Below are 281866 nucleotides of genomic sequence, written 5' to 3'. Positions count from 1 at the left end.
AATGACATATCAGATAAAGGGCTAGTATCCAAAATCTATAAAGAACTCATCAAACTCAACACCCAAAGAACAAAGAATCCAATCAAGAAATGGGCAGAAGACATGAACAGACATTTTTCTAAAAAAGACATCCAAATGGCCAACAGACACATGAAAAAGTGCTCAATATCGCTCAGCATCAGGGAAATCCAAATCAAAACCTCAATGAGATACCACCTCACACCAGTCAGAATGGCTAAAATTAACAAGTCAGGAAATGACAGATGTTGGCGGGGATGCGGAGAAAGGGGAACCCTCCTCCACTGTTGGTGGGAATGCAAGCTGGTGCAGCCACTCTGGAAAACTGTATGGAGGTTCCTCAAAAAGTTGAAAATAGAGCTACCCTATGATCCAGCAATTGCACTACTGGGTATTTATCCCAAAGATACAAAAGTAGGGATCCGAAGGGGTACGTGCACCCCGATGCTTATAGCAGCAATGTCCACAATAGCCAAACTGTGGAAAGAGCCAAGATGTCCATCAACAGATGACTGGATAAAGAAGATGTGGTATATATATACAATGGAATATTATGCAGCCATCAAAAGGAATGATATCTTGCCATTTGCAACGACGTGGATGGAACTGGAGGGTATTATGTTGAGTGAAATAAGTCAAAAAGAGAAAGACATGTATCATATGATCTCACTGATATGAGGAATTCTTAATCGCAGGAATCAAACTGAGGGTTGTTGGAGTGGGGGGTGGGGTGGGAGGGATGGGGTGACTGGGTGATAGACACTGGGGAGGGTATGTGCTCTGGTAAGTGCTGTGAATTGTGCAAGACTGTTGAATCTCAGATCTGTACCTCTGAAACAAATAATGCAATATATGTTGAGAAAAAAAAAAAAAAGAAGAAGAAGAAGAAGAAGAAGAAGGTAGCGGGAGGGGAAGAATGAAGCGGGGGAAATCGGAGGGGTAGACGAACCATGAGAGACGATGGACTCTGAAAAACAAACAGGGCTCTAGAGGGGAGGGGGGTGGGAGGATGGGTTAGCCTGGTGGTGGGTATTGAGGAGGGCACGTTCTGCATGGAGCACTGGGTGTTGTGCACAAACAATGAATCATGGAACACTTCATCTAAAACTAATGATGTAATGTATGGGGATTAACATAAGAATAAAAAAAAAAAATTTGCACCGAAAAAATAAGATACCTAGGAATAAACCTAACCAAACAGGTGAAAGATCTGTACTCAGAAAACTGTAAAACGCTGATGAAAGAAATGGAAGATAACACAAAGAAATGGAAAGACATTCCATGCTCATAGATGGGAAGATCAAATATTGTTAAAATGTCTATACCACCAAAAGTAATCAACAGATTTATTGTAATCCCTATCAAACTACCAACAACATTTTTCACAGAACTAGAGCAAAATTCTCTTTAAATTTGTATGCAACCACAAAAGACCCCGAATAGCCAAAGTAATCTTGAAAAAGAAAAAAGAAAAACAAATCTGGAGGTATCACAATTCCAGATTTCAAGTTATACTACAAAGATGTAGTCATAAAAATAGTATGGTACTGGCACAAAAATAGACACATAGGTCAATAAAACAGAATAGAAAGCCCAGAAATAAACCCACATTAAATCGCTAATTAACTTACAACAAAGCAGGACAGAATATGAAATGGGATAAAGACAGTCTCTTCAGCAAATAGTGTTGGGGAAACTGGATAGCAACAGGCAAAAGAATGAAACTATACCACTTTCCTACATCATACACACAAATACACTCAAAATGGATTAAAGACTTAAATGTGAGACCTGAAACTGTAAAAATCCTAGAAGAGAACACAGACAGTAATTTCTCTGATATCAGCTGTAGCAATATTTTCTAGATATTTCTCTTGAGGCAAGGGAAGCAAAAGCACAAATAAACTATTGGGACTATATCAAAATAAAAAGCTTCTGCACAGTGAAGGAAATAATCAACAAAACCAGAAGTCAACCTACAGAATGGGAGAAAATATTTGCAAATGACTTATCTGATAAAAGGTTAGTATCCAAAATATGTAAAGAACTTATACAATTCAACACCCCCCCAAAAATCCAATTAAATATAGGCAGAAGACGTGAACAGACATTTTTCCAAAGATGACATACGGATGGCCAACAGGCCAAAACATGCTCAACATCACTCCTCAACACGGAGATGCAAAACTACAATAGATATCACCTCACACTTGTCAGAATGGCTAAAATCAACAATACAAGAAACAACAGGTGTTGGTGATGATGTGGAGAACGGGAAATCCTCTTGCACTGTTGGTGGGAATGCAAGCTGGTACACCCATTCTTATAAACAGTATGGAGTTTCCTCAAAAAGTTAAAAATAGAACTACCCTACAATCCAGCAATTGCACTACTGGGTATTTACCCAAAGAATACAAAACACTAATTCAAAGGGATATATGCAACCCTATGTTTAGAACAGCATTATTGGGCGCCTGGGTGGCTCAGTTGGTTAAGCGACTGCCTTCAGCTCAGGTCATGATCCCAGGGTCCTGGGATCAAGTCCCGCATCAGGCTCCCTGCTCTGCGGGGAGCCTGCTTCCCCCTCTCCCACTCCCCCTGCTTGTGTTTCCTCTCTCGCTGTGTCTCTCTCTGTCAAATAAATAAATAAAATCTTTAAAAAAAAATAGAACAGCATTATTTATGATAGTCAAGATACAGAAGCAGCCCATGTCCATAGATTGATGAATGGATAAAGAAGATGTGAGAAAAAAAAATATATATGCAATGACATGGATGGAGCTCGAAAGTATAATGCTAAGTGAAGTAAGTCAGGCAGAGAAAGGCAAATACCATATGATTTCACTCATATGTGAAATTTAAGAAACAAAGTAAACAGCAAAGGGAAAAAAGAGAGAGAAACAACCCAAAAAACAGACTCTTAACTATAGAGAACAAACTACTGCTTACCACAGGGGAGGTGGGTGGGAGGATGGCTGAAACAGGTGATGGGGATTAAGGAGTGCACTTGTCATGATGAGCACTGGATGATGTATGGAATTTTTGACTTACTATATTGTGCACCTGAAACTAATATAACACTGTAGTTAACTATACTGGAATTAAATAATAAAAAAAAATGTGGCCAAAAAAAAAAATCTCCTAGTAACCAACCTCAAAGACATGGATATCTGTGATTTACTTAATAAAGAAATCAGGGGTGCCTGGGTGGCTCAGTTGGTTGAGTGTCCCACTCTTGATTTTGGCTCAGGTCATGATCTCAGGATCATGAGACTGAGCCCCACATCGGGCTCTGCACTCAGGGTGGATTTTCTTGAGATTCTCTCTCCCTCTGCCCCTCACCACCACCCCAACCCCAGGCTTGCATGAACACACTCCCTCTTTCTCTCAAATAACCTTTTTTTTTTATAATTTTTTTTTTTAAAGATTTTATTTATTTATTTGACAGAGAGAGAGATAGCGAGAGCAGGAACAGAAGCAGGGGGAGTGGGAGAGGGAGAAGCAGGCTTCCCGTGGAGCAGGGAGCCCGATGTGGGACTCGATCCCAGGACCCTGGGACCATGACCTGAGCCGAAGGCAGACGCTTAATGACTGAGCCACCCAGGCGCCCTCAAATAACCTTTTTAAAAAAAGTTTTAAAAAGGAAGAAAATAAATCAAAAGAACAGGTTTTTTTAAAGGATTTTATTTATTTTTATTTATTTGACACAGAGAGAGAGAAAGTGAGAGAGAGAGAGCACAAGCAGGGGGAGTGGCAGGCAGGCAGAAGGAGAGGGAGAAGCAAGCTCTCTTCTGAGCAAGGAGCCCAATGCGGGGCTCTATCCCAGGACCCTGGGATCATGACCTGAGCTGAAGGCGGCCATTTAACTGACCGAGCCACCCAGGTGCCTCAAAAGAACTGTTTTAAGGTTGCTCAATGAGCTACATGAAAATACAGAAAGACAATTCAATGAAATCAGAAAAAATACAGGAACAAAATAAGAAGCATAAGACAGAAGTCATAAAAAGAACCAAGCAGAAAATCTGGAGCTGAAGAATACAATGAGTAAGATGAAAAATGCAATACAGAGCACCAACAACAAAATGGGCCAAGCAGAAAAAAAAAAAAAAAAATGTGTGAATTAAAAAAAAGTGTGAACTAGAAGATAAGGCTTTTGAAATTATCCAGTCAGAGGAGGATAGAGAAAGCCAACTTAATCTATGGGACAACATCAAAAGACACAATTAGTGCATTATTAAAGTTCCAAGAGAGAGAAGAGAAGGAGAAGGAGTCAGACAGCTTATTTAAAGAAATAGTGGGGAGGAACTCCCCAAATCTGGGTAGAGATGATAATATCTAAGTTCATGAAGCTCATAGGTCACCAAAGAAACTCTTTTTAAAGATTTATTTATTTGACAAAGAGAGATAGCAAGAGCAGGAACACAAGCAGGGGGAGTGGGAGAGGGGGAAGCAGGCTTCCCGTGGAGCAGGGAGCCCGATGTGGGGCTCAATCCCAGGATCCTGGGATCATGACCTGAGCCTAAGGCAGATGCCTAATGACTGAGCCACCCAGGCACCCCCAAAGAAACTCATCTTAGCGTGAAGAGATCTTCACCCTTATCCGACACATTAGACCAGATGGACTTAACACACATATATAGAACATTCCATGCAAAAACCCCAGAATACACAAGTGCACATAGTACATTCTCCAGGAAAGATAATATGTTAGACCACAAAACAAGTCTAAATAAATTTAAGATTGAAATTATATCAAGAATCTTTTTTGACCTCAATGGTAAACTAAAATTACAAGAAGAAAAACCAATTTTAAGGAAAAAAAAAAATCACAAATATGTGGAAATTAAACAACATGGTACTGAACATCCAATGGGTCAAAGAATATCTCAAAAGAGAAATAATACCTTGAGACAAATGAAACCAAAATATAACATACCGAAACTTAAGGGATGCAGCAAAAGCCATTCAAAAGGGAAGTTCACAGTGATAAATGTCTACAATAAGAAATGAGAAAGGCCTCAAATAAACAACCTAACTTTATATCTCAAGGAACTAGAAAAAGAACAAATGAAGCCCAACGTTAGTAGAAGGAAGGAAATAAAGGTCAGAGTGGAAGTAAATGAATTAGAGACTAAAAAGAGGATAGAAAAAAATGACTGAAATTGAGAGCTGATTTGTTTTGTTTTGTTTTATTTTTAAAGATTTTATTTATTTATTTGACAGAGAGAGACACAGCAAGAGAAGGAACACAAGCAGGGGGGCGTGGGAGAGGGAGAAGCAGGCTTCCCGCCGAGCAGGGAGCCCAATGTGGGACTCCATCCCAGTACCCTGTGATCATGACCTGAGCTGAAGGCAGATGCTCAATGACTGAGCCACCCAGGCACCCTGAGAGCTGATATTTTAAAAAAGATAAACAAAATTGAAAAATTTTTAGCTAGACTCACCAAGGGAAAAAAGGGATATAACCAATACCACAGAAAGACAAGGGAGCATAGGGACAACTATGAATAATTATACACCAACAAATTAGGCATCTAGAGGAAATGGGTAAACTCCTAAAATATACAACCTACCAAGACCAAGTCAAGAAGAGATAGAAAATCTGAACAAACCAGTTACTAATAAGGAGATTGAATTAGCAATCAAAAATCTTGCAACAAACAAAAGTCCAAGATCAGATAGCTTCACTGGTGAATTCTACGAAACATTTAAAGGATTAATACACATCCTTCTCAAACTCTTCCAAAAAAATAGGAGAGACCCTTCCAAACTCATTTTCTGAGGCCAGTATTATCCTGATGTCAAATCCAGACAAGAACACTTCAAGAAAAGAACAGTACTAGCCAATATACCCAATGAATATAGATGCAAAAATCCTCAACAAATTATTAGCAAACTGAATTCAACAATACATTAAAAGGATCATACACCATAATCATGTGGGATTTATTCTAGGGATGCAAGATTGGTTTGATTCATATTAATCAGTGTGATACACCACATTAACACGATGAAGGGTGAATATCCTATGATCATCTCAATAGATGCAGAAAAAGCATTTGACAAAATACACACTTATGATAAAATCTCTCAATAAAATGGGTATAGAGGGAACATGACTCAACGTAATAAAGGCCATATATGACAAGCCAACAGCTAACATCATATTCAACAGGGAAAAGTTGAAAAATTTTCTACTAACATGAGGAACAATACAAGGATGCTCACTCTCACCACCTTTTTTTTTTTTTTTAAAGATTTTATTTATTTATTTGGCAGAGAGAGACACAGCGAGAGAGGGAACACAAGCAAGGGGAGTGGGAGAGGGAGAAGCAGACTTTCTGCTGAGCAGAGAGCCCGATGCGGAGCTCGATCCCAGGACCCTGGGATCATGACCTGAGCCGAAGGCAGATGCTTAACGACTGAGCCACCCAGGTGCCCCCACTTTTTTTAAGAGAGGGAACAGGGGGAGGGGTAAAGGGAGAGGGAGAGAGAGAGAATCTTAAACAGGCTCCACACTGGGCATGGAGCCCGACATGGGGGCTCGATCTCACAACCCTGAGATCATGACCTGAGTCAAAATCAAAAGTCAGATGCTTAACTGACTGAGCCACCCAGGCAACCCCAAAAATTGTAAATTGAACCATCGCAAGTTAGGGACTGTCTGTACACTGAAGCCCATAAGAAATTGATGGAAGTAATTGAAGACACAGTGGAAAGATATCCATGGATTGGAAGAATATTAAAATGTCCATTATACCCAAAAACATTTATTGATTCAATGCAATTCCCATCAAAATTCCAATGGCTTTTTTCACAGAAATAGAACTAACAATCCTGAATTTGTATGGAACCACAAAAGACTCTGAATGAGGAACAGAGCTGGAGGCATAACTTCATGATTTCAAACTATACTGCAAAGCTACATCAATTAAAACAGTATGGTATTGGCATAAAAGCAGACACATAGATCCATGGGAAAAAACAGAGAGCCCAGAAATAAACCCAGGCATATATGGTCAACTAATTAACAACAAAGGACCCCCAAACAGTTTCAATAAATGGCACTGAGAACACTGGGCAGTCACATTCAAGAGAATGAAAATGGATTACTATCTTTCACCACACACAAAAATAAACTCAAAATGGATTAAAGACTTGAATGTAAGACCTGAAACCATAAAACTTCTGGAAGAAAACATAGGGAGTGAACTCCTTGACATTGGTCTTGGTGATTATTTTTTTTGGACTTGACACCAAAAGCAACAAAAATAAACAAGTGGGACTACATCAAACTAAAAAGCTTTTGTACCACAAGGGAAACCATCAAAAAATTAAAAAGCAACCTATGGAATGGGAGAAAATATTTGCAAATCATATATCTGATAAGGGGTTAATATCCAAACTCATGCAACTCAATAGCAAAAAAACAAAATCCAATTAAAAAATGGGCTGAGTGTTCTGAATGGACATTTTCTAAAGATGACACCAGGTGACCAACAGGTACATGAGAAGGTACTCAACATAACCAGTCATCAGGGAAAGGCAAATCCAAACCGCAATATCACTTCACACCTGTTGCAATGGCTGTTATCAAAAAGACGAGAAATAACATGTGTTGGTGAGGATGTAGAGAAAAGGGAACCCCATGTGCCCTATTGGTGGGAATGTAAATTGGTACAGCCACTATGGAAAATAGTATGGAGGGGCGCCTGGGTGGCTCAGTCAGTTAAGCATCAGACTCTTGATTTTGGCTCAGGTCATGATCTCAGGATCATGAGATTGAATGTGGAGCCTTCTGCCCCCCCCCCCCCCAGTTCATGCATGTGCACACTCTCCAAAAATAAATTAAAAATAAAGAAAGAAAACAGTATAGAGTTTCCTCAAAAAATTAAAAATAGATCATATGATCCAGCAGTTCCATTTCTGGGTTATATATCCAAAGGAAATGTAATCAGAATCTTGAAGAGTTATCTATACTCCCATGTTCATTGTAGCATTATTCACACTAGCAAATGTATGGAAACAACCTAAGTGTCTGTCTACAGTGAATGGATAAAGAAAATGTCACACACACACAGGAATATTACTCAACCATGAAAAAGAAGGAAATCTTGCTATTTGTGACAACATGGATGGAACTTGAAGGCATTACATTCAGTGGTAGGAGTCAGACAGAGAAAGATAAATACTGTGTGATATCACTATTTTATGTGAATTCCAAAAAAAAGCAGAACTCATAGAAACAGAGTTGAGAAGTGGTTGCCAGAGGTTAGGGGTTGGGGAAATTGGGGAGATATTGGTAAAAGGGCACAAACATCTAGTTACAGACAAAAAAGTTCTGGGGATGTAATATACAGAGGGGTGACTATAGTTTAACAATATTGTATATTTGAAAGTTGCTAAGAAAATTGATGTTAAATTGTTCTTCCACAAAGAAGAAATTTTAATTATGCAAGGTGAGGGAGGTGTTAATTAATGCTGTTGTAGTAATCATTTCACGATATATATCAAATCAACATGATCTACATCTTAAGTTCACAGAATATTTATGTCCATTATATCTCAGTAAAGCTGGGGAAAAGAACTGGGCAAAGAGGGACTTGAATAGATAGTTCTCCAAAGATGACATACAAATAACCAATAAACACATGAAAAGATGCTCAACATCACTAATCATTAGGGAACATAAATCTAGAACAATGAGACACTATCTTGCACCCAGTAGGATGGCTACTGTCAAAAAAAAGGGGGGGGGGAGGGGGAAATAAGCAGTGTAGGTGAGGATGTGGAGAAATTGGAACCTGTGTGCACTGCTGGGGGAATATAAATGGTACAGCCAGCATGGAAAACAGCCTGATGGTTCCTTGAAAAGTTTAACATAAAATTACCACATGATCTAACAAATCCAGTTCTAGGTATGTTCCCCAAAGAACTGGAAGCAGGGACTTGAACAGGTATTTGTATACCAATATTCCTAACAGTATTATTCACAATAATGAAGTACTGAAAGCATAACATGGATGAACCTTGAAAACATTATGTTAAGTGAAACTAGCCAGATATAAAAGGACAAATGTAGGATTCCACTTTTATGTGGTGCCTAGAATAGGCAAATTACCGACAGAAAGTAGAATAGTGGTTGCCAGATGCTGGGAGAAGAGCGCGATGGGGAATTACTGTTTAATACGGATGGAGTTTCAATTTGGGATGATGAAAAAATTCTGGAGATGGGCAGTGAGGACGGTTGAACAATACTCTGAATGTACTTAGTGGACTTAATGCCACATAAATGGTTAAAATGGCAAATATTATGCATATTTTATCACAAAATAAAAAATTTATGGTATCAAGAAATAGGGAACAATACTATTAGTTCCAGTAACAGGTGCATCAGCATAAAGTTCCTTCTCAAAATTAAAAATTATCAGATATTATTTGCAATCTTGCATTTGCCAAGAGCAACTGACATTGCTTTCGATTATATGACTTGAAAATGAAGTTAATAAGAGTGTAAATCTTGATGAGTTATTAAATACATTTGCGGAAAAGTCAGAAAAATCTTATGATCAGTGAAGACTTCACATATTATTATAGGAGCACATACTGTATTACATAAAATTATGACACCCAAAAATATTTTTGCAATTTGCAAGTTTATACTGTTACTCAGTTACCACTATTACCCAGGATATTTTACGAGTATTAAGACATTTTTAAAGGAAAAGCCCTATATTTTAGTTCCTTTAGCAGCACGTTTTCCCTGCTTTTTGAAAAAGAGCTTCTCATTTCCATTTTGACCGGGCCCCACAAATCATGTACTTGGCCCTCCCTGACCCCCCCTTTTACCAGTGACAGCCTGTCCATTTCCGACAGAGTCCCTTTGCCTTTGTAGCTCAGTGGTGTCCTCTCTCAAATGGGAATGAGGTCTACTCTGCTTCATAGATTTGATGTGAAACCCACACACAGTGGTTTGGAAAATATAGGTGCTTTAAAATACTGGGGGCATCATTGTTCATACAAAGTATTTTTTAACCATTGCCCTTCATGGAGTCTGAGTGTCTAGATAAATAGATTTCTTATCTAAAATAAAGAAATGTAGGGGCACCTGGGTGGCTCAGTTGGTTAAGCGACTGCCTTCGGCTCAGGTCATGATCCTGGAGTCCCAGGATCGAGTCCCACATCGGGCTCCCTGCTCAGCAGGGAGTCTGCTTCTCCCTCTGACCCTCCCCCCTCTCACGCTCTCTGTCTCTCATTCTCTTTCTCGCAAATAAAATCTTAAAAAAAAAAAAATGTAATTCATTATTTCCTATGGAGTTGTCCAGACTTTTGAGAGAGAACTTCAATGACTCCTTCTGCTCATAAAGGTCATTTATCTAGATGAGTGATCTCATGGATGGAATTTATTTCTTCATGTGACTAAAAGCAAAGTATGAAAGTGATGCCAAAATACCGGACTCCCGTCAAAGGTCATAAAGCCTAAAATTTCAAATACCGTTTCTGATAACTCCCCTAACTTCTAAGCAGCTCCGAGTGGAAACAACCCGAGGAGAGCGGAGTTTCCTCAGCACCATCCCTGGGCAATCCGTAGGCATCAGACCCAGAGTGGGAACAACACAGCTGGAAGCAAAGACGCAAAAATGTCCCAGCGCTGTGGGTAGTTGCACTCACGAGCTCTGCCAGATTGGAGGACGGAGTCTGAGAGCCAAGAAGAGACCAAGGCAGAAGCTGGGGTCCCAAATCTGAAAGCCCACTTCATATTCACTCTGACAATATCCTGACCGTTGGGACAGGTGACACAGTTAACCCACTGTCACTGGGGGCTTCCTGAACCCTTAAGACATCCTGCCTAATCTCCCTGGAGACCATGCACAAGTGACTGACTTCGGGGTGGCGCCGAGACCCGGGGACAAGCTCTCGTGTCAAGAGGCTAGCTCTGAGGGACCAAACTTACAACTGATCAATAGGTTAACAAGCTGGTTGGGGGCAGGGTCCCAATTGCTCTGCTGCTCATGCCTCCTTCAAGTGGGCCCACATCTCCCTCCTCCAGGCCTGTGGAATCCAGTTTGAAGTGCTCTCTCTCACTGGCCATCCCTCAGACAGGCCCTCCCACTGCCTAACCTTTGCCCTTTCTAATTGCCCTGATCTCATCCCAACCTCCATGGCTATGTTTAAAGTCCACCTCTGGGGGAACACACCGACTGAGTGTTCCAGATAATCCCCTTTCCAGTCCTGCTTGACATCTGGCCAGCAGGCTGTGGGCCTGGACTTCCTGGGACACTGGCTGGGGTTTGAGGAAGGACCTCAGTACCTACCTGGCTTCAGGATGAAGCTGGCCACCGGCTTCTTGATCTTGTGGCTTAGCCTGGGAGGTGGCCTGGCTCAGAGTGACACGAGCCCTGAGGCTGAGGAGTCCTATTCAGACTGGGGCCTTCGGCACATCAGGGGCAGCTTTGAATCTGTCAACAGCTACTTCGATTCCTTTCTGGAGCTGCTGGGAGGGAAAAATGGAGTCTGTCAGTACAGATGCCGATATGGTGAGTGCATGCGAGGCCTCCCCTGGTGGGCCTGTGGGCAGCTGGAGCGGGGGCCCAGCCTGGCAGGCTCTTCTCCCCGTCAGCCACCTCCTAAGTCGGCTTGCCAGACCCAGCGAATAAAAACATAGGACTCCCAGGGAAATTTGATTTTCAAATAAACACCAAAGTTTGTTAATATATTTGAAATACTTGGGACACACTCAGGCTGACAAATTATTGCTTGTTTATCTGAAATACAAATTTCACTGAGCTGCCTGTACTTTTTCTAGCAAACTTACTCCAGGGAGCCTTGTTCCCCGGGGCGCTTTAATGAGTTTGTTGTGAGGCCAGTTCTGAGGAACAGGAAGCAAGGGTGGGGGGGCGGGGGGAGAAGATGAGGGGTCTTTGGGAGGAGTTCCTAGGGATGAACACTGGAGATGAGCATTCGGAGACAATTCCGCCAGCGGGTGAAACAGCCTCCTCAGCCACGCCGTGACGGTCTCCCTCATGCAGTTCACACCTTCCCTCCAGCTCTGTCAGTCTCTGACGGGCGTCAGTGTGTCCGACCCTCCCGGGAGGGCAGTCCCCGCGGCCACTGCCTCCCTCAGCAATGGCAGGCCTGCAGGGGTAGGGAGGCCTTGCAGCCAAACGTCTCTGCCCACCGTGGGTCGGGCCCTGAGCAGGCCTCGCACTGTCCCTCAGGCCTGATGTCCGAGGTACAACTGCGAACGGGTAGGAGCCCCACGTTGCCGGAGTTGTAAAGAGGGCACCTGGGAGCCAGGGTGCACATGTAGTTGCCAAGAGTCGTCCCTGGCGTCAGGTCTCCCTTCTCTGCACCGGGGGGACGTGTAAGGGCAGCAGAAAGCGGGGCCCTGGACCTCTCAGCCGGGAGGCAGGGGTGACTTCAAACGCGGCTGAGCAGGTTTTCGAAAGATACACAGCTTCACATAGCATTCGTTTTATGGCTTTGTTTATCAAATATTTCATCATCAGATTGGATGAAAATGGTGAGTCAGTCTAGCCTAGCAGGAAACCATTTGAGAAATATTTTCTCCAAACACTCAGCAGATAAAGCTCAGCTTCAAGAGAGAGACTCAAAAAAGCTGCTTAATTGCTGGACTCACCCAATCAGTCCCGCTCACTCCCTTCCACCTTCGAGCCAGGGACAGCACTTCCTTACGAAGCACAAGTGACTCAAAGACAATGGGTCATCCTTGCAGCACAACCAAAAGTCTCGCAGGACACACGTCTTAACCACATACAGTTATGGTGAACAAAAGAGCTGCATCTTCTCTGCGAAGATCCCATAGGGTCAAAAGCTGTCTTTGCTGGGACCCCCTGGGCCCGTCGCCCCATCTTTGTTCAAGGTGGGTTGGGCAAATGCGGAGGTGCCTTGTCACTGGACTGTGCTCACCCAGTTTGCATCCGTGGTACAGGAAGGAGGAAACGCACTCCTCGTATTGAATAAATACAGGTGGCGTTTTCCTTCCTAGAGGCAATAAGAGACTTAAGTCTGTGGTTTAGCAAATACAGAACCACAGGAATTTTTCTTAGGAAAACAAGAATCAAACCTTCTCCTTCCTTCTCTAGCAAAATAGCATTAAAAGATTTCAGCAAAATTTGGTTGTAAGCCTCTCCCTGGACAGGGTCAGCAGTCACTGTTGGGGGATGGGGGATAGTCAACAAAGACATTGCAGGAAGGCAAATAACTCCACTCACTTTGAAAACAGAGCCCATGAGGAGGGGCCTGAAAAACACGTAGGAAATACGGGGTTAAGCCTTATTACCTTTGGAACTCAGGGGAGCCGAGGACCTGGAGGCTGTGGCCAAACAGTACAAAATATCTTCTCCGGTTGACCGTCAATCAAGCAATCTTTGGAACAGATAATTCCTAATAATTAACTGGGTCTCTGTCCTTTCTCAGTTTGCTTTGTGATACATTTCTGGTGCATAATGCTTCTCTCTTTAAAGCAGTGGTTCTCAAACTCCCCTGTGCTTTGAACCATCTGGTGGGCTTGTTTAAAAAGACGGCTGCCCGCCACCACCCCCTTCCCCCCTCCTCGCCTCCCCGGTTTCTGATTGGGTAGGGCGGTAGGTCAGGGGTGTGGCCAGAGAATTTGCATTTCTAAGAGTTCCCAGGTGATTCTGACGCTGCTGGTCCTGAGACCACACTTCTGAGGGGGAAAAAAAAAATCTGCTTTGAAGGCTGCAATTTTTTGTCAGAGGAAATAATTTAGCAACAAGCAGTCTACAAGAAAAAATTTCTATTTGATAGGTACTTAACCACTACTTAAAACCATAGTTCTCTATCTTGGCCCTGCACTTAACAAGCACCTGGGGGGTTTTCAAAACTCCTGCTGCCCAAACCAATTTAATCAGAATCTCTGCGGGTTGGAGACATCAGTATTTTTAATGTTTCCCAGGTGATTACCAAGTGCAGTCAAGGTATGCAGCGCTATTTTAAGAGGTCATTCTTGGAGAACTTCAGCCCATGGGTTGTTCAGACAGGTGAACAACAACATTGTGTCAACATTGATTTCCCCACTACTTAGATCTATAGCACTTGTTTTCTTGTCAACACACAAAATCTGTAATTGCCAAGGATCGGGCTATCAATATAATGAGATTCAGCAGGTATCAATAACAGATGTAACCCAACTGCTATAAGGGGTCTGCGCTAATGTGAACAAGATTCCCTCTCCCACCCCCAGGGATTCTGATCCAGTAGGTCTGTGGTAGGACTCTGGAACTGTACAGGTGGTTCTTGAACCAGACTGAGAAATAACTAGTAATGGAAAAATCATGGGTTTGAACTGGGGGTGGGCATGTGTGAATTCCATTGCTGGTGACCTTGGGCAAGTTACCTAACTCTCTCAACCTGTGTTGACTCATGTTTTTTTTTTTTTTTTTTTAAGATTTTATTTATTTATTTGACAGAGAGACAGCAAGAGAGGGAACACAAGCAGGGGGAGCGGAAGAGGGAGAAACAGGCTTCCCGCGGAGCAGGGAGCCCAAGTGGAGCAGGGAGCCCGATGCGGGGCTCAATCCCAGGACCCCGGGATCATGACCTGAGCCGAAGGCAGATGCTTAACGACTGAGCCATCCAGGCGCCCCTGTTAACTCATGTTTATAAATAATGTTAATAACACCTACCTTACAACCTACAAGGTTGTTATAAGAATTAAAGAGAATATATAGAAAGAATTAGTGCTATGTATGGAGCATGGCAGATACCAAATAAATTTTATAAACCTTATGAGAAAGATGGTCTGGTGAACAGGTTAATTATGCATTCAGATTCTTCCTGTTCTCTTTCAACATAAACTTAAAAAACACAGAAATCCCAGCGGCTGGACAACACCCTCTCAGCTTCTGGAAGAAATCATCGAATGATGATCTAAGTGTTCTGTGCCTTTATGAAGGTCTCTGGATGAGGGTATTTGGAGGAGAGTTTCTGTGTCTTGTAAATCACGATTGAAGATACTGTCCACATTCACACTTTGATAAAAGGACCTCATGAGGAATTTCTTCTTGGGTTTAGTTCTAGAAAAAGTATCTCTAAACATCAGTCTTCTTTTTTCAAGAGGGCTTTTATCTGTGTAAAATCTAGAGCAAAGTTTTATGAACCTGTGAATTTGTATATTTTTCCAGGGAAAGGATTCACCGCCTTCATCAGATTCTTAAGGGGATCCATAGCCCAAGAAAAGGAAACAGCCACTGGTTTAGAGGCAAAGATTGTTCTCGTGCTAGGGTGACCCCATGTCCCAGTCTGCTGGGGACCGAGGGAAGAGGCAGGGTGGGAGTGGGGATTCCTGGGATATGGACTTCCAGTACCAACACAGGGGCAGTCCCAGGCAAACCAGGACAAGTTGGTCATCCTCCCTCCTGCAGTGACTTAATCAGTTTTAGTGACTGAAATAGAGTTTATTGCTTCAGTAAAATTGTCGTAGTTCTGCTTTGTTCCCTTGGTGTTTCTCATGCTATATTTGAGTGTTTCTGGAAGGATATACATTTATTTTTTTTAAAGATTTATTTATTTATTTGAGAGAGAGCATGCTCACTCGAGAGCGTGCATGAGCCAGGGAGGGGTGGAGGGCGAGAGAGAGAGAAACTCAAGCAGACTCCCTGCTGAGTGTGGAGCCCAATTCGGGGCTCATCCTACCACCCTGAGATCATGACCTGAGCGGAAATCAAGAGTCAGACGCTTAACTGACTGAGCCACCCAGGTGCCCCTAGAAGGATATACATTTCAAATGAAGTACTTTGATTCTAGATTTCTGGTGGAGCACAGCTTCTGCAGGAGCCAGCTGGGTGGGGAGAAGAGACACACCCTCCGGGGAAGACGTAACCCTTGACCTGGGTCATAAAGCCCAGAAGTTTTTACGGTGCTTTTCAGTGACAAACCTGAGAGGGAAAAAAGGTTGGGTCCAGGAGGTAGTGTGCATGCCCTGTGGCAGAACTCGGCTTTCATGGCTAACCCTCCTCCTAAATCTCCCTTGTTTGTCTTTTAAGTGTCTGACGTGTTTTATGGTGTTTCACTTTGTTCAGAAGGTTTTCATTTTCATGAGATCAAGTCTGTCAGTCTTTTTCTTTATGGCTTCTGAATGTTGTGTCTTGCTTAGAAAGCCATCCTCACATCACAATTATAACAACCTTCTGCTAGTATTTTTTGGGAAAGCAGCCATAGCTAAAATGTAATGAATGACTCTTGCTGTGTTCCAATTGAACTTTTTTATGGACACTAAAATTTGAACTTCAGATAATTTTCACATGACACAAAATATTATCCTTGTTTTGACTCCCCCCTACACACCATTTAAAAATATAAAAACAATTTTTAGCTGGCAGGCTATACAAAAACAGGCAATGGGCTGGTCTTGGCCATCATTTGCCAACCTGTGAACTAGAGGACCAAGTGGTCATCCTCCCACTCCTGTAAATAGCCAAAACCAGAAAATAAAATTAATCTGTGGACACAGTACATTATGAGTGCCTAGACTCAAAACATCAAACTGTAAAGACTCAATGCAACTCAAAACAACTCTATCAGTTGAGGATATAGTAAATTACTTCTGCCCAGACTCAAACCATCACCCTTTTACTTAGAACTTTTCTTTCAAGCTTCATTCCTAAATGTAATTCCTACAGCTATCATTAACTATTAAATACGAAAGAAAGAAAGAAAGAAAGAAAGAAAGAAAGAAAGAAAGAAAGAAAGAAAGAAAGAAGAAAAAGAAAGAAAGAAATCACCATAGCAGGACAGGTAGGAAGTGTCTGGAGTTGGCATTCCATTAGCTTTCAAACTGGGATATCAGAATTTTATCTTCTGATAAAAAAGGTAGAGGGTAACCCCAGGAAACTGCACTGCGTCTGCTGCAAAAGCTCTTTATCAACAAAATTATTAAAGAGAGAGGTTTTATCCCAAAATTTACACATTTGTTTCTTCCTGAAAAATTTCCCCCCTAATTTCTTTTAAGTTAATATGTGTAGGACATTTGTAAAAGAACAATCCAGGGGCACCTGGGTGGCTCAGTTCGTTGGGCGTCTGCCTTTGGCTCAGGTCGTGATCCCAGGGTCCTGGGACCGAGCCCCACATTGGGCTCCCTGCTTGGCGGTGAGTCTGTTTCTCCCTCCTCCTCTGCACCTCCACCTGCTTGTGCACTCTTTCTCTCTCTCTCTCAAATAAAATGTTTAAAAAAAATAGAACAATCCAAAGAAAAAATAAAATCACCATAATCATCTTACCTACAAGAGACAATTCACATTTAATCTATGGCATAGTGTGATTATTTTCATATGTGTAATTTGATTGCTAACACTATTTAATACATTTTACCCATTCTCTCTCTGTCTCTCACACACACACACACACAAATGTGCACACACGTGCACACACAGAGTAGATTAGTACCATATCAATGGTAGGTTACCTTTCTCAAGAACTTTGGAAAGTCATGTAGGGATTACTGGTGGGCTGGCAGACTCCATCAATAAGCACAGTTCCTCTCCATTACAAATAAGAAATGTTGGGTAAAAAGAAAACATTAAAAAAAATACATCCTCGAGTTAGAACGGAATAAAGGGAAACCAGTTCCAGTTGAAGGGGAAGAGCAGTGCCAAAGTGGTGAGTAGGGGCTGATGCTAAAAACCTTGGAGTTTTTAGTCAGGTACATATGTAGACTCTATGGGCTAAGGAATGGGTTTTAATATTAAGACAAAGAGGGGCACCTGTGTGGCTCAGTCAGTTAAGCATTTGCCTTTGGCTCAGGTCATGATCCCAGGGTCTTGGGATTGAGCCCCACATAGGGCTCCCTGCTCAGTAGGGGGCCTGCTTCTCCCTCTCTCTCTCTCTGCCCCTCCCCCCGCTCATGCTCTTTCTCTCTCTTTCAAACAAATAATCTTTTTTTTTTTAAAGATTTTTATTTATTTATTTGAGACAGAGAGAATGAGAGAGACAGAGAGCACATGAGAGGGGAGAGGGTCAGAGGGAGAAGCAGACTCCCCACCGAGCAGGGAGCCCGATGCGGGACTCGATCCAGGGACTCCAGGATCATGACCTGAGCCGAAGGCAGTCGCTTAACCAACTGAGCCACCCAGGCGCCCCTAAATAATCTTTTTAAAAAACTATTAAAAAATACTCATACAAAGAGAGGAAGAATAACTTCACTGTAAGAATTGGGAATTTGGAACTGAACAGTCTGTATAAAGCTTAGAGCCTGAGGAGCTGCCCAGTCTGTTTATTTTATTTTATTTTATTTTATTTTTAAAAGATTTTATTTATTTATCAGAGAGAGAGAGCAAGCACAAGCAGGGGGAGCAGCAGAGGCAGAGGGAGAAGCAGACTCCTTGCCAAGCAAGGAGCCCAATGTAGGACTTGATCCCAGGACCCCGTGATCATGACCTGAGCTGAAGGCAGATGCTTAACTGACTGAGCCACCCAGGCATCCCTGACCAGTCTATTTAAATGGATTGGAAAAGATCTATCCAATATTCCAAGAAAGTAACAGGGATGATATCCATCCCGCTGGGGCTGAGGCTTGTAGGCGAAATAAAGAACACCCACCAAAAAAAATCACTACTCCAAACATATTCTGTTCTCAGGTGAGGAATTTGAACTTACACAGTTGGCCTGGTATGAGTTCCAAGCTGAAAAATTAACATAAATACTAGTGTTTATAGAATCTTAAGACTCCTGGAACCACAGCAAAGGTAATTGAGGAACCACTCTTTACTACATGACCCGGGGCCCAGCAATTCCTTTAGAAAAACAAGCCCTTCTGAAGTTGAAGTCTTACTAAACTATTATACACCACGTGGAAAAATAATCGAACTTCAGGGAGACTCAGCAGACGTTAAAAAATGACTTAGCATCCCAAAGACTGGAGACCATAAAATAATATAACAAGAATATTTGAGATTATTAAGGAAATAAAAGAAGGACTAGAAAACATAATAAAAAAAAAGAACAGTGAAAACCAACATACAGATTTAAAAGAAGAATCAAATAGGATTCCAAGAAGTGAAAATTATAGCCATTGAAAGAAAAAACTCAGTGGATGGGTTAAATAGCAGATTAGTGAACCTAGAGAGAATTGGTGAAATGGAAAATAGATTTGATGGACTGGTCAAATTGAGTGCAGAGAGAGAAAAAAGATGGAAAATATAAAAGAGAGGTTAAGATATATAAAGGACAGAGTTAAGAAGATTCATCATTCAGTAATATGAGGCCCAGGAGGAGAAATTAAGGAGAATGAGGAAAGGAAAACATTCAGACAGGGGCTATGTGTTCCAGAAGTGAAGGAAACCAGGCCTTCAGATCGTTCCAACCAGGAGAAGAATAGTGAAACTGAGGACATGAAGAAATTGGAACCCTTGTGCATTCCTTGTGGGAATTTAAAATGGTGCAGCTGCTGAAGAACACAGTTGGATAATTTCCCCAAAAGTTTAGCATTGCTTTACTAAATGACCCAGCAATTCCACTCCTTAGGTGTATGTACCCAAAAGAATTGAAAACAGATATTCAAACAAATATTTGCACACCATTGTTCACAGCTGCACTCTTCACAATAGCCAAGAGATGAAAACAACCAAAATGTCCATCAATGGATGGATGAATAAACAAATTGTGGTATATCCAGAGAATGGAATAGTATTCAGCCATAAAAAGAACAAAGTACTGATAGATGCTACAACACAGATGAGCCATGAAAATATTATGTTAAGTGAAAGAAGGCAGTCACAAAATGATACATATTATATGATTCCACTTATTCAAATATCCAGAAAAGGTAAATCCCTAGAGACAAAGCAGATTAGTGGTTGCCAGGGGTTGGAAGGAGGAGAGAATATGTTTAATGGGCATTTGGTCTCCTTTGGAGGGTGATGAAAATGTTTTGAAAGTAGACAGAGGCAATGGTTGCACAACATTATGAATGTATTGAATGCCCCTAAACTGTGCACTTTAGATGAAAATGCGAATTTCACCTAAAAAAACAAAAAGAAAGAAAGTAGACAGACTTCATCAAAATTAAAAACTTTGGCTATTCAAAGAATACCAACACGAAAGTGAAAGAAGGGACTCCTGGGTGGCTCAGTCGGTTAAGTGTCTGCCTTCAGCTCTGGTCACGATCCCAGGGTCCTAGGATTGAGTCCTACATTGGGCTTCTTGCTCAGTGGGGAGCCGGCTTCTCCCTCTCCCTCTGACTGTCGCTCCCCCTGCTCATGCTCTCTCTCTCTCCCCTGCCCTCTTTCTGGCAAATAAATAAATAAATAAATAAATCCTAAAAAGAAGAAAGAAAGAAAGGAAGGAAGGAAGGAAGGAAGGAAGGAAGGGAGAGAGAGAGAGAGAGAGAGAGAGAGAAAGAAAGAAAGAAAGAAAGAAAGAAAGAAAGAAAGAAAGAAAGAAAGAAAGAAAGAAAGAAAGAAAGAAAGAAAGAAAAAGACAAGCCACAGAATGGGAGAAAGTATTTGGGAAGAAGACATATGAGTGACCAATAAACACAGGAAAAGACAATCAACATAATTAGTTATTAGGGAAATACAAATCAAAATGACCATGAGATACCACTTTACATTCATTAGGATGGCTGTAATCAAAAAGACAGATTATAGGGTGCCTGGTGGCTCAGATGGTTAAGCATCTGCCTTCGGCTCAGGTCGTGATCCCAGGGTCCTGGGATCGAGAACCGCATCGGGCTCTCTGCTCCTCGGGAGCCTGCTTCTCCCTCTGCCTCTCTGTCTCTCATGAATAAATAAATAAAATCTTAAAAAAGAAAAAAAAGACAGATTATAACAAGTGGGGGAGAGGATGTGGAGAAATTAGAACCTTTATACATTGCTGTGGAGAATGTAAAATTGTGCCATCACTTTGGAAAATAGTCTGGTAGCTCCTCAAAATGTTAAACAGAGTTAGCATATGACCCAGAAGTTTTATTCCTCTGGGGAAATGCAAACATATTGTCCACACAAAATAATGTTTGTAGTAGCATTTTTCATAATAGCCAAAAAGTGGGAAAAACCTAAATGTTCATCACACTTACTGACAATAAAAAAAATGAAATACTGATCCATGCTATAACATGGATGAACCTTGAAAACATGATGCTCAGTGAAAGAAGCAGACAGAAAAGGCCACATATTGTATGATTTCATTTATGTGAAATGTCCAGAATAGGCAAATTTATAGAGACAGAAAGGTGGTTAGTGGTTGTCTAGGGCTGATAGATAACCTCATCTTGGAAGAAACATACTTCCACTTCTGCCATATTCTCTAGGTCACATAGACCAACCCTGGGACAACACACAAGGGCACGAACACCAAGAGACGGGGATTGCTGGGGGCCATCTTGAACCATGATCTCATATACACGTCATACTACAGAAACAAAAACCAAACAGTGGCAGAGACTGCTTAGTGTCCCCTATTATCCTCCCCCTTTTCTATAGTAATAAACCCCTCCTCCCCAATTTTAAGCTGGGCTCATGGATGCCTCCATTGAAAGAAGACTTCAATTCCTAGCCCACTTTTACAACTAGGTATTGCTGTTTGATTAAGGTCTGGCCAAAGGAAAATAAGAGGAAGTGATGTGTGTATCATTCCAGAGTGTGTTTATTAAAGAGTGGGCTATGACCCACTACTTCCTTTTATCCTGCTGCTTGCAGTATGAATGTATTGCCTGAAGCTCCATCTTGAACCATGAGAGCCAGGGTTGCATTCTAGGGCTGGTAGAGCAGAGGGCTAGAAGTAGCCTGGGTTCCAGAAAAGTGCAGATTTGCCATATGAGCCTTATGATCCTTAATTCTGGATTATGATATATTCTGTTTTGTTTAAGCATCTGAATAATACAATATGTAGGGGATAGAATAAATATATGGTGAAAATTATAATACTCTATTAAAGGACATAAAGGAAGACCCAAGTAAATAGACAACTGTATTATACCCACGTTTGGGAAGATAGAATATTCTAAGAAAAATCAGCTGTCTCCAGATTAATCTATAAAGACAATGTATTTTCAATAAGAATCCTGTACTGTCTCTTGTAGAATTTACTAAGTTGACTCTAAAATTCAATTGTAAGACAATAGGTCCAAAAATAGTCAAAACTATTTTTAAGGATAATAAGGGAGGGCTTTAAAGCATAGACTTAGTATCTAAAAATTAAAACAGGGGAGTGCCAAGGGGACTTCAACTGTACTTGTAACATTTAATTAAACCAAAAAATATGGATAGCAAGTTTGGCTATGTTAACATTTATTATGTTTGTGTAGTGGGTACATGGGTGTTGTTTTCTCTGGCTTTTCTTCAGTTTTGAAATATTTCATAATATCAAATAATTAAAAATGAAATACCTTGTAGGAGAAGGTGAAAGAAATGCTATGTGCCTCACTCTGAGGATTAATTCTTAGCTTATTTCCTCAGTCTTATGCTCTGTCTTGCATCTCTTAAAAACGGGCAAAGGAATATGGTGGAAGAACATGGGCTTTGGAGACATAAAACAAGAAATCTGGATTTATATGCTACTTACCCCACTCAGTGCATGACTTAGGCAAGTCACACGCCTCTCAGTCCCATTTTCCTTAGCTGGGTAACAGGAAAATATTCACTGTTACGACTGTCCTGCAAGCTTCTCTTTACCTGTGATGACTACCATTGATAACATGGACGAAGCTTCTCTCTACAGAATTGCAAGATTATAAAATAACTCAAAAGCCATGTAGCCATGTAGCAGAAACCAGATCGTTTCTGCTTAGTTCTATGATACAAAGTTTCAAACACTGCATGGTGATGTTTTCTTTGCTCTTTGATCAATAATGCTTTGCTTACATTTATGGAATCTTACAAAATTTCCTTCAAGTTATTCTGAAAAAATTTTGAGGTACTGTTAAAGTTCTGATTTGTTAAGTGTGTGATCAGGTAATGTTCTGCTTTGTCTTACAGTGGATGAAGGAGTAAGACACCTTGAGTTTATTTTATTTTAGAGAGAGAACATGTGCGTGAGCTGGAGGAGGGGCAGAGGGAGAGGAAGAGAATCTCAAGCAGGCTCCCCACTGAGCTTGGAGCCCGACGTGGGGCTCAATCTCATGACCCTGAGATCATGACCTGAGACTGAAATCATGAATCAGAGGCTTAACCGACTGAGCCACCCAGGTGCCCAAGGACACCTTGAGTTTTAGTTCTGTTTTGCCATGGACCTCACCTCCAAAGTCATGCACTTAAGAAACATTAGAGAAAGGCCTGTATTGTTATATACTTCCCTCTTAAGACCGCCTTTGCTGCATCCCAAAGGTTCTGAGCTGTGGTATTTTCATTTTCATTTGTTTCCATGAATTTTTTAAAATTCTTCTTTAATTTCCTGGTTGACCCATTCATTCTTTAGTAGTTTGCTATTTAACCTCCATATATTTGTGTTCCTCTCTTCATCCTCACCAACATCTGTCATTTCCTGACTTATTGTTATAGTCATTCTGACTGGTGTGAGGTGGTATCTCATTGCTGTTTTGATTTGTATTTCCCTGATGACAAGTGATGTTGAGCATTTTTTCATGTATCTGTTGGCCATTTGTACGTCTTCTTTGGAGAAATGTCTGTTCATGTCTTCTGCCCATTTCTTGACTGGGTTATTTGTTCTTTGGGTGTTGAGTTTGATAAGTTCTTTATAGATTTTGGATACTAGCCCTTTATCTGATAAGACATTTGCAAATATCTTCTCCCATTCTGTTGGTTGTCTTTTACTTTTATCGACTGTTTCCTTTGCGGTGTAAAAGCTTTTTATCTTGATGAAGTTCGTTTTTGATTTTGTTTCTCTTGCCTTTGAAGACGTGTCTAGCATGAAGTTGCTGCGGCTGAGGTCACAGAGGTTGCTGCCTGTGTTCTCCTCTAGGATTTTGATGGATTCCTGTCTCACATTTAGGTCTTTCATCCATTTTGAGTTTATTTTTATATGGTATAAGAAAATGGTCCAGTTTCATTCTTCTACATGTGGCTGTCCAATTTTCCCAACACCATTTGTTGAAAAGACTGTCTTTTTACCATTGGATAGTCTTTCCTGCTTTGTCAAGGATTAGTTGACCATAGAGTTGAGGATCCATTTCTGGGTTCTCTATTCTGTTCCATTGATCTATGTGTCTGTTTTTGTGCCAGTACCATACTGTCTTGATCATGACAGCTTTGTAATAGAGCTGGAAGTCCAGGATTGTAAAATTGTAAATATTTATGCCCCTAACTTGGGAGCAGCCAATTGTATAAACCAATTAATAACAAAATTAAAGGAACACACTGATAATAATACAATAATAGTAGGGGACTTTAACACCCCACTCAAGCAATGGACAGATCATCTAAGCAGAAGATCAACAGGAAACAAGGGCTTTGAATGACACACTGGACCAGATGGACTTCATAGATATATTCAGAGCATTCTATCCTAAAGCAACAGAATATACATTCTTCTTGAGTGTACATGGAACATTCTCCAGAATAGATCACATACTGGGTCACAAATCAGGTCTCAACTGGTACCAAAAGATTGGGATTATTCCCTGCATATTTTAGATCACAGTGCTTTAAAACTTGAACTCTATCACACTCGACTCCCACTGTTGGTGGGAATGCAAACTGGTGCAGCCACTCTGGAAAACATGAAAGTTCCTCAAAAAGTTAAAAATAGAGCTACGCTATGAACCAGCAATTGCAGTACTAGGTATTTATCCAAAGGATACAAACATAGTGATTCAAAGGGGCACATGCACCCCAATGTTTATAGCAGCAATGTCCACAATAGCTAAACTATGGAAAGACCCCAGATGTCCATCAACAGATGAATGGATAAAGAAGTTGTGGTATTATATATACACAATGGAATATTACTCCACCATCAAAAAATTGAAATCTTACCATTTGCAATGAAGTGAACTGAACTAGAGGGTATTATGCTTAGTAAAATAAGTCAGTCAGAGAAAGACAAATATCATATGATCTCACTCATATGTGGAATTTAAGAAACAAAACAGATGATCATAGGGAAAGGGAGGGGAAAATCAAACAAGACGAAATAAGAGAGGAAGACAAACCATAAGAGACTCTTTTTTTTTTTTTTCATAAGAGACTCTTAACTACAGGAAACAAACTGAGGTTGTTGGAGGTGGAGGGTAATAGGGATGATGGGCATTAAGGAGGGCACGTGATGTACTGAGCACTGAGTGTTATAGGCAACTGATGAATCACTGAACTCTACCTCTGAGACTAATAATACACTGTATGTTAATTAATTGATTTTAAATAAAAGAAAAGAATAAAAAATAAAAATTAGAAAAGAAAAAAATAAAAACAAAACAAAACATTAGAATCGTTAGTAAATGAATGCTCATAAAATTCTTTGAGATTAGGAGAAAAATGCCAAACTAGTCTGAAGATTGTTACCCTTTTATGACATTATCATCATCACCATCACCATCAATTACCACCTAATTGGGATGTGAATGATGACTTTTAAAGGAAAAATTGAATATGCTTTTAGATAATTTTTATTTGATGCATGTTCCCAAATGCTTCATTTCTAAATATTTCTTTCTGCTTCTTTCCTCTCTTTCTCCTGCTAGGAAAGGCACCCATGCCCAGACCTGGCTACAAGCCTCAGGAGCCCAACGGCTGCAGCTCCTATTTCCTGGGTCTTAAGGTACCAGAAAGTGTACGTACCACCATCATTATTTTCTTAGTTGATTGGTTTTAACTAAGGCAAGTCCAAGAGTTATCCCTGATGGGAGTGATCATTTATGGAATATGGCTGAGCAGTAAAATTGCTTTAAATTGGAGGGATGCCTGGGTGGCTCGGTCGGTTAGGCATCTGCCTTTGGCTCAGGTCGTGATCTGAAGGTCCTGGGATCAAGTCCCGCTCAGCAGAGAGCCTGCTTCTCCCTCTCCCTCTGCCTGCTGCTCCCCCTGCTTGTGCTCTCTCTCTCTCTCTCTCTCTGACAAATAAATAAATGAGATCTTAAAAAAAATTGGATACAGAGTAAGGGAGATAATTTTCAAAGAAAGTATCTGATTTCCTTTTATCCGAGGCAGCGCTCCCTCAGATAAGACTTTATGTGGTGAACTTTAAAATCACCACTGCAAGTATCCGCCAAATCGTAGGGGATCAAACATCACTTCATATGAAATCTGACAAGTCTGACTTATTTAAATTTAGTGAGACTTTTCCCATGATGTGCTGGAGCCTTTGGCACTGACCAGTGAAGACTTTGGCAAGTGGTTGAGATCAAGCTGGTAGCATCAAACCAGCTATGCTGAGAGCACTAAGACCATAGTATTCTACACATACCCACCCACATACAGGCATCCAGCCCCCCCACACCCCCCAATCTAACCGCTGGCTCAACATTTCTCTTCCTACTGCTGGCCGTTTCTCAAACCACTGGCCTCCCCTGAAAACAAGTAATAAACTGATTGACTTTAAGACCTCTTGGAGGCCCTTTTATCTTTTTTACTTCAGAAAAGAGGTGTTATGTAAAAGGTGGGTAGAGGGATTTCACATTTCGGTTAAGCGTCTGCCTTCGGCTCAGGTCATGATCCCAGGGTCCTGGGATTGCGCCCTTCAGCGGGGAGTCTGCTTCTCCCTCTCCCTCTGCTGCTCCTCCTGCTTATGCTCTCTCTCTCTCTCAGATAAATAAATAAAATCTTTAAAAACAAAATGCTGCCCACCAATGTGGCATTTTTGTACAAATTGGGAAAATGTCCCCTTGCCTCTTCCATTTGTCAGAAATTTATCCTAATGTACTGAGGAGAGGAGAGGAAATTTGCCATTTGCTAGACATTTTTCTTTTTTTTTTTAACAGATTTATTTATCTGTTTGCCAGAGAGAGAGAGCAAGAGAGCGAGAGGAGGAGCATTAGGGAGAGGGAGAGAGAATCTAAAGCAGACTCGTGCTAAATGCAGAGCCCAACAAGGGGCTGGATCCCACGACCCTGGGATCATAACCTGCGCCAAGACCAAGAGTCAGACGCTTAACCAACTACACCACCCAGGCGCCCTGGCTAGACATTTTTCTTAATAAATATACAAATCTGTGATGTCTTGTGGGGAGGTGCCCCCTTTGATAGGATGCTTTTGCGCACTGCACAACCTGCACAACCATGGGCCCAGCCTTGTCCACAGTCATCAGTATGTGCATGGACACAGAGGAAAGGCAATCTTTTCAAATATATATTTATATTAGAGAAATCCCCCTTTTTGGCAAATATACTCGATACCAATTTAGTAACTATGGAAGTGGTATTGAAACCTCTATGGAAATGTACAAATGGTTGGAAATGAAGATGGACACATTAATGCTTCAGCAAGGCTTGACTTGTGAACAATTTTTTCTCTTCCTCGTTCTTGAAACCTCCCCCTCCCCATCACTGTTTTTCTGTAGAGCCCTTTGTTCTAGGAACTCAGTATGAATGTCGATGCTTAGTACCAAGACGAGGATGGCCGGCGCCAGCGCTTGAAGACATACGGGGCACAGCTGGTAGCACGAACCAGATTCCTCTTCAAACTGCCCCGATCCTGTATTTTCCTATAAAACCTTTCAGCCTCTTACCCCAGGACAGGCGTGTGATCTTGGAGGCGTGAGCCGGCTGCAGCCCCCTTTGCCTGGCAAAGGAATAAACCATGGCCCTTCGTTATCCCCAAACTCTGTCTTCACGTTACATATTTTGGGAGGGGTCAGTTTTCAACAACAGTAGGCACTCTATTTCGGGAATGATGTCATTTTGTTTGTTGGTACAAGTATTGTTTCGAACTGGTTCAAGAATTTCCAATTTAGTTGACTTGAATGATAGCAACTATACTCATTGAATTTTCAGTTACCTCTGCTGTGATGTGTGTTTAGTTGTAGGGATGAGGTACAAGTAAATGGAAGGAATCAGATGATAGGAATCTGCCTAGAAATGCAGGGCCCAGGCTGAAACCTTGTCTGATGAGTTACATTACCTCTTAATGTAACAATGTGTTTTCTTTTCTTTCTCTCAGAAGGGCATTTTAAACTATCAATGTCCATATTCTGCTTTAGGTGTCCTTGGAGTAAAAGTTCAAAGAAGGGACCACTTAAGGAGACCCAAGTGAAAAGGATCTATAATAGCTGATTAATCAATCAATCCCCACTTATACTGCGAAACCAGATTTCCAGTCTCCCCTTGGGTCCAAGTCTATGAACAGAAGAACCGCAAAAGATTCTAAGATGCTCTACCTATGTCTCGACGCCCCTGTTCCAGACTATTGCACAGACCACAGAACGATCACTCTCTGTAGTCATTCATTCCATCATGTCCCTGCCTTGCTCCAGAGTTTTTATTAATTCTTACCAGTTACTTTGCAAGTCAGGGCCATCCACTGACTTGCCTTTCTCTCTAATTAAAAAGTAATAAACAAACAAACAAATACAACCCTGCTAAGCCCTTAAAAGACTAAACAAACTGACTTGCTCACATATGATTTGCTCATATCTCGTTTCTTTACCTGCTACACCCTAAGTCTACCCTCATCACTAATAAGCCTCTCCAAAAAAACCCATGTAGAGTTATCAAACTCTAGATGTGGCATCCTATGAACCTCGTTACTCAGTTTATGCCACAACATTTGCAACTGTTTATAGGATGCTTAATACATGTCTGTGTGTGTGTGTATGTCAGATCTCGCTGTTGACTGCAGTCAGCCTGCGGTCGGGAACCACGCCTGCTAGAGCCCACCCTGTTCCCTGACACGTAACACACCTTTAAAACAGTGCTGTGTGGGATGGGTCCCTGATAAATGCTGGTGAACTCTTGATGAACTGAGGCTTAATTTTTCATACTTCTGAGCTTTCAGATCCTTGGCTCAAGCAAAATCTCCCATAGCATAGGTTTTAGTTGGATTTGGAAGCCCTGCAGCTCTACCTTCTTCACTAACCTTCTGATCTCTATTCTCATCCCTATAGTGGCCTGCGAATTTGAAAATTACTACCTCTAAAAGAAAAAGAGAAAATGGGCTATTCAGAGTTCATAAACTAATAACTGAACCATGATTGAAACTTAACATCCCGTGACTGTCAACCAGATGTGTTCTCCCGAGAGACTGGTGTTTTGGAATTGATCTGAATGTATAACAGGAATTTGAGGACTGGCTAGTTCATAACAAGGAGGGCAAGGTTGCCTAAGGTCCTTAGTCTAAACGTGGCGTTTTCTTCCTTCACTTTTCCCCAGATGGACTTGGGCATTCCAGCAATGACCAAGTGCTGCAACCAGCTGGACGTCTGTTATGATACTTGCGGTGCCAATAAGTATCGTTGTGACGCGAAATTCCGATGGTGTCTCCACTCTATCTGTTCTGACCTGAAGCGGAGTCTGGGCTTTGTCTCCAACGTGGAAGGTAGGTATCTTAAGGGCATCTGCGTGTGAGCAGGGAGTTCTGTTCCTGTTTTCATACAGAAATGTATCCAGAGCCCCTTTATGCAAAGGGACCATTAGAGCTCACTGAACTTCCTTTCTAGAACACTGTGACAAACATAAGAAGGGCGAAGGAAGATTCTGGGCATTCCTTCACTAAAGTTCTTGCTGTCCTGCCCAGGAGCTGCTGGCCACACTCCTGATGGACAGGCCACACCAAAGCCGTCCCAGAGATCTAAAAATCTGTCCTTTAAGACCGGAGAAAGAGTTGCCCAACTGGCTTTTGTTATGCATTCCACTATTAAATAATTTTCCATATCAGGAGTTATTCTGTATAGGACCACTTGGTTTGGTGTAAGCCCTTTTTCCCTTATTCTGTTCTCAGTTTGGCAAAGAATTTTTAAAAATCTATCTTTTTTGTATAAAGCTCTCTGTATACTTGAGGATAATTATTTTTAAACAACTGCTTAGCCACCCAGTTTCTAGCGCTGATTGTGTAATTTCTTTTCTCTAATTCACCTTAGGAAAAGCTTTAATCCTTTAGTTTCCAAAGCCAGAACATTACATCCAGGTATTAGCATTATATATCTTTAGATGGCAAAGTTTGACATTTAAGCTTATAAGGAGCTGGCCTCATGCCACTAGAATGTCAGCAGTAGAAAGAATCTTGGACTGTTTTCATAGATCAATGTCTAGAGTGTAGTCCTAAAGGGAATGTGTGAAGGCTTGAAAATATGAATAATTAATTAGGCCCCGTAAAAGGGAGTATTACACTATCTGTACCTACAAAAGGTGAATAAGTACCTGCTGCTAATCTAGGGTCAGGTCAAGTTACTTCCTCTAAGCAACGTTCTATTGATTCTTTCTCCTAAATATCTCTTTGATATACCACTTGCCTGATTACTGCAAGTTAATCAAATCTCTGGGTCCCATCCAATCTATTTTTCCCCAGAGGGACCAGATATATTTTTGTACCACATGAATCCAGTCATTTCCACCCTCTGTGTAAGTCCTTCAACTGGTTCCTCTTCCTTGGGATTAAATCCAAACTCCTTAGTATGATATATGTAGCCTTTTCTCATCCATTACCCTACCTCTCCAGCAGCATCATGCATATTTCTGATTTCTCTCCTGACTTCTGCCATTCCAAACTCCTTGGGTTGATGGACCATATCCTTCTGCCTCTATAGTTCCCTCTGCTTGGAACATTCTGATCATTTTTGTTGTTGTTGTTAAATAGATTTATTGAGATATAATTCACATACTATACAATTGAACAATTTAAATGCTTTTAAAATATGTTCAGAGAACTATGCAGTCAGCCCCACAATCAATTTTAGGACATTTTCAACACTCCAAAAGGAAATCCCATAGCCACGAGCAAGCCCACTCCACCTTTCCCCTACCCGGCCCTTGACAGCCATAAATCTTTCTACCTCTATTGATTTGCCTATTCTGGACATTTCATATAAATGGAATCATAAAATATGTGGTCTTCTGTGACTGGCTTCTTTAACTCAGCAAAGTTCATCCATGGGGTAGCATGTATCAGTATTTCATTCCTTTTTATTGCTAAACTATATTCCATTACATGGATATAATGTATTTTCTTTATTCACCAAATGAAGGACATTTGGGTTGTTTCCACCTTTTGTCTATTGTGAACAATTCTGGTATGAACATTGATGTATGGGTTTTTGTGGAGACATATTTTTTTCATTTCTCTTTAGTATATATCTAGGAGGGGAATTCTGGGTTATAATGGTAATTTTATGACAAACTGTTTTCCAAAACAGCTGTACTATTTTACATTCCCACCAGCAATGTATTAAAGTTCCAATTTCTCTACATCCTTACCAACCCTTGTTATTATCAGTTTTTTTTAAAGTTTATTTACTTAAGCAATCTCCACACCCAACATGGGGCTTGAACTCATGGCCCCGAGATCAAGAATCACATGCTCTTCCAATGAGCCAGTCAAGTGCCCCTCTGTCTTTTTAATTATAGACCTCAGTGAGTGTGAAATTGTATCTCATTGTGGTTTTGATTTGCATGTCCCTAATTGCTTATGATGAGCATCTTTTTATGTGCTTATTGGCCATTAAATATCTGCTTTGGAGAAATGTCTATTTGGATCCTTTGCCTCTTTTTAAGCTGGGTTACTTGTCTTTTTATTATTGAGTTGTAAGCTTTCTTTATATATTCTGGACACACATCCCTTATCAAATATAGATTTCACTAATATTTTCTCCCACTTTGTGGGGTTTTTTTACTTTCCTGATGAAATTACTTGTAATGCATAAGTTTTCCATTTTGATTAAGTGCAATTTATCTATTTTTTTCTTTTGTTGCTTATACTTTCGGTGTCATATGTAAGAAGGCTTTGCTTAACCCAAGGTCACAAAGATTTGCTCTTCTAAGAGTTTCTTCTTCTAAGAGTTTTGTTTTAGCTTATACATTTAGGTTTATGATCTACTTTTAGTTAATTTTTACATATGGTGTAAGAAAGAGGTCCAACTTCATTCTTCTGTGTGTGTATATACAGATGTTCCTGCATATTGCTGAAAGACTATTCTTCCTCACATTTAATTGTTTTTGCACCCTTATCAAAAATCAATTGAATATAAATGCAGTGTTTATTTCTATACCTTCAATTCTATTCCATTGATCTATGCCTGTGCCACACCGTCTTTATTACTGTGGTTTTGTGGTAAACTTTGAAATCGGGAAGTGTCCTTCAACTTTGTCCTTCTTTTTCCAAGAATGTTTTGGGTATTCTGGATGCTTTGCATTTCCATATGAATTTTAGGTTCAGCTTGTCGATTTCTGAAAGAAATGGCAGCTGGAATTTTGATAGGGCTTTTGTTAAATCTGTAGATCAATTTGAGGCATATTACCATCCTAACAAAATTATGTTTTCCGATCAATGAACATGAATTCTCCATTTACTTAGATTCTCTCTCTTTTTTTTTAAAGATTTTATTTATTTATTTGAGAGAGAGAGAATGAGAGAGAGCACATGAGAGGGGGGAGGGTCAGAGGGAGAAGCAGACTCCCTGCCGAGCAGGGAGCCCGATGTGGGACTCAATCCAGGGACTCCAGGATCATTACCTGAGCCGAAGGCAGTCGCTTAACCAACTGAGCCACCCAGGCGCCCTACTTAGATTTTCTTTAATTTCTTTCAACAATGTTTTATAGTTTTCAGAACACAAGTCTTACACTTCTTTTGTTTAATATATTCATAAGTATTAATTTATTCATTTTGTTATTATTGTAAATAAAATTTTCTTAATTTTATTTTATTAATAATGTACAAAAAATATATATGTATATGTATGTTGTATAAATATGTATACATATATATATACAACTGATTTTGCATATTGATCTATTATCCTGCAACCTTGCTCAACTCACTTATTAATTTTAATAGATTTTAGTGGATTCCTTAGGTTTTTCTATACACAAGATAATGCCGTCTACATATCATCTTCCTTTCCAATTTGGATGCCTTTTATGTATTCCTCTTGCCAGTTGTCCTGTCTAGAACTTCCAGTACAATATTGACTAGAAGTGGGGAGAGCAATGTAGAGAGCAAATAAACAAATGGTACCAAACAACCAAAGGGCCAAAGAAGAAATCAAAAGAGAAATTAAAAAAAAATATATTGAGGGGCACCTGAGTGGCTCAGTCAGTTAAGTGTCCAACTCTTTTTTTTTTTTTAAGATTTATTTATTTTTACTTTAGAGAGAGAGAGAAAGAGTGTGTGGGGGAGGGCTAGAGGGAGAGGGAGAGAGAGAATCCCAAGCAGACTCCCTGCCTTTCACAGAGCCTGAGGTGGGGCTTGATCTTGATCCTGAGATCATGACCTGAGGCAAAATCAAGAGTTGGACACTTAATTGACTGAGCCACCCAGGCACCCCAGCATCTGTCTCTTGATTTTGGCTAGGTCATGATCTATCTCAGAGTCATGAGATTGAGCCCTTCATCGGGTTCTGCACTTAGCGGAGAGTCTGCTTGAGATTCTTTCCCTCTGCCCCTCCCCCTGCTCTCTCTCTCTAAAACAATAAATCTTTTTTAAAAATATTGAGATGAATGAAAATACAACATACCTAAACTTATGAGATGCAGCAAAAATAGTTCTAAGAGGGAAATTCACAGCCATAAATGCCTATATCAAGAAAAAAAAGAAAGATCTTGAACAAACTCTAGCTGTACACCTCAAGGAATTAGAAAAAGAAAAGCAATGGAGCCCAAAGTTAGTAGAAGAAAGGGAATAACAAAGATCAGAGCAGAAATAAATGAAATGAAGGCTAAAATAACAATAGAAAAGATAAATGAAAGTAGGAGCTTTTTTTAAAAAGATGAACAAAATAGGCAAACCTGTAGCTAGACTCACTAAGAAAAAAAGAGAACTCAAATAAATAAAATCAGAAATGGAAGATGAGACATTTCAACTGATACCACAGAAATACAAAGGATCACAAGAGACTACTATGAATAATTATATGCTAACAAGTTGGACAACGGAGGAGAAATGGGTAAATTCCTAGAAACACACAACCTACCAAGACTGAATAATGAAAAAGTAGAATCTGAATAGACTGATCATTAGTAAGGTGATCGAGTTAGCAATCAAAAAATCTTCCAACAAATGAAAAAGATGGACTTTTAAAGTGGCTTCAACATTTAAAGAATTAATCATCCATTTAAATGGCTTCAACCTTTAAAAAAATTAATACCAATCCTTCTCAAACTCTTCCAAAAAATAGAAGAGGAGGGAACACTTCCAAACTCACTCTATGAGGCCAGCATTACCCTCATACCCAAACTAGACAAGGACACCACAAGAAAAGAAAATTAGAGGTCAATATCCCTGATAAACATAGATGCAAAAATCTTCAACAGAATTTTAGCAGACCTAACTCAAAAATACATTAAAAGGATTGTACATCATAATCAAGTGGGATTTATTCAAGGGATGTAAGAATGGTTCAACTTCAGCAAACCAGACAATGTGATACACCACATTAACAAAATGAAGGATAAATATCATATAGTCATCTCAATAGATGCAGAAAAAGCATTTAATGAAATTCAATATCGATTTGTGGTAAAAAAAACTCTCAACACAATAGGTAGAGGGGAACATATCTCAACATAAGAAAGGCCATACATGACAAGCCCACAGCTAACATCATGCTTAATGGAGATAAGCTGAAAGCTTTCCCTCTATGATCAGGAATAAGACAAGAACACCCACTTTCACCACTTTTATTTCATATAGTATTGGAAGTATTCTAGCCAGAGCAATTAGGCAAAAAGAAGAAATAAAAGACATCGAAATTGAAATGGAAGGGGGGGAAATCGGTGGGGGAGACAAACCATGAGAGACGGTGGACTCTGAGAAACAAACTGAGGGTTCTAGAGGGGAGAGGGTGGGGGGATGGGTTAGCCTGGTGCTGGATATTAAAGAGGGCACATACTGAATGGAGCACTGGGTGTTATACACAAACAATGAATTATGGAACACTACATCAAAAACTAATGATGTAATGTATGGTGATTAACATAATAAAATTAAAAAAAATTTTAAATAAAAAAATGGAAGATGTAAAACTATTGCTATTTGCAGATGATGTGATATCATATATGTAAAACCCTAAAAACTCCACCAAAAAAACTGTTAGAACTAATAAATTCAGTAAAATCACAGGATACAAGATTAATATACAAAAATCAGTTTTGTTTCTATACACTAATAATGAATTATCAGAGAGAAAAATTTAAAAAATTTTCATTTACAATTGCATTGAAAGAATAAAATACCCAGGAATAAATTTAACCAAGGAGGTGAAAGACCTGTGCATTGAAAACTATAAGACATTGATGGAAGAATTGAGGATGACACAAATAAATGGAAAGATATTCTGTGATCACAGATTAAAAGAATTAATATTCTTAAAATGTGCATACTACCCAAAACAATCTACAGATTCAATGTAATCTCTATCAAAATTCTAATGGAAGGTGTTCTGAGATGCCTTCCCTAATAACTCTTACCCCCAGAGGGATAGAGAGTCTTTCTGTGGGTTCCCATACAACCTTGATTTCACTTCCATCATGGTGTAGTGTAACCATTTGTTTACCTATCCATCCTGTCTACCTCTTTGTCCAAACTGTGAGTACTTGGGAAGGGGTCACTTTGGTCTTTGTATCCCTGATGCCTAAGAGAATTATTGACCAACACACATGGTTTTTCAATGAGTGAATAGTTATTCATCCCACACTTGAACAGAGAAAGCTATAGGAAACAGAGTTATCTGAGGGAATATTCTGCAAAAATGGTAGAGTTTCCATGGAGTGAGCATAGTGGTATGGGAGATTCTGATTGCTAAACATGATTTTGACCTGGAGGCCCATAAAAGAAGGGTACCCCAAAGTATATTCTGCTTTATTAGATGGGATGGAAGCTTACGAAAAAGCTTCTCTTAAATGTATGTTTTTCTTTTTAATTCTGTATTTGGATTACTGCCTTTACTTTTCTCCAGATGTCATGTTATCCTTGGAATTACATTGCTTCTTAAAATTACTCAAACTACCTGAGGTAGTCTTGTATGTTAACCTTTTATTTCTCTTCATCTTTTTCAAGTAGCCTGTGATTCTCTGGCTGATACTGTGTTCAATACTGTATGGACCTTGGGCTGCCGACCTTTTATGAATAGCCAACGGGCAGCCTGCATCTGTGCGGAAGAGGAGAAGGCAGAGTTATGAGAAAGAGGTGATCCCTTCCTGGTTTTGAGTGACGCCGTGGCTGTCAGTCTCTGAGATGGTAGTGTGGCAGAGTGAGCAATCTCATCCTTGCTTCCAGAAGTTTGGATACCACAAAGCAAGAGAAAGAAAGCCTTGTTCTACAGCTGAGAAGTGAGTCCTGTCCTTTGAGGAGAATTGGAAAGAAGCCATGGAGTGATTTGAAGACTACTCTTCATTTGACAATGGTCTCCCCAACCAAGACATATTTGCCTGGCAATTCAGTTCTTAGTTTAAAGACTAAAATAAAGACTAAAATACTGGGATTCCTGGACTTGGTAATTATATTCATAAGTGAAGTTTTGCAGAGTCCAACCATGTGGGAGGCAAGGACTTTCCTCTGGTCCATGTTTCAGTTGCCAGTAAGCATCTCACATTTAATAAATTGTACTTTTTAGAAAAGAGATGAATGAATTCCATTATCACCAATGTGCTTCCATTTCACTTAGAAGAGAACAGAACCCTTCCTGGTAAGTTCCCCCAATGATAACCATCATTCCCACTGGTGCTGGAGAGATGAGAACAGGTGGGCAAAGTCAGAGACTTACCTGGTTAAGGCCAATGAAGGTGAGGTCAGATGGAGTTAGGTCTCTGAGGTTCAATTCTTTCCTCAATGAACTATTTCTGTTGATATTCCCAATTCCTAAGTGGTGTTAGTGTCATGTTAAGATCTGAGAAGCATGTGGTAAAAAATTGCCACTGAAGATAGCTAGGAAAAGTCCCTGAAATCTGAGGGGATGCAAATGGTCAATCCCTAAACTATGGTTCTCAACCCTGACTGCAGATTAGAATCACCAGAGGAGCATTAAAAAACAAAGAATCTCTGGGGGTGGTATCTACCTATTGGTGTTTTATAAATGCTCCCCACCTGATTCTGATGCACTGGGAAGGCTGAGGTCCACTAAGGTCAGGGATTGGAAAATGAAGCTCAAATCAGGCCTGACATCTGCTTCTGTGGAGTTTAACTGGACCACAACCATGTTCTCATTTGTTTATGGCCATTCCTGTGCTACAACCTCAGAGCTGAATAGTTGTGACAGACTGTTTGGCCAGAAAGCCTAAAATGTTTACCATTTGGCCCTTGACAGAAAAAGTTGGCCAATTGCTGACCTAGGTCATTCTGTCTTTTTCCTTCCTTTTGTCAATTTTCCTGGTTCCGTTAAGAATTGTTGATGATAGCCATTTCTAAGAAGAACAAGAAGAAAAACTGTTTCCTGATCTTATGTAAAGCCATAAAATTAATTGGCATATTAAGAAATTGGATTTAATTGCATATAAAATTCATCCCTGTGGTTTATATTTATTTCAATAAAATTTATTAAGCATCTACTTAAAAAATAGACTACGGTATAATTTTACACCTTTTTCTATTGCCTTATCAGTCTGAGGGCATAGAATGCCAAATAACAGGGCATATGGTACCAAATTTTAATTTTGTCTACAGTTCAGTCATTGAACCTCTTAAATGCATGTTAATACATTCTTAAAAGATTTATTTATTTATTTATTTTAGGGGAGTAGGAGGGGCAGACAGAGAGAGAATCTCAAGCAGACTCCACGTTAAATGGAGACTGACATGGGGCTCGATCTCATGACTCTGAGATCACAACCTGAGCTAAAACCAAGAGTCGGACGCTTAACCCACTGCACCACCCAGGTGCCCTGCATGTCAATAAATTTATTAATATTTATTAATTGAAAATATTTCACTTAAGATAATATAAAAACATCAAAGAAGAAAACATCATGCAAGAGGAAAACCCAATAGTAATTTTTAGTACACACTTATATTGATAAACTTCCAAATCCCCCATGAGTATTCTGTGTTTGAATTGAAATTTCAGGGTACAATTACTATTTACATATTTAAGGAGTCATTGGGTATTTAAGTCAAAATTTCAAGCAACTATTTATTTCAAGTTTGTAGTGTGAAGTATCATGCCCAACTTTTGACTGTAGTTGTCCTATTGCATCCTACACTAGGGGTTTTATTGTAAGGAAAGAAACGTGGGAAATGGAGTGAGCTGCTTTCTGAAGGGACAGTGTAGCTTTCAACGTCAGGAGGATGAAGCCCCACGTGGGTCAGGTCAGTCAGCAGTGAAGTGCTCTTTCCCAACCCAGGGGCCCGAGTCAGAATGAGTCAGTTCTGGGAGTCTGTCGAAACCCACAGTATGAGGTTTAAAGAAGTGCCATGTTCGAAGGTGTTCACTGATGTTCTCAGAGGGGAGTAATTCCAAAGAGGTGGGCAACCCAGAGCCAGGAGTCGGGTGTTGGGTGGTCCTAGTCCTCCCAGTCGATGTTAATCGGGCCGCCTGTCAGCATCTGGCTCTGTGGACCAGCTGTGTCCTCTCCTTCCACTGCCTCACGGCGCATTCGCCGGTGGCAGCCCTGGGCACAGCGGGAATGCTCGTCCAGCCGTCCACAGACAAGGACCTGGCAGTGCAGAAACACTTCCTGGAAAGACCGTAATGATAATTAACAAAAATAGTGATAACAGCTACCACTTGCGGGGCCCTTTCTGGAAGCCAGACACTGTATCAGATGTTTTCATATATAGTATCTCGTTTCATCTAAACAACAACCCTTTGAGGTGGATATTGTCATCCCCATTTTACAAATGAGGAAACTGAGACTTAGGTTAGACAACTTGCCCAGAGTCACAGCATTGGTCAGGTGGGCAAACACACTGAATGAGTCACGTGGGTGATCTAACCCGCCCCCCACGTATAACTTCTGCCTTTGTACAGGGACAGGAGAGACCTTCGAGAAGGGAATGCCTAAAAACGTTAACATCCTCACTCTTCACATCAAAGTCTGGGAAAAACATCGGTGCCCACACGCTTCTGTGGAAAATAACAAGTTCTTTCTCCAAGCTTCTTCCTATAAGCTACCTCCCAAAGCATGCTGCCTGCTTGGGGATTAGCCATCGCGGTTAGCAGTTGTTCTAGAACGTAACTGGAAAGGACATGAATTCATTTAAACACAGTATGGAAAAGATTGTTGGTCTCTTAGACTTCCTTTGGTTTGCATGTTTCAACAACTCTACTGAAAAAAAAAAAATTCCACCTTAACATACTCTCTATTGCCTCTTATAACCTCTGTGTATGTATATTTTTCAAAAATGTAGCATGTTCAATATGCATGTAAATCGTTATGACAAATGATTTTTCCTATCTCTCTTTTCTATATTTCTCATTTTAATAACTGCTTAATATTGCACTAATTGATATATGTATGGTAGCCCTGTTGGGGGCTTTTTCTCCTTCTCTGTGTAACAATGCTCTATAATATCCAACAAATCTAGTTTTTCTTTTTTTGCTTATTTGTTTTTGACAAACTGTCAGAATTAGAATTTTTAGATAAAAGAATCTGATGATTTTATGGTTATTACTACATATTACCAGACAAATTCCCAGAAACTATACCCATTTATACTGCCGCTGTATACTTCTCCATATAACTTTGCAAGCATTGAGATTTATAGTTTTTATAAAATTAATATGTATAAAATAGTGTCTTATAATTGTTTTAATTGGCACTTTAAGTACTGTTTTCACTGAACAATTCACCGTTTGTCTTTTCTGTGAATTTTCTGCCCATATCCTTTGCCATATGACTAACACACAGCTTTTTTCAACCATACCCGCCCACAACAGCTTAAAATTATGATCATACAGGCGCGCCTGGGTGGCTCAGTCTGTTAGGCATCTGACTCTAGATCTCAGCTCAGGTCTTGATCTCAGGGTTGTGGGTTAGAGCCCCACGTTGGGCTTAGAAAAATGACTTAAATGAAATAGAACTTAAAATTATGATCATATAGTATTTTCTTTGAACAAACACAGTGATTTTATTGGGAGGGAGGCAGGTAATTGTGACAGTCATGAAGGTATGAAGCTTCTAGATAGCCAATTCTGCAGTATTTTTCATAGATGTAATGCAGATCCTAACCGTGGGCTCACAGAGAATGCCAACAAATTGGCACGCCAAGAAACGAGGCTCGGATCTGGGGGTGAGGGAGGGGGTGCAGTGTGGGCTCCAAGGTAAAGGTGTTCAGCTCACCTTGTGGTCTTTGCCCACAAACTTGAAGACAGGGACCTGGAAGTGCTTTGCTAGGTGGTCCCGGGACGTGTACTGCTTCACGGAGTCATCTGAAACACAGCTGAAAGCAGGACAGGAGGGCACGTGAGACTTGATGGCTTCAACAGAGGTGGAAAAACAATCTGGGCCAATGTGTTTGGTCCGAAGAGACGCTCACTGGGTGGAGGAGGCTGGGCTGCACTCAAGCTTTTTGAGAATGAAGGAAAAATGAAATTCCTTCCCTGCAAAGGCATCTTCAGCCCTGCTCATGAATACAGTCTGTCCCATTTCTCATTCTCTGTACCCACCAACTGGGCACGAGGACCTCTCGATATGTCAGTGTATCGAAGCATTAGCAACAGCAACCACCTTTCTTTCAAAGATACTTTTTGAAATGAAGATATCTCTGGAAGGCTGTATTTTCTTTTCTTTTCTTTTCTTTTTAAAGATTTTATTTATTTATTTGCGAGAGAGAGAGAGAGAGCATATGAGAGGGGGGAGGGTCAGAGGGAGAAGCAGACTCCCCGCCGAGCAGGGAGCCCGATGCGGGACTCGATCCCGGGACTCCAGGATCATGACCTGAGCCGAAGGCAGTCGCTTAACCAACTGAGCCACCCAGGCGCCCAGGAAGGCTGTATTTTCATTTGTAATATGTCACAGGAGTTCTGCATTCACCTACTTGATGATTGGTTTGAGAAGGCTTTTCTTTAACTGGATTTCATAAACATTTATTGGACACCTAATATACATTAACCCCCAAAGGGGGTTCAAAGGTGAGAAAACCCCAATTTGTGCATCACAGAGCTGCATAAAGATTTAAGTTCCAGAGAGAATAACTGGTTCTACTGGGAAAGCTCAGTCCCCTCCACATTGCTGTACTTCCTCTTTTCCCAAATTTAATGCTAAGATGTGGTTTGAGAGGGTTTTGGGATTTTCATCTCAGGTCTACTGCTTAAAGTGAAACTCCTAGGCTCACCTCAGGGTTAGCTGGGGAAAAGAAGTCTTCTTGATTCTCAATTTTGAGACCAAGGAAGGTTTAGTACTTGAAGAACATTTTCTCTTGAGAGGCCAGGGATTACACTTGTATCATTTTTCCCACTCTGATTTTTAAAGGAAATTTAATTCCTTTTTCTGGATACCTAATAGTTCTTGTCTACCAGGCCAGGAAAAAAAAAAAAAAGTGGGGACCAGAAAGAAAAGTCTATGAAACTGGATCCTTGCTTCACATGCTTACAGACAACTTTCTAGTTCATTGCTAAGGGCTGTTTCAGTGCAGTTGAAAAAAATCCAATAAAATTGTTTAAAAAGAAGGCATTGTGATTTATAATACCCCTGGTACCATATTCCCCTGAACTGAAGAGGATCTAAATATATAATGCGGTTTCTGTTATTTCTTGTTATTTATGTACTCATTTTCATTTTCCTGAGGTAAAGTTAATTTATACCATCTTTTGATTATGTTCTATAATAAATACCCATTGCATAGCTAATCTGTGCAACATGGTCTGCTGGGAGCTGCAGAGGATATAAAGATGAATAATATGGTCTGTGATGTCAAGGACTTTATAGTCTGTACCTAGGACAAAAATAGTAACACGATATCAAAATGGTACTTTTCATCTAAGGGCCTCACCATTTTCAATTTATTTTTATCTAAAAATACCATGGTTTTTCTTTAAAAGAGAAAATGAGGCAGAAAGAGTTGTTACAGGGTAATATATTACAGAATGGGATCCAGGACAAATTTCGGCTCTTGACTTGGTGTTTGCTGTGATTAGACAATGCTGGTTCATCAACTCCAAGTTCATGTGTTAAAAGAGAGTAAGGATGGTATAGGATAATCCAATAATCGATTACCCAAAAGTTGTCCAATATTTCACTTTGGAATTCAGTATGTTTATTTTTCTGGAGATTAACTTTCTAATTCTACTTTGCTGAGGCTTGTATTAAGTTACTTTGCATTCTCTGAGCATACTCCAACTAAAACTGGAGCGAGGTGAATGAGCTGTGTTAAGTATCAGGGCAGCGGGGTGGGGTGCCTGGGTGGCTCAGTCATTGAGGATCTGCCTTCGGCTCAGGTCATGGTCCCAGGGTCCTGGGATCAAGCCCCGCATTGGGCTCCCTGCTCGGCAGGAAGCCTGCTTCTCCCTCTCCCACTCCCCCTGCTTGTGTTCCCTCTCTCACTGTGTCTCTCTCTGTCAAATAAATCAATAAAATCTTAAAAAAAAAAAAAAAGAGTGCTTCTAGAGCCATTTGAATTAAAAAAAAAAAGTATCAGGGGAAAACGGCCTGATTTAAATGTAAGCTGAGGACAATGAAGAATCAAACAATTTATAAATGTAAGCACATTGCATTATGTTTATTTTAGGGCTCTGGACTTGCCTCAAATGATTATTATGATAAATGTTCATTCAATAGTTCACTTGACAACTGTTTAATACCCTTACTATAGGTTAGGCATAGAGGGGGAAAGAGAAAGAAGGAAAATTTCTAGCTCAGGTTGGAAAGAATCAAGGAAGGCTTCATGGAGGAAAGAAATCCGGCTGAATCTTGAAGGAACAGTGAGAGTCAGGCAGGAAGAAAAGGAGAAGATTTCTGGCAGGGAAACAGCAGGTGCAGCAAGGAAGGTGTAAGAAACAATGGGGTCTGGGAATTGCCTGTATTCCCTCTGCTGGGAGCAGAAACTGGAGAGGGCAGAGGTCAGAGGGTGAGGCAGGGTGAGCCAAGCTCAGAGTTGGATTTTATCTCGAACTGTTGCACAGATACCATTCCAGTACTCTCCATTATTGTGCCAGAGATGGGACTCTTTGCCTGTTTACTAAATAGACCTCTACTGCTGTGTTTTTGAATTCTTGCCTCTGGCTTTTAAGCATTTTAATTTCTCCTGCAGCATATTTTATATATATATATATATATATATATATATATATATATATATATATATATATATTTAGCTATTTTGAATGTGCTAAGGCCTGGAAAATTAAAAAGCACAGCTTCTTAGAACTATCTAAAATAAAGAGCATATAGTCCTTAACTGAGCATCTGAATAACAAATATATAAATAAACTTTACAAGCTTTACTGAGATTGTAGATTACATGTTTTTCCAGTAAGTGAGTTATGATTATACATTTATTTTTGCAAAAAGTAAATACAGGGGTAGGAAAAGACTCTTGGAATGAAAGAAATGTTCCCTATCTTGATTGTAGTGATGGCTTCATGATATATACATCAGAACTTACCAAACTGTATACTTTCAATGTGTATGCTCATTGTATGAGAATGGTACTCCAATAAAGCTATTAAGAAAAAAAAAAAAAAAAGGAACCCAAATCTACTCTCCCCTAAAAGTAAATCCATTCCTTAATCTCCTTACCATTAGGTACGTGAGTGAAAAAAAATAAATAAAAAATGATACTTCTACTTTTCATTTTAAAACTTTGTGGAGATAACTTTAAGATGGCAAGAAATCCAAAGAACTACAGACCCCTATGAGACCTATTACTGGCCATGCAAAGCAGCTCAGAATGATACATTTTCCATGTTCTGAAAACAAGCTAAGGAGGCTGCAAGTACTCCTGCTGGAAAACCGTGAAATGTACCAACCAAAGGAAATCAAGTGTCATCAAAGGTTTTCAGCAGGGATCTAACAGTATACATATATATTTTTTTTTCTTATTTTTAATATTTGTTTTCCTTTTGATTGGTTACCCAGGGACTCTTGGAGCTGAGATTTGAGAGTTGGGATTTAGGGGGCTGTGGCGAGGCTGTTTTTGCTGTCCAGGTGAAAGATAAGGGCTGGAATTAAGACAGAGTAGAACAGAGAGAACAAGTTTGGGGCTACTGCTACTTCTACAAAAGCCTCTTGATTGATCCCAATGTGCTTCAGGGTTGAACATCACTGTGTAAGAGATTGACAGCAGCAGGCGGAGGATGCCTGTGGTGAGAGATCCAGCAGATAAAAACTAAGTAGACATTTCAGAGTCCATGAGGCCAGTTAGCAAAGGGCATGGCCCAAGTGGTGCTCTTGTTAGACCATTTCCCTTTCTTTGAGCTGCAGGTCCTGACCCTACCTGAGCTATGTCCCACCTGTCATTGAGAACAAGGAAGAAACTGATAAGATTCTACCATGGGTTTGGGGTTTGCGTGTAATTCTCCTGGGAATGTAAGCAATGGGTGTGACAACTGCTAGGCCTCCAATGGGCCTGTGAGACACAGTTCTCAATCCAGGGATCCTTAGGAAATTAGGAAATCTCTTTTGTATAAAACAAGCAAACAAAAACCAAATTTCACTTGATCTTTCTTCTCCTAAAACCTGCCAAGTAATTCTTCTCTCTCCTTCACTACTAAGCTTCCTAAAAGAGGAGTCTACATTTGCTGCTTCCGCTTCCTCATCCCCTTACACTTATCAGCCTCCCCCCAACCTTGACACTCATGCTCTACTCTCTCTCTGAACCTCTCTCTCTGAACAGATTAATCAAGCCTATGTTTCAAATAGAAACAGGGATGATTCTTGATCCTTTATCTCTAGTCCTGACCTTGTTCCTGGGTCTGATATACAGTTCCAACTGCCCACTGAACTTCTCTTCCCATGTATCCTGCAGGCATTTACAATTTAATAGTATTATTTGGAATTATCATATCCAACATTTCACCTCAAATCTGCTTTTCTACTTATAGCCTTCCATCTGGATTCATGGCATCTAGTCAGTCATCCGTGCTAGACCTCTTGGAATCATTTTTGATTTCCTGCTCCCTCACCAGTTTTTACCTCCAATGTCAACGAATGGTTTCTGAACCAATTAAGAGCTCATAAAAGTACCCTGTTGTTTTAGGAAATGATCGAGTACGCTGTGCACTTAGAAATCAGATGTGAACTGGGGATAATAAATTGTATAAGCAACATAATTACCCATCCTGGATGAGGTAGTACTTCAGGATCTCGTCGATCTTGGAGGTGGGGGTGGCAAAGCAGCTCTCCACCAGGCTTTCTAAGCCATTCACGTGCACCACAGGTTCAATGCCAAAGTAGAGGGAGTCTCGAAGCTTGAGGGTGGGCAAGGCTTCCCGGTAAGTCTCTTCAAACTCATTGTCCTTGAAGATCTCCAGAGTGAACGGGAAGATTCCATGACTGCGGCTCATGATTTCCAGTGGGGCGTTTCTAAGGTGGGGGACGTATCCTTCTGAAATGGTGTACAGGCGTGGATACTCGCAGGTCACCGGGATCAGCACTTTGCTGGTTCGGATGATGATGTCTCCGCTGCTCCCTGGGGTCTGCTTGGGTAGACCTGTCACAAGGTTGCTTGCCACAATCTTGTCATTTACCACCTGAGCCAGGCCAGGGCCAGGAGAGAAAAAAGACTGTATGTCTATTTTTCCAGAGTTCCCCACCCCACCCTATCCCACCCTCCCACCCCAGCCCCCACCCCACTCCACTCTTGACTGTAACATTCTCCACACTTCTATTTACATTAAAACAATTAGAGATTTGGTTGCTGAAGCCTGAAGCCTTTTTAAAAAATCTCTTCTACTCTTTTTAGCAAGATGTTCTGAGTGTTAAGAATTTTATATACTACTTCTTGGTCAACCCACACATTCCTTTGGAGTATTACTCATTAAACCTGAACTATGCAGAATCAGCAAATTCAAAGCTCTGGTATTTCAGGAAAGAATGGCTTCAGTATATTATTATTATTTTTTTTTTTTTTGGAATCCTAGACCTGCTGATCAGGCTGCGGCCTGACCTTGTGCTGAACTCATCCACAGGCAGAGAACTTCAGCTACCGCATTTATGCAGATGACTTTCAGTTCTTTATCTCCAGCCTTGTCTGCTTCCCCGGGTGCCAGCGACTCCAACCCACCCCAGGGCATTTCCACTCTATCATCCTCAGATACAACAAACATAATTTGCCTGAAGTGGAACAGCTTTCTCCTGAGATATCACCCCCAGGTCTCAGTCCAAATCTAATTAGCTCCCTGATTTTCTCTTCATTGCACTCAATAAATAAATATTTGTTTAATCAAATGGTTGCAAGAACCTCTGCCCTGATCTCCTGGATCCAGGTCCCCTTTATTTCTATCCATCTTGTACGCTTCTGGTCTCATCACGACAGCACCTGCAACCTCACTCTAGGGGATAAAGCCCAAACGTCTACCCTTGCACACAAGGCAGATCTTTGCAAGTACAGTCTTCCCCCTCCTAATTTTCCAGTTTCCTTTTTCCATATGCATTCCTTGCCAGTCAGTCTGCACTGCCCATTCACTCAGCATAAGCCTTAAATACTCCCATCTCTGACACTGGCTCACTTGTTTCCCATCTGAAATGGCCTTTCTTTTCCTCTCTGTCCGGATAAGCCACACACAGGCTTCCACCCCAGTTCAAGGCTCACTTGTCTTGACTGCTCCAGGGTTTGTCCCTTTCTGGACTGTGACAGCACCTGTCATCTGTATCACTGTTTCTTATTTATGTTGTGTGTGTGTGTTGTCATCTCAATCCTACTGTATATGTTCCCCAAAGTTAGGAATCTTATTTCATATATCCCTCAGACTCCAGTGCACATTCTTGGATGAAAGCACAAACCTTTTCCCTCTACCTAGTTCAACACTTGAACACATCTGTTATATCATAAATGAGCCTTCATCTGTATCAGTTGCTTTCTTCAAGTAAAAAAATTGGTTGGAGGAGATGCAACCAGCCTCCCGGGACTGGTGCTGATGCACTCAGGAAAATGTCTGCTCATATCAGAGATATAGGACTACTGAAGAATAGAATGAGCAGAAGTCTTCTTACCCCCCTGCACACACAGGGCCAGGACCACAGCAGATGCTCAATAATACATGTGTTAAATGAATGGCATATGAGTTTTTGAGCTGCATTCTTTTATGTGGAAATATTTCATCTATGACAAGGCACACTGCATACCTCTGTCAACTCCCTCCCAAATAACTGGCTTTTGGTCATCCCCCGAGTATCCTCCAGGAAGAACCTACATCAACCACTGTGCCACACGTCTTGAGGGAGAAGAGGATGTTGACGTGGGTGCCATTGGACACTCCTCGGCAGGAAGTGTTGGTCAGGAAGAGCTCCAGACCGCCAACCAGGTCCCTGGGGATGCTCACTTCAATGGTATTCGACTTGCACAACACGGGGACTGTGGCGGAAAGGGGGTACTGTTAGAACCGAGAAATCTGAATTGGGAGAAGGATAAGGAAGGCTTATAGGAGAAATAATTTTACCCTCCCACAACTTGAGCTTTTTGTTCCATCCTCAAGGAAATCTAAGAGACTCAAAACAAGTTGGTGAAGGGGCTCCTGGCTGGCTCAGTCGTTAAGCGTCTGCCTTCTTCTCAGGTCATAATCCCAGGGTCCTGGGATCAAGCCCCGCATCGGGCTCCCTGCTCTGCGGGAAGCCTGCTTCTCCCTCTCCCACTCCCTCTGCTTGTGTTCCCTCTCTCGCTGTGTCTCTCTCTGTCAAATAAATAAATAAAATCTTTTAAAAAAACCAAGTTGGTGAATAAAACCAGGACTCCTAACTCCTCAGGTTGTGGTCAAATAATGCTCCTCAAACACATTGATCTCTGAATGAGGAAACATTGTGTTCAAGTTTTGATTCAACATTTATTTCAAAGTATGGATAGCATAGTTCCATGAACTGAAACACCTAACGGGTTAACTTTTAGCACAAACACAATTTATTGGCAATACAGAAAAAGTACTGCTTTGATATAGGCTTAAATTACATAACAGTACTGCTTTGACTTTACCATTAATTATGTCTCTCTCATAAAACAGAGGTAATAAAAACAACATTAGTGTACTTGGGGAAGAATTCCAAATTGTCCTTGCATTGTTCAGTAAACCATAAATGCTGACTATAAATTCCACTTTAACTTAATATGAAAAGGATCGCTTTTCTTTAGTGTTCCTGTGTTCACTTTTCTGGGCTCTACACATACCCTAAAAGGAATATTTATGGGTACTGTCAGAAAATATGTGAGGATATATCATAACAATGACACAAGAAATCAAAGGTAGGTGTTCATTAAATATTTGCTAGATGAGTGAGTTAACATTCGGGACATAAATAACTAGATTTCCAGAAAATAGTTGTCAGAGGATTGTTGATGCTCATATTGTAACTGTAGGGAGAAAAATCAGTTCCTTAGGGCTTTCAGCATAGTTTCACCACCCAATTATCTGTTAGAAAAGAGAGGAGCTGCATCAATGTCTTATTAGTTATACTACTAATAATATAAATTACGGGGAAAAATCTCAAGTAAAAAGCAAAGGAAACCGTATGATCCAGCAATCCCATTCTGGGTATATATCCAAAAGAATTGAAAGTAGGATCTCAAAGAGATATCTGCACGCCCATGTTCATAGCAACATTATCCACAATATCTAAACCATAGAAGTAACTCTAGTGCCTATCAATGGATGAGTGGCTAAACAAAATGTGGTATATAAATACAATGGAATATTATTCAGCCTTATGAAGGAAGGAAATCCTGTCAGATGTTAAACACGGATGAACCTGGTGGATATTATGCTAAGTAAAATAAGTCAATCACAAAAAGATAAATGCCATATGACCCCACTTACATGAAGTGTCTAAAGTGGTTGACTTCATAGAAATAGAAAACAGAATAGTGGTTGCCAGGGCACAGGGTGGGGTGGGGGGAGGAAGGAATGGGGACTTGTCGTTTCATGGATATAGAGTTTCAGTTTTGCAAGATAAAAAAAAATTCTGGAAATTTGTTGCACCACAACGTGAATATATGTAACACTACTGAACTATCCATTTAAAACTGGCTTAGATGGTCAATTTTCTGCTATATGTTTTTTTAACCACAATTTCTTAAAAAGCAAAGGAAAATTAACTTTTTGGTAATATTTTCTTAGAGAGCTTCTCTTTTGAAGGATCCCAGAGTAAAGATGCAGGGATACACACTTCCGAAGAAGCTGGTGTTCTAAACGAGAATCGTGACACACTTGAGTGAGGAAGACAGGGCGATTTGAGGGCGGGGGGAGCAGAGGTTGAGCCCATCCATGTACTACCTTGGCACGTGTGGTTGTCCTCAGACAGCACCAAGCCCCGGGGACATTCACACTGATAGCCCTTCTCGGACACAAGGCAAAGGTGGCTGCAACCACCATTGTTGCTGTGACATCCTTCAATGTCTGCAATAAAACCAGAAGAACAGCACATGACCTTGCAGGCCTCTTCCCCAAGGATTCTGGTTCTTGGGATGGTGCTTGGCATCAGGGAATACGCTTGACTCATCACAGCATCACTGGGGCCTAACTCAGTCACCAAGTCACGTAGGGAAGCCCACGAAAAAATGTTTATTAAATGTGATAGCTACAAAGAGCAATCTTACAACATCCACAGCTCTAACCTCTTCAGCTGGTCATTTTGTAGAATGTCCTTCACTCCGGATTTGTCTGTTTTTCTCAGGGTTATACTATAATTTTGGGGAGGAAGACCCAAAAGTCATTTCTTTTCTTTCTTTCTTTCTTTTTTTTTTTTTTTTTTTTGGTGAGCAAATATTTATTAATTGCCCAGAAATTATATAATTTCATGTCTAAATGTATTGGTTCTAGTTGATTCTTCACCAAAATTTTTTGCTTCTGGGAATAAAGTGAGACAAGTCGTTTTACTGAGATAGTGAATGAGACAAGATGTGTAAGTGCACTTATATTTTTATAGAAAACTTTATCAACAATGAGTTTTATCTCATACCAGAAACAAATGTGGAAAGGAAATAGATCAGTCTGAAGTTTCTTGGGCAAAGTAAGAGCATAAGACACTAGAAATGAGAAACAATATAAACATGTCCCTTCAGAAGATTTCATCATCTCGACAATACTGGTTGTGGGTTTATTTATTTATTTATTTTTAATGTACTGTATGGTGGCTAACATAATAAAAAAAATTATAACCAAAAGTCCTTTCTTAATTGGTATAACATTTAATGTACCCATTTTGAAATTTTATATAGAGTATTACTGATATAAAGGGGACTGACCGAATGTAAATTCAACTAGACTAGTTAGATGGATCAGTTAGTTATTGGATTGCCAGACCCTCTCCTCAAATCTCTATTAATAATAGCACTGGGATACGTGTCTTGGGCTGACAGCACACTATAAAAATGAGGCCTAGACAACACATTTGGTCCACTCCACTAAGCTCTTTGTGACATTCCTCTTTTTTTTTGTTTTTAAAGATTTTATTTATTTATTTGACAGAGAGAGACACAGCGAGAGAGGGAACACAAGCAGGGGGAGTGGGAGAGGGAGAAGCAGGCTTCCTGCAGAGCGGGGAGCCGGATGTGGGGCTCGATCCCAGGACCCTGGGATCATGACCTGAGCCGAAGGCAGACGCTTAACAACTGAGCCACCCAGGCGCCCCTGTGACATTCTTCTTTTGAGTCAGTTGTTTCCTTTTAAAAAGTTTTGCATTTTTGGGGGGTGCCTGGGTGACTCACTCAGTTAAGCATCCAACTCTTGATCTCAGCTCCGGTCTGGATCGCAGGGTCATGAGTTCAAGCCCTGCCAAAAAAAAAAAAAAAAAAAAGTAAAACCTTATGCATTTTCAAAAAGCATACACCACCAGATGGACAAGAAAAAAGGATTCAATTGAAAACTAAAGAAACTACCACATGATTTCATAGTTAGTAGAGAAAAATTAATGACCTTTGTGGGCTCTAGACATTAGGCTTGGGTCGTGATCTCAGGGTCATAAGATCAAGCCCCACGTAGGGCTCTGTACACTCTCTCCCTCTGACCCTTGCTCCCCCAACCCTGTGCTCTCTCTCTCTCTCTCTAAAATAAACAAATAAAACTTAAAAAAAAGTAAGGATTTTAAATATGAATCTTAATGCTGAAGTATAACTCGTGTACAAATTTTATCTTCTGTTAAAATACTTTTCAATCGTGATTATTAGGTTTTAAAATTATATGAGGATTAACAGTAATACTTCCAATAAAATGCTCATGAATAATTACAAATGTTCCTCATGAAACATTTCATTAATATTCAAACATGCAAAGATTATTACATAAAATAATTAAGATTTAAGGAAAATTCAGGACATTACCCTTATTCAATAAAATTTAAAGTACATTTAGTCTTGTTATAAGGGACAGTAGTCTAATATTCTGGCTAATGGCCCTTCAGTGAATAATGCAAACTTTGTTGCATGGAATAAATTGTGGGAACTAGCCACAATTTTTCCTTTTGGGGTAGTATTTTATTATGTTGAATATAACTAGAATAAAGTGAACTCTTATAAGCCGTATTATACCACAAATTCAATTAGCTTCAAGGACAAATCATATGTCCTCTGTAAATAATGATTAAGCTATTTATCTCTTTATATAATCTGCAAAGAGTGTTTTTTTTTTTTCTTTTGGTCCCTCAACTCCCAACATAATGAGATTCAGACTTATTTAAGTAGAAATGATGACATTTTAGTTGTGATAATTTGCAAGGGCAAATGTGCCTTACCGAAGGGACATTATCTAAATTTCATATCATTGTCACAGTATACAATTTCAACTATTTGACGTATATTACAAATTCTTTTTTATTACTTAATCATATAAAATGTACATACCCTTCTTGCAATTAAAAATAGATAATGTGGGGCCCTTGGTGGCTCAGTGGGTTGAGCACCTGACTCTTGGTTTCAGCTCAGGTTGTGATCACAGGGTCGTGGGATCGAGCCTCATGTGGGGCTCCACGCTCAGTGCAGAGTCTGCTTGAGATTCTTTGCCCCTCCCTCTTCCTCCCCCTCTGCTCCTCTCCCCGGCTCATGTTCTCTCTCTCTCTCTCTAAAATAAATAGATGAAATCTTAAAAAAAAAAGATGTTACTAGTCTCCCCCACAGTATGTCAATCTCCAATAAATGTAAAGCCCTAGAGGGGGAATAAAATGGCTTCATGTAACCAGTTTCCCAAACTTCTAAGATGGTAAGACTCACCTAATGGAACTTGGTAAAAACACAAACTGTAAGGCCCCTCTCACTCCACTGAACCAAGTTTCCAGGAGAGAGGCCTGGGAAGAGCCAGGTGTGAAGGCATCCAGGTGATTCTTCTCAGCCGGAATGTTCGAGAACCACTGCTATAAACCATTTTTTATGCTACCACCTCTCCTCTATTACCTTGCTACTCCAGGTTTGCTCCTTGGATCTGCAGCCAAGGTGTCACCTAGAAGTTATTTAGAAATGCACTATCTTTGCCTAAGCCCAGACCTACTGAATCAGCACTTTAAAAAGATCCCAGATGATTTAAGGGCACATTAAAGTTTGAGAAACACATAATACCCTATTTTTATTTCCCAAATTAAAATGTGGCTCTCAGGGCACCTGGCTGGCTCAGTATGTAGAAAGTCTGTGACTGTTGATCTCAGGGTTGTGAGTTTGAGCAGCGAGGATAGAGTTTACTTCAAAAAAAAAAAAAAAAAAAGTGATTCTCTGCCTCTTGCAAAATGCAACTACTCCCTCCCGTTAAATCTTGAAGATAAAATCAACACTGAATTTTGCCTGCAACATGACCGTCCTCGATCACAATGAATCCCTTTTGTCATTTTTTTACACAGCCTAAACTTGACTCTCTTCTAATGTTGGACACTTTCATGAACATCAATCAAAGAATAAACCAATGGTTTAATTTGGGCTCTTGATTTGACTCCTTTCTTGCCCATTCTCACCTTCACACGTCTTGCCGTCACTTCTTAGCACGCGGCCAATCCCACACCCACAGCGATATGAATTTTTCAGGTTTACACAGATCTCACTGCAGCCACCATTGTTTTGCTCACATTCATTTTCATCTGTAGGAGAGAAACCACACCACTTACATACTGCTTGCTGCGCAACTCAATCCTATCCCAAGCCCCTTAGCAGAATCTTCGTATCTTTTCAGAGCCTGTTGATACATCAACTCCTTTGCTATAATCCTTATAATCACTTCCATCAACTTGATCTCAACCAAGTTATTTGTCCATCTGCCCTCTGCTAGAGCAGAAGGCACTTAGTTGCTTGCCAATTCATTCCCTCCTAAGAGCAAAACTGGTGAAATGAAGTGGGTTTTTTGTTTCCTGGATTCACCTATTTTTGTGTATTGGTGAATATCACTTTCTCCAGTGAGTTCCTGAAGATTTGCTAAATTAATACAGACTTATAAACCAAACTGTGTTTTAAATACATCAAAGGAACTCACATCACAGAAGTAAGTAGCTGATAAAAATTTTGTGTGAGGCAGTCTTCTGTTACAACATCAACAACTGCCCTTGAAGTCTATTTTAAATATTGGATAGTATATCCACACTATAATTAAGGAATAATTGTTAACCTTTTAAAGAATAGGATGAAGGATATGGACTCTTGCTATTAAAAAATGCACAGCTGGGCACAAATACCGATGCCCTTCCTTCTACAAAGAAAGAGAAGCTTGGAAACAAAATGTATCATGGCTTGGGGCTGGGATTGGGGTATTGGGATTTAAACACCCATGGGGTGACAGAAGGCATGGCGTTGGGCCCAGGAGAGGAGATGACCTGCAACCGAAACCCTGCTTAAATCCACGACCCCAGAAAAGATATCCCTACAATGAAAGGGGGTGTAGAAGAACTTTGCCCCAAGGCCCATGGACGCAGTAAACAAGCCCTCTCTGAGGCTCCAGGAGAGAGAAAATCCTTTATAAACAACGGAAACCCCAAGTCAGGCCTTGCCATGGTTGAAGTATGAACTTAACTCGAAGCTGAGAAATTGGTATAAAACGTGGCCTGGGCCGATGAAGCTTCCGTGATACTTGACAGAAGCATTTGAAAAACCGCTCTGTAGTCAAACTTCCCCAAACCAGGTGGTCAGGGTGGTTCCACAGAAACACAATTACAACAGAAGGTGGTTTGCCACAAAACACTACACAGGAGGAAATGGTCCACTGTGAGAATGACTTGGCAAGACAACAAATGGGCGGCTTTGAACTGGAGATAACAGAATCATCCAGAAAAATTCATAATGCAAGGATTTTAAAAGTTACTAAACAGATAAAAGAAAGGATACTAACCAAGATAAAAGAAGCGAGCAAAAAGACAAGGCAGAATTGAAACCAAACAAACACAGCACTTGTAGAAATGGAAAATATTTCCATTTCCATTCCACCCAGGGATGCCTGGGTGGCTCAGTCGGTTAAGCGTCTGCCTTCAGCTCTGGTCATGATCCCAGGGTCCTGGGATCGAGTCCCGCGTCGGGCTCCTTGCTCGGCGGGGAGTCTGCTTCTCCCTCTCCCTCTGCCTGCTGCTCCCCCTGCTTGTGCGCTCTCTCTCTGACACATAAATAAATAAAATCTTAAAAAAAAAAAAAGAAATGGAAAATATAGTGGATAAGTTCAGACTCTTCATTGGAGCCCACTACCACCTGGAAAGTGGATGGTGACAGACGTGCCAGCAGCAGTTCTGAATGTGGCCACACACTGTCCCAAGCCTGGGCAGTTTACCTTGAGACCGATTTTTTTTTTTTTTTATGTGAGAGAGTAATACACTTGTACTGCTTTAAGCCATTATTATTTGTGAGTTCATTGTCATTTACAGCCTTAGCTACTCTGTGTCCCAGCCATTCCACTTTTATGGGTATGCTCTAGAGAAAATCTCACACATGGAGTATCATTTTAATGTTAATTTTAAGAACAAAAACAATGCTATCTATTCTTATGGGTACATACACAAATAATAAAAGCATAAAAACACGGACCAGAAGAACACACACTAACTTCAAAACAGTGATTAGTCCTGGAGGGTGAAACAAGAAAATGAAAAAGGAGATGGAGTGAGATGGCTTTATTTGTATTTGTAAAATTTTATTAAAAAGAAAAAGGAAGAAAAAAATTAACAATAGTTAAATCTGGGTATATGAGTTATATTATTTTATCATCCCGGCCAATAATCCTGTTGTATTATTTTCCTTTACTCCTCCCTGATTGAAAACATTTACATAATTTAAAATGAAGAGTTAAAAGTATGTTACATTTTTTTAAGAAATAAAGGAAAACTGACATATACACATTAACACAAAATTTTGCCTTTAATTTCAGGGAATTCATGACGTCCCTGAAACTGACAGACAGATGTCAGGTAGGAACTGAACTGGGGGTTTTCCCCTATGCACTGCTAGGCAATGATGTCCAGGATAAATTGTTAAGCACGAGATGTATATGATATGCAACCTTTGGTGTAAAAAAAGGGCAGTAAATAAACATATATATTTGCATTTTTTATATTTGCCTGAAGAAACCCTTGGAGCATACATAAGAAAATAATATAAGAGATTACATGAGATAGGGTTGGAGAAAGGAGAAATGGAACAAATGGAGGACAGACAGCTAGACATTTCATTGTATACCCTTCACACTATTTAGTTTGGGACCCATCGAACTATCTTACCTAGTCAAAAGTTGTATTAAAATAAAAGCTGAGGAGCACCTGGGTGGCTCAGTTGGTTAAGCGTCTGACTCTTGATTTTGGCTCAGGTCATGATCTCATGGATGGTGGGATGTCGGGCTCCACACTCAGTGTGGAGTCTGCTTGAGATTCTCTCCCTCTGCCCTTCCCCCCACTTGTGGGTGCATGCTTTCTCTCTTCTCAAATAAATAAAATATTTTTTTAAAAAACAACCAAACAAAAAACCCCCCAAAAGCTGTGTAATGAAACAAAGCCTGCCTTAAAATGACGTCAAATATTTTCCAAGCACACCGCGTGTGTGGGTGTGTGTGGGTGTGTGTGTGAGAGAGAGAGACAGAGAGAGAGACAGAGTGAGGGAGGGAGGGCAGTTGGGAAAGATTACAGGACCATCCTCTCCTGTATCCCAAACCTTTTAGCATTAAATCACATGAAGTCCATCATATAAGAGCCCTAACAGCTGGTATGGGAAGGCGTAAACATGCTCCATAGGATGGTCAGTGGGGTTCATTAAGGAGGCTGAAGAACAAAAGCTTTTCTAAAATAAGAATCTTTTTATCTACCTTTCAACCTAATCCCCATTCCATTCTGACCAGTTACTGTTCTTCTTGAGGAGGCGGGTATGGGCCCGTCCTCCCTTTCTCTCCAGATGAGTTTTAAATCTATTTGAGTCTGAATACAAAAGCTTCATAATGGAGAAAGATATGATCTTCAATCTTGGGTTTTTCAACTCTATTTTCTTCCAGTTACAGACAACAACACATGTGTACAAGTAGACAATTCTAGATTTCCTAGAAAATAATCTGACTTCCCTTTCTTGCTACTCAGAGAAACCAAAATTATGTAAGTGAAGTGGTAGGAGTATGTCCTTAGATAACTCTAGACCAAAGTCATCCAAGAGAAATACAAAGCAAGCCACATAAGTAATTTAAAATTTTCTAGTAGTCACATTAAAAAAATTCTAATAATATATTTTATTTAATTCAGTATGTCTAAAATATTTCATCTCAATATAAAATCAATATTAAAATTATTGAGGTATTTTTCCTTCTTTTTTTGAATGAATCGAGCGTGTATTTTATACTTACAGCACATCTCAATTTGGATTCTAAATTTTCATTGGAAATACTTCATCGGTATTTAGAGTCATAAAATTTACAGTTGGTTACTCAAGTTGTCCCAAACATTTTCAGTTTTCCAATGACTGAGCCAAGTATCAGGTTTTAAATTAAAATTAGGTAAAATTTAAAATTTAGTTTTTCAGTCATACCAGCCATATTTCAAGAGCTCCACATTCACACATGGCTAGGGGCTGTTGTACTGGACTATGCAATTCCAGACTGTCCCCACACACGATATAAATTCAGTTTGAGGCTTTAGTCCTGAACTAAAAAAGGCAAACACCATTCTAAGTGTTTAGAGACACAAACTAGAAAACTGACAGAGCTCTGCGTCAGGAAGCGTTTGATGTATCCTTTTGATCCGAATGGCCCGTTCCCACTTCAAGCTTAGTCTCTTACCGAAGCATGTCTGCCTGTCGGGGCCCAGCACCGTCCCTGGAGAGCACATGCACTCACTGGTGTCTACACAGCCGCCATGGCAGTCCTCGTCGCAGATGTCATAAAAATCTGTGGAAGAATGAAGTCGACCTTGCATGAGGGGTGAGGACCAAAGGACACTCTCATTCATGAGAAAGCCTCATGAGTTCAGTCATGAGGTAGGAGTTCGTGGACAACACTGAGAGAGTTCTCATCGTTCAGGGTTTACGTGACCCCAGTGGAAAGAGATACTGCCCAGGGACATCTGTCATTCAGATCAATGGTTCCCAACTTCAGATCCATGGGCGATAGAGTCTCTGCAAATCTAAAACCTCACCAAATATGAGCTGTAGATTAAAGAAGTGTTATGCCCTACTCTTCTATGTACTCTGTTTTTTTAAATGTGTACAGATTTGATGGGATTAATAATACAAAAATTCATTTTCAAATATTCCTGATCTCAAGTAGCTTTTTCCCATTACATATCATTTAAAAAAATCAACGGATACTAAGCACAATACTACCCTATGGATGTCTGATATAGATCTTAAAAAGGGGTCCTCCATACTCAAAAAGGTTGGAAATCCACTATTTAAACCCAAATCAACATTTCATTTTCTAAAGTTTTGTTTGAATGGAACAAAGACAAAATAAAATAGAACTGATCAGAGTTATAGCTCCTCTCCCTTTCTGTTTCTTTAGGACATTTCCGGAAACACAAGGACAGATCACAGAAATCAGAATCTGACGTTATCTGTGGCCCTAAGTCATTATTCAGATTCTGAAATACTACCATAATTGGATTTCCTATGACATTTTCCTGATACCATCTGATGCCTTATGGGGGAGGAAAAAGAGCACAGAGAAGGCACTCACGACCACAGTAGACATGGAAGCAGACACTGGGCTTGGTCAGATGATACACATAGTAGCCTCCCGGGCAAGCCTTGACCTCCACCGTGGTGTTCCAGAGGCAGCAGTTCCCGCTGAAGCTGGCACAGGCCTGGCGTTGCACGATGCCATCACCTTCTAGAGGGTGGCTGCCATTGAGCCAGACAGGTGCATGGGTTCCACAGTGGTTTTCTGGTATGCAGAAGGTGGGCATGGCATCCCCTGCCATGCCTGTGAAGCGGTACCACTCCCCATCCACATGGTTGTCACAAAGAGGGGGACCTTGAGACTCATCGAACTGATGGTCAGTGTTCCTCCATGGTTCATTCAAACTGATGTAAGCGGAACAAGGATCTAGGGCTGGGAATGAAAAGACACCTCAGAGGCACCTTGTGATGTTTCTAATTACAATGGCAATAGCCTAAGTCCACCTTCTTAGTCTTACACTTTGGCTTTTTTTTTTTTTTAAGAAAGAAATAACCTAAAATCCCCCACAGTAGCTATTTAAGATTCTTCAAGTTAAACTTAAACATGTTTTATAAATGCCTTTTACAAAATTATTTCAAATCTGTTTAAGGTTTACCATTACTGTTGGACTAAACTTTTTATCCAGAGTAATCATTTGATAGAAGGATAGTTGTTCGAGACCAAAGGAGGTTAGGATTATAGTCTCACTGAACTCTAGTGGTCAGAAAATATTTTGAATATTGTGTTCACCTGGAAGCTATATTATATGAAAGTATGGATAAACCTGGTGTCCAGAGAAAAGTGACCAGACTTGGAAGGGAGTCAAAATATTATCAACTGGAGAAGAAGCTGAGAACCACGGTTTGGAGAAAAAAAGACTGAAGAGTACGCATCAGTTCTTACAAATCTAGGTATTCTGTTAACAAGAGCAAGAACAGACTGTTGGAGGGGCACATGGGTGGCTCAGTCAGTTGAGCGTCTGCCTTCAGCTCAGGTCTTGATCCCAGGGTTCTGGGATCGAGTCCTGCATCCAGCTCCCTGCTCGGCGGGGGGGGGAGTCTGCTTCTCCCTCTCCCTCCCTCTGCTCATGCTCTCTCTCTCACTCACTTTCTCTTTCAAATAAATAAAAAAAGAACAAACTATTGGGGGAGCACATTTTAGTTCAGCTATGGAGTAATGGAGAGACCTATCACCGTGTTGTAAGTTCATCATCTTTGGAAATTTTCAAAAAGTATTTGGATGGTCATTTGTAAGCAAGACTGTGGATGAAATTTCACACTACTGGAAAGTGTGTCTGGTTAATAAGGCGTCCAGCTCATTCCACTGAAAAGGAAAATGCCTCTGGCACATGTCTGCAGTTTTGAAATACACAGCATACTGGCAAATTATTACCAAAGATATTCTCAAAGTGAATGTTGGTATATACGCCATCAGCTTATTGAAAATATGAACTTTATGTATAAGCAATCAGCCATGGCATCACTATCTATAATAAAGCCAAATTTCTCAAGCATGCATTTTTAGTGCATAAATTGCATGGACAAATATCTCATCAAAAAAAAAATTTTTTTTAATATTTTATTTATTTATTTGACAGAGAGAGAGAGAGAGAGCACAAGCAGGGGAAGTGGCAAGCAGAGGGAGAAGCAGGTTTCCTGCTGAGCAGGAAGCCCGATGCAAGGCTCGATCCCAGGACTCTGGGATCACGACCTGAGCCGAAGGCAGCCGCTTAACTGGCTGAGCCACCCAGGCGCTCCTCTCATCAAAAATATTTTAATGACTACAGACACCAGTAACCCCAATATTCTCACTGTTTCCCTCAATTTCAGGGAAATATTGAATTAATGTAGGGAAATTGTCCTTAGGAAGAGTCTATAAAGCCAAGAAATTCTAGAAAGGAACACTAGCCAGAGTACTATCCTTTGTAATGCACATGAGGCCGACTTACCTGACCTAGCAGGCAGGGAATTCACATTAAGGCTGATACATGTTGTAGGCAGAAAATTTAGTTTTAGCAAATACTGCACAATAATTAAATGTGGATGGGTCGTGATCATAAAGTTTAAGTTGTCTAGAAAATATTTTGGATTTTCCCAGTCTACATTCCAAACTCCAGTTCACTCTCTAAATTCCGTCACACGCAGAGGAGGGTGTAGCCTAGTGCTAATGGCCCCAAAGAGACTCTTGACAGTTGGGGACAGGAAAGAAGCAGGCTATTGCATTTTCTGGAAATAACACATGTGCCGAGTTGCACATGGCAGGAACCACTCTGTCTTTTAAAGTGTCCATGAGATATCCCAGCTGTGCCCTAGACCATATTCAATGTCATTTGAGGGCAGGAAATGTCCTCATACAGACTCCTCCTCTCTCAAAAGGGAAAAATTCCCTCATCTGCTCTCCCAGCTGTGGTTCTCTTAAGAAGCAAGGTTTCCAGGGCAATTTCACAGGTGATTATAAATTCATAGAAATCTTTGGTTGATCTCCTTGGCTCTAATTTTATAAGAAATGGTTAGGTACTCAACTTTTAATGGCTTTTGCAGAAATTCCTAAACCTCCCTCAATAACTATTTCATGATTTGTAAAGTTTTTCCTTAAATTTAACTGTCATTTCTTGTGCCATTTATTAAAAGTTCACTTCCTCTCGTTGAGGGGGGGACATATGGCACAAATAGGGGACATTTACCGACTACCTTCTGTAAAACAAATGTATTTTTTAAGTTCCCCACGCAATATGTTCTAACATTAAGTAACCCATTTCTCTCCACCCCTTCAATCCTTTCATAATCTGGCCACCGGTTTTCTTGTGTTCAGTCTCTCCGAGTGGAGCCTGGAATTGGGTATTATGCATACTGCACCCCAAATTGCTGAAGTACACACTCCTTAAATGCGAGACCTTCAAAAAGAACAGCCCCGTGGGTTCCTTTCAAAGTTGAGTCCGGGCCAGGCCTGCCAGAAAGCTCCCCGGCCTTTACCAGGATTCCTGCCTGGCGGCCCCTCCCGCCTTCCCCCGAACCCGGGACGTGCAGACGCCCGCGTGTCCGCAGGGCCAGCCCCTCGCGGCCAAGTGCGGAGAGCAGACGTCCGCGTCCCTGCCCTTCCGCTGCTCCCAGCCGACCAGGTGGAGGGGAGGCCGCCCCTCGGGCTGGGTCCTGGGTCCGGAAGCTTCCTGTGTTCTTCCTTCTCCCTCCCTTCTCCCTATTCTCCCCCTTTGCTTCCTGCTCCCTCCCCTCCTTTCCTTTCCTTCCCCTCCTTTTCTCTCACTTCCCCTCTCCTCCCAGGGAAGACCCCCCTCCTTGCTCCCCAGCCCCCAAAGCTTTCCCTTTATCTCTGGCATTGAGTCATACGTTCTAGAAGGGCTGCAAAAAATAAATAATATAAAAAAGATCTGGGATGGGAGATTTATGATGGCAACAGGAGGTACTAGAGGGCGAGGCGAGTAAGCAATAAAGAATGGAAAGAAAGGGCAGTGGTAGTTCTGAGGTGGTGGGGGCGACTTTTGCTTCGACAAGTCCTGGCTAATTATTGCAGCAGATACAGGGTGAATAAACTTAGTTCAAGACTCTTTCTAATAGACTTTTTTTTTTTTTAGATCAGTTTTAGATTCAGGGCATACTTGAGAAAATAGTACAAAGAGTTTCCATATACTCAGTGCCCAGTTTCCCCTATTATGAAACATTATACATCGGTGTGGTATCTTTTCCACAATTAATGATCCAGGAATGATGCATTATTATTAACTCAAATCCATAGTTTAGATTTCCTTAGTTTTTGCTTGTGTCTTTATTCCAGGATCCCATCCAGGTACCATATTACCTTAATTTTCACATCTCCTTAGGGTCACAGCCTATTTTTAATGTGTACCCTTGAAGGTGCTGGCGCAAGACCTGAATTATCGTGAAGAAATAGATCAGGGTCAACTAAACAGAGCTACGCAAAAGTGCCAAGAAGGATGGCTCTGTCCGTCTCAACCTCCTCTCACCCTCTCTTTCCATTAGAACTTAAATTCTATTGGAAAAAGGAGAAATGTGTTAGTAACTGGAACTGAAACTTTGTTTTGCCTTCTTGGCCTCTTTTGTGCCAAGACTGAGAAGGGAAAGAGTTTAAGATTCACTCAGTCCATGCAAAAGTCGTATTTTTCAGATGTCCAGACTGAGAAGTTCGATTTATCCAGATCTGTGCCTTTCATGGGGATAGAGCTTTCATTCAGTGCCTTGTATTCATTAAAGAAAAAAACTATCCTCAACTCTAAAGATTATATTTTTGCTCTTAAAGTTGGAATTATAAAAATGCCTATTATATAAAGAAGTTAGAATTCTTCTTACATGTACTCCAAGAAATATTTATCTAGTGGAAAGCTGTTAGCTATGGCAGATCCATGGAAATTCGGGATGCCCAGGCAAGAGGCTAATTGGAACATGAAATACAAATTCTTTGAAAATATATCTGTTGTAGGTTATCACAGGTTTTCTTACACTATTCTAGAACCAGCATTTAAGATACTGGAACCTAGCTCTTAATCTGGACATAATAGCAAATTCCTGCAACAAAATCACGTTGTGCCAAGTACTTGACACAAGACTCACCCATTGGTGATGCAGGTGTGATTGTGAAGAAGAGGCAGGTGAGAAGCAGGAACTGAAACATCCTTCTGGACCAGCCACCAGAACAGACTGGAAATCCTCTTAATTTCAGTTGTCCTTTGTCCCTTTCTTTTTCAAGCACTTTTAAAAAAAAGCCCGCTAGGCTCTTCTGAAAAAAGACTTTACGGTACTGGCTGGGGCTTTATCAGAGGAAGAGGATGAGTGGGATAAGGTGTCCATTGCTCTGGCCTTGACCCCAGATAGAAACACTGCTTTACACTGTCAACAGGGTTATTGATATTTTTCTTTAGGGGGGGGGGAAAAACCCATCACAGTCCCTCATCCTCCTATTGTTTTCTCTCAAGAATTCCCTGCAACAAGGCCTCCAGTATCTTATCCAGAAGGGAACTCTAAATGAGGGACACCCCCTCCTGTCAAAATCTTGTTTTGTGACTTCTAGGAATTAATTTCATGAAGTTGCAGCCCTACCGTTGCTTACGGAATGAGAATGGGATAAAGCCAAATTGTTGCAGCTGGTCATTAGGAAATGTCTTGGTCAGATGGTGAAGGAGTTTACAATAGCACACCAAAAAGTACTAAGGAAAGGTGTGGAACGGGGACGATATTGTCTTGAAGCAAGGTCCTGTGTTCTGTTACGGTGTTTGGTCTCCAAACTTCCTAAAGAAACCAGGTTTAGTTGAATTTTTACCAACTCAAGCAGCAATACCTCATGTTTTCATAGTGCCTTTCTTCCCCCAATTTAAAATGGTTTAGTGTTACTTATTTTACTAATTCTCACACTAAGACAGAGGCAGGGGCTTCGAATTAGGAATGACTCATTAAATTAACAACACTAAAAACGGATGTTTACTAGAATTTCATTTTTAGACAGAAGAGGCAAAATGAAAGGATCTGTATATTATGTGTCCCCAGACAAGGGAATGCCAGCTCCTTGACATTCTATAGTGTGTGGACACCTAAGAATTGGCAAGCACTGTTACTGAACATAATGAGAAGGGGAAGGACAAAAAGAAGGGTAGGGGAAAAAGGTTTTTTTTTTCCCCACCATTTTTTTTAAAAGTAGGACACACCCACCATGGGGCTTGAACTCACGACCCTGAGATCAAGAGTCGCATGCTCTACCAACTGAGCCAGCCAGGCGCCCCAAAAGGTGTTTTTTTGTTTTTTTTTTTTAATACTTTATTAAAGAAGGATCTGAATGAAACCAAAATTTCTCCCTCCTAATCTTACCTTGACCTGATGCTTTGGGCTTCTATCATTCTTATCCTTTCTCTCATCTATGTTTCTTGTTCGAATCAAATTCCTAGTGGCTGGGGAAGGGATATTTATTGTTTTAGGAAGTAGTTCGTAAACTTGTCTTCCTAATCTCTTATCACAATTTTTTCCTATGCTAAGTGGCCTTCAAATTATTGTGGCTCCTTTCCTGTAAGGGTTTCAGTTCAATTAAACATGAGTGCTTACTAGGGGCCAAGTGCAATGCTGTCTCTGGTTTTTGATAGTGATGAAGGTAAAAGTGATCCCCACAAGCAGAGAGTTTACCATGCTCTAGAGTGGAAAGCTCTAGCAAGGGGGTATCTGGTGATCTGAATTTATAGTTGGCCACTTTATCACTAATGCTGGCAGAACACAGGCAACCTGGCCATTTTTAGCTTATTAAGTTGCAATCTGATGGCAGCAGTGGATGATTCTGGGACCAAGGAACTGTCTCATTGCAGTTAAGAGTTAGTGCTCTTAACAGAAAAAACAAAACCCTGCAATTTCCTGTCCCTGAGAAACCATCTGAGTACTTCATACGTGTTGCAGAGGAACAGAGGACGTGTGCATAGATAAACCCAGACTGCTGCCAGGATTGATTGCCAGAGTCAAGGACTTTCACCAGATAGCCCTTTGGTTCTGTAAACAAGCATTCCCAGGATGGTAGGACTTTTTTTTTTTTTTTCTTATTCCTATTTTTTCCTTTTTAGTTGACTTGCCCTCTCATTTTAATTTTTTATGATGAAACATTTCAAATATATACAAAAGTAGAAAGAACAAGAAACACAGCTGCAATTACTAATATTTTGTCAATCTTATCTATACACCAAGATGCATTTCTAAGATAAGGCCTTTTTTACATAACTATGTCATTATTACTACTATGGAAACAGTACCATCTAATACCCATTTCACATTTAAATGTCCCCAATTGTTTCAAAGATTTCTTTGCATTGCTAGTTTGAGTCAGGATTCAAGTAAGAGCCATACATTGCATATGGTTGTGTCTCTTAAATTCTTTTAATCTAGAATGGTCTCCCCTCTTCCCCAATCCCCACACCATTTGTTGAAGAAAGCCAGTCATTTGTCCTATAGAATGTCTCACATTCTAGATTTGTCTGACTGCTTCTTGTGTGTCTTTTAGCGTTCCTTTTCCCATATAATATTAATTCTTGTTCATATTTTCTTATTTTTCTAAAGTATGTGCTACTAGAAATTAAAAACAAAAATACTCTGGTGACACTGAAGGAATTTAATGCACGGGGGCAGGGGAAATTGATCAGTTAGGATATAGGTAAACCAGTCTGCTGTTCAGGAAAGATCTGAGCTTACGTAACAATTTGAGAACTACTGGCATATAAATGGGGGAGGGGAGTGGGTGAGATCATCCATGGAAAATTGGGTCTGAGATGGAACCCTGGAGAAGCCCAACATCAAAGATGTGGGCAGAGGAAGAGGATACTGCAAATGAGACCAAGAAATAGAGAGTTAAAGAAGGAAACCCAAGGGGCGCCTGGGTGGCTCAGTTGGTTAAGCAACTGCCTTCGGCTCAGGTCATGATCCTGGAGTCCCAGGATCGAGTCCCGCATCGGGCTCCCTACTCGGCAGGGAGTCTGCTTCTCCCTCTGACCCTCCTCCCTCTCATGCTCTCTGTATCTCATTCTCTCTGTCTCAAATAAATAAATAAATAAAATCTTAAAAAAAAAAAAAAGGAAACCCAAGAGTAGAGTCACAGGAGCTGAGGACAGTTTCAAGAATGAGGGATTGCTCAGTGGATGATGCATTTATAAAACATATGCAAAGGAAAATTTATAAAGTGGGCCAATTTTATATTCAGTAGAATTCATTAAAGTTAACCTATATATTTATCCCAAGGAAGTAACTATGTAGTACATTCTGGAAGACAAGGAGTTTGTACTTACTTGGGAGAGCAACAAACAAAAGATCGTTGGCAGTAATAAAAATGAATCACAACTAGGGCGCCTGGGTGGCTCAGTCAGTTGAGTGACCGACTCTTGATTTCAGCTCAGGTCATGGGATGGAGCCCCGCCTCCGGCTCCGTTCTGCTTGAGATTCACTCTCTTTCCCTCTTCCCCTCCCCTGCTCTCTTTCTCTCAAATAATAAATAAATCTTTAAAAAAAATGAATAATTTTTTTTTTAGATTTTATTTACTTATCAGAGAGAGAGAGTGAGCGAGAGTGCGCACAAGCAGGGGGAGGGGCAGAGGGAGAAGCAGGCTCCCCGCTGAGCAAGGAGCCCAATGTGGGACTCCATCCCAGGACCCTGGGATCATGACCTGAGCTGAAGGCAGACACTTAACCCACTGATCCACCCAGGCATCCCAGAAAAAGGAAACATAACTCTTAACAGTGAAACTGAGTTCCAAAATCTAAGAAATTCCACTTTTCTGTGAAATCTTTCTAGATTGATCTTAAAAATTCCACCTATTTGTTTTTTTAATTTATCTATTTTTAAGATATTTTATTTATTTTTCAAAGAGAGAGCACAGCAGCGGGGGAGGGGCAGAAGGAAAGGGAGAAACAGACTCGCTGCTGAACAGTCACGCAGGGCTCCATCCCAGGGCCCTGGGATCATGACCCGAGCCGAAGGCAGATGCTTAACTGACTGAGCCACCCAGGCACCCGTTTTTGTTTTTGTGAGCATCCACTATGTGCTCATTACCCTCCTACTGGTAAGCAAGATAGAATAGTACATGTGACATGAGCTCTATTCTTTCCATTTACCATATTCACCATACTCACCAATCCTGTCACTCTGGTTGTTTGGTCATAGGATTCACTGATGAGTTGTGACATAGATGTCCTCTGGTTTAACTAGACCAACGGTTCCCATCAAAATCACCAGAGGGACTTATTAAATACAGATTGCTGGCCCCATGCCTAGTTTCTGATTCAGTAGGGATCAGAGAACTTGCATTTTTAACCAGGAGATACCAGTTGCCGCTCCAGCAGTCACACCATGAGAGAACCCTTTTACTTTGCCAGCTCTAAAGGTCTATTATCCCTTACTTAGCAAAACCGCATTACCTACACTCACAAATGGGTTTAACTCTCCATTATCTATCTCCACTGAAAATTCACTAAAGCCTAACAATGTTGTTGAATATGTAGACGTTATTTGTTGAAATCAAAGAGTGGCTTAACATTTTCAATCTTATCTTCTTACACTTTACTTCTGTCTCAGGGATGTCTGTATTGGGTTGCTATAGCTGCCAGGAGGCTCTCAGTACATCTCGCACTGCACTAAATACAGGAATTTAACATATGCTTTTTGATATGCCTTCAATGGAGTAGGTAGCATGTGATATTTTCCTGTTTGGTGATCATTATTTGATTTGATCAAATTTGATACAAACTCTTAAAAAAATGAGTATTTAATCTTGGTTCATTCTTGAACGGTGTTCTGAAGTCCAGGAGACCACACTGGGCAATCTGGTGGTCGGATAAAATGGAAATCTTCCTGATAATCAGGATATAAGGATATTTGTCTCAGTACTGCCATTGGCTTTATTCTGGCTGTAGAAGTCACTTAACCTCTGGTGGCTCTGGAAAATTAGGAAAATATTGACCATCTTAGATTCAGGAAGCATTAATGAAATGCCTGTTTTTATAATTTTATTTGTTTAATTATTTAATTTATTTATTTGGCAGAGAGAGCGAGCACAAGCAGGGAGGGCGGCAGGCAGAGGGAGGAGCAAGCTCCCCGCTGAGCAGGGAGCGATGGGCTGTCGCTTCCCCTGCTTGTGCTCTCTCTCTCTGCCAAATAAATAAATAAAATCTTTTTTTTTTTTTAAATGCCTGTTTAAAAATACAGGCTCTAGGAACCAAATTTAATTTCAAAATGGTATTTTTATAAGAATTAATTTTAGAAGTAAACAGTTTTCCACTAGAATCACAGGAAAATAAGTTTTGTTGCGTGGTTGTTGTTGTTTTTGGTTTTGCTTTAAAGAATCAGATGCTGTAGTTCAAAAATTGAATAAGTATTTATTGTTCCAGAAGGTACATTGCTTTTTATACATATTTCATAAATGATACAGGATTTTACACATGTTCAATATTTTGCTATTTGTTTAAAGGACTTTCCTCCACATTTTCCTCCCTTGCCTCCCACACACCCTGAAAGAATTTGCTCATTGCACTGTGCTGTTTCTTCTTCAAAACCCTGCACACAAACAGGACAGATGATTTAAAAATAATTCACATAACTTAAGAAAAATAAATGAGGGAAGGGGTTGAACAACTGGGGGGCCTGGAAGGAAGGGGAGACATGCATCCTTTCGTTCCGTCATGCCAGTGGAAGGGGTGGTGGCAGGAGCAGAGCAGTGGCGGTCCTGGAGGGCCTTCAACCTCTGCAAGGCACCTGGAATCTGGGTTTGTCATCGCAAGTGTTTCTTTTCATACACAATGATCCCCAAAAGAGGAAGAAAATGAGAAATAACCTCCCTGCCACAATGAGGAGGGGCGAATCATGTGAAAGAAAAAGCCAATCGGCTGTGTGGCAAGCCTCATCATCCTTTCCATCCTGCCCCCACAGTAGTTAAAAACAGGATATTAGACACGGATTCCTTTGACTCTTCAAGTGCAGATGTCATCTGGAAATATGGTAGAAAATATTTTGATAGAGTATAAGATTAATTCTTCCTTCTCTCAATTTAAGATAAGAAAAAATAGGGTGAAGAGGGTAGGTTGAAGGAAGCCATAGAAATGTATTCCTGTATAAAGATAAATTGCACCCTTTGAGATCCACACACTTGATTTACAACTACTGAAGTGGTGGAGGTGGTGCGACTCACAAACAGTGTGGAAGTGTGTGTCCTTCAAGATAAACAAAGTCTCCAGACAAGGCAGCGCCATCTGGGTGGGCTGGAATGCTGTCACACAAGCAGATTAACAGCAATGAAATTATTCTGGTTTGAAATGGCTACAGAGCCATGATTTTTAGCCAATTTGTAAACCTTACATCTTCCTGATTTGGTAATACAGCTGAACACCCCCCCCCCTCTGATTTCAGTTATGGAGGGAGAGGGGAATATCAATAGGATAGTTAAATAAAGGAGGGAAATTCTGCCTCCTCTTAAAGATTAATTAGTAAAAAACAAAACAAAACAAAACAAAACAACCTCATGCAGTGTTGCCAATGATTCCTAGATACTGATCCAGAGCACTGGAATATACAGACATTGAAGAAGGTATTACGGGATAATCCAAAGTGTCAATTATCAAACAGTCGTAAGTTGGTTCCAACTCTCATATGGATAAAATTAGCGTAACCAACAGGAGTGGGTAGTTAGAAAAGGGGCATAAAGAGGAGAGATTCCTGGTCACTTTGCAGAGACTGGGTCCAATTTAAAATAAATGCTAATGGCATGGACTCAGACTCTGTTTGCCACCCACACATCTTGAGGATTTGCTTTTCCGGTAGATTTATTTACTCCTATGTCAAAAATAAGAAAAGTTAAATTAAAAAAAAAAAAAATTAGAGCTGAGTGGGGTGCTGGTGTGTTACTGTTTTGCTGACCCTGCAAGAAGATGCAAGAAAGGAACACCCCCAGCATCCTTGTCTCTTTATGAATCTCTCAACTACATAATGCATCATTTTCATCCAGAAACTAAGATGCTTGATTAAGACAATATTCACTAAGCCCTTGGAGCTTATATTCCACAAAGCCTGATCCTTAGATTTTAATATTCCCTTCTTCCCTAAGATCCTTTTTGTTTTTGTTTTTTAAAGGTAAAAACCCTCTACCCTGACTTGGCTCCCAGCTTCCACCTGCAATGCTTTAATTAAAAAGGCAAGAGTTATAAACAGGTGTTCTTTCTGCCAGGATTCAGAGGCTCTTTGCAGATCAATCTTTTTCACCAATTTGTCGAAGGGGCAGATGTACTTGTAATGGGTCTCTCAGTCTCTTAAGGTCCATTTCTGCCTAAAATAGAAACAAAAGGTGAGAAAAATTGGCTAGTGAAGCTTTCAATGATATTATTATCTCCTGAGAAAAGGAAATTGTCTTTTCTGCATCACTATGAATCACAAAAATCATTTCAATTACTCTCAAAATAAGAGTGCCTCAGAAGCAAAGGGCTTTAAAGGCCCAGGACAACAAAGGGAGACCAGAATGGAAGTCTGTCCTGGCAGCTTCAGCTGTCAACAGAGCCTCCAGAAAAGGCTGTGCTGTCAACACGGCAGGACTCAGAGGCTCAAGAACCTGGGGAGCACGTGATGCACCCTAACGGCGGTTCTCAACCTTTAGTTATTCCTCCAGTAGTTGTTTAAGTTTTTCGCTTAGTGATTTTAAAAACAGGGATGTGCTGTCAACTGCAGCACTTTCAAAACTCACATGGGCTGGGACCTCACCCCTATGGAGCTGGATTGTTAGGCTTAGGGTGGGGCTGAGGCATCTGTATTTTTAACAGCGCCAGGGATGATTTGATGCGTTCCCTCCAGTTGAGAACCACCACACAGAGCAACAAGAAGACACGAGTCAACTTAGGCCAAGGCAGGAAGACAGACTAAGCCTATTCAAAGTACAACTCTTGGTACCAATAAGAGACAGAGAAGAGCAACCAAACATTAAAGAGGATAGAAAAGCTTCTAGAGATTTTTAAAAAATCTCTAAAATCATGTAAGACTGCAGAGAAGAGGAATAAAGATTTATTCAGCAAAATCAAAGATATCAGAAGGAGGCACCCGCAGAAATTTGAAAGAGGTAACTATTATGACAAATAAAATGTATCAGTCTTTTTAAAAACAGCATCTTCTAGTTCAATAAACTCTGACTTGTGCCTGGCAAACATTTGCAGTAGTCTCTCTTACCTGGAGTTTATTTTTGCCCCACTGGTATCACACATTTTAGGTGGGAAATCTTTGGAAATTGTTGTAAAAAGATTTTAAAAAGAGAGAAAAGTAAAAATAGACAACTTTAAAGAAACAAAAAGAAAAAAGTAAAAATAGCTCTACAAATTTCAATATGCTACTGTTAATAGGATAGACAGGACCCATCATCTTTTCACCTGCTTGTGTTCTAAAACTTTCCAGAGAGGTGTCCATGCTAAAATAGACATTCTTATTATCTGAGGAATAATTAATATAGGAAGAAGGTGTGATCATTCTTTCAGAGTTTACCCATTGAAGCACTATAGTTATGGATAATAGTAATACATTATTAGTAATAGTAATATAGTAACATATTACTATAGTAATGGTAATATATTATTATTATTATTATTATACCAATACCATACAAAATGGAGCTGGAATTTATTTTTATTTTTGGAACACTTACCTGAGCAATTGCATCCTTGAGTTGATTATATTTCTCTAGGTCAAAACGTGACTTTTTGGCTCCTTTATGGAAAAATAATAAGTATTGTCTATCTCTGGCTTCTGGATAAACATATTCCTATAAATTAAAGGAGAAATTAAATTATTAGTCCTTAGAATATTGGCTTTACAAAATGAGCACTAACTGTTGATTAGGTTCAATATACATGCACACATATAAAGATATATACTGATAAATGTGCTGCGTTAAATATTTCTTAAACATTTTTTATTGTGAAACACACATGTAAGAGTACATAAAACAAAAATGTACATTACAATGAATCATCACATAATGAATAAGTTAATCATCACCAGATAAAGAAAATCTAACATTGCCAACAACCTGGAAGGCATCCTCCTGCCTCTTCTCTATTAGTGAGCTTTCCTTACTCCCAAAACTCATCACTGTCTTGCCTTTTATTGTAATTATTTTCTTACTTTCTTTACAGCTTTCCTACTTAAGCATGAATCCCCTTGAACTCTAATTTTAGCTTAATTTTACCTGTTTTTTTAATTTTATAAAAATGAAGTCAGACAGTAAGTATCGTGTATGGCTATTTTCGCTCAACATGTTTGTGATAGTCATACTTTTGTAGTCCATTCATCTCCATTGCTATGTTATATTCTATTGTATGACTACATCAAAATTCATTTATCCATTTTACTATTGATAGACTTTTGGGTTGTTTCCAGGCTTTGCTATTATAAATAATGCTGCCAAGAACATTTTTGGGCTTATCTCTTCTGTTGGATATATATCTATGAATGGAGATCCTAGATCATAAGGCATGCCTGTGTTCAAATTAGGAAGGGATATGAAACAGGCTTCCAAAATGGTGATACCAATTATACTCCCATCAGCAGGATATGAGAGTTGCCATTATTCCATATCCTTGCCAATGCTGGGTATTGCCAGTTTAAAAAAAAAAAAATGCTAGCCATTCTGGTGTGTGTGCAGAAGTACTACCTCATTTTTCAAAAACAGCTGTACTGAGACATAAATCACATACCATACAATTCACCCATTTAAAGCATAATGTTCAATGGTTTTTAGGGTATTCATGAAGTTGCACAACCATCACTACAATCAATTTTAGACCATTTTCATCATCCCCAAAAGAAATCCTGTACTCTAATAGTCACTTCCCATATCCCTCAACATCTCCAATTCCAGGCAACTATTAATCTACTTTATATCTCTATGGATTTGCCTTTTCTGGACATTTCATATAAATGGAATCTTTTGTGGCCTTTTGTGGCTGCCTTCTTTCAAGGTTTATCCATTTGTAGCTTTTATTGGTACTTCATTTCTCTTTGTTGCCAAGTAATATTCCATTGAATGGATATGCTACATTTTATTTATCCATTAATAAACTGATAGACATTTGGGTTGTTTCCACATTTATGGCTATTATGAATAATGCTGCTATGAATATTCCTGTACAGGTTTTGTGTGAACATGTTTTCATGTCTCTTGGAGATCTATAGCATTTTCCTGATCACTCATGAGGCTGAGGCCTTTTTGTTTCATGTATTATTAGCCATCTGAATTTCCTTTTTTAGATGTGCTTATTCAAATCTCCTGCCATCTTTTTCTATTGGGTTGTCTGGTTTTTTTCTTACTGATTTACAGGCTTTGTTAATATATTCTGGTTATGGATCCTTTGTTGGGTATATGTACTACAAATATCTCCTCCCAGGCTGCTTGCCCTTTTAATGGTGTTCTTTAATAAACAGAAATTCTTAATTTTCTTAAAAGATTTTATTTATTTATTTGAGAGAGGATGAGCAGTGGGGAGGGGCAGAGGGACAGAAAGAGAAAAGCAGACTCCCTGCTGAGCAGAAAGCTCAATGCTGCTGGCTCGATCCCAGGACCCAGAGATCATGACAGAGCCAAAGGCAGACACTTAACCGACTGAGCCACCCAGGGGCCCCCAGAAGTTCTTAATTTTAATATACTCAAATTTATCATTCTTACTCTTCATGGTTAGCACTTTTCAATCTGGGTAAGAAATCATTCCCTATTCCACAGTAACTGACATATTTTCCTATATTATCTTCCAGAAGCTTTATTTTTTATTATTTTTTTAATAAATATTTTATTTATTTATCAGAGAGAAAGAGAGAGAGAGCACAAGCAGGGGGAGCAGCAGAGGGAGAGGGAGAAGCAGGCTCTCCGCCAAGCAGGGAGCCCGATGTGGGACTCAATCCTGGGACCCTGGGATCATGACCTGAGCTGAAGGCAGAAGCTTAACCGAATGAGCCACCCAGGCATCCCTATTTTATTTTTTAAAAAGATTTTATTTTTAAGTAATCTCCACACCCAACATGGTGCTTGAACTTACAACCCTGAGATCAAGAGCTGTATGCTCTACCAACTGAGCCAGCCAGGTGCCCCTCTTCCAGAAGCTTTATTGTGTAGCCTTTCATATTTAGATTTATAATCCATCTGGAATTAATTTTTGTTAATTAAGGATGTATAAGGATGGGGTTGTTTCATTTTTTTTATATGGATATTCAACTGTCCCAGCACCATTCGTAGAAAAAGACTCTTCTTTATTTGCAGCGCTATCTTTTTAAAATCAAAAGTTCATTTATACCAGGTCTGTTTCTACATTCTCTCTATTCCATTGGACTGTCTTTGTGCCACTGTCTCAATTATTGTAGTTTCATAAATAAAGCTATAGTCTTCCATATCCTGTATCCACATCCTTCCAAATCTTTTACATTTTCATTGAAATTCTAGAAGCAGCTTATTCAAATCTCTTCCCCGCCCCATCCCCAAAATTGTTAGAATCTTGACTGGGATTGCACTGAATCAAACAGATCAATTTGTATACAACTGACATGTTTTAGTATTTATGTTTCTAGTCCATGAACATGCTTAGAAGTTTCCTTTAATTTTATGTTTTTCTGCATAGAGGTCCTGCACATCTTTTGCACAATTTACTTCTAGATATATTTATTTATTTATTTTTTATTTTTTATTTTTTTTATTTGACAGAGACACAGAGAGGGAACACAAGCAGGGGGAGTTGGAGAGGGAGAAGCAGGCTTCCCGCGGAGCAGGGAGCCCGATGCGGGGCTCGATCCCAGGACCCTGTGATCATGACCTGAGCCGAAGGCAGACGCTTAACGACTGAGCCACCCAGGCGCCCCTACTTCTAGATATATTTAAAAGTCATTTTAAGTTGCATCTTTTAAAGTCTCATTTATAATTTTTTGTTGTTGGCAACTGATTTATGTATATTGACCTTGTATCCAGTAACCCTATGAAACTTACTTATGGATTCTAACCAAATATATATACATGTTTTTGTATTTTTTTATGTACAAAAATCTTTGAATAACATCAGTTTTCTTTCTTTCCAATCTTTACATTTTTTTCTTGCCTTCTCTTCCAGGGATAATTTATGTTTGCTTCTGCCTGGCATCTATGAGCACTAGCAGTGTGGGATTACCACTATTTTATGAATACCTTAGTCTAATTTATGGAATTGAGATGAATGAAGTTGGGCTATAGTTCAGAGAGAACCTACAACAAGTTCATCCTTATTCTACAATGGTAGCCATTAGAGGTTCCAAACCAACGCAATCTCTATGGTTTTGGTCCTAGATCATCAAGTATGGCTCAGCTTCTTAGTCTCTCCATCTTACCCTGCTTAGTCAGCATAAATCCCCAGAGGAATAAGCATACCTGACACCAGGTTCACCTTCCTGGAATTCTTCTTCTTCAGGTCCTTGCATGGTAATTTTTGCTATCTTATAAGTTCTCTAGTGTTTATAGGCAAATGTATTTAATGTTTTATCTAACTATTCTAACTTTTCCTAATGGGAGGATTGGTCTGATGCCTAGTATGTCATATAAGAAGCAGAAGTGAATATTGAGTTACTGATGATGACAATAATGGATTAATAGTAGCTAAAGGGAAATAAAAATTGAAAAAAAAACCCCTGAATGTCTCATCTCCTAAGACATTACAGTCTAGTATAAGGGTAAAGGCATTATATGTGAATAATTATAATACAAGATAGCATAGGATGAGTGAAATCAGAGGCACAATGTGCTACAGGAATTCAGAAGGAGAGTTCTAAGTTGGCTGTTGGGAACTGGCCAAAGGTTCATGAAAGATAAGCACTTAAGAAACCTTGAAATATAACAGGTAGAGATCAACAGGGAGAACTCTCCCAGTTGATAGAATGATGGGAAGTTAGGAATGAAGTGGTAGAAAACTCAGGGCATTTGGGGGAATAAAGAATACAATTTGATTTGTTTAGAACACATAGTAAGTATACTGTAGGGAACTGACAGACCTCTGGAGAAGACAGAGAGCAACCAGTTATGAATATCAGGCTAAGGAGTTTGGACTTCAATCAATAGATAAAAAGAACCTATTAAAGGGGTGTGTATATAAGGGACAGGAACAGGGAAGAGAGGAGAGAGAAGGAAAGAAACAAAGACAGACAGACAGCAAAGCCATGTCCAGAGCTGTGATTAGACATGACTCATCTGATTGTTCAGTTCTGTTGAGCATGAGCCAGACATGGGACTAGGTGGATACTCTGGGCAAACAATGGCAGGACATGAACAGTTTATTGTCTCTCTTCTCTCCTAGACAAGTTTGGGAGGCCCAGGAAGGTTAAATACCATTCTTGGGCTTTCATTTTCTCACACATAAATAGGCCGTGACCAGTGGTCTAACAACAACAGAAACAAAATGCCTATGTCAATCGCAGCCATATAAAAATATAAGAGAAGCAATTCTCAGCTTTCTTTTGATACCTAAGAAAATAGAAAAAGGTTCTCATGTCTCACTTACTGCAAATGTTTTTTATCAAGGGAAGTTGGATCTGTGTTGGTATCATACAGATAATAATAAGTGATAATAAATCCTTCTTACTTTTTAAAGTGACACAGGGATTTTCAAGCTACTTTAAAAGTAACACTGACGGGCGCCTGGGTGGCTCAGTTGGTTAAGCGACTGCCTTCGGCTCAGGTCATGATCCTGGAGTCCCGGGATCGAGTCCCGCATCGGGCTCCCTGCTCGGCAGGGAGTCTGCTTCTCCCTCTGATCCTCCTCCCTCTCATGCTCTCTGTTTCTCATTCTCTCTCTCTCAAATAAATAAATAAAATCTTAAAAAAAATAAAATAAAATAAAATAAAAGTAACACTGGCAACAAAAATTAGTTCCAGATAGTGATATTTAGTAAATGAGTCTTGGCTGCTAGAGAACAGGCCAGGCATATAAAGTGATTAGATATCTATAATTTTCATCTCTCTTCCATGAAGCAAAAACAGTAACAAAGAAGCCTACCTATACTCTAAGCATACTTAGAAATAGCCCAGAGTTGAGTTTAACTATTTGATTAGTTATCACCAACTTTCCATTCCAAGAATTCAATAAAAACAAAAAGCTTGAGACTACCCTATCCAACTGTTAAATTAATTACATAGTACATAAAAAGCCAAGCCAACTTGGTTGAACAAGCTATCCTGAAGCAGATCATTCTTCTCCCTTTGCCCTCTTATTCTGTAACTTAACGTAAAATATTTTTTTTTTCTGAATTTAATGGTTTATATGGCTCACTTTATAGTCTGTGAGGTTCATGAGGTCAGGAACCCTGATTTACCTCCCTACCTTTAACACCTAGAATAGGGCCTAATACACAATTAGTATGCCATGTGCACGTGTGCATACGAGAGAGAGAGAGAGAGAGAGAGAGAGAGAGAGAGAGTGTGTGTGTGTGTGTGTGTGTGTGTGTGAGTGTGTAGGATAAATGGGTACTTAAAGGGAACTGGCCTTAGAAAGAATACAAGAGAAAAGAGAACTACTTTGACAACCAAAACTTCATTAGCATCTCATTAAAAGTTTCTAGAAGAGGAATTCTTACCTGGCGTGTCATTACAAAATATGCATACATTGCCATGGCACTTCCGTAAGTGATAAAGTAGGTGACTGGCTCCATGATGTCCCAGGAATATTCCCACCAGGTAAGCCGGGCCAAAATGCCAAACTGTGTGGCCATGTAGGCAAGTCCACCCCATAGCACCAAAGTGGTCCTCTTCTCAGCTTTTCTGCTAATCTCAATTCGTACCTACAGGGCACACATAATCAATCAACAATATGGCGTTTTGACAGAGAACCAATTTTAAATTTAAACTGTTTTACGTTCATGGAAGAAACAGGGCTCATAATCAAGACATGTTAGTCTCCATTCTAGTAAACGTAGCTTGTCTGTAGTTTTCACTGAATATTTCATAGGAATAACACTTTTCTTAGACACTTGTGTTTTATGTTTCACCCTAGAAGTAGATGAAAATATGGTGAAACTACAGGAGTAAGTCAGTGTCAACAACTCTTCATCCAGCTACACAATTATCTTTTTTGAGGGAGGGATATGAAAACATGCCAGTGTTCTCTTAACTGTAGTATACAAGATGTAATCTATCATCATTGTTTACTCAAGGGGTCTGCCAGAGGGCAGATAGTACAGTGAGTCAGAGCATGGACTCTGGATTCAGAACAGCTGTGTTCAGGCCCTGAGCCGTGTATCGTCTCAGTGTCACTACAGAGTTATTCTGAGGACTAAATAATGGAATACAGGTAAAATACTTGCACAATTACCAGCACACAGTAAGTATTCAATAAAAGAACAATTATTTTGTTATAGCTGGTACATTAAAAAAATGCTTTTTTACATCTTGAAAATACCAAATTTAAATCTCATTCTTCTTCACAACAGTTCAAGTTTATCACATTTCTAATGGTCTTAAATTTAATGAGAACAACCTTGAGATACAAGTTCATTATTTTTAAGGAAATGAGAAAAAGCACAATATGAAGAGTATTTGTTCCCTTTCTTAACCTCTGATAGTCTAATTCCTTATAATGAAAATATTTGCATCATCATTAAAAAATAAGAATGACACATTTACTATAAAACATCTGGAAAAATGTGAAGAAGAAAATCAATCATCATCCTACCACTCCATTAGCATTTTGGAATATATTTCTTCTGACATTTTTCCTGTGGTTTACATATACATATATATAAATATGCATAGCTATATGCACACATTTAAAAATTAGATCATAGTATACACATATGCACACTATTTTATAATTTACTTTGCATAAAATATAATAATATTCTTCTATTGCATATTAGGTCTATATAATCATTTTTAACAGCTGCATAATATTCCATATAATATTGATTCTTAACTTGGCCAAAATCATTATCCACTACACACATAACTTTTCTCAATCAGTAATTATTTCAATTTTTGTTGCAAAGGTGGTAAATCTGGTAAGGGCAGACATTTAGAGCTCAAAGTTCTATGACCATTATGAAGACTCAAAACTATTCCTTTTTAAGTTTTTTCTTAGCTTTAATTGGACTTTTTTTATGTTCAGACCCCAAAACTAAAGGACTAGTTTGACTGACACAACTCAATTACCAAAAAAGATGGGGGGAGGAGACGCAAACATATATGCTCTAGAAAATTACTGTTGAAGAGGAAAGTCTGAGATTTGAATTGGCACCTTTTCCAGGGGAGCCAGTTGCTCTTTGAGATCCTCTAATCTTTCAATAAGCTCCCTTTCCTTGTTTAACTGGTGCTGCTCGATGCACAGCGTGGTGTACAGCTGCTGGACGAGTGTCTTGACATCATTCAGGGTTGCTGCGTTTTCATGGCTTAAGAGGTCTGAAAAAAGGGGTTACATTTTTTAAAAGTTTGCCTTAGATAGAGCATTACTATTCCCAGGGTTATTAGACAACAATAAAAACAAGACAGATGCATTTGCTATGGGACCCCACCATCAGTGTTCTACTGAAGGAAAGTGATAGTTCCTTTTCAAAAAAGAGGTATCTACAAATCCTAGAAAGTCAATTCATATTTAGGCAACTTGAAAATTTTGAAGCCAACATCTACTGTTATATGCTTGGAAGTCAAAATGCTACAAATAAGGTTACAAATAACAATAATCTTCATTAGATAAAAACAAAAAAATTTAGGCAATAGGTTAAAAACTAGTAGAGAGGTTTAGAATCAATCCGACTATCATGCTTATCAAAATGCTTATCTATAATTTATCTGTGGTCCTGCCATTTTAATTGGTGATTGTTTTCCTGTTTAACACAGAAAAACTACACAGTATATCAAATTTGCAAATACAAAGGTATAAAGAAAAATACAATTATCCTAAAACTCTTACGCTCCCATACACCTTCCCCTTAGCATACCAACTTTTATTTATCCCTGTTGGGAAAAGACACAGAATATAGCTGTTTAGGCCTCAATATCATGTTTGAGAGGGCATTAAGTTAAGAGAATGATTGAAAGGGTAAAAGATTAAATTCTTTGATTCAATATCTTCTTCTGTGAGTAGCGTGTGTTTCCAGAGATCTAAAAATTACGTTTTGAAAATCTAGTAAAAAATCAGCTATGGGGCACCTGGGTGGCTCAGTCAGTTAAGCGTCTGCCTTCAGCTCAGGTCATGATCCCAGGGTCCTGGGATTGAGCCCCATGTCGGGCTCCCTGCTCAGTGGGGAGCCTGATTCTCCCTCTCCTCCCTGCTCATGCTCTCACTCTCTCTCTCAAATGAATAAATAAAATCTTAAAAAAAAAAATCAGCTGATCTCAGCTGTCAAAGAATAAAAACAAAAAACACTAAAAAAGAAAATTTTGTTTTAAAATCTTATTAGCCTTAAATGTGACATTTTGTTATGTACAGCATAAGGTCACTCATCTAAATCAAAATAAGCCATAGTCATAATTAGCCATGTGTTTAAACTTTTTTCAAGGATGTCCTTTAGTACAGTTATCACAGAAATTTAATCAATGAAAAATTCAAGTAAGGGCAGCCAATTGCATTAGAGAAGAGCTGATATAGTAAAATGGGATATAGCACCTAGCATAGTATCTTGCACACTTCAGCAAATGTGTGCTGAGTTAATGGGAACAGACAAAAGAACCCACTTTGAGTTCTAAAAGTCATCTATGTCAACAGGGCCTTCTTTGTACTGAAGGTGTAGCTCACATTTGCATATGGCTTTACACTTTCCAAAGTTACCAGAAGAGGAAGCTGCACTCTAGAAGGCATAGCTTATTTGGAATGTCACAGTGAGGTGGTAGAGTCCATGTCTCCTGACCCCATGACAGGAACTGAGTCATAATGTTGCTACTAGATCAATAACAGTATTTCTCCTGAAAGCTTAATCCCCTTCAAAAAGACAAGCCCTTATCAATTATCTATGGCTAACAAACTCTCTACACATATATTATTTATATCATGTTATCCTCAAAATAACAGCATGAGTAAACTTGGCAGCCAAAATTTATAAATGAGGAATTTGAATCCTAGAGATAAGATTAACAAATGTTTTTGTACTAGGTACTGATCTAGTCACTACAGAGGGAAAAAAAATTAAATATGAGAAAAACTAATGATGTAATGTATGGTGATTAACATAACAATAAAAAAGTTGTCACCTGAAAAAAAAAATTAAATATGAGGTGGTTGCTCTCTTTAAGGAGGTCTCATAATAATATTCACAAAGTTGCATAGCTAGTAGGAAATGGACAAAGATCATCTGGTAATCCAATGACTTTCCTATTTTATGTTTTCTTTTTCCATTTTATTTTTTAAAAGATTTATTTATTTGAGCAGGGGAATGGGGGGAGGGACAGAGGGAGAGAGAAAATCTCAAGCAGACTCCACGCTGAACATGGAGCACATGGGGGGCTTGATCCCACAACCCCAAGATCACAACCTAAGCTGAAACCAAGAGTCAGATGCTTAACTGACTTGAGCCACCCAAGCGCCCCCATTTTAACTTTCAAAACTGTAATTACTGTATTTGCTTAGAAGTCCAAGGAAGGAAGGGAAGGAAGGAAGGAGGGAGGTAGGGGAGGAAATAAAGAGGAAAGGAAGCAAGTAAGCAAAACTAAACAGAATCTCTTCTCTTCTTTTTCCTAATGAAGCATGGACATGTTAATGACCAAGCATGTACAGATAATCATAACCTGAAAATCTATAAAATTGGAAATCAGGCTTGAAATTTGTTTTACAAAAAAAGTAAGTCTCTATTAGAATATTGTTCATTGAAAACTTGTTAGTTTAAAAAATTAGTATTTGTATTACAGGTTCTGCTGTGTAGAACATTATTTTTTATATCAATCTTTTCTTTTATGGCTTCTGGGTTTTATGTTATAGTTAGAAAGTTCTTTCTCAATCCAAGGTTATAAAAATATTTCTCTTTAGATTGTCTTTCAGTACTTTTAATATTTTTCTTCTTCAAAATTTAAATTTTTGATCCACATACCCTTTGACACAGTCTTCCACTTCCAGGTATTTTTCTTACATATATACTCATAGACTTCCTAAGTGACACATATTCAAGACTATTCAACACTACAGTATATACTATAGCAAAAGATGAAAACTACATAAAGGTCCATCAATAAGTTTCTAGATCCTTTCTTGTCTTTCTCTCTTTTGTGTGTTGCTGATTTTCTTTACTGATATATTTGGATTTCTTTCTCTTTATTCTTTGCATGTTTATTAGTGTTTTTTGATATATGGCTACTATTAGGTTTGTATATAACCTTTTCTGCATACAGCAGTCTATATTAAGTTGGTGGTCGTTTAAGTTTGAACCCATTCTTTTCTCCTCCCCTCCCGATGTTTTAAGTATATGTTATTACATTTCATATCTTTTTTTTGGTGAGTTGCTGGACTTTTTTATGAAAATACTTTTTTTACTGCTTTTGTGTTTTCTGCCTTTTATTCTGTCACTTTTGGTCTCCCCGTTCCACTTTAGTATTTCTTGTAGGGCTGGTTTGGTGGTCATGAATTCATTTAACTTGTCTGGAAACTCTTTACCTCTCCTTCTATTCTGAATGATAGCCTTGCTGGATAGAGTATGGTTGGCTGAAGATTTTTCCCATTCAGCACTTGGAATATATCATGCCTATCCCTTCTGGCTTGCGAAGTTTCTGTTGAAAAATCTCCTGCTAGCCTTATGGGTTTTCCCATGTAAGTTACTGACTTCTTTTGCCATTTTAAGAATTTTTTATCATTAAGTTTTGCAAATTTAATTACAGTATGTCTCGGTGTGGATCTGCTTTTGTTGATTTCGATGGGAGTTTTATGGTGCCTCCTGGATCTGGATGTCTGTTTCCTTCCCCAGACTAAGGAAATTTTCAGCTATTATTTCTTCAAATACATTTTCTGCCCCCCTTTTCTCTCTCTTCTTCTTCCAGGGGCTTCTACAATACTTATGTATTATTATATTTGATGGAGTTATTGAGTTCCCTAAATCTATTCTCTCTCGTTCAGCTCCATTGCTTTCCATTACTGTCTTCTAGGTAATTAATTTGTTCCTCTGCTTCTTCCAGCCTGCTGTTCATTGCATCAAGCCTGTTTCTAATCTGGTATATTGCACTCTTCATGTCTGATTCCTTTTTAAAGATTTATTTATTTATTTAAGAGAGAGAAAGTGTGAGGGGGAGAAAGAGCATGAGGAGGGGGAGGGGCAGAGGGAGAAGTCGAAGCAGACGCCCTGCTGAGCAGGGAGCCCAATGCAGGGCTCAATCCCAGGATCCTGGGATCATGACCTGAGCCGAAGGCAGATGCTTAACGTACTGAGCCACCCAGGCGCCCCTGATTCCTTTTTAACTCTTTTATCTTGGTAGTAAGGTTCTCAATGATGTCTTCCATTCTTTTCTCAAGCCCAGTGAGTATCCTTATGATCACTGCTTTAAATACTCCATCAGGTGTGTTACTTACATGTTTTGCTTAGATCTCCAGCTGCAGCATTATCTTGTTCTTTAATTTGGTATAAATTCCTCTGTCTTCTCATTTTGTCTTAGTCTCTGCCTGCTTCTCTGTGTTACAAAAGCCAGTTATGTCTCCTGCTCCCTCTTCGACGTAGCCTCTTCTCTCCCGTTGCTTTTTTTTTTTTAAGATTTTATTTATTTATTTGAAAGAGAGAGTGAGAGAGAGAGCGCGAGTACAAGCAGGGGTAGGGGCAGAGAGAAAGGGAGAAGAAGACTCTCCTACTCAGCAGGGAGCCCAATGTGGGGCTTGATCCCAGGTCCCTGGGATTAAGACCTGAGCCAAAGTCAGACACTTAAATGACTGAGCCACCCAGGCGCCCCACTCTTCTCTCCCTTTAGTTGTGGAGTTTGTAATGTCAGTCTTTAGGTTGATTTCTGGGGTATTTTGGATGATTTGATAGTTATCTAGTTGTGTTCATGGGAGGAGGTGAGCCGAGGGTCCTCCTCCTCTCACCATCTTCCTCAGAATCCACTCTTACTTTTTCAGCTTCATCTACAATTGTACAAGGTCTCAGTCCTATAATAAATCTTTTATTCCACAATACTTATGTGGTTCTGCTTCCTCAGTTGAACCCTGACTGATATAAATACTATGTATGTATGTGTATATATATGCTATTAATTGCATAAAAAGGGGAAAAAGTTATGCATTCATATTTTCTTACACATGCATCAATAATATTTGTCAGGAAACATAGGAAACTAAGAACAGTGCCTGCTGGTACAGAAGGAGCAAAGGGTAGATGTGGAACAAGGAAAAGAAAACTTTTTCCCATACATTCTTTGACTTTGGGAGTTAAACCTTGTGAATGTACTATCTATTCTAAACAAATAAAAAAATTTAATGTGCAATCACACACCTTCCAACACCTTCATGGTAATGAAAAAACCATGAAATGATAATTCAAAGATCAATCTCACAGATGTCCAATTACTAAAGCCCCAGTAAACTCAAGAGAATTGGCTTTATTTTGTTAGATTTTCTTGTCAGGAAGAATACGGTTCCAAAGTATTGTCATGGTGGAGGAAAACATCAACTTCAAACCTTTGAACTGGGAAAATTTGCCCACATATTTGGAGATGAAATTATGAGAGAAGATAAATCTGCTAATGGCTTAACAACAACACTTTTGGATGATTTGTGTATGCTTCACTAAAAATGCAATTAGATATTTATTAATGTTTCTGCACATGTCATCTCTGCCAGGAAATTAAGGTACAGAAAGGCAAGGAGGTATGTTAACATAATGGGGATTAAAAGTCTTTTTAGCTCTACTAGAATGGTTTGAGAAGGACTTTGGTTGAGTCTCTGATAAAGTATTTGTTACTGTTTGTATTTGGTTTGCCTGTTCAACTGTTTCTTTCAAGTCATTTACATCATTAAGAGAGAAGCAAGGTCTCCAATATCTTCTGGATGGATAAATGGGGAAAAGGGCTTAGTGGTGCCAATCAAAATGATTCTCCTTAGCACAACAACTCTGAACAACCAGTGACTTAGATTATACTGTCTTCCTCCCCAATACTAAGTGGAAGGAGTTAATTACTACTTCAACATGGACTGAGATAAAAGACCTTTTGTACTCGCTTTCCATATTCCTCCCTCCAATCTAGATTTAGGTTAGGTTTAAAATAATCTAATTGCTAAAACAGTTACTATTCTCATCCTGCAGTGGGCAGAGGGCAATCCAGCCATACACAGCTATGGTAATCAAAAGAATGCAATGATGCTTACAGCTAGCCTTAGTGCTATGACCTGCCCCCTTGGTTTTTTCTGCCTCTCCCCTTTCAATTTTGGGCTTAGGTACAAGGGTTGTCAACACTTAGGTATCCATAATACTTATGGACTGTCAATCCCACATAAATGTTAAATAGGCCTTTATTAGATCCTCTATCAATAAGCCCTTTATCCTCGGTGCCTGATGGAAGTGCATAAAGTTCAGGTTTACTGGTACACAACATACAGCATTTTTAGCTCTAAAGTGCTATCCATCAACAGGGAAATGAAAGGGACACCTGGGTGGCTCAGTCAGTTAAGCGTCTGCCTTCGGCTCAGGTCATGATCCCAAGGTCCTGGGATCGAGTCCCTCACTGGCCTCCCTGTTCGGCAGGGAGCCTGCTTCTCCCTCTGCCTGCTGCTCGCCCTGCTTGTGCCCTCTCTCTCTTTCTGACAAATAAATAAAGTCATTAAAAAAAAAAAAACAGGGAAAAGGAAAATAGGAGAGAAGTAAAAGGTAAAGGCGGGGTGAGTAGAAAAAACTTTCAAAAAACTTATAAAACTGTCCTGGAAAAGTTCTCCTTCATTAACTCTTTTATTAGATTTGTTCCATCTGCTCCATGTATATATAAAATCCTAGTGTTCCTCCTCATCATCTGATACCTGAGCTCTAGTACCTTCAATTTCTTTTCTGTTTAGCCTTTTCACTAAAAAGAGTTCCAATGTGGGGAAGAGGAATATGCCTACTCATCTGGATGATTGCCAACCTTCTCAAATGCAGAAATTCAAACTGCTCTCTTGATGCAGATGAAAAAGAGTGGTAACTTGGATGCCAGCAGTATCTTCCTCACACAGGGAAAGGAACATAATATGGTGGAAACAAAATTAAAAACTATTTTATATATTATCAAAAGAAAATTATTTTCTTTACTATGTTTTTTTAAGATCTTTTTTAAAAATTTTAATTCCAATATAGTTAACATACAGTATTATATTAGTTTCAGGTGTACAATATAGTGATTCAACACTTCCATACAACACCTGGTGTTCATCATGACCTGTTTCAGCGATCCCCCCACACCCCCTTACCTCTGGTAGCCGTCAGTTTGTTTTCTTTAGTTAAGAGTCTGTTTCTTGATTTGTCTTTTTCCTTTGTTCATTTGTTTTTTCTTAAATTCCACACGAGTGAAATCATATGGTATTTGTCTTTCCCTGACTTATTTCACTTAGGATTATACTCTCTAGCTCCATCCATGTCATTGCAAAAGGCAAGACTTCATCCTCTTTAATGGCTGAATAATATTCCATTGTATACATACATACACCATATCTTCTTTACCCATTCATCTGTCGGTGGACACTGGGAATGCTTCCATAATATGGCTATTGTAAATAATGCTGCTATAAACAAAGGGGTACATGTATCCCTCTGAATTAGTGTTTTTGTATTTTTGGGGAAAATACCCAGCAGTGCAATTACTGGATCACAGAGTACTTCTATTTTTAACTATTTAACTATCTTAACTATTTTTAACTGGCTGTACCAGTCTCCTTTTTCTCTACATCATCACCAACACTTGTTTCCTGTGTTTTTGATTTTTACTATGTTTTAAAAGTTTGGGAAAAAGTGTTTATGGACTTAAAACAGTATTATTTGAGCTTCTGTGAGAAATGGTATCTAATGGCATAATCTCTCATTGTCTAATAACAGAGGTAAGAGAGCTATGATGTATGAAAATATTTTAAATACTGGAAAGATACTTTAGGGGCGACTGGGTGGCTCAGTTGGTTGAGTGACAGACTCTTGGTTTCAACTAAGGTCATGATCTCATGGGTCTTGGGATACAGCCCGTGTAGGGTTCTATGCTCAGCAGGGAGTCTGCTTGAGATTCTCTCCCTCTGTCCTTCCCCTGACCAAATTTCACATTTCAATTTACAATTATTCTCTGAATTACAGACTTCTGACCCTTGCAAACTTAACATTCTTTTTTTAAAAAAATTTATTTTTAGGTAATCTCTACAACCAATGTGGGGCTCAAACCTATAACCCCAAGATCAAGAGTTGCATGCTCCACCAAATGAGCCAGCCAGGTGCTCCACAAACTTCATATTCTAACTGACATCTAGGGAAGCTGAGTAGTATTCCACAGTTCTGAGATGCAGATAAAGCAAAGAGTTGTTAGAATGATGAACTGATTACCAGAGAATCAAATATAATATCTCCCCCTTTCAGTTTCTACCTTTACTTTCCCTTATAATGATGCTATTTAAAAACCTAAAACATTCATTTCTGCTTTAAAAACACAGTATTAGACAAGGTGGTTAGATTAGTGATTGATTAAAAGCCTCTAATTTTGGACAACATAATATATGTAAGCTTACTGTCCCGCTTATTATACTTTATGTAAGGATGTATTAGTGAACTTTTAAAATTTTACTAATAGAAAATCTAAATGGAATGAACTCTCTAGGTAATTCACATACACACACAAAATACTCCTAAGTAGAATGCCCTCAAGGTCTACCCAGTTTGTCACAAATGGCAGGTTTCCTTCTTTTTCACAGCTGAATAATATTCCATTATATGTATGTACCACATCTCCTTTATCCATCCATCTGCAGACAATTAGGTTGTTTTCCTATCTTCACTACTGTGAATAATGCATCAGTGAATATGGGAGTGCAGGTATCTCTTTGAGATCCTGGTTTCATTTCCATTGGTTATATAACCAAAAGTGGGATTACTGGATTCTATGGTATTATGGTATGGTCAGTCAAGGGATGCCAAACTCCCAATTGTAATAGGAGTAAGTTCTAGGGATCTACTGTACAGCATGGTGACTATAGTTAACAATATTGTATTGTATACTTGAAATTTGCTGAGAGTAGACCTTAAGTGTTTCACCACACACACACAAAGGTAATTATGTGAGATGACAGAGGTGTTAATTAATCCTATTGTGGTAATCATTTTGTAATATTAAAGTGTATTAAATCATCACACTGTATACCTTAAACTGCTCTAAATGCTATATACCAATTATCTGTCAATAAAGCTGGAAAAGAAAGAGCAAATTTAAAGAACAATAACAATAACAAAAAACTGAGTAAACTAAGGCCTGTACTTCTGTTATTTTTAAAGAGAACTTCTAGTCCAAAAATCAGGGAATAAAGAAAAACATATTAGCATAGCTGGTATGTAGCTAACAATCCCTGGGTCTATATATATGTTCTGTTACTCCAATGTAATAAAGTCTGGTTCAGTAATGTCTTACTATTTAAAGGATACTTTTCCATTCTTGCCGTATTTACTATACTTTTTCTAAGCTAGTTCCATTTCAACTAGCTTGCATGTGGAAGAGAATCTGGCTTCTGAACAACCAAAATGCTACTGCCTTAACTCACTTATTTCACTCAACACACAACGACCATCTGAGTCAATGGAGGACACAAAATCACAGTGCCTTCCATCTGAGCATTAACAACAAAGAGGAATAAGAAGAGTTCAGGGAACAGATTAGTCACTTCTAGTTGGCTGGGAGTCAGAGCAAGGAAGGACTGTTAAAACCTTCATGGAAGAGCCGGCCTTGATGATTTTGACACGAGGAATAGGTTAGGAAGAAAGAAAAAAAGGCACCGTAGAGAAAGGTGAGCAAACACTGAGATGGCAAAGAATGGCCTAGTTCAGAAAAGAGAAAGGAATAGAGGACAGAGGAAAAGTAGACAACATGTAAGAGGGAAAGAGGAAAACTTTTAAAGTAGATGTGGACCAGATTTTGGAGGCATTCAATATTTAGGCTTTCACTGAGAACATTTTCTACCTTAGACACAATTCTCAAAAGCAGAATTGAAAAGAAGGGACATCCTAGGAGGCTGGTGATAATGGAAGGGGCATTAACAACAGCAGTAAGTGACAATAAGATCAAGGGCAGAGAGAGAAAAGTGACCAAAAAAGACCCAAATCAAAGGCTATTTTAGGGCGCCTGGGTGGCTCAGTTGGTTAAGCGACTGCCTTCGGCTCAGGTCATGATCCTGGAGTCCCGGGATCGAGTCCCGCATCGGGCTCCCTGCTCGGCAGGGAGCCTGCTTCTGCCTCTGACCCTCCACCCTCTCATGTGCTCTCTCTCTCTCATTCTCTCTGTCTCAAATAAATAAAAAAAAAAATCTTAAAAAAAAAAAAAGGCTATTTTAGAGAGCTATCTAGCATCAGTAGAGTCATATTGGAGTCTGGGATAAAAAGAGAAATCAGTAATACCAACTGCCTTCATTTAAATTTTTGATATTTTGTTCATCATGGGTTTTTTGCATTAACTTTAAAATAGTTCATTAAAATATTATTTTAGTATGGACAGGGAAGTCCATAATATATTTTAAAAAGATTCCCCCTGCAATGTTATTAAAATAATGTAACTTTTAGCTTGTATGGAAGGAAGGAGGTTAATTTACGTAGAACATTCATTTCTGTGAAAGAGTGACAATATCCAATACTAAAGCATTCTCGTGTCTAGGCAGAATCTAAGTTTCAGTCAGTGTACTAGCCAAGTACTCAAGAGTGAGGTAATCAATGAGCTGTTCAACTGAAAGAGTTTATCTGGATGTAAGACTTTCAGTTTCTTTGATTATTATCGGCTTCTCAAGGTTATCCAAAGAAAAGCAAAGTTCTTTCCAAAAGCCCTTCCACATTTCTCTGGCCTTATCAAGATTACTTTTTACCTCTCTTTGGTGGTCGTACATGATACGTTAAGTCATTAATGACCAGCTTAAAGTCGTCAAGGAGTAGGAGGTCTATCCCTGTAGAGGCAGCAACTCGAACGCCATCTGTGAAAAATTTAAATGTAAAAATTTAAACTTGTCATATGTCCATAATTATTTGAGAATGATCAGGAAAAAGCAATCCTCAAAATCAATTTTAAAAATTATATCTTTTCTTTTAAATTCCAGTTCACTTCTGCCTCATCCCCAAGTTCTGTGCTAAATAAAGCTTTTATTATCTGAGGCTTTTTGCTTTGGTGATCTCAAGTCCATGAAGATTTAACAATATACTCTTCTAACAGAACTTTATGAACAAGTAAAATAATTACAAAGATCTATAGCTGTTAATTGGAAATCTAGGGTTGCTGGGAGAGCTGCAAGAATGTCATATATCTATCTGTGATGGAAGTTTGTTGAGTAAAAAACACAATGCTTTCTAATGTATGTACTTCTCAGTATAATTAGTGGTTAGTTGCCAGTAATTTGGTAGGGACAGATGATAGGGTCTACTAATTACATTACTAGATAAGATGAAAATTAAGTATATTTAAACTACTTAAAGCACAGAAATGTGGCAAATTGTTAACAACTGGTAAATCCAAGGGTAAATAGGTACTTCCTATATAGTCTTTTATGTTTTCTGTAGGTTTAAGATTTTTCAAAGAATGGGAAAAAATTGTAAGGTATTCAAATAAATAAATAGGACAGATATCATGTCAAATGGGAATTTTTAGTGCCTTATTTCATTCTTTTCCAATCATATATGTCTTTATTTTGTAAACTTTCATGTGAAAGACAGAAGATCGAAAAAGAAGTCCTTAACACTTCATATCCCCCGAGTTAAGGGCTCAACTACTAGAAAAATTTATTTTATGCCTAAAGTAATAATAAAAGGTTCAATAACATGTGATTGACTGCTCATCTTTGCCCATGGCATTATATGTGAGGTGCTTCTGAATGAGACTTTTTGTGTATATACAGTCCTAAAATTGAACAATCATACTTTGAGAACTGGGAGACAAATCACTGTCTCTCCTGACATTTGCTAAGCAAAAAAAAAAAATGTGTTTTAAAGTTAAGAGTGTGGGGATTCTTTTGCAGTGGGGGGTGTGTGTGTAGAAGTGGTCAGGGGTGAAATGAGGGTTGGGTGGGAATAAATAATGAATGTGACTGTACCTGGTGAATAGATCGCGACTCTGTCAATTCCCCGATCCTCTTCTTGCAGTTGTCGTAAAAACACACCAACCGAGTCTGAGATAGGTTTGAGTGTGAACTGGCAGCGTTCACGCCGGGACGGTAGCCTCACAGATATCACAGGTAACCCGTTTTGATACATCACCGTCACATCTGAATGAAAAAGACCCATAATCATATGATAATTAGATTCCATTATAAGTTAAAGCTACATTATTACTATTCTTATATAGGGTCTATTATCAATGTGGTTTAAAATGGTTTTGTTTTTTTTTTTTAAGATTTTATTATTTTGACAGAGAGAGAGAGAGACAGCGAGAGAGAGAGCACAAGCAGGGGGAGTGGGAGAGGGAGAAGCAGGCTTCCCGCTGAGCAGGGAGCCTGAGGTAGGGCTCGATCCCAGGACCCTGGGATCATGACCTAAGCTGAAGGCAGACGCGTAACGACTGAGCCACCCAAGCGCCACTAAAATATTTTCAAAGGTTTAAGAATATGTCCTTTAGCTTTAGTTGAAGGTTATTCTGGGAACTGGCTTATGGAAGATCAATCATATGGATCACACAATTCACTTTTCAGGGGGAAAAAAAAAAAAAAAACATGCAAAGGATTATCTTCTAACTAGGTCAGAGAGAAACCTTCCCAGAAATGTGAGGTAAAGATTTTGGTATTGGTGAATATAAACCCCAGTTCTACTGAGGAAGATTTTATTAAGTAGCCAGAGATTGCTGGGCCAGGCTCCATAACCTGTAGGAGGTGGCTCTTAAGAGCCACACCTTTCAAGAATCCCTGGGGAATAACATGTGAAAATACATTAAAAAGTGAGACCCTTACTCAAGGACAGTCAGTTCTTACTTAGGGTATAATTATTATTTCCAAGGTGCTTGGTAAGTAAGTATTCTCTTATACAATATGAATATATTATGATATAATCAAAACAATTCTTTTTATGTTCTCTTGAACATCATCCTGAGGTCAGCTAGAAGCCAAAGCTCAACTATTTGGGATTTTCTAACAAAAGTTATTAAAGGAAACATTATAATAAGCTATGAAACTCAAAAGATTTTCTATATTACAGCACAGAATTCCTATTTCCTTATCTTTTTCCTCAATAGTCTTGATTGACAAAGCCTTAGTCACTAAAACGAATGTCAGAGTAAAATAACTCTTTTGAAATAATTTTTATATGAATTTTTAAATAAATAAATTCTGAATCAGAATTTTTTACATGAGCAACCAAGCATTTATTTTTTTTTATATAAATATTTTATTTATTTATTTATTTGACAGAGAGAGAGGGAACACAAGCAGGGCGAGTGGGAAAGGGAGAAGCAGGCTTCCCGAGGAGCAGGGAGCCCAACGCGGGGCTCGATCCCAGGACCCTGGGATCATGACCTGAGCCAAAGGCAGACGCTTAACGACTGAGCCATCCAGGTGCCTCACAACCAAGCATTTAAAGATGGTAAGTTAGCACTAGCCTGTGAAGGAAAATAGGCTTTAGAGGCAAATGTGGGATGGAATCCTGGCTTTTTAACTTTGGGCATAGTATATAACTTCTCTGAGCCTCATTTTTTTTGATATATAAAATAGATTTAATCCTTAACTGACAGAGTTGTCTCGAGGAATAAATAAAACATTTAAAACACTTAACACATGGGGCACCTGGGTGGCTCAGTCATGATCCCAGGGTCCTGGGATTGAGTCTCATGTCAGACTCCCTCCTCAGCGGGGAGTCTGCTTCTCCCTCTGCCCCTGCCCCCACTCGTGCTCTCTCTCTCTCTGGATCACTCTCTCTCTCAAATAAATAAAAAAATGTTTTAAAAAAATAAAACACTTAACTCACTGCTTGATAGATACCTGATAATGTTTATTAGCTTTTAAGAATCAGAAGTTACATTCTATAATGTTTCTAAGTATTCATACCCCTCAAAATGGAAGAGTTGAGAGGAAACATACAGATTAACGTTCTGGAGATTCCAAATGCATCACACTTTGCAGTGTTGTAATTATTTACATCTTATTTCCTTGCCTATTCTAGTAATTTATAAGGCCTACAGTGTATATATGATAGCCTCACACTATATCCTTTTTTTTTTTTTTTAAGATTTTATTTGTTTGAGACAGAGAGAGAGCATGAGGGGGGGGGGGGCAGGGGAGGGGCAGAGGGAGAGGGAGAAGCAAACTCCCCACTGAGTAGGGAGCCCAACTCAGGGCTCAATCCCAGGACCCATGATCCCAGGGATCATGACCTGAGCCAAAGGCAGACACTTAAGTGCCTGAGCCATCCAGGCACCCCTCACACTACATTCTTTCAGTAAATTTTAAAAGTAACCCTGATTGAGGCATAGTTGGTAAATAACATAAAATACTTTTATTTTAAATGGACATTTGATGAGTTTTGACACAATAATCAAGATAAAGAACATTTCCATTACTCCCCCAATTCCCCTGTTCCCCATCCCATTAATCCCTAGGCAACCACTGATTCAATTTATATTTAGCTTTTCGGGAGTTTTTATATTACTGGAATCATACAGTACAGGCTCCTTTGTATCTGACTTCTCTCAACATAATGATTTTGAGATTAACCCACATTGTTGCATGCATTAGTAGTTTTTTTATTACTGAGTAATATTTCATTGTATGGACATACCATAATTTATTTGTATTATATACATTATATATATACTATATATATATTATAATTTATTCCTTTTCCTTTTCCTGCTGGTTGACATTTGGATTGTTTCCAGCTTTTATGATTACCCACTTTCAAGTCTTTGTGTAGACATATGTTTTTGTGCTATACTTTTTTGTGCTGTACTTTTTCTCATCCTTTTGCTTTTAAACTATCCATGTCTATATTTAAAGTGGGTTTTCTGCACACAGCATATAGTTGGGTCTTGCTATTTTATCCAATCTGACCACCTCAGCCTTGGTTTTTGTTTTGTTTTGTTTTTAAGATTTATTTATTTATTTTAGAGAGAGATGGAGAGAGAGAGTGCACAAATGGGGGGAGAGGCAGAAGGAGAGGAAGAGAATCTTAAGCAGACTCCCTGCTGAGCACGGAGCCCGACTCAGGGCTCAATCTCAGGACCCTGGAATCATGACCTGAGCTGAAATCAAGAGTTGGACACTTCACCAACTGAGGCCACCAAGGCACCCTCCAATCTCAGCCTAATTAAAGTGTGTACGTTATTTACATTTAATAAATTATAAACATGGTTGTGTAATCTACTTGTGTATAAGTCTTACTACTTAATTGACCCACCTGTTCTTTCTTCTACTTTTCCTCTATTCTTGCTCTCTTTTAGATTAACTATTTTTATGATTACATTTAATCTCTACTACTGCCTCATTAACTATACCTTTTTATGTTTTTAGGGGTTTCCCTACAGATGTTGGTAAACTTTTTCTGTAAAGGGCTAGGTATTAAACAAATGGGCATGGCTGTGTTCCAATAAACTTTATTTACAAAAATAAGCAGTGGCCTGGATTTGACCTATTGGGTTTGCTGAACCTTGCTCAAGGGTTTATAATTTACATCTTTAACCTGTAATATTACAGTTGACTTTCACATAATTTACCACTTACCATTGCAGGGTATCTTAGACCAACACACTTCCATTTCCCTTGCTTTGTACTATTGTTCTCATACAATTTATTTCTACAGGCTATAAACCACACATTATTTTTACTTTGACAACTAATTACATTTTTAAAAAATTTTAAAATGAGGAAAAATATCTTTTATATTTACACACATAGTTACCCTCTGCTGTTGCTCATTCATTTAGTATAGATCTAAATTTCTATTTATTATCATTTTCCTTTTGCTTGAAGAGCTTCCTTAAACATTTCTTGTTGGGCTGATGTGTTGACAATAAATTCTCCCCAATTTTGATAAGTCTGAGGTTTATTTCACCTTCATTTTTTTTTTTAGAATTTTTTTTTACTTTTATTTTTTTATTGTTATGTTAATCCCCATACATTACATCATTAGTTTTAGATGTAGTGTTCCATGATGCATTGTTTGTGCATAACACCCAGTGCTCCATGCAGAACGTGCCCTCCTCAATACCCATCACCAGGCTAACCCATCCTCCCACCCCCCTCCCCTCCAGAACCCTCAGTTTGTTTTTCAGAGTCCATCATCTCTCATGGTTCATCTACCCCTCCGATTTCCCCCCCTTCATTCTTCCCCTCCTGCTATCTTCTTCTTCTTCTTTTTTTTTCTTAACATATATTGCATTATGTTTCAGAGGTACAGATCTGAGATTCAACAGTCTTGCACAATTCACAGTGCTTACCAGAGCACATACCCTCCCCAGTGTCTATCACCCAGTTACCCCAACCCTCCCACCCCCCCATCCCAGCACCCCTCAGTTTGTTTCCTGAGATTAAGAATTCCTCATATCAGTGAGGTCATATGATACACGTCTTTCTCTGTTTGACTTATTTCGCTCAGCATAATACCCTCCAGTTCCATCCACATCGTTGCAAATGGCAAGGTCTCATTCCTTTTGATGGCTGCACAATATTCCATTGTATATATATACCACATCTTCTTTATCCATTCATCTGTCGATGGACAACTTGGCTCTTTCCACAGTTTGGCTATTGTATTTCACCTTCATTTTTGAAGAACATTTTGCTGTGTAAAAAAATTCTAGGTGGACATATTTTTTTTTTCTTTTTAGCACTCTAAAGAACTTATGTCTTTTAGTTTGCATAGTATATGTAAGTACATATATATTCTTTATTCCTTGGCACATATGTCTTTTTTCCTGTGGCTGCTTTTAATACTTCCTCTTTATCACTGGTTTTCAGTAATTCGATTCCAATGTTCCTTTCTATGGTTTCCTAAGTATTCTACTTGGGAGTTATTAAATTTCGTAGATCTATGAGCTCATAGTTTTTATCAAATTTGAAAATTTTGGCCATTACTCAAATATTTTTTCTAGTTCTTACCCCTCTCCTTCTGGGATTCCAATTATACTTATAGTAGACTATGTAGTGCTGTCTCACAGGGCACTGAGGCTCTCTTCTTATATATCATGTTTTTTTTCCCTTCAGATTCATTTTGGATAGTTTTAACTGCTATATACTTCAATGTCACTGATATTTTCTTCTGCAGTGTCTAAATCTGTTAATTCCATCTGTAACTGCTTTTCATCTCAAACATTATTTGTTTCATCTCTAGAAGTTACATCTGTTTATTTTTATATCTTCTCTTTTTCTTCATATGCTTGTTTTCCTTTTCCCCCCTGAATATAAAGATCACATTTATAATAACTATTTTAAAATCCTTGTCTGTTAATTCCATCATCTCTGTTGTTTCCATCTGTTTCTATTGACTAATTTTTCTTCTTTTTCCCCCTGCTTCTTCATATGCCTAGTAAATTTTGATTTGAGGTTAGACATCATGACTTTTACATTGTTCAGTGCTGGATCTTGTTGTACAGTTATTTGCATATTATTTTGATCCTTTCAAGTCCTTTAGAAAGTTTCTTAGGACAGATCTAGATTCCTTTATTATAGGGCCAAATTTGGCCCCACTTCTAAGATTCAATGAACACTGAATGTTCATATATTCTGTGATGTCTCTTTTCTGACTGGAGGGAAGTCAAATGATTTCTGGCTCTGTATGAGCACTAAGAATTATCCATTTTACAATTTCTGGTAATTGTTATTGGAAGTTATTCTAGCCTAGTCTTGTGGTTTAGAATTTAGCCAAAGCCTCAGGCTGTGAGCTGAGGCAATATAGGGTCAATCCCATTTGTTTTTCTTCTCTCAGAGATCACAGTCTGGTCCTTATTGTCCAATGTCTAAAAACAACTGTTTTACATATTTTGTCTGGTGTTCTAGTTGTTGACAGCAGGGCAGCAATTTCCATAGCAGTTAATCCTCTGTGGATACATGACTTGGATGTTTACACAAAAATTGAAAAGACAGAAATCTCTATTTCTTTAATTCTTCCAAAAGGGTAGTCTATATTTCCTAAGGAAGAAGAGGCCAAAGATAATTATATGAACTTAATATACAGTAAGTACTATCTAAAGTTTTTAATGTCTAAAGATATTTGAAAATTTTGTCATTTTCTTCTTCATTTCTAAAAGAATCCTTAGCGGGATGCCTGGGAGGCTCAGTCAGTTAAGTGTCTGTCTTTGGCTCAGGTCATGATCCCGGGGTCTTGGGATTGAGTGCTGCACCAGGTTCCTTGCTTAACAGGGAGCCTGATTCTCCCTCTGCCTGCCACTCCCCCTGCTTGTGCTCTCTCTCTCTCTCTCTGACAAATAATAAAATATTTTTTTAAAAACTTTTAAAAAATAGAAGAATCCTTAGCAATCCAGTGTTTCCTTAAAGTCAGAGCCATTAACATGAATATCCCCACTTCTTCTATAGGCAGTAATGATGATGGCATCAGAAAATTAGGTGACTAACTTATTTATTTCTGTGCCCCCTCCCCCCCGCCATATCTTCCTTCTATATGTGAAAAAAACTATTCAGCCACAGATTTCAAGAAGCAGACAGAGGTGAATTTAAATAAAAGATGGGAGTCTTAAACACAAAAGCATGGAAGATTTCACTAAAGCATCAGTTTCACAGTTTAAGTGCTTAGGGGTTACTATTTTAAAATAACTAAGATAAAGTCAACAGAGAAAATTAAGGTCTTTCTCAGCCACTTTTTACACTAAAGATCATGAAGTCTTTCAAAGGAGTGAAATATGAAAGCTCTGAGAAACTGCATGGAATAACACACTTCCGGACTGACAAACCCTTATTATAATACTGCTTTTGAAATAAATCCCCAGGTCTCTTTCTTTGCCACACACTAGATTGTAATTAAATGTCAGATTTCTTGGTTTGCAACCAAAACCAATTACCCAAGTTCCTCAAGTTTAACAATATGTAAAATAGCTGCTGGTTGTAGCAAAGTCACAATGGGTATTTACAAGCTACTGACAGTTAACAGCTCCTATTCTCTAGGGACAAATACTCTTTTTAAGTGTAAATTGCATCAGGTAGTTCTTTGGTTGGGTTTAATCTTTTGCTTTGATTTCCATTTCAATAAAATAAGAAATAATCTAAGTATGTTCTACAGCAGTGTGCTTCAAAGGAGCCAGGAAATTATGGGTCAACCAATGTGAATATTGAGAAGGAGAATATGGCTGGATTTAGGCATAAGAACAAAAAGGAAGGGATTTTCCAGACTAAGAAGAGAACTGCAAGGACAACTGACATTTGGGGTTGAAGAAGGAATTAACTTGCTTGTTTTAGCAACATCTAACAAGGTCAACCTACTCCTTCACTTTATAAAAAGTTTTCCTTTTGGCTTCGGTGATTCCATACTCTCCTGGTTGTTCTGTACCTTTCTGTCTACACTTTCTCATTATCCTTCATAGGTTCTTCTTCCTATATTCATCCCTTTTGAAAGTTTCTAAGTGCTTTGTCCTTGGTTTCTGTGCTTTTCAATCCACATACTCTCTAGGCAATCTCGTGTCTTCCATACTCTCCAGGTACCATCTAAATGCTGATATGTCCCAAACCTATATTCAACTGTCTGCTGAGTTTCCTGTACACATACCTCAAATTCAAAAAATCCTAAAATTGAATTAATCTTCCTTGAACCACTCACCTCTGACATATCTCATTTCAGTCAATAACACCACAATTATTTAACTACTGCCCAATCCAGAAAATTGTCTGATATCCCCGACTACTCTTAGAACCAGAACATGACATTCCTCATATCTAATCAGTCACCGTGTCCTTTCATTATATTTTCTTAACATCTCTAATCCTTCCAATTCTCTCTACTACTACCATCTTCTTAGTCCAGGCCACCACACCTTTCTTCTATCAGCTATATTATAATTGGACTCCTTACTTTATTCCAGCCTTGCTCCTGTTCAAAATATTATCCACATTTAAATAGAGTAATCTTTCTTTTTCCAAAGGAAACCACTCTCTTGAAGTTGGTCTTTGGTGTTTAGCATCGCCATCCATGATACACACACAAACAGGCAGGCAGACACACACAGACAGACAGACAGACACAAACGCAGCTCAATATACCATATATAGTATATGGAAGCCAGCCTTTAAGATGGCTCTCTATGATCCTTGCCTCTAGGTATTGACATCCTTGTGTGGTCCCATCCCATATCAAATCAGGGCTGGTCTGTAAAATCAGTAGAATACAGCTGCTGTGATGGTGTGTAACTTCCCAGGCTATGCCATAAAAGACCGTAGCTTCTGTCTTGCTCTCTTGGATCACTTTCTCTGAGGGAACCCAGTAGCCACAAGAACAATCCTGCAGCCCTATGGAGAAGCCAACATTGAGAAGAAGTGGAGTCTCCTATCAAGAGCCAGTACCAACTTCTCAGCCATGTTGTGAGCCACCTTAGAATTGAATCCTCCAGCCCCGTCAAACCTTTAGATGACTGCAACCCTAGCTGACATGGGATTGCAACCCAATGAGATCCTGAATTGCCCAGCTAAACTGCTCCTCAATTCCAAATCCATAAAAACATGAGATAATAAAGGATTATTGTTGTTTTAAGCCACTAAGTACGACCATAATTTGCTATATGGTATTAAATAAATATGGCATGGTTATTGCATGTACTTAGATGTTACACAAATGGTTGTACTGTATTCAACCTTCTACAACTTGCCTTTTATGCTCAATAATGCTTTGAGATTTATCCAAATTGAATCACATTTCTGGATCATTCATTTTAAGTCCTATGTAGAATTTTACTGTAGGAATATACCACAATTTATTCATCCCTTGAAAAAACAGATTTTTTTGTTCTTTATTATAAAGAAAAAGAAAGCTAAGAGAGTTAACAGCACTCCTTGTTTTTAGTTTCCAATATAAATCTGGCCAAATTTTCTTTTCCTTTTTGAGCTCTTTGTTTCACATTTTACTCCTTATGCCATCTGGAATTTACTTTTGTGAGGTAAGAAGTCAATTTTAACAGCAGTATTTATTGAATAGTCTGCCTTTTCTCTTGATTTACAGTGCTAATTCTATCACACATCAAATTTCCACATATGCAATGTTTCTCTAATCTGACCCTACAATCTTCCTGAACCAGTATTTCACTGTTTTGATTATTATGGTTTTAAAAATACATCTTCATATGTGGTTTGGGCAAACCTTCCCCCCTTTTCTACTCCAAATTTATCTTAGGTATTTGTATAGTGTTATTCTTTCATATGAATGTTTAAATAAGTTCAGCAGTTCCTGTTGGGGTTTAGATTAGCATTGCACTGGAGTTCATAAATTCATGTGAGGGAAGCTGACAATTTTTACAATGTTGTCTTCACATTCATTAATGTGTTATAGCTCTGCATTTATTTTTATCTTATTTTATGTCCTTCAATAAAGTTTATTCTTCCTAATATATGTTTTAGTTTTTTTTACTAGTATCATGCCTAGATAGCTTCAAACAATTTATTTTTAATACTCACTTCCACATTCATAAATATAATTCCAAAGGCCCATACACTTTCTCATTAAATTATATGTTAGGGAAGACATAAGATCACCATTTTAATAGAATAAACTAAATATTATTTTGGTGATAGTAAGGTCCTACCTTACATTATTGCAAAATTACATTATGTCAAAAATATCCTTGAAATCTGTAATTAACATGTATAAACAAAACGTACTTGCTTCACAATAATCTCAGAAGAATCCATTTAACTATGAAAATTGATCACTGAAATTTTCTTTACGTTATTCATAATATATTAAATATACTAAATCTGTCACATCTTAACATCATTTGAAGAATACTCATGTTGAAAACCATGTAAATATTTATGTAGGAAATATCTTTCCACAGCAATATGAAAAAGCCCAATTATATAATCATAACTTTAGTAGCTTAATAAATCCAGTTGTTTCTTTCTAACCAGTAGTCTAAATTAATTTTTAAAAAATATTTAAATTATTTATTTAGGAGAGACAGAGCAGGGGAGGAGCAGAAGAGAGGGACAAGCAGACTCCTTGCTGAGTGCAGAGCCCAATGCTTGATCTCAGGACCCTGAGATCATGAACTGAGCCGAAACCGAGAGTTGGAAGCTTAACCAACTGAGCCACCCAGGCGCCCCTATAAATTAATTTTAATCACATCAACTACATATTTCACTTTGTACCTCAGGTGAATCAGTGTTTGTACAACCAAATCTCTGTAAACTATGTAAAACTATTTTTGTGAAGTTATTATGAGGCTTAACTGATGAAAGTTGGAAAAACACAGTTATAAACCATCTTTGAATATATGGTATTATCAGTCTGATGTTAAACAGCCATACAACCTATGTACCTTTTGTTAATTCTGGTTTTTCTAAAATGAATTCATGAAAATATTTCTCATAAATGTCAAAACCATTTGTGCTAAAAGGTCATCCCCTCCTTTCTTTTCATTCATGTACTCATTCTTCTGAGAATTAAAAATTTGTTTCCTTTTATAAAAATGAAGTCCTGTCCCAATATAGTACTATAACATTTTTTCCTTTTAAAACCAATGCCTTTGATGGTGCTGCTGTGAAAGTAACTTTATTAAACCTTGACCTTTGGCCCACTTTAACTTCTGGGTAGTGAGAAGCAGAATACAGTCCTAAAGTACAGACAGTGGAGTAAGCAGAAAAAGCATGGTTTTGGAATCTCAGCTTGATAGTTCTCAAGTTCTACCACAGGAGACACCTTGAATCCACGGGCACACTACTGAATATAACTGTACCTCAGTTTTCTCACTTATAACGTAGGGGTTCTCGTATGTCACAAGGCTGCTGAGAAGATTCAATGAGAATATGTGAAAAAAAATGCCTCCTTTAATAGTTTCTCTTGATTTTCCTAAAAACTATAGTCCTAACACAAAGTGTAAAATCATAGAATATATCCAATCACGCCTTTAAATCTCAAGATAACAAATCTGACTTGTTCCACTGAGGGCAACAAGAAGAAAAACAGTACATACTATACAAACCAATTCCATGTTTCTTGGTATTTTTGGATAATTGACCTCTTTGAGACACTGATAAAGGTATGGATTCCTCCCTTGGCCCTATTTCCTGAAAATATTCAAACAATTTATACATAAAAATTTTAGATACAATTTATTTTATTGCATCAGAAACTGATCTCCTTCACATTGCCTGTTATGGACTGAATTTGTGCCCCCGCCCAATTCATAGGTGTGACTATCTGGAGATGGGTTGTTAGGAAGTAACTACCGTTAAATGAGGTCATAAAGGACAAAGGACAGGCCCCAATCTGTTAGGAGTGTGGATTTATAAGAAGAGTAAGAACTCTCCCCACTCCCCACCATGTGAGAACACAGAGAGAAAGTAGCTATCTGCCAGCTCATGGAGTTCTTACCAGAACCAGACCATGCTGGCACCCATGCCTCAGACTTCTAGCCTCCAGAACTGTGAAAAAATAAATTTTTGTTGTTTAAGCCACCCAGCCTATGCTATTTTGTTATGGCAGCCCAAGCAGACTACTACATTGTCATATTTTTGAAATAAATGTTGACAAAAACTAAAGTATTTTCCTCATTTTTAACCCCAAATTAATGGCCATCTCCTATTTTTCTAAAGAGATATTGTACAAATTAATAAAAATAAACTAATTCTACATAAAAAAAACCATTTCAATTACAAGGCTGCTATTGTTTGGTTTGCATAAAGAAGTCACACAATGGCCTGGTTTTGGAACATGGTTAACTTGAATATCATCTTTGCTATCTAAAAGGTTGTGCCTTTTTGTTTTCATGAAAAGAAGTGAAAATTCTGAGACTGAGAAAGATATGTAGTAACAAATATAAACACAGCTCACTTTTGCCAGATGATGATGGTAGGCTAGGTATGTGCAAGGAGCCTAAGAATTTCCTAAGACTCTTAGAAGTGAATTCATATCACTGTTTTGATGCAGTGTCAAAAGAAAAGACTACACAAATCCAAAATTCGATTTTAAGGTTTCTGAGTGGAAGTAATCTTCAAGAGCCCTGAGGTTTTTCAATTCTTATAGAGAAACTGATACAGCTTTCCATTCATGACCAGCCCCAGGGAAACTTCCCCCATCAGTTGGGAAATTCACAATGTTGTCTATTTCTAATTACTGTTGGTTAAAGGAGCTCATCATGATTGTTCTATCAAATTCGCAATAATGACTAAAAGCTTAAATTGGAAGTTATGCTTATTCATAAAATCCTAAATACCTCCGAATAAATCAAGCCATAAGTAAACTCTTGTACTAATTTTTCTCTCTTCTTAAAAAGCAAAACTCCTGTCCAAAGTTTAATCAAGCAAAGGAAAATATTCTATTTTGATAAAATCTTCTTCTCATGATGGTGATTACTTCTATGGTAGCAGGCAAGGCTTCCTTTAGGGCTGTTGGAAGAGACTTCAACTCTAGTATGTGCCAATGAAAAAAAAGAAACCCAATGTATTATTACAATGGGTGGGGCTCCTTTCTTCTCTGAGGCAATATAAATATGCATGTTTCTAAGCTTGGAAGATGCACCATCTGTGCAGAGTACCAAGATCTTCCTTAGTGTCAAAAAAAATTTTTTTTTCTGGTAGTTATTTTGGCAAAGAAATTTAACAATCTTTCAAAGATGGGAACGACCATTAATGTTAACAGCCTGTCTAATTTCTGTAAGAGAATCTCACATATTTGAGATTTTTCTTGGACTGTGTCAACACGCTTATTAACAGACAAAAACTAGGAACTAACTCCTTAGAACAAATCAGTAGTTTCATCAAGTTGTATTCTGGAGGGAAATGGGACAATTGCTAATTCCTTCAAAACTTCAAATTATTGGAATAAATGATAGGTATCCTAGAATGGATGACATCATCTGAAATTTGACATAAATTTGCTTCTACTCCAAGCTAAGTCAGTTCAAAACTGTCAGCACATAAAACTTAAAGGTCTTTCCAATTTCACGTGGCAGCTCTTCTTGGCAATGTGAAAGTCAATTTTATAGAACCTTTTCAAAAAAGGTTTTTGTGAAAGAACAAATTCAATCACATTTTGGTAGTTCCTAACTGAAACTTCTACTTACAACAAAAAATCCAAACTGTAAGATATATTTAAAAAATGGAAAACTATAAGCTCTTTCAGCTTTCCCAACTTCATACTTAGGTTGGTGAGAACTCTGCCACATTAAAAAACTAAGGCTTTGTGTTCTATCATCTTTGGTGATTAGGTGATTTTATTACTTTCATTTCTTTTTTGTTGTCAAGTTTTTAAAAAGTTGGAATGAAAGATAGTAGTGGGGTAGTTTGTGCCCTCAACATGATGACAATAAATACAGAATTTCCAAATGTGTATAGGAGTGGCCATTAATAAAACAAGATGACTCAAACGAATCTTTCTTTTTCCCAAAACTATTTGAAAAGCAACAGGAAAGGCTCTACAATATATAAAGAATCCTTACCAATCAATACTAAGATGGTCAATTTTTTTAAATGGGCAAAAAGTTTGAATGCTTTACTAAAGAAAATATTTGAATGGCTAATAAGCACATTAAAAGATGCTCAACATCGGGATGCCTGGGTGGCTCAGTTGGTTAAGCTTCTGCCTTTGGCTCAGGTCATGATCCTGGGGTCCTGGGATTGAGCCCTGAGTTGGGCTCCCCACTCAGCGAGGAGTCGGCTTCTCCCTCTGCCCCTCCCCCTGCTCATGCTCTCTCTCTCTCTAATAAATAAATAAAATCTTAAAAAAATAAAAGATGCTCAGTATCATTAGTCATCAGTGAAATGTAAATTAAAACCATAAAGAGGGGTGCCTGGGTGGCTCAGTCAGTTGAGCATCTGCTTTTGGCTCAGGTCGTGATCCCAGGATTGGGACTGAGCCCCAAGTCGGGCTCCCTGCTCAGCGGGCAGTCTGCTTCTTCCTCTCCCCCTACCCCTCCCTATCCCGCCCCCTGGCTTATGTTCTCTCTCCCACTCTCTCTCAAATAAATAAAATTAAAAAAAAAAAAAACACACAATGAAATAATACTACATATCCACTAAAATATCTATAATCAAGAAGATTGATCCAAATAAGTGTTGGGGAGGATACAGGGAAACTGGAACCCTTGTATGTTGCCAGTGGGAATGCAAAGTAGTACAGCCACTGTGGAAAATAGTCTTGTAATTTCTCCAAAAGTCAAGTATATACCATATAATTCAGCCATTCCACTAAGTACCTACCCAAGAGAAATGAAAACATATGTTCACACAGACTTATAAGCAAATGTTGATACCAGCAGTGTTAACAGTCCAAAATGGAAAACAATCCAAACATCTCTCACTTGGTGAATAAACAAAATGTGATATTTCCATATACTAGAATATTTCTCAGCAGTAAAAATAAAGGGAAGAACTGAAACACCCACTGACCTTGTGTATTTACCCTGAAGAAATGGTACTTGTCCACCACCCACTACAATAGGGATAAACCTCAAGAGCATTATGATATGCAAAAGACTACATATTATAGGAATCCATTTATATGACATTTTTGGAAAAGATTTAATTATTAGAGGCAGAAAGTAGATTAGTGGTTGTCTGAGGCAGAAGGTAGGAGAAGGGACTGACTGCAAAACAGGAATAAGGAAACTTTAAGGGGTGAAGGAAGTAGTCTAAAGCCGGACTGTTACGATGCTATGACACGATACGTGAATTTTATGGTATGTAAAATTTATCACAATAAAGCTTTAAAAAAAAGTAACAGGACAAAAAACAAAGAAAAAGTTGGGGCACATACTTAGTTCTCCATACCATCCATAGACCTTAGGTTAAGAATTTATATATTATCTATACTTGGGCTGATTAAACAGATGATTGTTTAAGCAGATGCTTAACTGACTGAACCACCCAGACACCCTGATTGTTTATTCTTAAACAGGAATTTTCAATAACCTTTCATTACTAGAATTATTTGCCCTCAAACAATTCTTGTAAGAAATCTTGTACCTTTTGTTAACTACAAAATAAATACAACTGTCTACCACAATTCTCAATACAGGGTTAATTTAGTAGCATTACATTCTGGATAGAGAAATGAAGACAGCTAGAAGAGATTATTTTCCTTGTTCTTACTCTAGAGCACCTTTGGCACTTTCCCAATTGCTAAGGTGAAGATACATCCTGGCTTATACTATTAAAAATTGTCAGGAAAACTCTGGTTGTCCCCTTTTCATCCTCAAAAGTATCCTGGGTTGGATGATCAATTATACATTCAGCCTGTCTGTAGCAGAATTACTCTCACCCTTAACTTTCATTAACATGAAGGGAAACCCCCTGAAGGCTCTGGAGATCTTAAGTAGGTATAAACAATGCAATCATAAAGATTTCACTGTTAGTCATTTTATAGTTGAGGATCAGGGACACAGAGAAATTAAAATGAGAAGCCTCAAGCCACATTTTTTAGATTAGAGGGCTTTAACACTACCACCAACACTGTTTATAGAGTCAGTATTTCTGGTGGACAAGTACCATTTCTTCAGGGTAAGTACATTTTTCTCTCTGAGGTGGTACTTTCACTATTTTCACCATTTCACAGATGAGAAAAGCGCTTTGAGAAGCTAATTACCTTGCCTAAGGTTATAAGGTGGTTAAATGGTGAAACTGGGATATAAACCAAGGTCTGCTTGACTCCAAACTTGTTTCTTAACCTCTAAGCATAATGCCTCTCCTGAAAGGGAACACGGGTATGGGTGTGGGTACATATGTGTGCGCCTGTGCGCCAGGTATCCAAAGTGGTTCTCCAACTGAGGGTCCGTGAGCTGGTTTGAGGGAGTCTGCATCATTAAGAAATTATGTGTAAAATTTCCTATGTATATATATAACTTTTCTCTAAAGAAAGAGTCTAGAGCTTTCACCAGATCTTCAAAAATATTTGTGATGTAAGAAAAACTAAGAACCTTTTAGACTGCTTTGGTAAGAAGGTTAAACATTGGGTGCTCGGGTGGCTCAGTTGGTTAAGAGGATGCCTTCGGCTCAGGTCATGATCCTGGAGTCCCAGAACTGAGTCCCACATCGGGCTCCCTGCTCAGCAGGGAGTCTGCTTCTCCCTCTGACCCTCCCCCCTCTCATGCTCTCTCTATCTCATTCTCTCTCTCAAATAAATAAATAAAATCTTAAAAAAAAAAAAGGTTAAACATTTAAGATAATATATACCCTTTATATCAGGTATTATAGTCATGATTAGAAGATCCGTCAAACAACACAATAAGCAATTACTGAAAGGAAGTATAGATAAGGCATGTATACGAGTTGCATATATATAATGTGGTATTTTAGATTTTGTATTTTTAAAAAATGGGGGTCCTCATTTAATACAGAATATGATCCAGCAGCCTCAACTAAGAGCAATGAATGACAGCAGAGATGTTTACTACTGAAGTAGTAGCTGTGTATTAGGCAATTTTCTCATATGCTATACAGACCTAAGGTAAAATTGGTTTAGAAGTAAAAATAAGAAAGATGTATAATTTGGGGATAGTAAGGACAATGAGTTGCATTAAATCAATTATGTGCTTCTATTTCTTGATAACTAATAAGGAGTTGGTTTTCTTAGGTAGGGCAATAGTATTGGTAGGAATTTGGGCAGTCACTTTTTTTTTTTTGAAGTACGTATCTTTTCAACCCCTTATGCAACATAGGGCAACCTACTAGCATTTATGTCCTAGAATAATATTCATCCAGATACCCCAGTACAACTGTACCATTGTTACATTATTGAAATACTTCCATATGGGGTAATAGCAACTGCATAAGTTTAAACAGCTTTGGGTGGGGGGAGGGTTCTGATAACAATGCAAATATCTATTCTGAGGAGTAAGAGTGGATCCTAGGACTTTCAAAATTCCTCTGAGGCTTCTTCACTTTAGGTGTCTATAAGTTTGCTAGATGCTCTTTTGACGGCTGCTTTGTCTATAAATTAATGTTTATAAGGTTGAAATTTGAATTCTATCAAACTAAACTTGATACAGAGGAAATATATATAACATTCAACCCTAAGCAAACAATATAAACTGTAGATGTGCAATACTGGGTAAGAGAAATGACAGTAAGGTTGTAAACACATTCCCCCACTACTGTAACAACAACCACGCCTCCATCCTGTTGCCAGTTTGCAGCATCATGTACATTCACAAAGGACTGTATGTGATCCCCAAACATCTGTTCATTCTTTCTCACATCAAAGAAGGGTATCACAGCCCTGAGTTTAAGGGAAAGAAAAAACAATCAGGGCAGGAGGTCTCAGATTTTGAATTGCTTCTGTCTAGGCGCCGAAGATACGAAGGGGCTGGAGAGTTTGATCGTGATCCATAAAAGGAAGGTCCAATGGTTAGGAAAAACTAAAGATGGTGCTTCTGTGATCTTCACATTACCTATGTGCCCAGTTTTAAAACATAAATGAAAAGATGAGATAATAACATTCCATGATCTATGAAAATTTGATGCGTCTATTTAGTTTTTCTTTCTGATCTCTCCTCTAAATTCACTGCATCTTCATTCAAATTTTATCTCTCTTCTTTAACACTGCCCCACCCCCATCTTCTCTGATTCCAAGTCCATCTTAAGTGAAGGAGTATGATTTATAAATTTATATGTTAGAGAATGAAAAATATTGAGTTAAGGAAAAAAAATATACATAAAAAATGGATTTGCCAAAACTCACCATCAGAGGGCACAACAGTACTGCAATAAACAACTCCCAAATTCTGCCAAGAAGAGAGCCTCTGGTGCACCTAGAAAATACAAAAAGACACATCCACGGTCAGGACAGAGCAACAAATGTGTATGTATATGATAAATAACTTTTTGATTATTTAAGTAATATGTATTCTTTGTAGAAAAGTTTGAAAATATAGTTTAAGAAAGTCAAACTCATATCATCTTAAGATCACAGTGATGAATATTTTGGTTTGTTTTCAAAATTTTATACAAACATATTTACATATACACATATCACACAATTGCTTTTTCATCTACTTTTTAAGCACTCAATATTGGTTTTAAGGGCTACCAAGTCTAAACTAAACTTTCATGTTTCCTCCTCTTGCTAGCTTTTAGACCTGCATTTCCTTCATACCTAGGTGTTAAGTAGTTGTATCATGAATTTGCTGTTATTGGGTTGAGATCTAGTCTTTCTGTTCACTTTCCTTTTCTTTTTTTTTTTTTTAATTTTAAAACTTGGTCAAGCAGCCTCACTCCTAGAGTCCCTAGTAATTTCCTTTTTCTGAATATAAGAAGGAAATCACTTATAATCTTACTACCTTCTCCAATGTATTGTCATTTTGTAGATTTAGGTCTAGAATTTAGTTTCTCACAATTAAACTAAGTTTCAAAAAGAGTATTAAATGTTTTTGACTTGTCAAATGATTCATTTATCCCTTTGTACCTTTTACTTTCCCAGCCACAGCAAGTATTAAAGGAAGGCATTAACTGACTAAAAAACAATGTCTGCCTCTGAGGCAGATACTATATTCCACTCCATCAGCCCTAAAAAAGAAAAATCATTTAGGACTCTATGACAAGATATATCTTAACTCAACCATGATGCGTAACAGGCTTTATATCCTTCATGTGAACATCAATTCCCGCCTCCTTCCAACCTAAGAAAGCACGCAGAAATATGGGACTGACATTTACTAAAAATGTAAATACAGCAGTCCCCTCTTACTCACAGGGGCTATGTCCCAAGATCCCTCAGCGGATACCTGAAACTACGTAAGGTACTGAACCCTGTATGTTTTTTTCTTATACATACATACTTAAAAGTTTAATTTAAGAATTAGGCACAGGAGATTAGCAACAATAGCTAATGATAAAATAGAACTGTAAAAATATACTGTAATAGTTAAATAAATGTGGTCTCTCAAAGTATCTTACTGTACTGCACTCACCCTTCTTGTGATGATGTGAAACAATAAAAATGCCTACATGAAGAGATGAGATGAGGTGAATGACGTAGGCACTGTGACCTAGTGTTAAACTACTAATGACCTTCTGACCATATGTCAGAAGGAAGAGCATCTGCTTCTGGACTGCGGTGGACTGTGGGTAACTGAAAGTGAAACCACGGATAAGGGGGGACTACTGTAATCATTTGAAATTACTAGACTTAGTTCATAGCTGATCATGATACTCTAATGTGTTTGCATGCTGTTGAGAATCTTTAAGTTAATACATACAATTATTTCACTGTGACTTTCAGACTTTTTTTTTTTTTAAGTTTCAAAACATTTAGTTAAATTTAATTTTACACACTGATTTGGGGATGCTCTGGTTAAAGATGGATGTGCTGGGAAACCCCACAATCCCGATCCTCTGCTTGAGCCCCATAAGGGGATCCAAAGAATCCTGGGACTTCATAAAGTGGTTTGAAAACTAATGATGAAGACAGGGGAAGATGAATCCTACCCCTTATTCTACAAATGAGAAAAGTGAGACCCACAGAGGGAAACTGACTAAGAGTCACACATTAGGCAGAATCAGGATTTAGAATCCAGGTCTCAATACTGCTAACCATCTCCTACACAAAACACACAGGGCCTTGGTCTTATCCTCTGCAGGTCTTTTTATTCGACTATGCTTAGGTACCTTCTAGCAATATAATTTTATTTAAAATGCTTAAGTTATTTCTTTTGAATAGATAAAACAGGTACATGATATAAAATTCAAAAAACAAAAACTGAATAAAAATTAAGTCTTTTACTCTTAATGATGGTCTTCCTCACATCCCTGTGGCCCAGCAACACAGTTCTCTCCAGAGGTACCTCGTTAAATCTGAATATCCTATCAAAGACAGTGTTATACATATACAAGCTTGTGTGTATCTGCAGGGATTTTTAAAAACACAAATGGTAGCATGCTAGAGTTCCATTACTCATCTGGCTTTCTTTTTAACTTAACTCACTACTTTTAGTGACTGAATAAAATTACATTGGTTAAATAAATTTTATGGTACATTTTTATGATTGCCTATTGACAGACAACCTTTTATTATTTTAACACATGACACTAGAATAAATATCCTTACGTGTAGGTACCAATATTGGAGGATAAAATACTTCAAGTGTCAAGTTAAAGGTACATACACTTTAAATTTTGAAAGCTATTACCAAATTGTTTTTCAACAATTTACAGGAAATTAACATGAATTCACATACCTACAGATTGCCAGTGTCAAAGCTGAGCAGTATTTCACTATAGCTATAATTTGCATTTTTTGTATTAAAAGTGAAAAATTTTACATATTTTTATCTATGAGTTAATTGTATTTGCTTTTCTAGGAACTAAATATTTACATCCTTTGCCCTTTTTTCAATTTAGTTCTTGGTCTTGGAATATTATTTTGTAGAAGTTCTTTAAATACTAAGAAAATTAGCCCTTTGTCAACAGAACACGTTGCAATCTTCTCTTTAACTTAAGGGGCCTGTGTCATAAATCTTAGAGGCCTTCCCTACTTTGAGAATATTATATAACATTCTCCGTTTGCTTCTTTTAGTTTAATTTTTCAGGTTTAAATCGTTGATTCATTAGGAATTAATCTTGGTTAAAGTTAAGTAGAAATCCAACTAATTTCCCACTAATAACACAGGTGGTCCCATATTTAAATAATTTATTTTCCCCTCTTATTTGAAATGCTACCTTTGTAATTTTCTAAATCCCTATACAAATTTAGATCTTTTTCTGAATTACTATTCTGTCCACTGATCTGTCTGCTCATGCCCTAGTGACTACATTATTTCAACATTCTAGCTTTGTAATATATTTTAGTATCTGGGAGGGTAGTAGGCTAGTTTTCCCTGATTACTTTCCTTTAAGAATTTTCCTGGTTATTCTTCAACTCTTGAACTTAGAGTCAGTTTGTCTAGTGACACAACACAAACACACAATCCCATTAATTTCAAAAGCAGTATAATAGCATAGTGGCTAAAATCACAGAATTTGTAATCATCCTGCCTGAGTTTAGATTCTGATTCATAATCTACTCTAACCTCAGCTTGGAATAAGTTCATTAGTCTCTTTGTGCCTCAGTTTCTTCACTGAAAAATGGACAAAGAATAATACTAGTACCTACCACATAAACTCGCTGCAAGGACTAAATGTAATACATATAAAGTATTTAGAACAGTGCCTGGCATAGAGTAACTGTTTAATAAATGTTAACTAGTTTTTTGCTTGTTTTTTATTTTGAAATTGAGATCACATTAACTCCAATTAACATAAGGGAAACTGATTTCCATAAGATTTTGAGTCTTCATATCCAAAAACCTTGTAAGCCTTTCCAGTTAAGTCTGTATTTGTGTCACTGAGAAACATTTTAAGGTTTTCTTCACACAGATCTTGTCTATATGTCCCTTTCCCTAATGAAATGTTTCTTGTACTAAGTACTAATTGTACTAATCTTGTCCAATAATAAGCTCATGGCCCCTACACTTGTTTTTAGTTTGTATATGCCTGTGATGCTTTACCTGCCCTCTAATTTTGTTATTCTTTTGGAGTTTGTTTTAGAAATGATTCTAAATAATTTTTTTGTGGGCGCCTGGGTGGCTCAGTTGTTAAGCGTCTGCCTTCAGCTCAGGTCATGATCCCAGGGTCCAGGGATCGAGCCCCGCATCGGGCTCCCTGCTCAGCGGAAAAGCCTGTTTCTCCCTCTCCCACTCCCCCTGCTTATGTTCCCTCTCTCGCTGGCTGTGTCTCTGTCAAATAAATAAAAATTTTAAAAATCTTAAATAATTTTTTGTGATCTAATCTGGGAATCGTTTAATGGGAAAGTTTAGCCTACTTACATGTATTAATGTAATATATATTTAATCTTTCAGTCATCAAATATTATGCTATAAAAACTTAACGCTTTGTTTTTATTGCTGCTCTTTCTTCTTCAAAATAGTTTACTAAGTGGTTTGGGCTTGCTTTATTTTAGTTACACATGTTTTTCTTCTGATAATATGGAAAGTTTAATTTGGTTTAGTAGTTATTTCAGAGTAAAAGTCTAAGTTCTTTTAACTGTCTTTAAGGCCTGATGTTATCAGATACCCTATTATCTCTCGGACTTCATCTCTTATCCCTCTCCCTCTCAATTATTCTGCTTTAGCCCTTCAAGACTCTGTCCTGTTTCTTGTATGCACCAGCTATGCTCCTGCTTCAAGACTTCTGCAATAGTTATTATTTCTGATCAGAATATTATTTCTCCAGGAAACTATCAGGCCCCCTCACTTCCTTCAAATGTTTGCTCAAATTTCACTTTCTGAGTGAGGCCTACTCTGGCTACCCATTTAAAATGTCCATCCCAGCAGTTAAGATGGCAGAGTAGTTGGGGGACCCTAAGTTTGTCTTGTCCCTCGAATACAACTACTTCGTTATCAGATCATTCTGAACACCTGAGAAATCAATCGGAGATCTGAAAATACAGATGCTGTAAGTCTACAAGTAGAAAAGAGACCAGTTTGGGAGGTAGGAGGTGCGGAGGCTTCAATCCGGTGTGATATAGTGATGATATGGCGGAGGGATGGGAGCCTGCTTAAGGAGGCTACTGCCAAGTATTCTAAGCAGTGGAGTGCAAAATCAGAACTTTTAGAAGTCTGCTACAGCGGGGGAGAGGGAGGGCGTCCCTGGCTCAAAGGTGCTCAGGTAGCAAAGTGGGGCAAAATCCCAGGTGTGACAGTATGGTCTCAGGATCCCAGGGATCTCAAGAACAACAGGGGGTACCTGAGTGGGGCAGAGTTCCCAGGCATAGGAGCAGGGAAGCTGGCTGGAGAAAAGCAAGTCTAGGTGCCAGCTCTCTGCTTGTGTTGCCATAAACTGCAAACTACTGCACAGTTCTGCAACCGCTTTCCTGGGCAGAATCCAGCAAAAGGCAGAAGGCTGGTAAGACCCCCTCCCCACGGAGCAGCGAGGGTCAGTGCCATGGGAGTCCCTAAAATTTGGAGTTTTGAAATTCAGTCACATGCCTGGATAAAAATGCTCAGTCACAGGCCGGGTGAACAGAATTCTGACGGAAACTGGGGAGACAAGAGTAATTGAATGCTTTTCTGTGAGGGCTCACTGAAGGAGGGTAATTTTCAGCTCCGGCGCTAGAGAGCACGGTGCAGCCATATTTATGGAGCCCATTAGGGCCGAAAGCCTTCAGGGAGCAAAACAGTGCCACCTAGTGGAGTCTGGAGCTGCTTACACCAAGCCCCAGCCTCTCTGAGCACTGGAGGCACTTTTCCACTCGGGCAAATCCACCTGAGAATCAGTGCAACAGGCCCTTCCCCCAGAAGACCAGCACAATTAATTCAATCACACCAAGTTTACTGATCATTGAGGGCTGCAAAACTTCAGCTCTTGGGGAAAACAGTATATGCCATTCTTTAGTCTACTGGTATGTTTCCAGTTATTTTATTTTTCATTTTTTTATTTTTTAATTTTTATACATACTTTATATATTTTTTGTTTCCTTTCATTGTATTTATATACAGTATTTATACACACATTTACATATACACATATACATGTTTTTCTTTCTTATTTGGGTATCTAGTTTAACAAGCAGACCAAACACACCCAGGATCTAGTTTTGTTTTGTTTTCTATTGTTGTGATTGTTATTATTTTTGTTGTTTTTTTTTTTTTCTCTTTCTTCTTTTCTTTTCTGGACAAAATGACAAGATGGAGAAAATGACCCAAAAGAAAGAACAGGAGGTAGTACTCACTGCCAGGAATTTAATCAATATGGATATAAGTAAGATGTCTAAACTAGAATTTAAAACAATGATTATAAAGATATTAGCTGGCCTTGAAAAAAGGATAGAAAACACTAGAGAATCCCCTACTCTAGAGAAAAAAAGAACTAAAATCTTATCAGGTCGAAATTAAAAATGCTATTACCAAGATGCAGACCCAAGTGGAGAATAAAAACGAGGATGAACAAAGCAGAAGAGCAAATCAGTGATACAGAAGATAAAACGATGGAAAATAAGGAAGCTGAAAAGAAAAGGGAAACAAAACTATTAGATCATGAAAGTAGACTTAGAGAGCTCAGTGATTCCATAAAGCAAAATAATATATATATTATTAAGAGTCCCAGAAGATGAGGAGTGGGAAAAGGGGCAGAAAGTTTATTTGAACAAATTAAAATTTTTTCAAGATTTTTATTTATTTATTTATTTTAGAGAGAGAGAATCTCAAGCAGATTCCATGCTGAGAATAGACCCTGACATGGGGCTCAACTCCAAGACCCTGAAATCATGACCTAAGCTGAAACCAAGAGTCAGACACTTAACTGACTGTACCACCCAGGCGCCCCTATTTGAACAAATTATAGTAACAAAGACCACAAAAGAACAATCTACAGGAACAGCGACTTTACAGGTACAATGGCACTAAATTCCTATCTTTCAATAATTACTCTGAATGTAAATAGATTAAATGTTCCAATCAAAAGACACAGGGTATCAGAATGGGCAAAAAAACAAGATCCATCCATTTGCTGCTTACAAGAGACTCACTTTAGACCCAGAGACACCTCCAGATTGAAAGTGAGGGGGTGGGGAACGATTTATGAAAATGGATATCAAAAGAAAGCTGCGGTAGCAATCCTTATATCAGACTACCTAGATTTTAAACCAAAGACTGTAATAAGAGATGAAGAAGGACACTTTATCATAATAAAGGGGTCTATCCAACAAGAAGATCTAACAGTTATAAATATTTATGCCCCTAACTTTGGAGCAGCCAAATATATAAACCAATTAATAACAAAATTAAAGAAACTCATTGATTATAATATAATAATAGTAGGGGACTTTAACACTAGGAGCTGTTTCTTTGAAAGAATTAATGAGATTGATAAGCCCCTAGCCAAACTTAAAAGAGAAAGGACACAATATCCAGGGCCAGATGGCCTCACAGGTGAATTCTACCAAACATTTAAAGAATTAATACCTCCTCTTTTGAAACTGTTCCAAAAAATAGAAGTGGAAGGAAAACATCCAAACTCTTTCTATGAGGCCAACATTACCTTGATCCCAAAACCAGACAAAGACCCCACCAAAAAGGAGAATTACAGACCAATATCCCTGATGAAAATGAATGCAAAAATTCTCACCAAGATAGGAGCTAATAGGATCCAACAGTACATTAAAAGGTTTATTCACCACGACCAAGTGGGATTTATTCCTGAGCTGCAGGGGTGGGTCAACATCCACAAATCAATCAACATGATATACCACATTAATAAAAGAAAGGACAAGAACCATACGATCCTCTCAATAGATGCAGAAAAAGCATTTGACAAAATACAGCATCCTTTCTTGATAAAAACCCTCCACCATGTAGGGATAGAGGGAACATACCTCAACATCATTAGAGCCATATATGAAAGACCCACAGTGAATATCATCCTCAGAACAGAACAGAATAAAGAACCCAGAAACAGAACCTCAACTCTTTGGCCAAATAACCTTCAACAAAGCAAATAATATATACTAACAACAAAGCAGCAGAAAGAGAAATCAAGGAATCAATCCCATTTACAATTACACCAAAAACCATAAGAGACCTAGGAATAAACCTAACCAAAGAGGTTAAAGATCTATCTCTGAAAACTATAGAACACCCATGAAAGAAATTGAGGAAGATACAAAGAAATGGAAAAACATTCCATGTTCATGGATTGGAAGAACAAATATTGTTAAAATGTCTATGTTACTCAAAGCAATCTATACATTCAATGCAATCCCTATGAAAATACCATCAGCATTTTTCACAGACGTGGAACAAACAATCCTAAAATTTGTATGGAACCAGAAAAGACCCCAAATAGCCAAAGTTATGATGAAGAAGAAAACCAAAGCTGGAGGCATCAAATTCTGGACTTCAAGCTCTATTACAAAGCTGTAATCATCAAGACAATACGGTACTGGCACAAAAACAGACACATAGATCAGTGGAACAGAATAGAGAACCCAGAAATAGACCCTCAACTCTATGGTCAACTAATCTTCAACAAAGCAGGAAAGAATATCCAATGGAAAAAAGAAGTTTCCTCAACAAATTGTGCTGGGAAAATTGGACAGCCACATGCAGAAGAATAAAACTGGACCACTTTCTTATACCATACACAAAAATAAACTCAAAATGGATGAAAGACCTAAATATAAGACAGGAATCCATCAAAATCCTAGGGGAGAACACAGGCAGCAACCTCTTTGACCTTCGCCGCAGCCACTTCTTGCTAGACATGTCTCCAAAGGCAAGGGAAACAAAAACGAAAATGAGCTAGTGGGACTTCATCAGGATAAAAAGTTTTTGCACAGCAAAGAAACAATCCACAAAACTAAAAGGCAAACTACGGAATAGGAGAAGATATCTGCAAATGACATATCAACTAAAGGACTAGTATCCAAAATCTATAAAGAACTTATCAAACTCAATGCCCAAAAAACAAAAAAATCCAGTCAAGAAATGGGCAGAAGACATGAAGAGACATTTCTCCAAAGAAGACATATAAATGGTTATCAGACACATGAAAAAATGCTCAACATCACTCGTCATCAGGGAAATACAAATCAAAACCACAATGAGCTACCAACTCACACTGGTCAGAAAAACTAAAATCAGCAACTCAGAAAACAACAGATGCTGGTGAGGATAAGGAGAAAGGGGAACCCTCTTACACTGTTGGGAATGCAAACTGGTGCAGCCACTCTGGAAAACAGTATGGAGGTTCCTCAAACAGTTAAAAACAGAACTACCCTATGACCCAGCAATTGCACTTCTAGGTATTTATCTAAAAGATACAAACATAGTGATTTGAAGGGGCACATGCACCCCAATGATTATAGCAACAATGTCCAAAATAGCCAAAATATGGAAAGAGCCCAGATGTCCATTGACAGATGAATGGATAAAGATCTGGTATATTGCAGTGCCTGGGTAGCTGAGTCGTTAAACATCTGACTTTGGCTCAGGTCATGATCTCAGGGTCCTGGGATCGAGCCCCACGCCAGGCTCCCCACTCAGCAGGCAGTCTACTTCTCCCTCTGCCCCTCCCCCCACTTGTGCTCACTCAAGTGCTCTCTAATAAATAAAATCTTAAAAAAAAGATGTTGTATTTACTCAGCCATCAAAAAGAATGAAATCTTGCCATTTGCAACAACATGGATAGAAGTAGAGGGTATTATGCTAAGCGAAATAAGTCAGTCAGAGAAACACAAACACCATGATTTCACTCATATGTGGAATTTAAGAAACAAAACAGATGAACATAGGGGAAGGGAAGGAAAAATAAAATAAGATAAAAACAGAGTGGGAGGCAAACCATAAGAGACTCTTAACTATAGGAAACAAATTGAGGGTTGCTGGAGGGGAGGTGGGTGGGAGTATGGGGTAATTGGGTGATGGGCATTAAGGAGAGCACTTGATGTAATGAGCACTGGGTCTTATATGCAACTGATGAATCACTAAATTCTATTCCTGAAACTAATAATACAGTATATGTTAACCAAATTGAATTTAAATTAAGAATTTTTAAAAATGTCAATCCTAATAATTGGTACTCCCTATATATATTTATTTATTTATTTATAGATTTCCTGTCTCTAGTATGAGTAGTGATGAACTTAATATAACTATGCCTTTTTTTTTTTAAGATTTTATTTATTTGAGAGAGAGAGAATGAGAGAGAGGGAGCACATGGGGTGGGGTCAGAGGGAGAAGCAGACTCCCCACTGAGCAGGGAGCCCGATGCGGGACTCGATCCTAGAACTCCAGGATCATGACCTGAGCTGAAGGCAGTCGCTTAACCAACTGAGCCACCCAGGCGCCCCTAGCTGTGCCTTTTTAAAAAAGATTTTATTTATTTTAGAGAGAGAGAGAGAGAGAGAGAGAGCGCATGCGCGATTGGGGAGAGGGGCAGAGGACGTGGGGGATAGAGAATCCCAAGCAGATTCCCCGCTGAATACGGAGCTTGACATGGTGCTCGATCTCATGATCCTGAGATCACGACCTAAGACGAAATCTGGACGTTTAATTAACTGAGCCACTCAGTTGCCCCTAATTATGCCTCTTTTTTTCCCTCATCTTTACTATCAGTTTAGTTTATATTATTTCTGTTAGTGTTTATCTATTTCTCTATTATCATCTACTTACCTATATACCCCACACCCTCTTTTATTGGATTTATTGATTTTATTTATTTTTTTTAAATTTTTTTTATTCTTATGTTAATCCCCATACATTACATCATTAGTTTTAGATGAAGTGTTCCATGATTCATTGTTTGTGCATAACACCCAGTGCTCCATGCAGAATGTGCCCTCCTCAATACCCACCACCAGGCTAACCCATCCTCCCACCCCCCTACAGAGAGAGACACTGAGAGAGAGGGAACACAAGCAGGGGGAGTGGGAGAGGGAGAAACAGGCTTCCCGCGGAGCAGGGAGCCTGATGCGGGGCTCCATCCCAGGACACTGGGATCATGACCTGAGCCGAAGGCAGACGCTTAATGACTGAGCCACCCAGGCACCCAGATTTATTGATTTTAAACATCTTTTGGTAGTATGTTATAAAACATAAGGTTTATACCACTTTATGTCACTTTTGTCCCTCACACTTCCAACTTCTGTTAGTTATATCAATACTAGCTTGTCAAGGTTTTAAACATTCATATTGGCTCCATAAAACCTAATCTAATCTTCACATTTATTTTAATCTTAATTTTATGGATCAATGGACTCTATGCTCACTACCAATACTTAGACTATAGTTTCTCCTTTCATGTCTTGGTTGTCTGCACTTTATCCTGTAGAAGTAGGGCTCATGAGAATAAAATTTCCCTGAAATTTGGCATGTTAAAAAATGTCTCTCCCTTTATATTGAAGGATTATTTGGACTGGCATACATTTCCTAGATAAATCTTTGAGGAAAGTATTAAAGTGTTAATGTTGAATGCTGCTTTGGAGAAAACGGAGGTCAGCTACTTTTTTTGGAGAGCTGAGCTCTCAGGGCTTTTTGGGGGGATCTGGAGCCACAGATACCATCTCTCAGAGTCCTCTCACACACCTATTTGACCTTCACTGGATCTGGCAGCTTTTCTTCATATATTGTGCTTTAGGATTGTAGAGATCTCTCTGGTTGTGCTGAAGATGGAGCTTGCTTTCTTATTAACTTTCTTATTTTAAGGTTATTTCAAGAGAAGGGGAAGACTGCTGCCTTTACTGGGCCATTATTTATTTAAATAGTAACTTTCTAATACGAACATTTCAAAACATACAAAGAAGAGCACGGTGTGATGGATTCCTTCCATGTACCATCACCTACTTCTATATTTACCAACATTTTACCAAATTTGGTTCATCTATATCCACCTAGTATTTTCCCCACAGGATATCTTAAAGGAAATTCCAACCAGCATATTGCATTACCTGAAATTATTTCTGTATACATCCAGTAGGCTGTTTTAAGACAGGAAGTCCTCTCTTCCTCTGTGACTTTACAAGTTATCCTTAACAATAAAAAATGTTTTTGTGGGGCAAAGAACTGCATAAACACATGGTTGTTTATGAGTATTATTTGTTAGGATGCTATAGAACATAGGTTGGCAAGTGAAACACCTGTTTTTGTAAATAAAGTTGTACTGGAACACAACCAAGCCCATCTATTTACTTACTGTCGATGGTAAGTCATCAGTCATCTACTTTCACAGTATGAGGGCAGAATTGAGTAGTTGGAACAGAGTCTATATGGCCCAGAAAGTCTAAAATATTTACCATCTGGCCCTTCAATAAAATGTTTGCTGACCTTTGTTGTAGAATGCTACCGCTGTAGTTCTGAGATAAATCACTTTCCCAAAGTCCTCCCAGTCACTTCTATAATGACATTGGTAATTATAAAATATTACTTAGTAAGTGTTCACAAACACACATATAGGTCCTTTCCTTTCTTTAAACCTTCTAATACCTTATAGTCTAATAGGCCAATAGAAACAGAAATGATTTTGCTCCTGCCATTTTTCTTTGAAACGTGGCAACAATAACAACAAACCAACAAAGATAAAACGAAGGAGAGGAATGTACATGCTCAAGTCCAAAGAGGCACTGCTATTCTAAACTGTCTTTCATGACTCTCCTGGATTGAATATATTTAACTGTTTTAATTGTATATTCTTAATAAATCACAAGAAGATAGAAAGCTTTTAATAAATTCTTGACTGATGCTTAAAGTTTAAAAAAAAAAAACTCAAGAAGCTAAAAAAAGAAAAACATTCAGGCAAATGGCACGTATTTATTCATACATTTAAATTTCATAGGCAGAGATGAAGATTAAGGTTAAGAAAGCAAATATCCAAATGTGCAGAAATCCTAAGAGTAAATCTTTAGACACTATCAATGCCAAATGAACAAGGTGATTTGGTGCCAATATAGTTCCCTGAAAAGAAAAAACAAGTTTATACTTTTGGTACAAAATGGTCCATGGGGTGCCTGGGTGGCTCAGTTGGTTGAGCATCAGACTCTTGATTTCAGCTCAGGTCATGATCTCCCCCACCCAGCAGGAAGCCTGATTGAGGACTTCTCACCCTCTCCCTCTGCCCCTCTCCTTGCTCGTGCTCTCCCTCTCTCCCCCCTCCTCTAAAATAAGTGAATAAATCTTTTTTAAAAAAATAGCCCACATACTTTTTCTTGTCCTGTTTCGTTTTGTTTAAGTAATCTCTACTCGAACTCACAACCCCAAGATCAAGAGTTACACGCTCCCCCAACTAAGCCAGCCAGGTGCCCTGATTGTCCACATCTTTGATAAGTAATTTGAGAACTTCTGGGAAAAACAGGGGGTTGTAGTTAAAATATAAAATCTGCTCTGGTATTACAACCATTTCTTAAATCTTAACCCCAGGAAAAGAAAAATGTTAGCATTATCAAGTTAAAGTCAGACTACAAAACACTGTAACATAATTTTCCCAAGTCATAAAATTCAAGCTAATAAAAAATCAAACTTTAGTATTATAAAAAGACATTTCATGCCCTCAGAGCACATGATTAAATTCAAGTCAAAACTTACTTTAAAATTCTTTACTACTATTATAAATTATGCAACTTCCCCTCCACTCACCTTTCATTGGTCAGAAGAGCAAACTCAGCAACTATTTCTGTCAGCAAATTGGGAAGAATGTCAAATCTAAATAACCTGTCAACCTCAAAATATTCATAGGCATTTAGACACTAGACCGTAGGGGTTAAAATAGAAGAAAGAGGGAAAAAAGGAAAAGAAAGGAATATAGAAAAGAAAGAAAAAGGCAGTTCCTTATTTGCCCAATTCTATTTATTTAAAAAATCTTAGATTAACACTGTAAAACTATTTCAGTTGGTCTCAAGCAAGTGTTAAAAAGAAAACCAGAGACCTAGGATGGCATCACTCAGGCTGAGTCCCCAAAACAGGGCTTTATATATAGACTTAAGTGCAGTTTCAACCTCCCCAAGAAATGTAGTCTTAACTGGTCATCAAGAATTTTCTAATGGGTGCCACCGAGTCTGCCAGCAGGGCCCTCTCCATCCCCAAAGGAAGATGAGATTCTCTGTTATGATATGGCCCTCTATTCTTCCCCCTAAGGAACAATCCTTTCCTTTTGCTAACTTTCATGCCCCAGCCTCCTTCTTATAAAAACCTGCCATTTTGTTCAACTCCTCGGGGCTCCCCTGTACTCCCTAGATGGGATGCTGCCTGATGCATGACTTGTTTAATAAAGCCAATTAGCTCTTCAAATCTACTCAGCTGAATTTTGATTTTAACACAGGACAAACCTATAACAGCTTCTACAATTTGGCATCAGTTTTTTCCACGTTCTTGATATAATACAATTGTTGAAGCATCACATCTTTCATAATTTTTCCCACTTCAACTCTATCAATATATTGAAATAAGCACCGTGACTCCAAATCATCGAGAGCTGATATATGGGAAAACACCAAAAGGCTTGGGCCCAGTTCCAACTTACTATCTTCAATTTCTACCCCTAAGTCTTGGTATCCTCATTTGTTAAATTAACAACAGCAATGACAACAAAATTGACTATTTCACAAGGCTGATTTCATTTAAGGATAAGTGACAATATAAATGTGACAACATTTGAATGACTAATGTCCTACCAAAATGTAAGATATTCAGAAATATAAACTCAAAATAATCTTCAATCCCCTTAAAAGACTCTTACTGAGAAGAATTTAATAAGTATAATTTATTTTGAAAGCCACAACTACCTCTAAACAAAGGTATACAATATAAATACCTTATTATATTAAAGATAGAAACCTACGGTAAGATTTTATTTTTTTTAAAGATTTTATTAGGAGGAGTGGGAGAGGGAGAAGCAGGCTCCCTGCTGAGCAGGGAACCTGACCAGGGGCTCAATCCCAGGACCCAGGACCCAGGACCTGAGCCAAAGGCAGACACTTAACAACTGAGCCACCTAGGTGCCCCTAAGGTAAGGTTTTTTAAAAGAGAATCTCTTCATTAAAAAAAGAGAGAGAGAGAGAATCTTCTCAGGTAGCACCATAAAAAATATTTAAAGGGTTAGACTAAATATAGGGCCTATTTTATTCTTTCAATAACTCACCAAGGAAACAAAGTTTCTTATGCAGTTTAAGTGAAGGTGGCATTAATATTTTGTGAGTTAAATTATATTACAATTTAATATTAGAAAATTATTTTCTCCTTGAAAATAATTAATAGTTACTACATTTTATTATAATATAGGCAACATTTCCCCCACTAGAACATATTGTTACTTTATAATGGAAGTCATGATTCAATTTATATACCTTTGACTTCCAAGAGAATTTCTTACCTATAAAACAAGGCAATATGAAGTATTTAAAAAAAAATTTTTTTTAAAGATTTTATTTATTTGGGGCGCCTGGGTGGTTCAGTCATTAAGCGTCTGCCTTCGGCTCAGATCATGATCCCAGGGTCTTGGGATCGAGCCCTGCATCGGGCTCCCTGCTCAGGGGGAAGCCTGCTTCTCCCTCTCCCACTCCCCCTGCTTGTGTTCCGTCTCTCGCTGTGTCTCTCTCTGTCAAATAAACAAATAGATTATTTGACAGAGAGATAGAGAGGGAGCACAAGTAGGCAGAGCGGAGGGAGAGGGAGAATGAGAGGGAGAAGCAGGCTCTCTGCTGAGCAGGGAGCCCGATGCGGGGCTCGATCCCAGGACACTGGGATCATGACCTGAGCCGAACGCAGACGCTTAACGACTGAGCCACCCAGGTGGCCCTGAAGTATTTTTTTTGAAGGACTCTTTGTTGCATCTGGTCAACATCAATTTTTGAATTAGGGAATTATATCTAGCTCCCAAATTATCAATAAGGTTCTTTAAAAATTAGTACTTGTTCAATGATGTGGGGAACAAAGGCAAAAGAAATACATATAAATTGAACCTCCTTATAACCTACAGCCAGTTGACAAGTACTTAAGACAGGCAGGGTGACCTTCCTCCAGGAACTCAACTGCCTCACAGTTAATACTTTGCTATGGGCAAAAGGCAACCTTAGCTTAACATTACCCGACCTCCAGGATCCTATAAATCTCCTTTAATATATAAAAACTCCTTTGGAATTTCCCTTATCTCTACCCTCCCCCCTCCCCCAAGGTATATGTTAGCAATCATCCTCCAAGCATATGGCCCACTCATTTTTATCTGAAGGGTCTCCTGACTAAGGTTTTACTAGCCAGTAGTGAATGACTTTTCCTAACAACAGCTAGTCCCTCAAGGTCCTAGAAACCTTGCTTCCAAATTCCTTAGAGACTTACGCTATCCCTAACCCCTCCCAACTTGAAAGTATATAATCAGCCACTCCTCATGACCCCAGTGGAGCTCTTTCTGCCCATGGGTCTGTCTACGTGCTTTAATAAAACCACCTTTTTGCACTGAAGACACCTCAAGAATTCTTTGTTCACTCTGAACCCCAACAGTTTCACGTCATTCACCACTCTCACAGTGCTTTGAGGATCAAATAGTATAACATATGCAAAAGCATACAAGGCAAGACCTTAGCCATAAAATTCTGCACCACTGCTGATCTAGCAATAGATTAAAATAATCAGAGCACTCAAACCTTAACTGTAACTAGTTGTACATAATATCTTTCAACATAATATAAACTGATAAAAAGGTCATTTCTTTTATCCTAATAAACACAGATATTTATCTGTTTAACTGTATCAAGAAATGCTCATTAAAGCCAATTCTCTTACATTAGGTCTTTAAATTAATAACTAGGTTTTAAGACTTAAAAGACTGGTGATATTTCTGGTCTATCACTACTTAACAAAGTTCAGTAATTTGGTATGAATTAACTTCATTGATAAAGTTTCTATTTTAGATTTTGGTATTACTCCAAAATTACAATGCAGGTTTATACTGTGCAAGAACCAAAGTCCAATATCTACTAAAACTTCAGTGTATAGTCTAGATCCTAGTATTTGAGGCAATTCTACACCTATATTTGGAATGTGTTTATATCCTAATGGGCGCTATATTTTCCTTAATGGATGCACTTTTACTCCATTGGGTCTCATGACAAATATGTTAATGAAACCAGAGCAAGGAATTCTGCTTTTCTTAAACCTTCCCTCCCCACAGTGAAATAGAAATTTCTTTTCTACCTTGTTCCTTTCTTTCTATTTATTAAGAACCTACATTCACACAAAAAAAGAAAATTTTGGCCTCTTTATACCACCTTATCTGGGTTTTTAAACAACAATTATTTTACCCAACATTTTATTATAAAACTTTTCAAACATGCAGCAAAACTGAAAAAATTTTATAGTGAGTTAAATTATATTACAATTTAATATTTACAGTTAATATTTTACACCCTTTATACCTACCCTTCACCTAGATTCAACATTATCATGTTATCTATCCATTCCTTTAAATTTTACAAAAAGTTTTAATTCTTATAGTTTATCATTTTTAAATGCATTATTCCTTACAACTCTCCTGACTGCTCTCAGATTTTGTCCTTACCTGTTTTCACTTGTCATACTGTATTCTAATTGTCTGTTTAGATGTCTGCCTTCCCTTCAGGAGTAATGATCACCGTGATCATTTCTTTATATATTGGTACCCTCTCCACCCTTCTATACCTTAGGAAAAAATAGAAGCTTACTAAATATTTATTTGCGGTGTCTTTGTCTTCTTCCTTAAACCTCAATATCACTGACAAGTTTTACAACTTTGCTTTATGTCCCAGTTTTCTTCCCTTGGGAATTATTACTGACTCTTCTCTTACTGCTAAACTACTCCAAGAAATAAGGAAGTAATTATAATTTCTGTAAGCATTTTGGGAGATATTTAGCGTGCAAATTTCTTCATGTATATATTAAATGTCCATTTTATTTTTAGCTACTGTCATTGTGTAAACATATTCCATGTTGTATTGGGATGGCCATTAAACTGCTAATCATTGTTTTTAAATTACAAAAAAACCCAAATGCAAAATCCTCAAAGGACTCATTGTCGTGTAAAATCTAGCTAGCATTTGTACCTTTCAACAATCATTTGTACAATTCAGAGCAGCACAAAGATTTAGACATAAAGTAATGAAATCAGAATATAAACCACACTGGAACATGAACTCTCAATAAGTGTTAAAGGAATAAATGTAGGTTTGAAAGATATTTTAACTGAGAGTAAAACTGGAACTTAATTGGTTGCTCTTTTTGACAGACAGTTCAATTTGGCTATGGTTCTTTTTATCACCTGAATTCATATTTCCCTCCGCAGTACCACTGAAGTCTGGAAGCTCAGTATTTGTTGATATAAAAATATTGGGGAAATAAGTAGTTGCATCTATAAATTAATGTAATGGGATAAAACTCCCATCTCTGAAATGGCATAAAGTTAGGAAAATAACAAGCTTTAGAAATATTTTGTTTTTGCTTGAGGATGAGTAAACAGGATGAGCTATATTATTCTCTATACTCTATATAACTGAAATACTTTTTAGTTTTCTATGAGACTTCTGTGCTTGTTCTAGATAACTGCTCCCCAAATATACTGTCCACAGATCTGTAGCATCATCTATCAGATAAACATGTTAGAAATGCAGATCTCAGGCCCACCTTAGACTTATCTAATCACAATCTGCATTTTAACAAGACCACTAGGAAATTCATTGCATATTCAAGTTTGAGAAGCACCACTACAGTTCACCCAGATGAGCCTCAAGGAGCGTTACATTAGATGGTCTGATGCAGTACCCTCAGACCTTTAACCTTTCTTGTTCATCCAGACCCCAGCATAAGCATCTAGGGCTTGTGGGGAGGCAACATGACATAATAGAAAAAATATGACATCGAGAGTCTGAAAAGTGAGGTTGTAGTCTCATCTCTAATTATGTGACCCTGAACCTTAGTTCTTCTCATCTGTAAAATGAATGAGTTATACAACATACAAGGTAAGGCACTTCCAACTCTAAAAGTCTATGAATTTATGAATATAAATATCAACAGATATTTAGGAAAATGTCTCAACTATATGTGATATCTCAAGGAAGTGGGCCTACTTTTAATGCTATAGGGCCTTGTCCATCAATTCCTTTATATTTATTTAGGTTTGAAAATCAACCTCTTTCATTTTTCACACTTGGTTTCTGGAAGATACACAGTAGTGAATAACTTAGGAAGTGGGTGGCTGCTATTAATAATTTCCCTGCTTCCTTTGTTCTTAAATGCTGATAAAACACAGGTAATAGGATTCAGGAAAAAGTAAAATCAGATTCTGTGTTTTGCATAAGAGCAAGAGAATGTTATTGCTCTTGGGAAAAACATGGCTGAAACACTTAAAGGTAAAGGATTATGATGTATGACACTGTCAAATGGATCAAGAAATAATAAAATTCATGTATGTGTGTGCACACCCACAGGGAGAGAGAGAGAGGAGATAAAGCAAATGTGGCAAAATATTAATAACTGATGAATCTAGGTGAAGAGCATAAGACTATACGTTGTACTCTTTCTGTAATTTTTTGTAGGTTTGAAATTTTTTCCAAATAGAAGTTGAGAAAAAAATTAACATAAACATATTATCTACCAACCCCAAAATGCCCTGTTGTATTCTCTCTTTCTTAAAGTAGAATACAGATTTATTTATTTTTCTGTAACCTTTACAATGCAAGAGGAAAGTTAGGTTAGAAGGGGAAAAAATAATTATCTAGAAGATTATAAAGAAGTGTAAGTGCAACTTACACTACCATGTTGCTTCTTTATTTTGTCTTTTGGTTACAGACTTGCTTAATTTTCTTCCTAGCTAAGGATAAAATAAAAGGGGGAAAGAAGTGGTGAGAAGTTGCCTCATATCTTCCTTATATTAATGAAGTAAACAATTTTAAGCCAAAAGTAGGCCTTGTATGATTTTCAGTTTTGCTCTAGCTTTAGCTAATAATGAAAAAGAGTGTGGTTACCACTCACAAATATAAATAACTACAGGCCTTTTTTATTCCCCTGCAAGGAGAGGGATACAACAGCTGCTATAAAAATCACTCTCCACCCTCCCATGTGCTATGTAATTGTAATAGACTTATACCATGAGAAGATCAAAACATAAAAAGAGAAAGAGCAAAGCAGTTGGTTTTGTTTCAAAATTCCTTTTCCATTTACTGTAAGTTACTTTACCGAATTAAAAACAAAATAAATACACTGCCTGCATTTCTAACATAACTGTCCTGCTTAATTGTAAATCTCAATCCAAAATACCAGTAATAGACTCATGTACTAGCTGACTGCTAATATTCCTTCAGTCCCTCCAGACTTTCTCCAACAGGAATACCATAAGAACAATAAATCCATCTTCAATTAATTAGATTTAAAACACATTAGTTAAGTTTTGTCTTTAACACTCTGGCCTCATACAAATACACAGATTTTGATAAACTTTCCTCCTTTTATCTACGTATACAGAAGGGGATTTATTTTAATTTGCTTAATTTTTAAAAATATCCTTAACAAAGCCATTCTAGGGTGTAACTTCAGATAATGAACACATTACTTAAAATTAATACAAAAGAATAGTAGTCATTAAAAGTCTTAGTGCAGTACAAAGGGTAAGATCAAATAAGATAGTTGAGTTGATTTTCATATAGAATTCAAAACTGTAAATACTCAACCCAGAATGGTCCTCATCCCACATTCTCTGACTCCAGCTGATCTCTCCATCTGTTTAGGGATCACATGGGAACCAATCTCTTAGCAAACAATCCTAGTCATAACTTTACACAGTCTGAGAGACTGACAGAGCCTTATCTATATATAGAGAGATCCCTGATACACGATCACTACCATCCTCTTCATTTTCTAAGCATGCACAGGGTCCAATTTTTCAAATTATTTTATTTATCCTTGGTTAGTTCTACAAAGAATTTGAGGCAACTACAACACAAACATTTATGATAAAATGGTGGCTAATTTTTTAAAATTTGAAATCAAAATTTAAAAAAACTAGGACCAAGAAAACAAAATACTAGAAAACAAAGATTGGGGACCATTAAAACTTCACAACTGCTAAATTAAGTTCCAAATTAAACCTCTGGTAGCCAGAATAATGGCCCCCTAAATGTCCATGCCCTAATCTCTGGAATTTGCGGGCATATACATGGCAAGGGGAAATTAAGGTTGTAGATGGAATTAAGGATGCCAAAAAGTGGAATCTAAGATAGGGAGATTATCTGAATAAAATCAGTGTTATCACAGGGGACTTCACAGAGTCAGAGCAAGATGTGGCTATGCAGGACAAGGCAGTTGTTGGAAAGACTGAGGAAGATTCTACCCAATGTAGCTAGAGGAAGGAGGCCAAGGCAAGTATGTAGCTTCTGGAAACTGAAAAAGCAGGTTCTCCCTTGGAGCCTCCAGAAAGGAACACTGCTTTGCTGACACCTTGGTGTTAGCTCAGTGAGGCCTGTATTTATTTCTAACCTATTGAACTGTAAGATAAAAAATTTATGTTGTTTTAAGCCACGAAGTTTGTGGTAATTTGTTAGAGCAACAATAGAAAACTATTACAGCCTCCTAGCTCCCAAGACTAATTCTCATTAATAGAAGGGAGGAAACATAACAATTTGTCAGGAAAGGCAAAATATTTTCTAAATCAAAGTTCTAAAAGAAATTTCTCATGCGGCGCTTTACATAGGAGGCTCTGAGTAAGAACAGTGGATATACAGGTTCTCAGTAATATTCTGGATATTACACAAGAAATTTCACATGATTTTTTCTTACATTATTCTTTTCTTACATTAGTCTTTATCATCTTAAAATACAAGTGAGTAAAGTCAATCTTTGAAGGAGTAAAGTAATATAAACCAAGTTTGGATTTTTTGGGCACAGTCAGCCTGATTTGAAGAGATTATAACTTGGAACAGCATAAATATTATGGGTAATTAAGTGTAATAATTCATGTAATAAAGTTCATTCAGAATTAAAAACTATTAATACATTGATACTGGGTAAATCCCACAATTTAAGAATTATAGAAGGATAAGCAAATTTACAAGGATAAGCAAAATTACAGACTGCATAAGGAAAAAGAAACATACATGTGTTATTTTACTTTTGTAAAAGTGTAATATATTCAACATACTCAAATATTAAATATTAAAATATTAATTTTATACGGGAAAGATTTATGGGAATGATTTATGGCAATTATCTCTGGTAAGAAAGGATTTTGGGATTGGGGATGGGAACAAAGTCAGCTTTAACTTTATTATATTGTCTATTGCTTATTTTCCCTCTCACTTTTTTTTTAGTATATGTGCTGCCAAAGTAAGCACAATATATTATTTTCTTAGTAAAAGAGATCTGATAAAATAGGACAAAATGTGAATATTTAAATTAAGGGTATAATTCTCTGTAATTTTGTTTACAAAATTTCCAAATTAAAAAGAAAGAAAGAAGACTATCTTTTTTATAGTCTTTGACAAACACCATTTCTCCAGTTAGGCTTTTCATGGGTGCTGGAAAGAACACTGAAGATTTTATGTTCTGATAAAGGCCTGGACTTTATACGAATGGAACCATACAGCATTTATTAATTTGAGTTTTGCTTTTGTTGTTCAACACTATATGTATTAGATTCATCCATACTGTTGAGTTGACCTTGCTGCATATCTATGTATCCATTATATGAACCTATTGTGTGAATATTCCAAAATGGACATTTGGACTATTTCCAGATTTGGCTAAAAATGCTGATGAACATTCTTCTTCTTTTTTTTTTTTAAGAGAGGGAGAGAGAAAAGGGGGTAATGGTAAAGAGAGAATCTTATGCAGACTTGGTGCTGAGCATGGAGCCCCACTTGGGGCTTGATCTCACAACCCAGAGACTGTGACCTGAGCCCGTGATCTGAGCTGAAATCAAGAGTCAGATGCTTAATCAACTGAGCCACGCAGGCGCTCCTATATGTCTTTTGGTACAGTTAGGTATGCACGTCTTTTGGGTATAACTAGGAGTAGAATTGCTGGGTCATAGGATATGCATATGTTCAGCCTTAACAGATATTACCAGTTTTTAAAGGGGTGGGTGCCAAGTTACACATCTATCAGTGTTTAAGAGTTCCAGATACTCTACATTCTTGGTATTGTCAGTTTTGTTAAGTTTGGGCCATTCCGGTAGATGTGGAGGTTATCTCCTTGTAGTTTTATCCCTTGATGATTAATGACATTGAGATCCTCTTCATATATTTACTGACCATTTAGATATCCTCTCGTGAATAACAATTCAAGTCTCTTGCTCACCTTTTTGTCAGACTCTTTTTTTCTCATTATTAAATTTCTTAATATAGTTGAGATATGAGCCCTTTGTCAGACAGATGTATTGCTAGTATCTTTTTTCACCCAGTACCTAATGGTATCTTGATGAACAAAAAAATTTTAATGTAGTCTAATTAGCAATCTTTTCCCTTATGGCTAGCACTATTTTTATCCTGTTTAAGAAATCTTCTCCTACTCCAAGGTCATGAAGATATTCTCCTGGGTTTTCTTTAATAAGTTTTAATGTTTTACCTTTCCCATTTATGTCTACATTTTACCTAGAAGTTTGCTTTTGTGTGTGTGGGGGGGGGTTCTGATACACGTTGAGGCCAAGATAAAATTTACTTTTATTTTTTTCATATGGTACCAAATTGATCCACCATCATGTATTGGAAAGACCATCTTTTCTCCACGGAATTGAGATGAGCATTTGTTCTAAGTCAGGTGTATAGGTCTGTTTCTGTACTTTCTACTTTGTTCCATTTGTCTATTTATCTACCCTTGCACTAATTCTGCACTATCTTAATTACTATAGCTTTACACAGTATGCACAGATTTATATAGTTTTATACTGTATATAAAACTTTGTATATCTTTATACAGTCTTAATACCAAATAGTATAAATTTTTCAGTTTTGTTTTTCTTCAAGATCGTCTTGACTATGCTTAGCCCTCTGCATTTCCTTATACATTTTAGAATCAGTTTGTTAATTCTCCCAAAAAAATTCTTCCTGGTGTTACATTGAATATATAGATCAATTTGGGGAGAACTGATAATTAAACAATGTTGAGTCTCTCAATACTTTAACATGGTCTATTCCTCCATTCACTTGGGTCGTCTTTGTGATTTTTCTCTGTAAAGGTCTGGCATATCTTTCATTTATTACTAGGTATTTTCATGTTATTTATTTTATGTTATTTGATTTTATGGTAAAGAGTATAATTTTTCAAATTTCATTTTCTAATTGGTGGCATACAGAGATACAACTAGTTTTTTTAGAGACTGTACTAAAGTATAATATGCATCAGAAAAGAATATCCTAAGTGTTACACTTTGGTGAATTTTTACAAACTGATCACAAGCATACAACCAATTTTTGTATACTGACTTCATTTCTAGCAACCGTGCAGTGTTCACATATTTTTTTTTAAAAGATTTTATTTATTTGACAGAGAGAGAGAGACAGCCAGAGAGGGAACACAAGCAGAGGGAGTAGGAGAGGGAGAAGCAGGCTTCCCGCAGAGCAGGAAGCCCGTCACAGCGCTCGATCCCAGGACCCCAGGATCATGACCTGAGCCGAAAGCAGACGCTTAACGGCTGAGCCACCCAAGCGCCCCTTATTTTAATATTTTATCTGTAGACTCTTTTGGATTTTGATGTAAACAATCACATCACCTGCAAATAAAACGGTTTTGGATCTTCCTGTCCAGAACTGAGACCTATTAAGGGAATTCCCATCTACTCCTAGTTTGCTGAGAGAGTTGTTTTTAGTTTTTCATTTTTGTTTTTTTTTCTTTTTTGGTTGTTGCTTGTTTGCTTTTTGGAGGATGTTTGTACCTATCTTTAAGAAGAAGATGGTCGGGGCGCCTGGGTGGCTCAGTCGTTAAGCATCTGCCTTCAGCTCAGGTCATGCTCTCAGGGTCCTGGGATCGAGCCCTGCATCGGGCTCCCTGCTCAGCGGAAAGCCTGCTTCTCCCTCTCCCACTCCCCCTGCTTGTGTTCCCTCTCTCACTGTGTCTCTCTCTCTCAAATAAATAAATAAAATCTTAAAGAAAAAAAAAAAAAGAAGATGGTCTATGGTTTCCCTTTCTTATAATGTGCTTGTTGGCTACAAAACAAGTTATAAAGTATGCCCATTTTTTATATCCTCTGGAAGAGTTTAAGATAGCTATTATTTCTTCTTTAAATGTTTTAAAGAATTGATCACTGGCACAATATCTGGGCCTGGAGTTTTCTATGTGGGAAGGCTTTAATTATAAATTAGATTTTTTTTTTTTAAGGTTTTATTTATTTGAGAGAGAGCGAGAGAGAGCATGAGCAGGGGGGTAGGGGTGGGGGTGGAGAGGGAGAAGCAGGCTCCCTGCCAAGCAGGGAGCCCAACGTGGGGATCAATCCCAGGACTCTGGGATCATGACCTGAGCAGAAGGCAGATGCTTAACTGACTGAACCACTCAGGCACCCCTAAATTAGATTTATTTTATAGATATGAGACCAATCAGATTTTGTATTTCTTCTAGGATGGATTTCACTGGTTTTTGTTTTTTTGGGGGGGGGTTGCCTTTTTTTTAAATAACAGCAGTATTGACATATAATACATATGCCATATAATTTGCCTCTTTGAAATATACAATTCAGTGGTTTTTTAAATATATACATAGAGTTGGGAAACAACCATCACCACAATCAGTTTTAGAACATTTTCATTATCCCCAAAACTCTGTACTTAGCAGTAATTTCCTGTTACTCCTGACCTCCAACCCCTGACAATCACAAATCTACCTTTTGTCTCTATGAATTTGCCTATGGTGGACCCTTCATATAACTGAAATCATAAAATATATGGTATTTTATTACCAGCTTCTTTCACTTAACATAATCTTTTCAGGGTTCATCTATGTTTTAGCATGTATCAGTACTCCATTCCTTCTTGTTGCCAAATGATATTCCATTGTATGGATATATGATATTTTGTTTACCTATTCATCTGTCTGATCTGTCAAATCAGATATCTGAGTTGTTTCTACTTTTTGGTTATTATGAATAATGTTAATATGAACATTTGTGTATATTTTTGTGTGGACATATGTTTACATTTCCCTTAGGTAGTTAACTAGAAGTAAAATTATGAGATCATATGGGAACTCTCTGACATTTTGAGGAATTGCCAAACTGTTTTATAAAGTGGCTGTACCATTTTACACCCCCACCAGGGTTCCAATTTCTCTATATCCTCGCCCATACTTACTACCTTCTTTATTATAGCCACCTGAGTGATGTTAAGGGGTATTTCATTGTGGCTTTGATTTCTATTTCTCTGATAACCAGTAATGTTGAGCATCTTTTTTTGTGCTTACTAGCTATCATATCTTTGTTAGAGAAATGTCTATTCAGATACTTTGATCATTTTTTAATTAGTTGTTTTTTTATTATTGAGTTTAGTGTTGGTTTTGTTAAATTATGTTATTCTAGGAATTTGTCCATTTCATGTGAAGTTTAAAAATTATTGGCATAAAGTTGTTCAGAATACCCTCCTATCTTTTCCATCTTTTTAATGGCTGTAGGATCTGTAGTGATATTCCCTTTTTCTGTTCCCGATATTGGTAAATTAGTTCTACTTTTGTTCTTAATCTGTTAGTTTGAATTATAATTTCTCCTTTGATGTAGTTCTCAAATATTGGAAGATTTTCCAGTGAAACTGTTATAATTCCCAGCTTAATTCCACTATGGTTAATGAACATACTTTGTATGATTTCAGTCTTTTGAAATTTATTAATTTATGGCCTGGCTTATGGTCAATTTTGGAAAATGTTCTATGTGCATTTGAAAATAGCCAAGTATCTATAGTTGTGGTGTTGCCAGAGGCTTTTAATACCAGCTGAGTTAAAGTTGACATTTTTTGGAGACAATTAAGGGCTTAACTGTTTCTTGCTTGACTGGAGAGCTATGTACCTCTGCAAAGTCAAAACCTTCAAGAAACTGTTGTGAGGAAATTTCCAAATAGAATATGCTACTACCCTAAATCCCATGGAGTTGAAATCAAAGCAGAAAAGCATATTTGTTTGCGTTTCCTTCTGGTGAGAAGGATCAATTTCATGTTAAGAACCCAACCATGCATATTAATTCTTATTAAGACTAGAAACAAAGGTTGGACTGGGTTGTTTTTACTCTCTAGGGTTATTTAACTAATTGGTTTTTAAACCAGTTTCCTAGAAAGAATATATATTCTTCAAAAAGCTTGATAACTCATAATAAACACCAGATGAAATTTAAAATTAGCTAACTACTTCACTTCATTTTACATGAAGGGAGCACTTCATTAGGAAACTACCAATCTTGTATTTCATGCAGGCCTTGGGGACCAAATGTTCTGGTTTAAAACAATTTTAAACCCTTATAAACTTTTTACTCTTTGATTTTCATCATAGATCTTTGTTCCCTTTCTACTCTTGTTTCCTGCAATATAGGAGCCCATCGCGTCTCCTAGACAGGAGTAATGATCACAATGAAGTCAGAAAATTAAAAATGGGACAATGCTTTAGCGATAAAAAACAAAAATCAATTTCAGTTGGCAGAATGGACAATGAATCTAGGCATAGAATTTGATGTACAAAGTTCAAGTCCTGGTCTCAATACTGAGTTGCTCTAAGGTAGATGATTGTGTGAAATCTAGTATCATGTCCCCATTTGAAAAAAAAACAGAAAAGGAATGTGTAGAGGATGTGGTAAGGAATCACTACTGACCAAAACACTGTGAAACTTCATTTATTATCTCATTAAAAATCCTAGCCAAATGGATGAATAAGAAATTCAAAGGAGATATCTACTTGATCATTTGCCAGCAAAATATTAAGTAATTCTGTATTATGCCTCTCTTTCAAAGCAAAGCTTGAGTAATTGTGACAAATAATCACCTAACGTCTGCCCTCCAGCTAACATAAGCATGAAGTCAAAAGTAAAACTGAGATACCAAAAATATTTCCTTCCAACAATTAAGCTGGGCAGTTCATGAGTATAGCTTGTCTAGTAGAAGAATAAGAAAAATTATTAAGAATCAAATTTACAGCTCTCACGATAATGGCACATAATATCTTATTTCTTACTGACAAAATTTTGTACAAATGTTAGCAAGCAATAGCATCAAAAACATGAGGTATGGAAACATCTATTACATATATGCACAACACAAATATTCTTTGAAGCAGAAAAGTAAGGTACATACATGTATTTTGAAAGATTCTCTTTGATAAAAGACGCCCATTTTAAGCATGATTACTACTTCCTGCCTAGTAACAGATATGTACTACTCAAATTCAGAGAATAAATGGCACTTTTCCTTCATACTTATCTTCAAGAGGAAAAAATGTATTTATCTTTCAGATGCGCAGAAAAAACATTTTTCCTTACGTAAACAGTACCATCTAATTGTGATATGTTTGTGTCAAAGTTAAATTCCTTGAGTGTAATAATTACATTATAATTATGTAAAGGAATGTTTTTATTAAAAAATGTTTTTATTCTTAGGAGACACATACTGAATTTTTCATGGATGAAGAGTCAATGATGTCTCAAAAGGCTCAGTGGGAAAACAAAATATACACTGGCAAAATATTAACAATTAGTGAATCTAGGTAAAGATGTCCATTGTACTATTCTTTCAAATTTTCTGTATATTTGAAATTTTTCAAAATAAAAGGTTAAAAAGCAAAGCATTTATTAAAAATCCCAAAATGCTGAGGTTGATGGGTTACTACAGACCAGGGAACTGCAAGTGCTAAATACTTAGAATATTTTAAGTTCCTTGAATGAAAAAAACTTTCCTCTCTAACTTCTTTTATTTATTTTGGCATTTTTATACTTAGTATACTGGTGTCTAAACTTACTGATGAGTATTTACTATGTTAAGGTAAAAGAAATAGTGGGAAATAGGAGTCACAATTAATGAAAGGACTAACAACTTTTATCTTAACATTGTGTGTGTGTTTCTTAGTCTTCCCTAAAACCCTTGCCTAAAAAAACAGATGCTTAATTTTGGGACACTCTGAGATCTTCAATACTCCAAAGCTAACCTAGGTAGAGGAGAGAGGGAAAGTAAGAAATTTCTTGATGATAAAAGTCAAATAGGTGCTGCAAGATTCACGCTGGGTTATTTTCTTGGTCAAAACACTGCAATACCTAAATGGGGGCCCAGTGATGACAGATTGGCAGTGGTTCAGGAGGTTTACTACCACCCCCACATCCTCGAACGGGGGGGTCTCAGTATTTCCCTCCGTGTTTCTATATGAAACACAATGTTAATCCTTAACCTCTATCTTTTATTAAATAACTATGCAAAAAGGTACCACAGGTTTCAAATACATAAAAGAGACAGATTTGTGTATAGGCCTAATAAAAATGGTTTTCTTTCCTCCTTTCTTTCTCTATTGCCACTCTCTCTTCTCATCAAAATGGCAGACTTACTGTGAAAGCTATCTCCTCCAAGCTTTTCAGTTGAACTACATATGACTTGCAAGTTGTAAGGCCTATCCTCGTTTACCCCAATTTGTCAAAATGATGAGAATTGATTTAAATCCCTCTCTGCTGTTCATTTTTAAAGATGCTGGTTATAGTTAGGAGCCAGACACTATTCTCCATGGGGTTCTCTCACCAAATTTTCAAATGGCATCTGACAAAATACCTTTTATCTTTTTTTTTTAAAGATTTATTTATTTATTTGATAGAGAGAACAAGAGACAGCATGGGGGAGGGGGCAGAGGGAGAGAGAGAATCTCAAGCAGACTCCCCACTGAGCGCAGAGCCCAATGTGGGGCTCTATCTCACAACCCTGAGATCATTACCTGAGCCGAATTCAAGAGTCAGATGCTTAATCGACTGAGCCACCCAGGTGCCTCAAAATACTTTGTATCTTTTTCTACCTTTCCCAGCAGAAGAAAAGTATTATAGAGACATGACAGAGTCAAAACCAGTATCTGTTTATACAGTGAATTAATGTTCCTATAAAAAGAAGGATTAAGAGTATTAAGAGGTAGAAGTTACTTTTATTTCTAGTGTATGACTTTCAGTGCCAATATGTTTAAGTGTCATTGAATAGCATCATTTAGATAATGCTCTGAGTGAATGCTTTCTATGGCTTGACAACACAAGCTCTTTGAGGATGGCCAGAATATCACATTCCCCCTCTTTGAATTCAACACTACTAAATAATTTACAAATTGATCTTCAGTAACAACTGCAATAAATAAAAGCTGGTCAATTCTACAATCAGGGTGTGTTAAAGGAGTTCAAGTTTCTAAAATGGACATAATCATAGAAATCAGAAGGCCAAAGGAAAACGTTAGTGGTTTCTAGGAACAGTACTTTTGATATTATCTTCATAGAGTAAGTTAGCAAAACGCTGTGAATATCATTATTACCACAACAGAGGAATCATGGTTTGCTCACTCTTAGCCTATCCCCTCCTACTAATCATTCTACATCTGAAACACATGAAATTCTGAAAAGTCACAGAAGAGGACGATGACCTAGATTACCAGGAGGAACTTTTCATTCTAAATCACAATCCTGTAATATACCCAGAACAGCTGCTCAATTATGAACTGTTTTAAGTCTTTCAAGTTCTCTGCTCCATTATTGTCCTATCATCTAATTCTTTTCCAAGAGGGAAGTTGAACACTTGTCCATTTTGCCTGTTTTCAAAGAGTTATTTTCCATTCTACAAAATTCTAAAAGAACAAAGCAAGTCAAAATATTACCCACATTTAGAGATTAGAGTTACGACTTGACTGCATCTTATTAAAGTACTTAGTACATGCAAGGCACTCAATAAACGTTAATTCTCTTTGGGAAAGAATTTCAGAGCCCACTGTATTAACCAAGTCCATTAAAATCTCTCTCTACTACTCTCCCCCTATCACTTAATAATACAAAATAATATACTTCCAATTTTTTCTCTACTATTCCAACTAGACTGCAAACCCTTTGAAAAATGCAGAAACAGTGTCATGTACTTCTTTCAGTGTTCATATACAGTAACTACTTTATAATTGTAATGTTACAGACAGCAATAATTCTAATATCCAAGGCCAGTGCCTATTGCAAGTGACACCTAAAGAAGAGATTCAAATGCTTATCCAAAATAGTATTAGGTTTCCTTATAAACTATGAACAAGCCAGCATACCTCAGGCTATTGTTAAGGTAAAGTCGATAAAACCAAACAATATTGGCACTCTGCAGGGAAAGGTTATGTGATGAGATGGAATGAGCTACGACTAAAGAGTTCTATTACTGTATTGTGTAAACGGTGGCAGTTAGAAGGGTAAGAAACAAACATATCTTAGGCAGTATACCTCCAAGATAAAAACTTAGTCACCATAATTATTTTGCATGTAATGTATATACACAGGGTATTTGCTTTGCAATAGAGAGGCAACAGAGTAACCAAAGTTGAAGGGAGAGAACCAATGTAAGACTATTTTTCTGGGTGCTTCTGCGTTAAACTGATTTGAGAGTGTATGCTGGGGGAGGAGGGTGAAGGAAACCAGCTACAATAAGTAAATGTACATTCACAGCAATGAAAAGAAATAGAAAAAAATATTGGTAATAAGTTTGCTGCATAACACTTTTTATTAATCAAACTGTTAAATGCAACTATTTAAATTATAACATTATGCTACCAATCCTCATCCCACTTTTACGGGTTTGCCTGGTTGCCCAGAAGATTTTTTATAGGGAAGCTCAGTAACTTCACCAGGTTATATTTTAGTTTTAATCATTCTGAATTAGCTAACTTAAAAGCACATACCAACTGGCTGTAAGGGAATACCCTTCGGTTACTGGAGTATAGGAAACCAGAGGAAATTTCCTTTTACTTAAATGACTATTAAAAGTTCTACTGTGCAACCAAATAAATCTCCTCTTATTTTTTGCTCATTCTAACACATCCTTACATGTTCTTTCTAGAGTATATTAAAAATTTCATTAAATTATCTGAAGAAAAAAATCTAAAATGTAAGACTTGCTAACGGGTGCTGCATATATGACACACTGGTCCCTAAAAGACCCCTCTAGAGTTAAGAAAAAAATTATGAAAAATACTATGAGATTGGAGCAATTTTTTAGCCATGTTCAACTCTAAGGTGCATTTATGATTCCTCACTATGAATGATGAAGAAAGGAGCACATTTATACTTCTGTCCATCCCCTTCCCCACCTATTTTTATAATATTGAGGTTTATAAATTTACAATTTATTTTGAAAGTATAATTTCCACTGAAGTATACAAATTCTGTAATGAAATGAATTTATTTTTTTTATTTTTTTATTTTTTAAAGATTTTATTTACTTATTTAAGACAGAGAATGAGAGAGAGCACATGAGAGGGGTTAGGGTCAGAGGGAGAAGCAGACTCCCTGCCGAGCAGAGAGCCCGATGCGGGACTCGATCCCGGGACTCCAGGATCATGACCTGAGCCGAAGGCAGTCGCCTAACCGACTGAGCCACCCAGGCGCCCCAATGAAATGAATTTAAATTTCTTATTAATCACATTGTTTTTGCCATGGCTTACTTCTGAATTCTTTATTCTGATTCATCTCTTGATTACGTCTATTTCATCATGATGTAATTTGCTTTAAAAGGTCTTACGGGTGTATGTTTGTTCAGCTTTTCCACGCTAGTGTACATCCATGCATGCATTGTATTTATGCTTCAAGTACTTGGCTGGTTAAAAAATCTCAGGTGAAACCTCAGGACGAGGTAGGATTCCTCCATTGTTTTCTAACACTGGACCTACTTTAGCTTCTTTCTAAACAAGAGACAAGTTCTATCCCTATCCCACTACTTAGATGTCTACAGAATTCTTTTTTTAAGTTAATAATTTGACTAGGATATGCCTTGATATCAGTTCTTGTACATCAGTTGTTCCTAGGCCATAGGGTAGTCATTTTGATCCAAGGTTTTATTTCAGGAAAAATTTTCTTCTATTGTAACTTTAAATGTATTTTTAGTTCCATTTGTTGTTTTCATCAAGAACAGAGGTCGGCAAACTATGAGCAAGTAAAATCCAGCCCCAAACCTGTTTTTGTACATAAAGTTTTACTGGAACACAGCCATAGTGTCTATAGATGCTTCTGCACTACAAAGGGCAGAGCTGACCAGCCGCAACAGAAACTGCAATGACGGCAAAGCCTAAAATATTTACTATCTGGCCCTTTACAGAAAAAGTCTGCTGACCCCATGCTTGTATCTCCTTTGGTTTCCCTTATCTTCTTCTCTAATTTTTATATGTTCTTATTTAATGTTATATAATTTCCTCAAGCCTCTCAGCCATGTCTGATTACATTTACTCTCTTCTTAAAATTTCTAATGCGGTTTTCATTACTCTAATTGCTTTTCTTTTTTCTCTTGTATTTCTTTCCTGAGGTTTGCCCACTGATATTTCATCTCCTTCTACTGTCCTATTACCTCTTCTTAACATTTATGTTGGAGAGGTTTTAAAAAATCATACTGTATTTTCTGTAACAGATCATGTCTATCATTTCTTTGTGTCTATGAGACCTTTTGGAACTCCAATAAAGCCTCACCGGTTAGACTTTTTAAAGTAATGTAACACTTTGAGAGAAACCAGTATATTGCTTGGGTTTCCCAGGAGAGGTTCAGCATCCTCCCACATGCAGAGTAGATTTCACAGTATACAGCAAGTTAAACTTCACTGTTTCTAATTTGGGCTTAGCCTTGTGCCTAATTTCACTAATGATGGACTTCTTTTCTATTTTCTTGTCTTTTTGTTTTTAGTGAGTTTCAAAGGAGAAGCGAAGAGCAAAAACGGTCTTCACTCTGCTACCTTTAACTGAAGTCTCCTCCTGACACATTATATTTTAAGATGAGCTAATCTTCAAAGAAATAAATTATAAGCTTGACAGGTTTGAATGCATCAGGTAATGAAAGAAAAAAAAATCCAGCATCAGCAGTGTGAAAGAATTGCTTAGAAGACGACTGTGCCAGGAACAACATTTGTTTGGAGCTCTGTTTGAGCAGCCGTGCCAAATCAGTTGTGAGACTTGGATTAAAAGTAGCTGCAGAATGCTGTACTATAAAACTTCCACAGCATGTTTACAATTAAGTTTAGGATTAGGATTAGCAGTTTCACCTGAATATCACTTTATAAAGTCCCTTTTGCACTCTTCCATTTGATTTAGCACTCATTTGTCGACATACATGTGTATAATTGCATTTCTTTTTTCATCACTTGCCACTCCAGATGAAATATCCCCTCCAATTTTAGGAGGTTAGATTAGGTGATTTTTTTTTTTTTTAAGATTTTATTTATTTATTTGAGACAGAGAGAATGAGAGAGAGAGCACATGAGAGGGGGTGAGGGTCAGAGGGAGAAGCAGGCTCCCTGCCGAGCAGGGAGCCCGATGCGGGACTCGATCCCGGGACTCCAGGATCATGACCTGAGCCGAAAGCAGTCGCTTAACCAACTGAGCCACCCAGGCGCCCAGATTAGGTGATTTTTAAGGCTTAAAATTCTTTGGGTCTAGATATTAAAATATCATGCTGTTAGTTATGATACACACTGTTCAGTATAAAGCTGAATTATATTTTTTAAAATATTTTATTTATTTATTTATTTGAGAGAGAGAGAAGGGGAGGGCAGAGGGAGAGGGAGAGAGAGAATCTCAAGCAGACTCCGCACAAAGCCTGATGCAGGGCTCAATACCACTATCCCAAGATCATGACCTAAGCCAAAATCAAGAGTCAGACACTTAGCCCACTGAGCCACCCAAGCGCCCCTGAATTTTTTTTTTAAAGATTTTTTATTTATTTGAGAGAGAGAATGAGAGAGAGAGAGCACGAGAGGGGGGAGGGGCAGAGGGAGAAGCAGACTCCCCACCGAGCAGGGAGCCCGATGCGGGACTCGATCCCAGGACTCCGGGATCATGACCCGAGCCGAAGGCAGACGCTTAACCGACTGAGCCACCCAGGCGCCCGCGCCCCTGAGTTTTTAACACATCTATGTATACATCAAGGGACATAAAACAAATAGACTTACAGGTGATTAGTCTGTATAGTTTCCAAATTACTTACAGGAATCATGTATTATTTCACAATCAGAAAAAAAATCACAAAAATATGCTACATATTTAGCATATTTAGCATTTAGTACAGATAATCAAAAGATATGACAATCAAATTAAAAAACACTCTTACATTTCTTTCCCAAGTTTTGCCTGATTTTTTAATCACCTTCTGTAATTAAAGGTTTGGTTTTCTGCAGTCTTCAGAGTTGTTCACAGCTCTGTGTCTTACATCTTACTGCTGGTTGATGTCTTTGTGCATAAAAAGATCCTCTGTCTCTAAGTGTTAATATCCAAATTGGTGGTCAGCAGCTCTCACTAGCAGGCCATGGCTGGCTAGATCATTTGAATTTGTGTTACAATGGGTTCTACTCATCTTGCTAAAAGCTGTCTCATTTCAGCTTCCTATTGGGAATCTGTTTGGATTCCCGACATGAGTCATCCTCAGTATATAAAAAAATCCAGAATGTGGGGCTGGGATAGTGAGCTAATAACTAGACTGTGTTCCAAGTGCTGGCAGCAGTGAGCCCTCATGCTATTTAATGTTTAGTACAGCTTAGAAATGACACTGATGAAAGTGATCCCGGAATCAGATGTGACAGTTAAAGCACATTTTGAATCTCCAAGTCTCAAAGATGACTAAATTGTCAAGTTGCAGATCTTAAGTTTGCTCAGGGGTTGGATGTCCTGCTCTGCCAATCTCCCACAGGAAACTAACAAACAGACAACATGTGCTCGCTTCGGCACATACTTCGGCATATACTAACAAACAGACAACATAAAACCCAAGAATTTGACAAAACATTATTTAAACCAGTAATGGGAAGAAAGCTTACTTCCTCCTTGCAACAATTTGCCCCAAATTGCAATGATAAGTTTAGTTTAGAGCATAGTTTCAATAACGAATACATCTTTAAAGATTACTCACTAGAGACCAAGTTCCTTTGCCCCTTCACATTCTGTATTCAACCTCTTAATCTCTTTATAAAATTCTGTTCTCTCTGGTCACTGGATCAGAGTTCCCTTTTCTTCCTTTTGTCCTGTCTCTTGCTCTGCCCACTGTCTCTACCTCAGGTCGATAATGAAGAAATCTTGAAACTTCAAATTAAAAGCATTAAACTTCCTATGCTAAAGAAAAAAAGCACTAAACACATCAAAAATGAATAGGTAAATATGGGTTCGTTTTTTGTTTTTGTTTTTTTTTAAGATTTATTTATTGAGAGATGGCACCCGTTTTGGCAGGGCGGGGGAGGGGGGGCAGCGGGCGGGGATGGCAGAGAATGAGAGAATCTCAAGCAGACTCCCTTCTAAGCCTGAGCCCAATGTGGGGCTTGATCTCACAACCCTGAGATCATGACCTGAGATGAAATCAAGAGCTGGATGCTTAACCGACTGAGCCACCCAGGCACCCCGTAAAATATGTTCTATATGGGAAATTGCCTTTAAATATATCTAGTACCTAAATGACAAGGAACACAATCTTGACTGAGTGAAATTTATTTTTTTCTGGGGAAGTAAGGCATATACAGGGGGGTGCTTCAGGTTGTGTCTGTGATGAAGGACAAGACATCATTTAGAATTTTATAGGTACCAAAATAAGACTGAGAAGCCAATAGGGTCTTTTGGTAAACTCTGCAAAAAAAAAAAAAAATTTTACATTATCTTGAGAAATTATCATTTGTCTTCAAGGATAAGTTGGTTAATATGAAACTTATTTTTCAAAAATCTAAACATCCTCATTACTCAATCCTTGAATACAGAGATAGAAAGCAATCATTAAACAATAGCTCAAAGACAACTTATGCATTTTAATAAATAGCATGCCTCTGTATCAAACTAAACTGAGTTTGAGATTCCCTTCCCCCTGCTCTGACATTCTAATGCATTGATTGAGAGAACAGCAAACAAGGATTGGGTAGCAGCCTAGTCAAGAAAAGAAAATCCAGGGGCACCTGGGTGGCTCAGTCATTTGAGTGTCTGCCTTCCACTCGGGTCATGATCCCAGGGTCCTGGGATTGAGCCCCACGTCGGGCTCCCTGCTTGGCGGGGAGTCTGCTTCTCCCTCTCCCTCCCCCCAACTCTTTCTCTCTCTCTCTCTCAAATAAATAAAATCTTTAAGAAAAAAAAAAAAGAAAATCCATATGTAACAATAATCTGAATGACGTGCACTGATTTTACAGTACAAATCTTACTGAATGGCTTAATAAAAGATCAAGTCTACTGGTAGATCTCTACTACCCAAATAACTACAACAGGCACAAAAACATGCTTATCTCATAAAAATGCCAATTCAGTTCAGCAAAAAACATACATGTACACATGAACATATCAAGATGTCAACAAATGATATTTTGGCTCATTGATGCTACAATGCAAGTTTTCTTTAACATAATGACATTTTCTCAAAACCACCACCACTATAACAAAACTGAAAAGGCAATCTGGACTTAAATCTTATCATCCACTATTTTGTAGCCTATCTTTCCTATATTATAAATTATGCATTTTTGTTTTAAGAAACCATCAGTAAAAATCTGCGTCTAAACTCTCTTGTTTCAAACCGTGACCCCAAGGAGTCAAGTAATAAAGTGAACACTGAATAGATATTACTAAAAGCATGTTAACAGGTTTCTTACTTGGTGTAACCAAAAGAAATTACCATGTCGTTTCAGTATTGTCCCTCAGCATATCTAGGGTCTAACCTCCTTGCTTTACTATTTCTACTCAGTATAAGTCTTATTTTAGTTATGTTCTCTAGGGTCTCTCTCAGCTTCCTTAATGGCCTAGACCCATTTTGCCAACCCTTACTTCTGGTAAGTCCATTCCATCAACTCCTGTCATAGGATGAAGCAAGGACTATAAAAAAGGGCAATATAATTGTGTTAAATGACATCACTACAAATTCATGTTATCCAACCTTAGCTAGATGGCCCTGAGGTCACAAATGGTTTTGAATCACAGCTCCCCCATTTACTAGCTTTGCGATTTTGAGCAAGTTCTTTACCTCAAACCTTAGTTTCTACATCTATAAATCCAGATGTTGTGAGATGTCAAAGGACTAATGTATAAAAGCAATGACACTCAAAAACACTAAACAAACAAACAGAAAAACCTTGCTATTATTAATTACTCCTGCAATAGCCTCCAATCTTTTGTCCTTCTAATAAACCCACGAGAGTACACCAGTCATCCTTCTAAATAAAAACTGGTTGATACCATCCTCTCTTGAAAACACTTTCACTGGCTTTCCACAAAATTAACCAATCTCAGCTCTTCCTCAAGGTCTTGGAAGGATACTTCCTTCTAAAACATACCTAAAAAATGTGGATCATTAAAGGTTTATTTCCTTTTTCTAACAGCTGTCTATCCCATGAATATGAGGAATTCACCTGAAAATTTAACAAAAACTTTTGGACACTTCATTCTTGAGTCAAAATTATAAAATATTTTCTTGGGATTCTGCAAGGTTTCTGAAGTTTGTATTTCTGATGCCCAAGACTGCTCCTGCCTCACAAATTTCTATAGTATATTCATTTAATTTCAGGGCAGAGATTTGCCTCATTTGGCCGGTAATGAGCTCTGCATCATGAGCCAAAGACAAAAGAATCTGGCTAAGTTTCAGAAATTGCAGGTGGAAGAAAAGGTAAGCCAACTGCTAAATATAATGACGAAAGAAACATAATATCCATTACTGGTGGTGATATCTGATTGTAAAACATGACTATTCTTTAAATTCATGTTATTCTTTTCCTAAGTATTTCTTAGAGAAATCATCTATTTATCATCAAGTAAAATAAGTGTGTCTAAAGATTACTGCAAAGTTTCCTATTTCATGTTGCTTATTGACTAGACTGCATTTAAGTGATTTGCTTCTATTTGGAAAAATAATTAGATGTTTAAGTAAGTAAATGGAATCTGGTTAGGGATCAGTGATTTTAAGGGTTTTTTTTTATTTCATCACTTTTTCCTACTAGTAACTTATAAATACATGTTAATAGAATGTTATTTTATGAACTGTCCATGTTCCTGATGGAGAAAAGGGAAAAGGTTCTCAGCACCCTATCTTCTTTTGGCTATCCCTTAAAACATCCACTCAACACTTCAGTAAAAAGTCCAATGTCAGGTCTATTTTCTGAGCAAATCTTATGTGTGTGGGGAAGGGAGGGAAAGGAGACAGAGGGTATATGTATATATGGAGAGAGCAGTAAAAGGCAGAAAAACCAAAGTATTAGATTCACTATTCCAATAAACAATTTAAAACTGAGTTTCCTGGTAGCTAAACTTTGGGCTTTGATTATATTATGACGATTAGCCTCCTTTTTAAATAAAAATGACCAAAAAAAGAACTCTATAAAGTTGAGCAGATTTTATTTAGTTTTCCTGGCTTAGCCCACATCAAAGTTATTGGCTCCAAAGAAAAGCACCTTTCGTGGCTTGTTGTTGTTGTAAACATTTCAGAAAAAGTTCACCTCGCCCAGATGAGAAGTCATTAAAATATTAACAATAGGTAACATATTTCTCAAGATTCTCATTTAGGTTTTATTTCAGGTGATTGTGTTGTTAATGAGGAATTATTACAAAGTCTTCCCCCCTCCACTCCCTAAAGCTGAATCATCTTATCGTGGTATTTATTTATGGCCAAAGTCAGGTTTTAAACTCACCTAGATATCCAAATAATAAATGAAAATGCTGCTCCTGTGTGTGAAAAGCAATACAATCATTATTGTTTCTCAACACCTTACCAGAGCAAAGGTCACTCTTTAGAGCTATAAAAAAGTGTAACCTAGATGAACTGGAGTAATGATATGAAACTCACCTCCACATTTCTGTCTTACACTGTGCTAGTGCAAAGAAGTTCTGTGCTGCCAAGTGACATCAGGATAGATGGGACAAAGCTTTTGTATCATTTCAAAAAGAAACAAACAATGGTAGGAGATTGAGTCATCACACCAACATATGTATGCTGAACTCACAAGAATCTGAGCAGTGGTAATCAGCGCCATAATCATATTTCAAGTTGGCCAGTTAATGTTAGTAAAACATTACCACATAAAATTAAGGCCACTTGAATTTTGCTAGTTTTATAATATGGTTTTATAGCGATATAGGAGCTAAGTGCCTCTCTGACCTTATTTTGTAGCTCTGTACCTCTTCACTCCATGGGTCCCAGCTCAATGCCACCTTCTACTTCCTCGAACTGGCCAAGTCTGCTCCGATCTTATGGTCTCTCATTAATTATTTGTCTCTGCCCGAAATATTCCTTCCATAGATTTTCAGATGATTGGCTCTTTCTTGTCAATCAGGTTTCATTAAACATCTCTCCTCAGAAGAGTCCTCCCTTTCCATCAATCTGAAGTAGCTCAAAGTGAACACAAGAATGTGAACACAAGACTCTATTTTATTCTTGCCACTTCTCACTGTGTGATTCTCTTAGTGATTTGTTTTTGTCCCTTTCCCTTCTGCCTACACCACCACTAGAACACAAGATCCATGACTGGTTCAACTATTTGTTCCTGTCCCCAACACCAGTGTAACTGGCACATCTTAGACATATTTGTTCAAATAATTACTGCGTATTAGAATGAATTAATGAATTAAAGGCTTCCACATACCTGCCTCAGCCCATTGCAGCCTAGTACCTGCCTACGTCTGGCTTCATCTCACATCAGCCTTCTCCTCACTCTGTACTTCAGTGCACACTGGTTGTTTGTAATTAGTTCAATTCTACATTCTCCTCTCTAGGCACAGGGTCTTTCCCCATCCAGTCTGTTTAGAGAAAGACCCCCGTTTATTCCTTCATCTGATTAATGCCTATTCATTTTGCAGATCTCATTCAATCACCCCCTTGTATAACCAGACTAGGTCAAATCCCCTTACCTAATGTTTGTTTGTTTTTAAAAAGTTTATTATTTTTTAAAAGATATTATTTATTTATTTGACAGAAAGAGACACAGCAAGAGATGGAACACAAGCAGGGGGAGTGGGAGAGGGAGAAGCAGGCTTCCCACCGAGCAGGGAGCCTGATCTGATGTGGGGCTCAATACCAGGACCCTGGGATCATGACCTGAGCTGAAGGCAGACGCCTAACGACTGAACCACCCAGGCGCCCCTATTTATTTATTTTTAAATAATCTTTACACCCAACATGGGGCTCAAACTCACCACCCCGACATCAAGAGTTGCATGCTCTTTTTCTGACTGAGCCAGCCATGCATCCCATTACCTAATGCTCTTCAAGTTTTTCATCTCTCTCTTTAAGCACTTAGGAAATTATAATTTTATATTTATTTTTTTAAAGTTTATTCATTTTTAAAAAATTATCTCTACACCCAATGTGGGGCGTGAACCTATGATCCCAAGATCAAGAGTTGCACGTTCTTCCAACTGAGCTGGCCCTGTAATTTTACATTCAATTGTGAGATTATTTGATTAATATCCCTTCCTTTACTGGACTGTAAGCTCCATGGAAGCAGGAATCATGTCACCTTTACAGGGCATGGCACAGGGATGCCTGGGTGGCTCAGAGGGTTAAGCATCTCCCTTCAGCTCAGGTCATGATCCCAGGGTCCTGGGATTGAGTCCCACATCGGGCTCCTTGCTCGGCGGGGAGTCTGCTTGTCCCTCTCCCTGCAGCTCCCCCTACTTGTGCGCTCCTTCTCTCTCTGACAAATACATAAAATCTTAAAAAAAAAAAAAGACTCATTACAGTGCGTGGCATATAATAGGTACTCAGTACGTACTTATTATATGTATAAATATCTGTGGAATGAAGAAGGAAAAGAAAACGTAAGAGAACTTTCCTTAATCTAAGTAAAAAGCTTTCTCATTGTATAGTTCTCATTTAAATGAAGGCTTATTCTGGGACTTAGAGTGGTTCTCGGGGTCTTTTTCTTTCTCTTTTTAAAGAAAATATTACATATCTAATATTACAAAAGAAAAACAGAAATTTGTTTTGGGACGTTAAAAGTTCCAAACTGGTATTTAAAATAATTCTTTTAAGTTTATTTATTTTAAGTAATCTCTACATCCAATGTGGCACTCTAACTCAGGACCCTGAGATCAAGAATTGCATGCTCTTCTGACTGAGTCAGCCAGGCACCACCCCAAATTGATATTTTTAAAGCAAAATCTCAACATCAAGTTTTTAGACTGCTTAAAAAAGTTAAACTGAAATTGGAGGGATAGTGCTAACAAAAGTAGAGATATGTAAACAATGTACCCTCTAATTGATACAATAGAAAATATATAGAATGTATTCTTGCCTAAAACTGAACTGGAATCTGACCTCACCTCTATATTTAAGTAACAATGTGTAAGAATACAGGAGATATGGAAATATATGTTAAAAGATGCCACAAGGACTAGCAAATTCTTCTACAGCATAAATGCCCTGATTTGTTCAACAAAAAAAGGGCAAGGATTCAAAAAAATGTAAGTGGAGATTCAGTTCTCATTGACACCTAGTCAAAATGGAAGTTCTCTTCTGTCAGAAATATATTCAGTAACACATGCATACAATTATAATGCACCATACCCTTTTTTGTTGTTCTGGGAAATAGCACAAAATAGAATTAATCAACACTCCTATTTGGAGTAATACTGAAATGAATGCATGTGTGTGTGAATTTACTTGTTTTGTTTGCATCCCAACTACCCACAAGAAAAAGCAAATTGCAATCAACCATGCTAAAGGAAAGACTAAATTAGCTTTTACCCTCTACAGAAAATTATCTTAGAAAATTGTCATATGAAGAAGGGATCTAAGAGTATGAAGACAAAAAATGTAGGAATAAAAAGTATTATAGAAGTGTGTCAGGCAGTTAATTAATAAAAAATGTATTTGTTGGCTTTTAAAATGTGTAAATTGGTGGAGCCCTTTTCTCATTCTAAATAAATATTCACTTACATTGCTAAAAAAAAAAAATGTGAGGGATGAGGAATTTACAGATTAAAACAGAATTTAATGTATGGTCCTCATTTAGATTCTGCTTCAAATGAACCAACTCTGGGGCACCTGGGTGGCTCAGTTGGTTAAGCATCTGCCTTCAGCTTGGGTCATGATCCTGGGGTTCTGGGATCCAGGCTCCCTGCTCAGCGGGAAGTCTGCTACTCCCTCACTTTCTGCCCCTCCCCCTGCCCGTGTGCTCTCTTTCACTCCCCTCACTCTCTCAAAAAATAGTCTTAAAAAAAAAAAAAGCAGGGATGCCTGGGTGGCTCAGTGGGTTAAGCATCTGCCTTCTGCTCAGGTCATGATCCCAGGGTCCTGGGACTGAGTCCCACACTGGGCTCCCTGCTCAGTGGGGAGTCTGCTTCTCCCTCTGACCCTCTTCCCTCTCGTGCTCTCTGTCTCTCATTCTCTCTTTCTCAAATAAATAAATAAAATCTTAAAAAAAAAACAATAAATGAACCAACTGCAATAAAACATTTATGGACAATTAGGAAAATTTGAATAATTACTAGTTATTTGATGATACTAAGAAAATATTGTTGACATTTTTAGATGTGTTGTGGTTATCCTTGTCAGAGAAATATATTGAAATATTTTTTGAAAATGGTATAATTTGTATAAAACAATCCTGTATTTGTGTGTTATGTGAAAGTAAATGGATAAGGGTAAAGATGAGATAAGACTGGCCACGTGGTTAATAAATGATTAAGATAGGTAACTGGTACATGGGATTCATTATTCTTCTATCATAAAAGTTTTAAATTTTCATGATTAAATATTAAGAATATAAAATGGAAGCTTAAGGTTATTTATTGGAGGATAGGAATTGAATAGATTTAGTGATTCTCTAAGAAAAGCCTTCAAAAACAAGCCCTTTTCAGAGTTTTTAACATGGATAGATAAGTTAAATAGCAGAGGATGCTATGAAGAACAAACTTAACAACCCAGATTTGTGAGTTTGGATTTGTGTGTGTGTGTGTGTGTCAAATATTTGTTCATTCTTTCCACTTAGACATTATTAAATAAAAATTCTGCAGCTTTTGTAGGCTCGCTGAGTCTCTATTATAAAAGGCAAACAGGGGCGCCTGGGTGGCTCAGTTGGTTAAGCGACTGCCTTCGGCTCAGGTCATGATCCCGGAGTCCTGGGATCAAGTCCCACATCAGGCTCCCTGCTCAGCAGGGAGTCTTGCTTCTCCCTCTGACCCTCCCCCCTCTCATGTGCTCTCTCTCTCTCTCTCATTCTCTCTTTCAAATAAATAAAATCTTTAAAAAAAATAATAGTAAATAAATAAAAGGCAAACAGAAGATAGAGGAAAATGAGAGCCAACTAGATGAAGAAATACAGGAAAAATTAGAACTGCTAATTGATTCTGTGAAAAAGTGGTTTCTAAAACAAAGACACAAGCAGGAAAAAAGCATCTACTGTATAATCTATATTGTCTACCACAACAACCTAAGTAAGAACAGATTACTCAGATGGAAAGACCCACCTAATTTTGCTCCTGAAAAGTATTCTGTTTTAAGCCTATCTTCTCTGACAATAAAACCCACAAAGAAGAAAGAGGGGGAAATAGAATATTATTCTAAGAGAAACACAGAAACAATGAGTCATGAATAACACAAATGAAATATACAATTCTCTTGGGTGCCTGGGTGGCTCAGTTGGTTAAGCGACTGCCTTCAGCTCAGGTCATGATCCTGGAGTCCCTGGATCGAGTCCCACATGGGGCTCCCTGCTCGGCAGGGAGTCTGCTTCTCCCTCTGACCCTCCCCCCTCTCATGTGCTCTCTCTCTCCTCTCATCCTCTCTCTCAAATAAATAAATAAAATCTTTAAAAAAAAAAAAAAAAAAAAGAAATATACAATTCTCTTGGCATGCAGCCTGAAGGTTGTATGGGGAACAGAGCCACTGTTAATCGATTAAGGTGCAGTGAAAAGCTGCTCAATGCAATTATTTGGGAGTTATAAATATTTCAAAATAAATTTGAGTGGTCATGTTTTTGTAAAGGATTGAACAGATTTACCATATCACTTTTCATAGGCATTTACAGAATAAAGATATGTATATAAATATATTATTTTAATGTTCAAATGAAGGCATGAAACACAAAACAGAAAGTGAAGCTTTAAGGGTTATGCAAAGGAATCAATGTTGGGTTTTTGTTGTTGTTGTTTTGTTTTGTTTGCTTTTAAAAGCAAAAACTGAACAATGAAGATATATACATAATAAATATATTTGAGCAGGGTGGGCTCTGAGAACTGCGGCTATCCCACAGGCTAGAGCAACTGAGTACCTTTACCATAATTTTTCTTTTCACTCCATTTCTAATGAAGTTAAACATTTGTAGGCCTCACTTAGGTTCTTCCCAGTTTCACTAAAGGACCTTTAAGGTATTGTTCAGAAGCCCTGGTCAGAGCGGTTAGCTTTGTGTCACTCATAAACCTTTATCTTGATTTATATCAAGAAAACTCAAAGAGGCTTGATTTATATCTCAATTAAATACAAATTTATGTTTAAGTAGAAACGGGATTAACAAAATTTCTTTGTCTTATTTTTTATTCCTACTCTAGACTCACTCAAAATGCTGAAGGGGTGCCTGGGTGGCTCAGTTAGCTGGGCATCTGACTCTTGATTTCAGCTCAGGTCATGATGTCAGGGTTGTGAGACTGAGCCCCATGTTGGGCTCCATGCTGGCCATGGAGCCTGCTTGAGGATTCTCTCTCTCCCTCTTACTCTGCCTCTCCCCCAACCCATTCGTGTGCACCTGTGCACTCTCTCTCTTGCTCTCTCTCTAGGAAAGAAAGAAAGAGAGAGAGAGAGAGAGAAAGAAAGAAAGGGAGGGAGGGAGGGAGGGAGGGAGGGAGGGAGGAAGGAAGGAAGGAAGGAAGGGAAAGAAGAAAGAAAGAAAGAAAGAAAGAAAGAGAGAGAGAGAGAGAGAGAAAGGAAGGAAAGAAAGGAGGGAGGGAGGAAGGAAAGAAGGAAGAGAAAGAAAGAGAGAGAGAGAAAGAAAGGAAGGAAGAAAGGGAGGGAGGGAGGGAGGGAGGAGGAAGGAAGGAAGGAAGGAAGGAAGGAAGGAAGGAAGGAAGGAAAAGAAAGAAAGAAAGAAAGAAAGAGAAAGAAAGAAAGAAAGAAAAGAAAGAAAGAAAGAAAGAAAGAAAGAAAAGAAAAAGAAAGAAAGAGAGAAAGAAAGGAAGGGAGGAAGGAAGGGAGGGAGGGAGGGAGGGAGGGAGGAAGGGAAAGAAAGAAAGAAAGAAAGGAAAGAAAGAAAGAAAGAAAGAAAAAGAAAGAAAGAAAGAAAGAAAGAAAGAAAAGAAAGAAAGAAAAAACGCTGAAGTTACTGAAGCAAGGATAGATGACTGTCTCAAAGGAGGCAGGAAAAATCCTCAGGATGCTCTAAGAGTCTGTCTCTAGAATCATCTGCATCAGGAAATGCCATTTATGGCCTTCAGGATAGAATGGGCCAACCTCTCAACTGTGGAAGTTTCCATTTTTTAGTTGAACACTTGGTATTAACAATTCCTTAAAGGCCACATATGCATTCTTAAAGGAAATCTTACACAAATGTGGATAAGCATGCTTAATTAAGAGTTACCTTGAATTAATTACCTAGAACCCTCAGGAACCAATATATGTTTCTTATTTTCTACTTTTAGAATAAAGTGGTAATTTTCAAAAAAAAAACAAAGTGGCAAACAATTACAGAAGACAACCTTCTAAGAAGTCTCTGGGTCAAAGTCAGTTCAAGCCTCTCAAAAGGAAGTTGGGTACATGCATGGAACATGTGACCAGTCAGAAGGCCAGAGTTCTAATGTTAGCTCCAGAACTGGCCAAGACTGTGACCTCTCTCAAGTCCCACACTTCTCTCTGAAATTCAGTTTCTCCATCTGTGATATGAGGACTGGATTAGATGATCTTTAAGATCCTTACTATAAAATTCTACCTCATCATCCTTGATCCTACAGCTTCAACAGTATAATCCTAGATGATGAAAAATAAATTTACATTTAAAATAACGTCCCTGAAGGACCTGACAATATAATCATTCAAGTAAGAGTCACTTATATTAACTACACTGTACCTATAAAATCAACAGAACAGAACAGATCTTTTGGGAATATTTCAGCAAAAAGGACTGCAAGTGTTATGAGTCAGTACTAATTATCCAGAAACTTATTTAATCGGTCAGAACCTCTTGTCATGTCCATTTGGAAAGCACTTTAAATTTCTATCACACAGAGATAGTTTCCTAGCTTAATAGGGGATACTGTATCATAACACTAAAAGTACTATAAATTTTCTAGAGGACAGTGTTCAAAGAACTATGACTATGGTCTCTACCCACCTTTATCTCTCCAAGTTAATGACAATATGCTTAACTTTCTGATTTCTCCTTTCACTGCAACAGTTTGAAAAATAATCCAACACCTAAGATTTATGTACTTATTTGCATGTGAATTATATTTCAATTAAACATTTTTTTAATGCATACAGGCAAGATTTTAAAAAATCATCCAAACACAATTCAATTCAAAGATTTTGCTAGGAAAATACAATTTTCTCTTTTATTCAGCATTCTGTTAGAGAATGTTTGCTTTTATTATCAGTGATTTTCAGGCTTTCAAATGAAGAGAATATCTACAAGGATGTAATTTTTAGACAGGGTAGATGTATGAACTCATTAAGTCATTCGGTAAATAAATCTTGACTTGCTGATTCATGAACAAGAGGCTTTTCCATCTTTTTGCATTGTCAGAATGATTATAAAAAATAACTAATAGAAACTGATGATCCAACCAATATATTTCAAAAGCAATTTATTACATACATCACAGTGAAATGAGTTAGGTTTTCTCCTACATGATTAGAATAAAGAGATTTAGCAGTATCTAATGTATGCTCTTTGCCCCAATGATTCTGCTTTCAAATATTTTCTGTACTGAACTTGTCACAACTATACAGAGATATGAGTGTTCACTAGAAAACAGTTTCATGAAGGCTTGAACTTAGTTTTGTTTACTACTGTGTTTTCAAAACCAAAAATAGTGCTTGGCACACAGAGGATACTCATTAAATATATATTGAAAAATGAATGTTTACTGTGGCATTGTTTATTATAGTGAATATTTGGAAACAATCTCAATGAATTATGATTTATCAATACAATGAAATACTACACAGCTGTTAAAAAGAATGAGGTTGATCCACATTCACATCTGTGAAAAGAATATATCATGGAGATCTTAGGTGCAAAAAAGTTACAAAATTTAGTATGATTTTAAATTTGTGTTAAAATACATAGTATGATTCTATATTTGCACTTAAAATATATTCACAAATTTTATATGCATAGAGAAAAGTCTGGAAGAATCTATACCAAACTGTTAATGGTTTTATCTCTAAGCGGGGGATGACTTTTGCTTTCTACTATGTAACACTTCTGTATTGCCTATTTACTTAAAAAATATCACATATTACTCTAATAAGAAAAGATTTCTAAATATGAAAAAAAATTAAATGCACAAAGAAGAAAGTTCTGGGAAGATGCAATAAAATTACAGTAGTTATCTTTGGGTGCTGAGATGATGGGTATTTTCCCCTTTAAGCATTTAGTTTAGTAAAAAATAATGCCACACTGAGTAGTTTTCTTTTCCCTTTAAGCATTTCCATATTGTTCATATTGTATGCATCACTGAATAGGAATTATTTTTGTAGTTAGGGGAAAATAACAAAAAATTTTAAAACCTCAATATAGTAAATTACATTAACACTGTTTTACCATCAAACTGAAGTTCACAGAGTAGATTACATGTACAAGATCACACAGCTAGAAAGAGATATCTAAGGCACTCCCCCAAGAGTAATGATTCACAACAAAGATATAACAATTGTGAATATCTATGCACCAAACAGCATAGCAGCTATTTATCATAAAGTAGAAAAAGCAGGAGATACAAAACACACAGAAACATATTAGTAGTAACAAGAGACTGTCACTTCTTAGACCACCAGAGATAAAGTAGACAAAATAAGGAGGAAAAGGCTACTTAATCTAGTTAATAAACTAGAACATGTATGCATATAGGTATGTAAGTATGTTCTGTACCCTGAAAATTAAAAACAAAACAACCTCACGAAATGCCCATGTAACATTATGAAAACTAACCACATTAAGTCACAAGGAAAACCTCAATAAAGTCCAAGAAGTAGCAAAAATAAAGAGGACATTCTTTAATCATAGTGTAATAAAACTAGAAATTTTTAACAAAACCAGAAAATAAACTTCTATCTTGAAATTTTAAAACTCTCTGTTAAACAATTCTTGGTCAAAAAGGAAATAAGGATTGTTTCAATTTTCCTGTTAAGGCTTTGGCCTTGCCTTATACTGGATGGGATATCTCTCTAACAGTTAAATGCTTTTATTATTTGAGAAATATTAAATTTCTATTATTGAGAAATTAAATATAAATATCTCTATAACAGTTAAGTGTTTCTATTATTTGAGAAATATGAATATAAAATATTAAACCACATACAGTTTAAGGCAGGGGTTTTCAGAGTAATAGACCTGGGTTTCCTAGTGTTTCATGAGAAATCCCTGGTGAATTAATAAGCTCTAACAGATACAAAGGGGCATTATTTTTAACCATACTATTCTCTTGTGCCAAGAAACAGATACTACATCATAGGTGTCTCATCAGAAGCCAACATTTCCAGTCATGAGGAGCTATGATCAAATTGGGTGATGAATAAGTAAGTATGCTCATGTATTACTTCATGTTAAAGGAAAATTTGGCCCAACTCCTGGAGTTTATTTTTCTTGGAGTTACAGTAGATAGAACTTTAATATTATAATAGATTTAATACTGAAATAGATATACTTAATACATAGTTGAATAAAAAAATGTATGCAAGCTTCAAACATAAAACATGTGATTTCAGAGAAACTTCACACTTGCCAAGGACATCCCTAGGATCCTGAGGGCATATACTTCTCACTTTCTATAGTTAGGAATACTTGACAGTAGCTTGAAAATTACCTAGTATAGTGACTTTTTTTGTTATGATGCCAGGTGAGATCCAGCAAAATAGACCAGGAGGTAACTTTTGTGGATAAACAAAGTATTCATAAAGTTAAAGGAAAACCATTTTGAAAAAAAAGCTTCAGTGCACAATTGTAGGTAACCAAAAGTACCATATAATGCCTCATTTGTTTGGCATGGTCAGAAAATTGAGTGTTCCACATAAGAGTCTGCCATGAAACTAAAGCCTATCCCTTTAAGCATAAAATCTTTTCAACTTTTACATTTCTTTCCTTGGAAGAATTCCTAAAGTATTTTTACTTTAACTTTTTATTGTGGAAAATTTTAAGTATATACAAATCTATTCTACAGTGAGTCCCCATGTACCCATCACCCAGATTCAACAATTACTGACTCACAGTTTTTCTTATTTCATCTCTTGTATACCTTATTTCCCTCGAATTATATCCTGTTATACACTAATATTTTAATACCTCTAAAAGATAAAATTATTTTAAAAACAGAATCACAATTATATAAAACATAATTACAATTAGTAGTTTCAGTGGAAAATATTCTAAGATTTACTCCTTTTACTTAAGTATACTGATTATGAAACAACTTCTATTTGACAATCCGGAGTCCATATTCCTGGATGTGGGGTGCTGCCATATCAGAAACCTAAAACATGTGGCCCTAATTCTGGGATGTGGTGGCAGGTGGAGATAGGGTGGGACTTAAGGAGGCTGTTGCTGACAGCTTAAAGGTAAGTGAGGAAAAGTTTATCAGAAGCTAGAGGAAATATATGTAGTGGTGGAAATTTCGGCAATACTGCCACTTACAGTAATGTGGAAAATAGGAAACCTACCCTAATGAACTCAATGTTCTAGCTCAGGAGATTTTTGGGCAGAGTTTTAATGGTGCTATCTGTCTTTTCCTAGCCGTCTATAGTAAAACACAAGTGTAAGAGATAAGCTACAAAAAACAAACAAACAAAAACTGTCTTTTTTTTTTTTAAGGAAATATACACAACCTAGGATTTGCTGGGTCTGAAAATAAAACTTTTTCTCATTCCCTATCTCTACAGAAGGCAAACTATTCTCAAATTAAGAAATAGGTTCTAGGCAAACATCAAAGCTAGAATGAGGCTTAAGGATCTTTTAAGACCTCGGGAAATATTTAAGGTGGTGCCTCATAGACCCTTTCCAACAGGGGGGCGAAGAAAGGCTGTATAAAAATAGGTCATGCCTCACAGAGACTCCATTCAACACTAAGGCTTCTAAGAATCTTAAGGGTGTTGTCCCACTGCAGTCTCACAGGGAGCCCAAGGCTGAGGAGGGCTTATCCTGAAAAGATTTTTGGGTGCGTTTGTCTAACGGAATGAATTTATAAAGTGATTTAACAAGAAGCCCACAAAGGTTTCAGAGACATTGTATCAACTTGGACTGAAAGGGACAGAAACACAACAAAATGAAAGGAGGCTTTGGATTTCCCCAAACCTTTATAAAGGTTACTACTCACCTGCAAAAAAAAAAAAAAAAAAAGGCTAGTTTTATGCAAAAGCAAGGATGATTCAGCAGAATCAAGAGCAAGACGGCAGAGCCAAGAATCTAGGAAACAGCCCCAAAGATAGAAAGACTGAGCCCTCCCTAATCAAGGAACTGGCAATATGTGCTATCAATCAATAACTTTTTTTTTTTTAAGATTTTATTTATTTATTCATGAGAGAGAGAGAGAGAGAGGCAGAGGCAGAGGGAGAAGCAGGCTCCCCGCGGAGCAGGGAGCCCGATGCGGGACTCGATCCCAGGACCCTGGGATCATGACCTGAGCTGAAGGCAGACGCCCAACCGACTGAGCCACCCAGGCGTCCCTCAATCAGTAACTGTTATATATCTCTTGTTTTTCCCCTTTTCTGATGGGAAGGTGTATCATGGTTATCCTAGGCCTGTCCCACCATTATATGTTCCATTTATGTAGGGCAGATAACTTATCTCTTTAGTCACAGGTCTTCAAATCAAGAGGAATGATTCTCAAGGAACTATATGCAAGGAATTGCACTTGTGGAGCCTCATTCATACCTGGACTTGGGATAGATAAGAGCCTGGACTTGGAGCATCAAACTGAGGATCTTGGTAGAGGAGCTGAATGGATTTTGCATGTAAGAGGGATGTGAATTTTTTTTTTCCAAAGATTTTTTATTTATTTGACAGAGAGAGGGAACACAAGCAGGGGGAGTGGGAAAGGGAGAAGCAGGCCTCCCAAGAAGCAGGGAGCCCGATGTGGGGCTCGATCCCAGGACCCTGGGACCATGACCTAAGCCAAAGGCAGACGCTTAATGACTGAGCCACCCAGGCGGCCCAAGGGATGTGAATTCTTATAGCCACGGAGCAGACTGGCAAATTGTGTCTAGTGGGGAAGGCTACCACAATATATCCCATCCCACTCATTTTTCTTACAATATGATGATGCCAATACATTCTTCCAATCAAGAGGAGGGTCTATGATTCTTGAAATTTGGGTAGGACTGTGAATAAGGAAGTTATGATACATGCCTTCTGAAACTAAGTCATAAAAGACAACACAGCTTCCACTTGGTTCTTTTGGATATGCATTCTTGGAACCCAGCCACCCTGTGGTTAGGAAATCTAGGTCACAATAAGAGGCAACATACAGATATTCCATACTACAGCCCCAGCTGAAATGTAGGTCACATGGAGAGGCAGGATATAGACATTCCATACTTACAGCCAGCCTCAGCCAGACATGTGTGAGGAAGACCCAGCCATCATCTAACTGCAACCATACTCCAAGCAAGAACTACCTTGTTGAGCCCAAACCCACAAAATTATGAGAAATAATAATACAATGACTGTTAAGTCATAAAATTTAAGGTGATTTATTACAAAGCACTAGGTAACAAGACCCCAGTATATTCCTCTTTAATAAATTAAACTTTCATGGCCACAAAGGTATCTAGAGAACTGTTTGTCTATATATTAAGTGGTCTCAAGACTCCTGAGCTTCTACAAAATTTTCTGATAGCGTAGGAAGATAGGGTTAGGAGTTTCTGGAAAAAGAAAGGTGAGACATAGCTTTCTTGACATAAGAGAAATCATTTCAGGCCCCTCAGCCATTTTGTGATCTACGCCTGACCGGCACACTACTTACCCACGCACATTTCTTGTGGAACTTCCTGGGATACATTAAAACTGCAGAAAACAGACCTCAGTAGTTAATGATTTTAAAGGAACGAAAGAATGCAAAAACAAGGGCGCCTGGGTGGCTCAGTTGGTTAAGCGACTGCCTTCGGCTCAGGTCATGATCCTGGAGTCCCTGGATCAAGTCCCGCATCTGGCTCCCTGCTCGGCAGGGAGTCTGCTTCTCCCTCTGACCCTCCCGACCCTCTCCCCCCCCCCCATGCTCTCTCTCTGTCTCTCTCTCTCAAATAAATAAATAAAATCTTTAAAAAAAAAAAAAAGAATGCAAAAACAGCCACTACCAGGTCAGGAGATAACCTAACCATATTAGAGACAATAAATTAGTGGTAAAACTCCCAAAGCTGTTTCAGAAGTAAAGACTGACCTAACACACACATTCTTGAGTTGTCTTTGCAGGATTAAACCCCTCTGAGCACTCAAACACTTAACTGGAGCCAGAGAACTGATGATGATGCTGACCCTTGCTGGTCCTTGCAACTTCAAACAACTAGGACCTGGACTCTGTCAATTTAGGATGACTTCTGCCGCAATTCCATACTGAACTCTTCTTTGCCAAGCCGCGCTATGAGTATGCAAGCACACTTGGCTTAAAACTTCCCCAATTAGATTGTCTGGGGAAGGGGCAGGCCCTGCTTTAGGAAATATCCCCAGTGTTCTCCCTACTTGTTGCAAGTAAAACCCTTCCTTTTCCCACTCTGGCCTGGTTGTGTCTTTTGGCTCCATACCACACCAAGAGGCAAACCCAGTTTTGGGTTACCATGGTTTTTCCTTTTGCTGGTTGCTCTCTTTCTGAATGGTTTCAACATCTGGCTTCCTATCTGTTGCTTTATTTTGCCCTAGTGAAATTCTGAGGCAGACTCTGCCTCACCTCTGTGATGATGCTTATTTCTAAATTCCTAGCTATACGGCTGCCCCTCAAACAATGCGGGGCTTAGGGGTGCTAACCTCCCTCACAGCAGGAAATCCCTGTATACTTCACTAATAGCCTTCTGATGACTGGAAACCTTATTAATAACATAAACAGTCGATTAATACATTTTGTATGTTATATGTATTACACACCGTATTCTGACTATAAAGTAAGCTAAGGGAAAGAAGATGTTTTGAAGAAAATTGTAAGGAAGAGGAAATACATTTACAGTACTATACTGTGAAGAAAAATCCACATACAAGTGTACCTGCCTAGTTCAAACCCATGCTGCTCAAGGATCAACTGTATTACCGCAGTAAACCTTGGAAAGGGGCATAATCGTCAGTGTCACCAACATCCCTTGGGTACTAGCCATGTAACACACTATACCTCACAAGCACTGATGTCATTTAATCTTCAAAAGAAAGAAACTCCTGAGGAGATATTATCATTATTCTCACACTCACACAGAGATACTGAGTGACTTTATCCAAGGTCACACAGCTAGGAAGTGGCAGAGACAGGATTCAAACTTGACTTCAAAGGCCCCACTCTTTAGTACACATTTGGCTCCTTTTGATAAAGGGAACTGATGTAGCAATCTCTTCTGGATAGAGTTAATTTAAAAATGTTTATTGCTTTTTGGCATTTAGAAAGAATTTCCTACAAAAAAGAAAACATATTCAGAAGGAGAAAAAATGAACTTGATATAATTTCATATTCTTACATAAATATGCAACTACAACTAATACACCTGCACTCAAATAGTAATCACTCAGATTAGTTGCATTTAGTGATTCATGGCATTTTAATAACTATGGGAAAGCACACTGGCTGAAAGGCTTCCTGGTAAAAATAAAAATAAATTATCCTGTATCTAAATAGGCAATATAATTAAGCCGAAACTTCCAAGAAAGAGAAAGACAGAAAGCTATAGCTTTTTCAACATTGTTTTAAAAAAGAAAAACAATCTCTAAAAAGAATCCATCCAAGGACTAGTATAACTCTGACATCCTTCCCCGAGACCAGAGGTATAGATGGGGATGGTGAAGAGACTAACAAAACAGAAAGGAGTGAAAATAATAAATACTAATGATTATCGTTTGCAGTCCATACATGACATTAAGTTAAAATCCTCTTTTGTTCATTTTGTACAACTCTAAGCCACATTAAGAGACGTCCAGCCAGCAGCTGAACTTTATAGACTTAAATTTGATTTTAAAACATTATAGTCATTTCATAATATAAAATAACTCAAAAGACCTAAGACCCATCACTAATTTGAAACCACTGGGAATAAGGTAGGGCAACAAAGACAAAATGTGCTACCACTTCTCACCTCTCAACAACGAGGAGATAATTTCATGTAAAATCTTAATATATGCGTGCAACTCTCCCCTGTACCTGCAAAGACTATCAAGACTACCTATCATATGAACGCTATCCTTCCGAGGAGCATCAATCACTCTGAAGATTATTCATTAAGTATATACCAATAGAGCAAGGCTTTCAAGATTTTGAAATGCCTCCAAAGTATCTATCTTTGTCAGACCACAATATATTTCTTTGTTTATTTCTCTATAATCAAAATGAAAAACACTATTATGATTTAAAATATATACTGGATTTGAGATCCTAGGAGACTGCATTTCAATTGAAGTGCTTCTGCAGTCAGAGCTTTCTGAGCTTAGTGGCATATAGCACACCTAGTTGCTTTTATTATGTAGCCATAGTCTTCCCTAGATAGAAAACTATAAATAAACACCAGGGAATCCCACGAATGTCCAGGGTTATTTCATCAAGCAAAAAGAGATTCAACTTAATGGGAGATGTATATTTCAACTCTATGCTTATTATACCTTCATCTCTATTCATCTCCAAAATAATAGAATTCAAACACCAAAACACATCAGAATGATCTTGCAGAATTTTCTTTCTGATACCGTAATTTGTAAGAGGAGTACCTGATTCATCTCAGCTTTCATTAAGTTAACAATCTTTATGTTTGTTGAGGCTTCTGGGAGGTATATAATACATACAACTTCCCCTGTAGCTTCCCTACTCCCTTAACTGGGGATGGAAGAATGAGGATAGAAAGCACTATACACACAAAAGTCTGGAATTGGCCTAAAAGTTATTTCTCTTCTCTTTCTATAGAAAAACCCAGCATTCACTTAATACAGATTAAGGGAATGTCTTCCCCACCCCACCTTCTTTGTTGAATTTTGCAACATGAAAGGCATACTAGAACTAAACCAAAATGCTAGCATCAGGACTGCAATGCTGCAGGGTTAAGAAAGACTGAATTCAGAATTCTGAAGTATATGTCTACAGTTAAGTGGCCTATAACAATGCATGGCACAGAACAGGTTCTCACCAAGTCTCCTGAATCAAGCCACTGACCAAACCAGAACCAAAGCCAGTAAATGTATCAGAAATGTGTAATCAGAAACAACTGGTGGGCCATGTATTGGGAAGAGGAACAGACAGCTTTTTTAGGATCTCTGAACATTTTTCCAATTTCTTTTCTACTGCTCCATAGTTTATTGTGTGATTTACGTGGCTTGATGAAGTCTGAAATGCCTTTAAAAGAGAACAACTACTTTTGTGCTATCATTAGAAATACGAATCTAATTTCAGAAGCCTAAGAGGGTTACAAAGATTAATGTACTAATAGATTTTTTCTTGGGTGCAAATTTGATGGAGAATTATGAGGGAACAGAACTCAACAAGGGTTAATGGAAACAGAATGGGAAAGCTAAAAATCCTGGAGATAAACTTCACCAATCTTACTTTTGAGGGAAGGGATAAGAAGAAGAGTTAATCCTGTGTGTCAAATATGGTTTAATCTTACTTCATCTGGAGGCAGAATAAAAATGAGCAATTCTCCCATAAAACAAAATCAAAGAGAAAGCTCAAAACAAAATGAGTAGACTATAAAATGACATAAAGCTAGCAGTATAAATTCTTATAAGCTCCTATACTTACTTGACATGAAGCTAAAGCTAATGTGGTTCTAAACACATCACGGAAGCTGCAGCCATTTGAAAAATGCTGTATTATACCTAATACGCAATAGTAATCACTCAAATTCCAGCCATTTGATTCTATTAGATACTAACTGGTATTCATCCTCCCAACAAGAAAACTTGAATTACATAATATTATTTAAATCTAAAACATCTTACTACCTATTGTGCTAGGATTACCCTCTTAGGTACCTTGACTATTTCCAAAATTTCCAGCCACCTAATCCCATTTTTGGAACTAATCACCTCACCCAATGTATCAATTTTGTTCATTTGATGGTGGTAGGTTCTAAGGTCCCTAGACTGTACCTGAGCACACGTGAACTCAGAGACAGTCAATGGGAGAACCCAAAGAAAAGAAGTTACAAGCCTGCTCTCTAATTTCTCCTCATCTAACACCCCAAACTCACCCCTTACCAGCCTCAAGAAGTAGACACTAATCATTCTAGAGAGGTACAAATGAACCAGTTACAGGACTCAAGGACTCTAAGCACAGTCTTATTTGTTCACTTAGGGAAGATAACAAGACATAAGAGATTCAGGAAAATAGCAAAACTGGCTCTAAGACATGACACACCATTCTAGACTGTCGTCAGAGGAAGAGATTCCAACATACCCAACTCCTACTATCTTTAGTCCCTACTTAGCAAATGTGAGGTTTATTCCAACAAACCACCATGCCCACGGCAGTAACTGTTAAAATAGGGGATGCTGTAGACTAGCCAGCAAGCACTCCATCATGAGTCAACAACTCATGATGTGTTACTAGATGACAACGCAAAATATAAAATGATTTTTTAAATGCATCTTCTTTACCCATCCCTTAGCAATGTGGGTGCGGTGTAAAATTTCCACATAGAATGTACTAGCTCAACCTTACTCATTACTAGTTTGTGTGTGCAACTATTTATACAGTCTACTACCTGTGTTTTCCTTACAATCCTATCATTTCAGTACTACATTAGTCGTTGAGTTTTTTTAACTAGCTGGAGTCATATACTCAAAGTCAACAACTACTTGTTTGGGTAATGGCTAGATGCCTATTGAATGAAGGGGACAGAATTCCCTCCACGGACTGGAATACAAAATAGAATCATCCATCCTTGTTTGCTGACAACTGTTATCATTTTCCTCAAGTAAAAGGTATCCACTTAGAGCCTATTATGTATAAAGCAACACTGAGGTGCTGTGAAGAAAATAAAGAAGAATAAAACAAGGTCTGTGATGGCTAAGAAGCTACAATCTAATTGAGGCATGATACAACCATAAAAATGAACATACACTGGTTTATAACAATGCTCAAGTGCCAAATGAGAGGTAAACCCAATGAAATTTAAATAACCAAGAGAAATTGAATTTTCAATGAGTCAAGATTATTGTTGCCAGGAGTGGCTACAGAAGGCTTCTTGGAGGTGGGACCTCACCTGGGTCTAGCAGGGTATGTTATTTTATAAGGTGCAGGGGGCAGCAGGTTTATCTTTTAAATTATGTTTTGTTTAGCCTAATATTAAAATCATTTTATATTACATTATTAAGCTGATAAAAGTTTATCCTTTAAGCCTGAGATTAAAATATGGTCCTTGAAAAATCTCCCCCTCTCCCTATATAAATTTTCTTTGCTCTTTTGCTATTTGAAGTTCAAGATGATTTATGGGAGGTAGGAAAGCACAAATGTGGTGGTTTGCACAAGAACAAGTGTTGTAGGAAATACCTAAAGCTTCAAAAACACATATTCCACCAATGATGGCTTGTTTCCAGGAGGACTGAATTTAGTGTGAAAACTGGGGAAACAACATTTATGTGTTTCAAAATAATTTAATCCCAACAAATCTGTGAATTAGTAACTATTATCCTAATGCTTCTAATGAGGAAACTGAGGTTCAAGGAGGATAGAGAGCCAAGAATCAGCGCAGCTAGGATTTGAAATCAGATGTTTCTGATTCTAAAAACTCATTTCTTTCTATTATATGTGACTCATTTTTACATAGCAAAGAACAGCGGTTGCTCACTCCATGCTGATGTGTTGGAATACAACATTGAGAACCTATATATTAAAAAACAAACAAACAAACAAACACCCAAAAAACAACTAGCCAGAATTCCACAAACAGCTATCCAAACTACATTAATTAAACTGGGTGACATCTCTGAACACCAATCTCATGTCTTATGAAAATATCTCTATGGCAGATCAGTCTATTATGTATCATTTTATTCTTGAACTTTTACTGCATAGCATTAATACCTTATTTAATGCAGTCTTCATTCACTTCACTTACTGTTCAATGGACAACTTTCAGCCACTCAAATTGGCAACACATACCTTGTAACGCATCTATTATTCTTTTTTTTTTTTTTTAAGATTTTTATTTATTTATTTATTTGAGAGAGAGAGAATGAGAGACAGAGAGCATGAGAGGGAGGAGGGTCAGAGGGAGAAGCAGACTCCCTGCTGAGCAGGGAGCCCGACGCGGGGCTCGATCCCGGGACTCCAGGATCATGACCTGAGCTGAAAGCAGCAGCTTAACCAACTGAGCCACCCAGGTGCCCCTATTGTTCTTTTTTAGAATCTGTGAAGTGCTCAATACATTCCATAATATATATATACACAATAAATACCTGTGAACTAGGAGGTGCTGAGCAATAGTCTTTTAATTCCCATAAAAGTCTCCTTTCCAAAAGGATTCTCTTCAACCACTTCTACTAGTAGAGAACTAACTCCAGATGAAAATAAGGCGCTACACACATATTACATTGTTTTTCTTACAAATTAAACCAAGTTGAAAACTGCTGCCCTTGTAAAGTCTTTCTACAGACAGGGATCAGAGATAAAGTGAACCCTTACTGCCATGAAATGAGCCAAGAGGATAACTTTACAGAAACACTGAAAAGTGAATAAAATTGCAGTTCTGGACTACACGCCAACACACAAGAGCAGCTCATTTCAATCTGTCAGATAAACGCCTACAGAGCAAGGATGACCTCCCAGAATACATATTTGGCTATTTTATACCCTGTTTCCTTAATCTGCCACCAACCGTGACAATCACAGAATGTTTGGGGATGTGAGTGGCAGGAGCGGAGGTGGGGAGACAGAAGCAGAGAGAGGAGAAAAAGAAAGTTGTGGCTTCAGTAAATACACCACCACTAACCATGTCGCAGAGACAGCAAGGTGATTAGAAAACAGCTGACACCAGCACTGCCAGGTCTGTCTGGAGCAGCCATCGCTACCATTTGCTCAGCTGACTGTGTGATATATGGGGAAATTGGGGAGATTCTCCTGCTGGATCGTGAAACTGCATCTGCATGCTAAATACCCAGAGGAAGGAGAAGCCCTAGGTAAAAGGAGAGCAATCCCTGTACTATGTGGAATCCCAACGCCGCTGACAACAGTAAGATGCTGCTTGAACAGCTCTATCAAGCCAGTAAAAGACAAATACACTATGATACACTTGAATCGGGTTTTAATATCATTGCCTATGTGCTTTTTGCTCTTCACTCTAACAAAGCATTATCATTTTAGAGCTGAAAATACATCAGCATTAGGAATTTCCCCAAATTTGCTGTGTAGGAGGAATTCCCCACACGCTGCCCATGAAAAAGCAAAGCTGCTATGCAATATACTTCGGGCAGAGGCAGAGTGTTCAGCGGCCCTCACACACACACACCCACGCACACTTAGGGACAGGCTTTCCCCAGCAGCATGCTCTGAAATGAGGGGAAGGCTCCCTCGTTTCCCTGCACAGTGTCACATTAACATTTACAGGAGCTACTGGGAGCACAGAAGACTTTTCCTGACAGACAAGGACATCCAGAGATCTAATCCCCGCCAACAGCTGCTTTGCAGGACTTTCTGTCCTTCTTAGACATGCCACTAAGCAGCAAACATACTTAAATCTATTCTTTAACTTCTCCTACAACTAAATGTACACACTCTTTGCATTGGTTTTCAAGAGGGAATAGAAGGAAAATGCCAGCTCCTCCACAGATCCAGGTAAGTGGGCTCTTCAATCTCACAGCCCAACGTGAAAGGTTAAGCAAGGAGCTACAGGATCCAACGGTACCCCATCTTCCTCTGGTTTCCCTTGGATCAAGCAGCAGGGTTAATTATGTGGAACAGCCAAACTGGATATTGACTTTTGGGTGCTGGTGAATTTTAATAATGCCTGTGGCAGTAGACTTAATAAATAAGCTTCTCCTTAACCTGTTTCTGAAACTGAAGAGTCGAAGACAAAGTAAACAAATTTTCTTTTTTAAAAAAAGGAATGAACGAACGAACAAACAAATTAAAGAAAGAAACAACACTACCTTAAAAAAAAAGTTTGGAGCTAATCATGGGGAAGATCCTTCCCATATGCATCTGATTTTAGGGACTTCTCACATTTTCGTCTCCACCTCACTCCACTTTTATTTTTCTTGGCATGATCTCTGCTTTCTCCCTTCCTTTGAGAAAATAAACAGTATTTACTGTATGTAACACTTTAGATACAACACCTCCCCCTAAAAAGCCTATCTTTCATCCTTCAGTGACATATTTTCCCTCAAAAGAGAATTGGGCTAGAAATCCCAACAGTGCCTTACACTAAGCAAGCTCTCCCAGGAGGAAAGGGATCAACGCCTCTCAGATGCCAAAGACAGGCCCAAAGGAGTGGCATATAGCAATTCCTTATCTGAGTCCAAATCACATCCCTTCAAGGAACCACTAGTTTATTTTTACCATACCTTTGTCCTAAATGATACTCTAAAATAAAGAGCATCACACTTGTTTTGGACATGAGGATGGGGGTGAAGGAATGGGAAGTAATTTAAAATATCCTTCAAAATGTCTGGCAGCTTTATATACCGTGCACCCAGATGGTGTACCTATGCCAGGTAATGAAATCCAACTTCAAAACAATCTAAACATTGACATTCTTTAGCCAAGGTGCAGCACGTGCAATGCAACGGTTTCATTTAAACCATTCAATGAAGTACTTGGGGTAGATATTGATTATGCTTAAAGTGCATTCAGCAAAAATTTCAAACCAGCTGAATTAGTTTCCTTTTTTATGGCTGGGAACTCCTTTCACACATTCCTGTAGAACTATAGACTGCAAAGATTACAGACAGATTGCTCTGGTTTGCCTTAGTGGAAGGAAGGTCCCACCAGTCACAAGTATTTCTAAATTCCCTGGGTTCTTCATCATTTATTTTGTTTCTTTTTCTTTTTTTTTTTTTTAAGATTTTATTTATTTATTTGAGAGGGAGAATGAGACAGGGAGAGAGATCATGAGAGGGGGGAGGGTCAGAGGGAGAAGCAGACCCCCTGCCGAGCAGGGAGCCCGATGCGGGACTCGATCCAGGGACTCCAGGATCACGACCTGAGCCGAAGGCAGTTGCTTAACCGACTGAGCCACCCAGGCGCCCCTATTTTGTTTCCTTTAAAGTTCAAGGGCCAGTCCCTTGTATACTACTGCAGGATGTTGGCTCCTGGTTACACAGCTACACTAGAGACACAGCTACCTCTGTTGTTCCTGGCCTTGCTAACCACCAGCCAAAAACAAATCATGCATGAGCCCTATAAGAAAAGAACTTACAAACTAGTAAGGGAAACTAGACACACATCCTTGTAAATTTAAATAAGAAAACAAAAGTTAGGGATGCCTGGGTGGCTCAGTGGGTTAAGCATCTGCCTTTGGCTCAGGTCATGATCCCAGGGTCCTGGGATCCAGGCCCGCATTGGGCTCCTTGCTCGGCAAAGACCTGCTTCTCCCTCTGCCTGCCACTCCCCCTGCTTGTGTGCTCTCTCTCTCTCTCTGACAAATAAATAAATAAAATATTTAAACACACACACACAACAACAAAAGTTAAAATGAGTTCCTCAGAAGAGGTAGAAATTCAGTTGGACTTTTAAAAAATAGGTAGAATTTAGATAAATGAAAAAGTACAAGAGAGCATTTGGAAGAGCATGAGTTTAGGAATACCTACAGTGTAAAGGTGGGAATGCACCAGGCATGCTACACGTAGAAATGGACCAGCTCAAGTACCGCTACACCTCTACGGCCACTTCACAAAGGAAATTTCAGGCAGATTGAGAAGGGATATAGCATTCTTTTATACTGCCAATTTTGGGGTTCTTCCAACCCAAATGTGTGGTTACAGTATGTTTTGTGGAATCACCAATGGTGAAGGAGGGTTCCAGAATGGAATGGGGACAATCATGCCTGTAGAGAGGAGTCTACAATCCTGACAGCATTCACTGGTTTCCCTCAGAGAAGTCACCAAAATAACTGATGTGAGTGAAAAGGAGTTCCCCCTTTTTCAGCTTATGCATGACCACAAATCACAGTGTCCTCATTGTTAGAACTGACCACCTGGATCATCTACAGATCCTGTCACTAAAATAGTTTCGGGATCATCAACCCTTTGGCCAACCACAAAGACCTTAAATATGTAACAGCAACAAAGGGAAGAGGAGGGGAAAAAAAAAGGGAGAAGAACTGACTGAAAGTAGGTATCTGTTTTTCTGAAGTATGTCTGAGAACTAAACAACTTGGCATTCTCATTCTTCACCTAGGAATTAGCTCAGATTAAGCTCCTACACTTAAGTCTCAACTGATTCCCAGGAAAACAAAACATCAGCTTATGTATAACCACACAACCATCTATTTCTGAAAACAGGCACAAATACCCAAACCCCCAAAAGCCTTGTTTTAACCACAAATGGAATGAATGATGTCTCACCCACAGTATACTTTATGTATATTTTACCTTTGGGAATCCTTACCACCTATAACCTGGCTAGCCTTCAGTTGAATTTAACCCCACAATTCATTTAAAATTAATAAATCTAAGAAACTGAGGAGGCTAAATGAGAAAGCGAAGCGTCAAAGACAAAGTAAGCCATGGGGAAAAATTCCAAAAGCTTGCAGTCTAGGCTAAGGATACAAGAAGTCCCTCCTGGCTCCAAGTAACCTCAGCTTCAACAATTTCTTATTTCCAAATTCCTTGACTGATAAATCAATTCATCGTCCTGATTACCAATAACAAGATACCAAATTCTACATCAAAAACCTAACATTCCCTCCATGGGTATCATCCCCCTTAATCCCACTCAAGTGTTCCAATCCTTATACTAAAATGGCAAAAATATCCAGAAATAAATTATTCATTGAATTACTGTCTCTATATGTCAGTCAGACCAATTAAATGGGCATTACAATGTCACCAAATTAACATAAATACATGCTATTGTTCATTTGTAGAATGTTTTTTATTTTTTTAAGTAATCTCTATGCCCAACATGGGGATTGAATTTGTGACCCCAAGATCAAGAGCTTGCAACTAGCCAGCTACCCCCATAATGTTAATTTTTAAGAGCCTCTTCCTGTCTAAAACTGCATCTGATTTTCACAATAAGCCTGTGAGTGTGAAGAAGGTACTAACAGGAGAAAACCAGAGAAGCAGTTGACACTGTAAAACTCAGTTATCACTATTTCAGGGGTTTTGTTTGTCTGTCCAGATGATGGGAGGGTTGGAAGGGGAACGAGCGAAGCTCTTTGTGGCTCTTCATCTAAGTCAAATAGGCATGATGCTCCTGTTATCGTAAGAGATTGTGGTAAATTTGTTTTAACAAATGCATCCTTCCTACTCTTTCCAATTCATCTAAAATACACACACACACACTCTCTCTTTCACACTCACACACTCACACTCACACACACAAGTATTAGCCAAAAAATATCTTAGAAAACTGCTTTTTAAAAAACCCCAGCGGACTTTGTTTTCCATTTCCTTCTTCCAACAGTTATTTTTTAAAATACTTTTGAGGGGCGCCTGGGTGGCTCAGTCGTTGAGCATCTGCCTTTGGCTCAGGTCATGGTCCCAGGGTCCTGGGATCGAGCCCCGCATCGGGCTCCCTGCTCAGTGGGAAGCCTGCTTCTCCCTCTCCCACTCCCCCCTGCTTGTGTTCCCTCTCTCGCTGTGTCTCTGTCAAATAAATAAATAAAATCTTTAAAAATAAATTAATAAAAAAATAAATAAAAAATAATAAAATACTTTTGAGATACAATTCACATACCATAAAATTCACCCTTCTTTAAATGTACAATTCAGTGGCTTTAGTATATTCACAAAGTTCTATACCCATCATCACTATCTAATTCTAGAAATTTTGTCACCCCAAAAAGAAACCTCATGCCCATTAATATTCTCTCCCCATTCCCTTCTCCCAGCCTCTGACAACCGCTAACCTACTTTCTGTCCCTATGGACTGCCTATTCCGGACATTTCATACAAATGGAATCAAACAATATGCAGCCTTTTGTGACTAGCTTTTTTCATTTAACATATATGCAAAGTTCATCCATGTTACAGCATGTATCAGTACTTCATTCCTTTTTGTTACCAAATAATATTCCATTATATGAATATACCACATTCTGTTTATCCATTCACCAGCTGATAAACAAGTGGGTTATTTCCACTTTGGGGCTATTATGAATAATGCTGCTATAAACACTGTACAGGTTTTGGGGAGGATATGTGCTTTCGTTTCTCTTGGGTATACGCCTAGAAGTAAAATTGCTGGGTCATATGAGAAATCCATACCAAATGCTTTTAGGAACTGCCAAGCTGTTTTCCAAAATGGCTGTACCATTTCACATTCCACCAGAAATATATGAAGGTCCCAATTTCTCCACATCCTCACCAATACCTGTTATTTTCTATTATTGTTATTGTTGTTGCCATAGTAGGGGATATGAGGTGGTAATCTCTTTGTGATTTTAATTTGCATTTCCCTAAGAAATGGTGAAGCTGAACATCTTTTCATGAGTTTATTGGCCATTCATACATCTCCTTTGCCAAAAGGTCTATTCAAATCCTTTGCCTATTTTTAAATGAGGTTTGTTTTTTTTTTACTGAGTTGTAAGAGTTTATTTTTAATATATTCTAGAGGCAAGTCCTTTATCAAAGATATGACTTGCAAATACTTTCATTCTGTGGGTTATTTTTTTACCTGCCTAATGGTATCATTTTGCAGCAAAGAAATTTTAAATTTTGATGAAGTCCAATTACATTTTCTTTTGTCACTTGTGCATCTGGTATCATATCTAAAAGATAATTTGCCTAATCCAAGACCATAAAGATTTACATCCATGTTTTCTTCTAAGTTTTATGGTTTTACCTCTTAAATTTAGGTCCTTGATTCATTTTGAGTTAATTTTTTTCTATGTTGTGAGGTGAGGATCCAACTTCATTCTTTTGCCATGTATATCCAGTTATTCTAGCATCATTTGTTGGGCAGACTCTTCTCTCTCCCACTGAACTGTCTTTGCATCCTTATCAAAAATCTGTTAACTGTAAATATAAGGATTTATTTCTGGATTCTCAACTCTATTCTATTGTCTACCCTTATGCCAGTTCATGCTATTTCTCTTACTGTTGCTTTGTAGTAAGTTTTGAAATCAGTAAGTGTGAGGCCTCCAACTTTGCTTCCTTTTTTAAGATTAGTTATACTGGATTACCTGAATTCCCATATTGAATTTTAGGGTCAGCTTGTCAATTTATGTAGGGGGAAAAAAGCGACAGAGATCTTGACAGAGATTATGATGAAGCTGTAGATCAATTTGCAACTATTGCCACCTTAACAATGTTAAGTCTTCTGATCCATGAACGTGGGATATTTTTCCATTTGTTTAGGTTTACTTTCTTTCAATAAGTTCTCAGTGTACAAATTTTACACCTCTTTTATTTTTTTTTTAAGATTTTATTTTTATTTATTTGAAAGAGAGAGAGCATGCCTGAGCTGGGTGGAAAAGCAGAGGGACAGGGAGAAGCAGACTCCCTGCCGAGCAAGGAGCCCAATGCGGGAACTCAATCCCAGGACTCCAGGATCATGACCTGAGCCAAAGGCAGACACTTAACCGACTGAGCCACCCAGGCACCCTGCTTATACCTCTTTTATTAATTCCACAGTTACTTTCATCACAAAGATATATCTGAACCAGATGTTCCATTGATGACTAGGTATGTTAATGGTCCTCATTGTATCTGGGGTGGGTATTCACATACAAATTTATCCTTTTAATTTTTATTTTTCATCCACTATACATCCATATTAATTTGGGACTTTAATCTGTAAACTGGTTACAAAAACAGCAATCCATGACTGCTATCCTTACCCCTAATTTCCACTCCTCCATCCCCAACACACTCACCTCACTTCTTTTCCAATTCCCTCAAGTAACCACTCTGAACTGAGCCTTTTGATATGTTCTCTCATATCTCTAAATAACACACTTATAGTACCACTCCTTGAAACAAATACCAACAATTTAAAAAGTGTTGAAATCACTAATGAAAACTTCCAAAGCCTCTGGAAGAATGGCCATCTCTAAATTATTACTTACATGTCTTTTATTAGAGCTGGTACAAAAATTCACAACTTGATGGCAAATATACACATTGGACTGGTCTAGTCTTGGAGCTTTGGAATAGCCAAGAATTATCCACAAATGAGATACACCCTCCCCAGATGACAATGGCTCCAGCTTTTACTCTGAGACACTCTCAGGATTCTTCTATCATAGAAGCTCACATGAAACAAATGGGTTTAGCTTCAATTGGTGTACTAATCTTACCTTGGGACTCACCTGATTCAAATGATAAGAATGGCAAACCTACTGATGACTTGATACCAACTATTCTGGTAAATATATATAAATATATATAAAATATGTAAATCTGAAGCAGTAAAGATGGTTGAAATGTTCTTTTGTGACAATACAGAAATTAGTGAAGATTTACATTCCTAAATTTCTTAGGTGCCAAAGGTCTTCTAAATGTTAACCATGTGAATTTAAGTATATTTATCAAATAGTTAAAAAAATAAACTCAAAAAAAAAAGGGAAGAAAGAAATCTATTTTAACTAGTGAATAAATGAAACCTTAATAATATCACTTTTGAAAGTTTCTGAATACCCGTACTACACTGACCTCTCACCATGCACTGACAATTCCATGATGGAAGAGTATTCTTTCTAAAAAAGTAAACCTAAGGGTGCATGGAACAAGGAAAATCTAAAGTCATTTTCCCTCAGGACTTGGTCTTCTATCACCAAAGTAAATCAAACATTTAGTCACCTCTAAGTTCTACGAGATAACCAAGTAGACAGTAGATGGGGGATTTGAGGATTCTGTTATAACATGTGCCCAACTTTGTTATTTCTTTCAAGGCATCTTGTCTAATACGTCTGGCAGGTGAGTGTCAGGAAGTGAATTCTGGTCTAGATAATGACTATACAAAACCCCCATGCCATGAAGAACTGGTAGTACAAGAAGTCCAAAAGATTTTCTTTTCATAAACTAGTTTAAAAGTATGAATGAAATCACAGTACTACTCAAGTAAAACAATACTTCTTTCACTAGAACACCATGTTGAGAGTCAAGAGAAGATTCTTCCCCCACGCCACTCACCAAAATAGGAAATCAAAGACAAGTATATTTCTCCAACAAACTTGCTCTATCCCTTGTATTCCTTCTCTCAGAAAATGGCACTAGCATTTAGTTGTCAAAATTATAAACTTGGCCATCGTTCTTAACTCCTTCCTCCCACCTTCCTTCCTTCCTTCAGTCACTAAAGACTGTGGATTCTATCTCTTAAATAGCTGTTAAATCCATCTGTTTCTGTATCTCCAAGTGTGGACTGCACCAATTCTATTCTCCCTGCCTACTATCTATTCTCCACAACATAACCAAAATTATCTTTCTAAAATGCTCGCCTTTTCATGTCATTCCCTTGCTTAAAATCCATTTCTTTAGCTTTAAGAGTTTTAAAATTCCAAATATTTAAGGAGAAGAACAAAAGCAGTTACAGACTTTCAAGAGGCAGGTATCATGAATATATACTTGGGAAAGGGCCAGAAGAAAAGATATGGATTAGTAAAATGTCAGGAGGAGGGAGAAGAGCAGCAGTGGGGGCCAGGCTGTGATTAAAGCCAATGCTAAAATTAAAGATGGCATAAAAACTATTTTTTAAAGTGAGTAAATTGCCTTTGTGGCACATTAAAATCACAATATTACTTCAAAGAATCATTTATATTAGATTTTTCAATTCAAGAAATGTTTAATAGAACTCCAACTATATAGAAAGCTTTGGAATTTCCACTTATTTCCAACAAGCCTCCAGTCCAAAGACTTGCTACAATTCCAATTCCCCAATAACCTACTCTCAAGACACCTTCTCCACCTTCATTCAAAAACAGAGTTACAAAGTATTTATGGATAGAATAATATGTCTGAGATTTGTTTTTTGTTTGTTTTTTTTTTTTAAGAGAGGGAGAGATGGGAAGAGGGGCAGAGAGGGAGGGAAAAGAGAGACTCTTAAGCAGGCTCCACACCCAGCACAGAGCCCAGTGCAGGGCTCAATCTCACAACCTGAGATCATGACCTGGGCCAAAATCAAGAGTCAGATGCTTAACTGACTGAACTACCCAGGCACCCCTGTCTGAGATTTGCTTTAAAATAATTCTGGGAAGGGAGCTAGTTGGGGGGAGAGGAAAGATAAAACAAGATTGGCAAAATGTTCATATGCAGAAGGTGGCTGATGGGTATGTCAGAGTTCATGAATTATACTATTGTCTTTATTTTGTGTATTTTTGAAAATTTTCTGTACTAAGTAAAACAAACCTAAAACAAAAGCCACCCAAAAAATTATAAGAAAAATGATCCAATGCTGAAAACATAATGCTTTTCTCATTCAATAAGGTTTCATACAGGACAGGCAGGTAGACTTTCATACTTCAGGCATCACTTTGATACGATTTTGAACCACAATCAGAAAGGTTATTCTTTCAAATTCAATTGTGGAACAGAAAGATTTATACCAAAGTTGGAGAAACTATAAGACAAATCAAAGTTTATTTTTTGGTAACAGCTTCTGCAACTAAAATACAGAAACAATATTTACTTTAAGAAAACTTTAGTACCATACTTCCATTCTTTGTTCCTAGACCCATTACCAAAAAAAAAAAAAAAGTTTCTTATAGTTAGTACCTATTTCACAAATAATTGATTTTAAACAGTCCTGGTCTATATTAGGGGATAGACTACAGGGCATTTTGTACTTCCAATAATAAAGTTTTTATGAATATGATCCTCCTGTTCCCTTTATCTCTAAAACTAACCTTGGGCTTGGCTACACTGCCCTACAGCAGGGTTTCTTAACTTTGGCACCATTAACATTTTTAACCGGATAAATCGGATAATTCTTTGTTGTGGGGTGCTGTCCAGTATGTTTAGAAATATCCCTGGCCTCGGGGGGCCTGGGTAGCTCATTTAGTTAAGCGTCTGACTCTTGATTTCAGCTCAGGTCATGATCTCAGGGTCATGAGATTGAGCCCCACATCAGGCTCCCTGCTTAGCCGTCAGTCTGCTTGAGATTCTCTCCCTCTCCCTCTGCACCTCCCCCCTCGCCGGCTCACACACACTCTCTTTCTCTAAAAATAAGTAATAAAAAATAAATCTACTAAAAAAAAAGAAATATCCCTGGCCTCTAGTCACTGATGTCAGTAGAACTGCGCGCGCCCCTCATTAGTTCCTGACAACCAAAATGCTCCAAACATTGCCAAATATCTCTTGGCAGGGGGAGGAAATTATCTCCTGTTGAGAACCACTGCCCTACAACAATTAGTACAATTTTCCAGTTGCTTGTTTAAAAATACTCTAATCTTATTTAGCTTTATAAATACATTTCCCTAGGGCACCTGGGTGGCTCAGTTGGTTAAGCGACTGCCTTCGGCTCAGGTCATGATCCTGGAGTCCCAGGATCGAGTCCCGCGTCGGGCTCCTTGCTCAGCAGGGAGTCTGCTTCTCCCATTGACCCTCCCCTCTCTCATGCTCTCTCTCTATCTCATTCTCTCTCAAATAAATAAGTAAAATCTTTAAAAAAAAAAATACATTTCCCTAATCTAAAACACTGAGACACCCTGGAATGTGTGTATATATTGTTATCATTTCTTATGGGAACAGCTTCCTAGTCACAGAATCATAGAAGCATCTTAAATTATCTACTTTGGTGTTCTTAATGGGGACCACAGTCCAGATCTGTGGCTATGTATTCAAGAGTTTAGAAGTTCTCCAAAAGGAATTTTTAACTTTTATGCCTTTATCACCGATAATCTTTGAAAATTTGGATCATCTGAATGAAACTGAGGGTTGCTAGGATATTTGTGTGCCCACATTTGTGTTGACCAACACAAAGTCATCAGTTTCCCTCACTATCTTAAGCTAATGAGAAAAGCAGAGGCAGCAATGTAGTTGAGCCAGTAGAGGCCAAATGATATCACAATGCACTAAATAAAAGATTTCAACAGTTTTAATAGAAACAATGTAGTAGGAGCATTAAATTATCTCATGCACAGTAGTCCAGATGGCCAATACAAAAGAACCTACAGGATAGCAAGGAATAACATATTCATATTAGAAGCAGCATTTTAGTTTCAGCAAACCATTATCATTTGTCATATTAATGTTGTTAATATGTTGGTTTTGTAGTTTTGTTTCATCTGTTTTGATTTATGCTACATGGATGCAGCAAAGGGAGCTTCTATTTAACTTTATGTTTGTCTGGGGTTCCTGGGTGGCTCAGTCAGTTAAGCATCTGCCTTCAGCTCAGGTCATGCTCCCAGCATCCTGGGATTGAGCCCTGCATCGGGCTCCCTGCTCAGTGGGGAGCCTGCTTCTCCCTTTCCCTCTGCCTACTTGTGCTCCCTTCTCTCTCCCTCTCAAATAAATAAATAAATCTTAAAAAATTAAAAAATAACTTTGTTTGTCCAACAGTATAGTTACATATGTAATTAAAAACAACAACACAGTTTAAATCAAAACTTGGAATATTTGTCCCTTTTAAAGAATCTGCAGATTACTCAAATTTGAAAATTACTGATCTTGTCCAATGCCTTCATTCTACACAGAAGAAACTACAGTCCAGTGGTATTATGGTAATTTGTCCAAAACCAAACACCTAATTACTGGCAAAGAGAACATTACAACTATAGGTCTATTCATGCACCAATTGTTATCATATACTTTGGTGTCTTGTATAAATAATATACTTAAGTAAACATAACTCAAAATGTTTTCTTTTCACATACCATACTCTAAATTAAACTTATAAATAGGGAACCAAAATAAATCAGCATTAGAGATACAGTATAAACAGACTATAGCAGTACATTACTGTAAATGTATTTCCCTACAAAATAAGACTAGGCTAATCACTCTATTGAAAAACTTAAAGAGTATATAGGTGTTACCTTTGATTATGACAGATAACAACTGAATATCCCAATCCTGTACTTTGTAAGTCTTCTTGGCATTTAAGAAGTTGCTTAAATATTGCATTTTTAGTGTAATCGTGAAATATTAGAAAATTTTTCCAACAATAAGGGATTTGTTACACTATCTACAGTACATTCATATAATGGAACGCTTGAGTAAAGATAGTGACTATTTATTAAATGATACTGTATATGAGATTTTGTGTTAAATGCTCATTTACTCTTCACAACAATCCTGTAACTTATCTCCATTTTACAAATGAGGCTTATTTGCCAGGTCATGTATGTGTTAAGCTGAAACGTCCAGAATCAAAGTCTGATTCCAGATTCAAAACTGAAGCTAATGAAAAACTGCTACATATTAAAATTCTACGTGAGGGATGCCTGGGGGGCTCAGTCGGGTAAGCGTCTGCCTTCAGCTCAGGTCATGATCCCAGGGTACTGGGATCGAGTCCCGCATTGGGCTTCTCTGCTCCGCGGGGAGCCTGCTTCTCCCTCTGCCTCTGTCTCTCATGAATAAATAAATAAAATCTTAAAAAAAAAAAAAATTCTACGTGAATGAGAAGACATTCAATGTAATGCTATGTAATAAAAAAGTCTTGAAAACAACATTTACAGGAAAAGTCAGAAAAGCTCTATGCCAAAGTATTAACAGTGAATATATCACTGGGTAGTATTTTCACATATCTGTATTTTCTACTTTATTTGCAGTGAATAAATCTAGCTTGTTAAACAACAGAATCTTTTATTGATACAAGTCAAATAAGCCAACAGACTTATGCTGTGCAATGTAGTCATTATGGCAATTTTAGCAAAAAGACCCCCATGCTCTAGTTACAAATTATGACTTGGGCTCCCAAGAGTTTAAAAATAAGAAATCTTCCTTTCTCTATTTCTTACACTAGGCAGTCTCACCCAGAGAGGATTTACCTACAAGTAAGGGAAAAGAAGAAAAGTATATCATTTTATAAACTGCTGTTTCCGCATATCAAAGTTGAACATCTTTTTATGTGATGATTACTTAATACAATGGCAGTTTTTATAAAGCTTACCCTTGACACAATTTGAGAATTAAGCAGGAAATTTAACAACTGCATTAAACATTAATCAGTTAAAAAAAATACCTTATTTGTGAAACTTAATGGTTACTCATTTAAAGGGAACATTCCTTTCACTATGCTTTTAAAATCTGTTTACTTCTTTTTTTAAATTTTTTATTACTTTATTATTTTTATTTTTTTAATTTAATTTTATTATGTTATGTTAGTCACCATACATCACTAGTTTTTTTATTATGTTATGTTAATCCCCATACATTACATCATTAGTTTTTGATGTAGTGTTCCATGATTCATTGTTTGCGTATAACACCCAGTGCTCCATGCAGAATGTGCCCTCTTTAATACCCATCACCAGGCTAACCCATCCCCCCACTCCCCTTAAAATCTGTTTACTTCTGAAAGAAGCCTGTATTTGCTCAAAACACAAGTCTTAGATAAGCCTGTAGTGACACAAATTATTAGCTCTTAATAATCTTATTTTAGGTCTCGGTTTTGAAGCAACAATGTAAGCAATCACATTGGTAACAGACAATGAAAAGGAAGGCACTGATTTGGTAATGCAGAATAGCTATGGAATTATTTGCGTGAAATTTATAATTAAACCTTTCTGCTCTGATCTACTTCTCATTTCATTATCAGAAACAGAAGAAAAGTGACATTAGAAACCGTAGTGCTAATAGCTAGGATATAAAACTATGAAGTTGCTTAATACTAAAAAATAAAAGCCAAGTTTTTCCTCAAGCAAAAATCAAAGTACTCAGAAATTACAAATATTTTATTATCACTAGAGTGCCTTCACCACAGTTACAGTAAGTCAGGTCTTTCTTGTTTTATTGGTTTCCTATTGTCTTTGTAATAAATGTCACAAATTCAGTGGTTTAAAACAACACATTTATTCTTATGCAATTCTGGAAGTCAGAAATTCAAAATGAGTCTCACTGGGCTAAATAAACTCAAGGCTCTAGAGGCTCTGAGAGAAGAATCCTTTCCTTACCTTTTTCAGCTTCCCGAGGTCTCCTGCATTCCTTGGCTCATGACCCCTTCCTCACATCACTCCAACCTCATGCTTCGGACATCTTATCTCCTACTACTAACTCTCATCTCCTGTCTCCCTATAATCATAAGGACCCTTGTGATTATACTAAACTCAACTAGATCATCCAAAATAATCTCCCATCTCAAGATCCTTAATTACAATATCCAAAGAAATAAAATAATCCATTTGGAAAGCACTACGTATTTCCTACACTTGGTTGGTGCATGTCTCTGGAAAAATAATTGGCCAAAGAGTTCAAGAGTAGTAAAGATTTGTGACTCAGCAGTGAGGTGTGCAACTACATTGCTATCAAGTCTCTGGAAGTAATGAAACTAAGCATTTCACCTTCTGCTAGCTCTTGCCTATAGGCTTTCTCTATTTGATAAAAAGTAAGGGCAATAAAAGGCAACCTTATGGGCCAATCTTGTTATGAGCTAATCACAGATATCCTGGATCCAAAAAGTACTCTGCTGCTTTCCACATCCAGTAAGGCCCAAGGACAAATAGCTCTGTATTTTCAGCTATATAGGTATAATGGGAAACAGTGAACAATATATACTCTCAGTATTTGCTATACATTCTGCACCAGCTTGACACATGTAACATATAAAAACTCGATTAAAAAAATTACTGAGACTTTTCCCATCTTACACTATCCTTTTGTGTGGGCATTCAATAAAGAACATAACAGAGGGTCATTATATAGCTTATAATGGGTTATGTTATCTAACTTTGTAAATAAATGGTAAGAAACTTCAGATACTATCAATCCATCCTCCCTCAGGCTAGCCACAGCTGTAGCAGTACTAAGACAGGGCTTAAACTGAATTTGAATCCTTTTACTTGCCCTGTGGCAACTATCTGCTATCCGAAGAAGGTGATATTGTAATTAAGTAAGACTTCTTTCACCCCAGGATTTTAAAAGGCACTTAGCCTAGATCACTTAAGCAAAATATCCTACATTAGATCAGAAAGTACTTTGTTCTTACCAACACTTTAGACCAGATAAACTAAAAACTCTCATACCACAAAACATGGACAAATGATGGTTGACAATATAACAAATACCCTCTGAAATACACAATTGAGCACAAAGAAAAAAGAAAAAAAATCCCCATAGACCTAAAAATGAATTGAGAAATTAAAACCAAAGCCTCGGAGGAAGTTCCCTGGTCTAGGTAATCTACAGGCTTGGGTTTTAGAACTCCCCAGGGTGGGCTACATCAAAATTAAAAACTTCTGTGCATCAAAGGACACAACCGAAAGAGTAAAAAGGCAACCTATGGAACTGAAGAAAATATTTGCAAATCTATGTCTGGTAAAGAGTTAAATAAAGGACTCACGTAACTCAATAACAACAGAAAAATCCAAAAACTCAATGAAATAACAGACAAAGGACTTAAGTAGACTTTTCTCCAAAGAAGACTTACAAATGGCCAAAAAGCCAGGTGAAAAGATGCTGAACATCACTAATCACTAAGGAAATACAAATCAGAGTCACATGAGATAGCACCTCACATTAGGTGCTACTATTAGCCATTAGGATGACTACTATTAAAAATAATAAGTGTTGGGGGCACCTGGGTGGCTCAGTTGGTAAAGCGACTGCCTTTGGCTCAGGTCATGATCCTGGAATCCCGGGATCGAGTCCCGCATCGGGCTCCCTGCTTGGCAGGGAGTCTGCTTCTCCCTCTGACCCTCCCCCCTCTCATGCTCTCTCTCTCATTCTCTCTCTCAAATAAATAAATAAAATCTTTAAAAATGATAATAATAATAAGTGTTGGGGCACCAGGGCGGCACAGTTGGTTATGCATCCCCTCTTGATTTCAGCTCAAGTCATGATCTCAGGGTCGTGAGATCCGAGCCCCACATTAGGCTCTGCACTGAGCTTGGAGCCTGCTTAAGACTCTTTCTTCCTCTCCCTCTTCCCCTCCCCTGCTTATGCATGCTCGGTCTGTAAATAAATAAATAAATAAATAAATAAGTGTTGACAAGGATGTGGAGAAATTGGAACCCTTGCACACTCCTGGTGGGAATATAAAAAGTGTACAGCTGCTATAGAAAACAATATGGTGGTTCCTCAAAAAACTAAAAATAGAACTACCATATGATCCTGCAATCCCACTTCTGGCAATATACCCAAAAGAAATAAAAACTCAAAGAGATATTTGCACATCCATTTCCACAGTAGCATTATTCACAATAGCCAAATGGTAGAAACAACCTAGGTTTCCATCAACAAATGAATGGATAAATAAAAAGTGGTACATACATATAACAGAGTATTATTCATCCTTAAAAAGGAAGGAAATTCTGACATACGCTACAACATGGAACTTGAGGACATTGTGAAATAAGCCAGTCACCAAAAGACAAATATTGTATTATTCCATTTATATGTGGTATGTAGTCAAATTCATATATATAGAAAGTAGAATGGTGGTTGAGGGGAGCCAGCAAGGAGGAGGAATGGTGAGTTGTTTGTTGCTTAATATATATAAAGTTTCAATTTTGCAAGACGAAAAAAGTTATATTTTACCACAATTAAAAGTAAAAACCAAAAAACCAGCAAGGGGCTAGAGACAAAAATTTGAGCTATAAAAGATAAGGTTACAACTAAGATCCTCCCATAAAGCAAGGAACCTTGAAGTGCTACATCCTCAATGAAGGAATGAATTATAAGGAATTTATTCATACCACAGGAATATGACAAGGAATTATATCTTTAATTTGGCCTCTATTCAAATACTACATAAACACTCTCAAGCTGAGAAATACAGAAAGTGGTGCTGAGACATAATAACCTTGGACACTCAGAAAAATCAAACTCAATATATTTCTGGAGACAAAACCCTCAACCTAGGCCACACAGAATTACTACATATAAAAACCCAGGGAAAGTAAGTTTATTATTCAAAAAACAAAACACCTGAGAAAACAATCCATCACAGATAATGTTAGACAATTAACCCCAAGAATTTTGGATACTAAAACCATCTGATACAGACTAGAAAGCATATTTGTTTAAGATGGATAGAGACAAGGGCACCTGGCTGGCTCAGTCAGCAGAGCATGCAACTCTTGATCTTGGGGTTATAAGTTCGAGTCTCACAATGAGTGTAGAGATTACTTAAAAATAAAATCTTCAAAAAAAAAAGATGACTACAGATAAAAAAAATTTGAAAAACTTTTGAAGACTATGAAAATTACAGATATATTTGAACAAGAGCCTAATAGAGCTTCTAGAAATGAAAACTAGTAACTAAAATGTCAAATTCATGGTTCAAATAGCACAAAAGACATACTGAAGAATCAGTAAATCAGAAGTCAGATATAAAGAATTATCCAGGATGCAGAAGAAAAAAAACCAGAGAAAGTTTTAAAAAAAACAATGAAAAGGACCACCATATGTTAACAGATGATCCACAGAAACATAAGAGTGATAATGGAGGGAAAAAATAACATTCAAAGGGATACTTGATTAAGAATTTTCCAGAAATGATAAAAGACATGAATCCTCAGATTCAGGTACCATATAAGTCCCCAAATAATAAATAAAAACAAATCTACACCTAGATACATGACTGTGTAATAGAAGGAACATAAAAGAGAGAACATAGTAAAAGAAACTAAAGCACATGAAAAGATATCACTAATCCCTAACGAAATGCAAATTAAAACCATAATGAGATACCACATCACACCTATAAGCATAGCTATTAGTGAAAACAAAACAAAAACAGAAAATAACAAGCATTGGCAAGGGTGTGGAGAAATTGGAACCCTTCCGCACTGCTGGTGGCAATACAAAATGGTGAGGCCACTGGAAAACAATACAGTGTTTTCTTAATAAATTAAAAGCAGAATTACCATATGATCCAGCAATTGCACTTCTAGGCATATATCTAAAAAAAAACCCTGAAAACAAGGACTCCAACAGTAATTCGCACAACAGTGTTCACAGCAGCGTTATTCACAATAGCTAAAAGGTGGAAACAACCCAAATATCCACTGATGGATAAACAGAATGTGGCATATAAACACAATGGAATAGTATCAGCCTTAAAAAGGAAGGAAATTCTTTTTTTTATTATTATTATTATGTTATGTTAATCACCATACATTACATCATTAGTTTTTGATGTAGTATTCCATGATTCATTGTTTGCGTACAACACCCAGTGCTCCATGCAGAACGTGCCCTCTTTAATACCCATCACCAGGCTAACCCATCCTCCCACCCCTCTCCCCTCTAGAACCTCAGTTTGTTTTTCAGAGTCCATAGTCTCTCATGGTTCGTCTCCCCCTCCGATTTCCCCCCCTTCATTCTTCCCCTCCTGCTATTTTCTTTTTTTTTTTTTAACATATATTATTTGTTTCAGAGGTACAGATCTGTGATTCAACAGTCTTGCACAATTCACAGCGCTCACCATAGCACATACCCTCCCCAGTGTCTATCACCCAGCCACCCCAACCCTCCCACCCCCCACCACTCCAGCAACCCTCAGTTTGTTAAAAGGAAGGAAATTGATACATGCTACAACATGGAAATATTTTGCTAATGAAATAAGTCAGACACAAAGGGACAATTATATGATTCCACTGATAGGAGGTACCTAAAATAGATATAGAGATTCACAGAGATAGAAAGTAGAAGAGTGGTTACCAGGGGCTGGGGTAAGGTTAATGAGAAGTTATTGTTTAATAGACAGAGTTCCTGTTTGCGATGATAAAAAAAAAAAAGTTCTGGAGACGGCAGTGATGATTGTACAACCATGCGAAAGTCCTTAATGCCACCGAACTACTTAAAAATGGTTAAGATGGGGGCGCCTGGGTGGCTCAGTTGGTTAAGCGACTGCCTTCGGCTCAGGTCATGATCCTGGAGTCCCTGGATAGAGTCCCGCATCGGGCTCCCTGCTCAGCAAGGAGCCTGCTTCTCCCTCTAACCCTCCCCCCTCTCATGCTCTCTCTCTCTCTCTCATTCTCTCTCTCAAATAAATAAATAAAATCTTAAAAAATAAAAAAAATTTAAAAAAATGGTTAAGATGGTAAATTTTGTTATGTGTATTTTACCACACACACGCACAAAACCCAAAAAATTACAGAAAAAATATGATGACTTTCAAAGAAACAACAGGCTGACACAAGATGTCTGAACAAAATGGGAAAACATCATCAAAAGGCTAAAATAAAGTAATCATCAACCTAAAATTCTACATGCAACTAAAATATCATTAAAGGATAAACAAAAATGAAAACATTTTCACAAGAACACAGAATGAGAGTTTACTACAAATATGGCCTAAGAGAAAGAACTACTAAAAAATGTACTTCAAAAGAAGAAAATTGAACCTAAAAAGAAGAGAGTACTGAACAAAGATACTGGCAAAGACTGGGCTATACCTAAGCCAGTGTTACACAAAAACCAGTAATAACAACAACAGCAATTAACTTGGAAGAATAAAATGTAAAATTAAAAACAAGATAAAAAGAATGTTTTGTGGGGCTTCTGGATGGCTCAGTTTGTTAAGCGTCCAATTCTTGATTTTGGCCCAGGTCATGATCCCAGGGTTGGGAGATTAAGCCTCACGTCGGGCTCTGCACAAAGTGTGGAGTCTGCTTAAGATTCTCTCTCTCCCTGTGTCTGTCTACCCACTCTGTCCCTCTATTAAAAAAAAAAGAGAGAGAGAGAGAACATTTTGTATGATAGAGGGAATGACAGAAGTAAAAGCATACTAAAGTTTCTGGACTGTATGAAAAAAAGGTAGAGATACTGATTAAACTTAAAGTCAGAAATGTATGTTCAAATTGTAAGGGAAAATGTTAATATATATAAAATACATAATTTCCAAGTTCATAGAGGAGAAAATGAGTATAAGGAACACATTTTCAGAAGAAAAAGGACAGAAAAAGTAGAGTCAATATGAAGTAAGATGGTAAAAATAAACACAAATGGAGACAACTTTGAAAATGCCAATTTGAGGACTTCTGTGGGCCATCTACCCAGCAAAAACAATTACAACTGATGAAAACTATAAAACAAAAACTAATCATCAGTAAATTTAAACAAGACTGAAACCATAGGAAGTATGCTCTCTGACTGTAAGAGAATGAAATTAGAAATCAGTAACTGAAGGAAATTTGGAAAATTTAGAATAGAAGGTATTTTGGGCTGAATGAAAATGAGGATACAACATAACAAAACTTATGGAATATAACTACAGTGGTGCTCAGATGGAAATTTATAGCTGCAAATGCCTTACATTAAAAAAGACATCAATTCAATAATCTAATCTTTCACCTTAAGACCACACAGTGTATGATTCTATCACAGATGTGTGCAGAGTAGGTAAATCTACAGACAGGAAATAGACTGTTGGTTACCTATAACTGGGAAGATTGGGGAAAATCCCTAGTGACCGATAATGGGTATGAGGTTTCTTTTTGGGTGATAAAAATGTTCTAAAACTGACTGTGGTCATGGTTGTACAACCTTATGAATATACTAAAAACCCCTTAATTGAATACTTTAAATGGGTGAATTGTATATTTTGTCATTATAACTTAAAAAAGCTGTTAAAGTGAACACACTCAAATACATAATAAATACATACAAACATACAGCACTTTCAATAATACTAAGATTTTTTTCACATTTTAACATCTTTGAAATCAAAATGCATCTACCTTCAATGGAATCTCTGAAAGCAAAGCAGCAATTGTGACATAATTGTCACTGCCTGTGCAAGCAGGAATTTGGGTTTTCCCTTCACAGTTTCTGATCAACTGCAGCCTCTTCATTTCCTTCAACAAACCACTTAATGTTCATCTTAAGAAGAAGGGTCCGGGGCGCCTGGGTGGCTCAGCCGTTAAGCATCTGCCTTCGGCTCAGGTCATGATCCTGGGGTCCTGGGATCGAGCCCCGCATCGGGTTCCCTGCTGGGCGGGAGGCCTGCTTCTCCCTCTCCCACTCCCCCTGCTTGTGTTCCTGCTCTCGCTGTGTCTCTGTCAAATAAATAAATAAAATCTTAAAAAAAAAAAAAGTAAGGGTCCTTTTGTTGTTTGGACATTCCACTGACACTAAGACCAAGAAAGTGCCGGCATCAAAAGGTGCAGAGTATGTGTTAGGAACTTGGAAGAAAACTCTAGAGACAATATTGAAGCATTTTCTAAAAACACAAGAGGGGGGGCCTCGGTGGCTTAGTTGGTTAAGTGGCCAACTGTTGATCTCAGTTCAGGTCTTGATCTCAAGGTTGTGAGTTCAAACTCCACCTTGGGCTCCATGCTGGGTGTGGAGCCTACATACATACATACATACATACACACAGAAAACATCATATGGAAAAACATAAATATCCACAACTCTGTGTAAAAGAATGATTCACAAGACTTGGGCTCTAAAATATGAAGAAATTTTAAGGTTACCTTAAGCAATTTATTTCATTTATATATTCCTTTTTATATGTGTCTAAGAGTAATCTGTAATTTAAAAAAATATCTAGGGGTGCCTGGGTGGCCCAGTTGGTTGAGCACCTGACTCTTTTTTTTTTTTTTTTAAAGATTTTATTTATTTATTTGAGACCGAGAGAATGAGAGAGAGAGAGCACATGGGGGGGGGGGGGGGTCAGAGAGAGAAGCAGGCTCCTTGCTGAGCAGGGAGCCCCATGCGGGACTCGATCCAGGGACTCCAGGATCATGACCTGAGCCGAAGGCAGTCGCTCAACCAACTGAGCCACCCAGGCGCCCGAGCACCTGACTCTTGATTTCAGCTCGGGTCTTTCTCATGGTTGTGAGTTCAGGCCCCACATTGGACTCCACACTGGTCATGGAGCCTACTTAAAAAAAAAAAAAATCTAAATAAATTTTTCAATAACATTAAAATATTGCATGACAAAGTATTATTCATAGTTTAATCATATTTTTTCTAACTGCTACATAAAATGGTGTGTCTTATAACTGATGGCAATAATATATAGTATATTAGTAACAACAATGTGAGTAAACTAAACTCATCATTTAAGAAATTATCATATTGCTAACTCAGTTCTTAAAAGCAATGCATACAGTTCAAGATAGGTTCGCCTAATTCTAATTTCCTGGAATTCTAACAGAAATTGAGAATTCCTAAATTCACTGAGATTATACATAGGTTTTTATTTTTATTATTCTTTTAATTTTTATTTTTTAAGATTTTATTTATTTGACAGAGAGAGACTCAGCGAGAGAGGGAACACAAGCAGGGGGAGTATGAGAGGGAGAAGCAGGCTTCCCGAGGAGCAGGGAACCCGATGTGGGGCTCGATCCCAGGACCCTGGGACCATGACCTGAGCCGAAGGCGCCCCTATACATAGGTTTTTAAATCAACAATTACCACAATCCTTTGTAGAGAAATTCTTCAGAACCTTATCTTATTGACTATAAAGCACATTTTTAAAGAAGACAAGCTTATCTTGCAACCTGACAGAAGTAAATTATTAAAATGCCAAACTGACTTCATAGTCAAGTAGTTTCATTTAAGAGGATCTAGGACTACAGAGACATAATTTAAGAAAGATTCCATGGCAATTTTATTTTGTGTAGAAACAAATTCCATTTTTTTTAAAGTACAAGTCATTTTTTTTCTTCTCTAATTCAAAAACTGACTACTCTTTATTCCCAACCCCCCCTTTTTTCCCCCCTTGGAAACTTTTCACTCTAAAAGACAGTATAAGTCATTTTACTACGATATTTTCTATGTTCCCTTAGAGGTTGTTTTTAAAGTTGATCTGCTCACCTAACGTGTGCCTAAATTAAAACCTAAGAACCTAAACTTGTTTTTTTAAGATTTTATTTATTTATCTATTATTTATTTATTGAGAAAGAGAGAATGAGAGAGAGCGAGAGAGCGCACACACAAGAGGGGGAAGGGTAAGAGGGAGAAGCAGATTCCCTGCCAAGCAGGGAGCCCGATGCAGAACTCGATCCCGGGACTCCAGGATCATGACCTGAGCCGAAGGCAGTCGCTTAACCAACTGAGCCACCCAGGCACCCGAGCCTAAATTTTTTATACAAATATCAAAACATGCTTGTCCAAGTCTATAAAAATCTTCTTGGAATTTTGGTAAGAATTGCATTAAACAATTTTGGAAGATTAAAAAAAAAAAGTTAAGTGCCTTTATAATCTCTCTTATAAAGTGCCTTTATAAGTGCCAGTATAATCTCTCCCAAAATTAAACAGACTTCTGTTCATTCATATATTCTTTTAATTCCTAAAATAACTATAAATTTTTATTTTAGAGGTAATAAAACTAAGGTGATAAATTTTATAGGTCAGAAAACTAAACTTTAAAAGCCCCGTGATTTGATCAAAGTCACTAAAAAAAGGGGGGGGGGCGCAGATTCAGCACTCAAACACAAATCCTGAATCCTTTATTTTTATCCTTTATAAATTCATCAGAACCTAATACGTCAGGGACAAAAAAGCTGGAAAGAACTGATTTGATACTAAACCCACTGATACAGTCAAATCAAAGTAGATATTCCTCTCGTAAGACTTTCAACTAAACTCCTTGGGGGGCCTGGGTGGCTCAGTCGTTGAGTGTCTGCCTTCGGCTCGGGTCATGATCCCAGGGTCCTGGGATTGAGCCCTGCGTTGGCCACCCTGCTTGGGGGGGAAGCCTGCTTCTCCCTCTCCCACTCCCCCTGCTTATGTTCCCTCTCTCGCTGTGTCTCTCTCTGTCAAATAAATAAAATCTTAAAAAAAAAAAAAAAGACATTAAACTAAACTCCTTTTTGAACAAGCAAGAATTCATGTGGTGCTGTGTTATCTCTGGGTCTTTATCCTGTGCCTCTGTTTTATTCTCTGTAAATTGCAAGTAATATCTTCCTGAGGAAACTCCAGAGCTAACAGGACCATTACAGATAGCGGAAGAAAACTTTTAATTTGGAAATTCCTAAAGTCCTAAACAAAAGTAATCCATTAAAATAATCAATAAAATGACATAAAATAATTTGAGTTTGAAATAAATAATACTTTTTACATATAGAATCTAAAACTAATCTACAATGATAGAAGCAGGTAAATGGTAGTCTGTGGCTACAGGTAGTCTGTGGCTACAGGTGCCTGCAAAGAGCACAAGGGAACTTTTTTGAGTGATGAAAATATTCTATCTATCTGCTTGATTATGGTGGTGATTATATGGATATACACAATCAAAACTCAGTAATTGTACATTTAGGTTTAGTTCAATGTATGATAAATTATACCTCAGTAAAGTTTATTTAAAAAGGAACAGAAGACCCAGATTCAAGAGTAGGCCTTATAAGAATTACCCCAACAAGAACAAACTTTTCTGAATAACACTTTCATATCTACTGGTCTTTGGAAAAGTGTTTAATGAGCATATTTAAATCAGAAGAAACAGAGTTGTTAAAACACAGAAGTTCATCTGAAGAACCAGAGAATGTTCAATAATTTGATTTTCAATTATAACTGATAAGTATCAGAAATATAGGACCAGAAGGCCATAAAGTAGTATCCAACCAGTTTTACAGAGAGACAAACAGAAGTACTGGGAAATGGACTTTCGCCCTGAAAGTTCAGTTTTAAGTCCTAACTATAAGATTCTGAAATCTCCTAAAAGTACATTTGAAAAAAGAGAATTATTTTTTAAATTATTTGAGGGTAAGACTGAAAAGTACTCGAGGGTTTGAGGAGTCCAAGCAGCCCGAAACGATAGATTGCTAATTTATGACTATCTAAACGTAATGAATAAACACAGGCCTTCTGCTTCTTGCATATTCGATACCTAGCAACACTGAGAGGCCATCCAAAAAAACCTCATATATGAATGGTAGAGACTGTGGCAAGCCCTGATTTTACCATATATCAGTAACGCTAATTAATGGCTAAGGCTGTGTTTAATCTATCTGACATCCAAGAAAATCTTGTTGTACTCTTCCTATTGAACATAAAAATAAACGAAAGGGAAAAGAATGACATAAAAGTTACTCTGAATTTCCAACCTTCTCTTAATTTTATTCCAGTGGAAATACACTTTAAGGAATGAAAAATAATAGTTTAGATTATTTTTATTCTGGAAAGTTTTAGAGCCTCTGTAAGCTTTCACCACAGGTGAAAAAAGGGATTCCTTATTCTTGATGAAGTCATTCGCTTTTAATATTTGCAACAGAAAACCCTACAGGTTACTAAAATAATCTTTTAAACCTAAGAACATTCCAGGAAATAGTAACTTTCCAGGAGGAGCACAAAAGGCTAATAAACTTTTCCTTTCCTCCTACTCATTACCCTCTCCCATCATCTCTCATCTTTTACAGTACCTCTAAGGAAAACATTTGCAGATTTTGCAACATTATGAACAAAACTGTTTTCATTAATATATTTGTAAGTGGTCAGTCAAATTATGCTATGCTATCAACAACTGAATTCTCATAGACTGAGTTTGTTTGGGTAAAGCACAATATTTTCATTAAGACCTTTGTTCTCTACGCCCTAGTATCTCATTCTTCCTAAAGGCAAAAATCACATCCACGTCTCTCATTTTTATCCCACTCTACAAATTTATGGTCATTAATGACTCTATGTAGTGGCTACTAATCAAAGTACCTACAGCGAACTTGTGCTATATAGAAATTCAGAAAATCCCCTGAAAAATCCCATTCTCTTCATATAGCCAAAAAATAATTAAATCAACTTAGAACTTCATGGCAATTATATTTCTTAGTTACTGTAAGTAGACTGTGCCCCATTTTTCATTTAGAAATATTGAAAATATAACCTAAAATCTGTTTAGGGGAATGTAACCATTTAAATTCAAATTATGATTATTCCCTACTGCATACTCTTCCTAATGAAAAGGTATAATTACCACTTGAACATTTTGTAGTTAGAGCAGTGTATGCAGGAACTCTCAGTCCAGCTGGTGAACAGAAAATATTTGGGCATGTGTGCTACAATATGTTATGCTACCTTTCAGCTACCAGACCAAGCACAAGTTCACCTTTCAAAATAACTGGAATTCCTAGCTATGCAATACATTAAATTGCTGCATAACCACAAGGAAAAAATACCATGTCTACATGTAACTTCTACTCCCTATCAGCAACCATCTTCCCCTAGTTTTTTTGATATCTTGAAGTAACAATTCTTTCTGTGGCCAAGATTATACTGCCCATTAAATTGAATTAATGGACTGTTTGGCAAACCAGAAACTGGCTCAATCACCGCAGCACAACGAAGGAAGAGAAAGTAAACTGGAATATACTTCTATAATGCCCTGATTCCTTAAATCATTTAGTGGAAGTGAAAGCCACAGGGCAGGGAAAGGCAAAATATGTGGCTAGTCAACATTATGTAAATGTGGAGTGGATGCCAAAGGGGAAAAAGCTTGCTCTTAGGAATAGAAAAATCTAACAGTTGAACCTAATAAATTCTTTGCTTACTTACTAATGGTAAATGGCTACTTTTAGAGAACGAATTTAAAAATTTAGGTTAACTCACTATCAGGTGGTTCTCTGTGTGTGTGTATTGGCGGCAGGGGAAGGGGGTGCGGGGGGGATTATTATTACCTTATATCTCTCAAACCTTTCTGTATTCTTCTATCTCAGATTGTATGACCCAGTCATCTAAGCCAAAAACTTAACCAACTGAGTAATATATGACAATATCTGAACAAAAGTAACAGCCTTTCCCACTGTCTCTTTACCTCCAGTCTTATTCTTTCTCATGACAGCTGAGAATGATCTATCTAAAGTGAAATCTGACCACATAATTCCTCAGTTTTAAACCCTTCAATGTCATGCCACTGCCTACAGGATAATCCTAAACTCTAAAGACAGTATGCAAAATACCACCATAATCAAACCTCTCTCCCTATCCCACTATCTCACACTACACCTTCAACTAATTTGTAGTTCCTTAAAAAATAAGCTATGCTGTTTTACACTCCCTTAGACACTCATATAGCTCCCCTAACTCAAATGCTTTTCTCCTACTCATCTTGATACCTATCTGGCGGCCACTTCTCAATATTCCTCCTTCACCCAATTCAAGACCCAGCTGATCTCCTCCTGGAAGTTTTTCCTGGACCCCTAAGCTGGATTAGGTGCCCAACTTGTGTTCTTCCATATTTCCTTGATAGGGCAGGCAAAATAATTGCCCCCAGATATGTCAACACTTTAATCCTCAAAAATCCATGAATATGTTACCTTACATGGCAAAAGGGACCTTATAGATGTGATTAAGGACTTTGAGATTAGGATTTAAAATCATCATCCAGGATTACCCAGGTAGGCCGATCTAATCACAGGAGTCCTTAAAATCAGAAAACCTTTCCCAGCAGCAGAGACGATGATAATGACAGAAGAATGGAACCCACTGCTGCTGGCTTCGAAGACGGAGGAAGTGATTATGAGCTAAGGAACATGGGTAGTCTCTAGAAACTAGAAAAGGGAGACAAATAAATCCTTCTGTAAAGTGTCCTGAAGGAACACAGCCCTGCTGACACCCAAGTTTTAGCCCAGTGAAATCCATGTCAGATTTCTGAGCAAACAGAACTGCAAGATAATAGATTTTTGTTTTTTCAAGCCACTAAGTTTACAGTAATTTATTACAGCAGCAATAAAATACTAGTATTTTGGGGCACCGTTTTTATGATGCTACACTATCACGGTCTATGTCTGCTCGAGAGTGGGAGCTCGATCTTACTCAAAATTGTTTTCCTAATACCTAGCACAGTTGCTGCCTAAAGAGATGCTCAACAGTATTTTAGAACTGATACATGTTCATAATTTAATTCTAAAGATCCTTATTACTATAATTAAAACATGCTCCTTCAGTTCAGAATCTTAACTGGCAATATGAATTGCTTTCATTCTACACTAGTCATTCCAGGCAAAGAGATCTATTAATACTAGTTTACTTCTTCCGATTTGTCTCCTTTTATTAACAGGACAAGTACTCACCCTGGCACAATCTTCCCATGGAACTTGCATGTATATAGCCTTTTTTTTTAAATCAATTTTCCTGTTTCATATCACACATCATATTTTTTTAAATCACATATATGTTGTCATCAGAAACATGTTTTTAGTTCTATCAATTCCAAGATCCATTAAGAACTATTTTATTTATGCACTGTGATTTTAACTTAAGTCTCTTGAGTATCTGACAAAATAAATTACTACTGGAAGTTCATCTCTTAAATCAAGGATTCAGAAATATTCAGAAATTGCCATTTCAGAACTCTCTAAAATTGGCATTATTTTCCCCTCTTCAGAGGCATGCTCAATACTATAATTCACAATATCAGCTGACATTTTTGAGGGCATAATATGTGCCCACCTCTGCAGTATTCTTAATCCTTACAGTGACCCTACAAAGGTGATTCTACCTATCCTTATGGGAACAGACGTGGGGGCTCAGAGGATTTAAGTATCTTGCTGAGATTAATTACACAGCTCAAAAGTAGTAGAGATGGGAATTCAAGTGCAAAGTCAATTAAAGAGTAAAAAGTAAATTTCTTAGATCAACCCTTATATAGTTTATTCTACTATTCAAAAGTGCAATTTGGGAAAAGTCAGCTTTCACTTTGACAAAGAGTTTTCAGACTGGCAGGTACTCATGAAGGAATGGCAGAGGCTATCATAAAATACCAAACATCCCCATCATGTGACAAGATAAGAAGAGGTATTCCGGCCATAAGATAACTTCGTTTTCTTTGTACCTTAAAATACCTTTTTTAAGATGAAGACTGTAAATCATATCAGCCCTTTGCATCTTTCCTATCAACTGATACTTCCATTCTTCAGGAGATAAAAAGTAGAAAGACTAAATTTCAGGCTCATTTTGTGGCTTACGGCTCGATCCATATGCAATTCAAACCTCTTGTTCAACAACTTCTGATGCCCCTCATTAGTAATGGTTAGCATTTACACAGGCTTAAAAATGGACGGCAAAATACTGGCAGCATTGATCTTCACTTCACTAATTAGCTCTGCAGCTTTAAGTCACCTCACTAACACTCTAGTCCTTGGTTCTCTCATCCTAACACAACAAAGTTAGATTAGATCTAAACCTTTTCCTAATTCTAATATCCTAGGATGGCACTAACCTTTGTATTCTGCCTGGCATTCTACTGAGCTGAGTACAGCTGGTAGAAACTTAGAAGGAATTAAGATAAAGATAAAACGCTCCTTCAGAAAGACTATGTTTGAGGGCGCCTGGGTGGCTCAGTCGTTAAGCGTCTGCCTTCGGCTCAGGTCATGATCCCAGGGTCCTGGGATCGAGTCCCACATCTGGCTCCCTGCTCCGCGGGAAGCCTGCTTCTCCCTCTCCCACTCCCCCTGCTTGTGTTCCTGCTCTCGCTATCTCTCTGTCAAATAAATAAATTAATTAAAAAAAAAAGAAAGACTATGTTTGAATCTCAGTGCTATCATTTACTAACTGACCTTGGGCAAGTCTTAGCTGCGTTGTCTGTAAAATAAGGACAAAAATGCCACCTACGATTCTTTTGAGGATTAAATGTTTAAATACTTTTTTTTTTAAAGATTTTATTTATTTATTTGAGAGAGAGAATGAGAGAGAGATAGAGAGAGAGCACATGAGAGGGGGGAGGGTCAGAGGGAGAAGCAGACTCCCTGCTGGGCAGGGAGCCCGATGCGGGACTCGATCCAGGGACTCCAGGATCATGACCTGAGCCGAAGGCAGTCGCTTAACCAACTGAGCCACCCGGGCGCCCCTAAATGTTTAAATACTTTTTTAAAATGCATCTAAAATAATGCCTGGCGCGGGCGCCTGGGTGGCTCAGTTGGTTAAGCGACTGCCTTCGGCTCAGGTCATGATCCTGGAGTCCCTGGATCGAGTCCCGCATCGGGCTCCCTGCCCAGCAGGGAGTCTGCTTCTCCCTCTGACCCTCCCCCCTCTCATGTGCTCTCTCTCTATCTCTCTCTCATTCTCTCTCTCAAATAAATAAATAAAATCTTTAAGAAAATAAAATAAAATAAAATAAAAATAAAATAATGCCTGGCGCTAAGTAACTACTCACTAAGTACTCCTTTCTATTACAGTGTGACTTGTAAGTATTATAACCAGGTTTTTCAAAGAAGCCATTTCTTGAAAAAGATTTTAAAATTTTGTAGGATTTAAAGATAATGGAGTATCAAAAGTGTCTTAGTCTACTTGGGCTGCCATAGCAAAATACCATAGACTATGTGGCTTAAACAAAAGAAATTTATTTTCTCACCGTTCTGGAGGCCACAAGTCTGAGACAATGGTCTGACAGAATTGGTTTCTTGTGAAAGCTCTCTTTCTGGCTTATACACAGCCACCTACTCACTCTGAGTTCTAGTGTTTCTTCTACTTCTTATAAGGGAACCAGCCCTGCTGGATTAGGGGTCCACCCTTACAACCTCACATAATCTTTATCATCTCCCCACAGGACCCATCTCCAAATACAGTCACATTGGAGGTTAGCACTTCAACATATGAATTTGGGGAGCACTCAAACATTCAGTCCATCACAAATTGTGTTACTTTATTTTTGTACTGAGAGTTTATTTTAAAGCAAAGTTTATAAATTTCAGTCAAATCTCAAGGCAAGTCTCTAAGATGAATAAAAATACTACAATCCTACACTGCGACGGGAGGAACAGACATGGAGAAGTTAAGCAACATAACCTTAATGACACAACTGAATAGAGGCAGAGTTACAAATAGAATTTGAACCTTTTAACTTTGAAGCTCATTCCATTAAATAATACTGCATTTCTGAAACTTCTATTTCTAAATGTATTATCATTGTCTTCTCTCACATTACTTCCTAAATCTGCCTTAAAATTCTGTTTTCAATAGAAAATTTAAATAATATTAAAGAAAGGGGAAACTTTTTAAAATCACTGAAGTTCTCAAAGCCAGGGAAATAGGTTAAGTAGAGCCATGAAAACCAGGGTTTAATTAATTAGCTCTACAGTTTTGTGATTTCTGCTTTTAGGGAAAGCCAAGAAACTGACACATTCAGCAAAGTCATTGGCTTATTTCTTGACCAACACTCATCAATGAGGCTCATCCACCCACAGACAAGCTGTGGTTAGATAATTATTTCCAGTAACTGAAAGTTGTCTATTCATGCTTTCAGAAAAGAGAAATAGATTACTTTAATAATTATATTTCACTTTCTCTGGATGGCAGAGATTTTATACATCATTTCTTTGGGTGCCAAATACTACTATACAACTGTATCTGAAGACATCATACAGTATAGAGGGTTGTTTCGAAGAACATTCTCACGGGGTGGGGGTGGGGGGACAGAATTCTTCAGCGGGGGAAAAACACTGGCTTATATTTGGTAGGTATTACTCCTCAGACCAACTTTGGCTAGGCACTAAATTCTTTTCCTCTTTTTAGAGATTAAAAAAAAATGTAGAACTAGGTGATATTATCCCAATTTTTATCCTTTAGCACTGACGTGCAGGCTGGCACCTCCTAGAAAAAGTGAGAAACTTCCTATTCAAAAATAGCAATTTTTACGGGCTTTTCTGTGCTTTTTGGAGGGGAGGAAGAAAGAGAGAGATGGATCACATTGTACTTGTCCTTACCTAACCAAATTAAATATTCTATTTTTTTTCTTTCCCCTGAAACAATGTTTGCACTCACTACACAAAAATGTAGTACCTTCCTGTGTTTCTTCAGTTGGAAGGGGTGGTGGTGACTTCCTGTTGTCAATCTCTAGATTACGTCACCCACCATCTTATTTGGCTCTCAGCCCCTTCACTGCCTGTGTTATAGTTTTCCTGCATCAAATTCCTTCTGTTGTAAATACCTGAGAGTTTCTATTTTCCTAGTGAGACTCTGACTGAAAAAAAAAACACTTACTTGGCAATTTTATCCTTTACTGTTTTTCGAAATGTTAATTGGCTTTTTCATATACTTATATGCTTTAATATGCCTCCTCAAGTAAAAATCTTAATCTTGAATTCATGGACTGTGAGATCCTAACTCTGACTTCTTAGGGCACACACTGAAATCAGGATGCGGAGTGCAGAGGGGATAAAAAGTGGACACGGAAGGTCAATGAATGAAATGGCAGTAGCAAAAGCTACTCAGGTAACATGCTAGCTATGACAAAGTAATGTCAACCAGGGAGTCTCTCAGATTGAGATGTTCTCTGAATACAGCAAAAGTATTAAAAACAGCAAAAAGTATTAAAGTATTAAAAGTCAACACAGGTACAGACAATGAATACAGCAAGCAATGATAATGCTATTATATAACCTCCAAGAATCAGGACTCTCATTCATTCAGTGAATTATGCAATTTCTTCACAGGCTCCCCAAACTGGCTAACAATCCAAAAGAAATTTTTTATGTATGAGTAATTGTTAGTGGCTATAACTTAGAGCAATCTACTGAAAATGCAATTCCTTTTTTTTTTTCTTTTAAGATTTTATTTATTTATTAGAGAGAGAGAGTTAGCGAGAGCAGGAACACAAGCAGGGGGAGTGGGAGAGGGAGAAGCAGGCTTCCCACTGAGCAGGGAGCCCGATGCGGGGCTCGATCCCAGGACCTGGAATCATGACCTGAGCCGAAGGCAGACACTTAACGACTGAGCCACCCAGGCGCCCCTGAAAATGCAATTCTTAAATGCTAACAGTACAAATAAAGATTGATACCACAGTACAGTACAAACATTATTTTAGGAAAAAAATGGAGAGTACTAGATGGCTCATGCACACCTCTTTCAGGAACTGGGTTCAATTGGGCTAGTATCCCTAAAGTGATACTTTGACACAATCTTTGAAAACTTCCATCCGGCAAGAAAAAGTCCCAAGAAACAATATTTTAGATCATCGTTTATGTTTCAGTAAATCAAATTGCTTTGACTTATAGGCCCCAAATCATAATGATATAATATTAATAACAACACCAGCTAGCAATTAATTAAATAGCAGTTACTAGGGGCGCCTGGATGGCTCAGTCGGTTAAGCGTCTGCCTTCGGCTCAGGTCATGATCCCAGGGTCCTGGGATCGAGCCCCGTGTTGGGCTCCCTGCTCAGCGGGGAGTCTGCTTCTCCCTCTTCTGCTCCTCCTGCTTGTGCAGTCTGTCAAATAAATAAATAAAAAATAATAAAAAAAACAAAAAAATAATAAATAAATAAAATAAATAGCAGTTACTATATTTATGTGCCAGGCACTTTTCTTTTCTTTTCTTTTTTTTTTTTAAAGATTTTATCTATTTATTTGAGAGAGAGAATGAGATAGAGACAGCATGAGAGGGGGGGAGGGTCAGAGGGAGAAGCAGACGCCCCGCCGAGCAGGGAGCCCGATGCGGGACTTGATCCCAGGACTCCAGGATCATGACCTGAGCCGAAGGCAGTCGCTTAACCAACTGAGCCACCCAGGCGCCCACCAGGCACTTTTCTAAGTGCTTTATATACTTAGCTCATCTAGTAATTCCCACAACTCCTAGGGATAGGAACTATTATTTTCCACTACACTTCCACTATTACAGACCAGGCTTAAAGACAGTAAGAAAGGGCACCTGGGTGGCTCAGATGGTTAAGCGTCTGCCTTTGGCTCAGGTCATGATCCCAGGGTCCTGGGATCAAGTCCCACATCGGGCTCCCTGCTCCTTGGGAGCCTGCTTCTCCCTCTGCCTCTCTCTCTCTGTCTCTCATGAATAAATAAATAAAATCTTTAAAAAAAAAAAAAATAAAGACAGTAAGAAAGTTGCCCAAGTTCACATTACTAGTAAGTAACAGCTAGAATTTAATCCCAGGTAGTCTGATTCCACAGTCCATGCTCTTAATTATTATACTATATTCTGTCCCTAATCTAGTCAAGGTGATACAGGGAACTGGGTGGGGAAACCAGGAATTCAATACAAGTCTTGAGCTACTTTTAAAGAAAAACACATTTAGTTATGACACATGTGAGGTTATAATTCTTTAGCTCTCCCCTTTTAAGGCCTTAGAAATCTTTTTTTTTTTTTTTTAAAGATTTTATCTATTTATTTGACAGAGAGAGACACAGTGAGAGAGGGAACACAAGCAGGGGGAATGGGAGAGGGAGAAGCAGGCTCCCTGCGGAGCCAGGAGCCCGACGCGGGGCTCGATCCCAGGACTCCGGGATCATGATCCGGGCCGAAGGCAGATGCCCAACAACTGAGCCACCCAGGCGCCCCAAGGCCTTAGAAATCTTTACCATCACCAGCAAACAATGCCCATGGAATTAGGCAATGGGCATAGCACAATATGGGACCCCAGTGCCATTTGTAAGTCAAATGGTACATAACAAAAAGAGCAAAGTGTTTATGGTCAGAAAAACGTGAGTCGAAGTCTCAACTTTGCCCTTAGCTGGCAGTGTGCTATTAAACACAATACAGGCTCTGGGGTCAGACACGCCTGGATTGAAATCCTAGTTTAAGATCATTGTGTAGAGTGGCAAAGTTTATATACAGTACAAGGGCACCTGGCCAAGAAAGCAAAATGGGGCTGAAATTCTGCCTCCGTTCAGCTCACCAAGCCATCCACCCTGGAATGGGGGCTACCCGTGCTGGAAGAAGTGACGCGGAACGCAAGCCCCCAGGCTACTACCTAGGGTAGTGTGGCAGCCCAGAAGTTTCAGTTATTTGATTGGTTCACCACAGGGGGCACCTTTTTCTATTTCAAACAAAGGCTTCTCATAAGCTAGAAGTGACTCCGCCTACTCTATTACTAACTATGTAATCTTGAGCAAGTTACTTCATCACTCTAAACCTCAGTTTCTTCATTTGGAAAAAATGTGTGAAAATAGTACTTGCTTCATAGTGTGGTTTTGAGGATTACATAAAACGATGCAAGTAAAGTATTTAGTACAGTGCCAGGCACTGAATAGATGCTCAATAAATTATAACCAATAAATCATAACCACGTGTAGTATCACAACCTGAGCCTCAGATCCCTCATCCGTTAAAATGAACACCATCTACTTCACATTTCCATGAATGTTGAATTGTAATGATAAGGCATTTTATAAACTATGACATGTTTATTTATAAAGAATTAGCAAATACAAGAAGTTCTTGGTACCCAGTACTTAGTAAGTGCTCAACAAACGTTAAATGGTATTGTTGCTGTTAGTATTGACACCTCATTTAAATTTTTCATATCATATATTCATGTTTTGGGTATTTCTTATTTTAGGGAGGATAATCATGTTCATAGATCATTTTAAATTGTGAAAATTATCTCATTAGAGAGATCTGTAAACAATACAAATCTAAGGGGCCTAAGACTAAGTCGTATCCAGTCAAAAAAAAAAAAAATTCTACAATCTATCAGATTTGAACTAATTTTAAAAATAAGAAAAGAGGGGCACCTAGGTGGCTCAGTCAGTTAAGTGTCTGACTCTTGATTTCTACTCAGGTAATGACTCAGAGTGGTGAGACAGAGCCCCAAGTTGGGTTCAGCATTCAGCAGGGAGTCTGCTTGAGATTCTCTTTCCCACTCCCTCTGCCCCTCCCCCCTGCTTGTGCACACACAATCTCTCTCTGTCTCTCAAAATAAATAAAATATTTTAAAAATGAAAAGAAAATCACATCAGAGATACTAAACCTTCTTGCTTAAAATTAGAGCCTCTCAACAGAAAAGAAATTTATATCCACATGACACATATAAACCGCCAGATTTACACAGTGGCATAACTAGAGTTTCTCTGAACTTGGAAACAGCATCCCTCAGAAATTGCCCGTTGTTCCATTTTAAACTCAAAATAGATATTTGACCTTGCTCTCTTAAGAAAAGGGCTCCCTCCACCCTTTGGGATATTTAAAGTTTCTATTACCATAAATTCCAAACGTGTAAGTCAGCTACAGCAGCTATAATTCAGCTACAATGAACACACACCACAGGTCTGCAAACTAGAGGATTTAACAGGCCTCCAATTCTGCAACAGAATGATGTTTACTGTGACCCATGCAGCAGGCAAAACCTGAAATAGAATGAAGAACTAAGATTGCATATACTTGCTTCAGGTCTGTCCTTCCAATGTGCTTATAAGTTTTGTTGTTTTGCTGCTATTCACAGTTATTACCACTACCAGAGTGCTAGCTACACAACTATTGATACAGTACTAAGGGAAGAATGTTCTCTCAACTTTATTAATGCCTGTATCTTCTTAGCACTCAAGCATAAAGCACATTCCATATTTACTGTAGATTATTCTCTCCATAAAGACAACTTGATGGGGGCACCTGGGTGGCTCAGTCAGTTAAGCATCTGCCTTCAGCTCAGATCATGATCCCAACGTCCTGGGATCGAACCCCGAGTTGGGCTCCTGCTCATCAGGGAGCCTGCTTCTCCCTCTCCCTCTGTCGCTCCCCCTGCTTGTGCTCTCTAAATAAATAAAATCTTAAAAAAAAAAACAAAAACAAAAACAAAACGGACATCTTGATGGGATGAACACCAAGAAGCTCTGGATTCAAATCTGAATTGGTCACTAAATAGTGTTATGTCCTCAACACATAATTTAACCTCTGCAGGTCTCCTCTGAGGTAATATATGAAAGAGATTTTTTTTTTTAATTATAAAGTGATATACATGTGGAAATGATTATGTCTCCCAACAGTATATGATACAAATAGGTATAAAAATCCCTGCTTAGGTTTTTTAATTCACTATAAAGGAAAAGTTATGAAAGTACTTGAGAATAGAAACATTCTACAAATGCAAGACTTACGAATTATATCATCTTTTAATTCTTCATAATCTTATTATAGCACCCGCTAGAGGTATTATACACAAATGGCTCAATCAAAAGGTAATCATAATTTGGAAACTTCTAGAAACATGAGTATTGACAGTGGGGATAATAAGCTTCCTCAATAATATTATCTGTTTGGCAATACTTGCTGCTTTTTTTTTTTTTAAGATTTTATTTATTTATTTATTTGAGATAGAGTGAGAGAGCGAGAGATCATGAGAAGGGGGGGGAGGACAGAGGGACCTGAGCTGAAGGCAGATGCTTAACCACTGAGCCACCCAGGCGCCCCAATACTTGCTGCTTTCTTTTGGCTTTTTTAGTAGTATTTTATGCAGTCACATGCTACTTCTACAAGTGCAGTAAAAGAAGAGCCCCAAATTTGCCTATCCTGACATCTCTCACAGGTACACAGGAGAAGCAGTATTACCTCCATTTAATAAACATAAATGAGAAAAGTCTTGGTGAACATCTAAACCTATGAAATAAAAAATGAAACCAGAACTAGAGCAATAAATAGGCTAAGTTCGCTGTCCTTTTTCCTAGAATACACTACCTTCCTTGGGGCAGGACAAACCTCCGCACTGAAAAAAACAATAAAAAGACTTCCCTGTCCTTTCTCTCTCAGGCTTCTTTACTACCCATTTGAGACATCTGCACAACAGAGCACAAGAAGTAAAAAGTTTGTCCCATAAGGCATAGCAAGGGATGAACTTCATGAAATCTTTGTTTTCTACTTGACAACTCTACAAACTATATATAAACTGACCTCCATTAAGATCAAGACCAGATTCATGTGACTCACACTGCTCCATCTGGGAAGGAAACCCTGGACATCTGGCAAAATAATCTGTCAAAGACAGGGTTCCCTATATCATGAACAGGCAGATGAACATGACTGCCAAATGTCAAGTATGACACAGAATGACTACTGCTAATGTGCACTTACCTCATTTACAGAGGAATGATTTTCTTTATTCAATGTGCATTATTACTAAGCTATAACATCTCTAATCCAGAGTACACCTCACATATAAAGCATGGCCATTAAGAAACAAAACCACCACCTCGACTGGATTTTTTTTTTTTTTTTTAAGATTTATTTATTTGACAGAGAGAGACATAGAGAGAGAGGGAACACAAGCAGGGGAAGTGGGAGAGGGAGAAGCAGACTTCCCGCCCAACAGGGAGCCCGATGTGGGGCTCGATCCCAGGACCCTGGGACCATGACCTGAGCCGAAGGCAGACGCTTAACGACTGAGCCACCCAGGCGCCCCCCTCAACTGGCTTTAAAAGCCAACTAAGAAGAAGCCAGCAGCACAAGGGCAGTTTAAGAATTGTGCAATTTGGGGTGCCTGGGTGGCTCAGTCAGTTAAGCGGCCAATTCTTAGTTTCGGCTAAGGTCATGAGATTGAGCCCTGTCAGGCTCCGTGCTCGGCAGGGAGTCTACTTGCAAATCTGTCTCTCCCTCTCCCTCTGCCCGTCCTCCCTCTTGTGTTCTCTCTCTAAAATAAATAAATCTTAAAAAAAAAAAAGAGAGAAAACTGTACAATTGACCCTTGAACAATGCAAGCATTATGGGCACTGACCCCTGCACAATCAAATATCTGTGTGTAACATCTGACTCCCCAAAAACTTAACTACTAATAGCCTACTGTCTACCAGAGCCTTACCAATAACAGTTGATTAATACCTATTTTATATATGTATTATATAATGTATTCTTTTTTTTAAGGATTTACTTATTTTAGAGAGAGAGAGAGTGGGGGGGAGAGGCAGAGGAAGAGAATCTTTCAAGCAGACTTGTGTTTACAGTACTGTGTTCACATATAAGTGGACCCATGTAGTTCAAACCTGTGTTGTTCAAAGGTCAACTGTATTTCCCAAGTTAGTAGTGTACAAACATGTTGTCATCAGGACAATATTTTGCTAACAATGTATGGCAACATTGATATGATATACCACAAGCTAAAAACGGCTCCTTATCTAGACATGAGGTCTACACATGAAGTAAATAATTTGGTTTTAAAATACTAAATATGTTTCATCTGCTGAAATGCATCACCAATCTGAATTTATACAGAGAACATATTGAGTCCATAAAATAAAACAGTGTACAAACTTTCAGAAGGCAGAAAATGAGCAATGGCTTTTTTGGACTAGATATGTGTTTTTAAGTTCAGACAGAAGTTTTGACACAGAGGTTATTATTAAAGACTTTTGCATCTGACAGATCTGTGCTCCTGTGGTCATGATTTGACATGAAATGTATTTTAAACCCATTTAAAGTGAAATTGACATTTGAAACTCATCCAGGTGTAGTTTATTCATGTGAATTTTCTTACATAGTCTCTTTTTTATGAAAACTGTGTTTGGGTTTCTGAGGAGCTGGCTGGACGACTCTCATGGTTCATTGATGATCACTGTTCCAAATCTCACCTGGGATCATTCTTCTGTGCCAATTTCCCTTTCCTAACACATAACAACTATTTTGGGTTCCTGGACCTAATTCCAACATGTGTGTGAAGGGTTTTCCCAGTCCACCAATAAGCAATCCTTGGACACCAGCAGGATATGCAGGAATTCAACTCAATTCTGATAACCATCTACTTGGAGACAGTGTCAGAAACTCAGGAAAAGCCAGATGGAAGAGGTACATCAGGCAAGGTATGTGGGAAGGGACATGGAGCTTCTATGCTCTCTCTCGGCATACCATTCTCCCCCCATCTCCACATTTCACCAACCCAGAAGCTCTGAGCAATGATTTTTGAAATAGAATATCTAAAAAAAGATATGGGTGCCTGGGTGGCTCAGTTGGTTAAGCCACTGCCTTCGGCTCAGGACATGATCCTAGAGTCCTGGGATCAAGTCCAGCAGCTGGCTCCCTGCTCAGCTGGGAGTCTGCTTCTCCCTCTGACCATCCCCCCTCTCAAGCTCTCTCTCTCTCATTCTCTCTTTCTCAAATAAATAAATAAAATCTTTTAAAAAAATAAATTAAAAATAAAAAGATAAACTAGGGACCCTTGATTTCATATCAGAGTCCATTGAAAGAGTTGTTTCATCAAGGACAAATATTTAAAACAGTGTAATTATATAGAAAACATTTCAACCTGGTCTTAAGAGCTGATTTTAAATAGAAAAATGGATTAAAGATAATAATAGCCAACTTATAGTAGGAGAAACATGAGTAGCTAATATATTTTTTTTATTTATTTTTTAAGATTTTATTTATTCATTTGAGACACAGAGATACAGAGTGGGAGCATGAGTAGGGGTAGAGGTAGAGGGAGAGGCAGAAGCAGACTCCCCACTGAGCCAGGAGCCCGATGCGAGACTCGATCCCAGGACCCCGGGATCATGACCTGAGCCGAAGGCAGACGTTTAACCATCTGAGCCACCCACGTGCCCCGCTAATATGTTTTTTAAATGCTCAGCCTCACTTGTAATCAGAAAAATAATTTAAAAGACTGTAAAATTCCATTTCATATTCATTACATATATAAAAAATAAAAAGCCTGGAGCACCTGGGTGGCTCAGTTGGTTGTGTCTGCCTTCAGCTCAGGTCATGATCTTGGGGTCCTGGGGATCAAGCCCCGCATTGGGCACCCTGGTTAGTGGGGCATCTGCCTCCCTCTCCCTCAACCGCTCCCCCACCCTGCTCCTGCTTTCTCTCTCTCTCTCACTCTCTCTCAAATGGATAAATAAAATCTTTTTATTTTTTTAAAGATTTTTTAAAATTTGTTTGAGAGAGAGCAAGTGAGCTAACACGGGGGGCAGGGGAGGGGCAGAGGGAGAAGGAAAAGCAGACTCCCTGCAGAGCAGGGAGTTCCCTGGGATCATGACCTGAGCTGAAGACAGATGCTTAACTGACTGAGCCACCCAAGCACCTCATAAATAAAATCTTAAGAAAAAAGAAAAAAAAGCCCGACAACACCAAGTGTTGAAAAGGATATAGAGCAATGTAAACGCTTTTTAAATTTTTTTTTTAAAGCAATGTAAACTCTTATACACTGTTGTTCAAAAAGTAAATTGGTGTGACCACTTTGGGCAGCATCTCTGAAGAAAAATATGCAAATCCTATACCCTAGCAATCCTTCTCAGAGGCAAATAATAGAGAAAGCCTGGGCCATGTACCCAAAGAGAACCGCACAAGAATGTTCACAGCTGCATTTTTATTATAGAAGAAAAAAAAAAAAAACACCACCCTGGAAATAAATGCTCATCAACAAGACAATAAAAACAAGTGTTAACCTCCTACACTGTTGGTGGGAATGCAAGCTGGTGCAAACACTCTGGAAAACAGTATGGAGGTTCCTCAAAAACTTGAAAATAGAGCTACTATACGATCCAGCAATTGCACTACTGGGTATTTACCCCAAAGATACAAATGTAGGGATCCAAAGGGGTATGTGCACCCCGATGTTTATAGCAGCAATGTCCACAATAGCCAAACTGTGGAAAGAGCCAAGATGTCCATTGACAGATGAATGGATAAAGAAGATGTGGTGTATATATACAATGGAATATTATGCAGCCATCAAAAGGAATGAGAGCTTGCCATTTGCAATGACATGGATGGAACTGGAGGGTGTTATGCTGAGCGAAATAAGTCAATCAGAGAAAGACATGTATCATATGAGCTCACTGATATGAGGAATTCTTAATCTCAGGAAACAAACTGAGGGTTGCTGGAGTGTGTGGGGAGGGATGGGGTGGCTGGGTAATAGACACTGGGGAAGGTATGTGCTAAGGTGAGCACTGTGAATTGTGCAAGACTGTTGAATCACAGATCTGTACCTCTGAAACAAATAATGCAATATATGTTAAGGAAAAAAAAAAGAAGAAGAAGATAGCAGGAAGGGAAAAATGAAGGGGGGAAAATCGGACAGGGAGATGAACCATGAGAGACAATGGACTCTGAAAAACAAACTGAGGGTTCTAGAGGGGCGGAGGGTGGGAGGATGGGTTAGCCTGGTGATGGGTATTAAAGAGGACACGTTCTGCATGGAGCACTGGGTGTTATACGCAAACAATGAATCATGGAACACTACATCAAAAACTAATGATGTAATGTATGGTGATTAACATAACAATAAAAATTTTTTTAAAAACAAGTGTTCAAAAACTGCTGAATGAATGACTCTGAGGGATGAAAAACAGTGTTCTCAAAGGAGGTCAGAGACTCAGGAATCCGTGGGACAATACCAAAAGGTATAACAACCATGTCACCAGAGAAGAGAGACTATGGTGCAGAAAAAAACATTTGAAGAAATAGTGACTGAAAACAATTTTGGTGAAAGACAAACAGTGGTATAATCATACAATGGAAAACTATTCAGCAATAAGAAGGAACAAACTACTGATACATGGAATAATATGAGTGGATCTCCAAATGTTACAAATGATTGGATTCCATTTATATGATAATCTGCAAAAGGCAAGAGATTAAGAACAGAGAACAGATCAAAGGTTGCCAGGGGTGTGGATGAGAGGAGGGTTTCAGTCCAGTGGACAGCACAAGAGAATTTTAGGGGTGGTGGAACTGTTCTGCATCCTGATTGTTAAGGGGGTTACACAAATCTACATGTGTTAAAGTTCACATAAATGTACACACAAAAAAGTCAGTATTATTATATATAAACTTTAAAAAAGAAAAATCTGGGAAAAAGCCTCTCTCCTTCAAAGTCATCTATATTTGATATATGGCATCACATATCCCATATCTTTTACATAGAATGTAAAAGGCCATCAGACCAAGCAGTTATATGGCTATCCACATAAATAGTATGATATCTCCCTCAAAGATGGTTAACAAAAAATCTAAATAAAAGCACTGAACAATAAAAATCAAATATGTAATCAATGTCTAGCAAAATAATTTTATCAGGAAGAAAGTACTCAATTTTGGGGGGTTTTTGTTTTATTTTATTTTCTTTAAAAGATTTTATTTATTATTTGTCAGAGAGAGACAGAGCACAAGCAGGGAGAGTGGCAGGCAGAGGGAGGAGCAGCCTCCCCGCTGAGCAGGGAGCCTGATGCGCAACTTGATCCCAGAACCCTGAGATCATGACCTGAACCGAAGGCAGATGCCCAACCGACTGAGCCACCCAGGCTCCCCTGCTTTGTTTTACTTTAAAGATTTTATTTTTAAGTAATCTCTACACCTAACATGGGCTTGAACTCACATCCCCAAGATCAAGAGTTGCATGCTTCACCAACTGAGCCAGCCAGGTCCCCTAGTGCTCAGTTTTTTTTGTACTTGTTTTTATGGAGTTAATCTAGAATTAGAAGACAGTAATTTTGCACATTTAAAAGGAAACATTCTTCTATTACATTTCATGCCTATAAAAGCTTCTTGTAGGGGATGAGACATACTGCCAGTCTATTAAATTAAAACTTTTTACCTTTTCCTTCTCATTCAACCTCTCAAGTTCAGTGTGCCCTAAATAAAAAGTTATCTAAGCCCTGAGATGAAGATGTCACTGACAGACAGCACTTTCACGATAACTTCCACATATGCAATTTCCACAGCCTGTCAGATGTGCCAAAACAGAAGCTAGCAAAGATACAACACTGCCCTTTAACTTGGGTGACCACGTGTCTGAATCTGGCTGGGACAGCTGTTTAACACCTGCTGTACTGACATAATTTTTTTTTTTTTTTTAAGTAGACTCCACACCCAGCGTGGAGCTCATATCAGGGCTTGAACTCACGATCCTGAGACCAAGACCCGAGCTGAGATCAAGAGTGGGAAGCTTACCCAACTGAGCCACCCAGGCGCCCCCGACATAATTATTAACAGCACTCTCTCTCACTCTAGAGGTGCTGAGGTTTAGACAATGAATTATATGGACACCCCACCCTTAACCTATTTTCCTTAAGGAAATCCTATCACACCAAGACCTAAAAAGTAGATCTTACAAACAGAAGCCCTTATACTAGGTTTAAAAAAAAAAAAAGGCACAGAAAAAATGAATTTGATTAACCTAATGTGTTTGTGTTATATTTACTTATTTTGTCAATTATAGCTAATGAAAGTCTCTTCTTTGAATTGTGTAACTGCAATAAAAATAACCCAACACTCTAATTAATCCATACCCTAATACCTTAGGACAAACTCTATCAAGTCACATTGAAGAAAAAAAAAAAATCACCCATTTAAAATCTCTACCCATGCCTCCATTCTCATTTTAAAGCTACTGAATAGCATGAAAAGGCCAATGCTTTTTATTACAATTTAGGTTGCAGCTTGCCAAATTCTAAGCAATTCTAATATGTTGAATCTCCAGATGGAAAGTTTATCTCTGCTTCCTTAATGTGGTATCACTGTCAAAAAAAAGAACGGATTTCAAATTATAATTCTTTCTTGAGACTGTAACAATGTGGATCGGGATATCTTTCTTTTATAGTCACCTAAAACAATAAACTTACTTTCTCAGGGTATGAATTGCCCAGGCTCCTTTTATCTCCTTATCATCCATTCTTCGGGCAAGTTCATTGAACAGAGAAAAGTTAATACTCCTACTATTATTCCTCGGTAATAAATCTGATGGGAGAAAGAGAATAAAGTGATAGACCTACACTGTGCATTATAACAGTCACTAGTCACATGCTCTACTGACCACTTGATATGTGTCTCATCCTAACTGAGATGCGTGCATGGTAGGATTTTTACAACTTAGTACAACTTAGTACAAGAAACGAATGTAAAATAACATTAATAATTTTTAAATTGAGTACATGGGGAAATCGTCTTTTTGATATTTTGTATTAAAATATATTATACAGGGGCACCTGGGTGGCTCAGTCAGTTTGGGCTCAGGTCATGATCCCAGGGTCCTGGAATCGAGCCCCACATTGGGCTCCCTGCTCAGCTGGGAGTCTGCTTCTCCCTCTCTCTCTGCCCCTCCCCCTGCTTGTGCACGCTCTCAAATAAATAAATAAATAAAGCTTTTTAAAAAATTGAAAAATATACAAATTCATCTGTTTCTTTTTACTTTTTTAGTGTGGCTACTATAAAGTTTTAAATTACATATACAGCTGCATTATATTTCTATTGAACAGTCCTACAATAAACTATGTTTTGATATGTTTCCACAATAATTTTTGTAAGAACAATAGCAGGCATAATACTTAGTTATAAAGTCTTTGCCATTGTACCACAGGCGTCAAAGTGACGAAATTATCTGTAACAAGAACAGTCATTGTTACTCTACAGTAAAAAGCACTATATTCTCCTTAACAGATTTTAAAAAGAAATGAAAACCAAAGCAAAATTCAGAATATTTTTAAAACGCAATGCCCTGTACTTTTTTGGTTCAAGGGGTATTTTTAATTCTCTAAGAATTTATTGAGTACCTACTATTTGTCTAGACACCGTATGATTCCTGAAATATCTCAAAGCAACCAACCGTAGACTTTTTTTTATTGAAATACAGTTGATATGTTATATTAGTTTCAGGTGGAGAATACAGTGATTTGACAATTCTGTACATTATGCGGTTTTCACCACGGTAAGTGTGGTTACCATCTGTCACGATACAAAGTTATTACAATGTCACTGACTATATTCCCTATGCTGTACTTTTCATCCCTGTGACTTATTTTATAACTGGAAATCTGTACTTCTTTATCCTCTTCACATTTTTGCCCATCCCCCTTCTCTCTGGCACATGTGTTTGGATCTGTTTCTGTTTGTTTGTTTACGGAAGAAATCTGAGTGTCTACTGATAGATAAATGGATAAAGAAGATGTGGCATGCATACACACACACACACACACAACATGTATTATACAACAGGGAATATTACTCAGCCATAAAAAAGATGAAATCTAGCCATTTGTGACATGATATTATGCTAAGTGAAATAAGTTAAACAGAGAAAGATAGACACCATAGGATTTCACTTACAACTGGATTCAAAAAAACAAGACAAGACAATCATAATGCCAGTTTTGGGAAACCTCCGTCCACAGAAGAGTGTAATGTGGAATAGGAAGCAAAACCAAGGCCCTGAATATAGACTAGATGCAGCAAATAGGTAAGCCAAGTTTAAACAAAAATACTCAAACTATTATTCCATAACACTTCTGTCCTACATCTACTCCTAAACTTTCCCTTATATTTTTAGTTTGTATTTTTAGATGCTTTTGGTTGTATCTGGAGATATTCAGTTAGGTTGAAAAGGCCTAGACAGTTTCATTGTTAGGTTCTGAATTTCCTTTATATTTCCAAATTTCAAATAGGCTAACTTCATGCTTCGCAACCTACCATTAAGAGTTTACCAAACTTTTGGGGCGCCTGGGTGGCTCAGTCGTTAAGCATCTGCCTTCGGCTCAGGTCATGGTCCCAGGGTCCTGGGATCGAGCCCCGCATCGGGCTCCCCCCTCAGCGGGAAGCCTGCTTCTCCCTCTCCCACTCCCCCGCTTGTGTTCCCTCTCTCGCTGTATCTCTCTCTGTTAAATAAATAAAATCTTAAAAAAAAAAGAGTTTACCAAACTTTTAAGTAAAAGATAAGAAATCAAGCCCCTCCCAATCCCCTACAGGTCTTGATATCTCAAAGTTGGCTTTAAAAGATACAAATAAAATTATTTTTCCATACCCTGGTCTATCTTACATGGTAGCAATTATAACAAAATTTTGCATTAAGTTTAGATTTCAGATGGCTGCTGACATTACAATTATGAAATAGAATAAGATCTCCAAACATATAGCAGCAAGTATAATGTCTGTTTGGAGGCAATTTCAGGTATTTGAAACACTCAAATTAACACCCCAGAATAAGACCTGAAAATAAGGAACTTCAGACTTACTGCTTAGGACAGACACAGCTTCAATAAATATAACTCAAACGATACATCTCTTTATAGCCAGATTTATCCACTTTAAAAGGGAGGTTAAATAAATAAATAAATAAATAAGACGTAATATTTATCTAGATACAGGTGACATTTATGTCTCTTTGACACTTAAATCCAAGAGCATTGTACAAACAGCTTTTATTCACAACCACAATAAATCTCTTGGATTCTCCAGATGTGTGATGTGACTTGGAGCTTCTACTCAAGTATTTTTTTCCTTTTAAGTCTGGCCATAATTCAAATATCCCCACGAAGAATATTTTTCCTTCTGATTTTTGAAAAAACTACAGCAATGCTAATGTGGCTAGTATCAGGTAATTCTGTATTTGAATATTACGGGTAACAGTTACATCACTAGGTTCCATGCCCTACCACATACACATAAGGTGCTCAATAAATATTTCTTGAATAAATAAACGAGATGGGGCGCCTGGGTGGCTCAGTCGTTAAGCGTCTGCCTTCGGCTCAGGTCATGATTCCAGGTCCTGGGATCAAGCCCCGCATCGGGCTCCCTGCTCAGCGGGAAGCCTGCTTCTCCCTCTCCCACTCCCCCTGCTTGTATTCCCTCTCTCGCTGTGTCTCTCTCTGTCAAATAAATAAATAAAATCTTTAAAATAAATAAATAAATAAATAAGAAGAGAGGAAATATGCACACTAACATAATACTGCAAAGAAAAACTCGATGCAAGTAAACAAAGTACAGGCAAAACCAAATGGAATGCCCTTCCACCAAAAACAGCAAAAAACAGCTACTCAGTATGGAATGATGAAAAAGTTCTGGAGATGGATAACAGTAATGGTTCACATCAATGAAAATATACTTAATGTCACTGAATTGTGCATTTAAAAATGGTTAAAACGGTTAACTTTATATTATGCATATTTTACCACAATAAGTTTGTGGGGTTTTGTTTTTTTTTTTTTGACACAGAGAGAGAGTGAGAGAGAGAGCACAAGCAGGGGGAGTGGCAGGCTGGCAGAGGGAGAGGGAGAGGGAGAAGCAGGCTCTCTGTCGAGCAAGGAGCCCAATCCAATGCAGGGCTTGATCCCAGGCCTCTGGGATCATGACCTGAGCCGAAGGCAGCCTCTTAGCCGACTGAGCCACCCAGGTACCCATTTTTGTTTGTTTGTTTTTTTAAGTAGGCTCCACACCCAATGTGGAGCTTAAACTCACGATCCTGTTGAGACCAAGAATTGCTTGCTCTACCAACTGAGCCGGCCAGATGCCCCTAAAAAAAACTTGTAATAGCTACTCAGACAAGTATGACTATGGACTTTCACAGGAAGACACTGAGACTATGATGGTGAGAAATTCTGGCCATGTAAAATATTATTGTACATGGTTTAGTAAAAACCTTAAAAATAAGCAAAACGGCTCTCACTGAAAAAGTTGTACTGTGTGGGGGGAGGCCTGGGTGGCTCAGTCGTTAAGCATCTGCCTTGGGCTCAGGTCATGATCCCAGGGTCCTGAGATGGAGCCCCGCATCGGGCTCCCCTGCTCAACGGGAAGCCTGCTTTTCCCTCTCCCACTCCCCCTTCTTGTGATCCCACTCTCGCTGTCTCTCTGTCAAAAAAAAAAAATCTTAAAAAAAAAAAGTTGTACTGTGAGGATATGCTGTTTTACAAAATATCTGTTTGCCAAGTTCTGTGCAAAAGTAACATACTATGGTAGCTGTTGATGCATAAAATACTAAGTAGTATTTACTCCACTGGAGGAAAAACTAAGTATAATTTTAGGTAAACACAGACTTTGAGCCTTTAGAAATAAACATACTTGCTTAAAAAAGAAATAAATTAAGGGGCACCTGGGGGCCCAGTCGGTTAATTGCCTGCCTTCAGCTCAGGTCATGATCCCAGGGTCCTGGGATCCAGCCCCGCATTCAGCTCCCTGCTCAGCAGAGAGTCTGCTTCTCCCTCTCCCTCTCCCTTTCCCTTTCCTTCTCCCCCACAGCTCACACGCTCTGTCTCTGTCTCTCACTTTCTCTGTAAAATAAATAAATAAAACCTTAAAAAAAAAAAGAAATTAAACTGTTTTGATCTAAGTTGGTCATAAGCCTTTCAATTTTATAGTTTTTAAAAACTCATATGGATCAACCACAAAAACAATTTTATAATATTAATATACTTATTTTGCAGATCTTGTTACACAAATCCAAAAAAAGAGGGGCAGGTCACTTTAAAGAGAGAAAATTCTTTACTAAACACCCGAAGATTAAAATATCCTATCCTAAACACTCAAAGATTAAAATAAAATACAAAATCTCAACTGGTGATATGGGGACTATTTGCTGACCCAGAGGTCTATCTGAACATTCCTGCCATACTCTCCAACAAAACTTCAGGGAATAGTTCTGGCAGAAAGAAATCTGCACTGCAGCTCAAAGAAGGTTGGTATGTTAACAAAGGAAAATGGACCTACGACTGAATAACCACCAGCCTTGCTATTTTATGTTCTGTCCCAAAGTTGTGACCAGTCAAAAATTCTAGGATTTTCTCCTCCTCACTAAACTCTTCTGGATCTAAGGAGCTACTTGGCAAAACAAAGTCAGTCCACCGAACAAAGTCTGCACTCAGTCTGTCACTAAGTAAGAATATCCTATTACCACTCATGTTAACTATCCAAAAATCTTTTTTTAAAAGATTTTATTTATATTTATTTATATGAGAAAGAGCACGTGTGCACTCGTGCCCATGAGCAGGGGAAGGGGCAGAGTGAGAGGGACAAGCAGACTCCCCGCTGAGCCAGGAGCCTGAGGAGCTCATCCCAGTATCCTGAGATCAAGACCTGAGCAGAAGTCAGACGCTTAACCAGCGAAGCCACTCAGGCGCCCCTCCAAAAATCCTAAAACAAACAAATCAATTCAAAAAACTGCTTTGGATCTAGAATGGAAAAAAAATGAAGTCAAAAGATACAGTTATTACTATAGAGAAAAAATTGTAGCATACATAAAAAATACTTCCTATATTAAAGGTGGATTAAAAAAGGATTGGGTTAATTTTCAAATAACAAAAGAAACAAAAATATATAAATATATAAAACCATCAAGGGGGTAGAAGTGAAAATGAGTTACACCATAACCTACAAAAAACAGATGGCTGAATTACTGGAAAGAACTGCATAGTTTAATCATACTGTAACAAGCTAAACCTTGTTCAGCTTTACAGAATCAGCTGCCACCAGGCACCAAGAGAACTTCAAGCAGAAGTAAAACTACTATGTAGAAAGATTATTTTCAAGTCTAATTAATTGGTCTCAAATCCTATCACACATATACCAAATCTTTCATGATTTCTTCACAGCTACTCTTTCAATAGAACATCCAGTAATATCACCCCTCTAAGTAATACTGCAAAATGAATATCTATCTGTTAAAGTTTCTTTCATTTGCTTCTAAGTTCATAAAATAGTAATTTACATCATAAGGCTTATGCTTACAAGTTTCCAGAAGCAAAAACATGGTTTATAGGGCATCTTAAACGTACATGTACCAGAGAAAAAAGTGCTTTTAATGATTAGAACAGTGCCTGATAACACAGTAGGTACTAAGTATAAATATTTGCTGAATGAATAAAGGAATTATAGTTAAGGAATTAGAATTAATTATAGTTAGGGTGCCTGGGTGGCTCAGTCCATTAAGCTTCTGCCTTCAGCTCGAGTCATGATCTTGGGGTCCTGGGATAGAGTCCCACATAGGGCTCCCTGCTCAGTAGAGAATCTGCTTCTCCCTCTCCCTCCCCCTCCCCGCTGCTTGTGCTCTCTCTCAAATAAATAAAATCTTAAAAAAAGAAGAAGAATTAATTATAGTTAACTTTGCCATCTCCCCCTTATAAAATGCTTATATTACAGTGGCTCTAGAATCCGTTCTCTAGACAGCTCAAAACCAGGCAAAGCCATAAATACAATGTGGTGACCAAATGGCATACTCTCCCCCTCTCTGCTTCCCTCACCACCCCCAATACACAAACCCATTTGATACCAAAACTAAATTTAAGTTACTTGTTTCCTTCCGTTTCCCTGACTTTCTGCCTTGAACAAAATCTTCAGTAGTATTTTTATAGCTTTGCAATCCCTAAAAATCAGCTCAGGAGTTGCCCAAAGAGCAAGTGGAAGTGCATCTAACTACATCTTCAAGAGAAAGACCTTTCCTAACTTGGGTTCTCTGGTGCGCTCTTTCTTCTCCAATGGGTAAAACCTGCAATTTATCTGTAGTCCAGGTCCTGCCCATGGGCAACAAATTCCTTTAAAATTAGTGGCTCTTAAAAAAATAATAATAATAATGGCTCTTCATTATTAGATGTACCTCTCTATGTGTGGAAGTTGTTGGGCAAAACACATGTCTCACTTATCTTTCACTGTGTCCTACTCGAACCTTACTAGGTACAGTTCTCATACAGTCACCCTAGCCAATGAGTAGGCAAGCACTTAATGAACCCACGAAAACCATGATTATTAATTTATAAACAAAAATATTGACCAGCGGTGACCGATAGGTTGCAACTGGAGAAACTGCAGTCATTTCTGAGCATTATTTACTTAACCAAAGATCTAAAGTCTAAAATATGGCTGAAATGTATATAAAAATGCTGAGAACCTCTGAGGGAAAATGGTAATACAACAGAGTATAAATAAAATAAAACTGCAAGTCTGAAGAACGCGTACGATGACAAAGATGGGCAGAGTTCACAGAAAAAAACCCGGAACAGGTGGAATCTAGAAGACTCATCAAATAAAAGTTTTAGATACAAATAATCCACAAGCCACAGTCAGCTGGGAAGCAGGGCACAGGAAATGTCAACAACAGTGACTGCTGACCACAGGGAACAGGAACACTCCTCTTACAGTACAGAAGTCTTTTATGACGCCTTCCACTTTCAAAAGAAGACTGTTTCTATATGTTTATCTTTTACAGTGAATGTCTATAAATCACAGGGGCATATTTTTGACACAATTTCCTTATGCCTATTGAAACCTATATTTAGTCATGGTCAATTAAATGCTGCTTTCTCAAGAGCTCAATTAACTAAACTCATTAACTGTTGTATCTGAAAGGAAAAAAAAAAGATTGTTAAGTGTGTTTACAATTCAATATGAGTAAGTGCATAAATATTTTATTAACAACTACTGAAGTATGAAGTATTTTATTAACAGCCTACATGACACCAAATATAGCTAGAATCTTTTTATACATCCAGTAAGTCTTTGCGTATTAGATCTAGAAATGCCTCTCTAAGAACCATGCTGTCATTTGCCCACTGGCACAACTGGATTAAAGGATCTGTCCTGACAGTCCATTAAGAGATACAACCACACCTAACAGCAACACCCTGGCTGCCCAGGCAAAGGAGCAAATGACTCATGGTACCTGTTGGTTTGAACTCACCCTTGTGTTACACTAGCTTTAATGACCTCACTGGAATTGAAGTTGGAGATGAAGAAAACAAATAACACGCGAAATAAAGAGATAGGAATCAGAAGTCAAAAAGAAACACAGAACTAAAAGTCACAATTCTAAAGCTTAGTTGTTCAAGAAATTCTAAAACAAAACAAAACAAAACTGGTAAGAACTGGGGCACCTAGGTGGCTACTTGTTTAAGTGTCTGCCTTTGGCTGAGGTCATGATCTCCTAGGTCCTGGGATAGAGCCCCAAGTGGAGCCCCACCTCAGGCTCCCTGCTCAGCAGGGAGTCTGCTGCCTCTCCTTCTCCCTCTGCCCCTCCCCCCTTGCTCTCACGTTCTCTCTCTCTCAAATAAATGAAATCTTAAAAAAAAAAAAATGATAAGAAGTTTTGTTTCATATATGTTAAGAAAAAAAAAAAAGAAGAAGAAGAAGGTAGCAGGAGGGGAAGAATGAAGGGGGGAAATTGGAGGGGTAGATGAACCATGAGAGACGATGGACTCTGAAAAACAAACTGAGGGTTCTAGAGGGGAGGAGGGTGGGAGGATGGGTTAGCCTGGTGATGGGTATTGAGGAGGGCACATTCTGCATGGAGCACTGGGTGTTATGCACAAACAATGAATCATGGAACACTACATCTAAAACTAATGATGTAATGTATGGGGATTAACATAAGAATAAAAAATAAAGAAAGAAGTTTTGTTTCAGGAAAACCATTCCTAATAGGATATTCTGTCACTTCACTGCTATGATCAGCTACGAACTATGGAGCTTCCTATTTTGAGATAATGAAAGAGAAAGCCTCACACTAGAAGGAGAAAGACCATGATGAAAGCATTCTTTTCCAGGTGGCCATAGAACAGTAAGCAAGAGAGTTATTATTAATCAATATACACCAAAGTGAAAAAACACTGACTGATAGGATCAAAGCAGAGTGAACAATAAAAATCTTCACTGGTTAACTTCATATACTAAGCCTTTAAGGGAAAGGGGCTGAACAACCACATATCCCCAAACCCTACTACCACAAAAAGACTACAGGAGCATAAGAAGGTGGCTTTCTTTAAAATGGAAAATTCTTCTGTTTCATAAACACAGGAGCCTAAAGGACTACTGCAAGGGAAGCTATTAAAATGCTAAGTTCACCTGGAACTGAAATTAACACTTTTTAGCTAGAATTCAAATTAAAAAAAAAAAAAAAAAGATATACAGGCTGACTTTCATCATTTTTCCAGTTCCCAAAATGTAGACTTTTAAAAAATCCTGTTTGAGACAATACAATTGAATAAAATTTAAATGATTCTAAGCATAATTCTAAATGTTATTTTAAAAGTGTATTGGGGGGGGGTGCCTGGGTGGCTCAGTCAGTTAAGCGTCTGCCTTTGGCTCAGGTCATGGTCCCAGGGTCCTGGGATTGAGCCCTGCACCAGGCTCCCTGCTCAGCGGGGAGCCTGCTTGCTTCGCCTTCTCCCTCTGCCACTCTCCCTGCTTGTGCTCTCTCTCGGTCAAATATATAAATAAAATCTGTAAAAAAAAAATAAAAAATAAAAGTGTATAAAAGGGAACGGTCTACCTCAAATCTGAATATAGACTTCACTGCAATGTATCCTGAACATTACAGTCTTCCTCTCTTTTTTGGCTATTAGTCAACAACTCACTAGTAGTCAAAAAAATTTTAAGGTAAATTACACCTAGATACTCCAATTTATAGTACCTACTTCAGTAATTTAATTACAATTTCTTGTGCATCTATTATGTGCAGCACGTCACTGTGACATGACATTTAAGCTTAAGTATTTACACTAAGTGCACACAGTGCTTCCTTCTAATACATACCCAAACATATGTTTGGCTCAGCTGAATATAAAAATGCAAAAAAAGAGCTAGAGCCTTCAAAAATGAATAGCATTTTGGCCAGTAGAAAGGGTCAGGAGGATGTGAACAAAGACAGAACCATAAGGCAGGTCTCAGGAAACTAGCCCAGCAAAAGCCTAGGTTGCAAAAGGGAGAGGAGAAAAAAAGAACCTGGAAGACTACACTGTGTTCAAACCACAAAGGACTTTCAACACCAAAGCTCAGGGATTTTAAGTTTTATTCTCCAGGCAACAGGCAGCAAAGGATTTTAAGCAGAAGGGTGGCCATTAAAAACCTTGTGCCAAATACAGAATTTCTACAGATAAGAAATTATAAGCTTCACATAACATTTCCTTACGTTCTGTTATTTATAACCCTTAACTACTGAAATACGAGGCGAGGATGTCAACATCACAGCTATCAGTACTCAACATTTCCTTTTTCAAGACAATTAAGAATCCACATTTCCTTGCTTAGCATAAACTTTCTAAAAAGGCTTTGTCTTTTTGCCACATTTTATCTAAAACAGCACAAACCAGAGGAAAAAAAGCAGTCTTTTTAATGTCTGCTCAATCTTAAAGCTAAACCCGGCACGTAGGGTACACATCAGTATGTAAGACTGGCTCTATTCCTCACTCCACGAGGCTATTTTTGATTTGTTGGTCATGTAACTAAGGAGGGATGAGTGGGAGGAATTTCTCAGTGCCCCCAGGGTACTTATTCATATAACTTTGGGCTAATTCCACCTCTTCTTCCTCAAATAAACTTTTTTGATTACTATAATTATAAGCTTTATTCCATTACCAGAACTAGAAAGCTTTTCCAGTGGTTTTTATTTGTAGTGATTTTAACTCTGTCCCCAGTTCCAGTCTAGGCTTTCTCATTCTTTTAAAATTATTTCAGGATTTCTCCAGCAGCACCAACTCCCAGAGGCCTGCAAGTCCTAGTGACTATTAAAGTAACAACTGTACCTAAAGATAACCGCCATCTTTACTACAGCTCACTGCTCCTCCCTCCTCTGCCCACTCAAAGGTCAGAGAATGATAAGGCGTTGTTAGGGACGTAATCAAGAGCCTACCGCACCTGTAGACAGGGGGAGCCCACTCTTGAAACTCAGGTCAAAAATTAAGAAGCAGAGGGGCACCTGGGTGACTCAGTCAGTTAAGGGTCTGCCTTTGGCTCAGGTCGTGGAGATCCCAGGGTCCTGGGATGGAGCCCCGCGTCCTGCTTCTCCCTCTCCCGCTGTCCCTGCTTGTGTGTGCTCTCCCTCCCTCTCCCTGCCAAATAAATAAATAAAATCTTTTTTTTTTTTTAAAGATTTTATTTATTTATTCATGAGAGAGAGAGAGAGGCAGAGGGAGAAGCAGGCTCCCAAGGAGCAGGGAGCCCGATGTGGGACTTGATCCCAGGACCCTGGGATCATGACCTGAGCCGAAGGCAGACGCTTAACCATCTGAGCCACCCAGGCGCCCTAAATAAATAAAATCTTAAAAAAAAAAAAAAAGGGCAGCAGAAAAGGGGGAAACACTGACAGGTTTTGTCCTAAGGAATTCACATGGGATTGCTTCCCTTATCTTCTCCTCTCAAGTTTTAAAATAGAAATCTCTTACAATTAGGTTATGTGCCATCTGAGGTCTGAGGCCAAGGCCTAGCAATGTGGGACTGCTACATGGAAGGTTGGTTCTTTTTTTTTTTTAAGTATTGCTTGAGTGGAGGTTTCTGCACATCTGTTTTACCACTTTTGTTTCTATACTGCTCTAACAGAAAGTTCCTACCATTACATTAGTAATCACCCTTATTTGTTTTCTTACCTCCAAAACACAGTTACGCCTTCATGTCTCCGAGAACACAAGCTCATGACTGAAGACTAAGAATTATACCACTTCTATGGTACCAACTGAACAATTTCTGAAGTTTGGAAAAAGCAAGTTATGAGTTATTTTCAAGAAAAATGTGTATGTCCATTTAGAGTATAATCCACAAGACATATGTCCTACACGCTTCACTAACAAGACTAAGAAGTTTTGGGTAACACTGTAGCAAATTATAAACAAGTTCTTGCAGAAACTTTTTATAAACACTGAAAGCAACCAGTCTGGGAAAGCTCTTTGACCAAATGCCAACAGAACTATTTCTCCTTGCACTACTGTCTCAAATACTAAACAGCTTCATGGTGACATCAAGCAACAACATCCAACATTGTCCACCATTTAGACTGCTAAATGCTTGGCCTAAAAATCATCAAAACGGCACTATCAAGCTAAGGCAAACGAAGTATAATAATAAAACTCTTCACTGACAAATGTCACAGATTTTAAAAGTAGATGAGAGAACTACAGCATTTAAATCATTAGAATCCGAGCTAAAATTTACTGACTGAGATAATAATGGGAGGAGGAGGTGTGGCTCTGAGTTTTTGTTTACAACCTATTTACTAAGGCAGCTTAGCAACATTTCTCCTGAACATCTCCAGGAGGGAAAGGTTGGTCATAACCCTTCTTTCCCAACAAGCATAAAGGGCCAACTTTGTCTCTGAGGGATAAAACAGAACCATCTGAGGGAAAACAAAAGATATCTGGGTTAGAAGGAAATATTTTCCTAAGAGAATGCAACAATTTTTTCCACTCTCACTTCCTTTTAGAACTGACAGCCTTTGTGAATACATGGATACTAGGCAGCAGTCAGTCAATGGGGGGAAAAAATGGATCAGAAAAATTAGTCAGAATCTTACTATTTAGTTATCTAATAATCCCAACCTGGGGCTGGTGGTAAATCTGAGGATGTAGAATGACCTGTCAAAGCCCAACCAAATTTTACTATCACCATCCAAAGAATTACTAAAAGGAATATAGGCAAATATTAAGCAAAGCACTCTTTCAAAGGCATAAAATATTCACATACCCAACCTCCATGTGTACACACATCTCAATACATGCAAAGAGTTGTAACAAAAAAAAAATGCTTATATTAATTTACTGTTATTTTTGAAATTTTTAGAATTAAAGTACTAAATTATATTGCTATGCAAAACAGTATTTATGGCTTCCTTTTTTTTTTTTTTTTTAAATAGACTAAGGGGCGCCTGGGTGGCTCAGTCAGTTAAGCAGCTGCCTTCAGCTCAGGTCATGATCCCAGGGTCCTGGGATCGAGTCCTGAATCGGGCTCCTTGCTCAGCGGGGAGCCTGCTTCTCCCTCTCCCCCCCACCCCCCACTTGTGTTCCCCCTCTCGCTGCGTCTCTCTGTCAAATAAATAAAATCTTTAAAATAAATAAATAAAATTTAAAAATAGAGTAATACTTATTGTAAAAACTAAAATTAAATACAGAAAACATTAATATGGAAAGTCTCAGTCCCCTGCAATCCCAACCCCCAGAGACAACCACTGTTAACAGTTTAAACCCCAGTATTCTACAATGTTCTATAATTACAAAACCTGAAGGTTGAAAATCCACAAAGATAATAGATATAGGAGCACCTTCTCCATCCCCACACTCCTAGGGATACTAAAATACTCTCTACAATGTCTCTGCCAAGTGTTCAGGCAGCCTCTGCTTGAACAAACCCTTTGACAAGTACCTGACTACCTCCCAAGACAGTCCACTTCATCTTACAACAGCTTTTATTCTAATACTGAGTGGCTATTACCTTGCTGTCAGATCATCCCAGTTTCTGTCTTGTATATGTCTGTTTTTAAATGTGCACCCTTAAAACCAGGTACTGAAATGAACACAATAGTCTGAAACAATCATAGTACCCACACAAACATGTACCACCACTCCAATCCCACCCCCAGTATTTTTCACATTACCTGCTGTTAAACTACATCACAATCATCTACAGTAACACTTATTTTTAGAATATGTGGAATTTTGCACTTATCAATGTTCAATAAATCTTGATCAGTTTAGTCCATTTCAGTCATCAATATTTCATCCACGTTATTAATAAAAATGTTGAGTGCTGAAAGACTACTCAGCTATAAAAAGAACTGAAATTCTGATATATGCTACAATATGGATGGACCTTGAGAACACTACGCTTAGTGGAATACGCCAGACACAGAAGAACAAATATTGGATGATAACACTTATGCGGCACCTAGAAAAATTCCTGGAGACAGAAGGAAGACTAGAGGTTACTAAGAGCTGGGAGGGGGGAAAACTATTGTTTAATTTGTACAGAATATTTTGGGGGATGATGAAAAAGTTTTAGGTACAGTGACAATGATTTAGTGGTGATGGTTACACAACATTGTGAATATATTTAATGTTACTGAACTGTATACTTACAAATGGTTCAAATAAATACTGTTTATTTTACCATAATAAAGAAAAAGAGGAATGAATTATTGATATATGCTGACTAAAAAGAAGCCAATCTCAAAAGGTTACATACCTACTATAGGACTCCATTCATACAACATTCCTGAAATGACAAACATATGAAATGGAGAATAGATGACTTGTTGCCAGGGGTTAGAGACTAGGGAGGGAAAAGACAGAGTTGTAAGAGGCCAAGAAGGAGGATCCTTGTGGTGATGGACTTGTTCTGTATCTGATTGTGGTGGTGGACACAGAAGACAACACATGTAACAAAACTGCACAGAAATACACACACACACACACACACACAAATGAAAAGAAATAAAACTGAGAAAATCTAACACATCTGTAGGAGCGCCTGATTAGCTCAGTTGGTAGAGTATGTGGCTCTTGATCTCTGGGGTCATGAGTTTGAGCCCCACATTGGGTGTAGAGATATACTTAAATATACCAGAACTTTTAAAAAAGAGAGAAGAAGAAGATCTGTGAATTCCATCAATGTCAATATCCTGGTTGTGATATTGTCCTATAGTTTTGCAAAATGTTCACTGGCTCAAGGGCATACTGGATCTTCCTGCATTATTTCTTTCAATTGCATGTAAATCTACAATTATCTCAAAATTAAAAGTTTAATTAAAATTGGGGCCCCTGTGTGGCTCAGTTGGTTAAGCGACTGCCTTCGGCTCAGGTCATGATCCTGGAGTCCCAGGATCGAGTCCCGCATCGGGCTCCCTGCTCAGCAGGGAGTCTGCTTCTCTCTCTGACCTTCACCCCTCTCATGCTCTCTCTCTCATTCTCTCTCTCAAATAAATAAATAAAATCTTAAAAAAAAAAAAGGTTTAATTAAAATAAATTTAAATGCTGAACAAAAGATGGCCAAAGCATAGTGTCTGCTATTACTACCATTTTCCCACTGTCTCCTGTTAATGTGGTCACTACAACTAGAACATCCCGCCATTAGACATGCATTCTCCTTATTCAAATTCTTTGGTTATTTAACTAGTTATATAAGTCCATTTAATTACACAAATGTAAAGTCCTCATTATTTTCCCACCTGTTTACAAGGAAATTACTTTAAGCTTAAATATCCAGTACCTTAAATTTTTCAAAAATTAGTAATTATTTCTACACTCAAAGCACAGTGCTGTTCAATACTTCCAATAGAAATATGTGAGCCACATATATAAAATAGTAGCCACATTAATAAAAAAATTTTAAGGTAAAAAGAATCTTAATAATCTATTTTAACACAATATATCCAAAAATATTATTTCTTTTTTTTAAAGATTTTTATTTGACAGAGAGCAAGAGAGAGAGCAAGCACAAACAGGGAGATGGAGAGGCAGGCTCCCTGCTGAGCAGGGAGCCCGATGCGGGGCTCGATCCCAGGACCCTGAGCCAAAGGCAGATGCTTAACCGACTGAGCCACCCAGGTGCCCCTTATTTCTTTTAAGATAAATTTTATTTATCTTGGAGAGAGAGCGCACAAACAGGGGGACGGGCAGAAGGAGAGGATCTCAAACAGACACTGCACTGAGCATGGAGCCCAACATGGGGCTTGATCTCAGGACCCTAAGATCATGATCTGAGCTGAAATCAAGAGTCTCCGATTAACCGACTGAGCCATCCAGGTGCCCCCAAAATATTAATTCAACAGGTAAATAATCTGATGTGTATTTTATGATGAGAACAAAGAGAACTGTAGCCAAAATTAAATCTCCTTACAACTTGCAGCCCACTGAGAAATCCCTGAGGCATGCAGAACATGACATTCCTTAAGAAACTCATGGCTATCGGGTGCCAGGGTGGCTCAGTCGTTAAGCGTCTGCCTTCGGCTCAGGTCATGATCCCGGGGTCCTGGGATCGAGCCCCACATCCGGTTCCCTGCTCAGCGGGAAGCCTGATTCTCCCTCTCTTACTCTCTCTGCTTGTGTTCCCTCTGTAGCTGTCTCTCTCTCTGTCAAATAAATAGTATCTTAAAAAAAATAATAATCTTAAAAAAAAGAAAAGAAAGAAAGAAACTCATGGCTATCTTAATGTTGATGTTTCCTTAAAAACTAAAAACAACCTTATCTGGACAAATAGCCAGATATTCAAGGTCCAACAGACCCTACTTTCAGCATATAAAAATTCCTTAGAAACTTACATTATGTCTCCCCCCTTCCCTCCACAAACAGAAGTAAATAATCAGTCACTCCTCACAATCACAGCGCAGCTCTTTCTCGCCCAAGAGTCCTGTCCCTGTACTATAATAAAAGCACCTTTTTCACTGTAAAACATCTCAAGAATTCTTCCTTGACCATTGCACTCAGAGGCCCTACATCATCTTACACTTAACAGCACATCTCAATTTGAACTAGGCACATTTCAAGTCACCTGTGGCTAATGACTACTATATTAGATAGTGTGGATACAGCATTTCACTCAATTACAAGCCTCACATCCTATTTGGAAAAATGTTTACAATTTTTAAAATTCCTTTTTAATTATCTATTCTAGAATCCTGCCTATATCACTAATCTTTCTTTGGTCTGCAAATTTACTTTCTTCTCTTTTTCAGAAGACCCATCTTCAATTTTCTAATACTGTACTTCTCTCATTTTCTAAGATTTCTCAAAGACCACAAATAATCTCATACATACAGGGTGCCTGGGTGGCTCAGTCGTTAAGCATCTGCCTTCAGCTCAGGTCATGATCCCAGGGTCCTGGGATGGAGTCCCGCATCGGGCTCCCTGCTCAGCGGGAGGCCTGCTTCTCCCTCTCCCACTCCCCCTGCTTGTGTTCCCTCTCTTGCTGTCTCTCTCTCTCTCTGTTGAAAAATAAAATCTTTAAAAATCTTTAAAAATCTTATATATAAGTTCTGAGTGCCATGTAGTTCTTTTTTTTTTTCTGGGTAGCTCTGCTTCCTTATAGATAGGTTCTTCACTATTCCCAGGCTTGGACTACTCTTTATTGGTGCATTTTTCATCCTTCATGTCAAAAGAGGTTCGTCATTGGAAATGTGAATAGGAGGTAAGGAATTGTGCTTTCGTGTTTCATCATCATTGAGTAAGAGTAGCAAGCTTATCCTTACCTATTCCTATTATTCCACAGTTTTAGAAAATGTTTTTGTTGTCTCAGTAACTTTAGAAGCCTCATCTCATTTTAAGCTCATTCTGATAATACTCCAAGGTCACTCTTGATTGTGTAACCTCCTCATTGGTCTTTTGTAAATGTCTGGTTTAGATCTGAGTAAAGCAAGGAATCTCTTTTGTAGTATGCATCAGTCTTTAAAGGAGCCTCCTCCAGTTCTTACTCGTAATTCCCAATTAACATTGTTATTATTTGCTTTTAAGGGATTTTCTTTCTTTCTTGAACCAAACTCCCGTATTAAGCCTCTGTTAGCAGATTTCCATTTATTTTTTAACTTTTTAAATGTAACTTCCAAAGTAATTCCCAAATTTTCTTCAAAAGCATATTTTACCACCATAATCAAAAGGTTTAAGGAAAAAGAGGCCCCAGTTTTTATCTACCTTCTGTGAAATTAAATTATCAGAAAGACTTGTCAAGATTGAGTAAATGCTCCAATTTAAGCTAAATGAGACTATTTAAATTCCCCTCCCCCCAAAAAATATATATTTGAAGCAATAAACACCAGGTAAAACTGACTGAGTGCCTATTAAGCACTCTCCTATATGCTTTTCATACACTGTCTCATTTTATCCATCAACAACCTTTCAGGGTAGATTTTATCCATCCCATTTTATAGATGAGAAGACTGATGTTTCAAGAGAGTAAAGTGATTTGTCCAAGGTCACCCAAGGAAGAAATGGTAGATTTTGAAACCTAGTCTGGTACCAAAGACTGTGCTCTTTCCAACCCTCTCTACCTCCTTGCAGATACTGTTTTATTTTTCCATTTAATATTAATAAGGCATAAATGTGCCTACCAAAAGATTACATTCATATTAAACCCACTAAATGTAGGGAAAAAATCAAAAGGGCAATTCTGGTTTCATGGATGCTCTCTCCTGGAATTCAATCAAGCTAAGAATATTAACAGTAGCCTTCATCTGCTGCCACAAAAGATCGCACATATGATGGCTGTGTAAATCATTCTCATGATCCAGTTACACCAGTTATGAATTCTTTGAATACCTGAATTCCTTTCATGGGAGGGTAAAACAAATATATAATCTAAATGTTATGCACAAAACCTGGCAATACTGGGTACAAATGTTTCTTAACCTGGTGAGGAAGAGTGCTTAAGAAGTATGCCAGAAACTAACAGCAATTGTTTCACACATTTAGTATTCCTGGCTTTCCTGCCCATCAGATTCCCATAGGAATTAAAGGAATTTAATTCCATTTACCATATCCTATCACATTTGATCTATATTAGTCCTTTATAATTTCTTTCCACTGATCTGTCTTCGTACGTAAAGAATCTCCATTTTAATTTTTAAAAAAAGTTACTTTTACTCCCTTTATAACCAAGATTTAAAAAACTAAAAGACACTGAAAAGGGCCCATGACTGTCTTCTTTGGAAAAAGACTCTGAGTTATCAGTTTGAAAAATGAATGAATGATAGGCAAAGAGAAGCTTAAAAAACATACCTCGGCTCTTACAACTCAACAGTAGAAAGACAAACAACCCAATTTAAAAAAAATGGGCTAAAGATTTGAATTGGCATTTCTCCAAAGAAGATATACAAATGGCTAATAAGCACATGAAAGTATGTTCAACATCATTAGGAAATGCAGATCAAAACCACAATGAGTTACCACTTCACACCCACTACGATGGCTAAAATAAACAAGTCAGACAATAACCAATAATAAGTATTGAGGACACAGAGACAGGAACCCTCCTCACACATTGCTTCCAGGACTGCCAAATGGTGTAGTCACTTTAAAAAACAGTTTGGCAGTTCCACGAAAACTAAATATAGAATTATGCTATCACCTTATAATTCTACTCTCCTAGGTATATACCCAAGAGAAATGAAAACATGTCCACAAAAAACCTGTAAAAGAATGTTCACAGCAGGGGTGCCTGGGTGGCTCAGTTGGTTAAGTGTCTGCCTTCAGCTCAGGTCATGATTCCAGGGTCCTGGGATCGATCCCCATGTCAGGCTCCCTGCTCAGCGGGAGCCTGCTTCTTCCGCTCCCCCTACTTGTTCTCGCTCATTCTCGCTCTCTCTCAAATAAATAAATAAATAAATAAATAAAAAAGAATGTTCACAGCAGCATTATTCATACTAGTCAAAAATGGAAGCAACCCAAACATCCATCAACTGTTGAATGGATAAATAAAATATGTATATCCATACAATGAAATAGCACAGATTATATTTTGCAAAAAAGGGAATGAAGTACTGGAGCACCTGACTGTCTCAGTCAGCAGAGCATATGACTCTTGATCTCGGGGTCATGAGTTCAAGCCCCACAATGGCCACAGAGCTTACTTTAAAAAAAAAAAAGCATGCTTTTTTTTTTAAGGGATTTTCTTTCTTTCTTGAACTGGAACCCTTTCTTTCTTGAACTGGAACCCTCCTCACACATTGCTTCTTTTAATTTTTAGCTGAACCTGAAAAACATTATGTGAAGTGAAAGAAACAAGTCACAAAAAGCCATGTATTGCTTGACTCCATCTAACTGAAATGTTCAGATTACAAAAATCCATAGAAATAAGGTAGTAAACTAGTAATTACCAGGGATGGGTGTCGGGGGGAAATGGTGAGTGATTGCTAATGGGTATGAGGTTCCTTTCTGTGGTGATGAAAATGTTCTGGAATTAGATAGTGCAGAACTATCTAAAATGACTGAATTGCATACTTTAAAAAGCATGAATACTATGGTATGTAAATTACATCTCCATAAAGCTGTTATTAAAAAAAGAGAGGGGTGCCTGGGTGGCTCAGTCGTTAAGCATCTGCCTTCGGCTCAGGTCATGATTCCGGGGTCCTGGGTCCTGGGATCGAGCCCCACATCGGGCTCCCTGCTCAGCGTGGGAAACCTACCTCTCTCTCTCCCACTCCCACTCCCCCTGCTTGTGTTCCCCCTCTCACTGTGTCTCACTCTGTCAAATAAATAAATAAAATCTTAAAAAAAATAAAAAATAAAAAAAATTTAAAAAGAGAGATTTCTATCCTTTGAAGATAAGGACAACGATATCTTTCCAATATTCTTTGTGGGTGATCACTGATAAGAATACCAAGAATAAAAGACTCTAAGTCCGAATGAGTTAGTTTTATTTTCTCACAGGCTTGTTCTCTGCACAATCTTATTATTTTTTTTGCCATTTAAGAAGAAGGAGACAATTTTTTTTTCCTTTTGAATATTCTGAAGAGAAATAAATACAACCAAAAATATCAGTAAAAGAAAATCATAGCTGGATAAATAAAATATGTATATCCATACAATGACATATCATGGATTATATTATGCAATAAAAGGAATGAAGTACTGAGGCGCCTGACTGAGTGGCTCAGTTAGTTAAATGGCCGACTCGATTTCGGCTCAGGTCATTGATCTCAGGGTTGTGGGATCGAGTCCTGTGTCAGGCTCAAAAAAAAAAAGAAAAGAAAAAGGGGCACCTGGGTGGCTCAGTCAATTAAGCGTCTGCCTTCAGCTCAGGTCATGATCCCGGAGATCAGTCCCAGGATCAAGCTCCGCATCAGGCTCTCTGCTCAGCGGGTAGTGTGATTCTCCCTCTCCCTCTGCCCCTCACCCTGCTCATGCTCTCTCATGTGCATGCTCTCTCTCTCTCTCTCTCCAATAAATAAAATTAAGGGAGGAAGGAAGGAAGGAAGGAGAGAATCATAGCTGGGTTTTTTGAGCTTAGAAAATTAAAGAATCTCTGAGAATAGGTAAAAAGAAAGTTTTGGAAAGAGTAAGATTCAAAATCAATAGGTGAAAAAAAAAACAAAAACTGGATGGTTAATACAGCTCTTAAATTGAAGTTTTATATGTATAATATTCACAGTCATGAAGTGGCACACTCTACAAATATTAAATATTGTGTTCAAATAAAGCAATCTGTTCTATATGAGACCTCAAGTAACTTAGCCCCAATTCCATTTCCTGGAGGAGGAAAAGGGGTCAGTATGATTTTCACCCAGATTCTAAAAACAGAAAGTAAGTTCCCAGCAATTAACTCCAAAACAGCACCACTATCATGTACACCCGTCAGTTAGTACTCTTGGTTACGAACAGAGCAAAACATATTTAAAGTGTGACACTATGGAAACGTATTGTTCGTTATAGAGCAGGGGTAGGAGTGGGCTTTAGAGCCAGTTCCACAATATTTCCAGGAACCCAGGCTGTACTGATCTTTAACTTCAGGCTGATTATTCCTGGGATTTTGAGATGGCAGCCAGTAGCAATTGGGTTTGCAGCCTTCTCTATACTCATGAAGTAGAAGAATGAAGGTTCCCTTATCCAAAGCCTTTTCCTTCAGGTTGAGTGGGCCACGTTAAGATCATGTGCACATCCCAGCATTAATTACTGCCACCAGAGGAATTCCATGTACAGACTGGCTTGAACCCAGGCTCCTGAATCAATCACTGGCAAGGGGGATGGAATTATCATGATTGGCTTAGACTAGTGGCTTTCTAACTTTTCCAACTGCAAGCCAGGGTAAGAAAAATATTTTACAAAAAGACTCATACACACACATATGCACATATTCAGACAAGTTAACGAACATTCTGTGCAGCAATACATATCCTTACTATACACAATGCACTCTGATATTTTCTTATAATACATTTATTATTTTTTTAGTTGGCTGCCACTCTACTAAAGTGATTTTCTGACCCTTTAATAGGTCACAGTTGGCAGTCTCAAAATCACTGGCTTAGGCTAATCAGAGCTCTCACATTAAGCGAGTGTCAAGTTCAGAAATCTAACTACTGCTGCACAGTAGGGCAAAGGTGAAATAGTTAATGAGGCATCAGCCACTGCATCCAGTAACATCACCCTCAGTGCACTTTCACATACATTTTCTTACCTGATCTTACACAAGTAGTCTTGGGGTAATCTATAGGATATACACACAAGAAAAAGAGGATTTTGTCTTCTCATTTTGAAACTATGTTAAAACTTCTGCATATTTAGGATAAAGAGGTCATACTGAGAAACTGTTCACATGGATATATTCTCTGCAGAGCACCTACAAGTATGGTCATCTGGTATTATTAGAAAGGACAAATAGGAGTAAGTTTTAAAAGAAAGCCGAAAAGCTATAGTCGGAGCAGTGGTTCTCAACCAGGGAGGATACTTGGCAATGTCTAAAGATATTTTTTTGGTTATCACAACTGAAGAGGGGGTGCTACTTTTATCTCGTGGGTAAAGGCCAGGGATGCTGCTAAACATGTTACAATGCACAGGACAGTCCCCCTTTCACAAAGAATTATCTTACAAAGTGTCAGAAGTGACAAGGCTGAGAAACTGCATAGAATATTACCACCTATAGTCCCATTAGTCCATCTAAAGTCCAAATGCCACTATGCAGTGTGAGAATATTAGATACATATGGACTATCTGTTCCAGTTTGAATTCAAAGTGGAAAATGGAAAAGAGAGTGAGCAAGAAGCAGAGTCCACTTTATTCAGAGTGGTAACTGCTCTGCATTCCTGGGCAAATTTATCTCACTTGTTTATGGAGTTGATTTCTTTAAAAAAAAAAAAAAAAATCCAGAAAGCAGTTTTCTACCACTTCATTATATAATGTAATTCTTCATTTTTTTGAAGATTTTATTTATTTATTTGAAAGAGAGCAAGCACGAGTTGGGGGGAGGGGCAGAGGGAGAAGCAGACTAAGTGCGGAGCAGGGAGCCCGATGCGGGGCTCCATCCCAGGACCCTGGGATCATGACCCGAACCGAAGGCAGCCACTTAACTGACTGAGCCACCCAGCTCACCCCAACAACATAATTCTTTAATAGGAAAGATCTATCACAGTGCAGATTTGAGGTTGAAGTCTTTTTGTTCTTCTGAAGTAGTCACATGAACTATCATTGTAACCACACAAAACACTGTTCCCGTACATCAAAGTAAGAAGAGAAATAAAGGGATTTCTTTCAAGGCCCACTAGGTTGAGACACCGGAATGAAAACAGAAGGCTTCATCCCACTACTCACTGGACATGCAGTCTTTCTAGTATTTCTTATCTTTGCTAGAAACCTCATGCTGTTCTCCTCCTAAACAGCATCCAAATAATTTTAGTCACTCCATGATATACAACAGCTCACAGGTTTAATAACACAGAAATATCCTTCTTTTCTCCACACCTATAATTACATGCCTACTCTCAACAGAACATCTCAGGGGAAAAAAGTAAGATGTGTGTCCTCAACCTTCTGTTAAAACAAAACAACACAAAAACATCCTCTCCCGGGGCACCTGGGTGGCTCAGTCCTTAAGCGTCTGCCTTCCGCTCAGGTCATGATCCCAGGGTCGTGGAATCGAGTCCCGCATCGGGCTCCCTGCTCCGCGGGAAGCCTGCTTCTCCCTCTCCCACTCCCCCTGCTGTGTTCCCTCTCTTGCTGTGTCTCTCTCTGTCAAATAAATAAAATCTTAAAAAAACAAACAAACAAAAAAATCCTCTCCTTTATAATCTCATCTACACTCCCTCTCACTCACCACACTCCAGCAACATCGCCATCCTGTTCTTCCTCCAACAAACCAAACTCATTCACCACCCTTTGCCTCAAACCTCCACCCCAATCCCAAACCAGGGCGTTCTGACTTGTTCCCCCTACTAAAATATTCCTTGCCCTTAACATTACATGGATTTCTCCTTGTCATTTAGGTCTGAGCTTAAGCATCTTGACCTCAGAGAGGCTTTCTAGGACTACTCAAATCTAAATTAACCCTGCAATCACTCTCTACCACATCAACTTTTCCATGGTTTTTAACTACTCAGCACCTTTAAACAACCTTCCCTGTTTGGGAAATTTTTCATCTCCTAAATCGTGTCTCCCCAAAACAGGTCAGAAATTCACTTCCTCAGCCTCTTTGCAAACAAGAAGCAGGCATGTGACCTAGATTCTCCCACCCAAACACATCCACATATTTCAATTAGGAAGCAAGTGATATAATGGAAACACCATGTTTAATCCATTCTGCAGTACATTTCAGAGAGATACACCTTCCTTTCAGAAGCAGAAACGACAGAGGTCCTAGCAGTTGCATATCATACTCGGCACACAGTGCCAATTCCAATACCTGTTCCCACTAACAAAGTAGTAATGTCTCCAATGATGTAGCCCAATGTTATAATTTATACATTGTTCCTAGCTTAGTCTCCAAGACTGATTCTCCACTTTTCCCCCAAAGATTCTGTGAGCTATATAATACCCTTTAATTTTTTTTTCTCTGCTTAACTAACTAGAATGGGCTCCACCATTTGCAACCAAGTTATGATTCATTCTTCATAAATGTTTTCATAAGATTCTTACTGTCTGATATTTTCTTGTTAATTATTTTATTTATTGGCTGTCTCTCCCCACAAGAATATAAACTCCATGAGGACAGGGACATTGCCTATGTTCATCTTTTATACTCAGTATTTAGAATAGTGCGGCATATACAAGACGTACTCAATAAAAACTCAAAAAAGTTCTTCACCGCTACATAAACGTATCCTTAGAAACCATTGGAAAAAATTCAAAGTATCAGTGCTACAGGAGTTAAGAACTAAAAAAGGATCAATGTGATCTAGAGAGGTCAGAGAGACTTCATGAGACAGCGCTTGAGTAATAAAAAGATAAACTATAATCCATCTTTCTGCAGAGGTACAGACGAGAAAATACATGCCTTCTAAAGGATGAGAACAAATGAATGGCACTGGGAATAAGTGTCGCAAACACAGAAATAAAAGATTAAAGGAAAGTGTGTGGAGCTCAGTGGGAAATATCTTAGATATGCAGGATGGGCAAGATTATGAATGGTTCTGAATGCTAGGCCTGGGAATGTTGTATTTGATGATGTTTCAAGAACACTAATCCTCAATGAGCATTTTCATCTATTCTTTATCCTAGATGTTATCTGCTATGTAAAACTACAACAGCTACCCACACATTTTTTACAGCATTCCCTCTCTGAACACTGGTGCTCTATATTTATCTGTTCAAGCTGACACTACTAGAGAAAGAGATTCTTATAGTTAATCCTCTTGTAACCAACTGAATACCCAATTTAAAGATAAAAATCTATTACCAAAATGGCCTTTATTTCCCAGTCCCCTCCCCAAAGTCCTGTTTTAACATTTGTGTCAATTCCATTTACCCTCTAGTCTATGAGATTATTATGTTGGTACCAGGTACATGAACTAGTGCTTTGGGAAAAGAATTTTGTTTTATTTTGTATTAAAGTAACACAGTCACTGAGAACACAGAAAGACAATTTTATAAAGAGACCTCTTTAGATAAGTCTTCTAAGAATCCAGCAAATCCTATAGCTAACAACTATAAAAAGCTACATAATTATATTTTATGGTCTCACATGAATCAGAAGGGACTTGAGAAAGACTCATGTTGTTGGTTTTGGAAAACAATCTGTAGTAATTATTAAATATTACTAAATATACATATAGCATATGTATATATCCTTTGAACCAGAAATCCCACTCCTGATTCTTTATCTCATAGCATAAATGTACCAGTATGTGAAGGTACGTACAAGATGCTTACTACAATGTTCACAGTGACAAAAAAAAAAAGAGGGGGGGGGAAACCTGGGATTAGCTAAATGAACAAATGTACAGCTGCACCAAAAATAATCTCATTCGTAATAGTGCATTTTATACAGTCAATAAATGAATGCTTTAATGCTATACTAGTTGATGTGGAGAATGTTATACTACTTATTATGAGTGAGAAAAACAAGATGCAGAACAGAATGCATAATGTGATCCAGTTTTATTTAAAAAAAAATTATACATACACATGTGTGCCTGGAGTAGTGTATGTGTACTGACAGGCAGACAAAAAATAGGATGGTGATTCAAGTATGCGGAAAAATATGAAAGGATATATACTATACCGTTACTTTGGAGCAAAATGAGAAGTAAAGGGGGAAAGGGAATTAGGCAAGAAATGAAAAAACTGATATATAAAAATCATATGCATAAAGAAATTGTTATTTTTAAAATAAAAAGAAGAGTTACTAGAAACCACCTAATCTAACCTCCAGATGACCCAACCCTCATTTATTCAACACTAAATGCCAATTTTGTGCAATAAACGGCGACAAGGGCTGGTATCTCCATTCCAGTAACAGACCTAGTGACAAAGAATCCATCTAGTCCCAAGGATGCCCATTCCATTTTAAAGCTGATCTAATGAGAGAAAATCTTCCAATATTAACTGAAATTGGCTTGTCCAGAAGGAGAAGAAATAAATCTAATCTAACCTCTATTTACATAATTGTCTTCACAGGACTAATATCTTATTCACTTAGCAACACATTTACAGGTAGTTTCTTGCTTTTATACATAATATACCCCTTAAAAATGTGTCTGTTGAAAGTGTAGACTCAGACTTAGAGATTTAAATGTTAGAAAATGACAAACAAAAAAATTACAACTCTGATCACAAAGGCTTTCCTTAACACCCAAACAGCTCCTGAAAATCACAGCGAAAAAGACCACTTACAAGAGTTAAGGAATAGGAATTTTAGTGCACAGTAAAAGGAAATACAGTTCTTTAAAAAGATGTTCAACGTCACTCACTTAATGCAAATTAAATCTACATTATGGTATTTTTTTCACCAGTCAGACATGGATCCAAAAGTTTGGTAACACTTTGTGTTGGCAAAGATGTAAGCAGATAGTGGTTCCCATACTTTCTGCTTTTACGAACACATTCTATAAACTCATACAGGAGGAATAATGAATGCACAAGGTTACTCACTGTGGCAATGTAAATAATAGCAAAAGACTGGGAGCAACTTAAGTGTTTAAGAGAAGGGAACTGATTTTTCGAAAAGTATAGTACATCAACATACCTATGTGAAAGATTCACAAGGTATGAAAACACCATTTAGCAATTCTGAAAGAAGAGTTTAGAAGACAATTATTTCTTAATATCTTGGTTACCAAATATAGAGATGGAAGGATGAGCTTTCCAACACCCTTAGGAAGAATCTTATCAGTTTTCATTAAAATAGTAAAAGGGTTCTTGAGAACAGCATGTCCAACAGATGGACTTTAAGAGATGTTTTAAATAACTTTATTGTAATTTGAGGCTGATCCTTGTGAGTGTGTAAGAACATGGTGAGGGCGGTATCCAATTCTGCTCACACAGTAAGATAGTACCGAAGGATCATCAGTTGAATATAGGTTTTTCTGGGTTTTTTTTTTTTCAATTTTCCTGAAACTTGTTTCAAGAGAAAAGAATGTTTGTTCTTTAAAACTCTTGAGTGTGCCAATCTATTTTGAAAATTGTAAACGCAAACAGTGGATACAGTCACTCTTCGGAAAATTAAGCTGCCATTAAATGTTCATGACAGGGGCACCTGGGTGTCACAGTCAGTTAAGCATCCAACTCTTGGTTTTGGCTCAGGTCATGATCTCAGGGTCATGAGATCAAGCCCTGGGTCAGGCTCCACACTCAGCAGGGAGTCTGCTTGGGATTCTTTCTCTCCCTCTCCCTCTGCTCCTCCTCCTCTCTGTTTCTCCCTCTCTCTCTCAAATTAATACATAAATCTTTTAAAAAATAAAATAAAATAAATGTTCATGACAAGTTTGTCAAACATTTAGTATAATGCTAAGCAAAGGAAGCAAAATATAGTTTTATGTTGCATATAAAAATGAACTGCTACTGGGACGCCTGAGTGGCTCAGTTGGTTAAGCATATGCTTTGGCTCAGGTCATGATCCCAGGGTTCTGGGATCAAGCCCCATGTCAGGCTCCTTGTTCAGTGGGGAGTCTGCTTCTCCCTCTGCCTGCTGCTCCCCCTGTTGCGCTCTCTCTCTCTGACCAAAAAAAAAAAAAAAAAAAAAGAACTACTATTTTATCAACAGTGAGATGAATTCCATAAAAAATGTCTGAAAACAAATGCATAGAGGTGCCTGGGTGGCTCAGTCGTTAAGCATCTGCCTTCAGCTCAGGTCATGGTCCCAGGCTCCTGGGATCGAGCCCTGTGTCGGGCTCCCTGCTCGGTGGGAGGCCTGCTTCTCCCTCTCCCACTCCCCCTGCTTGTGTTCCCTCTCTCGCTGTGTCTGTCTCTGTCAAATAAATAAATAAAATCTTAAAAAAAAAAAATGCATAAACATGTGAACAATGGTGGTTTCTGAGTAGCATTTTCTCCTTCCTTCCATTTTTCTGTATATTTTACTTTTCTCTGATTTAGTACTTTCATAGTAGGTAAAAGCTTTTAAAAATGAATAATAAGGGGCACCTGGGTGGCTCAGTCGTTAAGCGTCTGCCTTCGGCTCAGGTTGTGATCCCAGGGTCCTGGGATCGAGCCCCACATCGGGCTCCCTGCTCCACGGGGAAGCCTGCTTCCCCCTCTCCTACTCCCCCTGCTTGTGTTTGCTCTCTCGCTCTGTCTCTCTCTGTCAAATAAATAAACAAAATCTTAAAAAAAAAAAAAAGAATAATAATAGCATCATACACATGAACAGAAAATTAAGTTTATCTTTGTTCTGACAGATTTGTTGGGCAATTATTAAAAATGCAGTTGTAAAAAAATATATGAATCTTTTATCTTCCCCTCACTTTTGCTGTGAATCTTACACTGCTCTAAAAAAATTAAGTCTTCATTTTAAAAATTCTAGAAGATAAACATTTCCTGAAGACAAAAGTGATAGAACAAGGGAATTAAGCTTTTTAAATATATATGTAACAAAAGATTTGTATTTCGAACATACACATATCACCTATTTAACAAAACATTTGTACCCAGAACTCTTGCATTCAAAATAAGACGAACACGAATAAAAAATGGGTAAAGGTCTTGAACTGACTCTTCACAAAAGATGTAGGATAGCCATGAACGGAAACCAACCCAGTGACGCTGGAGCCAGAGAGGGAATGAACACACACCTCCACCTAAAAAGCCTTTGAAATGAGACAGCCTAACAGGAGGAGAGTGTCATAGCTACTCCTTGCGAAATGGAAAAAAGCCCAAAAGATCCACCGGTTTACTAAGCCTCGACTTAATTTCTCACAACTTGCTCATAGGTGTAGACGACACGGGAAGCATCGTGATACCCAACTTAAGCTGTCTTAAGAGAAAGGGGCTTTCTTGCCCATGTCCAAAGGTCTTAAGGAAGGAAATATCGCAAATTTTAGTTAAAACATGACCCAAGAAAGTAACACAAAGGAAAGAGAAACCAACTTTTTCTCCATTTTTTTAACTGTCTGCAGGGAAGAAGTGACAGCATGCAGTTCAAGCTACTCTCTTCTCTGACCTCTGTGAATCAAACCCCAAAACAAAAAGGGGTTACTATGGTTACCCAAAGATTAACTTGGAAAAAGTAATGCTGTTTACCATGCTTTCAACTGTTATTAGAATTTTATTTGTAAAAATACTTCAGTATAAAAAAGAGAAAGAGGAAACTCTGCAGTCACTACAACTCAGTTTGGCTACCTCATTGTAATTGTTGTCTATGCCTAGACAAAGTCAAGCAGAAAGCTGAATGAAATAGAGAAAGGGGGGTGGGAGGTAGTAACCAAGACCTAATTCATAAGAAGTCATACAGTTTTTAATTACAATAAACCAGTATGCTAAACTGGTCTATAATTTAATATTTATACAGAAAAATGTCCTCATAAGCCCATCTCATCTTCAAATAAATGTACAAATTGTTTTCTCGTTACCACAGATCCTCATACTCACACTACCAAACACACAACCATAAATATTGTTGAGTACCTCATATGGAGCTTAAGTGAACAATAATTTCAAGTTGCAATTACCAACGACAAGGCTTAATTTGTTTATATGTTTCACAGATATTTTTATTTCAACTAAAATAAAATGCTTCATTTTCAATCTCAAAAGCAAATACAACCATTACCCACCTATAGATAACCAATATCTAGAAACAGCAATAATGCATCACTATAGTAAGGCATCAGTGAGATATAAAAACTGTAGCATATTTTAGAAATCATCTCAGGATGACCAATAAAATGAAAATTAAAAATTCCTTCCATACAAAGGATATTCTGATGGAGAAACACACTCAAATGTGCACTTTAAAAGGAGTACATATGTATCATATGATCTCACTGATATGAGGAATTCTTAATCTCTGGAAACAAACTGAGGGTTGCTGGAGTGGTGGGGGGTGGGAGGGATGGGATGGCTGGGTGATAGACATTGGGGAGGGTATGTGCTATGGTGAGCGCTGTGAATTGTGTAAGACTGATGAATCACAGACCTGTACCTCTGAAACAAACAAACAAACAAACAAGAAGATAGCAGGAAGGGAAAAATGAAGAGGGGGAAATCAGAGGAGGAGATGAACCATGAGAGCCTATGGACTCTGAGAAACAAACTGAGGGTTCTAGAGGGGAGGGGGGGTGGGAGGATGGGTTAGCCTGGTGATGGGTATTAAAGAGGGCACGTACTGAATGGAGCACTGGGTGTTATACGCAAACAATGAATCATGGAACACTACATCAAAAACTAATGATGTAATAATGTATGGTGATTAACAAAACATAATAAAATAAAACAAAATAAAAAGAATAAAAAATAAATAAAAGGAGTACATATTAATATATAAATATGTAATATTGGAAGTGCTAAGAAAAAAATAAAGCAGAGCAATATAGAGAAAGGGAGTGTTGAGTAGCTGGGGAAAGTCTGCAGTTCTATACAGGCATACTTCATTTTATTGAGCTTTGCTTTATTGCATTTCAGATACTGCATTTTCTACAAACTGAACATCTGTGGCAACCGTGCATCAAGCAGGTCTATCGGTGCCATTTTTCCAACAGCGTTTGCTCACTTCACATCTCTGTGTCCCATTTTGGTAATTCTTGCAATATTTCAGACCTTTTCATTATGATACTTGTTCTGGTGATCTGTGCTCAGTGATATCTGATGTTACTACTGGAATTGTTTGGGGGCACCACGAACTGTGCCCACATAGCACAGTGAACTTCATGGATCAATGTCATCTATGTCCTGACTGCTCCACTGAGGGGCCCGTTCCCCCATCTCTGTCCCAAGCCTGCTTATTCCCTGAGACACCACAACATTGAAATCAGGTCAACAAATAACCCTTCAATGGCCACTAAGTGTTCCAGGGAAAGGAAGAGTCACCGTCTCTCACTTTAAATCAAAAGCTGGAAATGATGCATCGAAGCGCAGAAGGCACGTCGAAAGCCGAGGCAGGCCAAAAGCCAGGAGTGTGGTACCAAACAGTCAGCCCAGTTGTGAAGGCAAAGGAAAAGTTCTTGAAGGAAACTGAAGGTGCTACTCCAGTGAACACAGGAATGATAAGAAAGAAAAGAAGGCTTATTGCTGATATGGGGAAAGTGGTCTGAATGCAAGATCAAACCAGCCATGACATTCCCTTAAGCCAAAGCCCTTCAATTCTTCAGGGCTGAGAGAGGGGAGGAAGCCAGAGAAGAAAAGTTGGAAGCTAGGAGAGGTTGGTTCTTAAGCCATCTCCATAACAAAGAAATGCAAGGAAAGGCATCAAGTGCTGATGGAGAAGCTGCAGCCAATTATCCGAAAGATCCAGATGAGATCATTCATGAAGGTAGCTATGCTAAACAACAGATTTTTCAATGCAGATAAAAACAGCTGAAAGAAAGAAAGAAAAGAAAGGAAAGGAAGAAAGAAAAAAGAAAACAGCCTTATATTGGAAGAAGATGCCAACTGGAACTTTCATAGTCAGTCAATGCCCAGCTTCAAAGCTTCAACGGACAGGCTGACTTTTCTTTTTAGGGGTTAATGCAGCTGGTGACTTTACATTGAAGCCAATGCTCATTTACTATTCTGAAAATCCTAGGGCCCTTAAAAATTATGCTAAATCTACCATGCCCGTGTTCTGCAAATGGAACAACAAAGCCTGGATGACAGCACATCTGTTTACAACACAGTTTACTGAACATTTTAAGCCCACTGTTGATACTGCTCAGAAAAAAAGATTTCTTTCAAAATATTACTGCTTACTGATAACTGGTCACCCAAGAGCCCTGATAGAGATGTACAACAAGATTGTTTTCATGCCTGCTGACACAAGATCCATTCTGCAGCCCATGGATCAAGAAGTCATTTTAACTTTCAAGTCTTATTATTTAAGAAATACGTTTCATAAAGCTATAGCTGCCACAGACAAGTATTCCTCCAATTGATCTAGGCAAAGTAAATCGAAAGCCTTCTGGAAAGGATTCACCATTCTAGATGCCATTAAGAACATTCATGATTCATGGGGAAACGTCAAAATATCAACATGAATGGGAGTTTGGAGGAAACTTTAATAGACTACAGTATAGTGTAAACATAACTTTTATATGCACTAGGAAACAAAAATACATTCAAGTCACTTTATTGCCATATTCACTTTATTGCAGTGGTCTGGAACCAAATGTGCAATAGCTCCAAGGTATGCCTGTATAGGGAGATCATGGAAGATATCTAAGCAGACTTGAGAAAGATAAGAAATAAGCAAACATGCATGTATTTCAGGAAAAGAGCATTCTAATCACAAAACCGCAAATGCAAAGATTTTGTGAAGTGGGTGCATATCTAGCATGTTTGAGGAACAGGGGACTAGCCTACTCAAGGCATTCAGGTATCATAAAAATGGAATGGGTAAGGGGAAAGCAGCAGCAGGTGGGGGTCAGATGGGGAATGTTCAGCAGTGGTGAGCTGGAATTAACTGGTACCAGCTGAAGAACAGATGGTTATACATTCCAGAACTTTGAATCAGCCGTAGTGGGAGTAATTATACCATTGAAATAGTCAAACGGTACAAATCAGTGGCTTTCCCCCCCTCGGGGGATCCAGTTTATCAGCACACTGCTGCCTACAGGCCACTTTAAATACTTTTAAATCTTTTGCTCTATGTGAGATCAGAAGCTACTGGAAGGGTCTGATATCACTGCTTGAGTTCTGATCACAGAGAAAAAGGGCAAAAGCAGGAAGATTAATTTGGAAGCTGTTGCCATAATGTGGGTGACATAATGTAGATGAGATATGCTGGTGGTCTAAATCAAAGTGCCAATGGTGAGAGCATGAGAAGTCAAATTCTGAATATGAAGAGCTGCTCTGATTTGAATCAGCATGTTACCAAGCTTCCTACCTACAAATCAATGGTTATCTATTTCTAATCTAAATATGTCATTTCTGGTTCTGAATTAAGACTGCTAGTTGGATTTACAGAGCTTCAAGAAGTACAAAGAACCAATAAGGAGTCTTAGATGCACATTACAGACCTTCAGCTATCAAAGGTTCCATTATCATTCCAAATGATCAACATAGACATTTACTGAGCACCTGTTACATATAAGGTACTGCAGGGGATACAAAAAGAACTATAATCCAGGCCCTTAACCTAAGGAAGTTACAATCTAAAGTTTAAGATAAATCATCCATATATAAAAAGAAACAGATTCAAGGCAGTCAAAGTACAAAGTGTGTAGTAGCCCTAAGGAGTTTTCTATAAACTAGAGGTAAAGAGGGGGAAAAAAAAAATCACTGGACTTGAGATAGGCCTTTCAGGATGGACAGAATGAGACTGTGAGAGAGGCAAGAAAGGAAGAAGGACGGACATTCCAGGCAATGGATGTGCAAAGTTAAAGAGCTAGGTAAAGATGGGAATGCACTTGGTGATTCGGGACTAGCCTACTCGAGGCATTCACAAGCACTGGGAGATAGGGACTACTGTGGACTATGGAGACCCATATTTGAACTCTCAATTGAGTCACTTAACTTGGGCACGTTATTTAGAACCCTCCAGACTCTATTTCCTCAGAAGTGGCAATTACAGTACCTATTTTATAGGACTAAATTAACTAAAATCATGTATGGTGCTTCACACAACTTGGAAGTTAGTAAGCAGTCATGGATTATCAAAAACAACATTCTCATTAAAGATGGAAAGACAGATTGAAATCCAATTATGGAAGGCCTCAAATATCAGACTAAAGAACTTGCATTAAATCCTGTAGGTAGTGGCAAACAGAAGTTTTGTTTGTGGAAATGACGTGGTGAGATTTTAGAATGGTAAATCTGGCAGGAAGATATGGAATGGGTTGATTGCAGAGGAAACACTGGAAGTCGAAATGCTATTTCAACAAAAGTCTAGACCTACAATAAGAGTTTCAACAAGGGTAAGGATAGTGATAATGGAACACAAAGTGCAAAGGGTGGGGTATTGAACTGTGCACCTAAGAAATGGTTAAGATGGTAAATTTTATGTTATGTATTTCAACACAATTTTTTTTAAAGGGTCAGAAAGGGAAAGTTAACTTAAGTATCTGGAAGAACCAAAGGTACCAATAAGGAAAAACAACAACCACCACAATAAAGTCAGGAAAGGGGGCTCCATTTGGGAAAATGACTACATACTGGTTAGGTTTGAAGTGATGCCTTGAAAGCCAAAAGGACAGGTACAATATACAGAGCTATAAGACTGAAGCTCACTTGCTGATCTAACAAAGACAATCAGTTGGAAGAAGAAATTTCACCATGCATAAGCATACTAATATACCCCAGTCACAACTACTTGGCTTATCAGTCTTTAAGAAAGGATAGAGGAGTGCCTGGGTGGCTCAGTTGGTTAAGCATCTAATTCTTGATTTTGGCTCAGCTCATGGTTTCAGGGTTGTGAGATTGAGCTCAGCGCGGAATCTGCTTGAGATTCTCTCTCCCCCTCTGCCTCTGCCCCTCCCCTACCCACGTGCACTTTCTCTCTCAAAAAAGAAAAAAAAAAGGATATGTGACTTGGTAACTCCACTTAATACAGACCCAAAAGATATCTTTTCTAAGACATCCCCCAAACCTAATTACAATAAAAAGCAGCCATTAACACAACCTACTTTATTCATCTTATAATACAAATAGGACTGTAACAGATCCAGTAACACAATGGCACTTTGATAATCCTATAATTCAGACACCATATATTCTAAAATAAAAGGTTAATATGTTCAGTGTGTTCTCTATATATCCTTTAAATGTTAGCAGTGAATTTGTATGTGTGTGTTTCCAGAATTGCTAATATTTTCATATATTTTCTTTGAATAACATAAATACAGAAAAAATATATAAACAGTGAATTTTCACAGAGTGAACACATCCATATAACCAATACCCAAAACAAAAGTCAGAACATTACTAGCACCCCAGAAGGCCCCTTCATACCCCATTCAAATACTTTCCCCAATCTCCAACAAGGGTAATCATCTCCTGACTTCTGATACCACAGATAGTTTAACCTGTTTTTGAAATTTATGTAAATGCAATCAATGCATTTATGTAAACGCACTCTCTAGTGTCTGGCTTCTTCCGTTCAAAATTGTATGTGAGTTTCACAATTATATATAGCTGTAGTTTGTTCATTCTGATCAATGTTTAATTCATTGTGTGATTATGCCAGAAACTTATTTACCCATTCTACTACTGATAGGCATTGGGAAAATTCCAGCTTGCGCTATTACAATTAGTCCTGCTATTAACATTTTTGTCCATGTCTTCTGGTGAATATACACACACAATTCTGTTGTATATAACTCTAGGAGTGAAAATGCTGAGTCACAGAACATGCAAGTGTTCAACTTTAGTAAAACAACTAATGAACTTTAAATGAAGGAATATATTTTTTTTAAGATTTATTTATTTATTTGAGAGAGAGTGACAGTGTGGGTGGGGGGTGCGGGGGGGCCGGCAGAGGGAGAGAGAATCCTTGAGCAGACTTCCCACCAAGCGCAGAGCCTGACACAGGGTTCCATCCCAGGACCCCAAGATTATGACCTGAGCCGAAATCAAGAGTTGGCTGCTCAACCAACTAAGCCACCCAGGTGCCCCCAAAGGAAGGGATACTTTAAGGTCTTTATAGGGCAATTTGAATGATTAATGATGTGTCAGAAGGTGCTGATGAAAACTCCATCAAAAACTACTTTCAGGAGGGTAAACATACTGAAGTAGGGTTTTTGAACCACATGGCTTCCAAGGACAGCAATTTACTTTAGAATAGTTTCACCAGCAATTTGGAATGTGACAATAACACTTAGAAGTAACCAAGTTTGTCTTGTCTTTTCTAGAACTGCTGATGCTGAAAATTTAGAAACAGTTGAAGAGCCATTACAATCAATAAGGTAAAGTAGTCACTTTCTCAACATGTTATGGAATATAAATATTACATGTCAGAACTCTGCAGCAATTAAGCCTGTACTCATTTAATCACACTCCTGGAAAATGAAAGGGACTTCAAAACTAGTCTAACCTTCAGGTGGTCATATCAATGCCTTCTAAATCAATGAACATGCAAACAAAAATTCATTTAATTCTGGAACAGAAGAAGCATATTAGGCAAAAACTAAGAGAATCTGAATAATACATATTTTAGTAAGTATCAATACTGGTTTATTAATTATAACAAATGTACCAATCTAATGTAACATGTTAACAATAGAGGAAATGGGGCTGGGGTATATATGGGAATTCTGTGTAATATCTTAGCCATTTTCCTATAAATCCAAAACTGTTTAAAAATAATTTCTAAAAATCCATTTAAAACTCTGCAACATAATCTGCAGATTATAATACACCTGCTAAACTCCTCTCAGAATGCAATCCAAACGCATTTTAAGAACTGTTAGACACGGGCGACTGGGTGGCTCAGTCGTTAAGCGTCTGCCTTCGGCTCAGGTCATGATCCCAGGATCCTGAGATCGAGTCCCACATCGGGCTCCCTGCTCGGCGGGAAGCCTGCTTCTCCCTCCCCCACTCCCCCTGCTTATGTTCCCTCTCTCACTGTGTCTCTCTCTGTCAAATAAATAAATAAAATCTTAAAAAAAAAAAAAAAAGAACTGTTAGACACCCATGCATGCATACATGCATGTGCGCACGCACACAGACACACACACACTTTCCATCTATGGGCTTAGACACATAGATATATGAGGGAAGCATTCTGTCTATGCTGATTTTGGTTTTGCTCCTAGCTATAAAATTATGAACCAGCCTCAGACTTCCTTTTTTATTCCAACTAACCTAACCTTTTTGAGTATATACTGTAAGCCCTTAATGATTCATTAAGAGGTAATCCCCCAGTTAATCTTCAAACAATAAAATAAAAGCATCCAAACTCCAAGTAACATCAATTCTCCAATAAATCATATCTTTGTGGTTTAAGTCATTGAGTCTTTGCTTTTACTTCAGAGGGAATAGGAAAAAGGCTGTGCCTTAGAGCTAGTAGGGAAAACAAGTAGCCCTAAAACGGTATGCGACCTAGTGGAAGGAACCCTGGGCAAGGAGGCAAGAGACCCAGCTTCTAGTTTCAGTTCCACCACTCATTACCTCTGTGATCCTCGAACATTTCCCTGAACATCTCTGATCTTCCATTTCCATGATCTCAAGTCCATTTTAACTCTAGTATTTGTTCCATGAATCAAGAGGTCCTTCAGTTACCACTTCTTATTATGCCAGATATCCTAGTTAATTCTTTTATCCTTATCTGTTCTATAAAATTTTTAAAGCATCTAGAAAGAAAAATAATATCCTGTCATGGAATGAATGTTTATTTCTACCAGGGGATGGAGGGTGGGGGGGGATATAATGAGTGAAAGAAAAGAAGTTGAACAGCATCATAGCTTTCCATTCCATTAACCTTGTATTAGTAATCCCACCACCATATACATTGCAAATATTTACTTGCTAGTCAGCATTATGACACAGGTCTTGACTTTCTCTTTAGAAGACTATTTGAATTCACCTGTGGTTCCAGCAAGTTTATATCTAAATACAACCTTAAGGGGCGCCTGGGTGGCTCAGTCGTTGGGCGTCTGCCTTCGGCTCGGGTCATGATCCCAGAGTCCTGGGATCGAGCCCCGCATCAGGCTCCCTGCTCAGCGGGAGGCCTGCTTCTCCCTCTCCCACTCCCCCTGCTTATGTTCCCTCTCTCGCTGTCTCTCTATCAAATAAATAAATAAAATCTTTTAAATAAATAAATAAATACATACATACATACATACATACAACCTTAAGTTTGGTTCTTCTACAGAAGGAGTTGGCACACTTTTTCTTAAGAAGCCAGATAGTCTGGGGCACTCAGATGGCTCAGTTGGCTGAGCATCTGACTCTTGGTTTCAGCTCAGGTCATGATCTCAGGGTTATAAGATGGAGCCCCATGACTGGCTCCACACTCAGAGGAGAGTCTGCTTGAGGATTCTCTCTCTACCCTTGCCCCTCCCCCAACTTGCACACACTCTCTTTCTCTCTCAAATAAATAAATCTTAAAAAAAAAAATAAACAGGGGCGCCTGGGTGGCTCAGTCGTTAAGCGTCTGTCTTCGGCTCAGGTCATGATCCCAGGGTCCTGGGATGGAGTCCCACATCGGGCTCCCTGTTGGGCGGGAGGCCTGCTTCTCCCTCTCCCACTCCCCCTGCTTACGTTCCTGCTCTCACTGTCTCTCTCTCTGTCAAATAAATAAATAAAATCTTTAAAAAAATAAAAAATAAAAAAAATTTTTTAAATTAAAAAAAATAAACAAAAATACAGATAGTTTAGGCTTTGTGAATCATATGGTCTCTGTCACAACAACTCAACTCTGCTACTGTAGTGCAAAAGCAGCCACAGACAATGTGTAAAAGAATGGGTGTGTGTTCCAACAAAACTTTATTCAAAAAAACAAATGGTCTTAGCTGTAATTTGCCAATCCCTGTTCTAATACCAAGGGGAGAAAAATCAACTGGCAAGATAGATTTTGTAAAACCACATCATGAGTTCACACTGATATAAACTCTGTTTTGTCTGCAGGGACAAAATATTTATGAATCATGATCTTCACATACCTGAAAATGTTCAAGATTCCCCTGCGTGAAGAGGTCACATCACCAATACCTAAGACAGAGCAGGAAAACACTCTCCCTTACATGGTTGTTATGACATAACAGAGGATGTGTTAATTTATATAGGCAAAATTTACAAGGTGACCTGCAAAAGTAAAATACCAGGTTTTAGCAACTTTAGCAATAACAGAAACCCAAACCTGATTAATGCCAATCATCACTTCTATATATTAAGCTAAATTAATTCAGGTAAGTGTCAACGTCATCAACTTTCCTGGGAGAGCTGTTCTGTTTCCATGCAACCCAGTTGTTTTAGACCAGCAGACCCTTGGTCATTCATAACCTGTTAAATTTCAGAAGGCCAGACTAACTGTTTGAGCTAACACAGAAGTTCTGATTTACTCTGGGATAGGACAGGGGTTGCTCATCAACATAAATGGGCTAATTAGGCCAAGATCAGATCTATCATCTCTTAGAGTTTATCCTAATAAAAATGTTCCATTCTGTGATAGTCACCTTGCTAAATTCAGCCCCATGTTGGCTACCAGATGTTCAATAGCAGGCTGGAGCAAAGAGCCAGCCCACAAGGATCAAGCAAGTGCCTTTTTAAAAACTAATCTTAAGAAGTTCCTCTACATGGCTTTGCAAAGTAAGCAAAAACCATGCCAAATAGTAAAAAAGGCACTTACTTGACTCCCACAGGCCAGCTCCACACTCTAGCAGCTAAGATGTCACTGGCATGGTACATGGTGAGTGAGGAAGAAACGGTATCTTGTCAACCACTGTAGAAATGGTAGTGAAAGACCTAAAAGAATAGAAAAAAGTAATGTCAATGTCAAAGGTAAAGGCTCTCCTGAGCCTGCTGACATGGATACCTCAGCATATGACAACAAAGAAAAGAAAGTTTGAAAAGATGTTGTTTAGGTCACTCTTAGCTTCTAGTCATTACAAGTGACCTTTAGGACAAGAGGGCGCTTTTGAAAGAATTTTAGCTATAACCTAGAATAAATCCAGAAGGTTATGAGAAACTCTCAAATATACATTTTTTTCCAGAGAAAGTACTGAATCTTTGATAACCACCCGGTAAGCTCATACAGATGTAGAAGTAGAGAATCTAAAGCAACAATTCATAGACCAATATTTTTAAAAATAGTTTTAAAGAAGTGAAATTTTTTTCACTCTTCTCTATGCTTCTAGCATTTAAAAAAACAGAACGCTAGTAAACAATGAGGGAAGAAGAAATAGTTTTTTTTAGATTTTTTTAAAGTAATCTCTTCACCCAATGGGTGAACTTACAACCCCAAAATCAAGAGTTGCATGCTCTACCAACTGAGCCAGCCAGGCATCCCCCGCACTTTTTCTTAAACAAGAAAAAAAATTTTTAAACTGAAGGGGAGCCTGGCAATAGAAGTCTCAGCTTATCCAGATTCATTCAGAACTTTCACTAGTTTCAGAAGCAAATTTACAAAACTAATTTGTTTACCTAGCCCCACAACCCTCTGATTTAGGAGTTCTGTTTCAAAATGCTTGACTCTTGGCAAATTTAATCAGAGATCACTCAAAACCCAGACCAATAACAATTTTTTTTCCAGAACAACAATTTTAAAAAGAGCCTGTTCATGTACCACCACCTCCTCTCATAATGCCCACACTATTTGTGGGTAAAATAATTTGTGAATAAAAAAATAGCAACTTGCAAGAAAAGCAGCAATAGTCAAAAAACAAAAATCATTCTTAATAATCAGTTAATTCTCAATTCTTAATTCTCAATACTCTCTCTTACATCTAATCATGCCAACCCCCCCTCAAAAAAAAAATTTTTTTTTTCATTATCTCTTTTACTTGCAGGTCCTTTCAGCATCCTTTCCCTCAGAACCAGAATGGAAGAAACAAACAGGCAATTGAATTTAATCATTCTTGAGGCATTAGAATCTCTCCAATAAAAAAAAGCAAATATAATTTTTCATTGTAAATAAGTTTTAGCCAAAAAACTATTCTTGCACTATTCCCTAATTCTAAAATGCTTAAAGTTGGGTCACCTTTTTAACAGACAGTCTGATGATTCAAATTGTCCAGGCCTCAATTAATTTAATTTGAACGGGATATTCACTGTTAATAGCATATTTGGCCAGACTACATCTTGTGTGCCTAGCTCACATATTCTTCTGAATTTTGGCTTGTGTTTGCCTTAGCTAGAGTCCCTGGAAAGCATCCCATGTATTAGTGTTTCCCTTGCTGCATCAGTATTTCTGGTTAAAGCACAAGAGCAAATCATTTGGAGGGACAACCTGAACGGAGTTCTGTACTGTGTATTCTGCAACACTATCCAAACCATTATCAAAAATGTTGCAAATAAAAGACAATTGCATGAAATGGGGAAGAAAAACAATTAATCAGAGATTGCCTTTCTAAAATAATGACTACAAAGTAAAGAATACTCAATGGCAAATGTATATATAAGGTTTATTATTAAAACAAATACTTATTTCACATCAACTATCTCCCTCAAAAAGTACTTTCCCCCTCATTCCTAGACCTTGTTTTTCCTTTGCTCCATAAAACCATGACACCATTCAAGAACAGTCTTTTTACCATTTAAGGCACAAGTCCTTTTTACAAAAGAAAGCAGTCCCAAACTGCAAATTATTCCAAACACACAGAAAAGAAACAATGAATAAAGGCCAACAAGTTTCCTTCCAAGCTTGTCTGCCCTTCAAAAATCTGAGCATTTTTATAGAGCAAAACAAGTTTTTGCTGTAGCAGCTCAATCCCGCATGAGCTTGCTGTATTAGAGCAAATGCTGTTGGGCATTTTGCACAAGACATGTTCATCTGTGTAATGAAACATTATTCTTCTCCTCCTGCTTCTCTCCGGAAATACAAAGGATTTTCCCAGGAATATGATAAATGAGGACATTCCACACCAAAAAAGGAAAAAAAAAAAAAAAACATTCCTAGTCTAACTTTTAAAATGAAATAAATTCCCTTTTTCCTGTTCCTCCAAAATATTCAGCTAAAAAGACTTTCAGTCAACAAGAGAATGGTTAAATATGAGAAATAGAGAATGAAATACCACAAAACAGTTAAAAATGAATAAGCTAGAACTACATGTATCAACATATTTTTTTAAAGTATTTAAGTAAAAAGAACAAATTACATTAACTACATACAGTGTAAAATCTTCCAAGTGAGGTTAAAACATACTTAGAGTACTATGTAACTTTGACAGTCAGATAAACAAAAGCATAAACACATGCATGGGAATGGTAAGTACCAAAATGGAAAGAATGGTACTTTTGGGAGAGAGGACAAGAAATAAGACTGAGGAAGGATATTTTGGGCAGCAATTATAGTTGTCCTGTTTAATTTTTCAAGCTAAAAGAAATAAATATTATACCTGTTTTTATAGACATGACATACTTCATACTTTAAAAACAAAAGACTTTTCCCTTTGTTCGGCTTAACTGAATCCAAGGTAATTTTCTTATGAAGGAATACACCACACCCACCCCACACCCACCCCATCCCCCCACCCCCAACCCCCAAAGAAACCCTCTGGTGATGGAATGCCCTTTCCAGATGAGCTTTGACAGACCCTCGTCAGGACTGACCTGGGTTTTCTTCCACTAATGCTGCTACTTTCTGATGCTGGCTGGATGTGACTCAGATCCATAACTCAGGGCCTCAGCTTGTCTCTACTTTTAATCTTACCAAGAATACTCTTTTTAGGCAATCTGCTAGAGTTCCCTTCCATTTTCCCCTTTTTACTGCTCAAAGCTCTAGCAATCACTAAAAACAAGTCGTTACATATTTAAAGCTCACCCAACTTTGTGGCACTTGGCCAAGCGAGGAACTTGATTTCATTCTGAATCAAATGTCAATGTAGAATGAGATATTAAAATTAAAGTACTGGTTGCAGTTCAATTTTCCATCTAATAAATGAATATTTCAAAATTCTGTAATGTTATGCTACAATTGTTTTACCATCTCAACAACGTTTAGACAACATTTTGTTTTGAAGCTTAAGTCAGAGCCAGAAATGAAAAAAAGAAAAGATTTCATTTTTGGAGGAGATGGTTAAAGCAAGAATGAAATAAACAAAACTGAATTACTGGGGCGCCTGGGTGGCTCAGTTGGTTAAGCGACTGCCTTCGGCTCAGGTCATGATCCTGGAGTCCCGGGATCGAGTCCCGCATCGGGCTCCCTGCTCGGCGGGGAGTCTGCTTCTCCCTTTGACCCTCCCCCCTCTCATGTGCTCTCCTCATTCTCTCTCTCTCAAATAAATAAATAAAATCTTTAAAAAAAAAAAAAAACTGAATTACTAACATGCATATGTGTAATGAGACATTCACATAGAGCATACCCTTGGGATCCCCTCAAAAGATAAAAACAAAACAACAACAACAAAAAATCACTACCACCTCTTCGGGATCAGAAAACTCATTTCTCCTGTGTATTCAGCAGCTCCTTGCACCAGCACGCAAAGATCAGAGAAAGAGGGGCAAGAAGGAGAGAAACTGACAGAGACAGACATAAGCTGGTATTCTTCTGTTTACAAAATAAATGTAATTCCATCAAAAGCAAACCAGAAACTTTCAATCTTCTCATTAGGTTTTTACTATTTCTCCTACTCCATTCAATCTATCCTTAAATACTTCTTTGAAGTATTCTGACATCCATACTCTGTTTTAAAATGAAAAATAGGTTTTATCACACTTGGCCACTTGCCACAGCCCTGCTTCATTGCAGCTAGCAGAATTCTGGCAGTGCAAGATACAGGATACAGTGGGGGCAGAATGGAAATACAGAAGATTAGTTCCAAAATAAACACCTCCAAAAATCTGTCATCTTTGGAAATATATACATGTAGGGAATCTAGAGTTGGCAGCACCTCTTTCAAAGAGTTCCTTTAAAGCTCTCTTCTGCAGTCCAGCCCTTCACCCTTCCCTCTTCTCCTCTACCTGCTCCAAATACTTGCCAGGCAGATGCATGTGTCAATTTCTTAAATCACTTATAACACAAAAGCACTACAATATTTTTCCATCACTATTTTTAGTGATTTTTTTCTATAGTCCTACTTGTTTCAGCATAATCTGTGAACTCTTTTTAAATGATTTACCTTACACCAGTTAGAATGGCAAAAACTGACAGGGCAAGAAACAACAAATGTTGGAGAGGTTGTTCGAGAAAGGGGAACCCTCTTACACTGTTGGTGGGAATGCAAGTTGGTACAGCCACTTTGAAAAACAGTGTGGAGGTTCCTCAAAAATTTAAAAATAGAGCTACCCTATGACCCAGCAATTGCACTACTGGGTATTTACCCCAAAGACACAGATGTAGTGAAAAGAAGGGCCATATGCACCCCAATGTTCCCATAGCAGCAATGTCCGCAATAGCCAAACTGTGGAAAGAGCCGAAATGCCCTTCAACAGATGAATGGATAAAGAAGATGTGGTCCATATATACAATGGAATATTACTCAGCCATCAGAAAGGATGAATACCAGACTTTTACATCAACATGGATGGGACTGGAGGAGATTATGCTAAGTGAAGTAAGTTAAGCAGAGAAAGTCAATTATCATATGGTTTCACTTATTTGTGGAACATAAGGAATAGCATGGTGGACATTAGGAGAAGGAAGGGAAAAATGAAGGGGGGGGGGAATTGGAGGGAGAGATGAACCATGAGAGCCTATGGACTCTGAGACACAAACTGAGGGTTTTAGAGGGGAGGGGGGTGGGGGGATAGTTTGCCCAGTGATGGGTATTAAGGAGGGCACGTACTGCATGGAGCACTGGGTGTTATATGAAAACAATGAATCATGGAACACTACATCAAAAACTAATGATGTATTGTATGGTGATTAACATAAGATAATAAAAAAATTTTTTTAAATAAATAAAAAATAAAATCAGGTTATTTGATTTTAAAAAAATGATTTGCTGCTGCTTGATTCAAAGAAAAGTAATTCCTTCTTCACATTTCCACGATCCCTATCACTGTATTATCTAGGCACAGAGAACTAGATGATCTACAGATGCATTATCCACAGGGTTGGATTTAGACGATGGTCTCTAGGGCTTTTTAACTCACTGACTCTCATTTATCCAACGCTGGCTGTGTGTTCTTGACACTATTAGGCTCAGTTCACAGAATTTGGGAGAGTAGACTACTATGGGCAACTAATCACCTGAGGTTTTCACACTCAGAATTCCTGCAATGTAATTACAAAGGAAAACAAACATTTTCTGTTTCAGACTGGCAAGCCACAACTCAGAATTAACAAATTATTAGAACAGTCCATCTTGGGGCACCTGAGTGGCTCAGTCAGTTAAGTGTCTGCCGTTGGCTCAGGTCAGATCCCAGGGTCCTGGGACTGAGTCCTGCATCGGGCTCCTTGCTCAGCAGGTACCCTGCTTCTTCCCCTGCCTGCCACTCCCCCTGCTTGTGCTCTATCTCTTTCTGACAAATAAATAAATAAAATCATTGAGAAAAAACAAAACAAAACAGTCCATCTTACCTCAGCACTACAACATTAACTGCTTTTTTCCTTCCCTCCCCCCTCTCTCCAACTCTCTGGATTCCTTACCATATCTTCACCTATTCCCCATACCCTCAGTAGTTTGGACTGGAAAAAGAAGACAAAAGAGAAAGATGGGACTAAGGCATAATGAACTGTTTCAGAGGAATGCAGGGTAAATTGTCTATCAAGATGTCAGAAGTAATTATGCAAACTGTCCTGAAAAGGAAATGGAAGCTATTTGTCTTCACTTCAAGCCCCTGACCCTTGTGAGAATAAGCAAATATATTATACTTGGGTTTATGATTTTATACAAGACCCCCACCATGAAATAACATAAAAATCAATGATATACGTCTTAGAATTAGAAAGCCCTTTAGGCTCATCTGATCAAGCATCCTTATTTAACTGACCAAAACATTAAGACCAAAGAGGTTAAGTCACTTGCCCAAGGTCAAACAGCAACTTAACAGTAGAGAAATGAACAGAACTCAGACTCCTATTGTATCACATGGCACCTAATCCTCTTCAATTACTTACTTTTGGTGATTGAAACACACACACACCACTTCCATCTCTTCTTTTATCTACCTCAGAAAACCAAAAAAATTCTTTGATGATAGAACAATTCTTTGCTCCCATAGATTTCAAAAGGCTCATACATGACAAATACAATCTCTTCCGGCAAAGCAGATATTGTAACAGCTCTAAAAATTGTCATAGTTGGGGTGCCTGGGTGGCTCAGTCGGTTAATCGGCTGACTCTTGATTTCAGTTAAGGTCATGATCTCAGGGTTGTGAGACCGAGCTCAGCGCAGAGTCTGCTTGAGATTCTCTCCCTCTCCCCCTGCCTCTGCCCCTCCTCCTGCTCACTTGCGTGCCCCTGCCCACACTCTCTTTCTCTAAAATAAATAAAATATTTGGGGCGCCTGGGTGGCTCAGTCGTTAAGCGTCTGCCTTCGGCTCAGGTCATGATCCCAGGGTCCTGGGATCGAGCCCCACATCGGGCTCCCTGCTCTGCGGAAAGCCTGCTTCTCCCTTTCCCACCCCCCCACTTGTGTTCCCTCTCTTGCTGTCTCTCTCTCTGTCAAAATAAATAAATAAAATCTTTAAAAAATAAATAAATAAAATATTTTTAAAAATTAAAAATTGTCAAAGTTATCAAATAAATACTTACCTTTGTATTATAATACCTAGAAGACCAAAGAATATATGCTTTCTAAATAAAGCAATCCAATAAAGTCAATTAAAATACTAGAGAATCACTCCATGTAACTCGTTCTCAATCATTACATGTTTTTATTTTTGATACTTCTCTTGAGAAACTGGGGTGGCAGAAGCAGTAGGAATCTTGTATCTTCATTTCTAATGTGAAAAGGGAGGTTGCTAAAATTTTACTAAGAAAAGGTTTCATGCTTAAGAATAGCTAGGTTTTTGTTTGTTTGTTTTAAATATAAAAGACCATCATACATACAATGCTCAATATTCCCTAAAGGTAAACAAATATTACAAAAGTGGAAAGTCAAAGAGAACAAAGTCAAAAGAAATTACTCAAAAATATTCCTCTAATTAACGTAATGTGAAGAGTTTCTGCTTTGGAAGAGTATAATACACAGAACACACACTTTCAACAAAGATTTGTTGAGTGCTCATCATGCTTTGTAAACTTTTTCCATACTGGTGTGCAAATCTTTCAGATTCTGATGGTATGGGGTAGGGGAGGGGGGCAGAAAAATGGGGATAAGGTGGGCATCTGATATACGAATTTAAAGTCATTAAACCAGGTCAACACATTTTTATATACAAAAGTAGAGGTACAACAATCACAACAACGAAACATACTTAACATGACTGTAAAAAGAAACACACAGAGAAGGTCCAGAAACAAAGTTTCAGCACCTGAGTATTAAGAGAATCAGACAGCCCTCGAAATGAATTACCTTTCTACCTGGTACCAGCTGAGTGATAGTCCATGTCCAATCGTCAAGTTCTATCAATTCTATTTCCTAAATCTGCCTTCTCTCTATTCCTTTTCTCTATTCCCAATGCTACTGTCATCATTCAGGCATCTTTTGCCTAGTTCATTAAGATGTCCCTTATTGGCCTCTTGACTTTTCTGGTCCCATCCTCTCCAATCCAGCCTTCACACAGCTGCTATTGTAACCTACCAAAAAGCACAAACTGATCATGTGATTCACCTAACTGAAATTCTTCAGACACTCACCTATGGACCAGCAGTATTTTTTCCAAACTGTGGCTTAAATTGTGGAATCAATTTAAATGGGTCCCAACCAGTATTTCTTCAACAAAATAGCACAGAAACTATTTATGCCTCATACATAGTAAAAAAACTGTTGGGTGAAACTTTTCCTACGTTTACGCACACATGCACATTCTGGGTCATGATATAAAATGTATTTATACTGTGGGTTGAGTTTAAAAAAAAAACACTGACCTACATAATAAAATTCCAACTCCTTCACAAGTCCCTTCACAGTCTGATTCCCTCACCAGAGCACAGTAGTTAAGAGACAGGCACTGGCGCCAGGTACGCCAGTCCCAGCTGTGTGATCCTGAGCAAGTCATTTACTGAGTGTCACTTATCAGCTGTGATCCTGGGCAAAGCAACCAATCTGAGGTAACTCAGTTTCACTATCTATAAAAGGAGGATAGTAACAGTACCTACCCACAGGGTGTCACAAAAATTAAGTGAGATTACCTATGTAAAGTACATAACACGTGGTGCACTTAATATTAGTTATTATTGGTATCACTACTACTGTCCAGTCTAATCTCTGGCTATTCTTGCCCATACTCCAGTTATAACAAACGACTGGCAGTTTCTCAAATCATCTTCCTCCCTCAGACTGTCATGTCAGATGTTGGTGCTATCTAGAATGTGAACTACACCTTTCCAGTCCCCCACACATTTTATTTCCTCCTATTTCAGCTTCAGTGAGGCCTCCCTTGTGAAGCCTTCCCCAATTCTCTTGAGTAGGTCTAAACGCTCCCAATGAACCTCCATGGGGAGGGGGCGAGGGAGCATAACCAGTTACAGTCTTGCTTGTTGGTGTCTCCCAGCCAAACTGTGACCTCTTTGGACCACCTCAGAGGCATCTCTCTTTCCCAGCACAGCAAGTTACAAACAGTAGTTCAACAGATATTTTCTGAATGACTCCAGGTTACTTACCCTTACTAGGTCTTCATTTTCTTATCTGTACAATGGCAGAAGTATTTTGCCTGAAGAGTTGTTGAGTACGCTAGACAATGTTTTAGAAGTGATATAGAGGGCGCCTGGGTGGCTCAGATGGTTAAGCGTCTGCCTTCGGCTCAGGTCATGATCCCAGGGTCCTGGGATCGAGTCCCACATCGGGCTCCCGGCTCAGCGGGGAGCCTGCTTCTCCCTCTGACCCTCTCCCCTCTCATGCTGTTTCTCTCTCGCTCGCTCGCTCTCTAAAAAATAAATAAAATCTTTAAAAAAAAATAAAAAATAAAAGTGATATAGAAGCAATGCTCGATAATGGGTGGGACTTTCTAGAATCCTTAGCTAAGTTACAAAGATCCTAAGGAAGCAATACCTTAGACCCTTACTACCTAATACCTGGAGGAGAGGGTGGAGAAAGAGATTTAAGAAATGTAGTCAGAAAGATGGTGAGATCTCTTGGAAGAAAACTGCAGTAGATGCTTGAGAAAGAAACATGGCTGAAGGAGAAGACAAAAGGGAAGGAGGCCCCACACTGGGATCCCACCAAACCTAGACTTAAATTTCACCTCCAAAGCATCTGTCTTGTCCATCATTGTATCCCTAGCGTTAAAACAGTTTATGACACTTAAGAAGAAAGGAACCTACCTCATCCTCAATGTCCTCATTAATAAAACTGGGGTAATAACGCCTCTCATAGGGTTATGGTGAGAATTAAATGAGGTAACACAATGCCCTCAGATCTTAGATGCTTCCTTCTATATCTACTCCTCTATGTAGGGTCAGGTGGTTCAAGTTAACCTATTTACTCTCCTGTTATTTGACAAAAAAATCAGTCACATTAACTTTCTCTAAAGTTTAAAGGAGATATTAGTACTCAAACACCCTATAACACCACTTACTATAGATAAGATGTACAATGTAACCTCTCTTAGAATGCAAAAAAGAAGTCTAAAGGATCTTGTAATCTATAAGGCAGTACAGTTTAAGACTACATTGGAGAATATCCTCTGGACAGCCTCATACACATAATGGATTCCTTAGCAATTCTCTGGTGATCATTACAAATGCTCCCCAAACAATAAAGTATACAACACATAGTAAAAACTGAGAATTTCAGAAACAAAGTGTAAGAGGTAAACACCCCACTCTTTTGATTAATACATATTATCAATGTCCTTAAAGAACCTTTGGAAAGGGCTCTTATTTTTAAGAGAGATGTCAAAATGCAATGTCATATTTTCAGTTTTTTCCAGAACCGCATTAGAAAAAGTTCAGTTTTAGCATGCTATTAGACCCAGCTGGTGATGTAATTTACCAAGTTATATTTTTATCAAAATAAAAGATTGGGGTCGCCTGGGTGGCTCAGTCGGTTAAGCAGCTGCCTTCGGCTCAGGTCATAGTCCCAGAGTCCTGGGATTGAGCCCCACTGCAGGCTCCCTGCTCAGTGGGGAGTCTGCTTCTCCTTCTCCCTTTCCCCCTACCCCCGCTTGTGCTCTCTCTCTCTCAAATAAATAAATAAAATCTTTAAAAATAAAAAAATATATAAATAAACAAAAGATTTAAGCCTGTACACAGTTTATGGGTCAATAATTCACTAAACTTAACTAAAATTACTTTGCTTGAAGTCAACTTTCATGTTACACAGGCTCTCTCGCTGCATTTAACAAAGTGCACTGAAATAATTAAATGGACAATTTCTCTTGCATGTTCAACATGCAGAGGACAAGTTTTTTTTAACATGTGTCATCAAGCTTGACCTAAATCAGGGAGTAATTATTCAAGATTGGGTTTGAGTTTAAGCACTTACTGAAAGAATATGCCCCCAGGTCACTTTTTAAAACCCACCTCTGCTTAACTGTTGTAAAACAAAACACACAATTGTGTAATTTCGTAGGAAAAGAACTGTCTGCAAAGGCCAGCAGATGGGGGAACCATTTTCAGCTCTGTAGTAACTTGCTGGGCTACCAAGGAAAAAGCCATTCACCACTCTTGCCCTAGTTCCTTAACCCATGGTCTTTTTGAGATCTCCAGTCTACAATTCTTTTAAGTACATGTCCTCCACGGTAACATCTTAGTTTTCCTAATAACATGTTATTCCAGTAATTGTAAAATATTCATGAGCCATGATATGGCATTAATCAGTCAAATAAAGAATAGAGGATTCCCTTATGTTAAGTGATTATCTCAAGATCTTAAAAGGTAGTGTCGTCCTTAATCACAAAAAGCAAAACAAAACAAAAAACAGTAATTTTTAAGAAAACCCATAGAGACACAAAGCTAGAATATAAAAAAGCAATGAGGGGCGCCTGGGTGGCTCAGTCAGTTAAGTGTCCAACTCTTGATTTAGGCTCAGGTCATGATCTTAGGATCATGCCCCAGGGTCAGGCTCCAAGCTCAGCGGGGAGTCTGCTTAAGGATTCCTTCTCCCTCTCCCCTCCATCACGTTCTCTCTCTCTCAAATAAGTAAATAAATCTTTTAAAAAATGAAAGCAACATCTCTGCAGTTATTCAGATAATGGTATCAATGAAGTGCTATTGCAGAAGACCAGGACCACTCTGGATTTCAAACATGAGGCAGCCCCAAAACCAAAAATGATCCTTGTTGTTATCTTTGATCTACACCATTCTTGATGCTGCATTCTCTACTTAGATTTCCTCCTGGAGTAGAGTTCCATAAAGCATAAAACAGAGCCCCTTGGGACTTAGAAAAGTTCAAATAATCATAATCTGTTGAATAAATCCAAATTTACTCAAATATTTTGTGGGGTACAAAATAAGCACGATTTTAAGATAAATAAAAGAATGGTTGTGGGGCACCTGGCTGGCTCAGTGAATTAAGTGTCCGCCTTTGGCTCAGGTCATGATCTCCAGGTCCTGGGACTGAGTCCCACATGGGGTTCCCCGCTCAGCGGGGAGTGTACTTTCCCTCTCTCTCTGCCCCTCCCCCCCCCACTCGTGCTCTCTCTCACTTGCATGCTCTCTCTCTCTCAAATAAAATAAAATAAAATAAAAAAGGATGGTTGCTTCCTTAAAAACAAGTCTGCTCTTGGAACCAATGTAACATTGTGTGTCAACTATATTTCAATAGAAAATAATAACAGTAATTTTAAAAGTCTGCTCTAAACATTTATCCAGAACCATCAAAATCTTAGTATTGTAGTAGACTAAAACAACAAAAACTCTAGAATCTGTTTCAATCATATATTTCTATTAATCTGGGTATTAATCATACTTTTGCTGGGCTTTGGGCAGAAAGCAAGTACCACCACAGAGCTAATCCAAAGGTACCCATTCTGTGGGTATATTACCATAAAGAAGTATAATATATACAATCAAAGACAGCACTGGCAATACCAAAGTTAAATTACTCAAATGTGGGTACTTAAGTAACAGGTCATTAAACAAGTCAAACTGGGGGACAGGGGGCTGGGGGGAGTTGATGAGCATACCTTTTCACTGGCAAGCAGACAAAAAGGTGCATATTCAATTAATGCACATCTGAGTGTCACCCATACAGCTAGCACTGTGTTGGAGTCTATGAGAGACAAAAATGCAATATTGCCTTACCTCTCCTGTAAGATAAGGCACCCACAAATGAAATATTTAGATAACAAGACAAGTCAGTGTCGATCTGTATCCTGCTAATAATAAATCCTATCGGAAATTAGATAAGACAGAATAGAACAATAGAGAGGGATCAAGAGCCAGGAATCACACAAATTAAGCTTCTGACTAGAACATCTTGAATCCACCTCCATTTAAAGAATTTTAAACCTAGGGTCGCCTGGGTGGCTCAGTCGTTAAGCGTCTGCCTTCGGCTCAGGTCATGATCCCAGGGTCCTGGGATCGAGCCCCGCATTGGGCTCCTTGCTCAGCGGGAAGCCTGCTTCTCCCTCTCCCGCTCCTCTGCTTGTGTTCCCTCTGTCGCTGTCTCTCTGTCAAATAAATAAATAAAATCTTAAAAAAAAAAAAGGAATTTTAAACCTAGATGTAATAAACCACACACAACCTAATAAGCCACTTCCCTCAGTTGCCATTAGGTCTGTTTCCTCATCTGTAAAGTGAGTTTTAGGTCACAGTCTCTAACCTGAAACGGACCTAAGAGGTTAAAGGACTGATTAAGACTGAAATTCAGTTGCAAGAACTACATAAACATTTAGTATAGATATACGGAACATTGGCTTAAGTACACCGGAGTATTTGTGCTGGGATGGATCTGGCTAAGTAAGACCGGCCAGACCCTGAGAAAACCCAATTAAAGAACTGGGACTTGCCTCTCTGTCAGGTAATATTAACTGTTAAAATTGTCAAGTTAAACTGAAATGCTATCACTGCCAAAGAACTATAATGTGTAAAACAGAGAGGGACGGCCACAAACTGTAACAGTACAATGACACACTTAAGAGATTTAGTAAGCATAGCCGTTGACCACTAGGAAATGTTAACAGTCAGGCTCTCATAATCAGAGGTGAGACAGTTTGATTTAGCAAAGCAATTGCCCAGCTCACGATGAAAGGCAGTTCCCCATCAAAGAACCATCCTTGCAAACAGCAGCCACCTTCACTAACCACACAGAAAGGCATGCAGCAAACATTTTACATCAGTCTTTGTTACAGTCACAAGCTGAGGAGCAATAAACAGGCTCCTCACACAGGAAAGGAAAAATTACGCTAGATAGTGCTAAAAATATGGAATAAGCCCCTGCACCTTTATTTCTATTTACTCAGTTGTATGCTCTTTTAATGAGGAAGGTGGGGAAGGGACAAGTTATGTTTTAATAACTTCGAAACCACATTTACCCATGAGCTGAACTGTATTGCTTTGGACTCACTCTGTAAACTTGGAGAAGATTTCAAAACGCATGCCTCTCAAGCAAAATATTAACCAGCACCATAATTGGTTATGTCCCCCCGGCTCTAATTTACTCTACCTACTACAGCAGAACAAAAGCGGCACAAGCTGGGCTTGTGATCTAGTCCAATGCAGAGTGCCATCTGCCGCACATGCACAGAATGTGTCCTATGCAAGATTCAACCTCAGTGTCTCCCAGGGACCTTTATCAGAGCAAGCTGTTCGTTTCCACATTTGCCTCATTCAACAGCTCTGCCTCCAACAACATCTACTTACAGGAGAATTCCCATTCATGGGACTTTAAAATACCAATACTTACCTAACAAACAGTAGTTATGAAAAGGAGGAGATTATGAAGGAGCAATCACACTTTAAAATGAAAAGAACACGATAAGGGGGTCAGAATATCTGGGGTGGCTGGGAATCCTAAAACCGTTGCATATTAGCTGTGCAGTCCTGGCCAAGTCCCTCCCTTTTCTGGGCCTCAATTTCAGACATAAAATGTCAAGAGTTAAATCCCTAAGAGATGCCTTTCAAATTGAGTCTTGTGAGGAATCATAGAATAACAGATGGAGACAGCTATATACAGGATGGCTTCAGAGCAATTGTAGAAAAAGAAAAAAACCTGTTTACATATTTTAAATAATCAGGTACAACTTTTTTCAAAATCCTACAATTCTAAGTTCATTTATAAGTCAACATTCCCATGATAACACTTCAGCCCTTCAGAAATAACACTTCACTTTAACTGTGCTTTCAGTTACAAATTCAGCACATCACTTTTACCCACCCCAGAATAGCACAGAAGAACACTTTCATGAAGTACCCACACAAGGAAGACACTCACAGCCTGACAGATTCGCATAGTGGAAAATATACAAGGCATAAATTTAAAAATGCTAAATGAATACCACACCCAAATAGCCTTAAAACCTGTGCAAAGTCAAAAGACGTATTAGCAAAATACAGGGATAAAGACAACTTGGTAAGTCTTTAAATAGTTTGAGGGAGAGGGGAATGCCATCAGATTTCTGGGTGGCTTTATGTTTTTAGGAAAACAAAACACATAAATGGAGGCTTTGAAACATGCAAATCTAAACTGAACTGTGGAAAAGCTCGGCTCTCACCCAAGAGCTTCAGCAAAGCAATATGTCAGTATGCCAAATATGAAGTACAAATTTTCTTCACAAGAATGAGGATAGGATCCACACGTGTGACTAATAATAATATCATCTTGCATTTACAGAGCATTAGTTCTTTTCATAGCTCTTTCAGACACTTGGTTTCATGTTGTCAATCAGTCTCGGGGTATCCTCTCTGAAAACCTCCAGTTTAGCTTCCTCTCAAGAGCTGTGTGATCAGGTTAAGACAGGTGGATGTATTTGTTGAGATCTAAAGGTACTAGTTTCTTCTATCAGGCCGTCTGCAGTGATTCTCTCATTACCACACTATACAACTTAGCCCTAGGAAATAAAATCTACACTCTTTCCCTCACAGTTGGCCAGAGACCAACATAAATGGGTCTAGAAAGTCCAAGGAAAGAGAACCCGCTGACTTGTTAGGTCAAGAACTCCATGCCAAGTTGATCTCTTGCAACTGAAAAAAGAATTCACAATCACTCACAAATACATCCCAAGGCTGTTCAAACAGAAAATCTCCTTCGTTGCCAGCCAATGAAATCCAGCAATAACTGGTTAATTCAACCACCAAATCCCTGACTCTGTGAACAACTTGCCATATTCACTTCCCCTCCGCCCGCTGCCCACCCTTCCTTCTTCAGGCACGCGTGAACAAGCTGATAAGCCAGCTCTCCAAAAGGACCACCGAGGACCTTTAAGGACCTGAGGGGATGGAGCTTGCCTCCTGAAGCAATGCAGCATCCATCGCGAGGGGGCTGTTCCCCATGCCCACACACGCAGGAAGTCACGGAGGGGGATAAAGTTTGATTATCCTTCTTGCCCGTTCCCAAAGGGCCGAGAGAGGACGAGGGAGCGGCCCCGCTGGGGTCCTGGGCTGCTCTCCGGAGACAGTGCCCACGAAGCATGGCACTGCCACTCTCCTGACATACACCAGGCAGCCGCGGCAACTCAGGACACCCCAACCCGCCCGGAGGAGGAGGGAAAGGGGACAACTTGCACGGGGCTCAGTTCGCAAGCGATGGGGCAGAGCTGTTAAAAAAAAAAAAAAAAAAAAAGGAGGGAGGGAGGGACCGAGATCGGGGGCTAGTCAGGGAGAGGTTCAAGTCCGTCCCTTCCCCGCCCTGGTGCCCCGGGTCCTGCGGGAACATCCCCGCCATCGCCCCTCCTCCTCCTCCACTCGGCTTCCTCCGCCCTCCTTCCCTTCCTGGTCGCCGCCGCAGGCGCCTGAAGGGCACGGCGGCTCCTCGGTGCCCGGCAAGCTCGGGAGCGGCCGCGAGTTGAGGTAACTCGCCCGCTGCCCCGGCGGCCTGCCCGCCGGCGGCTCCCACACGCCAGCGCCGCCCCGCCCTCCCCGGAGCCGCCGGGCGCGCTCGCTCACCGTCCGGTGGTGCTGCTGCTGCCGGTGGCGGCTGACGCTCAGCCCGGGGAAGCAGCCGGCAGTCAGCGCTCCGCAGCCGCCGGCGCCCCCGCCGCCGCCCCGGGAGGAGAGGAGCAGCAGAAGCGATCTACCTGCGGCGGCCGCCATCTCTCAACTGGAAACGGCGCCGACCCAGGCAGCGCAGCGGACGGCCGGGGCGGAGCCAAGACCCGCCACTCACCGACGCCGGGCCAACTGCCGCCCTTGGCTGAGTTGGTGAGGCGGAGCTTCCTGCGAGGCCCAATCGACAGGCGGGAGAACCACACTTGAGGCTGCCTGTCACTTCCAGAGTTACCTATTGTGGGACAGAGTCAATTACGGGCAAATTCTAAGGTACCGGTAATTGGTATCCGAGCCCCTCAGAATAGCAGCAGTAGAGAGACGGCATATTCGATTCAGCTAATCTTCACCAAGGATAGAGCTATGATAAGGGTAACTGGGGAAACATATTTGTGCTAAGCTTTGTACTTTGTGAGTGTTCTAAGTTGGCAAAATATGTACCAAATTAGTAATCATTGAAGTAGGGATGCTAGAACTCTCAGTGACACGCCCAGAGTTATCATTCATAACTGATGGTATTTGGATATGCTGAAATTAACCCTACATCAAAGGGTGATCTAATGACCGTGATATGTAGCATAATATAGGAGGGATAGAATGCTTATGATATCAAAGTCCCAGAATGAGTACACGCCATTAGGGTGAATTAACAGACCTATTACATTTCAAATACTCAATTCATTTTTACAGCACCTTTTAGACTGATACTCTTACACTCTCCAGAAGGAAAAATCATTTTCTTACTATCTTTGACCCTGTGTGCACTTATTAAACTATGGAAACAGAACATGTTGGTAATGTAATAAAAGTCATGTAAAGGTTATTTTAATGAATTTTCATACTTTAAATAAACTAGTCATTAGGGTACACTTTGGAATCATTCTTGATTGCTTTCTCTTGAAAAATACTTCTTTCCCCCAAGAAACAAGATCATAAAGCTCATTAAAGACTGTGGAAAAAAAAGTATTTTCTTAGAAGAGGATTTCCTTGCTGTCTGTTATTATAAGCTAGTTAGTCCTCACATCTTCTTTTAAAATCTAAAGCGGGAAAACAGTTTGGTAAGCAGCTAAAAATATTACTCTAGGGGCGCCTGGGTGGCTTAGTCGCTTAAGCGTCAGTCTTGGGTCATGATCCTAGGGTCGTGGAATTGACCCTGGAGAACCCACCTGCATCAGGCTCCCTACTCGGTGGGGAGTCTTCTTCTCCCTTTCCCTCTGCCCCTCCCCACCCCTGCTCATGCTCTCTCTCAAATAAATAAATAAAATGTGTTGTTGTTTTTTAAAGTATTACTCTAAATTTTGGGAAACATCTTGGTAGTGTAGCCTTAGGTTATCAAGTTGAAACAAACAAAAATACACATATAATTTTATTGTATCACTTGTTCTAATAATAGTTTTTAAACTTTAACTGAAATGGTATTTGCTTGGCCAAGAATTGCTAAATAATGAAGTGGAACTTCCTTCCACCCCACCCCAGAACAGTGAAATGATTGGCTTCTCCAGGTGAGAATATTACATCACTCACCCAAAAGGCATTTATTGTGCAACAAGTGGAACCTGAGAGCTCAAGAATGAGATGAGCCCCCTCATTCAACAGCTGCACACACTAATCCACCTAGCTGGAAATTTGTGACATTCCTGGAACAACTTCACTTACAATCATTTTCTGCCCATCTATATTTATCCCATCTGCATGTTACGTATTTACCAATGCTGTGCCATTTCCTCCTTCTTACTAGGATTACCATGAATTTTACTTTTGTTTTTATTTTCTGTGCCTTTGCCATATCTGCCTATGAATCAAGATTGTCGCTCAATCTCTATCTTACACTTCGAGAAGTTCTACTGGAATTGTCTTTCTCTTACTTTTCCAAATACAGAAATGAGCCATGCATCCTGCAGTTCTGAGATTTGGTCCTGTGCATTTGCAAAAGAACCACAATAAATAGGGCTTGTTTTTTTTTTAACTGCATAAACCTGAAACTAGAGGGATTACCAAAAGCTTCCTTCTTATTTACTAAAGGTGTCATCTTTTATCTACCAAGATAAAACCACTGATGCACCCCACGTAGGCTGTGTAAAATGAGGATCCACTAAATTGAGTTCTAATAATCCAGGGCTAGAAATTATACAAACATCAATTACCTCCTCACAGAGAAAATCTTTTCCATAGCTGCAAAGGATTTATCTCACATCAGTTGGCTGGCCAGCGCCCATAATAAGAAAGTGTAGATAGCTGAACAGAAAGTATCCTCATTCCTAAAAAATAAATAATAAATTACATAAGAGGGGAAAGGGAATTAAAATTCATTGAGTACCTGCTATGCTAGGCACTATGCTGATCACTCTAGAGATAATACTTTTATAAAAGATGGCAAAGTAACCACAAAAAAACTTTAAAATATCATAACTTTTGAGAATAGAAATTGAAGAAAACCTAAATGTTTTCTAATAGGGAATTGGTTAATAAGAGACTAACCCTATAACAGAATATTATGCAACCATTAACAAAATGAATTATTCCATCTATACTTTTAAAAAGTAATAGTATGGGACAGCTGGGTGGCTCAGTCAGTTAAGCGTCTGCCTTCAGCTCAGGTCATGATCCCGGGATCCTGGGATCGAGCCCTGCATCAGGCCCCTTGCTCAGCTGAGAGCCTGCTTCTCCCTCTGCCTGCCGCTCCCTCTGCTTGTGCTCTCTCTCTCTCTCTCTCTGATAAATAAATAAATAAATAAATAAATAATTTTTAAAAAGTAATAATCTAGTACAGATGAGCCTTTTAAAAGTTATTTATATGTATAAAGGTTACTTATAGATATTTTTATATGTTATATATGTATTTCAGGTCCATAGTGACTTCTGGAAAAATAAACAAAAAACATGTTAACTCTGGAGACTTTAGAGGGGTGGCTACCCTTTAGAATGGCTTAACATTTTCCCATCTGCATGTTATTTTTATCTTTATAAAAACATGGTCACGGGCGCCTGGGTGGCTCAGTCGTTAAGCGTCTGCCTTCGGCTCAGGTCATGATCCCAAGGTCCTGGGATCGAGCCCCGCATCGGGCTCCCTGCTCCGCGGGAAACCTGCTTCTCCCTCTCCCACTCCCGCTGCTTGTGTTCCCTCTCTCGCTGTGTCTCTCTGTCAAATAAATAAAATCTTTAAAAAAAAAAAAAAAAAAAAAAAAAAAAACATGGTCACTGAAATCTACATGGCCACAGAGTTGTTTTTGTGCCAATCCTTAAAACAGGTTGATCTTTTTTTAGCTAAAACTAATCAGAACAGATTTCCTGGAGCAGGAAACCCTAACTAGGCTCCCTACTAAAATGTACACTGAAGTCAGCTCCCAATTATGACTCAACTCAATGGAGTGTTTGCCTAAAAGCATTCCAGAATAGCCAGGAGAGGTGATGCACACAGTTGATTGACACGGGCAAGAAACCATGAAAGGGATCTGCTTAGAGGTCTGGGGGCTTTTTCATGGTTCACAGATGGTGTGAATTACTATGCAAGTGAGATCAGCAATTCTTAAAGAACAGGAAAAAAGTATACGAAGAAGGAGAGCAAGAAGGAAAGGATTTACCTTAAAATATTTATCATCTCATAAATCACAGCCTTGACCTGTTTTCTGGCTATTTGGGGTTGACCATCTTCCCAGAGGTCATTTCCTCTTTCTCTACCCCTACCCATCGGCAGGCATCTTGCCATCACTACACTCACTTTCCCATGACTTCTTCATTTCTATAATCTTTTACGTTTTTTTTCAACTTCTCTGGACCAGAAATATTTCTAGTAAGTGTGGCCGAGAGGGGGTGAACTCCTCATAAACCCCATCACATATCCCTTCCTGTCCATATCCACATCTAGTCTCACTTCATCGAACACACATTTTTTTTCCTTCCTCATTTTTATTTCTTTCCTTTTCTTTCCCCATTACTCCCATCCCCCTTACTCTAATATAGACTGCAACCTTACACTGGATTATGTACATACTTTACATACCTAATTTACATAGATTATACTTACATATGACCTCTTAAAATTTTTGTGACAGGAGTCTCATGCCCTGGCCTCCAAAGAATGACTGACTCCATAAGCATTTTGTAACTCAGAGTCCCTCTAACCAAACAGTCTTTCCAATCCACAAGTTTTCTTCTATCAAGAGCAGAACACCGGGAAAACATTGAGTTGAGAAAGGCAGGTCTTGTTCAAATAGGACTGTCTTTGTTCATGTTTCTTAAGATCTGAGAGGTTGGCAGCAAACATTAACACTGTCCCTTTTGTGTTGGATTGGTTGTGGCTTCCTACAGCCTTTGTTATTTACTAGACCTTTGGAGTCAGGAAGTCTTTTGCCTCTATCTGAACTGATTCACAGGGGCAGAACACTAATTTTGCACTCAAATAAACCACACCTCCATAGGAATTCAGCATAGGAATTCAGCACATATTCTGGTGGAACTGAACACCATTCCAGAGTATCCAAAGGTGCCAAAAAATCATAAGAACATTCTCTGACAAGACTGAATTGTAACAAAATTCCAAATTGGTAAAGCACTCCCCTCTCTTGGCAATCTCCAGGTACTTACAACCTAAACCCTGAATATGCCCTGACCTTTCAACCTTCAACTCTGCTCCTACTGTCCGGATAAGCCACCTGTTCTACTCTTTTGAAGACCAGCTTTGCCTCCTCTGAGAGTAAATGTCCAGGTAAAATTGAACTCTCATAATTTCTTGTTTGACTTTGTATCATAGTACTTTGGTACTTGATGTGAGCTGATCCGACAATGAGGTCCGCCACACTCCCTTGGTTATCAGACCTATTTGAATAGACTAATCTGGTTGGCTGGGCCACAGTCCCCTTCTCTCATCTTCTAAGTATAATTTGTATCAAAATTATTTATGTTACTATATTTCTCTTACAGAACTCTTCCAGGTTAGTGTTGCCAATCTGGTGAACTAATTTAAGCTAACTCTTTAGATGATGATAAGGACTTCTGGGATTGCCTCTTTCACACCACATTTAAACTTATAGGACCCTCCCAATGCTAATAGCCAAAATATTTTCACAAAGTATGGCAGGCCTAACAAAATTATTCTGGGGTGAGATAGTCCATTAAAATCCATCAAAACCCATAGTCCATCAAAAATTCCTTACATACCTAGCCACATTAGTCTACCTACTTCAAGGTCAGATTTGTCTTTATATAATGCTGAGTGTTGCCCAAATTCAGCTCCTCTGAATTTAAACAAATTTAATGTCAAATGCTATATTCATTCTATATTCATTCACATATCGGTACTTATTTATATGTGAACACATAAAGACTCTGGGCTGTGGGTTGCACTTGGTAGGAGGCAGAGGGTGGAGGAAGCTGTGGGCGTGAGACTGGTCACTGCCAGTTAACAACAGGTGCGAATACTGCTCTTTAAATTTAGCCATTGCACTTGGCATCTTGTCTCTCAGCCGTCACTTATGGCAACCACTGCTGATTTGGAAAGGATCAAGGAAAGAATGACAGAAAGGGTCACATTTATGAAAAGGCAGAGAGAAAAAGGGCTTTGTTCTCTTTTATTTAGTCAAAGCTAGCCTAGGAAATAAAAAGCAGCATGAGACTTGGAAAGTGTAAAAACAGCTTAAGAGAGTGAAAAGGGGAAGAAAATTATTCTAAGAGATAATAATTATTAACAAACCATTCTTAATTAGGCACTTTAAAAGCCATTCCATCTGCCAAAACTTGGGAGCACAATTATCTAAAATGTGGGTAGAAACTCAGAAAATAATTACTATTAATTGGGAGTTGGAGTAAGAGGAGGGGATAAGACCTGGATGAGGATAATTTATTTATTCATTCATTTGATCAGTCAGTCAAGAAAAATATATTGAATGCCTCTTATGTGTTGGTCAATATAAGCTAGGAGAAACGTTGCAAAATTCACATTTTTTGAATCATGTATTACTTTTTCTAAAATGCTCATCCTAACCTTGAAATGGGATCAATTCTTCCCATAACTTTGCAGTCCATCATTTATAGATCATTCAAAAGAATTACAGAAAGATCCCTTGAGTTATCCTGAGTCTCAATATAACATAAATTTAAAACATACTGCCAACATAATAAATTACTCCACCCAACAAAATTAGTAAGAAGACATACGAAGAAATTGTAGGGTTTTTTGCTGTCATTGTGTAGTAGGATACAATTCTATTTAAATAGTTTCTAACGGGTTCATTGCCAGAGTATAAAGAAAATTTCAATCTCAGAGAATTGTAAGAAGACATTGTATCCCTTCCTTCATGCCTTGCTCTGCTAAGATGTATAGATTAGGTTGAAACAGGGCTCTTTGGCTTTTCCAGCATCAGAAAGAATAACTCATTTTTTATTTATTTTTTATTTTTTTAAAGATTTTATTTATTTATTTGAGAGAGAGAGACTGAGAGAGAGAGAGCACATGAGAGGGGGGAGGGTCAGAGGGAGAAGCAGACTCCCTGCTGAGCGGGGAGCCGGATGTGGGACTCGATCCAGGGACTCCAGGATCATGACCTGAGCCGAAGGCAGTCGCTTAACAAGAATAACTCATTTAATAGACTTGTTAAAATTTAAGCAAGATTTATAGCACCTATAGATGTTACTACTTTAAGGCCCTGAAGCAACTGGATCTATTGACTATTCAATCAAAACATGATCATTATTAAGAAGAGGAAATTTTCACAAAATACCACTAGGTTATAAATCTAGGATAGCATGTGAAAGGGTCCTAATTCAGAATCATGAGTTAATTTGGGTCATTTCCCATGACATTTTATAATTATTAAAATTAAGAGGATTTGAAAAGATTGTAGGGGCACCTAGGTGGCTCAGTCAGTTAAGCATCTGCCTTTGGCTCAGGTCATGATCTCAGGGTCCTGGGATCAAGCCCCAAGTCAGGATCCCTACTCAGCTGGGAACCTGCTTCTCCCTCACCCTCTGCTGCTCCCCCTGCTTATACTCTCCTCTGTCAAATAAATAAATAAAATCTTTTAAAAAAGAAGAAGAAAAGGACAGTAAAGATTTGATGGTTCTTTTAAAATAGGCCTTTACTGCTTTCTTATCAATTTTGTGTTTTGGAAGACGAAAAAATAGAAACAAAGATAATTTCCTGTTTGCGAACATGGGTCCTTCTCCTTAAAACAGTCCTGGGAAATAAATGAATCTTGTTAAATCAAATTTTACATATACGTTAATAGTAAGCAGGCCAACTTTGAAAAGTAAAACCCTAGTCATTTCCAGAATACATTTTTTAGGATTGTAATTTGCAATCTTTGTTCCATCTTGGCAAATAAATTTTTAACACGTGGTCATCACAAACAATAGCTCACTAAAAGCATCTCAATAAATAAGATGGACTTTGGCTTATACAAAATTCCAAGTGTATTAGTTGTAACTGCTTGTGCCCAAATATCTCCTTATATTAAAGGATCTGAAATATTTCTTAAATTTAATAAGAGAACTTACTGTAGTACAGTATTCTAACTACAATAACGGCTATCCCTGAGTTCTAAAAAATTCATTCATTATTTCAGTAAATAAGGTGATTTGTTAGTTCAGTTACCAAAGCTAACAAACAAGCAAACAAACAAAAGGATCTGGCCTCACAAGCTTACCATATAGTAAGAGATAAGGGAAATAGGAGAGTATTGTAGGAGGGCATTTTACCTATTTTTTGAGGATCTGGGAAGGGATCTCAGGGGATCCCTTTGGTGAGATCTGACAGATTAGTGGAAGTAAATGCCAGATGGAGAGTAGTGAGATATGATACCAGAGAGGCAGCAGGAATCAGTCACAAGGCATCTTTTAAATTGTATTAGGGAATTTGGACTTTACCCAAAGAATAAAGGTTAAGTCTTGAAGGATATTAGAAATGGGAGAGGGGCACCTGGGTGGCTCAGTCGTTAAGCATCTGCCTTCGGCTCAGGTCATGATCCCAGGGTCCTGGGATCGAGCTCCGCATCGAGCCCCGCGTCGGGCTCCCTGCTCGGCAGGAAGCCTGCTTCTCCCTCTCCCACTCCCCCTGCTTGTGTTCCCTCTTTCACTGTCTCTCTCTGTCAAATAAATAAAAAAAAATCTTTAAAAAAAAAAAGAAAGAAATGGGAGAGATTAGAGAATAGATTGGAAACCAGAGAGATGAAAGGCAAGAAAATAAATTAGGAGATCTAGGCAAGAAATGCTAGCAATATGGTTTATAATATCGGCCATGGGAGAAAGACTAACTTGAGAGAGATTGTATATAAGAAGTTGAAGTCAAAGGTGTGGGTAATTGATAGGATATTTGGGGGTGGGGGAATGAAGGAGAGTAAGATATCAAGGGAGATTTCTTTTTTTTTTCTTTTTCCTTTTTTTTAAAGGGAGAGTCTTTTTTTTTTTTTAATATTTTATTTATTTATCTGACAGAGAGAGACACAGCAAGAGAGGGAACACAAGCAGGGGGAGTGGGAGAGGGAGAAGCAGGGTTCCTGCCAAGCAGAGAGCCTGATGCAGGGCTCGATCCTAGGACCCTGGGACCATGACCTGAGCTGAAGGCAGCCGCCTAACTCACTGAGCCACCCAGGTGCCCCTCAAGGGAGATTTCTAACTGTCTCACTTGTGCAACTTGGTTGGACGCTTGTGCCATACACTGAAAGAGGAAACACAGATAAGATTTGTGGGGGGCTTCAGTTCAGTTCAGTTTTGAAAATGTATGACAGGGGTGCCTGGGTGGCTCAATCAGTTGAGCGCCCACCTCTTGGTTTGGCTTGGGTCACAATCTCATGGGTCATGGGATCCCGCCCAGCATCAGGCTCAGCGCTCAGCAGGGAGTCTGCTTGGGGGATTCCCTCCCTCAGCCCCTCCCCTGACTAACCCGTGCACCTGTGCATGCTCTCTCCCTCTAAAATAAATAAATAAATAAATCTCAAAAAGAAAAGAAAATGATGTATGACAGGTGCCATGAGACATCCAAGCAATAATACTCAGCAGATAGTTGGTTATTTGAGCCCGATGAATAGACTGTAGAAATAAATGCAGGGGTCATCAGCATATAGATGGTAAATGAAGCCATAGGAGGGTTGAAGCCAACCAGAATGAGTATGTGGAAGAAAAGAAGATCTAAGAAATTAGTTTCCATTTAATGTTCTTCCGTAATACATGCTTAACAAATATTTGATTTGAGTAAATGAATGAATGAATGAATGAATAAAAACAGGAGTCTTAATGAAATCTAGAAGGCATTTTTAACATTTGCACAGGACTTTCTCAGTATTTAGTTTTGATATTCACTTTTTCAGTATTCAGTATTGATATTCACTGACCTTAGGTAGTTAGTGGCTATGAGTTGTTCAGTTTTCAAAAATGTTCTGGTTCGGGGCGCCTGGGTGGCTCAGTCGTTGAGCATCTGCATTCAGCTCGGGTCATGATCCTGGGGTCCTGGAATCGAGCCCCACATCGGGCTCCCTGCTCAGTGGGAAGCCTGCTTCTCCCTCTCCCACTCCCCCTGCTTGTGTTCCCTCTCTCGCTGTGTGTCTCTCTGTCAAATAAATAAATAAAATCTTTAAAAAAAAAATGTTCTGGGTCCCTGAAGAATTATTTTTATTTACTGCAAGATTCTTATTTTATTACAATGATAATATGTGTAAAGTTCTCAAGCTGAGTCTAATACTTCAGAAAGAAGCAAGTTCACATACTTGGCATAGTTCCGTGCACATAATTAATGGTCTAAAATCATATGTTCAAAGAGATTTGTGGATCAATGAATAAATACATAAGTGAAATACATATTCCTATCTTCTCACAATAGAGAACTTTTTAGTACCTCCACTCCACTGCTCTTAATGTTTGTTGAGGTAATTCAGTCCCTAGGGCCATTTATTTTATTTTATTTTTTAAAGATTTTATTCATTTATTTGACAGAGAGAGAGAGATAGAGAGAGCAGGAACACAAGCAGGGGGAGTGGGAGAGGGAGAAGCAGGCTTCCTGCCGAGCAGGGAGCCCGATGTGGGACTCGATCCCAGGATCCTGGGATCATGACCTGAGCCGAAGGCAGACGCTTAACAACTGAGCCACCCAGGCGCCCCCCAGGGCCATTTAATCAAAGGAAGAACATCTGTACTAATAATGCTGCCTAGGCATATTGACAGAGAGCTGGGATGATATTGACATGAACTCATGTCCAAAATATATGAAGAGCTCTAACGAACCCATAGGAAAAAGGCAGCAACCCAATAGAAAAAAATGGGCAAAAGACTTGAACAGATAATTCACAAAAAGAGGCAATCAAAATAACTAATAAACAAATGGAGAGGTGCTTCACTTCATTCCCCACGACGGAAATGCAAATTAAAAACCACAATGCGCTATAGCATTTGAAGCCCAGCAAAATAGTCAAAATGAAAACGGTGAAAAATACCAAGTTTTGGCAAGGACATGTAGCAACCTCAACTTTCATATGTTGCTGGTGGGACTATAAATTGACACAACCACTGTATCCGTCATAGTACAGTCAGGAGAAAGAAAGCACACCAATTACTTGAAGAGGCAATTTAATATAAAGAATTGTTAATAAAGTCCCCTACTCTAGTTTTAATAATTCTAATCATTTTCTCTCATTCTCTTAGCCAGAGGGATTGTAGCTTCTTCCTGCAGTTGCTACCCCATGAGTCTCTCAAGTTTTCTTTTTACCCTTGCAGTTAGTTAGTTAACATCTTTACACCTAGTTAACAATTATTTATATTAAATCATCTCTTCTCAAGTAACTGGTATGGTTTTCGTCTGCTGATCGATACGGAATTGATCCCAGGAGTGATCCAGGAAGCAGACCATAAATATAGGATTGAAGAATTGTTGTGATCAAGTCTTTGGGCTTAAAAGCAGTGCTGAACTCTTCTTCATCAATAAGATGAATAAGATGGCTCCGTTGGTTAAGCGTCTGCCTTCAGCTCAGGTCATGATCTCAGGGTCCTGGGATTGAGCCCGGCATTAGGCTCCTTGCTCAGTGGGCAGCCTGCTTCTCCTTCTTCCTCTCCCTCTGCCTGCACACACCTCCCCCACCCCCGCTTGTGTGCTCTCCCTCTGTCAAATAAATAAATAAAACCTTTTAAAAAAAGAAAAAAAAGAAACACTATGCTAGAAATCCACGACATGTGGTATATTCACATTTAATCAAATTGTTACCTATAGGTGAATGCGATTAATTGCCTTCTAAGTAAGACAAATATCTTGGGGCCTAAGGGGCTGCAGCACTTTATCAATAGGGGAATAATAATGACTTCTAGGGCTGTCATGTGGCCTGGGACCTAGATATCTACAGATGTAGTATTTCGTGTCATTGGGAGTGGAAGTACAGGAGCAAGGATTTTCAGATTGAAACTGTACAACTCTTACATCCTAGTCACCAGCAATGATCCTCCTACACACTATGGGAGTAGTTCAGACTTGGAGATCTTTCTGGGAAACTACTCTGTGTACATAGGAGGGATAGTTGAGCTATTCAATTCAAAAGTGGCCAAATTACTAAAACACACATTTCTATTACAAATAAAAAGATAGAGACTGAAAGACAGAAATAGAAAGCACCTTGGAAATAATTTAGCCCTAGTCTCTGATTGGACCAAAAAAAAAGAAAAAAATTACAGAGACCCGGAGAGGTAAGTACTGAGGACCTCCCAGTGCTGAGTGCTTTAATATGTATTAGATCATTTAATCCTCTCACTAACATTATGTCTAAGAATTAGTATTCCTGTTTCACAGCTGAGGAATTTGAGCTTAAGTAATTTATGCTAACTCAGTACCCAAACTCAGGAATGAAGGACTCCAACACCCACACTCTTAGCCATTAATGTAATGTCTCTGGAAGCCAGCACTCTCGATATGCAGTTCTTTTTTTTTTTAAGATTTTATTTTTATTTATTTGAGAGAGAGCGAGCAAGTGAGAGAGCAGAAGTGGGGGTATAGGCAGAGGGAGAGGAAGAAGCAGAATAAATACATAAGTGAAATACATATTCCTATCTTCTCACAATAGAGAACTTTTTAGTACCTCCACTCCACTGCTCTTAATGTTTGTTGAGGTAATTCAGTCCCTAGGGCCATTTATTTTATTTTATTTTTTAAAGATTTTATTCATTTATTTGACAGAGCAGGCAGCCTGACCTGGGGCTCCATCCCAGGACGCTGGGATCATGACCTGAGCCGAAGGCAGACGCTTAACCAACTGAGCCACCCAGGGGCCCCTCGATGTCATACTGTTGAAACTACAGTTCAGCATTGCTTTTCCCCCCAGGCTGAATAGGGATACGGTGGGGGAAAAAAGCCACATGAAAGGTTAGACCTGAAAAAGATTTCACAGGTTCTCTAATGCGGTCTCCGTCCACAGTGATGTCATTGAAGTCTAAGCACTTCCTGACTTGTCCAAAGCCACAAAGTTATTTTTTCCCCAAGGGAGAGGACATTTTATTTATTTATTTTAAAGGGTTTGGGAGGGGTTGTTTGTGTTTTTTTAAATAATCTCT

The 281866-nt window shown here is 38.4% G+C and overlaps 3 protein-coding genes across 4 annotated transcripts; 1 reads left to right on the top strand and 2 right to left on the bottom strand.

The window, feature by feature from the left end:
* The first annotated feature begins 11202 nt into the window (after positions 1-11202).
* Positions 11203-37571, top strand: PLA2G12B (phospholipase A2 group XIIB). Of its 2 annotated transcripts, none has more exons than XM_045876226.2 (4): positions 11203-11555; positions 25634-25722; positions 29255-29420; positions 36090-37571. In XM_045876226.2, the coding sequence occupies exons 1-4, from the start codon at positions 11345-11347 to the stop codon at positions 36209-36211; spliced, it is 588 nt and encodes a 195-aa protein (XP_045732182.1). In that variant the 5' UTR covers positions 11203-11344; the 3' UTR covers positions 36212-37571. The 2 variants fall into 2 exon arrangements, with proteins under 2 accessions (XP_045732182.1, XP_045732183.1); XM_045876227.2 differs by having other exon boundaries at positions 11345-11555; positions 36093-37571.
* Positions 37572-37622: 51 nt separating this feature from the next.
* Positions 37623-64148, bottom strand: OIT3 (oncoprotein induced transcript 3). The gene is made up of 9 exons (XM_045876225.3): positions 62769-64148; positions 58204-58578; positions 57310-57417; positions 53042-53164; positions 49384-49506; positions 47317-47477; positions 45239-45654; positions 40307-40406; positions 37623-38701 (listed from the first exon to the last, which is right to left on the bottom strand). The coding sequence occupies exons 1-9, from the start codon at positions 62827-62829 to the stop codon at positions 38528-38530; spliced, it is 1641 nt and encodes a 546-aa protein (XP_045732181.1). The 5' UTR covers positions 62830-64148; the 3' UTR covers positions 37623-38527.
* A 3877-nt stretch (positions 64149-68025) lies between these two features.
* MCU (mitochondrial calcium uniporter) lies at positions 68026-269426 on the bottom strand. Its single transcript, XM_045878043.3, has 8 exons — positions 269252-269426; positions 108589-108658; positions 90870-91040; positions 89655-89759; positions 78930-79090; positions 77275-77478; positions 71342-71458; positions 68026-69985 (listed from the first exon to the last, which is right to left on the bottom strand). Exons 1-8 carry the CDS (start codon positions 269396-269398, stop codon positions 69908-69910), a joined length of 1053 nt encoding a protein of 350 aa, XP_045733999.1. The 5' UTR covers positions 269399-269426; the 3' UTR covers positions 68026-69907.
* Positions 269427-281866: the final 12440 nt, after the last annotated feature.

Source organism: Mirounga angustirostris, unplaced genomic scaffold, assembly GCF_029215605.1.
Source record: "Mirounga angustirostris isolate CCGP_5_RB_7025 unplaced genomic scaffold, mMirAng1.0.hap1 SCAF_6, whole genome shotgun sequence".
NCBI classification, from domain to species: domain Eukaryota; kingdom Metazoa; phylum Chordata; class Mammalia; order Carnivora; family Phocidae; genus Mirounga; species Mirounga angustirostris.
The sequence above is the reverse complement of the archived record's forward strand: the minus strand, read 5'-3'. Positions and strand labels throughout refer to the sequence as shown.

Excerpts from the sequence above, each read along its gene's own strand:
- PLA2G12B (XM_045876226.2), top strand. The coding sequence starts at position 11,345 with ATGAAGCTGGCCACCGGCTTCTTGATCTTGTGGCTTAGCCTGGGAGGT. Across the intron at positions 11,556-25,633 it reads TCAGTACAGATGCCGATATG|GAAAGGCACCCATGCCCAGA; the intron begins GTGAGTGCATGC and ends TTCTCCTGCTAG. Across the intron at positions 29,421-36,089 it reads CTTTGTCTCCAACGTGGAAG|TAGCCTGTGATTCTCTGGCT; the intron begins GTAGGTATCTTA and ends ATCTTTTTCAAG.
- OIT3 (XM_045876225.3), bottom strand. The coding sequence starts at position 62,829 with ATGTTTCAGTTCCTGCTTCTCACCTGCCTCTTCTTCACAATCACACCT. Across the intron at positions 47,478-49,383 it reads GGACAACCACACGTGCCAAG|TCCCCGTGTTGTGCAAGTCG; the intron begins GTAGTACATGGA and ends TTTCCGCCACAG. Across the intron at positions 38,702-40,306 it reads TTGTGGGCAAAGACCACAAG|GAAGTGTTTCTGCACTGCCA; the intron begins GTGAGCTGAACA and ends CGGTCTTTCCAG.
- MCU (XM_045878043.3), bottom strand. The coding sequence starts at position 269,398 with ATGGCGGCCGCCGCAGGTAGATCGCTTCTGCTGCTCCTCTCCTCCCGG. Across the intron at positions 91,041-108,588 it reads TACTGTTGTGCCCTCTGATG|ATGTGACGGTGATGTATCAA; the intron begins GTGAGTTTTGGC and ends TTTTTCATTCAG. Across the intron at positions 77,479-78,929 it reads AACTGGCTCCCCTGGAAAAG|GTACGAATTGAGATTAGCAG; the intron begins GTGCCAATTCAA and ends TGTGCCCTGTAG.